The following is a 288,358-nucleotide window of genomic DNA, read 5'->3' as shown; positions in this document are numbered from 1 at the left end:
CCTGGATGAGGGGATTGAAGGATGGATCAGCAAGTTTGCAGACGACACAAAGGTTGGAGGTGTCATTGACAGTATAGAGGGCTGTTGTAGGCTGCAGCGGGACATTGACAGGATGCAGAGATGGGCTGAGAGGTGGCAGATGGAGTTCAACCTGGATAAATGCATGGTGATGCATTTTAGAAGGTCGAATTTGAAAGCTGAGTACAGGATTAAGGATAGGATTCTTGGCAGTGTGGAGGAACAGAGGGATTTTGGTGTGCAGGTACACAGATCCCTTAAAATTGCCATCCAAGTGGACAGGGTTGTTAAGAAAGCATACGGTGATTTGGCTTTCATTAACAGGGGGATTGAGTTTAAGAGTCGTGAGATCTTGTTGCAGCTCTATAAAACTTTGGTTAGACCGCACTTGGAATACTGCGTCCAGTTCTGGTCGCCCTATTATAGGAAAGATGTGGATGCTTTGGAGAGGGTTCAGAGGAGGTTTACCAGGATGCTGCCTGGACTGGAGGGCTTGTCTTATGAAGAGAGGTTGACTGAGCTCGGACTTTTTTTATTGGAGAAAAGGAGGAGAGGGGACCTAATTGAGGTATACAAGATAATGAGAGGCATAGATAGAGTCGATAGCCAGAGATTATGTCCAAGGGCAGAAATGACTAACAGGAGGGGTCATAGTTTTAAGCAGGTTGGAGGAAAGTATAGAGGGGATGTCAGAGGTGGGTTCTTTACACAGAGAGTTGTGAGAGCATGGAATGCATTGCCAGCAGCAGTTGTGAAGGTAGGGTCATTGGGGACATTTAAGAGACTACTGGACATGCATATGGTCACAGACAATTGAGGGTGCATACATGAGGATCAGTGGTCGGCACAACATCGTGGGCTGAAGGGCCTGTTCTGTGCTGTACTGTTCTATGTTCTATGTTCTATGCAGGGGATGGACATACTCGAAATTTGGAGCTCATTCAAGGAACAGCTACTGCGGGTCCTTGATAAGTATATACCTATCAGGCAGGGAGGTAGTTGTTGAGAGAGGGATCCATGGTTTATTAAAGAAGGTGAAGCTCTTGTCAAGAGAAAGAAGAAGGCTTATGTGAGAATGAGGCATGAAAGCTCAATTAGGGGACTGGAGAGTTATAAGTTAGCCAGAAAAGATCTAAAGAGAGGGCTAAGAACAGCCAGGAAGGGACATGTGAAGTTCTTGGCAGATAGGATCAAGGAAAACCCTAGGGCATTCTATAGGTATATCAGGAATAAAAGAATGACTAGAATAAGATAAGGCCCAATCAAAGACAGTAGTGGAAAGCTGTGTGTGGAATCTGAGGACATAGGGAAAGTGCTTCATGAATACTTTTTGTCAGTATTCACATTGGAAAAGGGCAATGTTAGTTAGACTAATGAGATACAGGCTACAAGATTAAATGGGCCTGAGGTTGACAAGGAGGAGGTTTTAGCAATTTTGATAGATCTGAAAATAGACAAGACCCGGGGACAGATAGGATTTATCCTCGGATTCTCTGGGAAGCCAGGCAGGAGATTGCAGAGCCTTTGGTTTCGATTGTTATGTCATCATTGTCAACAAGAGTAGTGCCAGAAGACTGGAGGATAGCAAATGTTGTTCTGTTGTTTAAGAAGGGGAGTCGGGACAACCCTAGTAATAGGCCAGTGAACCTTACTTCAGTTGTGGGTAAAGTGTTGGAAAAGATTATCAGAGATTTATAATCATCTGGAAAGGAATAATTTAATTAGGGATAGTCAACACAGTTTTGTGAAGGGTAGGCCGTACCTAACTAACCTTATTGACTTCTTCAAGAAGGTGACAAAACAGGTGAATGAAGGTAAAGTGGTTGATCTAGTGTATATGGACTTCAGTAAGACGTTTGATAAGGTTCCACACTGTAGGCTATTGCATAAAATACAAAGATTCAGGATTGAAGGTGATTTAGTGGTTTAGATCAACATTTGGCTAGCTGAAAGAAGACAGAGGGCGGTGGTTGATGGAAAATATTCATCCTGGAGCTCAGTTACCATTGGTGTGCTGCAAGGATCAGTCTTGGGACTGCTACTGTTTGTCATTTTTATAAATGATCTGGAGGTGGGCGTACAAGGATGGGTTAGTAAATGTACAGATGACACTAAGGTAGGCAGAATTGTGGATAGTGCTGAACGATGTTGTGGGTTCCAGAGAGACATAGATAAGATGCAGAGCTGGGCTGAGAAGTGGCAAATGGAGTTTGATGCAGAAAAGTGTGAGGCAGTTCACTTCAGAAGAAATAACAGGAATGCAGAGTACACGACTACTGGTAAAATTTTTGGCAGTGGAGATGAACAAAAAGATCTCAGTGTCCAGATGCATAAATCCCTGAAATTTGCCACCGAGGTTGATACGGTTGTTAAGAAGGCATATGGGTGTTGGTGTTTATTGATAAGGGGATTGAGTTTCGGAGCCACAAGGTCATGCTTCAGCTGTACAAGACACTGGTAGGGCGCATGTGGAGTATTGTGTGCAGTTCTGGTCACTGCATTATAGGAAGGATGTGGAAGCTTTGGAAAGGGTTCAGTGGAGATTTACCAGGATGTTGCCTGGTAATGGAAGGAAGGTCCAACGTGGAAAGAATGGGGGACCTGAGGCTGTTTTCATTGGAGGAGAAGAAGTTTGAGAGGTGACTTAATCGAGACATATAAGTTAATCAGAGGGTTAGATAGATTGGACAGTGAGAGCCTTTTTCCTCAGACGGTGAAGGCTAGCATGAGGGAACATAGCTTTAAATTGAGGGATGATTGATTTAGGACAGATATCAGGGGTAGTTTCTTCACTCAGACAGTGGTAGGGGCATGGAACAGCCTGCCTGCAACAGTAGCAGACTCGCCGCCATTAAGGGCATTTAAATGGGCACTGGACATACATATGGATAATAATCAAGGGCTGAAGACCTGTACTGTGCTGTAATGTGGGCTAAATGGCCTGTTCTGTGCTGTAACGTCGGCCGAAGGGAATGTACTGTGCTGTAACGTGGGCCGAAGGGCCTGTACTGTGCTGTAACATGGGCCGAAGGGCCTGTACTGCAGTGTAACATCCAATGTTCTATGTTCTATGATGTTACGGGTTTCAACTTGATCACCTCTCTTCGTTCTCAATTCCAGAGAATATAAATCTAAATCATTCAACCTTAGCATTGTAGAGCTTTTTGGAAGAGCCTGGGTTTAAGAAAGGTTCCATATGATTGCTAATCTTTCTTTTAATCCTCCTATTAGAATTCTAGTTTGGGCATATCTTAACACAGCCTATTGGCGTATTGTTTTAAATATGTATGATTATATGAATCAGAATTGAAATTTACTATGCTTTAATGGTTTTTATTTCCAGAGCAGTTCAACAGACAGCACTGTGACTGGTGGTTAGCACTGCTGCCTCACAGCACCAGGGTCCCAGGTTCGATTCCAGCCTTGAGTAGCTGTCTGTGTGGAGTTTGCACATTCTCCCCGTGTCTGTGTGGGCTTCCTCCAGGTGCTCTGGTTTCCTCCCACAGTCCAAAGGTGTGTAGGTGAGGTGAATTGGCTGTGCTCAATAGTGTTCAGGGATGTTTAGGTAAAGTGCAATAGTCAGGGGTAAATGATAGGGAATGGGTTATTCTTTAGAGGGTCTTGTTGAGCTGAAGGGTCTGTTTCCATACTGTAGGGATTCTAATTCTAATATTCCAATGACAGCCATACAGAGATCATTTGCACTTTTTTAAATGACTCTTTTAATTCATGTATCAACAGTTTGTGTGCATGTTGAGAGATACCTTATGCAAAATTCTATTTCAACATAATAGCTTTAGATGTTTTGATCAACCTGTTCAGTGATGTTACTACACACCTTTAGAGCAAGTGGGACTTGAACCCAGGCTGTCTAGAGTTAAGGACATTACCACTCTCTACAACAAGCCTAACTGAACAGCTTTATCTGTGTGCTAATTAATAGGAAAAGGGGTGTAATTGGACTAGCATTCATTAAACGTTCCATTGCCAGTCTTTATGTTTTTCACCAGGGGGAATTGCTGGAGCAGAGTGCATCTCATGTAGTTTAAATATTTAAATTGAAATCTCAAAACCTTACCCTTTACACTGCTGAAAGATCAATGGAAACCACTTTCTTGTGTTCTTTACATTGCTTAGTTCCAATAATTAGATAATTTAACTTGTTAACATGAACAATGGTTAAGTTGTCAGCAAAAGACATGACAATACATCAGGTCAGTAAGAACAGAGGCTGGGGAAGAACTTGAGTCTAAGACAAATATAGCTAAGAGGACGAGCAGTTAGGGAGAACAGGAGGCAGGGACTATATTTGCATTAATGCAAGAAGTATAACAGGTCAGATGGCAGAACTTAGAGCAGGGATTAACACTCGTGATTATGATGTTGTTGATATCACAAAGACAGGTGGATAAGATGGTTTCTTGCCTTCATTGGTCATGTGCAACAAATATAAAAGTTGTCAAGTTATGTTACAGCTGTATAAAACTTTCATCAGGCCACATTTAGGATATTGTATGCAGTTCTGGTCACTACACTTTGAGAACGATATGGACACTTTGGAGAGAGTGTAGAGAAGGTTGACCAGGATGTTGCCCACTCTGGAGGGTTTTAGTTATGAGGAGAGGTTGGATAAACCCGGATTGTTTTCACTGGAAAGACGGAGACTGAGAGGTGACCTGATAGAGTCTACAAAATTGAGTGACATAGATAGGGTGGATAATCAGAGGCTTTTTCCAGGGGTGAAAGGTCAAACACAAGAGGGCACAGGTTCAAGCCAAGGTGGGGGGGGGGGGGGGGCAGTTTAAAGGAGAAGTGTGGGGGAAATGTTTCACGCAGTTTGTGCCTGGAACACACTGACAGTGGATGTGGTGGAAGCAGACACGTTAGCAACATTTAAGGCGTGACTTTACAGAGACATAAACGGGAGGTGAACGGAGGGATAGAAACTGCACATGGGCAATAAGCAGTGGGTCGAAATAAGAATTCGGAATTGGTGCAGGTTTGGGCTGAAGGGCCTGTTTCTGTGCTGTATTGTAAACTCTTCCAGACATTCCCGGAATAGGCCTGTAGTGCTAAATGGCATTGGACTGTATCGTAATCACTCGGACTCCATGACATAGTGCATAAAGCCAGATACTGTTGGCAATATTTAGCAGGTCAGGGAGTGCAAGTGTTTCCAGCGCAGACTGCTTTACTACCAAATCCACTTATGCTTTGCTTCTCTAGATTTGTTACATGTCCTTTATGTGTTAAAGGGACCCCTTATACTTCATACCATGATGGCTAGTCTTACCTCGATGCTCAAGAATGCAGAGCATGAGCATAGTAACATTTTGAAACTCTGCTTCATGTTTTGCTATCCACACGTTCTAATTACCCAGCAGAATGTTTGCTGAGGAAGTTCAACACCAATTCCTGCTGCTTTACTACACAGCTGACTGGGGACTGCTTGGAATGTATTCTAAGAGGGATGGTTGATATGTATACATATCAGGACTGACAATGGCAACGCCATGGAACCTTTAACAATAATTTATTTTAGGCACACACGTTTCTATGACTGCACAAGAAATATTCTTTGCAGAGCAGAAAAGCAGGAATACATCTTCTGAATATTTTATCTCAATATATTGCTCAATTGCACACAGTGAAACTGTGTTCTTTTTCACGAGCACATGGAACACGGGATAACTCTAGCGAAATGTAATATGATAGAGGTCAATATGGTAAGATGTAGCAGGATTCATTAGTATACGATGATAGGGAAAGAAAAAAGCCCAGTAATGGAATATTTAAATTGTATTCAGAAGAATTATTTCTGTCAGTCATCCATTCTCAATGATCCTCGACAGAGCCATTTTGTTTAATCTCTTGGCAGTGTTGTTAGATGAAGCACTTCATAATATCAGAGGGCAATGTATCCAACATTTATGTGGGGAGCAATTAGGAAGATTAGTCCTAATTGACTGGCTTGCATCTCCTTTAGATCCATTACCAGTGACAATATGAAAGAATTCACTATTGAGACAGCCTGTAATTTCAGAGAGAGGGTAAAATCTAATGGAGCAGGCTGCAATAATGTTAAACTTCCCATGTTCATCAGAGAGCTTACAGGGAAAAATCAGTGATCAAGCCTCAATCTCTGACAATGAACTCTACCACTGAAAGGGGAAATGCATTATTTACTGTTGGGTATTGGTTGAAGTAACCAATAAGCCTCATTCCTGATAAAGGGCTTATACCTGAAATGTCGATTCTCCTGCTCCTCGATGCTGCCTGACCGGCTGTGCTTTTCCAGCACCACACTCTTCGACTCCTCCCTGAAGCAAGCATTGTACAGCAATCTTGTGACTCCTCATCCCATACCAGAATTTGTACAAAGTTGTCTGAATCTTATTTCCCAACAGCTGCTTGAGTCAAAATTCTCGTGCATCTGTCATGCTACAATGTCCCTGATTATACCCAGGATCTATATCTCTGATCATGATCACAGAACAGCAAAGAGTGAGCTTTGTGGTAGTTGAGATGTGATGTGGAGGTGCTGATGTTGGACTGGGGTGGACAAAGTTAAAAATCATACAGCACCAGGTTATAGTCCAACAGGTTTATTTGGAAGCACTAGCTTTTGGAGCGCTGCTCCTTCATTCCCCATTAGCTGTCCAATGAAGTAGTAGTGCTCTGAAAGCTAGCACTTCCAAATACACCCGTAGGATTATAATCTGGTGCTGTATGATTTTTAGCATAGTTAAAATATGCACAGAACATTGTCACAACAGGGTGGTTCCCATGAAAAGATACTCCTATCTCGGCGTAGGATTGCTGGATGGGTGTCAATATGTGGGTCTGTAAAGGATTATGTTAGCTTCTGAAAAATGACAGCCAGCCTTCACTACCCACAAACACACATGATAAACACATTTGGAAAATGGAAGCATTGTAGATGCTGTTTGTGAACCAGGAATCAAAGTGACCAGTTAAACAACAATGGGAGAGAACAAACCTTTTTAAGCACAAACAGGCCATAGTTTTACATCCATTGGCTCAGGAACATGTACTTGTTCTTTTTTATTCATTCATTTGTTGGCTGGCCCGGCATTCATTACCCATCCCTAGTTGCCCTTGAAAAGGTGGGGATGAGCTGCCTTCTTGAGTCTCTGCCGTCCATGTGATACAAGGTGACCCACAATGCCCAAAAGATTTTGTCCCAGTGACACTGAAGGAGTTATGCTGTATTTCCAAGTCAGGATGGTGAGTGGCTTGGAGGGGAACTTGCAGATGGTGGTGTTCCCATATGTATGTGTCCTTGTCCTTCCAGGATGAAAATGGTTGTGGGTTTGGAAAGTGGTGTCTCAGAACCTTTGGTAAATTTCTGCAATGCATCTTGTAGCTTGTACACACTGCTGTTATTGAGCATCGTTGATAGACGGAGTGGATGCTTGTGCAAGCGGGCTGATTAGTCCATGATGGTGTCAAGCTTCTTGAGTGTTGTTGGAGCTCCACCCATCCAGGGCAAGTGAGGAGTATTCCATCACACTCCTGACTTGTGCTTTGTAGTTGGTCAACAGGATCTGGGGGGTCAGAAGGTGAGTTACTCGCTGCAGGATTCCTAACCTCTGACCTGCTCTTATCGCCACTGCGTTTATATGACTGGGTGTCAGTTAGCTCCAATGGCTGGCAGAGTGATGCCAGTACCATGTGACATTACCGTGAAAGACAGTCCTACTTATCTTTGCCCCTCACCTGAGGCTTGGGGACCCTCAGGCTCGGCCACCGCCAGTTGACTCTGTCTAATGAGAGAACATCCTCTTCTGTGATTTCTGTGGCTAGTCTAATTCATTTCCTGTAAAAAGTGAGGTCTGCAGATGCTGGAGATCAGAGCTGAAAATGTGTCGCTGGTTAAAGCACAGCAGGTCAGGCAGCATCCAAGGAACAGGAAATTCGACGTTTCGGTCCTGATGAAGGGCTCTGGCCCGAAACGTCGAATTTCCTGTTCCTTGGATGCTGCCTGACCTGCTGTGCTTTAACCAGAACACATTTTCAGCGCTAATTCATTTCCTGGTTAATAGTAATCCTCAGGAAGTTGATAGTGGAATTTCAGATTCTTGTTTCTTGAATATGACCATGGCTTGTCCAAGCGTGAATGTTCCTTGCCACATCAGCCTGAGCCTGGATATTGTCTGGCTCTTATTGCATTTGGACATGGACTGATTCCGTATGTGTTGCAGATGTGTTGCTGAGCATTGTGCAACCATCAGTGAACATCCCAGCTTCTGAACTTGTGTACCTTGTTGAATCATCAACCCCTTTGGGTTGAACTGCAGTGGAAAATTAATCACCAACTAAGGAGGCTTGGACTCCAGGTTTGGTTTTGTTTTTCCTATTCCTGCTTTGGGCTAAAAGCAAAAGCTCTGGAGATTTAAATGAAAATGATTCTGCAGCTGTTACCATCCCCCTTATTGTGTATCTCATTTTTTCTGTCTGCGATCTCTTGTCAAGTATTACGCACACTTACATCTCACTCTCTGCCTTCCTTGCATCAACCAACCTCGCAGCTTAACACCAGATTTGTTTAACAGGCATGTTCTCTGGGAAAGCAATAATTGTCCCACCTCCATCAGCAGCAGAGTAAAGCAAGTTCCAACTCACAACTTGATCAATGTTTAGCTGAGACCTTATAGACTGATAATTTTTCAGCAGCACCAACAACATGCAAAAAATACTTTATATTTGTTGGAACATAAACAGTTAAATGCCATTTTCCTTCCAAAATGACATGCTGTGCCAGCATATTTAATTTCATATAATTCTATTTCTTTCATTGGTCGATTGAAGGCATCTGATCGAGTGGGTCTCAAAATGCTAAGCAGTGTCCAATCTCATCATCCTCCACTATATTTATTAAACTTTCAGAGGGCATTCCATCAGATCTTTTCTTTTTGACAGTGAAGAGCTGCTTCTGTAACAAAGTGATTCCAACACATTTGCAGCCAGCACTTCAACAGAATTGGAGAGCACTAATGGAATGATATAAATAAAAATGTGAGTCTTCAACAGAGAACTCAGGGTTTCACGGCCTATTCAAGCTCCACTTAACTCAGTCATCTCCATTAAGAGTTGACAAGAAATATTTATCTTATCAAATTGTCAGTCTAGGGAGTAGCCCATTATTGACATCTTAGCTCAGGGACTGACTAATTATTACCTTATTATCATAGCAACAGGAGGGCGAATTATAATGACATCATTATCTTAGCAACAAGAGGGTGAATTAGTATGACATAATTAGCTTAGCAACAAGAGGGCAAATTAGTATGACATCATTAGCTTAGCAACATGAGGGCGAATTAGTGTGACATCGTTAGCTTAGCAACAAGAGGTTGAATTATTATTACATCATTTTCTTAGCAACAGGAGGGAAAATTATTATGACATCATTAACTTAGCAACAAGCAGCATACTATTGTGACCCCCATCAGCTTACGAGCCAAGAATGGCTTCTTATCAAGTTTTCACATAGCTAACAGGCCTTGTTGAACTTTTGGCCGAGACCTTCCTCACTTTTTCCTCTTCCCAATTTCTTTCTTCCTTCCTCAGGGCTACTTGGGTCTCACCCAGATATTTATACCAAGATGGTAGTGCACAACTTCTTGGTCCATTGACCAAAGTGAGGCATCAGAGCAATGCAGACAGAAGGTTCAAAATTATGCTTTAGCCTTCAGTAAACAGCTGCCTAGATTCCTCAGTGCATCAGTGCTGCCATGTTTCAGTACTGTCACAGAAGGATAGCCAGAGGTAAGTGATTATAGTCTTAGAGATCTATCTTCATCTGAGAGCCCTACGTCTACGTTTACATCCTAATGGTGGGAAGGGAGAGTTGGGAAAATTCCCTGTTCTGTATGTCTCCAAGGAAAGCAGATCCAGATGTGCAATCGTTGTTTCTGGAGAGGGGTGGCTGAGGTGCAGACAGCAATCCGAAGATGTGCAGGTTAATTGGATTGGCCATGCTCAATTGCCCCATAGTTCAGGATGCAGGTTTGCTCGCTGAGCTGGAAGGTTCTTTTCAGAACCTCAACCTGAGCTACAAAACTTCTGAAAACTTGCTTGGCCCCATCGTGTCCAGGGATGTGCAGGGTAGGTGGGCTACCCACAGGAAACGCAGGGTTACAGGGCTGAGTTTGAGTGGGATGCTATTTGAAGGGTCAGTACAGACTCAATGGGCTGAATGAATTCTTTCTGAATGGTAGAGATAATATGATTCATTGATTCAATGAATTAGGCCCCTTGGCCCAGGATAGAATTTGGAGGTGACCACAGGAACCGAGGTTAAAAAGTTTAAAACCTCTTCATCTTCTGTAAACAAATATTAAACAAATGAAAATAAGAGGGGCAGGAGCTGTCAATTTAAAATGTTTTCACTGGAGCACAACAGTTTCAACAAACTAATAGATTTCTCGGCTTTCATGATGCGGCATGGGAAATGAGCCTTGCCTCAGGGTAAAAGGACTATTTTTAAGAAAGGGGGAAACAATGAAAGACTGAGTTTAAAAGCTTTCTTTTAACGTACACTATTCTCACTGGAGAATTCATTGCTTTTGTACACTGTATGGGCATTTAAGTGAGGCAGCATCCAAAGAGCAGGAGAATCGACGTTTCGGGCATGAGCCCTTCTTCAGGAATCCTGGAGAAGGGCTCATGCCCGAAACGTCGATTCTCCTGCTCTTAGGATGCCGCCTGACCTGCTGCGCTTTTCCAGCAACACATTTTCAGCTCTGATCTCCAGCATCTGCAGTCCTCAATTTCTCCACGGGCATTTAAGTGCCATAATTTGCCATGGTGGTTATAAGAGGTTTGGACGGAGGGCTGGCATGTGGTGAGTGTAGCCTGGCATGGGGTCAGGGTGGTCTGTAGGACAAAAAAAACCTGAAGATCCTGTAAATCAGAATCAAAAACAGACATTGCTGGAAAAGCTCAGCAGGTCTGGCAGCATCTGTGGAGAGAAATCAGAGTTAACGTTTCAGGCTAAGTAAGCCTTCCTCAGAACTGGATCTTTGGAAGTTGCTTTTCAACATTTTCCCCCATGTTGACTGTAGCTTCCAAGACCAACATCACTTTTACCTAACTCCTTATGGTCAAGCCTTTCCTCACTAAAGGCTCCTGGTCTTGTCTCTGTTGCAAAATTCCACAAACTATCGAACAAAACTTGCTCTTTAACTTAAGGAGATAAGAATTGCCAGCAGGAATAGAGCATTCTATTCTTTAAACCTTTTAGAATTTGAATTAGAATCCCTACTGTGTGGAAACAGGCCCTTCGGCCCAACAAGTTCACACCGACCCTCCAAAAAGTAACACACCCAGACCCATTTCCCTACATTTACCCCAGACCAATACATCTCACCTACATATCTCTGAACACTATGGGCAATTTAGCATGGCCAATTCACCCTAACCTGCACATCTTTGGATTATGGACGGAAACCGGAGACACGCAGACATGGGGAGAATGTGCAAACTCCACACAGACAGTCGCCCAAGACTGGAATTAAACTCAGATCCATGGTGCTGTGAGGCAGCAGTGCTAATCATTTTTCAATAAGAACACAACTGATCTTCTCCCTGAAATCTTCCTGCATGATCCCTCCCTTTCAGCCAGAATTTTGCAGACACTTTACAAACATTTACAAGACACTGGGTTGGATTTCAGCTGGAATATGGTTTTCAGCACCACATTGCGGGAGGGATGTGAGTGTATTGGAGAGAATGCGAAAGAGATTTATGAGGATGGTTTGTTTCATGGATAAAAAACCTTCAAGTTATAAGTGGAGACTGATGAAGATGGGCCTGCTTTCTTTGGTGAGAAGACAAGGAGAGATTGACAGAAGTTTTTGAAATCATGAGGGTCTGGGCAGAGCAGGTAGGAAGAAACTGTTCCCGCTTGTAAATGGATGGAGAGCCAGAGAGCACAACTTGAAAGTGTTTCACAAAAGAAACAAATGAATCATGAGGGGCTCGGATAGGGCGAATAGCCAAGGTCTTTTTCCCAGGAGGAGGGCAGCCCAAAACTAGAGGGCATAGGTTTAAGACGAGAGGGGAAGGATATAAAAGAGGCAACTTGTTCACGCAGAAGGGTGGTGCATGCATGGAACGAGCTGCCAGAGAAAGTGGTGGAGACTGGTATAATTATAACAGTTAAAAGGATGGGTACATGAATAGGAAGGGTTTAGAAGGATCTGGGCCAAGTGCTGGCAAATGGGACTAGATTAGGTTAGGATATCTGGTTAGCATGGATGAGTTGGACCGAAGGGTCTGTTTCCGTGCTGTACATCTCTATGTCTGTGAGAGGTAAGGAAAAATCTTTTTCACGTAGTAAGTGGTTCAAGTTTGGACTGTAATACCTATAATGTGGTGGAGGCAGGGTCAATTGAGGCACTGCAGAGGGCCGTGGGTCATTATTTAAATTGAACCTTAGGCACAGTTATGAGGGAAAGGTGGGAGTTTGGCACTAAATCAAAATGCTGAGACAGCCAGTGCAGACACAATGGGCCAAATAGCCTCCTACAGCACGGTATCAGTTCTGTGACTGAGAGAAAGTGAGGACTGCAGATGCTGGAGTTGAAAAGTGTGGTGCTGGAAAGGTACAGCAAGTCAGGCAGCATCTGAGGAGCAGGAGAATCGATGTTTCCAGCATAAGCCCTTCATCAGGAATGTGTCAATTGCCAATGGCCTGTTTCTGCACATGTTTAAACGTAAACATATCTGGCAAAAGTCCTGCTGTTATCAGTGAAGACCAGGCAAAGTGTAGACAATTTGCCATTGCATTGCCATCCGTTTTGTGTTACCAATGCAATTGCTTCCACCTCCAACTTGGTTAATCTGCCTTCAAACTGCTGAAGATTAAATATGGTGTCAACTTTTCTAAGTTATCTACTCAACCTGACATGAAACAATTACTCAGTAAGGAAACATCTATAAATGGTGGCAATTTATCATATTCCATTGCAAAATGACTCATCGTTCAGTTTCTACACCACAACACATTTGGCTTCACCCTCTGTTACAAGGAGACTGGAGGTTAAGATGAAACATCGACTGCAATTTGACCAGTTATTTGTGAGATCATGAAATGAGGAACTGGTTTTGATCTGATAAAAGAGAAGCCTTAAATTGACAGCAGCAAAATTTTACTGATCTGAATCTGAAATGAAGGGATATGGTAATAAGAAAGGATTGTGTAGACCAGTCCTGCCAGACTACCCTTGGCATCATGGTAGCCCACAAACCCACCAGCATGTTAAAACAGCAGCTAATGAACTTGAAAGACCCTATGCAGACAATGAGCAAAACTAACATCATTTACAAAATACCATGCAAGGTCCGTAACAAACAGGCAGAAAACTAGCCACCAGGATACATGAACACCAACTAGCCACAAAAAGACATGACCCTCTCTCACTAGTATCCTCACATTTGGGTGAGGAAGGACACCACTTTGACTGGGGCAACACATCCACATTCCAACCGGAACTCTATCAACAAACACATCGAGTTAGACCCCATCTACCACCCCCTGAGAAAAGGAACAGGAAGTGACTTCACCACCAGAAATAACATCACCACAGGAAATGACATCACCAATCCAAAGAAACCCAAATATATAAATAGAAAGCAGGAATTTTCAGCATCACTTCACTTGAGGTCCACTGAAGATGTTACCTATGGTAGCAAAACATCTGGAAATGAACCTTTCAGCTCAGTGAGCAAATCTACATCCAGTCCTGTATTCCCTAGAGTTCAGTAGATTGGGAGGTGTTCCTGTTGTAATGTATGAAACTCTTAAGGGGCTTGGCAGGATTAATGCTGGGGCAATGTTTTCCCTCTTTGCAGAATGTAGATCTTTGAGTCATGACCTCTCAATAAGGGGAATAGCCAGGACAGAGATGAGGGAAAATGTCTTCACTCAAAAGACAGTGAAGCTAATTTGGAATTTGATACAGCAGGGAGCTGTATCTTCAAGCTGAAGATTGTTGAATAGTATGGGAGTTAAGCATTATGGAGATAGTGGAGGTCAGAGGTCAGCCACAATCCCACAGAATGGCCAAGCTGGCTTTAAGGGCTTCCTTTTTCATCATACTTGTGTTCTTAAGGAGCAGCGCAACACAATTGTCTCCAATGATGTGTCCTGTTTCAACAAAAGGTCGTTGTGTGCACAGAAGAACCACGTCTCTCCAAGCTACAACAGAAGCAGTACAAGAATACACAAGCTCAACCTTCTTCTGAAGGTAATTGATGACATAAACGTTTATTAAGAGACTGTCAAGGGAACAAACCAATTCAACTTTTGAAATGTTACTGTAATTGAAGGAGGTTCAGAAAGAAACATAGCCTGGGGTTTCAGGACTGCATAAGTAGTACCTGCGTTTGTTACTTCAATCTAAAACAGCTTTTAGCTGTAACCTTTTCATCAATGGGCGAAAACATGGGCTAGCTGACCATTCAGTCCATCTATTGCTATCTCTGTTGATTATGTTTGAAGTCAGAAGTCACACAACACCAGGTTATAGTCCAACAGGTTTACTTGTGATCATAACCTTTCAGAGTGTTGTTCCTTTGTCACTTCACTTGATGAAGGGACAGCGCTCCAAAAGCTTATGATTTCATGTAGACCTGTTGGACTATAATCTGGTGTTGTATGACACCTGACTTTGTCCACCCCAGTCCAACACCAGGACCTCCACATCCCGATAATGGTTGATACTCCAGCAATGATCACTGCCCACTAATTGAGCTCTTAAACAAATGTGAATGCATCTTGATCTTTAAGTGTTATCAGGAACATATCTTCAATTACCTTCAGCTCCTGGCAACATTTCACTTTAATTCATCAACACAGGAATCCACTTACCTCAGAATATTTGATCTTCGCAGTCTATAACCATAAATCCCGCACATTAACAAAGCAGATGGAGAGGTAATATATCCTGAACGTATGTTGCTGGCAGTATGTTCCATTTTGACACTGAGGTGTCTGGAAGTGCAAATGAAGTTCCGTAACCTCTCGGAGATACTGAACGGGATTGATTGGCCCATTGCTTTGACTGGCAGTGGCAGGATGGGCAGAGTGGCCTCCCTTTTTTCTTACTGCAATAGCTTTTCTTACAAACTCTAACGAGGAGACATGTCCATGGGTGTGATATAAAAAGGAGGGGGAGAGAAGCAAAATGTGATTTGTTCCTTTGTAGGTCCAGCAGGGACACAATGGGTCAAATAGCCATAAGACATCGGAGCAGAAATTAGGCCATTCAGCCCATTGAGTCTGCTCCACCATTCAATCATGGCTGATTGGTTTTCCAACCCCATTTTCCTGCTTTCTTCCCATAACCTTTGAACCCCTTGGCAATCAAGAACTTACCTATCCATGTTTTAAATACATTCAGTGACCTGGCCTCAACAGCCCTCCGTGGCAATGAATTCCATCACTCTCTGGCTGAAGAAGTTTCTCCTCCGAAAGTTTTCAGTCAGATCCTCCCTTATCCTTCTAAAACTCCAAGAAATATAGCCCAAGAGTCCTCAAACTTTTCTCAAATGTTAAGCCTTTTATTCCTGAGATCATTCTCGTGAATCTCATCTGTAGAACATAGAACAAGACAGCACAGAAACAGGCCCTTCAGCCCATGATGTTGTACCAAACATAACGCCAAATGAAACTAATCCCCTCTGCCTGCCCTTGATCCATATCCTCCATTCCTTGCATATTATCTTATCTTGTGCTTATCTTAAACACCCCGATTGTATCTGCCTTCACCACTACAACTGACAGCATGTTCCACACTCCTATCGCTATCTGTGTAAAAAACTAGCCTCTCACATCTCCTTTGAACTTTCCCTGACACCCCCTCACCTTAGATGCATGCCCCCCCAGTTTTTGACATTCTGACTGTCATTCCTATCTATACATCTCATAATTTTATAGACTTCTAACAAGTCTCCCCTCAGCCTCCGCTGCTCCAGAGAAAACAACCCGAGTTTTTCTAGCCTCTCCTTATAGCTCATACCCTGTAATCCAGGCAGCATCCTATACAGCATTCTGTACAGTAACGATCCAATGGCTTTAATATGTGGGAGTGTGGGCAGAGAGTGAGTTATGAGGTTAATGAAGATATTGTCGAGAGAGTGGTGCTGGAAAAGCACAGCAGGTCAGGCAGCATCCAAGTAGCAGGAATGTCGACATTTAGGACATAAGCCCTTAATCAGGAATGCTTGAAATGTCAATTCTCCTGCTCCTCGGATGCTGCCTGACCTGCTGTGCTTTTCCAGCACCACACTCGCGACTCTGATCTCCCCCATCCACAGTCTCACTTTCTCCTAGTTAATGGAAATGTGTTTCCTTGAACTCCATCTCTCTCTCGTGCATGCTCTCTCTCTCTCTCTCTCTCTCTCCACCCCCCTTTCCCCTCAACTTACGAATTTTAAGATTATACCCTCCAGGGTGCAACTTCAGTGAAATCGCTTGCTCAGATCTTAGTGAGCAGAGTGAATCAGGGAGCAGATCATGATCCCGTGACCTGAGTGAATCAGGGAGCAGATCATGACTCCGTGACCTGAGTGAATCAGGGAGCAGATCATGATCCCGTGACCTGAGTGAATCAGGGAACAGATCATGATCCTGTGACCTGAGTGGACCAGGGAGCAGATCATGACCCTGTCACCCTCCTGCTCTGCCCGCCAAAAAGATCAGGGCAGAGATCATCAATGAGGAAATTCACTTTTCCCCCTGTTGTCACATGCCTTGGTTCCTTTACCACCCCAAATCTATTAACTTGCTCTTAAAAACCTCGACATTGAAGACTTATTGTTTGTTTAAATCAACACCATTTCAGTATTTTAGATCTGACCTGACAGTGTCGGGCAGTGACAGAATTACTTCTGACATTTCTTTAATTAAAAAATATACTTTATCCATTAAAAACACTTTATATACGCGCACACACAAGCACAATTTGGTTCTGTACAGTAGCAAATTAAGGAAATAAATAAACATTGGAAAAAACCTAAAAAAAACTGTGGATGCTGTGAATCAGAAACAAAAACAGAAGTTGTCAGAAAAGCTCAGCAGGTCTGGCAGCATCTGTGGAGAGAAATCAGAGTTGACTTAATTAAGTTACTTAATTGACGCGTATAAGATAATCAGAGGATTAGATAGGGTCAACAGTGAGAGCCTTTTTCCTCAGATGGTGATGGCTAGCACGAGGGGACATAGTTTAAATTGAGGGGTGATAGATACAGGACAGATGTCAGAGGTAGTTTCTTTACTCAGAGTAGTAGGGGCGTGGAACACACTGCCTGTAACAGTAGTAGACTCACCAATTTTAAGGGCATTTAAATGGATAAACATAAAGAGACTTTTTCCCCAGGAACAACAGAGTGTTACAAGGGGACATAAATTTAAGGCGAGGGGTGGAAGGTATAGGGGGGTGTCAGGGGTAGGTTCTTTATCCAGAGAGTGGTGGGGGCATGGAATGCACTGCCTGTGGGAGTGGCAGAGTCAGAATCATTGGATAGGTACATGGATAGGTGCTGAAGCTAGGACAAATGTTCGGCACAACATCGTGGGCTGAAGAGCCTGTTCTGTGCTGTATTGTTCTATGTTCTATGTTCTATATGGATGGAAATGGAATAGTGTAGGATAGATGTGCTTCAGATTGGTTCCACAGGCTGGTGCAACATCAAGGGCCTGTAGTGTGCTGTAATGTTCTATGTTCTAGTAATGTTTCAAGTCGTGTGACCCTTCCTCAGAACTGAGTTGGACTCAAAACGTTAACTCTGATTTCTCTCCACAGATGCTGCCAATATTGCTCAGCATTTCCAGCTATTTCAGTTTTTGCTTGAAACAAACATTGGGGTTTGACTCCATCCAACAAACTAACAAACCCAAGGCACCTCTTACTTGTACAAAAGAATTGATTATGGGGGTGTAGGTTTGCTCGCTGAGCTGTAGGTTTGATATCCAGACGTTTCATTACCTGGCTAGGTAACATCATCAGTGGCGACCTCCAAGTGAAGCGAAGCTGTTGTCTCCTACTTTCTACTTGTATCTTTCTCCTGGATGGGGTTCCTGGGGTTTGTGGTGATGTCATTTCCTGTTCGTTTTCTGAGGGGTTGATAATCCTCAGAAAGATACAAGTAGAAAGTAGGAGACAACAGCTTCGTTTCACTTGGAGGACGCCACTGATGATGTTACCTAGCCAGGTAATGAAACATCTGGATATCAAACCTACAGCTCAGCGAGCAAACCTACACCCTAAACCTCAACCTGAGCTACAAACCTTCACAAACCTTGCAGGATTGATGACTTTAGACATTGTTCTCCAGAGTCTGTTTGAGTGTTATCGCACTCAGTTTCCCACGTATTATTCAGAATACCAATTTCCCACTGACTGAGTTGCAATAAGCTTTTTCAAATGAAAGTACAACCTTCCCAAGACATAAACTAATGTTTGATTGGCTTTGTTGATAACAGTTCGTGCTTACTGTGGAAGCAGTACAGTTACAAAGTAATGATACACATGCACATAAAATGGCAGCAATTTCCTATAGAGGCATGCAAAAGAATATAACTTAGATTTTATCACAGAAGCCCCTCCCCTCCACCACCTACCTCCCCCCCCACCCCCACCCCTACCAATTACATTAGAGTAAAACCGAGGCAAAAAGTGTGCAATTTATCGAACAGAAATATTGAATTAAACCGTGAAAGCATTATAACGGCCTGCATGATTCATGTAAGCCCTTAGCAAATAACAGTGTTAAACCATGTGGTTTTTCACACAGGAAACAGAACTTGCCACAGCTGACTCCCAACACCATTATCGTGCCTTTCGCTAAGAAACTGGCAGTTAGCGTCACAGGCAAGTGACATACAAATAGCTTCTTCGAGCATAATTGAGCTTAAAATAAAAATGACTATCATTCTGTCTTTTAAGTCATGTTAAACCAGGTGGAATAATGATCTGCCAAAGCGAAGAAAGAAAAGGGATTTGCGACAAGTGTAGGCGGAGGGAGAAATATAGATTCCAGGTTGTCTTTAGGTTAGAGATCAAATGAATGGGAATTGAGGACAAACTGAACACAAGTTGAAATGTGTCTCCTGTTCTAATGAATTCAAAAATGTTGACTTAATTGTTAACAATCCGTGTGTCCAATGCAGATTAAACTATTGCATTTAAAACTATTGCAGGCCCAGTATACTATCCATGCTTGTGTTAAATTACCTGGAGATTGAGATAGCTGAGCAAAGATTTGTTGTGAATTCCAGATCTTAAAGCCAGGAACTTCCTGCTTGCATTTCTACTTGCAGTTGTATGGCACCTAACACTATATTGTTCCAGGAATATAACCAAACTATTTTTGTTACTGAGGCTTTATAAGGAAATACAGTGTTAGAATAGATGACTAAAAGCTTGGTCAAGGAGGAAGTTTTGAAGGAACATTTTACAGGGGAAATTCCAGCACTAAAACTTTTTCTTTCACAGCCTACAAGCCTTATAAACCATAGAATCCCAAAAGTGTGGAAGCAGGCCATTCAGCTCGATGTTCCATACTGACCCTCCAAAGAACATCCCACCCAACCCACCCTATCTTTGTAGTCCTATATTTCTCATAGCTTGCCCACCTCACCTGCACAACCCTGGACACTACAGGGCAATTTAGCACAGCCAATCCACCCTAACCTGCACATCTTTGGGTTGGGGGAGGAAACCCACGCAGACACGGGGAGAACGTACAAGCTCCACACAGAGTCAAACATGGGTCCCTGGCACTGAGAGGCAGCAGTGCTAACTGCTGTCCTGACCCCAAGTGCAATGTGTTTTGTTTTTAGTTCACTCATGGGACATGAGTATTGCTGAATAACAGATTAAAAGCCCATCCCAAGTTGTTCTTGAGAAGGTGGTGAACTGCCTTTTGAACCACTGCAGTGTGCTGTAATATGATGAGCATATTAGACAGTTCGGTACAGTTGCATTGTGTAATAGAATAAGTGTTTGAAAGAATTAACGCTACAGAGTGCCTAATGTGATGATATAATTGAATCCCTACAGTGTTGGAAAAGACTATTTGGCCCAACAAGTCCACACTGTCCCTCCAAAGCATGACCCATTCCCCTATCCTAATACTCGACATTTACCCCTGACTAATGCACGTGGCCTACACACCCCTGAACATTATGGACAATTTAGCATGGCCAATTCTCCTTAAACTGCACATCTTTGGAGTGTTGGAGGAAACCGGAGCACCCGGAGGAAACCCATGCAGACACTGGGAAGCATGTGCAAACTCCACACAGCCTAAGGTTGGAATTGGATCCTGGTCCCTGGCACTGTGAGGCAGCAGTGCTAACCACTGAGCCATCCCATGTGGGGGAACTGTTTGGATCTGGAAGGAATGAGTCAGCATCAATGTTTCTCTCATAGTCTCAATGACAATATCTATTGTCCCTATGAACCATATTACTAACAGGTTTTGTTTAAGATAAGACCCCCTTGCAGTTAGATGACCACGTGGTTTTCCTCCACCACATTAGACCAGGCAGGTTCAGTAGATCCTACAAGGAGAGAGGATGGTTGCAGCACATCTTCCAGAGGATCTTATGGCTGGATCCACTCTGGTGAGCCAACACACATAGCCCCATTCAGCTGCAGCTCACAAAATGCTGGCAGCTGAATGGAGCCACGTGGCCCCTGAGATCTGAGCAGCCGTCAGACACAGCTTTAAGACGACTCCTTGAGGATGCAGTCAGCAGCTGGAAGAGCTGGACATCGGAGAACCGTGTAGAAGAGAACCACACGACAGAATTTGCCACAACAGAATCTACAGTCAGTGGTAAAAAGCATTTCATACCTGGGGATGAAACGCACAGCCATCTGCTTGAGCTAGAAGCTCCAGCTCCTGCAGTTGGAGCACGAGTCCCACCGTGAGACAGGCAATGATCACATCAGGCGCTGATATTGTGTAGAACGATCCTGAGTCAAGGCTCAGTGAAAGACCAAGCATCAGGGACTCGGAAAAGATGGAATTGATGATGAACAAGGGAAAACTTAAAATCAAAATCACAGTTTGATTTGATTGGATTTATTGTTCGCACATGTACCTAGTGAAAAGTTTTGTTTTGCAAGCAGTGCAGATAGATCATAGCAAAGAAGGACATAGAGATCATGGTGCACACAGAGTGAGACACACAGGTCATTCTGCTATAACGCACGTTTCATCAGCGCAGGTTGGCTATAACATGATTGACGAATTGTGGACGCTGTTTGGATAATGCTAACTTTTGGCTGAACAGGAAGAGTGATTTTCTATTCGCGATCCTCTACAACAGGAGCTTCTATCACGGTTTTCCATGGCGCCATTTTCTACAGCACGATTACAGCTGTCGCATTATCGCAGAATGCCTGGTACAGGAGGTGCACAAAGCAAGACCAACATTGTGTGAAACTAGAGAGATCCATTCATCAGTCTAATAAGAGCAGGAAAGAAGCTGTTCTTGAATCTGTTGCTGCATGTGTTCAAGCTTCTGTATCTTCTGCCTGACAGAAAAGTTTGGAAGAGAGTATTCCTCGGAAAGCTAGAAGTAAACAAAGGACCTAGATCTTAGACTAAGCAACACTGTCATAGCAAGCATGCTCCAGGAGGACACTGTAAATCAAGGGCCGCAGAAGGTATGTCACCTAGAGCATAAAACATTACAGCACAGTACAGGCCCTTCAGCCCTTGATGTTGTGCCGACCTGTGAAACCAATCCAAAGCCCAACTAACCGACACTATTCCATTGTCATCCATATGTTTATCCAATGACCATTTAAATGCCCTTAAAGTTAGTGAGTCTACTACTGTTGCAGACAGTGCGTTCCACACCCTTACTCCTCTCTGAATAAAGAAACCACCTCTTGCATCTGTCCAATATCTATCACCCCTCAATTTAAAGCTATGTCCCCTTGTGCTAGCCATCACCATCCTTGGAGAAAGACTCTCACTGTCCACCCTATCTAACCCTCTGATTATCTTGCATGTCTCAAACACAACACTGGCAAGGAGTTGAAACAACTATCCTTCAATAAATGAGCAGGCCCCACTAGGATTTAAACCCAGGATCAGCCTGCTTACTACACAGGCACTTTAACCACTAAACTACAGGGCCACACTAAATGCTAGAGGTACATTAGTGGTAGTTCAAAGAAAGTTCACTCCATTAATTTCAGAGATAAAAGGCATGTCTTGTGAGGAGAGATTGAGCAGTTTAAGCTTACACTCTCTCGAATTTAGGTAAATAAGAGGAGATCTAATTGGGATAAATAAGATGCCACAAGAGGTTGACAAAGTATACATAGAAAGTATGTTTCCTCATGTGGGTCAATCTAAAGCAAGAAAATCTTATTTTTAGGATAAAGAGTGACAGGTTTAAAACAGAGATGAAGAAGAATTACTTCTCTATTGCGAGTGTGACAGATGCTGTTACATTGAGTACATTTAAGGAGGGGATTTAAGGGTAATCAGTTAAAGAGTTCAGAGTAAAGTGGTGTTGAGGCCAAGATGAGGTCAAACAGGGTCATATTAAATGGCTCAAGGGGTTGAATGGCCTAATCCTGCTCCTAGCTCTTATGTTCTTATGAAATCTATTATTTCAAATGTGGTAAAGGCAAGAATCATTTATTGAACAGAAATTGCTGGAAAAGCTCATCAGGTCTGGCAGCAACTGTGAACAGAAATCAGAGTTAACGTTTTGGGTCGAGTAACCCTTCCTCAGAACTTGTTTTTGTTTCTGAGCATCCACAGTTCTTTCCGTTTTTAATCATTTGTTGATACTGGTCACAGCAGAACTCATTCAGGAAGAAGGCATGAAGCAAAAAGAATTACAAATAGCACTGCAGACAGCAGGAATGTTTTCGGAAATCCATTACAGCAAGAGTCATTCTAATTGAAATTCATTCTAATCAAACCACAAAGAGTTGGATTCACTTAGTCAAGTTGTTAAGAAACAGGCATCATTATTAATACCACAGACAATGGGAACCGGAATCATTGAGTCTGAGATTAGTGGAATTCATCCACAAAAAGCCATGGAAAAGTAACCACAGAAGGTCATAATCCTCCATTTTGACCATACAAGCTTTGGACAATACTGCAGTACAACAGATCAATGTGGCAGCATTGCTAAACTGCAGATTGTTTTTTAAATAAAGAGAAATAAATAATCACTTTATGAATATATGACAACAGAAAAACTGGAGGATTTAATTTCAGAATTGGGCTAAATAGAACACAATATTGGGTATCTTGGAGAAAACAATTCTTATGACGTAAAATTGCTGTCAAACTTGATTGCAAATCAGAGCCTGAACAAGTGAATGCACTTTTCAATTCAACTGCAGCTATAACTGATTATGTTATAGCTCTCTAAGCAGTAAAAGAAGCAACAGATATCCTTGATCAATTTCTGAAAGCTTTTAGTAATTTCTTCAACCTCTGAATAAATAGAAGTGTTGAAGGAGCAAGATTTAAAAAGAGAGTTCAGTATTCAGGGAAATCCATAGATAAGTTCTTAAATGATCTCCAAAGACTAATCAAAACATGTGACAATGGAGCTTTAAAGTCATGTTCGATAAGAAACAAAATTCTTGTTGGAGTAACTAATGAATCTTTGTCAGATTTATTACAGTCAAAAGAAGATTTAGTTCAAGAAATTGTCATTCAAATGGTGAGAGATGCAGAGATCTAGATTAAACCTAGGAGGAAAAAATCATTCTTTTCACAAGAGATCAATAGAATCCATTCAGTCCTTTTAAAAACCCTAAAAACTCACATAGGGTAGCAAATATCAAGTTGAGGATGGATACCAGATAGTTACAAGTAGTGTCTCTGCTGTGGGACAAGGAAACTTCACAGGCAGGGGCTGTGTCCAGCTATTAAACAAAAGGATACTTTGCCTGTTATGCAATGGAAAAAAAACGTATTAAAGGAGCCATGATGTGGAGGTACTGGTGTTGGACTGAGGTGGGCAAAGTCAGAAGTCACACAACACCAGGATATCATCTAACAGGTTTCTTTCAAAAGAGTCTTCACTTCAGCTGATGAAGGAGCAGCGCTCTGAAAGTTTATGATTTCAAATAAATCTGGACAATAATCTGGTGTTGTGTGACTTCTGACATTGTATTAAAGCATGATCTAGTCACAGAGCGCCAAGAAGACAAATAACTACTCTATCACAAATCAGTTGTTGAGGTAAAACAGCCTAGAAAGAATGTCAAATCTACTCCACAGGAAAATAGGGGAACCAGACTGTTTTGGCAAAAAGGTGTTTATCTCAATAAACATCTTACTAATTTCAAGCTCTCTACAGGAGTGAACATCATTATGGCATCCGATAGTGTATCACGGTTGAGGAAACATTGCTTACATCATATAGCAGTCCAACTCCATGATGCAGAGTACGTAAAGTGTATAAAGATAAGTTGCAAACAAGTCTGCAAAGCAAGAGGTTGCAGATCTTGGAGATCTTATATTTATTTCACAATCAAGAATTTTGAATCTTAAGCATGAATGACCTGAATCTTCTTCAAAAGGTGGAAGAAGGGAAACTAATTAAAGTCAAGAAGTCATTATTCAAAGAATACTCATAATCAGAGAATAACAAGTCAATGTGATTTTTTGAGCAACCAATCAAGTGCCAACCAATGGATAATTTCAGAGGACTTCCTAGACCCACGATGGAACCCAAACAGAATCTATTGATATCAGCTACATTAGCATAAACACACTGTTCTCTCCTCTCAGTAAGAAGAAGTTTATCACTATGAGATAAGTTTAATGACATAGCAGTGTTTTTAAACCCTCAAAGAAAGTCACTCAGATTACAATAAAGCTTGCTGAATAGACACTGAAACTTGATGTCAGATGATGAGAAGGTGAAAGTTCAAACAGAACATTGTATTGCTGTATCATCCCAGGAAGAATTGTCAGTGTCAATGACAGAAATAATGCCAATAAACCCTAAGTCATACCACTGAAGAACCTGTTGGGTTCAGTGATTCTAAAGCATCCAAGCTAAGCTCCATATTGAAGTATAGAGTCAATACACTTTGCACAGATTTATCTGCAGATTTGGATTTAAAAATTTACTAACTTAGATTGAAGTTATGACTGCTTGGAAGTCACCACTGAGAAGGGACGATCAGTGTCCCCAGCTTCAGAACACCGCCAAGGGGAAGTTACCTGGTCCATGGATCCAGGGCACTACCAAAACAAGAAGGTATCCATTTCAGCAAGATAGTCATCCTCTGAGATGGAAACTCAAGAGACAAAAGACACTCTAGAGTTCCTGACTGTTTCAGCAAGAAATTCTCAGCAAAGGCAATCTGAAAGGTAAAAGTACTCCAAGTTTAAAGGGACTCACAGAACACACATTGTCAAGAACAGAATCAAAGTCAACAGTTTCAACACAATGACGTAGCAATCTTCCTTCTCTAGTGAGAACATGTTCTTGCAGAACACGGAAACCTCCCAGCAGCCTGAACTTAGGAAATGTGAAACTTGAGGGTAGATGAGGTAGTGATAATGTCTCATGTTAATAATGTGGAAATGAGCTTGAGGGGAGATGGTGTATAAAGATGTAAGTTTCTGAAGGGATTACTTCTATGTTACATTATGTTAATATCACATGGACTCGGATGGGGGAACAGCTGTGCCTTCTGGTCCGAGAGTCTCCAATGAGGGGAAACAGCCTCTCAGCATTGAACCTATCAAGCCCTTAAGAACCCCATTGATTTCAATGAGGTCATCTCTCATTCTTCTCAAATCTGGAGAGCAGAATCCCTGCCTATTTAGCCTCTGCTCCTAAGACAATCCGTCCATACCAGGGACCGTCCCAGTGAATCTTCTCTGAGCTGACTTCAATGAAATAATATCTTGTGGGTGCTCATAGTGTTCTAGATGGGGTCTCACCAGCACCTTGTACAGTTGCAGTCAGATTTCTCTCCTCTTATACTCCAACTCCCTTGAAATAAAGGCCAATATTCATTTGCCTTCCTGGTTGCCTGCTGCACGAGTACACTAATTTTCTGTGTTTCATGCACAAATATCCCCAAGTCCCTTTATGTTACACCTTTCTACATTTTTCTGCATTTAAATAATACTGTTTTTTTTTGTTCTCCCTTCCAAAATGAACAATTTCACATTTCTCACATTATATTTCATTTGCCAACTTGTTGCCCACTTAATTAACCTATCAATATCTCTCTGTAAACTATTTGTATCCCCCTCACACATCACCTTTCTGACACAATGACCATCTTACAACACAAAGCTACACTGCCCCTGACATTTTCACAAAACCCAGACTGAGTCCTACAGCCTTATGCCTCCAGAGCAGCCGATACGAAGGCATGGCACTAACAGTTACCTGTTACCTACACAATATCAACAGCACACCAGTTAGCTTATCCATTGTACACTTTCCTATCTTCTGTGAAAGACAGGAAACATAAAACCAGAATTTCATATTCAAGTCAAAACTAATTGTAAACTTATTTAGGAGTAAGATAACGATCCAGAAACATCTCAGCAAAAAAACATAAACTCCTGCGACCAATGCATCTCATGAATTGCTTTTAAAAGAAGAGGCAGATTTGTTGATGTTGATTCAGTTGTTTTACTGTTCCTCTGGTCAATACTCACCTGATATTGATTTTGCATTGAGCTTATGTGAAGCTATTCTCTTGATAGTGAAGAACAGGAAATTGTAATGTTGTTGATGTTAAAACAGTTTCCCTTGCAGTGAAACAAATTCTTCTTCATGGTTAGGAGAATTAAGAGATCAGTCATTTCTATTCCTTAGTCAGAGAGTATTAAAAGAACCTGGCCCATCTCAAAATTTGTGTATTTGACACCTAACAGAGATAGACATCGCATTTTGTTGAAGGCCTTGCATATCCATCACATCATTTGATCAACATCTGAGACAAGTTTTTGCTTAATCTACAAATCAAAAAAACCTCATATCTGCAGCTGGTTCTAGTTACTTTGTGGTTGATAGAAAGGGGTACTTGTCATCTTTGCTCAAGCAGATTTTGAAATACATTGACCCAGTTTATCTCTGATCTTTACAAATCGACATTACCGAAAGGTCTCAAATATTTGCCGAGTGCAACACGTGGCATTGCAAACTGCTAAAAAAAAAGACCAGAATCATGGACAATATTACCATTAGACTAGAGGTGGATTACCATTTTCTGCTATTCCCCTGTTGGTTTTCTGATTACCCTAAAACAGGAGACTGAGGGCAGCGCTGTAGAATGACAGAGGCAGTATATATCACGTTGCCTCTTGAGAGATTGCAATGAATAACGAAACGCATTATGCCAACCTTCCTTCCTTTCTCGATCTTCCAATCCCAAGCATAAAGTATCGGCCACACATTCATACTCAAGGACCATTGAAGTCCATAGCAGCCTGATTTACTTGATCCATTATTTGATATCCATTTCCTTTTCATGGCAATATATTTTACCTGGATATAAAAGATTGCTGATGACTTTTAATGTTAATGAAAAGGAATTTAATTCAACTGCGTTAATTACATTGTAATGGCTCACGTAAAAATACAAAATAATGGTGTTATCAAAACCTTCTTCTTGTGGTCTTCCTGGCATTTTCGGCGCAGGTCGACACTGTATCATTCAAAATAAATAAAGCAAAGATAGATTTCAACAAAATCAAAGGGCTGCAGACCCTAGTAATCTGACAGAAAAACAAGAAGTGCTAGAGAAACTCAACAGGTCTGGAAACATCTGAGGACAGAGAGAAAAACAAAGTTCACGTTTTGACCCTTCTTTGGAACTGAAGGGAGCTGCAAAATGACGGTTTTTATGTCATTGACAATAGGAGAGTGGAATCAGAGGATGTCGATGCCCAAAGCAACAGGAGAAAGGAATACTGTTGATAGTAAAGGAAAGTTTGAGATGTAAAATAGACGTAAATGATGGGTGAGAATTGCAAAAATAAGCCAACCTTGTTCAGAGTGAATCCTTACATGAAGTCAGGGAATTATTGTGGGTGGGGGAAATTTGTAAATGCAATGAAGGAGTGAGGTCATGCTCTGAATTTGTTGAACTCAATGTTCAGTCCTGAGGCTGTAAATTACCCAAACAGAAAATGAAGTGCTGTTCCTTCAGCCTGCATGAGGCTTTGCTGGAACATAAAGCAGGCCCAAGATGGGAGCAAGGAACTGGAAGTTGGGGGTATGTTTACAAACAGAGCAGGGGTGCTTGCCACACTCTGCACTCAGCATGTTTCATCTCGCCAATGTAGAGGGGACCACATTGCAAGCAGTGATTAGAGCAGACCAGACTTGCTGCTTCACCTGTTTGGGGTCTTGGACAATGAGCAGAGATGAAGCTAAAAAAAAGGCCAAATATTGCATCTTCTGCAATTGCACAGACAAGTGGATTTCAATCATTCGCAATTGTCAGCTAACCTACCTTTAGGGGCATTAGACTTAAAGACTACATCTCATGGAAGGTATTGTTGGTCTTTTTTTTACCCAGTACTCATGCAAAGGATTGAACATTCCACTATTTTGGGTCACATAAAATCTCATAACTATATTCAAACGAAACTTGTCCAAATGTGTTGCAAAATAGACTCTATAAGGGAGTGAACCTTTGATGTGTTACGCAACTATTGAGCAGTGGTACATTTTGATTATAGTCATTTGTATCAGGAGGTTCAGCTACAAAGATGAATCTATAGAATATAGTTAAAAATCCACATTGGTGGTATCATTCACACTGTTCAATTGTTTATACCAAGGTCTGGCCTATGATGGATTTAAGTCAAACTGCACAAATGTTAATGATGGGGCTGGATTCGGATTGGACAGATGATGAAGGTAATGAAGAATTATATTGTATTGCTTGACGATTTATGGAAAGAGGAAAATCAATTGAACACGATAGCAATCAATGCTTTCATTTGTGCACATTGTACTCCATCAGTGCTCACAACTTAACCTTTTGCATGTCAGTGTTAGATTTACAGTCCCGTACCAGTTATTCATCGTCTAATATTTCCCCAATTGACTTCACACCACGACTCGCTGTATAACCTGTAAGACATTTCTGCTTTGTATTTTATCTTTTTTGTTCCACTAAGCTAACCAATTTATGCTAATTTGAAGGCATTTATTTGCATGGAATTTGATCTCAGATTTTATCTCAGAACAAGGTATTCAGACAATGACATTGGACTCAGTTTAGATTGTCTTTCCACAGGTGAAAGGATTAAATTTCTCCAAACTATGCTACTGTGCACCGTGCACCAGCGACAGATTAGCAATTGCCATTGAAATAAATAATGACAGCCATCAGGGTTATTTTAACAGAGCTGATAAGGTAGCAGCGATTATATTTTTTCAATTAATTAATGATGAGTAGACTTTAATACCTTAACTGCGTGATAGTTCCAATGAATCTGTAAGTTCCATTGAGTTTATCCATATTTTATACCTATTCATGTCCACTTCTAACAACCTAAAAAGGCATTTTCCTTTTCCCAGAGAGCAATGTACCTTTCGCAAATTAGATTAAATTACTTACAGTGTGGAAACAGGCCCTTCGGCCCAACAAGACTACACTGACCCGCCGAAGCGCAACCCACCCAGACCCCTACCTTTACCCAACACTACGGGCAATTTAGCATGGCCAATTCACCTAACCCGCACATTTTTGAACGGTGGGAGGAAACCGGAGCACCCGGAGGAAACCCACACAGACACAGGGAGAATGTGCAAACTCCACAATCAGTTGCCTGAGTCGGGAATTGAACCCGTGTCTCTGGCACTGTGAGGCAGCAGTGCTAACCACAGTGCCACCGTGCAGCCCACAAATATGATTTTACTTTCCAAAGCTGCCCCGGGACCTATTTAAAAGGTTACCCTAACTTTCCAAAAGGATATCCTAACCCTTCAAACAGCTCCTGATTGGATAGAAGCCCACAATTCATGACTTAGATATCTGACAATTGAAAGTTGAATCTGACTGACAACAACTGCACTTTAACATGTGCAGCTTTCCCCATGAGCAATGGAAGTGCAAATTATAAACCCCCTTCCCCCGCCAGCTGAAATGTTGCTGGGTTTAGGGACATGATTTCCAGAATTGAAGATTTAACACCATTTCAGCAAAGCTGGAGACTCCCTTCTTTATTACAAACATTTCGGGTGAGAATATAACATATTTGAGGCAAATAAAGAGCCAGGACAAGATGATAGATGAAGAGAATGAAAGAGAAAGTCCATGGGAGGGAGGAAGAGATTAAATAAAGAAAAGGATGTTGTTGTAAGGTAAAAGGGGGCAGTCATTGGACAAGTAATAATGCAAAGGCTAAGTCGACAATGTTGCAGCTACATAGGACATTGGTTGGGCCACTGTTGAAATATTGCGTGCAATTCTGGTCTCCTTCCTATCAGAAACGATTTAGAAGGATGTTGCCAGGGTTTGAGGATTTGAGCTATAGGAAAAGGCTGAACAGGCTGGGGCTGTTTTCCATGAGGGGCATGGATAGAGCAAATAGACAAAGCTTTTTCCCTGGGATCGGGGAGTCCAGAACTAGAGGGCATATGTTTAGGATAAGAGGGGAAAGACATAAAAGCAATCTAAGGGGGTGGTACATGTATGGAATGAACTGCCAGAGGAAGTGGTGGAGGCTGGTACAATTACAACATTTAAGAGGCATTTGGATGTGTATATGAATAGGAAGGGTTTGGAGGGATATGGGCCGGGTCTGGCAGGTGGAACTAGATTGAGTTGGGATAACTGGTCGGCATGGATGGGTTGGACCGAAGGGTCTGTTTCCATGCTGTACATCTCTATGACTTGAGGTGCTGTGAATGGCCACAGCAGAATCATTGGCTGCAATCGTGTGAAAAAAGGAAGCATTTTTAACTTGTCTATTTTTGAAAAACATGAATGACCAGGAGCATTGGGCTGACTGTAACATTCCTGGAAAGAGCTGTGAGTTGGGCATGAGCCATTCCAGTGGTAGCAGTCTGGGGAGGCAATGGCATAGTAGTACTATCACTAGATTGTAAACCCAAAGACTCTAGTCCTGTCTTGGGAACCTGGGATCAAATCCCCCAATGGTAGGTAGTGGGATTTAAATTCAATAGATACCTTGAATTAGGAGCTGAGAAATATGGAGCAGGAGAACCAACATTTTGGGCATAAGCCCTTCATCAGGAATGTGGGGGTTGAGGTGATGCAGGTCAGGCAGCATCCCAGGAGCAGGAAAATCAATGTTTCTGGCAAAAGCCCTTCATTAGGAATCACCTGCTGTGCTTTTCCAGCACCACTCTAATCTAGACTCTGGTTTCCAGCATCTACAGTCCTCACTTTTGCCATGTTGGGGGGATTGGCCAAGGGGATAAATGGGAGGTGGGTGGGACTAGGGGGGAAGGTAGCTGGGAATGTGATTGATGGTGATAGGGTGGAGCAGATAGGTGGGAAAGAAGATTGAAAGATAGGGCAGTTCAAGACGGTGTGCTTGTTGGATCTAGGATATGGTGGGGAGGTGGGAGATCAGGAAACTGGCAAAATCTCCATTGATCCCATGTGGTTGGAGACGCCCATTGTGGAAGGTGCAAATTTGGTACTGGAGGCGGTCTAGGACTTGCATGTCCTTGGTGTGGAGTAGGAGGGGGAGTTGAAATGTTGGCCACAGGTTGATTTGTGTCTGTGTGTTTGTGTGTGACCCAGAGATGTTCTCTGAAATGTTCTGTAAGTTGGCATCCTGTCTCCTGATGTGGAGGAGAGCACATCGAGAGCAATGCACATAGTAGATGACATGTGTGGCAGTGCAGGAGAATCTCTCCAGATGTGGAACGATCCTTTGGGGCCTTGTATGGAGATGTGGATACGGGTTTTACATGTCTTGTGGTGGCAAGGTACCAGGAGTGGAGGGTGGGTTGGTGGAGGGGTGCGTGGAGCTAACGAGGGAGTCATGGAGGGAATTGTCTCTGCGGAATGCTGAAAGAGATAGGGAGGGAAATATATCTCTGGTGATGGGGTCTGATTGGAGGTGGCATACATGGTGGTGGACGATGCGTTGTATACGAAGGTTGGTAGGGTGGAAAGTGAGGACTTGGGGGGGGGGGGTTCTGTCCTTGTTGCGGTTGGAGGGGTGGGCTTGATGGAGGCATGGAAAGTGGAGGAGATGTGCGGGAGGGCATTATTGACCAGGTTGGAGGGGAAATTGCGGTACTTGAAACAGGAGGCCATCTGGGATGTCCTGGAGTGGAATTGGTCCTTTAGGGAGCAGACGTGGCTAAAGCAGAGGAATTGAGAGTAAGGGATAGCATTTTTAAAGGAAGCAGGGTGAGAGGTGCAGTAGTCCAGGTAGTTGTGGGAGTTGGTGGGTTTGTAGTAGATGTCCGTGTTGAGTTGGTCCCCAGAAATGGAGATGGAGATGTGCTATAAGGGGATGGAGGTATCTGAGATGGTCCAGGTGACAGATTTTCCTGTGCATCCAAACACCTCGTCCACTGTGTCCATTACCCTCAATGTGGATTCCTCTACATTGTGGGGAAACAGGACGCCAACTTGCAGAATGTTTCAGTGAACATCTCCGGGACTTCTACACCAACCAACCCCACCACCCTGTGGCCAAATACTTCAACACCCTCGCGCACTCTGCTGAGGACATGCACCACCAAATCCTAGCCACCTGATACCTGGAGGAAGAACATCTTATCTTGCGCCTTGTGACCCTCCAACCACACGGGATCAATGTGGATTTCACCAGTTTCCTCATTTCCCCTCCCCCCCACCTTATCCCAGATCCAACCCTCCAACTCAGAACTGCTCTCTTGAACTGCCCTACCTTTCCATCTTCCTTCCAACCTATCCACTCCACCCTCCATTCCAACCTACCACCATCACTCCCCCCCACCTTCATCTACCTATCTCCTTCCCAACTACCTTCCTCCCAGCTCCAACCCAGCTCCCTCTCACATTCCTGATGAAAATTTACGCTCAAAATGTCGATTCTCCAGCTCCTCGGATGTTGCCTGACCTGCTGTGCTTTTCTAGCACCATACGTTTTGACTCTGATCTCCAACATCTGCAGTCCTCACTCTCTCCCATCTAAAATTAAGAGTTAACAAATTGTTGGGAAATCCCATCTGGGTTCAATAATACCCTATAGGAAAGGAAACAGACATCCTGACCTGGTCTGGCCTACAAGTGACTCCCGACCCACAGCGATGTGGTTGACACTTAACTGTCCTCTGGGTAATTAGAGATGGACAATAAGTGCTGCCATCATCCCATGAATTAAAAAAGCATGTATGGTAAGGAGTCGGTTGCTTTCCTCGTTCCTTGCCAGCTCCTCTTACAGTCGTGTACCCCAATTAAATCAGCTGTGATGGGGGAAGGGGAAGGAATATTGAGGAAGACATTTTGACCCCTAGGCCAAGTGATATGTTTAAGTGGGCGAGTGAAGGAAAATTCTTGCCACCCTTGCAGTCTACCAGCTGGGAGGCCAGTGATCTGGGTAGGCTGCCTCATATACCCTTGGTGGTCTTACTGCAGGAGGAGGCGGGCCTGTGCAGCGGAAGGTTGGAGTCCAGCTGATTAGGCACCTTGGCCTTGTGCCCTCCCCAGAGAACCAGGCCTGTGCCGGAAAGGCAGCACCCACCGACCACTCTAACCCAAATTCAGCCGTGTCACTGGCAGGCCTGGGTAAGGCTGAACCGTCAGCCATCCAGTTATGGGCAGCTGCTCTCGGAGACAGGTTCTTCAAAATCCCGGGAATCCCAACATTCGGGAGTGAAGGATCTCAAGGGAGTTATTCTCTCCCAGCTTCCTGGAAATCACAGCAGCATAGTCCTCACTGACTGGTGGGCAGGATCAATCCCTGCAACCATGGAATTCAACCCATTAACTCTGTTTTCCCATTCATGGATACTGCCCAACCTGCTGAGCAATTCCAGCATTTTCTCTTTAAGTTTCTTCAGATCTTCACCATGCACATTGCTTATTTTTTCTTTGTATTAATTTAGAATTACTCTCCCAAGGGGACAGCATAGTCACAATGGCTCGAATGGCCTGGTTCTGTGCTCTTAACCTCAACCTCTTCACCTCAAATTGCTGCCGTGACATTGACCGCCTCAAGCTGTCCACCCCCATCCCCCACTCCAACCTCTCACCCTCACAATGCGCAGCCCTCCACTCCCTCCACTCCAACTCCAACTTCACCATCAAACCAGAGGACAAGGGGAGTGCTGTGGTAGTTTGGTGCACTGACCTCTACACTGCTGAAGCCAGGCACCAACTCACAGACATCTCCTCCCACTGTCCCTTCAACCATGACCTCACCTCCCAAAACCAAACCATCATCTCCCAGACCATCCACAACCTCATCATCTCAGGGGTATCCCATTCACAGCCTCCAACCTCATAATCCAGGAACCCTGCACCACCCAGTTCTACCACATTCCTGATGAAGGGCTTATGCCTGAAATATTGATTCTCCTGCTCCCCGGATGCTGCCTGACCTGCTGTGTTTTTCCACCCTTTTCTACTCTTTGCTCTGAACCCCTATGCTTTCAACAAGTGCTAAGGAAAGACTTCAGTACTGTGTACAGTCACTGATAATATCATTGAAAATTACTTTGGCTAACTTTTTCCATTTCGATGCAAATTGGGGTTAACAGATAATGAGTGTTGATCTTCAGATTCTTAATGCTAGTGCTGATTTTATTCTGAGAATGAAATATCAGAATTCTTGACACCCCAAATGACACAAAGCAAGCTTCAATGAGAGACGTCAATTTTCCAAAATGGAAACATTGAGTTCACATCTCTCTGAGACTCATGTCAGCCACACAGTTACATGGCTGCCTTGATGGTTACAGATAAAAAATCAATTATCGGTTTAGTGGACAATAAAAGAAAATCTTTATATATCATTGAACCTACCTGCTGCCTTGATCATGTTTTTCTTCTTCCTTCACTGATTTCTTGAGGGAATCTCTCTCATCCCACAGTAGCATCTAGACATAGCACTGGAAAGATCATAATTTAATTAAACACATTTAATGCATTTTAAGGAATTTTGTGATCGGTAGAAAAGTAATTTAATGGACCATCAATACTTCAATTTGTCTTGTGAGGTATTTTTATGCTTAAGCTTTTGGGTTCAGTAGGAACTGAATGGATTGACCCTAACTGCAAACAGATAAAATTTCTGAATTGCATGTAAATATGGTCCGGCCACTGTTGGAATATTGCGTGCAATTCTGGTCTCCTTCCTATCGGAAAGATGTTGCGAAAGGGTTAAGAAAAGATTTACAAGGATGTTTCCAGGGTTGGAGGATTTGATATATAAGGAGAGGCTGAACAGGCTGGAGTGTCGGAGGCTGAAGGGTGACTTTACAGAGGTTTATAAAATCATGAGACGCATGGACAGGATAAGTAGACAAAGTCTTTGGAGGTGGGGGAGTCCAGAACTAGAGGGCATAGTTTTAGGGTGAGAAGGGAAAGGTAAAAAGAGACCTAAGGGACAACCTTTTCAGGTAGAGGGTGGTACATGTATGGAATGAGCTGCCAGAGGAAGTGGTGGAGGCTGGTACAACTTACAACATTTAAAAGGCATCTGGATGGGTATATGAATAGGAAGGGTTTGGAGGGATATGGGCCAAGTGCTGGCAGGTGGGACTAGATTGGGTTGGGATATCTAGTCAGCATGGATGAGTTGGACCAAAGGGTCTGTTTCTGTGCTGTACATCTCTATGACTCTACATACATAACCAAGAGTAAGGTATGTAGATTCCCTTATCTTTGTATTGATGATTTCACATTTTGAATGTAAGTGTGAGTGTGTGTGTGTGTGTGTGTGTGTGTGCATGCATACGCATGTGCGTGTGTATTTATTTGCTATTTATTCATTGGAGGTGGGCATCGCTGGCAAGGCTAGTATTTAGTGCCAATCCCTCCTTGAGAATGAGAAGGCTTTCTTGAATCACTGCAGTGTACCTGACGAAGGTACACTCACCATCTTATTAGGAAGGGAGTTTCAAGTTTTTAACACAGGGAGAAGATAGTTTCAAGTCAGGATGGTGTGCAGCTTAGAGGGGAACTTGGTTCTCCCATGCACTTGCTGTCATTATCTATCCAGTTGTAGGAGTTAGCTGTTTGAAAGCTGCTGTTGAAGGTGAGTTGCTGCCATGCATCTTGTAGGCGGTACACACAGCTGCAATGTGCATCCGTGTTGGAGGGACAGAATGTTTAAGGCAATGATTACTGTACAAATCAGGTGAGGTGCTTTGTCCTTGATGGTGGCAAGATACTTGAGTGCTGTTGGATTTGCACACATCAATACAATTGGGGAGTATTCCACTACACTCCTCAGTTATGCCTTGTAGATGCTGGACAGACTTTGGTGAGTCCAGAATAGCCAAAGAATTCCCAGTCTCTGGTCTGCTCATGCAGCCACGATATTTACACGGCTGGTTCCATTAAGCTCCTGGATGCTAATGATGGGGGCTCAGCTGTGACGTAAATGTCAAGGGGAGATGATTAGATTGCACTTCCTTGCAGCTAGTTGCTGCATGGCACTGGTGTAGAGCGAATGTTACTTGCCAGCTACCAGCTTCGAGAGTGTGGTCCTGGAAAAGCACCTGATAAAGGGCTTATGCCCAAAACGTTGATTCTACTGCTCCTCGGATGCTGCCTGACTGGCTGTGCTTTTCCAGCACCACTCTCTCGATTCTGATCTTCAGTATTTGTAGTCCTCACTTCCTCCTTGTCAGCTATCAGTCCAAACTTGTACTCACCAGGTCCTTTCCAACAGAGGTCCTTTCCAACAAAGCAGGAACTCTGGCTGATATTTATGGCTTTTCACGAAGCAATGAGTCAATTGAACAAAGCTTTTCTTTCTTCTGGACATTATCTAGATGCATGAACGGTATCAGCAATCAGGAATAAGCATGAAGGCTATCTGCGCAATGTATCATCTTCTTTCCTCCCATACTCAGTGATGCATGAAGAACTTGCTTCCAAAATGGTGCCATTGCTAATTTTTCCTGGAATGGGTCTCTAGCCTATAGCCAGACAACATAGTGAGGGACCCTACTCCACTTCAAGCATGGCTGATCAGGAGACTCTTTCTTACTGCCTGCCATGGATGGATTGGAAAGGTATCATATATGTCATCCACACATATGCATGTGTGTATGTGTGCGCACGCGCATATATATTCTTGACAAAGAGCTTATGCCTGAAACTTCGATTCTCCTGCTCCTTGGATGTTGCCTGACCTGCTGTGCTTTTCCAGCACCACTCTCTCAACTCTGATTCCAAGTATCTGCACTCCTCACTCTCCCCTATGTATGGAAATGATGTCTCATGAACTTGATTGAGTTTTTTGAAGAAGTAACAAAAAGTATTAATGATGGCAGAGTGGTGGATGTGATCTATATGGCTTTCGGTAAGGCGTTCAATAAGGTTCCCCATGGGAGACTGGTTAGCAAGGTTAGATCTCATGGAATACAGGGAGAACTTACCAGTTGGATACAGAATTGGCTCAAAGGTAGAAGCTAGACAGTGGTGATGGAGGGTTGGTTTTCAGACTGGAGGCCTGTGACCAGTAGAGTGCCACAAAGATCAGTGCTAGGTCCATTACTTTTCATCATTTATAAAAATGATTTGGTTGTGACCGTAGGAGGTACAGTTAGTAAGTTTGCAGATGACACCAAAATTGGAGTGTAGTGGACAGCAAAGAAGGTTACCTCAGATTACAACGGGATCTTGATTAGATGGGCCAATGGGCTAAGAAGTTTAATTCAGATAAATGCGAAGTGCTGCATTTTGGGAAAGCAAATTTTAGCAGGACTTACACGCTTAATGGTAAGGTCCTAGGGAGTGTTGCTGAATAAAGAGACCTTGGAGTGCAGGTTCATAGCACCTTGAAAGTAGAGTTGCAGGTAGATAGGATAATGAAGAAGGCGTTTGGTATGCTTTCCTTTATTGGTCAGAGTATTGAGTACAGGAGTAGGGAGGTCATGTTGAGGCTGTACAGGACATTGGTTAGGCCACTTTTGGAATATTGCGTGCAATTCTGGTCTCCTTCCTATAGGAAGGACGTTGTGAAACTTGAAAGGGTTCAGAAAGGATTGACAAGGATGTTGCCAGGGTTGGAAGGTTTGAGCTATAGGGAGTGGCTGAATAATCTGGGGATTTTTTCCCTGGAGCGTCGGAGGCTGAGGGGTGACATTATAGAGCTTTATAAAATCATGAGGGACATGGATATGAGAAATAGACAAAGTATTTTCCCTGGGTTGGGGGTGTTAGAACGAGAGGGCATAAGTTTAGGTTGAGAGGGTAAATATTTAAAAGGGACCTAAGAGGCAACTTTTTCATGCAGATATATGGAATGAGCTGCCAGAGGAAGTGGTGGAGGCTGGTAAAATTGCAGCATTTAAAAGGCATCTGGATGGGTATATGAATAAGATGGGTTTAGAAGGATATGGGCCAAATGCTGGCGAAAGGATCTAGATTAGGTTAGCATATGTGGTCAGCATGGATGAGTTGAACTGAAGGATCTGTTTCTGTGCTATACATCTCTATGACTTGATATATGTGTGTGTATATATGTGTACACACATATATATATATATATATATATAAAATAAAATGATTGATAATCAATCTGTGTCACCACATTATCAATATATCTTTCATGTCTATCAAGACCTGAGGTGGGACTTGAACCTGGTTCAATGGTGTGCCTCAGGCCTCCTATGTGCAGCATATAACCTGTTTAATAACTCTAGGCATAGATTAAAGAAAGGAGGTCCTTCTAAACAGCAGTCTGAATCTCCTCAAGGAAATGCGATCTCAATTGGAATATGGAAAGCCCCTCAAAATGGTGCATTCATACTTGCTATTTGTTAAACATCAACGAATTATGCAGCTTGGAAGGGGAAAACAATACGGAGTTGGATGAAAGGAAATATGCAACAGATATCCTTTCCGACTGCTCACCACATGGTCTCCTCGACATTGGGAAAACCACATGCAGACTAGGTGACCACTTTGCAGAACACCCACAGGTTCTGCAGAAAAATGACCCTGAGCTTCCAGTTTCCGGCATCTTTCACGTCCCACCCTATCCCCTGGTCAGCATCTCTGTCTCAGGCTGACTGCGGTGCCCTCGTGTAGTTTAGTGCAAGCTGGAAGAACAGTACCTCAATTTCCACTGCAGCCTTCAGGGCTCAATATCGAGTTCAATAATGTTAGAACCTCAGCACCTCCTTTATCCACCCTCCACACCTTCGGCCCTGTCATGATATGAGCTGCTCTCTGCATAGCCAACCCACTTCCTCTCTCTTATGTTTCCTATTGTCAGTGTTTCTTTTTCCCTGAGATACTATTATCTAACTCTTCATCATTTTCTCTCACTCTCTCTGAGCTCCATCTCCACCTATTATCTCATTCTTTCCAACATGTTCCCACTACCTCCCCCTGCTCCACAACACACACTTGCCATGTTACCCTCTCTCTTCAGCATCAATGCAAATCTTCTTCCAGCTACAATCAGTTCTGAAGAAACTGAGAACCCGAAAGGTTAACTTGGCTTTCTCCCCACAACATGCTGCCAGACCTGCTGAGTTTCTCCATCAATTTCTGTTTTTGTTTCTAATCTCCAGCATCTGGGTCATTCAGTTTTAATGTACATGTTCAAGCTGATAGGTTCTGGTGACAAGGAGGGTCAATGTGGAGTTGTGAGGCTCAATGTTAAGACCATCACTCTTTATATTGCCTCACCCAAGATCTGACAGTGTGGTACTCCCTCAGTATTGCACAGGAATGCCCGGCCCTGGCTGTGATGACCAGGGGAAGGTGCCCTCATAACGTAGCGAAGCAGATCAATTGTCTACTCCTTCTGTGGCTCAGTGTCAAATGTTGTTTTGGGAAACTGATGGGAAATACCTGGGATCTTTCACGATCTTAAAAGTGCTATTCTAAATGAAAGTGGCTAGTGAAAGATTGAGAGCCGATAGCTCAGTCTGCACATGGGAAGAACAGCACCTCATTTTCCACTTGGGGACCCTGTAGCCTTCAAGGCTCAATATCGAGTTCAATAATGTTAGAACCTGAACACCTCCTTTATCCACCCTCCACACCCCTGGCCCTGTCATGACATGAGTTGCTCTCTACATGACTAGAAATAGCTGCTTAAATATGCAAACTATTGCGTGCAACAGGATTGGAGAATTCTGTGATACCTATGCCCCATTGTACCAGGCATTGTTTACCCTGACCTGCAGAAAATGTTGTGGAAAGTGTTGAACAGATTTAGATCCAAAGTGACGTGCCTTGGTCCATGGTCACAGCTCCCACATGGTTGCTCTTCCACATAGGAAGGGTATTATTGAATTGGAGAGGGTTCCGAAAGGATTTGCCAGGATGTTGCCAGAACTGGAGGATTCTAGTTATAAGGACAGGTTGGATAGACTGCGACTTTCTTCACTGGAGCATAGGAGGTTGACGTGAGGTTTATAAAATCATGAGGGCATTAGAGAAGGAGAACAGCAAAAATCTTCTTCCCTAGGGCGGCCTATTTTTGAAGATGAGAGGGGCAGGATTTAAAAGATGTCAGAGACAATTTCTTCACACAGAGGGTAGTTCGTGTGTGGAATAAACTGCCAGAGGAAGTGGTAGATGTGGGCACAGTTACAACGTTTTAAAGACATTTGGATAAGTCCATGCATAGGAAAGGTTTAGAGGGATATGGGCCAAACACTAGAAAACGAGGCCATTTTGGTTTGGGAAACTTGGTCAGCATGGATGAGATGGGCTGAAGGGTCTGTTTCTGTGCTATACGACTCTATGACTCCAAACACCCATCCCCTTTTCCATCTACTATGTGCCCACATCCCCCCAACTCCTCCCTCACACCCGAGGGGGGGACCAGACTCCCTCCAGCTGGTTTCCAGCCACAACCCAGCCGCTATCGTCATAAAGTTCACTCTCGGCTGAGGATGAGAAGTGTGAGAAGGAAGATAATTCCTCATCTCAAATTGCAGGGTTCCATCATATGGTCTTCCTCCACAGAACCTGTCACTAGTGTGGATGTCTGGAAGCAGTATGCAAAGGCAATGCTGGCCTGTTGCTATGGAGATGGTGAAATCACACACACACACACACACACACACACACACACACACACACACACACACACACACACACACACACACACACACACACACACACAATCAGAGTGAATCCTCCAGACCTGCAGCATACCAACATTGACACTCGAACATTGTATTGAGTTTAACCCTCATATTGCAATTCAATTTTTTTAGGAATTTATTACAGCAGGCTTTAAAATTAGATTAAAATGAAAAATCAGATATGATATTTCTACTACTTGCTAAATCGTCCTGTGCTTCCTGCAGAAGATGTGGTTTCAGTAAAGTGCATTCACGTAATGTTTTATGTATGTACCTGAGCTGTAATGGTGTTTTCACTTTTATAAACTTTCACCTACATTACTCTGAACAGCTTTTATTTCCATCCAACTGCTCAGCAAATGTGCAATCACAGTGACTCACACCTTAATAGATATTAAACCAAATAAAAAAGGTTCCGCATCACTGCCCCAGGAAAACCTTGAGTCTTGGTGTAGTTCAAAACGATAAAAGGCAAATATAGCAATGAAGTGAAGACATCCATCCATAATTGGTCTCCGTCAATGGAAGATATCGGCATCTCTCTCTTTGCTCTCCTCAGTTCTCTATGACATTATCATTCCATCTTCTCCTATTCTTCCAGATAGTAGTGGTCATGAGTTTGGAAACTGTTAGCTCAGGAACTTTAATGAATTTCTGCATTGCATCTTATGGATGATGTTGAAAGCAAAAAAATGCTGGAAACACAACAGGTCAGGCAACATCCATGGAAACAGAGCAAGCTAACATCTCAAACCTAGGTCACTCTTCACTGGTTCTGATGAAGAGTTAATCAGACTTGAAACACTAGCTTGCTTTCTCTCCATGGATGCTCCCTGACCTGCACTTTTTGTCTCCCATACAGATTCCAGCATCTGCAGTGTCATAGAATCCCTGCAGTGTCGGAACAGGCCATTCTGCCCAACACGCCCACACTGGCCCTCTGAAGAGTAATCCACACAAACCCATTCCTTGATATTTGCCCCTGAGTAATACACCTAATCTACACATCCCTGAACACTACGGGCAATTTAGCATGGCTATTTCACCCAACCTGTACTTTGGACTATGGGAGGAAACCGCAGCACCCAGAGGAAACGCACACAGACACGGGGAGACCGTGCAAATTCCACAACAGATAGTCACGCAAGGCTGGAATCGAACCCAGGTCTCTAGTGCTGTGAAAGAGCAGTGCTAACCATTGAGCCACCCCCTAAATTGCTCCTCTCTTAGAAATGGTACTCACTGCTGCTGCTGAGTGTTGGCAGTGGAGGGAATGAATGTTGAAAATAGTAAGTTAATGGGTAAAGTCAGATTCAGGGAGAAAGTAATGAAATGTAATTCAAGGTTACTGTGTATGTATGTGAATGCACAAAGTGTAGTAAATAAGATTCAGGTGTTACAGCAAAGACTATCATATGGAAACATAACGCTATGGCCAGAACAGAGAGCTGACTCAAGGGAGAACAAGACACAGTGTTCAATATTCCTGAGGGTAAGGTTTTCAGAAGAGGCAGGAGAAGTGAAGAGGTGGCAGTATTGGTTAAGGAGATCATTGCAGTGCTGGAGGAAGATGATGTCTCAGAGGATTCAAAGACACAATCAATTTGGCTCGAGCCAAGAAGGATACAATTACATTGCTTGGGTGCCAACTAGTGGGAAGGATACAGAGGAGCATCGCAGGGAAATACAGAGAGATGTCAACATTTTGGAGATTTCAATTCCCCAAATATAATCTAGGCTACTGGTACTGAAAAGGGCAATGAGAGGCAAGTGTTCCTCGATTGTGGTCTGATAGCAGTACAAGAATAATCAACTGCCAAGTTTTTGTTGAAATTCAAACCAGATAATTCAATGTTGAGTAGTCAAGACATTTCAATCAGGAATGAAATTTTCTCAGCAATACTCAAGAAGTAATTCTTTTTTTTAAGGAGTGGAAGTAAGGCCATTCGGCCCATCGAGTCCACTCCGCCATTCAATCATGGCTGATGGGCATTTCAACTCCACTTACCCGCATTCTCCCCATAGCCCTTAGTTCCTTGTGACATCAAGAATTTATCAATTTCTGCCTTGAAGACATTTAGCGTCCCGGCCTCCACTGCGCTCTGAATTCCACAAGCCCACCACTCTCTGGCTGAAGAAATGTCTCCGCATTTTCATTTCCACCCTGAAGCCAGTTTCTCCAATCAGAGTGAGTCTGATTGATCCGTACCTTAACGCCATCCATTGTGCTTGCTGTCATTTCCCTTTATCCTTGTGGCCAGCTAATAACTATCAATCTCAGATTCATTGAGGTAGCGCCTACTGTTATTTTTATTGTGAGAGAGAGTTCTGTATATTTATCATTATTTACACACAGAAGAAATTCTACCCCGGATGGCCTAGCTTTCACATCAGTAGTATGTCCCCTGACTGAGAATCTTCAGCCAGCAGAAAACACTCATATCCACTTGATAGATTTCTTCCAAATTATAAAAACCAATGATGGCTGTACCAGATGCATCCGGACAATAACTACTACTTTAAAATTTGCAGTGTGCATCAACAAAATATATAAAGTCATAAATAATTCAAGTTTGATTCTTGCATCTTGGTTTGTTACGAATTAAACAGTTCATTTCCGATTCCCGATGTTCACCTTACTGAATCCCATTTCCTAACGAAGACACGATAAAGTTTAATTGCGGATGATGAAATTACTCTGAATGAGCAATCCTGTTTGAGGGTGAGACCTATGCTTTGAGACCAAGGTTTAGTGTGTGTTCTAAAATGAGATAAATGCGAATACAGAAAAAAGAGGAATCTTGATGAACAAGGCTCACAGAAAGGTGCAGATGATTCATTCATAATCGTGGACTGAAACTGGTTAGTTATGATGAAGCTGATATTACACTGAACTGTTGATAGCCTGATGCATGACTAGCCAATACTGTCTTCTGGGTATTGTAGAGAGAGAAAGAGAGAGAGGAAGCCAAGAGTGATTGAAGGAACATGATAGGGCAGTTCAACACAATGAGGCTGACTAGTCAGCACTGGCACTGGGACAGAAGCTAATCAACATTCTCTGGCGGAATGTCATCTACACTGGAAATGTTAGCTTGCTCTCTCTCCATGGATGCTGCCTGACCTGCTGTGATTTGTTGGTTCTAGTTCCAATTTCAACATCTGCAAGAATTTGTTCCTACGTTCTCTCATGCTGGCTCATTCACCGAGTGAAAGGTTACCTTCCTTTATTCTGGCTATCATGTAGGTTCAGAAGCAATACCTCCCACAGCTTTCCATTTAATATTATCTGCCTGTGACCCACAAAACCTAGCAAAGAGATGACTAACATTATTAGCCTTTGAGTAAGAATAAATACACTTTACTGAGTATGCAGAGAGATTGATGTGTGATTTATTCCATTTGTACTCATAGTTGTAATTTAAAAACAAGCAAGAGATTTTGTAGCAATTCAAACAACAAGAGAAAACATATTAAAGACAATCTTTCTGCACACTTTATTGCATTAAGTATAATTTGGTTGCAAAGACTTTCTACACATTTCTTATAAAATGCATTTAAAATTCACTTTGGATTGTTAGATTAGATTAGATTACTTACAGTGTGGAAACAGGCCCTTCGGCCCAACAAGTCCACACCGACCCGCCGAAGCGCAACCCACCCATACCCCACATTTACCACTTACTTAACACTACGGGCAATTTAGTATGGCCAATTCACCTGACCTGCACATCTTTGGACTGTGGGAGGAAACCGGAGCACCCGGAGGAAACCCACGCAGACACGGGGAGAATGTGCAAACTCCACACAGTCAGTCACCTGAGGTGGGAATTGAACCCGGGTCTCCGGCGCTGTGAAGCAGCAGTGCTAACCACTGTGCCACCGTGCCGCCCTGTTGGTTGGTACTTTTGCCTATTTCCCAGGCTTCCAACTGCAATCTCAAGTGTGATGTCAAATCAGGAGGTTCCTGGGAAAATAGGAGCAGGCATAGGCCATTCGGCCCACTGGCCCAATGCGATCATGGAAGGTCAAATACTTCAATGCTTTTGACTCACCCCGTTCTATAACCGTGTTCATCACTGGTAACCACAAATCTGAAAGAGTTATCAAAAATTGGAGGGACAGAATAGCAACATAAATCAGGAGTAACTTTGCCAAAGTCATAGAGTCATGCACAGCGCAGAAACAGACCCTATGATCCAACTCCTCCATGCCATCCAGATATCCTAACCCAAAGTGCCAGATGGTATTTGTCTATCCAAATGTGCAGAGGCAAAGAGGGTGGAAACGAATACATAACATAAAGATTGGGCATGCATTATTGAATTATGAAAGTGCCAAAGATGTGATACTCCCAGCTCACTAAATAGGCAGTCTGTCAGGTTGTGGGGAACTGGTCACCAAAATGTGTCAGGTCCCCAAATAATGGAAGAAGAAGAAAAGAAGGAGGATGGGTCAGAGGGGAAGATACCTTCATAATACTTTCAGATATCTTTGACTAGGTATTTGATGGTGTGTGTATGGAATGAGCTGTCAGAGGAAGTGGTGGAGGCTGATACAATTGCAGCAATTAAAACGCATCTGGATGGGTATATGAATAGGAAGGGTTTGGAGGAAAATGGGTCAAGTGCTGGCAAAAGAGACTAGTTGAGGTTAGGATGTGTGGTCGGCATAGATGAGTTGGACCAAAGGGTCTGATTCCATCTCTATGTCTCTAAGAAAACCAATGTACATCAGTGAATAAGTGAGGGATTTTAGTCATTTTGAAATGGACCAAATGAAACAATCAAGAGTGATTGAGAGTATTTGAGAGCAAGCAAAAACGGGCGTCTTTACTGCAAGTGTCCAATGACACTGCCACAGACTGACCATACATTAGACTGTGGCTTAGCTATCAGACCAGTTTCCCAACTTTGGAATGAATTCCCAACTGATCTAGTGGTGAAGCCTTTGCCTGTTCCCAAGGGAAGTCGCCAACACAAAGCAAGAGAGGAATGAGGGTGGAGAGTCCCTTAACTCAAAGTAAAGTCAGCCATACTCTCAGTGAAGGAACATGACCAGTCTGTATTGAATCTCTAACTACGTACATGTCCCCTCCAACAAATCCAAGCTCCAGTTCCATGTGGCCCGATATCATATCTCCTTATGGACATGATCAATAGTTATTCTTTGAATAAGTTAATAGATTCTTGATTCCAAACTGCTCAGGAAGTTTCATGCCTCTGACCACCCAGTGACACTGTGGTGTATCCAGGTTACCAACATCACTTTAATTCCATGAATGTTAGTTTTGCCAACTTATACAATATTTGGTCAAATTCAGTTTGAAAGCTCATATGCATAGCACACTACTGATCAGTTATTTCATTATAAGGGGAAGCACTAAATTTATAGGAAGAGGTATTTTATCTAGAAAGGTCCTTACAAAATTAATACAATCAGAGCATTGAATAACAATCTCTTATGACAAGAGAATGGCAACACAATCAGACTGCAGGTCAATCCCAAAGTGGGTTAGGAAACCATTACTGTGTCTGTTCAGTTAATGTTCTCAGATTAGGAAATTCTTTTAGCCAATATATTTTCTTCACCACGCCTTGCCTCTCCTTGACAGTCCAGACACAACTAGCATCATAACTCTGCCTCTGTAATGCTGCCAGATCAATCCATAAGGGGTTCTGTTGGAACATGGCCATGAGTTAAACTATAGACAAACTTCAATCGACTGACATTATTCTGGGCTTTATTAGATGTCAGGAGCTGGACATAATACTCTTGGCCTTGCATAGTTTCTTTGAAACCTTTGATTTAGCTGCTTGTGTGTGTTCACGAGATCAAACATGTCTTGTAAGGCTCCAGTATTTGGCAGTGATGTGAATCAGAGACTCTCCAAATGGTCAGCTGATGGAGAGAGATTTACACACTAAAACTGCAGCCTTAGTCCATTCTCGCTCGCGACTGCTCAGTAGTTATTGTTTTGGTGCCAGAGCATTTATTCTGCTAATAACCTCTGCTTCGTGGATATATTTGGCTGATCGTTTGCTTCTAGATTATCCAAGTTTGTTCTTAGTATTTAGAGCAAGAGGAAATGAGTACAGAAGTAGCAAAGTCTTGCTGCAATTCTATATACTTTGATGAGTACTGGTCTTGGTCACAGCCATCGAGGAAGTGCAATGCAGGCTTACCAGACTCAGTCGCGGGATGGCAGGATGTCCTATGAAGAGAGATTTTTTAAAAACATTCATTCATAGAATGAGGGCATCGCTGGCTAGGCAGTATTTATTGCCCATCCCTAATTACCCAGAGGGCAGTTGAGAGTCGACTGCATTGATGCAGATCTGGAGTCACATGTAGGCCAGGCCAGGTAAGGATGGTAGATTTCCTTCCTCAAAGGGCATTAGTACACAAGATGTTTTTTTTTCTAACAATAAATACACATTCATGATTGAACTCTTATTTATTGAATTCAAAGTCCACCACCAGCTGTGGCATGATTTAAACCCAGATCCCTGGATTAACAACCCAATGGTAATACCATTAGGCCATCACCTCACCCTGGGCAAGTTAGGCCTGTGTTCTCGAGAGTTTCAAAGAATGTGAGGCAATCTTAGTGAAACTTACTTTGATAGGTAGGGTAGGTGCAGGAAAGATGTTTGCCCTGGGTGGGGAGTATAGAACCTGGTGAGCACAATTTAACAATAAAGGGGATGACACTTAAGTCCATGATGTGGAGAATTTTCTTTCACTCATATCATGAACCTTGGGAATTCCTTACCACTGAAAGCTCTGTTAGCTTGAACTTTAAGCATGATTAAAGATTACCAGTGGTAATGGGGTTACATTGGCTAAAATGTGTTTCAGTAAATGCGGGGTTTCAGGGATAGGGTAGGGCAGTGGATTTGGGTGGGATGCTCTTCGGAGGGTCGGTGTGGATTCACTGTGGGCTGAATGGCCTGCTTCCACACTGTAGGGATCCTTTGATTCTATGATTCTATGAAGTGTTTGATTGACCATGACCATACTGCATGGTGGGGCACGCTTAGTGGGCTATTCATGGTCCTACTGGGAGTTTTTATTGCTCAGGAATATCTTATAGTGCACAATTTCTAAAAGAAAACTTCCAATTCACATGACTTCTGCCACCTTTGTGCACTGAATTGTTTTGGCCCAATGTACATCTCTATCTCTACCTTTGAATCAGTTAATTTCCCGAAAATGGTGGGATTTTTATTAACCATATCAAACACCATAGTGACCTGTTTAAATCTGCAGCTCCTCACCTATTCTCACGTGTGTCAATAAAGCTAATCCTATTTGTAACCAAAACTCCAACACCGAAAGGAGTTTCCAATAAACTGCAAAGTAACACCTGTGCATTAAAACTCCTAATGCAGCTGGTTAGAGGCCAATATTTCTGATGCGTACTGACTGAATTTGAATGAAGTTAAAAATCACACAACACCAGGTTATAGTCCAACAGGTTTATTTGGAAGCACACTAGCTTTCAGAGCGACGCTCCTTCATCAGGTGATAGTGGATGAAGGATCATCACTCCGAAAGCTAGTGCTTCCAATTAAACCTGTCGGACTATAACCTGGTGTTGTGTGACTTTTAACTTTGTACACCCCAGTCCAACACCGGCATCTCCAAATCATGAATTTGAATGAGACGGTCAGGTATACAGGAAATTGAAACAGACGGAAGCTAGTTGCAGCTTGTGCTTCCTATAGTCAGATAATGACTGATTTACATTCTAACTCCTCATTCTGAGGATCTATTATGATTTTGCTTTTATTTTTGCAGGACCACCATACTCTGAACCAATGTTTTGTTTCTTTATCTTTGCCTTACGTTTTAAGACATCTTTGATATTTAATCCTCCCCAGCCCCACCCTCTATCCTTCCACATTGCTCCTCCTGATTCTTACCCCTTTCCTAATATGTCACTTCCCCCTCTCTTCTGTTCCAACATGCAGTCATATTGGAACTGTCAGGTTAACTCTATTTCTCTCTCCCAGGTCCATTTTTCCAGCACTTTCTGCTTTTCTTGCAGAGCTCCAGCATCCAACATGTTTTGCTTTAACTTATTATTGTACCTTCCTTTGCCTCCTATTTTTGAACATCAGCTTGGCTGGATGGCTGGTTTGCGATATCAGACAGCATGGGTTTAATTCCTTCACCAACTGAGGTTATCCTCAAGGATTCTCAGCCTCTCCCTTCACCTGCCGTGAGGTGAGCCTCAGGTGAAACTATTACCAGTTGTCTCTCTCCCCCATGACACAGCAGACCCATGGTCTAGAAGGATTGCCATGACTTTATAGAGTGATAGAGGTTGACAGCATGGAAACAGGCCCTTCAGCCCGATGTCCCCATGCTGCCCAGTTTTCATAATTAATCTCATCCCATTTGCCTGCATTTGGTCCATATCCCTCCATACCTATCCCATCCCTGTACCTGTCCAAATGTTTCTTAAATGACAAAATTGTACTCACCTCAACCACTACCTCTGGTAGCCCACCTTCACATACTCACCACCCTCTGTGTGAATAAACACATTTCTAGACTCTTTGGTATCTATCCCCTCTCACCTTAAACCTATGCCCTCTGGTTTTAGCTCCCTTACCATGAGAAGCAATTGACTATCCATCTTTTCTATGCTATCTAATGATTTTATAGACCTTTATAAGGTCAGCCCACTCTCTCCTCTGCTCCAAGCAAAGCAGTGCCAGCCTCTCCAGCCTCTCCTTCTAACTCAAAACCTTCCAGTTGAGGTAGCATCCTAGTAAATCTTTTCTGTACTCTTTCCAGTTTAATAATAGCCTTTCTAAAGTAGGTGACCAGAACTACATGCAGTACTCCAAATGTGGCCTCACCAACATCTTGGAGTAAAAAATGAGGTCTGCAGATGCTGGAGATCACAGTTGAAAATGTGTTGCTGGTTAAAGCACAGCAGGTTAGGCAGCATCCAAGGAATAGGAAATTCGACGTTTCGAGCACAAGCCCTTCATCACCATTCCTGATGAAGGGCTTGTGCCCGAAACGTCGAATTTCCTATTCCTTGGATGCTGCCTAACCTGCTGTGCTTTAACCAGCAACACATTTTCACCAACATCTTGTACAGTTGCAACAAGACATCCCAACTCTGATACTCAATGCTTAGAGCAATGGTAGTCAGCATACAGAAAGCCTTCTTCACCACCTTGTCTACCTGTGACTCCACTTTCAAGGAGCGATGGACCTGCACCCTTATCTTGAACCTTATCTTGTAAAATCCATCAGTCTCTGAACTATGACAGAGCACATGGATCCAGTATGTCCAGGATCCACAACATCAGAGGGGATGGAATTCCCCCTCAATCCTGCCTCAGAGGAAAATCCATTCACACTTTTTGTCTGACAACATATATCAACTTCAGTTTAATAATGATCACACTACTGGAGCGACCTCCCCGCATACAACTGTTTGAGTTTAAAGATTTGGGGGAATGCCGTCATTAACATTCATACTGTCACCACATCAAAATAAACTCTTCGTAAAATCTGCAAAGTCTTCAGAACACCAGCATATTTACCCCAGAAAGTGCTGGGAATGGTTTGCAGGTTGGGTTATAACTGTGGTGGGAGGAGAAAGGAAGAGAGCTTAATGAATCATATTTTAGAAGCTCTCACTGGGACTAGAAAATATCACAGATAAACAGGGTTGTCCATCAGTTCTGTTTAGAAAGGAATTTAAGGATCCATTGTGCTATTTAAAGAAAATTGAAAGTTGTCCCACTGTCCTCAACATCAACATTTATCCCTCAGCTAACATCAGATTAACCCACTCAGCAGCAATCTTTCCACAAGTTTCTCTCTCTAGGCACTCTCTAGCCATTCCCATCATTAGCAATAAATGCCACCAATTCCCAGTTCAAACAAAATGTCATTGGACTCAAGATGTTAACTCTGTGTCTCTTCCCACCGATGCTCCCGTACTTCCTGGGTTTCTCCAGTAGTTACTGTGTTTGTTAACCAAGTCACTCACTCAATGCTGGTTGAGGGGTCTTATATGTACTGACAACTGCATTCACTTACCTAACACTGCAAGTACACTCCAAACATGCTTCATTCGCTAAAAAGCACTTTTAACATCCAGGTACATGTGATACATGCAAGGACTGGAAATCTTTGTTCTTTAATTATGGAAATCTCTGAGAAGTATTAAAAGATAAAGCAAATTCAGCAAAAATCATTGCACATGGCAGCTTGGAGCTTATACTTTGAGATTGCTGTAGCATAAAGTTGCTTTCCACCATGCATTCAGACACAGCAGGGAAAAATCAAATGGAAATTTTAATTCTGTGGAAAGCAAGTGAAAGGTATTTACTTGCAAAAGGTAACTTTGAATTGACTCAGTGGGACTTTCTGACATAAGTTCTGTCTACATTTAGATTTCATTTCCTCACAGACAGAAAGGCAATTAAAGCACTTTATAGTTTGGTGGAAAACAATTGATTCAGGGAGGGAAGAACTAAGCAAATTAAATTTCCCAAAAGGCCAGTTGAATGGAAGCATTTTTTTAAGATGTTTGAAAGCAAAAAGCAAAGATTCAGAGGCAGAAACAATGAATACAGGAAATGCGCAGCAGCTCAGAGACTATCTGAGAGACAGAGAGAGAGAGAGAAATAGAGTGAACATATCAGGTCAATGGTCTTTGGTCAGAACTAGGACAAAGGTGAAAACGCAATAATTGAGATGTAATCGAATGGGAGGAGAGATAACAGAAAAACAATAGAAAGCAAAGCCTGTGGAAGATGGGAGGGATTAGATGACCAAAGAATTCATGGAGCATAGTCACTGCATGTGAAGCAGAATCCAGGTTGCAGGAATTGGATTATAGTTGAGAGGTAACAGCACATTCTGAACTTGAGTTCCTTTCCGCTTTATTCTCCAAAGTATGGATGGAGAGTATGCAGCAGGGAGAGGAATGGAAGTAATTAGTGGTGGCAAGGGTTGCATTTTTTAATGCACTTGGAGTGAAGTTATTTGAGTAAAGGCCTCTGCAAAATTATTCTTGAGATGGTCAGGCCAGATATGATTAGTGGATTATTCACATTGAAAAACGAAAATCAAGGGCTGGGAGACATTTGAAAAAAAACGTTATGGTTTAACTGTATATCACAACCAATATCCAGTTCCATTGACTTTAGTCTTCGTTCTGCATTTGACTGAAATCTGACATTCTGTGCTGCACTGTGATTCTGAGCATTCTCAATGCTGCTTAACTCAATCAATGATGTGTTGAGTGGTCAATCATGGCAATTGCAAGATGATTAAGCCATGAACTGGGATCCAGCCGGCAGTCTGCGATGTTTAAAATTGTCAGTTCGGAAAATGTTATTGACTTGGGTTCTGTGGCAGTAATCGCACGTCATTACCCCACTGAAACTGGTGGCAATATCTGGAGTCTGCATACTCATATGAGAATCAAAGATTGCTCCCACTGACTCACTCTGTGCTTCAGCAAAATGGTGCTTTGTTGAGGCTCTCCCCAATCTCCAATCAACAAGAAACCTTTCAGCTGGCAACAGTTTCCACTCTATTACTCTCACTCTATGAAAAACCCTGAAAAGGTTTGGTCTTGTTGAATGAGATGTAACTTGGTCTTCAGAAGTGTATGAAGTTCCAAATTACTGCTAATCATGATCACTGGGCCTGAAAACAATATTTTCACTTGCACGTTGTCAAATTTCTCTTATGATGAATGGTTCACGTGTTTGAAAAGATGTATTTTTTGAAAGATTGGTTATATTCATTTTTGCATCAATCTCTATTCAATCATTATTTATTTTGAAATTAAGGGATTCACTTCTTTTAACTTACTGGTTTAGAGTCATTGCACCCATACATCGTGGCAACAGGCCATTCGGCCCACTCAGTCCACACACAGACGTGGGGAGAATGTGCAAACTCCACACAGGCAGTTGGCCGAGAGTGGAATTGAACCTACTCGTGGGACAGCAGCACTAGTCACTGAGCCCACCCTGGTTTGTTGCCACATTCTCCAATGTTACTGGTAGCCTATTTGTTGAATGATAAGATTGCTTCAGGTGTCCTGAAGGTCTCCTTCACTCAGCATTGGATTCAAACTAACACCACATCGGGAAATGTCCATGTCATTTGATAAGACAATCTTTGTGGGCAGCTTTTCTTTGGCAGTCAGTGTTGAGTACAGTTACTTTGCCATTGAACGTGAAATCCATGCCATTATTATTCCCTAGACTTTGCCTTGGCTCAGTAGCAGCATTTTCATTTATCACAGGCGTTGTGGGCTCAGTTCCCAGACAGCAAGTGCAGTGCTGTGAAAGATGTTGTTTTTCAGAGGAGACTTGAATACACCTTATATTAATTGACGAGGAAAGACCCCATTGCATCCATTGAAGAAGTGCAGTGTTCTCATTGTTTTGGCCAATACTGATCCCTCAGACAATACTCAAGGCAGATTACCTGATAGGTACTTGAGCTGCAGTTTACGGAGCCGTGTTTTGAGACAACTTCCTTTCCTTATGGTTCACAGCAAGACATGCATCAAACTGTGGTTAGATATACAAAGCAGAATTCCTCCTACTTACATGGTCACTCTGTTAATCCAGGGGAGCATTGAGTTTCACCCTGTCTCCAACTAATCCTGGGAAACCAACTTCCTTAAAACCTAGGTGTTCACTTCACAACTTATGTGTTCCTTCAACCTTCCCTAAAACAGCTCATGTGTTACAATCATAAAGGCCATCTTCTTGATACCATTAATCACTCCTGGCCAACATTGTTTCTTTTCAGTTAGTTCATGTGTTGTGACCATAATTTATTGCTCATTCCTAATTACTCTTTGGGAGGATGGTGCGAGCTGTCTTCTTGAACTGTTGCAGTCCATATGGCGAAGGAAAACCCATTGCACTGTTGCCAAAGGATCAAGTTCCAGGATTTTGCCCCGGTGCCACTGAAAGAATTGTGATATTTTTCGAAGTCAAGGTGGTGTGAGACTTAGAGGGGATTTTCCAGGGGTGTTATTCCTATATGACTGCAGGCTTTGTCCTGACGAAAGGTGGAGATCATAAGTTTGGAAGTTATTGTGAAAGGAAGCTTGGTAAGTTGCTGCAGTGTGTGACGTAAATGGGACATAATGTAGCTATGGTGCATCAGTGATGTAGGGGAGTGTTTGTTTAAGTAAAAAATGAGGTCTGCAGATGCTGGAGATCAGAGCTGAAAATGTGTTGCTGGTTAAAGCACAGTAGGTTAGGCAGCATCCAAGGAGCAGGAAATTCGACGTTTCGGGCATAAGCCCTTCATCAGGAATGAGGAGAGGGTGCCAGGCAGGCTAAGATAAAAGGTTACCCACAGGGCCACAGTCGAATGTCCCAGACCACTGAAGTGTTCTCTGACTGGGAGGGAACACTCCTGTCTGTTAATTGTTCTGCTGTGCCCATTCATCCATTGCCGTAGCCTCTGCTCAGTCTCACCAATGTACCATGCCTCAGGGCATCCTTGCCTGCCACGTATGGGATAGACAGCATTGGCTGAGTGGCATGTGTACCTGCCACGTAAATGGTGGGAGGTGTCCCCATACATAATGGTGGTATCTGTGTCGACACTCTGACATGTCTTGCAGCATCTACTGTGACAATGTTGTATGGTATTGTCCTCAAAGCCAGGCAGTTTGCTACAAACAATGATCTGTTTGAGGTTTTGTGGCTGTTCAAAGGCGAGCGTTGGAGGTGTGGGGAAGGTCTTGGCGAGATGATCATCCTCATTGATAATGCGTTACAGACTGCGAAGAATGTGGTGCAGTTTTTTGGCTCCTGGGAAGTACTTGACAATGGAGGGTACCCTGTTGGTTGCAGCACGTGTTTCTCTCCTGAGGAGGTCATTACGGTTCCTTGCTGTGGCACGTCGATACTGGCGGTCGATAAGTTCAGCCTCATACCCCCTTCTTATGAGGGCATCCTTGAGTACTTCCAAGTGCTCATCCCATTCCTCCTCATCTGAACAGATTCTGTGTACACGTAGGGCCTGTACATAGGGGATGGCTATTTTAATATGTTTCGGGTGGAAGCTGGAGAAGTGTAGTATTGTGAGGTTATCCGTGGGTTTGCGGTAGAGTGAGGTGCTGAGGTGCCCATCCTTGATGGAGATGCATGTGTCCAAGAATGAGACAGACAGTAGAGAATAGTCTGTGGTGAGTTTGATGGCAGGCTGAAACTCATTGATATCCCTTTGTAGTGTTTCAGTGACTCCTCGCCATGGGTCCAGAGGAAGAAAATGTCATCAATGTACCTGGTGTATAGTGTTGGTTGGAGGTCCTGCGAAGAGAAGTCTTGTTCAAACCTGATCATGAAAATGTTGGCATATTGGAGTGCAAATTTGGTCCCCGTGGCTGCCATGTGTCTGGATGAACATGGTTGTCAAAGTTAAAGACATTGTGATCTAGGATAAAGTGGATGAGCTGTAGGAGGGTGCTCGGAGATTGGCAGTTGTTGGTGTTGAGTACTCAGGCTGTTGCCATGATGCCATCATTGTGGAGGATGCTGGTGTAGAGTGCAGAAACATCCATTGTGATGAGGAATGTTCCCCGTTTGTCTGGTTCATCGAACTCCTACACACACACACACACACACACACACACACACACACACACACACACACACACACACACACACACACACACACACACACACACAGTCCTGCAGATCCATACACTCACACACACCCTCTCACAGACGTATACCCCTTTACATTGACTCTCACACACATACGCACACTCTCTCACAGACACTCATACCCCACGGCGCTTTCCTCCCCCCCACCCACCCCAGACACACGCACCCACATGCACACATACGTTTGTGGGGTGAATTTGTACTTGCAGAATTTTATTTTGCTCAAAAACTGCATGAATCCATGTAAGATTCTGTAAGTCTGTTTTTTAGATGAGAATCAGTCTGACCATTGGGGCACAGACAGTCTCACACAGGCAGCTCACACCTTCAATACATTATCTGGGCTGACACGACACCAATTGTTAAAGTTCACCTGAGAATGTAACTTATAAAAATGTTTTGTGATTTACGTATGAAAGAACTGAAACCAACGTGGTCATTCTAAAAGATGAGAGACTTAACGAACAATCCAGATCTTTTTCAATATATCATTTCAGTTACATCACACTGTAAACTTTTGCTATAAATTCTGTGTCTTACAGTCTTATACTCCACAACCACCTGATGAAGGAGCAGCACTCAGAAAGCTAGTGCTTCCAAATAAACCTGTTGGACTATAACCTGGTGTTGTGTTATTTATAACTTTGTACACCCCATTCCAACACCAATATCCCCAAATCATGATCCCCGGGATGTTGATAGTGAAGGATTTAGTGATGGTCATGTCGCTGAATGTCAAGAGCCAATAATTAGATTCTGTGTTTATGAAAATAGTCATTGTTTGGTCTTGTGTGGTGCAAATGTTACTTACCATCTATTAGCCTAAGCCTGAATGCTGTCCATGTCTTGTTACATTTGGACAGAGACTATTTCAGTCAGGTATCTCCCTAGCCTGGCAGTCCTTGTAGATGGTATGAAAATGCAAAGAACATGATGAACTCTTGCTCTGATGTATCCCACAATTCTCCATTGAAACCTGTTGCTTGGTGACCAGTATTAGTTCTACCATTCAGGTTGAAGACTAACTCTTAACTTCCCAACACACCCAACACTTTACTGAGAGTAAACTAGATCTCGCACTTCCCTTTTACATGATTGGCTATTTGGACCTTGAGAGATGTCTCATGATGGAAATACAGGTCTTCCCTGTAAATTCACCCCCAATTAATTTCAGGCCCCTTCATCACCTCAGCTGGATAGAGAGATAATCAGTCTCACGCCAATCCAACAATTCTGACAATTCATTAAAAAAAAGAAGCATCCATGGAAATCAAAAGATGAAAACCCAGATTTATTCACATCTTCCAAAATCTTCATCCAGAATACTTTGCTCATTTGATTTTTGATGTGGAGGTGTCAGTTTTGGACTGGAGTGGACAAAGTCAGAATCACACCATGAACCAAGTTATCGTCCAACAGATTGATTTGAAATCATGCTCCAAGAGCTTGTGATTTCAAATAAACCCATTGGACTATAACCTGGTGTCATGTGACTCCTGACTTTGATTTAATTTAGCTATTTGTCAATCGTAACTCAATGGACTAAATAATAGCAAAATAAAGATAGAGCTGGAGAAACTCAGCAGGTCCGGCAGCATCTGTGGAGAGAGAAACAGTTTTATGTCCAATGTGGCTTTTCTTCAGAACTGGAATTGGAAGCAATGTCAGTTTCCTCAAAATTGCTAAAACATTTATCCTGATGTTCGAGGGGATGAATTTCCTCTTGCTGTGAAGTTAATCAGTGTTACACTGCAAATGTCTGAAAGTGTTCCCAGAACATTGAATCTGTGTAATTGATGAGGGCAGCACGGGATCTCTAGCTAGTCAGAAGACATAACCATAAGTGGATGGGTGTTTGTAATATGCACATACTTATATGATATAATCACAGACCTCGTGCTGCTGAACATTTATTCAGACTGTTGAGCTGACGACTGTCTTCATGTAACCTTTACGAGAATGAAATAGTGTCAAATGTTTGCTCATGTCTGCTCTGGTCGCATTTAAAGTCACAGTCTGCTCTCTCATCAGCCATGATGTGGAGGAGTCGGTGTTGGACTGGGGTGGACATAGTTAAAAATCACACAACACCAGGTTATAGGGTAAAAAGTGAGGTCTGCGGTTGCTGGAGATCAGAGCTGAAAATGTGTTGCTGGTTAAAGCACAGCAGGTTAGGCAGCATCCAAGGAACAGGAAATTCGACGTTTCGGGCCAGAGCCCTTCATCAGGAATGAGGAGAGGGTGCCAGGCAGGCTAAGATAAAAGGTAGGGAGGAGGGACTTGGGGGAGGGGCGATGGAGATGTGATAGGGCACCAGGTTATAGTCCAACAGGTTTATTCAGAAATGCCAGCTTTCGGGAGCAGTGTTCTGATAACTAGTGCTCTCATTAGAGAGAGGCACAGCTGATGGCAGTGGTTTAAGCTGAGGGTCACCATGACTCAGATAAGGGGAGAGGTTGAGAAGGGAAAATCTGAATAGTAACCTCATCTGGTGTGGGAGATGAACCCAGCCCTTTGGTACATGGCAAACCAACCATCCAGTCGACCCTTCTGTGTGATTTTGGAACGGTTTGTGGAAAGACATGATTTTGTATGCAAAAGAGACCAAGTTTATTCTCCAGGCCTGATAGCAAGGAGCCTTTGCATTTTGAGTTAAAGCTCAAATATTCAAGAGTTAAAACTGAATAAGGACATCTCTGATTCATGAAGCAAGTTTGGTAAAAATAAAATTAGAAAAGCCGTAAAATCTTAGAACAGATTAATCAGGAGTGAATGCAAAACAATTCTTGATTTAGATTGAGGCAATTATGCTCTCTCTGTGTTCGTGCCACTAATAAAAGCCATTACAGGCAATTTGCTGGTGTCAGACGTACCATCGAGTGGATTAACCAGAATGGAGCCACAGGCTGGAGGGGAGACAATGTAAGTGGTAGTGATGATGTTGCAATCCACTTAGGGAATTCAGGTTGCTGAGGAAACAAGCCCATCACAAGACTGGGGTAAAAAATGAGGTCTGCAGATGCTGGAGATCACGGCTGAAAATGTGTTGCTGGTTAAAGCACAGCAGGTCAGGCAGCATCCAAGGAACAGGAAATTCGACGTTTCGGGCATAAGCCCTTCATCAGGAATGAGGAGAGTGTGCCAAGCAGGCTAAGATAAAAGGTAGGGAGGAGGGACTTGGGGGAGGGGCGATGGAGATGTGATAGGTGGAAGGAGGTCAAGGTGAGGGTGATAGCCCGGAGTGGGGTGGGGGCGGAGAGGTCAGAGGAGATGCTGTGCTTTAACCAGCAACACATTTTCAACTGTGATCTCCAGCATCTGCAGACCTCATTTTTTACCCGAAGATTTTAACCTACTGCGAATCCTCTTGCAAGGATGCCTTCCTTGAAGAAGCTCTCTTCCTCCCTCTACAAGGATTTCAGTGAGTCTCTCTCTCACTGCACCCCCCAGGTCATCTCCTCTGACCTCTCCGCCCCCACCCCACTCCGGCCTATCACCCTCACCTTGACCTCCTTCCACCTATCACATCTCCATCGCCCCTCCCCCAAGTCCCTCCTCCCTACCTTTTATCTTAGCCTGCTTGGCACACTCTCCTCATTCCTGATGAAGGGCTTATGCCCGAAACGTCGAATTTCCTGTTCCTTGGATGCTGCCTAACCTGCTGTGCTTTAACCAGCAACACATTTTCAGCATCACAAGACTGACCAGGACTCAGTCCTGCTTTTCCTGCCTACCATTGGTGCGTGTGTATATGACATAGAAGCAGAATTAAGCCATTCCGCCCATCAAGTCTACTCCACTGTTTGCTGCTATGTTTCTCAACCCCACTCTCGTGCTTTCTCCCCTTGAATTGGAAAGCTTTGCAAATTGATCCCCAACCTGTTTGGCCATGTTTTGGACACACCTTACCAGGCCATCAGACTGGGAATCAAACCTGGATATTCTGGCTCAGTGTCAGGGACACTAGCTGCTGCACCACCCCTTGCAGGGCAAGTGGGCAATGTTAAAGAAGTAGCAGAATCAGCAGCTGAGTCAGTGAGAGCAGGGTGAAAGGCTTCAGAAGGATCAGAAATCAGACAGTGAAGTGGGCAGTGGTATGGCGGATGGAAGTTAATGTAGAGAAAGGTGAAGTGATGTACTGTGGCGGAATGGATGTGAAAGGGCAATAAGGTAAATGGTCATGTCTCTGTAGTCTACCAAAAGTATAGGGCTGCTCTCTCAGAGAGAGATAACTGGTGGTGGTGGTTTAACCTGAGGGTCACCACACCTCAACCAAGGTGAGACCAGGAAGCAGAGGTCCTCAGGATGATCTCAGCCAGTGCAGGGATTGAACCCATGCAGCTAACATCACTGACCAGCTGTGCAGGTCAACGACATAAGATCACAAATTCTTAACATTGCTACAAGGAAGTTAAAATCTGAGGCTTTTAATCTTGCATTTATTCACCAGAATTCCTGCATTCCCATGGCAACACACTGACCAATAAGAATCTGTCTGCCTGGACTGGGAGTTATTTGACAAATAACTGACCCCCTCAGGTAAAAATGAGAAACTATAGATGGCACTATTTTGAAAGGTGTAGCTAAGCAGAGAGCTCTTGCAGTCATATACTCAAACCCTTAAAGGTCACAGGACAAACTGGTTAAAAAAACAAACATTATAATCAGGATTATAAAACAAAAATAGAATATAAGAACAAAAAGGTTATTCTAGATTTTGTTAAATCTCTGGTTAGGTGTCAGAGTACTGTGAACTATGCTCGGCTGCCTACCTCAGGAAAGGTGTACCATGGAATCTCCACAGAGTGGAAACAGGCCATTTGGGTCCAACAAGTCCATACCAACTCTTTAAAGAGCATTCCATTAAGACTCACCCCTCTCCCCTATCATTGTAATGCTGCATTTCCCATGGCTAATCCACCTGGCCTATACGTCCCTGGACAATTTAGCATTACCAATCCACCTAACTTGCCTATCTTTGGACTATGGGAGAAAATTGGAACACTCAGCAGAATCCTATGCAGACGCAGGGAGAATGTACAAACTCCACACAGATATCACCTGTGGCTGGAATTGGACTTGGATACCGAGTGCCATGAAATAGCAGTGCTAACCACTGAGCCACCATTCCACCCCAGCTGGGTAAAGGTAGTGTGAGATTTACCAGGATGTTAGCAGCGATAAGGAACCTCACTTACAAAGAGCCACTGATAAAGTGGGGGCCAATGTTCTTAGAACAGTGAAGGTAAAGAGATGACCAATGATATTTTTGAAGGTGATCAGAGGTTTTAACAAATTAAATAGGGAAATATTATTCCTTCTGCTGAACAGGTCAATGACATGAGATCACAAATTCTTAACATTGCTACAAGGAAGTTAAAAGTTGAAGCTCTTAATCTTGCATTTATTCACCAGAACTGCTGCATTCCCATGGCAACACACTGACCAATAAGAATCTGTCTGCCTGGACTGGGAATTATTTGACAAATAACTGTGCTTGCTCCATCCCAAGGCCAATGATCACCCAACTAATCCACAACCTCTTCCTCATGCAGTATAAAACGGTGTCCCTTTTATCAAGTCTGTTTCTAAACTCCTCATTATCATGAGTGCCAGATGAAAAGTTTCAATTCTTGTCATTTAAGGTGCAACACAAATTGGGAAAAGATCCCCCAGAGAGAATGCTTGCCCTGAAAAGTGGTGGAAACTGATTCTGTAAATAATTTTAGAAGAAAGTTAGAGGTGGCAGGGTTACACAGAAACTGAGGTGTGGAACTAAACACCAACCGCTCTTTCCAAAATCATTCCTTCATTGTCACTGGATCAAAATCCTGACACCCCCTCCCTAACAGTACCTTGGGGTTTACTAAGGCACATGGACTGCAGCAGTTCAGTCACCTTCCTAAGAGCTAGGGATAGGCAATAATTATGCCCCATCCTGTAAGTATACATCCCATAAATCAAACAAAATCATACTTAGCCAAGTGTGGTTCAATGGTTAGCGCTACTGTCTCACAGAACTGGGGACCCAGGTTCAATTCCAGCAACAGGTGACTGTCTGTGTGGAGTTCACATTCTCCCTGTGTCTGCATGGGTCCCCTCTGGGTATTCTGGTTTCCTCCCACTGTCCAAAGATGTGTAGCTTAAATGGATTGGCCATGGGCAATTGCCCATAGGGTCTAGGGATGTGCAGGCTAGGTGGTTTAGGAAAATACAGGGATAGGGAGGGATACTCTTCAGAAGGTCATTGAGGACTTGTTGGACTGAATCCCAGCTACCACGGTGTGGGGATTCTATGCTTCAAAGTGGCCTCCTACTGAGCAGTAGATGTCCAACAAGAATAAACAGGTGGTGCGTAGTTTCTCTCCTCTCCTGGGCTAGTTTTGATTGCCTGAGCTGAGAATGAACATTTCGGCATTTTCCATTATTGGCCAACAGTTTTTCCTCTGCTTCAGCCTCTGAAAGGACAGTGAAGTATAGAGAATGTGAGGGATTACAATTAAAACCTTAAGAAATAGGAACAGGAGCAATGATTGTGGTGTCACAGCACCTGTCTTGGTACACAACCAACATTAATGTGGAACACCTTCAGTGGGCCAGCTATTCCTTTTATTACTGTCCTGCTCCAAAATCATCAGACTCCTCTCACTGAAATCAACATTATCTTTATCACTTTTCCCTCCCTTGTTCAGACAACAGGCTTTTAAAGCCATTTTCTTGTTCCCCATCACGTTCCTTCTCTCTCCCCATACTGTAGCTTGGCCCCTCGGTGTTGAACTATGAAAAGATGGGAGAAAGGCCCCAGTTATTCAATGAAACCTCTTGAACTTACAAACTCTCACACCGAGAAAGAACAGGGCAGCAGACACGTGGAAATGCCAGTTCCCCTCCAAGTCACACATCATCCTGACTTGGAATTTAAGTTATCTTAATTTAAGATGAGAAGGAATTTCTTTCCTCAGTGTGTAGTGAGTCTTTGGAACTCCTTGCTACAGAGAGATGTGGGGATACAGTCCTTGTGTATATTTAAGGTTGAGACTGATTCTTGATCAGTCAGGGAATCAAGGATTATGGGGAAAAGGCAGGAAAGAGGACAGAAGGAATGTCAGATCAACCATTGAATGGTGGAGCAGGCTCAAGGGGCTGAATGGCTGACTCCTCTTCCTATTTCTTACATTCTTAAATATATCACCAAACCTCCACCATTACTGGGTCGAAATTCTGGAACTCCCTCCCGAAAAGCACTGTCATAGAGTCATAGGGATGTACAGCACAGAAACAGACCCTTCGCTCCAACCTGTCCATGCCAACCAGATATCCCAACCCAATCTAGTCCCACCTACCAGCATCTGGCCCATATCCATCCAAACCCTTGCTATTCATATACCCATCCAAATGCCTCTTAAATGTTGCAATTGTACCAGCCTCCAACACATCCTCTGGAAGCTCATTTCATACACATACCACCCTCTACGTGAAGAAATTGCCCCTTAAGTCTCTTTTACATCTTTCCCCTCTCACCCTAACCCTATGCCCTCTAGTTTTAGACTCCTTCACCCCAGGGAAAAGACTTTGCCTATTTATCCTATCCATGCCCCTCATAATTTTATAAACCTCTACAAGGTCACCCTTCAGCCTCCGACGCTCCAAGGAAAACAGTCCCAGCCTGTTCAGCCACTCCCTATAGCTCAAATCCTCCAACCCTGGCAACATCCTTGTAAATCTTTTCTGAACCCTTTCAAGTTTCACAACATCTTTCCGATTGGAAGGAGACCAGAATAGCATGCAATATTCCAACAGTGGCCTAACCAATGTCCTGTACAGCCGCAACATGACCTCCCAACTCCTGTACTCAGTACTCTGACCCATAAAGGAAAGCATACCAAACGCCTTCTTCACTATCCTATCTACCTGCGACTCTACTTTCAAAGAGCTATGAACCTGCACTCCAAGGTCTCTTTGTTCAGCAACACTATTGATGGACTAGATTGAATAAAGCTATTCAAAATGTCTCAAAGGAAATTATGAATGGGCTTAAATGCTGATCTCGGCAACAATGCCCCCACATAGTACATAAGTTTGGAAGAAGAGCTGGAATCAATATCAACTGAAGCTTGTTGCAAAATAACAGCTATAGGAGACATAGATTTAAGTAAAAGGGGGTTGGTCTAAAGGAGGTGTCAGAGGCAGTTTTTTTACATTGAGGGTGGTAAGTGCCTGGAATGTGCTGCCAAAGGAGGTGGTAGAGGTGGATACAATGGCAATATTTAAAGAGGCGTCCTGACAGATATATGAATAGCCAGGGAATAGAGAGAGATGGACAGTGTAACGGCAAAAGGATCTTAGTTTAGAAAGGCATCATGTGTCATTGAATACTTGATGGGCCGAAGGGCCTGTTCCTGATTTGATCTGATTTATTATTGTCACATGCACTGAGATACAATGAAAAGTATTGTTTTGTGTGCTATCCAAGCAAATTAAACTTCACAGAACTACATCAGGTTAATAGAACAGAATGTAAAATATAATTAGCAACTTTGGAGAAGACTTGTAACTCAGGTTGAGATTCTGGGTGTAAATTTGCTCACTGAGCTGGAAGGTTTGTTTTCAGACATTTCATCGCCATTCTAGGTAACATCATCAGTTAGCCTCCAGTGAAGCACTGGTGTTATGGCCCGCTTTCTATTTATGTGCTTAGGTTTCCTTGGGCTGATGATGTCATTCCTTCGTGCTGCCATTTCCTGTGTTGGTGATGTCATTTCCAATTCTTTTCTCAGCAGGTGATAAGTGGATTCCAAATCGATGCTTTGTTGATTGAGTTCCAGTTGGAATGCCGCGCTTCTAGGGATTCTCATGCATGTCTCTGTTTTGGCTTGTCCAAAGATGAATGTGTTGGCCCAGTCAAAGTGATGTCCTTCCTCATTTGTATGTAAGAATACTAGTGAGAGTGGGCCAGGTTAGTTTGTGGCTAGTTGATGTTCATGTATCCTGGTGGCTAGTTTTCTGCCTGTTTGTCCAATGTTTGTTACAGTTCTTGCATAGTATTTTGTAAACTTCATTAGTTTTTCTTGTTGTCTGTATAGAGTCTTTCAAGTTCATTCGCTGCTGTTTTAGTGTTGGGAGTTTTGGGGCCAACCATAATGCCAAGATGTCCGAGTAGTCTGACAGCCATTTCCGAGATGTCTTTGATGTAGGGGAGAGTGGCTAGGATTTCTGGATGCATTTTGTCTCCTTGTTTGGGTTTGTTGCTGAGAAATTGGTAGACTGTGTTCATTGGGTACCTGTCCTTTTTGAACATGCTGTACAGATGTTTTTTTTCTGTTCTTCATAGTTCCTCTGTGCTGCAGTGGGTGATTGCTCATTGAAGTAATGTTCTAATGCAGCTTCCTTTGTGGATGTTGGAATGATTGCTTCTGTAGTTCAGTATTTGGTCAGTATTTGTTGTTTTCCTGTAGACGCTGGTTTGAAATTCCCCACTGGCTGTTCGGTCGACTGCGATATCTAGGAATGGCAGTTTGTTGTTGTTTTCTTCCTCTTTAGTGAATTTTATGCCAGTAAAGATATTATTGATTGTCTTGAAGGTTTCCTCTCATTTCTTTTGTTAATGATGACAAAGGTGTCATCCATGTAGTGGACCCAGAGTTTGGGCTGGAGGGTTGGCAGAATGTTTGTTCGGGTCTCTGCATTTGTGCCTCTCCTAAGAACCCTGATATCGGAGATCCCATGGGTGTTCTGTTGGTTTGTCTATAGGTTTGTTATTGAAAGTGAAGTGGATGGTAAGGCATCGGTCCACTAGCTTGACGATATTTTCCTTGCTGATGTAGTTAGTCGTATTTGGTGTATGTGTCCTTGGTTCTTCTCTTAGTGTAGTCTGTGCTTCCTTGGCCAGGTTGATGTTGATGGATGTGAATAGGGCTGCTACATCAAAGAAGACCATTATTTCATCCTCTTTTATCTTGGTGTCTTTGATGGTCTTCAGGAATTCTTGAGTGGAATGAATAGAGGTGGCATTATTCTTCTACTAAGTGTTTTAGTCTTTGGTGTTGTTCCTTGGTTAATTTGTGTGTTGGTGTACCAGGTAACGAGACTATGGGTCTAAGGGGAGCTCCTGGTTTGTGAATTTGGGTAATCCGTAGAACATATTGGACAAACAGGCAGAAAACTAGCCCCTAGGGTACATGAACATCAAGTAGCCACAATGACATGACCCACTATCACTCGTATCCTTACATACAGATGAGGAAGGACACCACTTTGACTGGGACAACACGTTCATCTTAGGACAAGCCGAATAGAGACATGCATGAGAATTCCTAGAAGCATGGCATTCCAAATGGAACTTATTGACAAACACATCAATTTGGATCCCATCTGTCACCCACTGAGAAAAGAACAGGAAATGGCATCACCAGCACAGGAAATGGCATTGCTGCAGGAAATGACATCACCAGCTCAAGGAAACCTAAACAAATAAATAAAAAGCAGGCCATAACACCAGTGTTTCACCAGAGGCTCACCGATAATGTTACTTTGGATGGTAATGAAATGTCTGAAAACAAACCTTCCAGCTCAGTGAGCAAACTTACATCCAGCAGAATATTGTATTACAGCTACAGAGAAGGTACAGAGAAAGATCAACTCTAATACATGAGAGATCCATTCAGATGTCTAGTAACAGCAAGGAAGAGGCTGTTCATGAATCTGTTGGGATGCATTTTCAAACTTTTGTACCTTCAACTCAATTGAAGAGTGGAAGAGCATATAATCGGGGTGGGAGGGATCTTTGATTATGTGGACTGTTTTCCAAGGGAGCAGGAAATATAGATGGAGGGAATGGATGGAAAGCTGGTTTGTGAGATGGACTGGGGCTACGTTCACAACTCTGTAATTACTTGCAGTCTTGGGTAGAGCAGTTTCCATACCATGCTGCGATGCGTCCAGATAGGATGCTTTCCATGATGAGGCACCTTCAATGCTGTACTGTTCGTTGCTCTATATCATAGCAGTGAATATTATTACACAAGACAGCAGGAAACGTAATTACCCTCATTGACACATCAACAGTGGTACAATTGCAATGAATTGCTGGGAATTTGGCAAAGGAAATTGTTGTGTGATTTGAGAGTCTGCTGGTTGAATAATGTCACCTTGAAATATTCAGTTCTACCCTGTTTAAAAAATTAATGTTATAGCACTGAAGTAATCTATCAGATGATGACCAGAGGTGTATAATAAAAGAATCCAAATCTGCCCCTACTAAATTTGCAATCATTCAAATGTAGGACTTTATGGAGAAATGTCAAATCTGTACATTTCCACTGTTTCATATGTTCCATATCTTCCTTTTATTGAAAATACCATACTGTAGAATGTACACTTTAAGAAAAGCATGTAATCAAATGCAATCCTTTATCAGAGCTTGCAGGTCGGTCCTTGTTGGACTATCTTTTCGTTCATGTTGTTGTTGTAGACTTAGGATTCCAGCTTTCTCATTAAGAACATAAAACATTTTTATTTGCCACTCCTCAGTGGTTTCGGAAAAAGTAAAAGAAAGATAAGGTCTTATTTATCAAGTAGTTAAATCTCCAAGTAAGATTTCAGAGCATTGAAGCTGTTATCCTGTGGGCAAACACCGATGATTACAATACCTACAAATGAAATGTTCTTTTGGCAATTGGGTCAGAGACCACGAGAAAAGGATTAGAGGGAAGATGAGGAATGGTTAATTCTCTCCCAGCAGATGGTTTAGAACTCACTGCCTAAAATGATTGTAGAGGCAGTAACCTTGAATCCATTAGTCTGGGTATACAACCCGAAGGCTAGTGTTAACAAATGGGATGACACCAGATGGCTAGTTCAGACACAATGGGCAGAGTGGCCTCTTTCTGTGCATCAAATCTTTCTATATTTGCTACATTTTTGTAGACAAGGAGTGGGAAGTGGGGGGAGGGGGGGGGCAGTATGTGAATTGCTCTTTCAGAGAACTAGCAGGAACACAATGGGATCAAAGGCTGTCATCTGTGCTGTAATGATGATATGATTCCAATTTCCTGGTTTGTTTTTTAGATATGGTATCAGCTTAATTAAGCTCATCCTGAGGAGAGCACAGTTTATTTAAAGAGAACCACACTGCAACGTCTTCACTTTATTGCACCAAAGTCTGGACCTGCATTACATGTTGCAGACATGCAATAGGACCCAAACTGAAAATGTTACGATTTAAGAACAAGAATTTTTTTAGTCATCGCAGAATCCCTACTGGGTGGAAGCAGCCCATTCAGCCCATTGAGTCCATGCTGACCCTCCAATGAGCATCCCACCCTGCTGCCCTATGCCACTAACTTTGCATTTCCCATGACTAATGCACCTAACTTGCACATCCCTGGTCACTAAGGATAATTTAGCATGGCTAATCCACCTAACCAGTAAACCTTTATACCTAGGGAGGAAACCAGAGCACCTGGAGGAATCCCACGCAGACACGGGGAGAATGTGCAAACTCCACACAGACAGTTGCCCAAGGGTGGAATCGAACCTGGGTCCTTGGTGCTATAAGGCAGCTGTGCTAACCCACTGTTTAAAGAATTTCTTAAAATTATGATAGTAGATGGTTTTTTTGTGCTTTGAAGCTCATTAATTTCTGACACACTTTTATCAAGATACAAACAAAATCTGAAATGTTTTAAAAGAAAAATATTCCTCCTCCATTCAACACCTTTCCCTCTGCTCTTAACATTCAGAATACAAATCCATTAATTGTCCATCTCTCTGCAAGACCAGGTGGTGAAACTGTCCTACTTCAACATCTGTCCTGCAAAAAAGCTTTCTTCAGCTTCAAAATACATATTAAGCTTTTGCAAGAAGTCTGCAAATAGAATTCTCCAGACCTCTCTGTTGACAAATTGCAAATTAGAATTAGTCTTTAGATACACTCAAGTTGATCTTAATTGTCCAGAGTCTGTATTATCAGAATGATACAGACCTGGAATGAAGTTGGAACACTTACTGATACTCTGACCACCACAAGTTAGAAAAGACCTTTATTTTCTCAAACCAGAAGACTCTGTCTTTTTTTTAGGTAATTAAACTGTACTTTATGCATTTCGGGGTGCTGTGGCAATTTTGTCAAAGGAATGCTATAGGATAATCAGTATGCTCCATTTCTAAGGGACAATGTCAACATTTCCCAAGGAAAATGACCACACGTCCTCATAGGAAGGCATGAAATTAACAGTGGTGGGAGAATTGTGCTCAGCTCTCAAAGTGTCGCCTACAGCTCTGACTCAAATATCAATAAGACAACGTTCTGATCCTTTGTTTAATATTACGCTTTTTCTTTGAAAAGAAAACCAACTAAAAATGATTTTCCTCTAAAATAGATCACAGAGACAAAGTAGATTGAAAATATGAAGAGAAGTAATTCATTTGAAAATGCCAACGTAAATAGTTGGTTTTGAGTAAATATCTCCTTTTAGATGCAATGTTCATGTGCATTAGAGATCCTGAAATGTTACAGGAAATGTTTCAGGGATGACTATTCATCATGGAACTAAAGTTCTGAGTTCCACATTTGTAGTTCCCATTTTTACTGGCTAGTATGTTCACTCCAATGTAGCCACATCTTAAATTACAAGCCAAAGTAACTATCGATTTTCACAATACATCGGCTTACAAAACAGATCTATTGTTGAGCTAACAAACATATGGAGGGTGTACCAGCTTTTGGGAAACTAATTTCTTGATTAGTTTGTTAGTTTTTCATTTTAGCACATTCTTGGCAAACACAGCGATATGGGCAATTATCAACAACCTCTGATTGTGAATCTTGTTAGCTCCCCAGTGATCTCAATTTTACTTTAAGAAATAAGGTCAAACTGTCTATACTTGCACACTGCTGGAAAATACCAGCAAGTGACATCCTGCAGGCTCCGATATCTGTACTCTTGTTTTTCAGTCAGAAATTTGTGAATTCAAACCACATGGTCAACATGTTATCTGATCTGACACTGTGGTGGAGGACTGAGGGAGCACTGTTTCAGGTGCTCTTTTTGTTAAAATGCAGTCCATCAATTTGAACGGTTTTAGATAATAGTTTCAGGCACGACTCACTGAAATTCAAGGATTGCTCTAGCAACAAATACTACCCAAAGTGCCTTCCTAAACTCACTCGTCCAATCTCATTGTCATTCACCTCCCCTAACTTGCCTCCTAATTTCTTTGTGATGTCCTTTTTTTTAAAATTACCTCTTTTCCTCCAAAAGATGTCTTATTGCATTAAAGGCACATTATAAGGGAAGAATTTATGGTTTTAATTTCATGACTGAAAATATTGATTTTCCAAGGCAATGAAAATGTTATTCACATTCTCGCAATAGTAATAATCCCGTGACATTGCATGTGCAGAATTGATCAAATGTAGACTCCTGATTAAATGGCGTTAAAGGGAATGGGTTATTCAAGGGGTTAAACAGAATTCTGTCCCATTCTAAGGCCACATATCTTCCTAAATTTTATTGAATAATTTGAGTCTAAATTAATACTTGTCATTAAATAGAAAAAGAGAGGGAATTTCATGAAACAGTGAAGAACATTTATTAATTCAGAATCACTCATTATATTAAAATAGCATTGACGACAATTCTGAAGATTTTATTACACACATATATACATATTATGCAAACAGACAAAAATAATGCAGGGAAAATTAAGCCCTCAAGTGATGACATAATTGCCTTTTTACATGTTCAGGGCTGTGGAATAATTATATTTTATTATTTCCATAATTCAAAGCCGTGGGAATGTTACAATTACATGGTGCAGCAAAAGTCTTTCTATGTCTACAAGAAAATGTAATTCTTAAGTCCCAGAGGCATTAGTGAGTCATGTAGGTTAGTCTTTTTTCACTTGTGAGAAAGGCCGTGTATATTAGTGGCAGGGAGCAATATGCTTTCTATTTCATCATTTGGTAGGTAGGTTATACAGGTTGTGAAATCCAAATACTATATAAATTTCCATAGACTTTAATAAAAGGTCCTTTACATCAAAATTGTTTATCACAGTGTAAGCAGTTTAATACCTTACATTTGAAATTTGGCTTAGCTTGTTTTCATACTTGTCAATATATAATTACTTACAAATTGAGCATATTTAAAAATCAATGCAAAATAGTTTTAAGCAATAGTACCAGAGATTTAGGAGATAGATGCAGCCTTTAAATCATTGTTGTGCTTTCTTTATAATTTCTGTTACACCAGAAGAGTAATCCAGCAGTGGGTGCATGGAAAAGATGGTTCCACTTTACTTAGGAGTTTACATGCTGTTTGTGTAAAAAATGAGGTCTGCAGATGCTGGAGATCACAGCTGCAAATGTGTTGCTGGTCAAAGCACAGCAGGTCAGGCAGCATCTCTTTGTGTTTAAAATTAAATGAATTTAAAAGGTTAAATATCTCAGTTAAAATGTCAGCATTGATTTTTCTGAAACAGCATATATGTCTCATGCCTTGGTTGAGTAAGTTTATCTTCAGCGAGGTATTAAAGGCTGGTTTTTGAGCAGAAATAGCTGCAGGTTTAAGCCATTCAGCCCGTCAAACTCTGCTGTTCAATAAAATCATGACTGATCTTTTATTTCAACTCCACTTTCTTGTACCTTACACAGATCCTTTGATTTGCTTCTTACCACATAAAGTGGGGAATACATGTGAAGCAGCCAGTCCCTGCTGTGGTGCTGATTAAACTCCAAGCATTACAGCAGGCATTTTCCTATTGAAATGTTGGAATAAATTGGAATTGAATGTGCACCTGAAGTGAATAAAATTGCAGGGCCAAAGGGAAAAGGCATGGAAATTGAATCATCGAAGCTGATGTTGCAGTGGTAGCTAGGACAGAGCACTTGGTGTACTAACATTCAGTATGCACTGATCCACGAGCAGAAGCCTGCACGTGCCCTGGAGTCCTGCACCTGTCAGGATAACAATATTGGGAGAAAGTGAGGACTGCGGATGCTGGAGATCAGAGATGAAAAAGGTGTTGCTGGAAAAGCGCAGCAGGTCAGGCAGCATCCAAAGAGCAGGGGAAATGACGTTTCGGGCATGAGCCCTTCTTCAGGAATGTAGTATAACAATATTGTTTGAGAAGACGCATGTGGCAGCTTGGAAAATTCACTGATTGATATAAGGTGCTTCTTCCCACAGTATTCATGTGAGTACATATGAGAATAATGCTCATTCCAAATCGAGGGATCAATACAAGGGGCCAAGTGGCCTCACATTCCACAAGGTTGAGTTGTTCACACTGGCTGTTATTAGAGAAGGGAAATGGAAGGACAGATTTTACAAAAGAACAACGCAGATACTAAGCATTCAGAGGAGCTGATGGATAATGGTGATATCACAGGATCAGTAAACAATGGGAGTAGACTGGGTATCAGTGATCCAGGCCAGTGTACTGGGGAACAGTGCTCCAGGTCAGTGTGCTGGGGATCAGTGATCCAGGTCAGTGTACTGGGGAACAGTGATCCAGGATAGTGTGCTGGGGATCAGTGATCCAGGTCAGTGTGCTGGGGATCAGTGATCCAGGACAGTGTGATGGTGATCAGTGATCCAGGTCAGTGTACTGGGGAACAATAATCCAGGTCAGTGTGCTGGGGATCAATGATCCAGGAGAGTGTGCTGGGGATCAGTGATCCAGGTCAGTGTGCTGGGGAACAGTAATCCAGGTCAGTGTGCTGGGGATCAGTGATCCAGGTCAGTGTACTGGGGAACAGTAATCCAGGTCAGTGTGCTGGGGATCAGTGATCCAGGTCAGTGTGCTGGGGATCAGTGATCCAGGACAGTGTGATGGTGATCAGTGATCCAGGATAGTGTGCTGGAGATCAGTGATCCAGGTCAGTGTACTGGGGAACAGTAATCCAGGTCAGTGTGCTGGGGATCAGTGATCCAGGTCAGTGTGCTGGGGATCAGTGATCCAGGACAGTGTGATGGTGATCAGTGATCCAGGATAGTGTGCTGGAGATCAGTGATCCAGGCCAGTGTACTGGGGAACAGTAATCCAGGTCAGTGTGCTGGGGATCAGTGATCCAGGTCAGTGTACTGGGGAACAGTAATCCAGGTCAGTGTGCTGGGGATCAGTGATCCAGGTCAGTGTGCTGGGGATCAGTGATCCAGGACAGTGTGCTGGGGATCAGTGATCCAGGATAGTGTGCTGGGGATCAGTGATCCAGGTCAGTGTACTGGGGAACAGTAATCCAGGTCAGTGTGCTGGGGATCAGTGATCCAGGTCAGTGTGCTGGGGATCAGTGATCCAGGACAGTGTGATGGTGATCAGTGATCCAGGATAGTGTGCTGGAGATCAGTGATCCAGGCCAGTGTACTGGGGAACAGTAATCCAGGTCAGTGTGCTGGGGATCAGTGATCCAGGTCAGTGTACTGGGGAACAGTAATCCAGGTCAGTGTGCTGGGGATCAGTGATCCAGGTCAGTGTGCTGGGGATCAGTGATCCAGGACAGTGTGCTGGGGATCAGTGATCCAGGACAATGTGCTGGGGATCAGTGATCCAGGTCAGTGTGCTGGGAATGAATGATCCAGGTCAGTGTGCTGGGGATCAGTGATCCAGGACAGTGTGCTGGGGATCAGTGATCCAGGATAGTGTGCTGGGAATCAGTGCTCCAGGATAGTGTGCTGGGGATCAGCGATCCAGGACAGTGTGCTGGGGATCAGTGATCCAGGTCAGTGTGCTGGGGATCAGTGATCCGGGGCAGTGTGCTGGGGATCAGTGATCCGGGGCAGTGTGCTGGGGATCAGTGATCCAGGATAGAGCGCTGGGGATCAGTGATCCAGGTCAGTGTGCTGGGGATCAGTGCTCCAGGACAGTGTGCTGGGGATCAGTGATCCAGGATAGTGTACTGGTGATCAGTGATCCAGGACAGTGTGCTGGGGATCAGTGATCCAGGATAGTGTACTGGTGATCAGTGATCCAGGTCAGTGTGTGCTGGGGATCAGTGATCCAGGATAGTGTGCTGGGGATCAGTGATCCAGGATAGTGTGCTGCGGATCAGTGATCCAGGTTAGTGTGCTGGGGATCAGTGCTCCAGGACAGTGTGCTGGGGATCAGTGATCCAGGACAGTGTGCTGGAGATCAGTGATCCAGGTTAGTGTGCTGGGGATCAGTGATCCAGGACAGTGTGCTGGGGATCAGTGATCCAGGACAGTGTGCTGGGGATCAGTGATCCAGGTTAGTGTGCTGGGGATCAGTGCTCCAGGTCAGTGTGCTGGGGATCAGTGCTCCAGGATAGTGTGCTGGGGATCAGCGATCCAGGACAGTGTGCTGGGGGTCAGTGATCCAGGTCAGTGTGCTGGGGATCAGTGATCCGGGGCAGTGTGCTGGGGATCAGTGATCCAGGTCAGTGTACTGGGGAACAGTGATCCAGGATAGTGTGCTGGGGATCAGTGATCCAGGTCAGTGTGCTGGGGATCAGTGATCCAGGACAGTGTGATGGTGATCAGTGATCCAGGTCAGTGTACTGGGGAACAATAATCCAGGTCAGTGTGCTGGGGATCAATGATCCAGGAGAGTGTGCTGGGGATCAGTGATCCAGGTCAGTGTGCTGGGGAACAGTAATCCAGGTCAGTGTGCTGGGGATCAGTGATCCAGGTCAGTGTACTGGGGAACAGTAATCCAGGTCAGTGTGCTGGGGATCAGTGATCCAGGTCAGTGTGCTGGGGATCAGTGATCCAGGACAGTGTGATGGTGATCAGTGATCCAGGATAGTGTGCTGGAGATCAGTGATCCAGGTCAGTGTACTGGGGAACAGTAATCCAGGTCAGTGTGCTGGGGATCAGTGATCCAGGTCAGTGTGCTGGGGATCAGTGATCCAGGACAGTGTGATGGTGATCAGTGATCCAGGATAGTGTGCTGGAGATCAGTGATCCAGGCCAGTGTACTGGGGAACAGTAATCCAGGTCAGTGTGCTGGGGATCAGTGATCCAGGTCAGTGTACTGGGGAACAGTAATCCAGGTCAGTGTGCTGGGGATCAGTGATCCAGGTCAGTGTGCTGGGGATCAGTGATCCAGGACAGTGTGCTGGGGATCAGTGATCCAGGATAGTGTGCTGGGGATCAGTGATCCAGGTCAGTGTACTGGGGAACAGTAATCCAGGTCAGTGTGCTGGGGATCAGTGATCCAGGTCAGTGTGCTGGGGATCAGTGATCCAGGACAGTGTGATGGTGATCAGTGATCCAGGATAGTGTGCTGGAGATCAGTGATCCAGGCCAGTGTACTGGGGAACAGTAATCCAGGTCAGTGTGCTGGGGATCAGTGATCCAGGTCAGTGTACTGGGGAACAGTAATCCAGGTCAGTGTGCTGGGGATCAGTGATCCAGGTCAGTGTGCTGGGGATCAGTGATCCAGGACAGTGTGCTGGGGATCAGTGATCCAGGACAATGTGCTGGGGATCAGTGATCCAGGTTAGTGTGCTGGGAATGAATGATCCAGGTCAGTGTGCTGGGGATCAGTGATCCAGGACAGTGTGCTGGGGATCAGTGATCCAGGATAGTGTGCTGGGAATCAGTGCTCCAGGATAGTGTGCTGGGGATCAGCGATCCAGGACAGTGTGCTGGGGATCAGTGATCCAGGTCAGTGTGCTGGGGATCAGTGATCCGGGGCAGTGTGCTGGGGATCAGTGATCCGGGGCAGTGTGCTGGGGATCAGTGATCCAGGATAGAGCGCTGGGGATCAGTGATCCAGGTCAGTGTGCTGGGGATCAGTGATCCAGGATAGTGTACTGGTGATCAGTGATCCAGGACAGTGTGCTGGGGATCAGTGATCCAGGATAGTGTACTGGTGATCAGTGATCCAGGTCAGTGTGTGCTGGGGATCAGTGATCCAGGATAGTGTGCTGGGGATCAGTGATCCAGGATAGTGTGCTGCGGATCAGTGATCCAGGTTAGTGTGCTGGGGATCAGTGCTCCAGGACAGTGTGCTGGGGATCAGTGATCCAGGACAGTGTGCTGGAGATCAGTGATCCAGGTTAGTGTGCTGGGGATCAGTGATCCAGGACAGTGTGCTGGGGATCAGTGATCCAGGACAGTGTGCTGGGGATCAGTGATCCAGGTTAGTGTGCTGGGGATCAGTGCTCCAGGTCAGTGTGCTGGGGATCAGTGCTCCAGGATAGTGTGCTGGGGATCAGCGATCCAGGACAGTGTGCTGGGGATCAGTGATCCAGGTCAGTGTGCTGGGGATCAGTGATCCGGGGCAGTGTGCTGGGGATCAGTGATCCAGGGCAGTGTGCTGGGGATCAGTGATCCAGGATAGAGTGCTGGGGATCAGTGATCCAGGATAGTGTGCTGGGGATCAGTGATCCAGGTCAGTGTGCTGGGGATCAGTGCTCCAGGACAGTGTGCTGGGGATCAGTGATCCAGGATAGCGTACTGGTGATCAGTGATCCAGGACAGTGTGCTGGGGATCAGTGATCCAGGATAGTGTACTGGTGATCAGTGATCCAGGTCAGTGTGTGCTGGGGATCAGTGGTCCAGGATAGTGTGCTGGGGATCAGTGATCCAGGATAGTGTGCTGCGGATCAGTGATCCAGGTTAGTGTGCTGGGGATCAGTGCTCCAGGACAGTGTGCTGGGGATCAGTGATCCAGGACAGTGTGCTGGGGATCAGTGATCCAGGACAGTGTGCTGGAGATCAGTGATCCAGGTCAGTGTGCTGGGGATCAGTGATCCAGGTCAGTGTGCTGGGGATCAGTGATCCAGGACAGTGTGCTGGGGATCAGTGATCCAGGTTAGTGTGCTGGGGATCAGTGCTCCAGGTCAGTGTGCTGGGAGTACACATTCAAAACTCACCACAGCAGCTAGTGGAATTTGATTTCAGTTAATTAATTAATATTTATTTTTTAAATCTGAAATTGAAAATGTATATCCGTAACGATGAGTTTCTAAGTTATCATCATTTGTTCTTATAAGATATTGAAAGCTCCAATATCCTTACTTGGTCTCTCTCCAGATCCCTGGCAATATGTTTGATTGTTAGCTACTTTCCAGAGCAATTAAAGATGGGGACGAAATGTTGCAATGTTCATCTGGCCCGTGAGGAGTTGGCCACTTGGCTGGTTTGCAGTGCAGAGCGATGCCAATAGCATGGGTTCAATTCCCACAATAGCTGAGGTTACCCTGAAGGACTCTCCTCTCACCTGAGGAGTGGTGACCCTCAGGTTAAGTCACCACCAGCTCTCTCTCTAATGTGGTCGGACTATTCTTTTGCTTTTTACAGCTAGGAATGAATTTTAAACCACTTGAAGCACCTTGTGTCAATCGGTGAATTTACCAAGCTGTCTTCTCAAACAATACGGTTATACTGGGAGAAAATGAGGACTGCAGATGCTGGAGATCAGTGTTGGAAAGTGTGGCGCTGGAAAAGCACAGCAGGTCAGGCAGCATCCGAGGAGCAAGAGAGTCGACATTTCTAGCAAAAGCCCTTCATCAGTTATATTGATAGGTACAGGACTCCAGGGCGTGTGCAGAATTTCTGCTCAGTGATCAGTGCATACTGAATGTGAGTCCATCAAGTGTTCTGTCCGTGCTACAGAAATATTTAACTTTGAGTGCAATACCTTTGTGGTCACAATGCTGGACCTCCCAGTCAGAGTTCACAGGTCCCACACCACATTTAAAAATTGAATCCAATATATATGTTTTTATCCTATTTCAGGAGTGACTCAAAGCCCAACTGATTCCCTAGAGAAGAGAAAATGTGTGTTTCCCAATTTGCTCTGAGCTACCTGTAACTCCATCTCCACACAGCATGGCAGGCTATTAGTGCCCTCACATCCAACAGGGAGAGGCAACAAAGCCTGCCTTGTCAGGCAATGGTAACTCAGTGGTTAGCACTGCTGCCTCACAGCGCCAGGGACCCAGGTTTGATTCCACCTTCAGGAGACTCTCTGTGTGGAATTTGCACATTCTCCCCGTGTCTGGGTGTTCCGGTTTCCTCCCACAATCCAAAGATGTGCAGGTTATGTGAATTGGCTGTGGAAAATTGCCCATAGTGTTCAGGGATGTGCAGGTGGATCTCTATGGGACGCTGTTCAGGAGGTCAGTGTGGACTCGGTGGGCCGAATAGCCTGCTTCCACACTGTAGTGATTCCACAAAATCACACAACTGCAAGGATCACAACCTCCTGGGGACTCTCTGACACCTGCCCACCACCCCAAACTTTAGTTAACTTAGCCTCTGCATCCAGCTACCATACACCAACCTGCGCTTTAAGGTGAAGAGCAATTTCACACAGAGAGACATATGAAAAGTGGACACCAAGGAGGAAATGCGAGGCAAGCAAAGTTTGGTCAAAGAGATGGGTCTGGAATACAGTATTTTGAAGCACCTTGCATCAGTGCAAATGTGATCACACAACACAGCAGCAGGGAAAAGACTCCATGAGTGGGAAGGCAGGAACTATACACTGTATTTAGCCCATGGCTGGTTCATGGTGGATCTTGCTTTTTGCATACATTTTCTTTGTTAGCTGTAACTTTGTATTCCTTGCTCTAAATCACCCTATCATCTTTGTGTTATTATTTTATGTCATGATCTGCTACACAATACACAAAACATTTCACTGTGCTTAGATACATGTGACAATAATAACCCAAATCAAAATTCTCTGCCTGAACAAATCCATTAGGTCCACAAGTCAGTTAAGACCTTCTGCTGGATATGGGCTGGGGGTGTCAGGAGAAGACTTTGAGCTGGTAAAAATTCATATTTTGGATACAATTCAAGAGATGTTCACCCTAGATCCTTCACTTTGATCCCAGATATCAGTAAAAGAACACATCAGTGGGTGCTTGGGGTAGTGCTCCTACCTCAATGTGAGAAGGCTTTAAGTCCTTCCTGTTCTGGAATGTGCCAGAACAGGTTTGTGTTAAAGGTTCCCGATATGGTTTGCAGCTCACTGTCAGTGTTCCAAACTTCAGGCAAGGTTAGAGTCCCAGCAGGGTGCTGTATAATTGTTCAGAGATGTCATTACATATCTCAGGAACAGGTGGGACTTGACCCTGAGTCTCCTGACCCAGAGGTGGGGGCATTAACGCTGGTCCCTGAAAAGCTTCCAGCACTGTACTATACCTGAACAGGTTAATAACTGGTGGATTGCTACTGATATGCTGTCAGTTGTGTAAGATGAGATTAGATTCCCTACAGTGTGGAACCAGGCCCTTCGGCCCAACAAGTCCACATCGACCCTCCGCAAGGGTAACCCACCCAGACCCATTTCCCTCTGATGAATGCACCTAACACTATGGGTAATTTAGCATGGCCAATTCACCTGATCTGCACATCTTTGGAGTGTGGGAGGAAACCGGAGCAGCCAGAGGAAACCCACGCAGACACGGGGAGAATGTGCAAACTCCACACAGACAGTCACCTGAGGCTGGAATCAAACCTGTGTCCCTAGTACTGTGGCTAACCACTGAGCCACCGTGCCACATAGGTGTGACGTATCACGCAAAATTCTGAGTGAAGAGCCTGAATATGGTAGGTCTAACAAACGATGAATGGCTAAGAATCCTGGGATTGTATTCATTAGAAGGTTGAGGGAAGATCTAATAGAAACTTACAAGGTTATGCATGGCTTAGAAAGAGTGGATGCTGGGAATTTGTTTCCATCAGGCAGGGAGACTAGGACCCGTGGGCACAGCCTTAGAATTAGAGGGGGTCAATTTAGAATGGAAATGGGGAGACATTTCTTCAGCCAGAGAGTGGTGGGCCTGTGGAATTCATTGCCGTGGAGCGCTGTGGAGGTCGGGACGTTAAATGTCTTCAAGGCAGAGATTGATAAATTCTTAATCTCGCAAGGAATTAAGGGCTACGGGGAGTGTGCGGGTAAGTGGAGTTGAAATGCCCATCAGCCATGATTAAATGGCAGAGTGGACTCGATGGGCCGAATGGCCTTATTTCAACTCCTATTTCTTATGGTCTTATAATTTCATTGGGAAATTCTCAATTCAGAGAATTGAGAACCTATCTCCCACCCACACCCCCACCCCCACATTATCACTTCTCTTACCCAGTATTTTCTGTAAACTAAGTAACAATGTCATTAAAGGTAAGAAGGGAGGAGTGGGGTTGCACCTACCCGTGCCTTTTCTGTGCAGCATTTACAGTAGATACCCTGGAAAGTTACCTGAGATGGAGCTGGTACTCTCTGGTGGGATACAGCAGCTCCTGGAATCAGGGGAGGAAACTGAAAGATACTCACCCCAAGTATTTGCTGATGAGCGGCTTGAACTTTCATGCTGTAGAGCTGACAATATACGCGGGGCTCAGACCTCATTTCCCCTTCTGACTTATCGCTTCCAACATTCAGGCTAAAAATGACATAACACCAGGTTATAGTCCAACAGGTTTAATTGGAAGCACTAGCTTTCGGAGAGACGCTCCTTCTATCACCTGATCAAGGAGCAGTGCTCTGAAAGCTAGTGCTTCCAATTAAACCTATTGGACTATAACCTGGTGTTGTGTGATTTTGTACACCCCAGTCCAACACCGGCATCTCCAAATCATAACATTCAGGCTGATGACCATCTGTCTCAATCCAGTCTCACCTCGATTTATCCAAATACCCGAACCCGGGTTCAAACAGCGGAAAATAAAGACACACTTTCTGAGTGACAAACTAAGGTCATATTTTCCAATCACAGGTTTTCAGCTACAGCCGAAGTTTCCGATTTTATCAAAACCACGCGCTGTAACCCCATTCCTTTTTAAATATGCAAAGCGATACGAAACGTTATGCAGATAATTGCTGGAAATCTCCAGAAACTGGGATGCTTTAAGCTGATGGATATTTCAAATCTTAGTCAATTTTTCTTCTAAAATCCACCCAGCATTGACTCTGTGAGAATGAAAAAAAATAGCAGTTCAGCAGCTGACGCTAGTATTTCTGTCTGGTGAGTGAACGTGTTATTTTAAAGGTATATTCATGGGACTGTAGTTTCAATGTTAGCATCTATGGTCGAGACGGGAGTGTGCCTACCCTTCCTGATTTTTTTTCTCTCTCTTGAATAGGAACATTAAGTAATTTATTTCCTATTGTTGAGATTCACCAGCTCTCAATAAATCAGGACTGGGCTTATATTATGTACTTTTTTAGGGCGGCTCATTCGCTTTTCAAAGTGTATCCACCTCCCCCACTGAAATGTACTGTTTGATTTATTTCACTCTCCCCTGCAGGGGTAGGGAGTGGGGGCGTCTTATGTGTTTTGTCGACCGCATATATTCCACTCAAACAACTCGTTTACAAAACTCAAACTAACACACACACACACACTCCTCCACGTCTCAAACTGTACCACCGAGTTTGAGATAATTCGGTCCCGGGAAATGCCCCAATCATTACATGGAAAACGGTATTTATCTGCGTGTAACATTTGGGGTTTACCCTCGTTTCATGGTTGAGGGAATCCCATTTTTTCCCTTTCAGCTTGGAGACTGTAGGGAAGGGGAAATTACAGCGTGAGGTGTTCAGGCAAAATTGAGATGTTGCTGGGTAGTTTCTGTCAGATGACATTATGTGACAGAGACAGGGAGTGAGGAGAGTTCGCTGTGCATGTCTCGGTGTCGATTTCAAACCAGTTGCCAAGTGAAAGTCACAACCTCCCCCTTGACTGACATTCTGTTGTCCAATTAAACATAGCCCTCTGCTTTTCCTCCGCCCACATAGTGTTTGAGAGACCAATCAGTATCGCCTATGGGTGGGGTTTCTGCTCTTGGCTACATTCCTGATCAGACACATGTCTTTGTCACATTTGACTGGTTTACAACTCAAAACTGAGTCCATTCTCGGCAGATCTCCACAAGCGGCACCTCAACCGCCTCTCGCGTTTCACTGGTGAGTCTCCCCACCAGAATTTGTTGTTTAAAGACTGCTTTTGCTGCCACTAGATTTGTTCTTGAAAATTCTCCACTTATAATTTATTGTCGTTGTTTAAAGATTACTTTCTGAAGAACAGGCACACCAGACTCAAATTATTTTTTTCTGCATTGACGCTGTCAGTGTTTATTTCAAGCATCTGCAGTATTTTGTATTTACTAAGGATTATTTCTGCTGGAGCGAGAGTGAAGTGTTTGTTTTCCTTAAAGAAGCACATATATGGACTTTAAAAATGTATTCCCCCCCCCCCCCCCCGAGATGATATGCTAAACTCTGGATTGTTTCCCATTCCCATTGACGTGCGTGTGATTGGGATCCGTTCTGCACTAATTCAGAACCCTGTTACAATCTGGGAAGTAATCGCTGTGAACATTCCGAGTATTCAGTGAATGATGCTGAGAGTGAAGCAGATGCTGACGATGTATATCCCAGTCCCGGGTAACAAAGCATGGACTTGTGTGTGTTTCTGAACTTCATCCCCTTTTATTGCCAAGAGGGTTACAGGGGGGAACATACAGCAGTCTCCTTCAGGGTCTGCAAGCTCATTATTTCTTTGACGGCAGAATCATGTTTGTTAAGCAACCGGACGCCAGAGGTTCCCTTCGTCTGGATTGTGTTCTGCAAAATTCCTGATGCGGTTGCAATGGAACCACCTTAATGGCATCTGTGACCCGTCAGTGATAGCCTTTGGAGAACCCGGTCCTGCTACTCCTTACAATGGACTGGCCGACAAAGTGTTCGCCCCAAGCTTAGTGTTGTTGTTCACTCCCCATTCATACCATAAATACCCCCCATTTAATTCATGCATGGTCACAGGGCAGCTTTTGTAGCACAGTGATAGTGTCCCTGCCTCTGAGCCAGGTGGTCCGGGTTCAACTCCCACCTCCTCCCTAACATCTCAGAACAGATTGATTAAAATATCTGCAGGATTATATATGTGCATGTGTGTGACAGGCAGTTTGATATCATTGACTGGAATATTCGAAAGGGACATTGACCTGCAGTGTTGAACCAAGAGACACAATATCATGTTGTAAGGAGTGCATGATGTGAACTACACTCTCCTACCTTGAAACTGTATTTAGAATTTTTTTTTGTTCTCTTGTGGGACATGGGCATCACTGGCTGGGTCAGTATTTATTGCTCGTCCCCATTTTGCTCTTGAGAAGGTGGTGGTGAGCTGCCTTTTTGAACCACTTCAGTCTATGTGCTTTAGGGTGACCCACAACATCATTGGGGAGGAAGTTCCAGAATTTTGACCCAGTGACAGTGAAGGAATGGATGGGATGGCTTGGGGGAGGGACTTCCAGGGGGTGATGTTCCCATGTACCTGCTGCTCTTGTCCTTCTAGATGGAAGTGGTTGTTGGTTTGGAAGGTGCTGTCTGAGGATCTTTGTGAAATTATCGAGAGTTGGCAGAGTTGGAGGGAGCACTGTCACTCATGGTTTTTCCTGCTGTCTAATGTATTTTAAAAAATCAAGCTTTTTAACTGAACACTGTGACCTTTTAATAAAGTCTCATCCAGGTTTCCCATCGTGACACATAAAGTGATAGTCATAGAGATGTCCACCATGGAAACAGACCCTTCGGTCCAACCCGTCCATGCTGATCAGATATCCCAACCCAATCTAGTCCCACTTGCCAGCACTTGGCCCATATCCCTCCAAACCCTTCCTATTCATATAACCATCCAGATGCCTTTTAAATCTTGCATTTGTACCAGCCTCCACCACTTCCTCTGGCAGCACATTCCATACAAATACCACCCTCTGTGTGAAACAGTTGCCCCTTAGGTCCCTTTTATATTTTTCCCCTCTCACCCTAAACCTATGCCCTCTAGTTCTGGACTCCCCCACCGCAGGGAAAAGACTTCGTCTATTTATCCTATCTATGCCCCTCATGATTTTATAAACCTCTATAAGGTCACCCCTCAGCCTCTGACGCTCCAGGGAAAACAGCTCCAGCTTGTTCAGCCTCTCCGTATAGCTCAAATCCTTCAACCCTGGCAACATCCTTGTCAATCTTTTCTGAACCCTTTCAAGTTTCACAACATCTTTCCAATAGAAGGAGACCAGAACTGCACGCAATATTCCAACAGTGGCCTAACCCATGTCCCGTACAGCCACAACATGACCTCCCAACTCCTGTACTCAATACTCTGACCAATAAAGGAAAGCATACCAAACGCCTTCTTCACAACCCTATCTGCCTGTGACTCCATTTTCAAGGAGCTATGAACCTGCACCCCAGGTATCTTTGTTCAGCAACACTCCCTAGGACCCTACCATTAAATGTATAAGTCCTGTTAAGATTTGCTTTCCCAAAATGTAGCACCTCGCATTTATCTAAATTAAACATTTACACTTTCTGAGCTGGTTAGGAGTAAAGAATGCTGTGTCTTTTGAATGGCAATGTCATTTGAAGACGGAGGAGCTGGCGATATTTTTGTGTTGGAAGTTCACTGTAAAATGTCAAAGGCATTTCTCCTTGTTTGTTTCACCCAGGAACTTATCAAGGATAAAATGCATAGAAGGGCATAAAATACATTCACCAAAAATGCAGGGAGTCTTAAATTGTTAGGAGAAAGTGAGGACTGCAGATGCTGGAGTGTGGTGCTGGAAAAGCACAGCAAATCAGGCAGCATCTGAGGAGCAGGAGACTCGAGGTTTCGGGCATAAGTACTTCATCAGGAATGCTTATGAAGGGTTTATGCTCGAAACGTTGATGCTCCTGCTCTTCGGATGCTGCCTGATCTGCTGTGCTTTTCCAGCACCACACTCCCGACTGCCTTAAATTGTTGACAACGTGACTTATTGAACTGTGCTGAAGAGGTCAGGTGACAATGTTACTGGACAATAATCAAATGGACTGCAATTAATGTTTGAAACTTTGGTTCAAAGTCCACCACAACTGCTGCTGCTGCAATTTATTTTGAATATAAATCTTGAAGTTAGGCTGATGTAATGATTGCTGTAAAAATCCATCCGAATCACTCATGTCTTTTGCTGCTGTGACCCACACATGTGACTCCAACCCACAGCAATTTTGGTTTACACCTCCTCCCTACCTTTTATCTCAGCCGGCTTGGCTCTCTCTCTCTTATTCCTGATGAAGGGCTTATGCTCGAAACGTCGAATTCTCTATTCCTGAGATGCTGCCTAACCTGCTGTGCTTTGACCAGCAACACATTTGCAGCTGTGATCTCCAGCATCTGCAGACCTCATTTTTTACTTAACTCTCCCAGCAAACCACTCAGTTTAAGGGCAGTTTGAGATGGGTAATAGTTTCTGGCCCCGTGATCAATTTAAAAATAAATTAGAAACTTTGTGATTACAACTTAAACTGTCATTGCCAGCTGCAAATGAGACATCATCACTCAGCATCATGAACACAGCCAAAGTGTGGATGTTAGCAATGATAATGAGAATAAATAATCAGTTTAAAGATACAAATTCAAACAGTTTACCAATTACTTTACAATGATTATTAAAAGTTTACTTTGGAATGGTTACAGAACAGAAAAAGGCCATTCAACCCATCCGGTCTATTCTGGGTCTCTGCAAGATCTAAATTTGTTCTCTTCAGAGGACAATGTAATTCACTTTTAGATATCATGATTGACTCTGTCTCTATTGTATGGTCTGATTGTGCAGTCCAGCTCCCAACAACCTGCTGCATAAAGTTATTTATCTTCAAGGCATGCCTCAGCCTTTGCTTCGGTTCCTCTGATTTTCAATTTTTCAAGTAATCAGAACTTTATCCCCCCATCCCCCCATCTGTTCTGACTTCTCATGGTTTTGTAAATCTCCTGTCAACCTTCTGTTCAAGAAGAACAGTCTAAATTTCATCCATGTATGTATGGAACTGAAAGTTCTCATCCCTGGACATTCAATTGTCTTCACGTCCCTCCCACAGGATAGGTGCCCAGAATGTAACACAGTACTCCAGGTGGTGGTGTGGTGACAATGTCACTATAAAACCTGTCATAGAACTGGCAATGGCAACTCACATCGATTATCGTCAAAACCCTATCGGCTCACTAACGCCCTGTAGAGAAGGAAATCTGCCAGCCTTACCTGGTCAACATGTCACTCCTGATCCACGTCAATGTGTTTGACTCTTAAATGCCCTTTGAAATGGCCTAGCAAGCTACTCAATTCAAGAGCAATCAGAGCCGGGCAATCCAGTCTTAATAATGACACCCAAGGTGTGTGAAAGAATGAAGAAAAATATGAGAAGGTCAACCCAGTTATTTATACCGATTTACCATAGCTTCCTTGCTTTTGTATTCTTAAACCCCCATTTTTATAAAGCCTGGGATTTATTAACCCATCTCTCAGTTATTTCCTTCAATGCTTTCTACACATACACACTCAGGACTCTCTACTCCTGCACTCACTTCAGAATTGTAGCTTTTTAATTTACATTGTCTCTGACTGTCAAGATGAATCACTTCACACTGTTCTGCATTAAACTTGTCCACCGATTCCACCAATCTGCCCATGTCCCTTTGTAGTTTAATGCAATTCTATACACAGTTCCCAATCCTTTTGTTTTATTCTCATTAGCCCCTGCTGGTTTCTTTGGTCCTAGTTGACTCTTGTTCTTTATCTAAAGCGCAGATGTTGTGCCACTAATGCTTGATATTGCCTTCACCTGAAGTTCCAGTGGCTGCAGTTTATAGAGAAGGCAACCTGAGCAATCACCACTTTGCCCACCAAAGGCTTGAATTTTTAAATAAAATGTAATGTTTCAGAAAAATAAATCACTTTGTGATTTGTGAAGAAGGGCCACTGGAAAGAGGGCTCCCTTATTAAGAAAAGCCACCTTTGACAACACAGCCCTTCCATCACCGTTTTCCCACGATAATATTTCATACAATTGGAAAATTTTCAATCCTTCTTGTTTTGCATTTGAAAATTTACAATTTCCAGCTCTGTAAGTAAACCAAACCTCAGGCTGGAACTAGACACTGAAACTGGTCAGGGACCTTATGCATTCCACATGATGTTGTACTTCTGCAACCATAACAAATGTGAATATTTTCAAAGTTAAGCAGAATGATGCCGTGTACAGGACGGTTTTGATTAATGGTTCAGTACTTGTAGCAACAACTACTCTGCCAACAAATGTTTAATTGAGGTGACTAGGCTTCTACGTCTTGATCAAACGTCATTAAACAATTAATCTGATTCAAAGCTGAGTTGAGACATTTTTATACCTTCAAAAACCATACTTATGTGTCGTTAGATCATCCGTCTTTCCCACCTCTGAGACTGTGCTTTCAATCACCCCCTCTCCTTGCCGTTTTCCATTTGAAATAATTTCCTTGTTTCTCCCTCTGGTTAATCATTCTTAGTTACAACGTCATGTCTACAGGTTGTTCCTGTAGATGTGAATGGTAGTTTGGAATCTGGGTCAGAAACCTTGTTTATATCCTTTCTGGTTACGCTGTCACCCTGAAGCTTGACCTTTCTCTGGGGAAAAAAAACAAAAGTGAAACACTAAGGACATGAGGATTCTGAAATGAAAGCAGGGATATAGGATACACAGTGCAGAGAGAAAGAGAGAAAATAGGTGGAATCTTCTGTTCTGGCTGACGGTGAGTGTGGAGGCAGGATGGGTACTTGATGGGGCAGGGATGGTGTGCCACCCAAACCCAACCATCCTCCCATCCTTCACCTCATTATCAATCTTCCATTGTCATTCAGGCAGAACCAACCTCTGCCCTTCCTTACCACACCCCCTCCATCACATCATGAACCTGCTGCACTGTGGAAACTCCCCACCTTTGTCTGGCCACTCCGCTGGGTGGACTTGAGGATTATCAGATCTTCTCATGAAATGACAGAGCAGACTCAAAAGACCAGATGGCCTATTTCTGCCCCTATGTGTTAAGGTTTTGTGGACCATAACCACAACAATTCTGTGGGGAGGTTTCCTCATTGCTGATGGTCCTAACAGCTGTGAAATATCTTTAAATACCCTGGCATAGCCAAAACCTGTGGCACCCCTGTACAGCCCTTTCTGCCTCAGTTGCGCCCAACAGTGGCGCTGCCTGGTTCTGCAGGATCTCGGCTGGGGCCCTCGCACCTTGTTACTCTGCCTGCCATCCTGAATTGGAACACACACTCTGTAAGATGGCACTGAGCGGGTGGGTAAGTGCATCAGACATCAGATCCAATGGGCTCAGGCTATGGAAAAGGTCCCAGTAGCAGATTCCTAACATCTGTGTGTGTGAAAATCCAGCTCCAAATGTCATCTCCAGATGAAGTTCAGTTAAATGGCACGTCGTAATATTTAATTTTTCTCTTTCTTTAATATAGTATTTTAGTTTTATATTACGAATAGTTAAAGTAAAATGTAAAAATTGCAAAAGCAAGGTCGATAATGAAACTTTGTAAGAGACTGATCCAACCTTATCTGGAGTATTGCATTGAAAGATAGTCACTTACAGATGAAAGTAAAGGAAGGAAGCTAAAAGATTTATGAGGATCTCCAGAGAAATATATGGCTGGAGAAGCTGAGAATATTTTCTGTTGAATGGGCATTTGGAAGAGGTGTTCACAATTATGGGGGGTTTTGTTGTTCCAATTCACTCAGGGAGTTCCGGTTGCCCTGGCAACACAAATTCTCCACTTGCAAATCGTAGTCTGGAGCAACGCATAGTGACTTTCTCCGTGACATGGTTCTCCCACACTTACTGCCTGCCATTGGTGTGTGTTGGAAGGGTTTACAAGTTGATGATCAAAACTGTGTGGTCATGCTTTGACTACACGTTCCTTAGTGATCAAGGAATGACTTGGAATGATTCAGTTTTGATGTCTGAGGAAGGGAGGTTACCCACTGCACCTTAAGAGGGGTTCTAGACAGAATACATTGAGAGAGGCTGACATGAGGAACAATTTTTCTAAGCAGGGAATTGTTGTGATCTGCAATTCCTGCATGAGAATGTGTTGGAGCAAATTCAATGGTGGTGTTCAAGAGGCAATTGGAGAAGCCCTTCAAGGAAAATAATTTGCAAGACTGCCAAAAAAGAGATTGGCCAAATTGCCGTTGCAGTGAGTCAGCACAGCTCCAACAGCTGAATGGCCTCACTCTGCCCTTGGACAATTCTCTGATTCTATTCGCTCTATCACGTCATGTATTGAACCCCTTGGGTGTTCCAACAAATTAATGTTCTATGTGTCAGTAATTGGTAAGAATCATAGTATGGCAGAAGGACCTCCTCCCTCCTATAAGAAGGATGTAGTGAAACTTGAATAGGTGCAGAAAAGATTGACAAGGATGTTGCTAGGGTTGGAGGGTTTGAGTTCTAGGGAGAGACTGAACAGGCTGGGGCTGTTTTCCCTGGAGCATTGGGAGGCTGAGGGATGGCCTTATAGAGGTTTATAAAATCATGTGGGGCATGGATAAGGTAAATGGACAAGGTCTTTTCCCTGCAGTGGGGGAGTCCAGAACTAGAGGGCATAGGTTTAGGGTGAGAGGGGAAAGATATAAAAGGGACCTAAGAGGTAATGTTTTCATGGTGTGTGTATGGAATGAGCTGCCCTAGGAAGTGGGGGAGGCTGGTACAATTGCAACATTTAAAAGGCATCTGGATTGATATATGAATAGGAAGGGTTTGGAGGGATATGGGCCGGGCGCTGGCAAATGGGACTAGACTCATTTATTTTATCTGGTTGGCATGGTCGAGTTGGAGCAAAGGGTTTTTTCCGTGCTGTCCATCTCTATGACCTTATTGTATAAATGAGAAATATAGATGTTTGGGAAAGGGACTATTAATGTCACGGAGTTTTGCTGCAGCTCTATAAAACACTGATTAGACCACACTTGTAAATTTATGTCCAGTTCTTGTCACCTCATTATTGAAAGAATGTAGATGCTTGAGAGAGGGTGCAGAGGAGATTTGCCAGCATGCTGCCTGGAATGGAGGGCATGTCTTATGAAGAAAGGTTGGGGGAGCTGGGGGTTTTCACACTGGAGAGAAGGAGGAAGAGCGGTGACTTGATAGCAGTGTATGAGGAAATGAGAGGCATAGATAAAGGAGATAGCCAGAGACTTTTCCCCAGGGAAGAAATGGTTGTCATGGGGGGTGTAATTTTAAGGAGATTGGAGGAATGTATAGGGGAAATGTCAGAAGTAGGTTCTTTACACAGAGAGTGATGAGTGTGTGGAATTGCCAGCGGTGGGAGTAGAGTGAGAGACATCAGGGACATTTAAGCAACTGCTGGACAAGCACATTTATGGCAAGAAATTGAGGGATGCATGGATTAGGTTGATCTTAGATTAAGATAAATTCTGGGCACAGCATCATGAGCTGAAGGGCTGTACTGTGCTGTACTGTTCTATGTTCAGGTTCTGTTATTCATGCTTCTTGTAAAAGCTGAGCCTTGGAAGTCTGTTGCGGTGAAGAATTGGAAATAGGAGGCCTCTTGCTACCTGACAGGGATCAGGCTGTTTCAGCCATGTGTGTTAATTCAACAATTGCACTGTCAGTCTCAGTAATATTTCCCTGACACTTCTGCAACCTTTCCTCCCACTCCCAGGTAATGTTAACAGTGTTGAAATATATATTTCTCAATGTAAATGTCATTTTCACTTGTCCTGTGCTCTGTTCAGCTCCAGTACCCTGAGGGGGACGTTTGTAAGGTTTGTTGTATTAAGTGGGTCAGCGATCCCCAGCTCCCCAGTTCTAGGTGGTCTCTGAGTACTGGAGGAGGTCAGTGTATTGCCTGTTCAGATGGATACCTATGCCACAAGTTACTTATCTTGTAGTTGGGAGATGTAGGGGTGTGCTGTTGTACATCAGCAGGAGGACTCACATCCATTCTCAGGACACTTGCTTTGCCAAACATCAGAGCAATAGATAAAACAGGTCTTAGAATTGTACATCACAGAAGAGGCTGTTTGGCCCATTAAGTCTGTTCTGCCAAAACTCCTCGAAATCTACATTAGTTCCACTTTCCAGCTGTTGTGGTTCTGTTCGCCGAACTGGGAACTTATGTTGCAAACGTTTCATCCCCTGTCTAGGTGACATCCAGGCTCCCAAACACTGAGGATGTCACCTAGACGGGGGACGAAACTTTTGCAACACAAATTCCCAGCTCGGCGAACAAAACCACAACAACAAGCACCCGAGCTACAAATCTTCTCCCAAACTTTGTCAACTTTCCAGCATTGGGCTTATGGGTTTCAAGTCCTCATCCAAGTATTTTTTTAAAGGTTATGAGGTTTCCCACTTAACCACCCGGAGAAAGTAAGGACTGCAGATGCTAGAGATCATATTCGAAAAGTGTGGCACTGGAAAAGCACAGCCGGTCAGGCAGCATCTGAGGAGCAATAACCCGTCAACACATTCCTGATGAAGGGCTTATGCCAAAATTTAGAATTCTCCTGCTCCTTGGATGCTGCCTGACCTGCTGTGTTTTTCCAGCACTACACTTTTCAACTACTTTAACCACCTCCCCAGCAGTGCATTCCAAACCCCCAACACCCTCTGGATGAAAAACCTTTCCCTCAACTACACTCTGAAATTCCTGTCTTCCACCTTAAAAGTGTACCCCCTTGTTAGTGAAGGGGAATAGTTACTTTGTCTCCACCCTTCCCCCTGCCTCTCCTCATTGTGTCCGTCTCAATCAGGCTCCCCGTTAACTCTCTCTGGTCCAAAGAAAACAACCTGAGCTTATCCAGCCTCTCTTCGTAGTGAATGAGCTTCAGCTCAAGCAACACCTTTCAAATCTCCCTCCAGTGCCATCATTTCCTCCTGTAGTGAGGTGATCAGAACGGCACACATGAAGCCAGCTGTGACCCAACCAAAGTCCTGTCCTGCTCCAAGCCTGGATTGGATGAGACTGTGAGGCCAGTTTCAGTTTTGACAGTGGAATTGAGAAGAATGAGGAGGGATCTTTATAGAAACAGCTGAAAGTATAACCGGAATAGAGAAGAGAGAAGCAGAGAGATGGTTTCCACTGGCGGCTGAAACAAGAACTGGGGGACATAGCCTCAAAATAAAAGGGAGCAGATTCAGGACAGAGCTGAGGAGAAACTTCTTCAACCAAAGGGATGTGAATCTGTGGAATTCCCTGCTCAATGAAGCAGTTGAGTCTAACTTGAATGTTTTTAAGGCAAAGACAGATTTTTGAACAGTGAAGGAATTAAGGGTTACGGTGAGTGGGTGGGTAAGTGGAGCTGAGTCCATTGAAAGGTCAGCCATGATCTTATTGAAGGGGGGAAGCAGGCTCGATGGGCCAGATGGCCTTCTCCTGCTGCTCTGTCTTATGTCTTACATTATTAATGTTATGGTTTTACCAGAGTGCTAAATAAGCAAGAAACAGTGATGTGAAATGTTTCTGTTCACAGCCTCAATAGGGAGTTACCAGCTTTTGCTTTTGAACATATGACCATGAGAAATAGAAACAGGATAAGGTCATTCAGGATCTGAGCCAACTGTATTGCTCTATTGCTCAATAAGATTGCTAAATTGCCCGTAGTGTTAGGTAAGGGGCATGGGTGGGTTGCGCTTCAGCAAATCGGTGTGGACTTGTTGGGCCGAAGGGCCTATTTCCACACTGTAAGTAATCTAATCTAAGATCATTGCTGATCTTCAACCTCAATTTGACTTATCAGTGTGTTTTGACTTATCACTTCCATTCCCTCAAATATCTATCCATTTCATCCTGAGAATATTAAATAAAATCTACGGCTCTCAGCAGTGAAAATTTACAAAGATTCATAAACTGAGTGAAGCTATTTTTCTTTAAAACAGCCCCCCTTAGTCAACATCTTCTGCTGAATCTGTGCTCACTCTCTGATTCAAGTTTCTCCAACTGAGTGAAATAGTCCTGTGACACATAGCCTTTCATATCCTCTCAGTGACCTCTTATGTTTCAATGAGAGTTCCTCTCAGTCTTCTACACTTCAGAAAGTGTGGGCCCATTCTTCTCCTGATGGATTCCTGGTACAAGATTGTTGTCCTCTGTTTATTCCAGAGTAGTTTGAAATAACCAAACAGTTTACTCCTCCTTTCTCGTAGTTTCTTGTGAATCAGTCTAGCCTAGTTTTGTTGCACACCTGTACTCGCTCCTTGGAGATGGAGATTAAAACAACGCACAATACTCCAGCCATGCTGTCAGCAAAGGTCTATACATCTGTAGGAGAAAGTGAGGCCTGCAGATGCTGGAGATCAGAGCTGAAAATGTGTTGCTGGAAAAGCGCAGCAGGTCAGGCAGCATCCAAGGAACAGGAAATTCGACGTTTCGGGCATAAGTCTGATTCCTGAAGAAGGGCTTATGCCTGAAACATCGAATCTCCTGTTCCTTGGATGCTGCCTGACCTGCTGCACTTTTCCAGCAACACATTTTCAGCTCTGTACAACTGTAGCAAGACCATTTTGTCTGTCAGGGTAAGCCGCTTTCTCTTTCCTTTGATTTTGGTACTTTCTGTCTCCTTTTGCTTATGGAGAAAATTAAAAATCACACAACACCAGGTTGCAGTCCAACAGGTTATTTTTGGAAATACCAGTTTTCAGAGGGCTGCTCCTTCATCAGGTAGCTAGCTCTGAAAGCTAGTGCTTCCAAATAAACCTGCTGGACTAGAACCTGGCGTTGTGTGATTTTTTAAATTGTCCACCCCAGTCCAACATCGGCACCTCCACATCTTTTGCTTATGGAGTGTGCCAACGTTCAAATACTACCCTCGAGGTTATGAGTTGAAAACCACCTGCCCCTTGCTCCTGTTTTCTGAGCTTTGGTGATTCAGTAACTGGACACCAGCGTCCAGTGGCTTCAGGAGAAATTTAACTACATTTCCAAGCTTAGAAATTGTTAATTTTTAGTTTAATGAAAAGTTGGATTCAGTATGAGCACCCAAACAGGATATTGAACGTTACAAATCATTATTTCACATTCTAATGTAACTAACTACAGCATGCAGTCTGGCTGTGGGCAGTGCAGAATGGTACTAAAGTTAAATTCTGTCTGTATTGAATCTGCAGATCCCACAGACTGGGGTAAGTGGTCATTCAACTAACCTGCTCTGCCCACAGACATGATCACTATACAATGACCAAAATGTGTCGTTGAACTCAGATTCGGCTTGGCTTCCTGTCCTTGCCAACCGGGAGCAAGCTAACACTCACAATCTTGCATTACATTCGTCTGGCATTGTAGAGAGTGGAGGCTTGGCTTAGAGAGCAGGAGAGGTGAAAACTGAGGGGGAAGGCATTTCCTATTTACAGTGAGTACAGCGGTCCCTTCTTCAATTATCAGCACACACCATCAATTGAATAATTAGGCAGAAAGCTCTAACCAAAAATAAAAGGGACACCATCAGAGGATTACACCTGCACATCTTTTTCAAAAGTAAACACAGCCGTTTAACAGACAATGCAGGATGTATGCTAACCACTAACTTTGAGCTAGAGTACAGGAAGCCTTGAGAATTACACTTTAGGTTGTTAACTGTGTCATCATTATGGCTGTGCTAGGTTTCTAGCATTTTAAAATTTGCCGTCAATGTTTAATTATGCAAACCTCTCAAAAATAAGTTGCAACTATTCTTCTTTTTTTTCTCTTTTGATGGTTAATGGTTTCAGTCCATTTTGCAGCAGTCACATCCACGGGAAGTAACATTGACTACACCTGTATCCAACGATGCAGTTTTCTGTTACGTAATATGCGATCAATGCCAATTTTGAGGTTTTGAGGGCTTAATGCAAGGGGTGGTTAAAACTCAGTTGGCATAATTCATAAAACAATGCTCTGAATTTTCTGCACTTCACTGGACCGTCTTTGCTTAGTTATATCAAATAGAAAGACAAAGATGCAAAAGCGAGACAGTTCTTTACATATTTAAGTTATGGACACTGAAATCTTTGTATCTGAGTTGTTCACTTATTTAAAAATGCAATCTTTCTAGAAAAGTGGTTTTAGGTCTTTTTCAACTCCTGAGATTGACAAAATTAATCCAGCAAGGAGAGGAAACATGTCTTTACATCTGTTCAAATCCTTTTTATTCAGCTTATCTGAAAATTCTAATTCATTTCATGTGGAATTTTCCCTTTATTTTGTTTCATGTTACTTAATTTGAATTATTGGCTTATTTGAATTGTTTTAGTGCAGAATAATTGGATTATCAGCAATTGACTGCAGAACCTTATCACTTCTTTCAAAAGCATATCACTGGCACTCATCCAGAATTGCTACTTTGAAGTGAAATGACAAATTGCTGTTTCCTCTATTGATTTTAATGCTTTGTAAGAGGAGAAGGAATTGGCTTTCTGTTACATTGACAAGTGGGCAACTGTTTCATGCACAGCAAAATTCAACAAGTCGTGGCCAGTTATTCTGTCTTTACTTATTGACCAAGTGAGGAATACTGATGGAAACTCAAAAGGTCATTTTACATTGTGTCATGGGAGCTTAAAACTCTGTTTAAGGGTTCATGTGAGTTAAAGTCAGTACTTGGTTTAATGCAGCACTCCCTCTGTACTGCATTGGACTGTTAACTCAGATTACAATCTCAAAGACAGGATTGAGGACTGCATGATCAATCTTTGTAAACCTTATCAGAGAGGCAAAATACTCTTTCCATTGGTCTGTGTGTTGATTGAGTCATTTGGAAGAGGAAATGGAATTAGTGAAACAATTAAATCATTGGTACATTGTGTATTCCCCCCAATTTACAACCTGCATTGTCAATAGGTTCCTTCCTATAAGACCATAAAAGTAAGTGTTGAACGATTGTGTGATCCAAAATTAGTTATTTTTGAAAATCCTCCAATTTCTCTCTTAAGTGGCCAATCCTTTTCATAGAATGTAAAAAGTGGTGTATATTAACCCTTTGGTAATCATTTCAATCCTACAACAAAGCCCAGAGTAAGAAAAATGTCATTCACCCCCATGGAGCAAATTCCATGCAGTAAATGTAGGGGTTTAGTTTGATTTGGTTGAGTTCAGTGGATTGGATGATAGTGAACTGCTCATTTTTTTTGTTTTCTTTCCATTGACACCAGTTGATTTTACACTATCGTGCAGTATCAAATGGGTTCCCTATATCCATCCATTCATTCAAGTGTGGACTTCCCTTTGATCCAAACAGTTGCTCAGCTAAATTTATGAAACCCTAAGTTGCTGCTACAGCCTATTTTTTAATTTATTGCTGGACTTTTTATTTCTTTATCTTTCTAATTTTTTCCCCTAAGAATTTGTACTTAAGAATCTGTACCTAGGTACTTTGGTACCTAAGATAGTGCCATAAATGGCAACTTCTAAACATTTCATTGTATTCACGTGAGTACATGTGGCAATAAACTTTATCCTAATTATAACAAAAAAAGTAAACTTGTAGAGAGATTTGAAGCTTGCTTTGCTGTGTGTGTGCACTTTGATAAAGCAGCACTATTAATTCATTTGTTTGGATCTCATGATATCATGTGTTAATGGTCTTCATTATTGGGAAAAGGTTTCAGGACCTTTCATTTGTGGAATTATATGGGTTTCTTCAAATCAATTAGGTGCTATATTGTCTGTACCCTTTGAAATACATGTTCTCTATGCATGTTTGTTTATTCTGTGCAACTCTGGCTATTTAGTGCTGTTTTTAATTCATTTATGGACGTGGGCTTCACTGATTCTGAGGACATTTATTGCCCATCCCTAGTTGCTATTGAGAAGGTGGTGCCTTACTGAACTGCTGCAGTCCATTTTGTATAGGGACACTCACAGTGCCATTCAGGAGGGAGTTCCAGGATTTTGAACTAGCGACACAGAAGGATGAAGATAAATATTTCTGGTAATCTGGTAATGGCCTCAACATTGGCTTCTCCAGCTTCAAAACCCTCCACCCGAGTCTTATCCCACACCCAGTGCACCCCCACCCCCTCGCCTCCCTGACCTGACCTAACCTGTCCACCCTGCTCACCTATCCGCTCCACCCCTTCCCACTCGTAATGAAACTGCTCCTTTAACAAGGTTACCTTGTCCTTGGGCTTTTTTTTCTGGAGGTCATAAAAAACACAGACTGCAAAAGGTCTGGGCTTGGAAGGGTTTTGGGCCAGTTTTATTATAGCTAACAGGTATTGCCTCAGGCAAAAGGCTTTCAAATTTTAAAAAAATTCCTTGTACAATGAAAGAGGAGTGGCCAGTTCTCCCAGTTCAGCTTCTCTCTGGTTTCGGTTGGTTAGCAAGCAGTAGTGTTGTGAAGCTGCTGGACCCAAGAGAAGCAGAGCTATGCAGACCCTCTCTCTCTGACCTCTCTCTCCTCTAAGATCCTGTGTTTGAATTTACCTTTTGTGTCAATGGGGTGTTTATAGATCATTGAATCCCCACAGTGTGGAAACAGGCCCAACAAGTCCACACCAACCCTCCCAAAGAGTATCCCACCCAACCCCATTCTTCTACCCTATTACTCTTTATTTACCCCCTAACTAATACATCCCTGAACACTACGGGCAATTGAACATGGCCAGTTCACGTACCCTGCACATCTTTGGATTGTGGTTGGAAGCCAGAGCACCCAGAGGAAACCCATGCAGACACAGGGAAAATGCCTGTGTGGAACTGCCACAGTCTCCTGAGGCAGGAAACGACCCCAGTTCCTTGGCACTGAGAGGCAGCAGTGCAAACCACTGATCCACCGTATGGGGATTATTGCAAATATTTGGAAAAGTATCATTAAGTTGGGATGAATCTGTTGGGTTTTCGGATAGGTTAAGTTATTCAGTGTTCTGTTCTCTTTTGTTTGTATTTCATTTGGTAACCTTGTAAACAAATTGTTTTTGTTGAAAACTATTTGGTTTAACCGGCTTCATCTCACCTGGGAAATCCACATTACAACTGCTTAAAACAACTAGCAAAGTTAGGATCTGGGCTACTTTCTTGAACTGTCTTGAAAGGGTCTGGCCTGGTCCATAACACACTGACCAATAACAATAACCCTCACCTGCATCTGCCATCACCATCCCACCCTCCAATCCCTCACTCCAGCACCCCTCCCTCTATATACCTCTGGGTTCCTTTCCCCCTCTCCAGTCCTGATGAAGGGTTTCAACCTGAAACATCGATTTTCCTGCTCGTCAGATGCTGCCTGACCTGCTGTGCTTTTCCAGCTTCACATCGATTAAGTTCTGGTAATCGTTTACTGGAGGCCTCAAAGAGACACAAATTAAGGTTTTCTGCAAAGACAGTTACATTACAACAATGGCTCCAAGCACTTACAAAAAGCAGTTGACTGGCTGGAAGGAATTTGGGAAGTTATGAGGTTGTGAAAGGTGCCATATAAATCCAAGATTGCACCCTACCCTTCCAATCATATGACGATAGAAAGTGGTGTAAATAAAAAGTATGTAACTGTCATTCCAAGAATGCAAACAGAATCCAATGCAGCCATGATGATCTAACCTCTCTTTCAGATCCTCAGCAAATCACTGGCACCTTCCCCCCCACCCCACCCCCCCCACCCCACCCCCCCACCCCTTGCCCTCTCTCCCAACTTCAGCAGGAAAACAAAGCTGGCTTTTCATTTTACAAAGCTGGTTCTTTGATTTCACAATACTGTATGGGGAGGTGATGGCCAAGTGGAGTTGTTGTTAGACTGTAATCCAGAAACCCAGTTAATGTTCTGGGGACTCTGGTTCAAATCTCACCATAGCAGATCATGGTTATCAACGATGACCGTGAAAATTCTGTCAATTTTCAGGAAACCCCAATTTGCTTCATTAATTTTCCTAATTTTGCCGACAGAAGATGTCAATGATTGCAATGCGGTTGACTATTAACTGTCTTCTGGACAGTCAGGGATGAGTAATAAATGCTGGCTGAGCCAATGGTGCTCACATCCTGTGAATTAATAAAAACAAAGGCATGAAAATGTCCCTTCAGAGGAAAACATTGAGTCTATTTGGTTTGCTAAAGAAAGCACATTCATAAGATGTCAGTAAATCTCAATGTCTTTGAGCCTGATATTGAGACTTACTATAAAGAGAGTTTTTTTTTCATTGTGATAGAATTCTGGCAGCAAATTAACAGAATTTTAAGACCAGCCTTTCACTCAGGAGCAGGAATATGTATTGCATCTTGTGTCTGCTCTGCCATTCAACAAGATCAAGGCTGATTGCTTGAGTTCTGAATTTTACATTCTCATCTACCCCCCGATAACCCTCAATTCCTCTGCCTCATAAAAACTATCTATCTCTACTTTAAAAATATTCCTGCTTCCGTTGCCTCATGAGGCATAAAGTTCCAAACGCACCAAATTCTTTGAGAGAAACAAAGACTCTTTGACCATTAGGGCCAACCCCTAATTTTAAAATATGCTGTAGTCCTGATCTCAACCAAAATAGGAAACATGCTTTCTGTTTCCACATGGTCAAGATTACTTGAGATTATATACATTTCAATCTAGTTAGTCAATCAACATTTGTATCTTCCAATGGAAATAAACTTAGCCTATCCAAACTATCTTCTTAAGCCAGCCCATTCATTCCAGGAATCAAGCTAATAACCCTCTTCTTTGGCTCAACGTATCTGTTCAACGAAGCCACTGAGGAATCAACAAACCAGAGAGAATTTCAATGTTGCTGCAGCATTTGAATCTTAGTTGGCACATAGCAGATTGTAGAATAAAGTATTAACATTTAGCAATTTTTAATAGCAAGACAGCAAACAATGGTGTAAAAATAATTACAAACCTGAGCAATTTAATATTGATGGTGCAATTTGTATTCAATTTCAATCTATGATCTTTTACATCCAGCCTTCATGTTACTGCGTGCTGATTTCATTTATGTCTTCAATCTTCTATGGACCTTAAGACTTTGCCTTGGCTTTCCAAGAAAATTATTTTTAAATGTGAGATCTACATCTGTACTGATTTTACTTCACCGAGAGCCAACCGGAAAGTAGTTGCATTTCCAAAATGTATTTCATGAGCTCAGGATGTTTCATAGCACTTTGTAGGCAATGGAAAACTCTTAAAGTGTTACTGTTATGGCATTGTAGAAAGCAGGCCAGCCAATTTGCTCACCGGTGATGAGATAATGGCAAAATAATTTATAAACGGTAAAGTCACCATCAGGCTGCTTTCTCATTCAAGAGTGATTATTGGAGCTAAGGGTCACCACACCTCCGGCAAGAGTAGAGGATGAAATAAGAGTCCTTCACTGTAACCTCAGCTGGTGTGGGAATTGAACCGACACTGTTGACATCACACACCAGTCATCCAGCCAACTGAGCAAAGCTATATTTGTTTAGTGTGTGCATTGGCAGTTGAAGAATAAATATTGGCCAGAGTATCAGGGTTAATCTGCTGCTCAAATATTGCAGTGAAACCACGTGAGTGCGCAGACAGAGCCTTACTTTAACAACCAACCTGAAGGATGGTGCCTTTGGCAAGTTCTCAAAATTTCAGGTCTCTCACTATCTATAAAGCCCGAGTCTATTGCCACCTAATCACTGCTGATTAACAACAACATTTCGACAGCACATTTACCACAATACAACATCCCAAGGAGCAATTACCAAACAGAAATTGACACTTAAGGAGATGTGAGTCCAAGAGGCGGGTTTTTAGGAACCATAGTTAAAAAGGAAAGGCAAGCAGCAGGAGAGGTCTGGTGGGGTTTTGCAAACCCTCATCCTCTCTCCCTTTCCAAACCCTCAACCTCTCCCTATCCAAACCCTCATCCTCTCCCTATCCAAACCCTCATTCTCTCTCCCTATCCAAACCCTCAACCTCTCCCTATCCAAACCCTCATCCTCTCCCTTTCCAAACTCTCATCCTCTCCCTATCCAAACCCTCATCCTCTCCCTATCCAACCCTCATCCTCTCCCTATCCAACCCTCATCCTCTCCCTATCCAAGTCCTCATTCTCTCTCCCTATCCAAACCCTCAACCTATCCCTATCCAAACCCTCATCCTCTCCCTTTCCAAACCCTCATCCTCTCTCCCTATCCAAACCCTCAACCTCTCCCTATCCAAACCCTCATCCTCTCCCTTTCCAAACTCTCATCCTCTCCCTATCCAAACCCTCATCCTCTCCCTATCCAACCCTCATCCTCTCCCTATCCAAGTCCTCATTCTCTCTCCCTATCCAAACCCTCAACCTATCCCTATCCAAACCCTCATCCTCTCCCTATCCAAACCCTCATCCTCTCTCCCTTTCCAAACCCTCATCTTCTCCCTTTCCAAGCCCTCATCCTCTCTCCCTTTCCAAACCCTCATCCTCTCCCTTTCCAAACCCTCATCCTCTCCCTATCCAAACCCTCATCCTCTCTCCCTTTCCAAACCCTCATCCTCTCTCCCTTTCCAAACCCTCATCCTCTCTCCCTATCCAAATCCTCATTCTCTCCCTTTCCAAACCCTCATCCTCTCTCCTTTTCCAAACCCTCAACCTCTCTCCCTATCCAAACCCTCATCCTCTCTCCCTATCCAAACCCTCATCCTCTCCCTATCCAAACCCTCATCCTCTCTCCTTTTCCAAACCCTCATCCTCTCTCCCTTTCCAAAATTAGTCCTGCAAGAGAAGTCCTGACTTTTCATTTAAGATTCCAGTACAAAGATGTAATTGACTGCACCTTAGCAATAAGCGATGACTGCTTGGCATTAACATTTCCTGTTTAATAAAATTATAACAATAAAGGATGGCCTGTGCCAAGCACTTACTGACTGCAAGCTTCCCTTTCCATACATCAGGTAGAAGTGTGTCTGATTACATTAGATATTTATGAATTCCATTAATGCGTTTGTGGAAGTCTGTTGTTGCTAATTTGATGACATTTAGCTTGAACCGAATCCAAGTCATCACCATGGCAATTGCAAATTGGTTGTTAATATGCTTAAACTAACATTATTGCAGCATCTACATGGATTTATGAGCTCGCTCTCTCGCTCTCTCTCTCTCTCTCTCTCTGCTAGTTTCACAGCCACTTCCTATTCTCAATGCCTTACTGGAGAACAATCTTTGTTAAATAATGTCGAATAAATCTCCCTACATTTACATACATCGTGATAATGCAATTCTTGCTGAAGCATTGCAGTATTTTTATGTTTTTCAGTGGCAGACGGTTACTCATCTACCCTGAAAAAAATGCTTTTGAAAATGTATTTTATCAAACAAAAACTGTTGTATTGGTAAATGTCAATACAAGTTATTGCCTGATAGAGGAAAGTTATTTCATTTTTCTTGGCTGCTGTCCTTGCAGTATATCCCAGAAAATAGTGCACTCGGCCAAGAGATGTTTCATAAGGAAAAAACATTTTGTTTTCCCCATTTAAAGACCTTTCTTTGACATTTCTCTTGTGACCCATCCACCCACAGTCTCATCACCGCCCACGTCCATAGATAAGCATTTCGCATCAGGAAAGGATGGGTGAGTGGCCTTTTTGCCAGTTGCTTGTTTGTGCTGTGTACAGGTTTATAATTATAACGTCCACAGAAAATGGCCTAGAGTGCTTTATTCCCATGTTCTATCAAGACACACATCAACACAATACACCAGCCTCTACCGAATGCAATATTTTTACAATTGAGTGAATCCAAAATCGAAGTAAGACACTTGTATTTTCATATTCACCCTAAACTCTGGAAATTCTTCTTTAAATCATCTCTCCCACTCTATCTCCCTTTAAGGCACTCCTTAAAATTTGCCTCTTTGACCAAGTTTCTAATCACCTAATACCTCCCTACATGTCTGATCATCACATTTTGTTTCATAAGATCTCTGTGCCTCGGTGTGTTTTGTTAGGTGCCATACAAGCACAAGTCATTGCTATCAATATTACTGTCACACTGTCCGAGGGCCCAGTGTCACTAAATCAACTCTCTGCTCAATTTCACTACAATCCATTTTCAGTTGTGCAGTTTGGAAGGAGATTAGAGGAGTTGGCAGCATTAATATGGTGATTGAGGTATTGCCATGGTTACTTGTTCGATGATGCTGTGGTCATTAAGTTGGGCAAATTGTCTAAAGGAACATGAATTGTCAAATACATACACCATTGTTTCTTTCTCCCTTACCTCAACCAATCAGTTGGCGGTGGCTGATGTGGACCTTGTGTTTTGGAAACGTGATAAAGAAAAAATATACATTTATTTTTTTTATTTGGTGGTGTATTGATAATGTCATCAAACTAGTATTCCAAAAACTGTGTTAATTCTCTGAGAACAAGGGTTTAAATCCCATCATGATGTTGGAATTTAAATTCATAAGAAATAGGAACAGGAGTAGGCCATTTGGCCCCTTGAGCCTGCTCTGCTATCCATTGGGTCATGGCTTGATCCGACATTCCACCTTCCTGACGTTTCCCCATAATCCTTGATTCCCTAACAAATTGAGAATCTGTTGAGCTCAGTCTTAAATATACACCAGATTTTTTCTCCCACGGCTCTCTGTGGCAAGGAGTTCCAATGACCTTCAGCCCTCTGAGGGAAGAATCTTCTCATCTCAGTCTTAAACTGGCACCCCTTTATTCTGAGATGATACCCTCTGGTCCTAGACTCTCCCATAAGGGGAAGCATCCTCTCTACATTTACCCTGTCAAGTCCCTTAAGAATCCTACATGTTTCAATATCATCCTCTCTCATTCTTTGAAACATTAGTTCATGTAATACATTTGAAATTGAAAAGTCGTCTCAGTAATGGTGGCCATGAAGTTCTCATCAGTTGTTGTAAAAAGACCATTCGCTTCACTAATTTCCTTTAGGAAGGAAATCTGCCATCCTTACCCAATCTGGTCTACATGTGACTCCGGATCCACGCAGCAATGTAGTTGACTCTTAGTTGTCCTCTGAAATGAGTTAATAAGCCTTTCATTTCAAAGGCAAATAAAGCTAGGCAATAAATGTTACCTTTACCAATGATGTGCACATCCCATAAAAGAGTAATGATAAATAATTATATGCCCTGCCTATCATGATGTCAGGGCACCCTACAATAATTTGTGGCCATGAATTGGAGAATGAATGTGGAAATGAAGACTGAGGATAGTAAGAAGTTCTAAGGCCCTAGTAAACAATAAATTATGGAAATTAGTGGTGCAATAAATCTCGATATCTGACAGAGAGTATAGATTTGTATCTATGGACCTTGGAATAAAATAAATGCAGAAGTTCAGTGAAGAAATGACCATAGTCATATTGACAATGTAATGATAGAAGAAAAGATGTCATATGGAGAAGGAGTTTAGAGGCGGAATAATTTGCAACGAAAAGTAAATATTGTGTCATGAGTTCAAACAGATATTAGTGATTTGCGATTTTGAGAAGCAAGCAGATATTTTGTGGTATTGCTTGTGGGGAGTTTGAAGTAGATCACAGAACCTCTGACACAATTTGTCGATCTAACCCTGGACCAAACATCCCACTCCACCCTGCACGCCCCCATGTTTCCTGCAAATGCTTCAGTTTAAATCAGTGTTTAAAGTTAAGCCCAAAATTTGAAGTGTTGCAGGAAATATAGTCAACCATTTGTTTTTAATTGCACTTTCATGTCTGAACAGAGACATGATTGGTTCCTTGATTGCATTTTTATATTATCATTATAAATGACATTGAAAATTGAAATGTTTCCGTGATTACTTATTCCTAATCAAGCTGTGCCTGAAGTGCATGAATGATGGTTAAATTACTTGAAATTGAATTTCAAACAGGAAGACTAGTGTGATTCTGTCATCAGGCCAGTTGTTTTGCTGGTTTCAGTTCTTTCTACCCATTTTCACATTCCACTGTCTTTTGATGACATTGGTGAAAAGGTGAGCATCAGCAATACAGGCAGATGAACCTGCATAAATTCCTGGTTACCCTTTCAAAGGTACTCCCAGACTTTAATACAGGCTCTCTTCAGTAAGGTTGTAGTGGTTCAGTGGTTAGCACTGCTGCCTTACAGCACTCGGGTCCCTGGTTCAATTCCAACCTGGGGTGACTATCTGTGTGGAGTTTGCACGTTCTTCCCATATCTGCGTGGGTTTTCTCAGTCCCAAAAATGTGTAGGTTAGGTGAATTGCCTCTGGTATTCGGTGCCTCATTCAGTGGGAAATGGTAGGTTACTCTTTGGAGGGTTGGTTTGGGCTGAAGGGCCTGTTTCCACACTGTAGGGAATCTAATCTTTACAAAAAAAGGTCATTATGCCCAAATCTTTATTCATAAGATTTTTTAAAAGTACATTGCCAAAGCCTTTGGACTTGTAATGACAGAAAGTGCAATGTAGTGCAATGAAATGCAATGTCTTCTCCCTAAGGCAAGCTCCACTCCTAGATGCCTCCACAAGGTTGTATCAGTCTTGTTGTTTACAGTGTACATTGTCAGGTACAATGCAGGGGAGTTGGGAAAGGTGGCACTCAAGGAAATGCAAGAGAAATAGACTATTCTCAACGCATCATGCTCCACACGATATAATTTCAATGCTCTCAGGAGGGAGCTGCTGTTGTGATTTGTCAGTGCTTTGTCCAAATCTTGAGACAGAAGTGTGAAGGGCAGATTCGAACACACGCCAGTTCTCAATGCAGACAATGGACAGGGGAAGGCCTGGTCTCTGTGGGTAAATGTCTGAGGGCATTACCTCCTCTCTTGTTTGTGCAGCGTTTGGATGCAATTATGCAAAAAGCATACTAGAAATAAATTTTAAATTGCCTGATGAATAATTATTCTGTGGTGAGAGAGTGCCTCATTTTACCTAATGAGATAGTACTTGAGGCACTGCAGGATGGTATGTGTGGGTGTTGGCATGACCATTGGAGAAGAACATTCTGGCAGCAATTCTATTTTCAGAGGCTGCATTTCAGAAGTCCTGATCATTTGCACGAAGCTCCTTTCATTGTGGAGCTGAGTCATTCAAGGTGAATTTGCTGGAAGCTGTAAGTTTACCCATTAAATCAGAGGATGGACAAAGAGATGGAACTTTGGGTTTTAATTCTGTTGCACAACAACATTGGTAATTGTCTTAAAAGAAAAAGTAGGAGATAATTCAGGCTTTGAATTGTCAAAAGATGATTTCAGTGTTGGCATTGAATTGATATATAAATTAAAAAAAAAGAATATCTTGGCAAGTTTTGTTAAGTGTTTTATTCAAGTAATATTGCAGCAAATAAATTTAGAATTGAAACACAGTTTTATTCTGACAAAGCATTTCCTGCTGCTGCTACTAATCATGACCCTGATGTCCAAGTTCTGTTAGTGAGAGAGAAATGACCACGTTCTGTCAGTGAGAGAGAAAAAGGGAAGGAGAGGCAGGGCTATGTCTGATATGAATTGAATAATCAAAATGAGCATAATGTCCTTTGACAAAGAACACGCAAAACTGGAGAAATTCAAAAGTATCTGTGCAGAAAAACAAGGTTACAGATCGATGAACTGGAGAAAGAAAGAAATCTAAGAGTTTTAAGCCAATGGAGGAGAAAAGAAGCAGAATGGGCAAAGGAGAAAGCTTGCGCTAGGGAGGATACTCAGTACAGATTAAATAACAAAAGATGGAACAAATAATAAAGCAGAGTGGTAATGGATGCTCAGTAGCTACTACCTGCAAGGTACACTGCAGAAGCTCATCAAAGAGGGTCGGTGTGGACTTGTTGGGCCGAAGGGCCTGTTTCCACACTGTAAGTAATCTAATCTAATCTAATCCTCAGACAGCACCTTCCAAACCCACAACCACTTCTACCTGGAAGGACAAGGGCAGCAGGTACATGAAAACACTGTCCCCTACAAGATCCCCTCCAAGCCAACCACCATCCTGACTTGAAAATATATTGTTTTTCATTCACTGTCACAGGGTCAAACTCCTGGAATTCCCTCTCTAAGGGCATTGCGGGTCTCCAGGTGGACTGCAAGAGCAACTAAGGACAGGCAATAAATGCTGGGGCCAGCCATCTATGCCCAGATCCCACAAATGAGTAAAAATAAAGGTGAAGAATCAAAAGTTTTCTCCAATTAAGATGTAAATTGGTACATAAAAGCCATCTGAATGGGAGTTAAAAAAAAACAAGATGAAAATAAACTGTGGTAAAAGATTTGCTAACCCACGATAGGCCCACAAAAGCAAAATTGGCCACACTGTACCAGAATACCCAGAATTCCCAGGCAACTCACAGGCCGAGTCAGACAGCACACAGCACACTTTAAGCTCCCATGGACATGGCAGAGCACCACAGATATCTCAAAGCCCTAAGGGCAGTTTCACAACCCAGTAATTCCAAAGCCACACAAAGAGCAGGACAGACAGACAGGCATGCTTCAGGAACAGGACAATGGAAGCACCTCACCATTTTAGAAGAGACATTAACACTTACCTGTGAAGAGGAATGGAACCATCAATATTGTCAGGACATTCATCCCATAACTAATTTTCTAATTAGCATCCTTGTAACTAAATTACTCCATTTCCAGACACGTTGTAGTTTCCCATTTCTTAATCAGTGTCATTGTGCAGCATTACTATAAAACTGGTCTCATCCCTAGCTCTAGGAAGAGAAATTCTGATCTACCTGTACAGACTGTCAGTTCTCTTCCAGCAATATTGCTTGCAATTAAGTATTTATCAATTTCACTTCGAGCTGTGTTTTGCGATCTCTAACCTATTGGGCAAATTTCTCCGACACAAACCCTTTGTAACACAAACAGAGGGAAGAATATGGGCCAAGTGCTGGCAAATGGGACTAGATTAGATTGGGATATCTGATCAGCATGGACGATTTGGACCAAAGGGTCTGTTTCCATGCTGCACATCTCTATGACTATAAATGCACAGAAGAAGATAGCAGCTGGTATAAAATTAAAGTTGTTGCGTGCTGGGTCAATGCTGAGGTGCAGCTCCTACTGTTGTATTGGGCTTCACCAGAAAACTGCACACAGGCCAAGGACAGACACATCAGCCTGAGAGCAAAGTGAGGAGTGAACAACACAAGCAATGACAAATCAAGGATCATCCTTGCTCCTGAGCAATCAAGAGAACTGTGTTCACAAAATGATTATCCAATCCGTGCTTGGTCTCCCCAATGTACAGGAGACAACATTGTGAGCGACAGATACAACAGACTGGAGCGAAAGATGTACAAGTCACTGTTCACTTGGAAGGCCATGAATCACATAAATATAGCAACAAAGCTCAACAAATAATGGGGAAAGCAAATGGAATTATTTCAAAGGGAATAGAGTATAAAAGTAGGGAGGTTTTGTTAGAATATTGAAGAATGAGAGGTAATGTTATTGAAACATACCAAGTTCCTAGAGGACTTGACAAGGTAGAGACAAACAGGTTATTTCCGCTTGAGGGAGAATCTAGTACCAGATGGGAAAATCTTAGAATGAGAGATGGCACATTAAAGACAGGAAAGATGGGCCAGCGACAACAGGATATGTGTGGAATGGGTTCAGTCTCCTGGCTATTGGAGGGGACAGCGTCATCAGCAGTGAGAACGTGGCTCCTCCCAGCGATCAATATGAGACTTGCAGGCTGACTGAGAGTCCAGGCCGTGGCTAGGCCTGGGAGCCTGTACCAGTGCTTCCAAACACTTTTTTATAGAGATGAGGCTTAGACTTTCAGGACATTTTTTCCTTCCTTTCCAGCCTTCTATTATTTCTGCTGCTGTTTTTTTAAATTCTGGTTTTGTCACAAAGGTGAAGAATGGTGACTTTTTCCACTTTTCACCGTACTCACGTAATCTTATACTTGAGTACGTAACAATAAATTCTAATTCTAATTCTGAAATGAGATGTAATTTCTTCTCTCAGAGAATAGGGAATCTGTGGAAATCTGTACCTTTGAAGGCTCTTGAGGGTGGGTCATTAAGTCTAACCAAGGCTGAGATAGATGGATTTTTAATTAGTAAGGGAATCAAGGGTAATGCGGAAAAGGCAGGAAAATGGAGTTGAGGATTATCAGATCAAGAATAATGGCGAAGCAAACTCAATGGGCTGAATGGCCTCCTTCTGCTCCAATGTCTGATAATCCTGGTAGTCTTTCACAGTGAGAAGAGAGGAGGTGCAGGGATAGACTTTGTACCTCCTCCACAGAAAGGTGCAATAGGAAATGCAGGGCCTGTTAGGAATGACTGAACATCCCAGAGAAGCAGCCCCTGTAGTGGGGGGGGGGGTAAGAGGATGAGGTTGAAAATATCATCTTCCCCAGTGAGTAGGACAATATTGTAGGTGACAGAAATGGTGGAGGATGATGCATTCAATATGATGGGATGGAAAGTGAGGACAAGGGGAACTCTATCATGCTTCTGGGAGGAAGGGTTATGTGGGAAATAGGTTGGATTCATTGGATGACCATGTTAACCATAAGTTGGAATCTTCAATCGAAGGAAAAGGTAGCATTGATGTGAAAAGTAGCATCAGATGCAGCAGGGGCAAAGACACTGAAATAATGGAATGGAGTTGTTTTGGTGTGAGGAAACATGGCTAAAATAGTAGTGGGAAATGAATCAGAGCAGTTGAAGGTGAAAGAGTGAAAGTTGGAAACAAAGTCAATGAAACTTTCCAGTTTATGGCAGAATCCATTTTAATCCTCCACTTTTCTGCCATGCTGACATCTCTGTCCATGGCCTGCTGAATGTTCCACTGAAGCTCAACACAAACTCGAGGGACAACACGTTATCTTTCACTCAGCATGTCAATGCACATTTGAAAACTGTATTGATTTCAATAACTTGAGATAATGGTTTCAGTTATGAAGTTATGGGGTTTATTACAGTTCTAGACAGGAGACCTCAGGTTGTTAAGCCTGAGGAGGAATGGGCTGGCTTTATTCACCTCCCTGTTGATTGGCCACAACAAGGTTAATGTTAAGGAAAAGGATCCTTTGTGGATGACTTTCTCCCAGACTAAACAAGTTCATGTTTTTAAAGGATGCAATGTAACGAAGACCTCTTGATTTATCAAGAGTGAGTTTATTAGTAAGAAAAGAGATAAATAATGCAACAAAGATTGACACATTAGAAATTAGAGATGAGTCAAAACGAATGTTGAAAGATAGAAACAATATCAAGTTCAGTCTCTGAGTTCCCTTCCTTTGGATGATACCAGTAGTGCTGATGTTGGGAGGTATGCAGTTGATTTCGACCTGCTTGGTTTTATAGGTTAGCTTAATGCTTTCGCCCTGTTTCCTTTTTTCTGTGGCTTCATTTGTTTTCTGGCTTCTAGTGAAGAGAGAGGCTTCCTCTTTTTTGAACCTGGGGTTTTCTCCGTTGTGACCCTGACAGTGCACACTTTAGCACTCTAGCACATACGAGGAGAAAGTGAGGACTGCAGATGCTGGAGATCAGAGCTGAAAATGTGTTGCTGGAAAAGCGCAGCACATACCTCAGGTTCAAGATTGGTTTTTAACCCAATTTTTTTGTGTATTCTTGAAAGGGGAACAAACCTAACGTGTCCCTCACCCAGATCATTGTCTTTTCTCCCAGCATGCTCACAGTCTGAGCTAGCTCATAGGGGATCAGCGTTCAGTTTTCTTTACATTTCTCCTTTTGGCGTCCTTCTCTTTGAAGCTTTCTTGAGACCCATCAGGTAGAGCGTTCCTGGGTCTCCCTCAAAGCGGAGGATCACCCACGCAGACCTTGCAAACACTCATGGAATTCCATTGTTCAGAATTCATATACTCAGTCATTTTTGCTGAATGTTCGCTTTTTTAAAAAGATACACGTTGTAATTAAAAATGAATACTTCCAGAGGTGATCCAGGATTAGGATCCATCATCATGACATTCCTGTCCGGACTGCAATCTATTTGACTTAATTCTTCCCCTGTAAGGGGCTTTAGAGAAAAGGGAGCCAGTTGGGCTGGTTTGTAATGCAGAGTGATTGCACCTGGGTGGGTTCAATTCCAACACTCTCGTTCTCAGTCTCTCCCCTCGCCTGAGGTGTGCTGACCCTTAGGTTAAACCACCATGAGTTACCTGTCTGCCTCTGATGTGAGAGTAGTCCTATGGTCTGGTAGGACTATGGTGACTTTACCTTTTTTAGAGAAGCTAATGATATCCCAATGACCAGCAGCAACCACCTTCTCAAGGTCACCTCTACAAACATTTCCACAGAGTGAGGTGGAGCCAGCAAGTAAACATGTCTGTCAATGGCACCAATATACACTTGCCTCTGTGCTAAACCCTATAACAGCCTAAACTTTTAACCTGACAATGAGTAGAGGTGAGGAAGCCCTTTGGGAAAATCAGACTTTTTTGAGATAACAACTGCTCACAGGATTTGACAGATAGAAAAGGCAAACAGTGAGTGTGCCCTTTACTTACTCCAGATTAATTTTTCAAAGATTGCAAGATAAGACTGAAGGTAAAGAAAGACAAACTGAAATGACTAACACCAGCTTCTGCCTTCCATCATCAACCACACATGATAGAGCTACCTTGCAGCATTTCAGCAACATTATTGTGAACTATTCATTCAATAGCACATTATGCAAATGCCATCTAAAGGTTCAATATTGAAAATCCTTGTCTTCATTGTTTAAGCAGAGAAGTTAACTGTTTATTTTAATTCCATTTCATACGTCTGTTAAAATGCCAGTCAAAAGAATCAACACGAACACGGTAAATTTTATTCCAGGAACGTAATACCTGTTGTTTCCAAATTGAGGAAGTTGACCATCAAGAGACCATCAAGACCATACATTAACCGACTCAACCTGTCCACCCATCTCACCCACTCCAACCTCTCACCCTCAGAACGTGCAGCCCTCCAATCCCTCCGCTCCAACCCCAACCTCACCATCATACCGGCAGACAAGGGCGGCGCGGTAGTAGTTTGGCGCACCGACCTTTATACCACTGAGGCCAAACGCCAGCTCGCGGACGCCTCCTCCTATTGCCCCCTTGACCATGACCCCACCTCCCACCACCAAACCATCATCTCCCAGACCATCCATAACCTCATCACCTCAGGGGATCTCCCATCCACCGCCTCCAACCTCATAGTCCCACAACCCCGCACCGCCCGTTTCTACCTCCTGCCCAAAATCCACAAACTTGACTGCCCCGGCCGACCCATTGTCTCAGCCTGCTCCTGCCCCACCCAACTCATCTCCGCGTACCTCGACACGGTTCTGTCCCCTTTAGTCCAAGAACTCCCCACCTACGTTCGGGACACCACCCACGCCCTCCACCTCCTCCATGATTTTCACTTCCCCGGTCCCCAACGCCTTATTTTCACGATGGACATCCAGTCCCTGTACACCTCCATCCCCCATCACGAAGGACTCAAAGCCTTCCGCTTCTTCCTTTCCCGCCGCACCAACCAGTACCCTTCCACTGACACCCCCCTTTGACTGACTGAACTGGTCCTCACCCTGAATAACTTCTCTTTCCAATCCTCCCACTTCCTCCAAACTAAAGGAGTTGCCATGGGCACCCGCATGGGCCCCAGCTATGCCTGTCTCTTCATAGGATATGTGGAACAGTCCATTTTCCGCAGCTACACTGGCACCACCCCCCACCTTTTCCTCCGCTACATCGATGACTGTATCGGCGCTGCCTCGTGCTCCCACGAGGAGGTTGAACAGTTCATCAACTTTACCAACACCTTCCACCCCGACCTCAAATTCACCTGGACTGTCTCAGACTCCTCCCTCCCCTTCCTAGACCTTTCCATTTCTATCTCGGGCGACCGACTCAACACAGACATCTACTATAAATCGACTGACTCCCACAGCTATCTGGACTACACCTCCTCCCACCCTGCCCCCTGTAAAAACGCCATCCCATATTCCCAATTCCTTCGTCTCCGCCGCATTTGTTCCCAGGAGGACCAGTTCCAATACCGTACAGCCCAGATGGCCTCCTTCTTCAAGTACCGCAGATTCCCCCCAGACGTGATCGACGATGCCCTCCACCGCATCTCCTCCACTTCCCACTCCTCCGCCCTTGAGCCCCGCCCCTCCAACCGCCACCAAGACAGAACCCCACTGGTTCTCACCTACCACCCCACCAGCCTCCGTATACAGCGTATCATCCGCCGTCATTTCCGCCACCTCCAAACGGACCCCACCACCAGGGATATAGTTCCCTCCCCTCCCCTATCAGTGTTCCGCAAATACCACTCCCTTCGTGACTCCCTCATCAGGTCCACACCCCCCACCAACCCAACCTCCACTCCCGGCACCTTCCCCTGCAACCGCAGGAAATGCAAAACCTGCGCCCACACCTCCTCCCTTACTTCTCTCCAAGGCCCCAAGGGATCCTTCCATATCCACCACAAATTCACCTGCACCTCACACACATCATCTATTGCATCCGCTGCACCCGATGTGGCCTCCTCTATATTGGGGAGACAGGCCGTCTACTTGCAGGAACACCTCTGGGACGCCTGGACCAACCAACCCAACCACCCCGTGGCTCAACACTTTAACTCTCCCTCCCACTCCACCAAGGACATGCAGGTCCTTGGACTCCTCTATCGCCAGAACATAACAACACGACGGTTGGAGGAAGAGCGCCTCATCTTCCGCCTGGGAACCCTCCAACCACAAGGGATGAACTCAGATTTCTCCAGTTTCCTCACTTCCCCTCCCCCCACCTTGTCTCAGTCGATTCCCTCGAACTCAGCACCGCCCTCCTAACCTGCAATCTTCTTCCTGACCTCTCCGCCCCCACCCCACTCCGGCCTATCACCCTCACCTTGACCTCCTTCCACCTATCACATCTCCATCGCCCCTCCCCCAAGTCCCTCCTCTCTACCTTTTATCTTAGCCTGCCTGGCACACTCTCCTCTCTGGCCCGAAACGTCGAATTTCCTATTCCTTGGATGCTGCCTGACCTGCTGTGCTTTAACCAGCAACACATGTTCAACTCTGATCTCCAGCATCTGCAGACCTCACTTTTTACATCAAGAGTCTGCCAGGGGTCCACACCTAAACAGGGAGTCCCTCACACACAGAGTGCACATGTGTCTACATGTGACAATGCTAAATCAAATCATATCAGTTCATAGAAATAAACTGTAAAACAAAGAAGAGCTTTTATTTTACATTACAGAAGTCAGCTTAAAATTGTGTGCATGTACAGTGAAGTCATCAGCAGAGTTTTAGTTAACAGTGAATTAATGAGAGTATTTTAATAAACCAGCATATTGCGATAATATTATGTTATGGTAGTCACATAAATAATATTTAAGACAAAGGAAAGCTTCTCTTTTCATTTTCAATAATTATCTCTAATTGTGCGTATGATCACAATGTTGGCAAACAGAGTCAAGAAAAAATGAACAAACTCACATAAAAGTAGAGATGGTGAGATTTTCTTTCAATACCAAAATATGACATTTGAAGTCCCACCTCAAGCCAGCAATCCTGCTTTCATTCAGTAGAGTTTCAGGTACCTACTGGTCATTCTGCTACAACGCACGTTTCCTCAGTGCAAATTAGCTCTAACATGATTGATGAACTGTGGACATTGTTTGGATAACACAAACTTCCTACTGAACGGATATAACGATTTTCTATTAGCGATCTTCCACATCGCAATTTTCTATAGCAATTTTCTATAGCATGATGACACAGAGGAACACAACTATTGCGTTATTGCAGAATAACCTGTACATCACAAGAGGTTTGAGACTATAAAAGACATAATATATAAAAATAAATAAAAATCCAGAATCCTAGATTAAATGTTCTATTTCCTGAGGTAACAGAACTGTGAGAATATGTTCCACTCTCAGAAGACTACCTTTGCATCATGTAAGAGGCACTTGATTAGTGTGATGCAGAGATTCTGTCCCACATAGACAGGTTAAATTGTGTTTGAATATCTCTTCTTTTTATTTATTTGTAGGTTGTGGGTAATACTTACTAGACAGGTAAGGACAGCAGTTTCCCTCCCTAAATTGAATTTGTGAACCAGATGGAATTTTCCCAACAATCTGCAACAGTTTCAATGTCATCATTAGATTCTTAATTTCGGAATTATATTCAACCTTTTCACACAGAGGGTGGTACGTGTATGGAATAAACTGCCAGAGGAAGTGGTGGAGGCTGGTACAATTTAAAAGGCATCTAGATGGGGACATGAATAGGAAGGGTTTAGAGAGATAAGGGCCACGTGCTGGCAAATGGGACTAAATTAATTTAGGATATCTGGTCATTATGGATAAGTTGGACCAAAAGGGGCTGATACAACTCCATTAATTAAAATTCTACAGTCTACCAGGGTAGGATTTGAACCGCAGCCCCCAGAACATTACCTGGATCTCTGGTTGAATTGGTCTACCTACAATACTACTAGGCCATTGTCTCTCTTTCTTGAATTTTGCAGGACATTAAATGAGTTGCCTAGAAACTATGATAGTTTCTTGTACATAATCTACAGCTAGCTTCTTCCCCCTTGATTTGACTATGATAAAAGTTTCTTTGAAAGTTCCAAGTTTCACAATACCAAAATATTTTATTGGTGCCTCTCAAAGGTTTCAAATACATTTGTTTAAAAGCAAGAGAAGACTTGAATTTATATAGCTCCTTTTCAAAATAGCATCCTGCTTGACTGTGGAAGTGGTTAGCTTTCCTTCCCTGTCCTTTATTGACCTTTGACACAATGAGCACACTCTCCTCCTCCACCATGCTGCCATTTTTGTCCAGGTGGATGGCGCTGCTCTCATCTGTCTCATCATCACCAGTCATTTGCAAATTCTCATTCTACGTCTAAACCATGACCTCTGGTGCTGCCAAAGGGTCTACTCTTGACCATCCCCTACCTATTTCTTATCAATATATTACCCTCAGAAACATCATTCAAAAGTGCAGCATTAGTTCTCACACATAAATTCTCAATCCCCACTCTACATTGCCACCAATTCCCTTCATCTCTCCACAATTGATTAATTATCAGGTGACTTTCCATCATCCAGCACAAGATGTGGAAAACTTTTCCTCCAATTACATTGGAAACAAAACTGCTGCTACTCAAGAGGAATTTCTTCTGCCTGAGCAAACTCATTGCTGCAGAGGGCTGTGGAGGCCAAGTCATCGACTGTATTTAAGACAGAGATAGGTTTTTGATTAAAAGGAGACCAACAGTTATAGGGACAGAGCAGGAGAATAGCTTTGAGAAACATATCAGGCATGGTAAAATGGTGGAGCAGATTTGATGGGCCAAGTGGCCTAATTTTACTCCTATATTTTAAGGCCTGAGTGTCTTGCTGTTTATAGCCCTAGCAACCAACTCCATCTCTCTCCCTGGAAAACAGACCAAAATTAATTCAGATTGGCCACATCAGTGATGTAACATTTGACTAGAGGGAGAGCTTCTAACGTCATATTTGTGGTGACACCAAGTCTGGTTATTTTTGCCACACCTTTGTAACATTATTTGACTTTGTCCCACCTCAGTTCCTCAGTTGCTGAAATCCTCAGCCATGTCGTCATTACTTCCAGCTACGACAGTCAATGCGTTCCACACTGGCTCCCATGTTCTACCCTCTGTAAAATGAAGGCCATCCAAATTCCTTGCAGTGAGTTAAGACATAAGCAGTAGAGTCATGTAGCATGGAAGTAGACCCTTCGGACCAACCAGTCCATGCTGAACATAATCCCAAACTAAACTAATCCCATCTGCCTGCTATCACCATGGAGCTCTGAGCAAATCTGGATTTCTGGCAGGTTTCTGCCGAAGTAAGGGTTGTTTGGCATGGAGACATTCCCCAATAAGTGGTAACTGACAGCCCCTTTCACCAATAAATCCTACCCCAAGTCTGCAAAGAGTACAAACTGTCAAAATTGAGTATTGCCGAAAAAAGGTCAAATTTTGTGGAGGCTTTATATTTTGCACTCATCAGGACATACAGAAGAATACCAATGTAAGGAGCAACATTGTGTTATACTATATGAGAAGAGAGGGCTGATTGATTGGCAAGTAGAGTCTGATTGGTCGAGACAATAGTGACTGACAGCTAACTGCCAAGTTTTACTGAAGTTTAAATCAAGCAGGTTGACTCTGGTCAGGCGATTCCCTGAGAAATGATCCTGTGAGTAGCTGTTGAGTTGAAACGAGTATATTGTGTGCTATCCTTGTTTCTCTCCAGAAAAAGATAAACTGGTTTGCCTAGTTGGGGATTCAAGAAATAGGGGCACAGTCTGAGAATTAGGGTCAGACTGGCACTCTCTTCCACAAATGGCGGGGAATGCTGGATTCGTTGTTAAATTTAAATCTGAGAGAGAGAGAGTTTTTTTTAAGCAAGTCTATTAAGGGAGCTGGGCCAGAGGCAGGTATATGGAGTTAGACTGCAGATAAGGCATGATCTGATTGATTGGTGGAACAGACCTATAGAATGGGGACCTTGAGTATTAATACATATAGCTTCAATTACATGCAAGTGCGCCACACTGCAAGCCTTATTGATAACCTAAAATTAGTAGCTAGTACAATTCTTGGCACTTCAGAGCTGTTTAACAATCGGAAGGATGTTGTGAAACTTGAAAAGGTTCAGAAAAGATTTACAAGGATGTTGCCAGGGTTGGAGGATTTGAGCTATAGGAAGAGGCTAAACAGGCTGGGGCTGTTTTCCCTGGAGCATCGGAGGCTTAGGGGTGACCTTATAGAGGTTTACAAAATTATGAGGGGCATGGATAGGGTGAATAGACAAATTCTTTTCCCTGGGGTGGGGGAGTCCAGAATAAGAGGGCATAGGTTTAGGGTGAGAGGGGAAAGATATAAAAGAGACCTAAGGGGCAACTTTTTCATGCAGAGGGTGGTATGTGAATGGAATGCGCTGCCAGAGGAAGTGGTGGAGACTAATACAATTGCAACATTTAAAGGGCATCTGGATGGGTATATGAATAGGAAGGGTTTGGAGGAATATGGGGCAGGTGCTGGCAGGTGGGACTAGATTGAGTTGGGATATCTGGTCAGCATGGACGGGTTGGACCAAAGGGTCTGTTTCCGTGCTGTAATCTGTATGACTCTTTGACTCTAAATGTCCAATCATAAAATCATATTTAATCTTGGACCTGGTGTTTTGAACTTTGAAAACAAGGTTACATCAGTATAGTCAGTCGCTTGCCTGTTGTGACCAGCCATATTAATGTGCAAGACTAAAAGAAAACTTCCAACAGAATGTCTTTTTTGACAACTTCTGTACAATCGAGAATAACTAGGTCACCACGGGATAAAAAGGAGGGGTATCTCTGACAGATTACACTCACCTTTGTCTCTCCCCACGGACAAGTGAGGCTTTGACTGGAAGCTGTGTGTTAGGGAAGAGGGTGCATGTTCATGTTCAGAATCAGCTCTTTTCAAATGCTTCTGCCTATTGATCCTTATCCAGAATTACCCATCCCCGTAACTCCCAGCTCACATGTTACTGCCTCCTACTGGAGTCTCATTGTCACAGCAACAACCAGCCTTGCTGCCAGTGTATCCCACTGCTAATCATCCTCCCCACCCCACACACACACACACACACACACACACACAACATTACAGGTATACGTAGCAGAACTCTGTGAGCAGACTGGACTGGACTGGGTTGTTAAGGATAGCCACTCTCACTATGGGTGACTATTTATCTGTACAACAATGTCAAGTAGGTCAGAGGTTGCCTAACGCCTTCAGTGATTGCTCCTTTAGCTCTCCTAGCTACAGTATAACCCAAACTAATTTCTCTGCCTTTTGCATCAGTTTGAATGTAATTTGTGATCCCTTTATGTATGACCTTCAGGATATCATTCAGAGCACTCACTGCTTCTTGCACTCAATTCATTTGGTGAAATCATTATAGATCTTTACTTAAAAAGACACCAGTCTACAGTTCATCAACACCACCTGCATATTGATAAAACTAATGAAGCAAAGTTTGTACAAAGCTTTATACATTTGTTGATCTTATTTAAAAAAAAACTAACCAGAACATTTAGCCATCTGATATATCATAAAAGCAAAATTATATCTTTTCAGTCCGATATATTCAGCAATATATGAATATATTAACTAAGGAATCAGGTTAAAACATGCAAACATGTAGCAACCAAAATAGACAGGTAACAGGAAGTGTTGAACAAGAGAATAGAGAAATAGAAATAAAAATAATATGATAATTACAAATCAACACAATATTCCTACGTCACAGCTCTGAAGTTGAGTGAAATTCATCATTTAAGTACTCCATTCAGGGCCTGAACCAAGTATGCAAGAGGATTATGTTGACACCTGTGTTTTTACTCACTCAGAAGTGGGTGGCACTAGCTGGGCCAGCAATTATTGCCCATCCCAGAAGGTGGTGGTTGAGCTGTCTTTTTGAACCGTTGCAGTAGATCAACCCAAAATGCCCTTAGAGGAGGAATTAACCCAACAACACTGAAGAAATGGAGATATATTTCTAGATCAGGATGGTGAGCGGCTTGGAGGGAACCATGCAGTCACTGGTGGTGTTCCCATGTATCTGCTGCCCTCATTCCTTGAGATGGAAGTGATCATGGTACTATCTAATAAGCTTTTGTGAATTTCTGTGCACCTTGTAGATGGTACACATTGCTGCTACTGAATGTTGGTGGTGGAGAGGGTGGATGTTATGGTGCCAATCAAGTGGATGCTTTGTCCTGAATGTGTCCTTTGAGTGTTGTTGGAGCTGAAACCATCCAGGGAAGTGGAGAGTGTTCCACCACATTCCTGGCTTGTGACTTGTAGATGGTGGACAGGCTTGGGGAGAGTCAGGAGGGGAGTGACCCCACCACAATATTCCCTACTATGCTGCATTATCAGGGTTGAATTTAGTTGAGTTGTCTTCTTATGAGACAAGAAAAACCCCCTCTGTTAACTTTAAACCAGCAACACAGAAAAGATTTATCCCATGTGGTAATCTATGAAAATTTGAGAGGACAAGAACTAGTTAAATTTAAAAATTATCAACTTTGCGGCCCACAAACTCTATTTGTGGGCGGCACGATAGCACAGTGGTTAGCACTGTTGCCTCACAGCACCAGAGACCCAGGTTCAATTCCCGCCTCAGGCGACTGACTGTGTGACATTCTCCCCGTGTCTGCGTGGGTGTGCTCCGGTTTCCTCCCACACTCCAAAAATGTGCAGGTTAGGTGAATTGGCCACGCTAAATTGCCTGCAGGGGTAAATGTAGGGGAATGGGTCTGGGTGGGTGCGAGTCGTTGTGGACTCGTTGGGCCGAAGGGCCTGTTTCCACACTGTAAGTAATCTTAAAAAAAAAGTCTAACAGAGAATAATTAATTTACAACTTTCTCTAACTTTCCCCTCGACAATACTAGTCCAGTAAAAAAATTGATTGAGGTTTACCAAAAAATACAAATTTCAAAACCAGCCAGCTGTCGAATCTTCTCTTTGTATCTTCTTCTGTCCATTTGCTCTCCAGCTTGGTGTAATTTTTTTTTTCTGTGCAAACTCCCTCCCTAGACAGGTACCTCTCAGAGAGCTCTCACTAGCAGCTTACATGTGTTGGTCTTTTGGTAGCTTTCCCCCAACTGTTCAATTCTTTTTTTGGTTTTATACCCTAAACCATCGGCTCATTTCATTGGTGTTAATGTTGTCAAAATAGCAAACTGAAACTTGATTGGAATTTGGTATTTTGGGGCATAATTTAAACTGATTGGTCGAATTTGAATTTGTTTTTTTATGTCTCCAGGCAACCCAGTTAATCTCGCTGTTCAACCAAATGTTATATTTTAAATTTTCCAGTACTCTGTGTCCTTGCTCCATCCTTCACTCTCTTGAAGGTACAGTACACTTTTACACCTGCATAACACCTCCCCCATTAGGAAAAAATGAACCATCATAATGAAAAGATGGGTTTTTTTCTATTCTTTAAACACATTACCATAACATACAGATAACTTTAATCCAAGTTAACCTTAACTTCTTCCTATATACTTGTGTGTGTGTGTGAGTGTGTGTGTGTATTTTATATATATATATAAAAAAATTAAATAAATACAAATCCCATCTAAACTTTATCATTTAAATCCACGATTACGCTTCTGAAATTACAATCTTACAACCCGCAACATATACAATTTTTAAATTAAATATAAACATAAGACTGTGTTGTAAGGCCAGTACCAAGCTCAAAAGTTCTTTTTCAATCGTGGAGTATTTCCTCTGCTGAATGTTGATCTTCTTTGAAAAATAGCGAATTGGCAGTTCAATCCCATCCTCATTTTCCTGTAGCAGTACAGCTCCAACTCCTATGTCACTATCATCGATGACGACTTTAAAACGTTTTGAAAAGTTTGGTGTAGCTAAAACTGGTTTGGTAGTTAATATCAATTTCAAATGGTAGAATGCCTCCTGGCATGGTTCTGACAATGAAACTTTGTGTTCTTCTTCAGCAAATCAGTTCTTGGTGCCCCTACACTGCTAAAGTTTGGAACAAACTTCAGATTGATCCCACTGAGTCCTAAGGATTGAAGCATTGGTTGTGGGAATTCCTCAGTGGCCATTGTCTTTGCGTTCTGTTGGGTCAACTTTCCACAATCAATGTTATGTCCCACCACGTCTGCTTTCACGAATTCAGGTTTATTTCACTTTATCACCGTGTTTGCTTCTGATAGTCATTCAAAGAGTTCTACCAACTGTACCATGTGATCTTTCCAGGACTTACTAAGATCATGACATCATCCAAATAGACTGCACAGTCTGTTAACCCAGTCACAACTGTCTTTGGAATGTGGCTGGTGCGTTCTTCATTTCAAAGGGCATTACTTTAAACTGATATACCCCATTTGGAGTTACAAATGCAGAAACTTCTTAAGCCTTCTCTGATAAAGGTACCTGCCAGTAACCATCCGTTAAGTCCAACTTGGTGATGTAACTGGCTTGTCCAACATTCTCGATACAGTCCTCCACTCTAGGAATTGGATATGATTCCAATTTGGTAACTGTGTTGACCCTCCGATAATCCACACAGAATCATTGAGTTCTGTCCGTTTTGGGAACTAAGACGATCGGCGAATTCCACTCACTCTGGCTTGGTTCGATGATGTCCTCATTGAGCATGGCCTCCACCTCCACCTGGACCTATCTGCCTTGAAAAGGATTAAGCCGATAGGCGTGTTGTTTTATCAGAGCAGTATTGCCCTCATCTACTTCATGTACCTTAGTTTTAGTCCTCCCCATCCGATTCTTATATATGCCCTTATACTGCAGTAACAAATTTTTCAACAGCGTTCTATGCTCCTGAGACAGATAGCTCACAAACCTATCCCACTCCTCAAGGACTTCTTCATTTTTAAATCTATTTTGAGGCACATCAAAATCCATATCATCTGGATTTGATTCCTCACTCTGTGGGGGCAGTAATTAACACCCGTTTCTCCAGTTCTTTCTCTCTAGTATAATATGATTTCAACAAGTTCACACAACATACCTGATACCTTTTTTTCTGATCTGGCATCTTTACCAGATAGTTCAACTCAACTCTTTCTTAATTTGATTGGGACCACTAAACTTGACTTTGAAGGGATCACTCATTATTAGTAACAGTACTAACATCATCCCTTCAGGAAATCGTCTGAGTTTCAGAGCCTTTATCTGCCACCTGCTTCATTCTATGTTGTGCCCTCTTTAAGTACTGTTTAGCTAACTCACCTACTCAATTTAATCTCTCCCTCCCCTCCAATACATAATTTAAGTATAAGATTTCTGACTTTGGTCCTGTCAATTTTTTTACTCATGCCCAATTATTAACTCAAATCAAATGAACTGAATAGATTCCTTTGGGGCATCTCTAATGGCAAACAATATGAATAGGATACCTATATCCCAGTCATTTGGGTAATCCTGACAGGATGTTGTCAACATGGTCTTCAAGGTCTGATACCACCTTTCTAAAGCTCCCTGGGATTCAGGATGATACGCACTGGATTTAAAGTGCTGTATACCTAAGCTATCCATAACCTCCATAAACAGCCTAGCAGTAAAGTTTGACCCTTGGTCCAACTGAATCTCTCTGGGTAGCCCATACTTGGTGAAGAAAGCTACTAACTCCTCCAGCACCTTTTTTGCCTTGAGACTCTGTAATGGAATTGCCTCTGGAAACCTGTTAGACACGTCCATTATGGTTACAAGTACTGGTTCCTAATTTTAGTTCTCGGGAGGAAACCTGCACAATCAATTATAACCCCTGTGAAAGGTTCTTCAAATGTGGGAATTGGTAACAAAGGGGCTGGTTTTATTACCGCCTGTGGCTTACCTACCATTTGACATGTATGGCGCGTTCGGCAAAAGTTAACCACATCCTTGTGCATTCCAGGCCAATAAAAATGTGTTTGTACCTTAGCCTGAATCTTTCATACCCTGAGGTGGCCTCATACAGGTAGTTCATGTGCTACCTGTAACACCACCTGTCTGTATGTTACAGGCAACACAATTTTTGGCAAATAATATACATCTTTTATCCTCTTGTCTTGCTGTTGCAAGTCTCTTAGCCTTTCAGGACTAAACACTTCTGTCTGGCCCTCTGCCTGTTCAGGTTTTTCCTGCATCATTACATCAGCAGGGTTTTCACTAACTGAACCTCAACCCCTTCACCTTTCGATTTACTTTTCACTTTCTGCTGTGACTTATGAGAGTGGGATCTGGTTACCATACAATCTGGGAAAATACCAGGCTATTTCTGTATTAACTCCTCAGTTTCTTGGATTTTCTTGGGCTTCTCCACAACAAGGGGTGTCACTCCCACCTTGGATCCTGCCAAACCATTCCCAAGAACAAACTGAATTCCTGAAGCTGACACTCTTGTCAATCACTCCCACTGTAACTTCCCCAGTCTTCAGTTGGCACTCCAACCTGATCTGACATAGGGGAACGCTAAATTCTGTCCATCTAACCCACATATTACCACACTCTCGAGTAATGGATCAAAAAGAGTGTATATTCGCTCATCCCTTACTATCAGTGACTGGTTAGCTCCTGTACCTCTCAAAATTATAACTTCTTGTCCTTCTCCCCCTGTTCTTTTTGAGTACATTTTACCCACAGAGGCAAATTCTGTGTACAGAGCAGGTACTAACTCCATACCCAGCCCCTGCCGAGGCTGTACACTCTCCTGCAGCTCCTCGGCTCTTCTTGGGGTCTCCTTTACTCCCTTCACTAATGCCACTGGCTTAGCTTCTTTTACCACATAATTTCCCACAGTACCTTTCTTTAATATGTCCCAACTTCTGGCAGTGAAAACACCTTTGCCCAGTGCCCTTCTGAAACCACGAGCAATGTAATTTTCTGTGTCCCACAGTGGAAACACCTGAGGCCTTTCACCCCCTTTCCACCCTGTTGGGCTTTTTTTTTAATTCTGTGGTAAATTCTTACCAGTGCTCTCTATTCTTGGTTTTGTGGTGTAGGATTTCCCTTCTCCCAACTCCAGTCCCTCACAGGATGAAATTCTGGCTCGAAGCTTGTTTTATACTCGTACTCATCTGCTAACTCTGCAGCCCTTCTCACTTTCTGTTCCTCCATGTGAATTTTCATCATCTCCGGAAGTGAGATTTTAAACTCTTCCAGCAGAATAATCTCTCTTAGAGCCCCAAAAGTCTTATATATCTTTAAGGCTCGCACCCATCTATCAAAATTCTTTCACACTCAACATAAAACTGACTTGGTTCCTTCTTTATGTTTCTGAACTGCTGTCTATATGCTTCTGGAACCAATTCATAAACACTTAAAACAGTCTGTTTAACCTCTTCATAATCTCTTGATCCTCATCTGACAGTGCAGCAAATACCTCACTAACTCTGCCTACCAGTTTAGTTTGAACCAGCATTACCCATAAATCCTCGGACCACTCCATCTGCCTCAGAAATTTTTCAAATGAAATAAAGAAGGTTTCACCATCTTTCCTATCAAAATGTGGCAAAACGTTGACATATTTGTGTTCATCACTATCTTCTCTTTTAATCTCCATCCTGTTAACTTGACTTGGCTGACTAAGTCGCAACTTCTCAAGTTCAAATTATCTCTCTTTTTGCTCAGTTCAGAACTGTTTCTCTCTCTTTTTCCACTCTCTCATGGAGTCATAGAGATGTACAGCATGGAAACAGACCCTTGGGTCCAACTCGCCCATGTCGACCACATATCCCAACCCAATCTAGTCCCACCTGCCAGCACCTGGCCCTTATCTCTCCAAATCCTTCCTATGTATATACCCATCCAGATCCCCTTTAAATGTTGCAACTGTACCAGCCTCCACCACTTCCTGTGGCAGCTCATTCCACACACGTACCACCCTCTGTGTGAAAAAGTTGTCCCTTAGGTATCTTTTATATTTTTCACCACTCATCCTAAACCTATGCCCTCTAGTTCAGGACTCCCTCAACATAGGGAAAAGTCTTTGCCTATTTACCCTATCCATGCCCCTCATAATTTTGTAAACTTCTATAAGGTCACCCCTCAGCCTCCGATGCTCCAGGGAAAACAGCCCTAGCCTATTCAAACTCTTCCTATAGCTCAAATCCTCTAACACTGGCAACATCCTTGTCAATCTTTTCTGAACCCTTTCAAGTTTCACAACATCTTTCCGATACGAAGGAGACCAGAATTGCACGCAATATTCCAACAGTGGCCTAACCAATGTCCTGTACAGCCACAACATGACCTCCTGACTCCTGTACTCAATACTCTGACCAATAAAGGAAAGCATACCAAACGCCTTCTTCACTATCCTATCTACCTGTGACTCCACTTTCAAAGAGCTATGAGCCTGCACTCCAGGTCTCTTTGTTCAGCAACACTCCCAAGGACCTTAACATTAAGTGTATAAGTCCTGCTAAGTTTTCTGGCAATGCCACTTTCATGTGTTTTCAGGGAAACTAACATCAATTGAGAACAGGAGGGAGTTTCTTTGGGAGCAACCATAGCCATAGCCAGAGAAATGTACAGAATCCTAGATCCTGACCAGCAGTTAAGAGCAATGCTGATGGCTCTTCTTCTTAGTGTTGTTACATCAAATATGTTCATTGATTGATGCTGTAAAAATGTTTCATGAATTCCAATATTATTATCTTCTCACCTGACTGTGGCGAACAAGCTACAGAACAATATACATATTAAAGTAATGAATGTGTAGGTCAGGCACAGTATATAAGCAAATGTAGAATCAACGGTTTGTTTCTATATTGATGACCATGAGTTTAGCAGATAGTGCGTCATAAACCATGCAAGGAAGGGAATCTGCCATCTTTACCAAATATGGCCGACCTATAATTCCACAGCAATGCACTTAAATTTTTTAAATTTTTCATCACGCTGCTCAGACTTGTTAAAGCACAGCTTTAGAGCAGGATGAGACTTGAAGCCAGGCCTTTAGGCTCAGTGGTAGGGACACTACCAGAGTGCTACAAGAGCGGATTTGCTCTTGGTCCTTAACTATCTCTGAAATTACCTCACAGATGTTTCATCTGTACTCAAACAGCCAGCTGTCTACCACGAATGTGATGGTCTATCTGTGTGCTGTGATGGTCTTTCAGCAGCCCACAGCAGTCTATCAACTTTAGTGTAAACTTCCAGCCTCAAGATGATTTCAGAGTGGTTGCCCGTCTTTGAGAATCTCAAGGTTAAGCCCAGTAGGGACCGGAGGCTGCATTGGGATTGGGAGTGGAGGCTGGGTTGGGGTGGTGAGTGGGGACTGGGGGCTGGGTGCTGTTGGGGAGTGGAGGCAGTGTTGGGGTGGGGTGTGGTTGCCTGTCTTTGAGAATCTCAAGGTTAAGCCCAGTGAGGACCGGAGGTTGCATTGGGATTGGGAGTGGAGGCTGGGTTGAGATGGGGACGAGAGACCGGGTTGGGGTGAAGACTGGAGATTGGGTTGGGGTGGGGAGTGGAGGCTGGGTTGGGGTGGGGAGTGGAGGCTGGGTTGGGGTGGGGAGTGGAGGCTGGGTTGGGGTGAGTGTGTAGACTGGGTTGGGGTGCGGACTGGAGGTTGGGTTGGGGTGGGGACTGGAGATTGAGTTGAGGTGGGGAGTGGAGGCTGGGTTGGGGTGGGGAGTGGGAGCTGGTTTGGGGTGGGGAGTGGAGGCTGCTTTGGGGTGAGGAGTGGAGGCTGGGTGCTGTGGAGGAGTGGAGGCTAGTTTGAGGAGGGGAGTGGGGGCTGGGTTGGGGAGGAGAGTGGGGGCTGGGTTGGGGTGGGGAGTGGAGGCTGAGTTGTGGTGGGGAGTGGAGACTGGGTTGGGGTGGGGAGTGGGGACTGGGTTGGGGAGGGGAGTGGAGGCTGGGCTGGGTTGGGGTGGGGAGTGGGGACTGGGTTGGGGAGGGGAGTGGAGGCTGGGTTGGGATGGGGACTGGGGGCTGGGTTGGGGTGGGGAGTGGGGGCTGGTTTGGGTGGGGAGTGGAGGCTGGATTGGGGTGGGGAGTGGAGGCTGGGTTGGGATGGGGAGTGAAGGTTGCTTTGGGATGGGGAGTGAAGGCTGCTTTGGGGTGGGGTATAGAGGCTGAGATGGGTGGGGTGTGGGGGCTGGGTTGGGGTTGGGAGTGAGGGCTGGGTAGGGGTGGGGTGAGGAGGCCTTGTTGGAGTGGGGAGTGGAGGCTGGGTTGGGGTGGGGAGTGGAGGCCGTGTTCGATGGGGAGTAGGGTCTGTGTTGGGGTGGGGAGCGGGGCTGGATTGGGGTGGGGAGCGGAGGCTATGTTCAGTGGGAAGTGGGGGCTGGGTTGGGGTGGGGAGTGGGGGCTGGGTTAGGTGGGGAGTAGGGGCTGGTTTGGGTGGGGAGTGGGGGCTGGGTTGGGTGGGGAGTGTGGGCTGTATTGGGGTGGGGAGTGGAGGCTGGGTTGGGGTGGGGAGTGGGAGCTGCTTTGGGATGGGGAGTGGAGGCTGGGTTGGGCAGGGAGTAGGGGCTGGGTTGGGGTGGGGAGTGGAGGCTGGGCTGGGTTGGGGTGGGGAGTGGGGACTGGGTTGGGGAGGGGAGTGGAGGCTGGGTTGGGATGGGGAGTGGAGGCCGGGTTGGGGTGGGGAGTGGGGGCTGGGATGGGGTGGGGAGTGGAGGCTGGGTTGGGGTGGCATGTGGGGGCTGGGTTGGGGTGGGGAGTGGAGGCTGGGTTGGGGTGGGGAGTGAATGCTGCTTTGGGGTGGGGAGTGGAGGCTGGGTGCTGTTGGGGAGTGGAGGCTGGTTTGGGGTGGGGAGTGTGGGCTGGGTTGGGATGGGGAGTGGGGGCTGTGTTGGGGTGGGTAGTGGAGGCTGTGTTCGGTGGGGAGTGGGGGCTGGGTTGGTGTGGGGAGCGGAGGTTATGTTCAGTGGAGAGTGGGGGCTGGATTGGGTGGGAAGTGGGGGCTGGATTGGGGTGGGGAGTGGATCCTGGGTTGGAGTGGGGAGTGGGGGCTGGGTTGGGGTGGGGAGTGGATCCTGGGTTGGAGTGGGGAGTGGGGGCTGGGTTGGGGTTGGGAGTGGAGGCTGGGTTGAGGTGGGGTGAGGAGGCTGGATTGGGGTGGGGAGTGGAGGCTGGGTTGGGGTGGGGAGTGGAAGCTGTGTTGGGGTGGGGAGTGGAGGCTGGGTTGGGGTGGGGAGTGGGGGCTGGGTTGGGAGTGGGGGCTGGGTTGGGGTTGGTAGTGGAGGCTGGGTTGGGGTGGGGTGAGGAGGCTGGATTGGGGTGGGGAGTGGAGGCTGGGTTGGGGTGGGGAGTGGAGGCCGTTTTCAATGGGGAGTGGGGTCTTTGTTGGGGTGGGGTGCGGGGGCTGGGTTGAGGTGGGGAGTTGAGGCTGAGTTGGGGTGGGGAGTGGAGGCCGTTTTCAATGGGGAGTGGGGTCTTTGTTGGGGTGGGAGTGAGGGCTGGGTTGGGGTGGGGAGTGCGAGCTGGGTTAGGGGTGGGGAGTGGGGGCTGGGTTGGGGTGGGGAGTGGGGGCAGGTTGGGGTGGGGAGTGGGGGCAGGTTGGGGTGGGGAGTGGAGGCTGGATTGGGGTGGGGAGTGGGGGCAGGGTTGGGGTGGGGATTGGGGGCTGGGTTGGGGTGGGGTGTGGGAACCGGGTTGGGGTGGGGAGTGGGGGCCAGATTGGGGTGGGGAGTGGGGGCTGGGTTGGTGTGGGGAGTGTGGGCTCTGTAGGGGTGGAGACTGGGTGCTGTTGTGGAGTGGAGGCACCATTATTCTGAACTTTTGATTTCTTTCGTTTCCTGTTTATTCCTATCATTGTCATGCTGGATTTTTTAGGTCTTTATTTTGTAATTTTTTTTCATGAGAATGTGAAGTATCGGTTCCTGGGCACCTTGGTACCTGAGATAGCACTGTAGTAACGACTTGTGAACTCTGAACTTTACCCACCTGGCAATAACGCTAATTCACCTTGCTGCGTAGTAGCAGTTTCAAAACAATTTGATCTGGTTTCAAGTCTCAGCTGCTGCTGCAGAACTCTGTTCAGATATATCCACATATATGCCATGAAGAAGGATTCTCCTCCTCCTAATGCTGCCTGGCTTGCTGTGTTCTTCCAGCCTCCTGCCTGTCTACTTCATGTATATCTGAACAGATCGAGTGAACATGTCTCTTTGTGATAAATACTGGCGTTGAAAGTAGCATCCACATCCAGTAACAGATTGCTGCTTAAAAAGGAAAATGTAGGAGTAAGCAGTATCTAAAATACTTGTGAACATTTTGGATTAGAAAAAAAATCAGTTTTGTTTTTTCTTTCCCCTGAGGAGGCAATTGAAATTGCAGGCATCACTAACAAAACACACAGATTTCTAACAATAAGGTTCCTCATTCTCCCACCCATCGTTGCCACTTCACACTTAAGGCGTTTAGATTCCAATTCCGACCATTCTCTACCAAGTACCACCACAAGTACGTGAGTCACCTTATTAATTTTGAACAAAGGAAAATACAAGCCCACAGAATACATTGCAATCCATCTGCCCATGCAGAAGTTTAGATCACTTAATCGCCCACTCACCTAATATTTTTCCAATCGCTCTTTAATTTTTCCACACCATCTGCCCCTGCCGCCTCTCAGAACAGTCCATTAATTCATCGAACATTGCACGAGTTCATTAAATCAAAACTGTCTACATATTTTGCCTCAATAACAACTGACATGACAGCTGATTTTGTGCGCATGGACCTGAGTATTGGATTGCAGTGTGTGCTGGACAAGAGACTAAAACATTCTGTACTATTTTGGAAGTTTATTGTCCTGAGGGGTGCTGGGTCAGAAAGCATATGTACCAGCCGTAGGAAGAAGCATCTCTTAAAGCTTTGTTAAACTTAACTCTGTGACTGCATGTGTTGTTCAATCAGCTTGAGATATGACATTGGCAATGAGGGAAAATACAGAGGTACAAACAGCGGTGTTTAAGGTTGTGTCAAGACACTTGCTGGGGCTGATCTATCTGCAGCCTGGGGAATTGAGCTCACATCAGATGATTTCAGCTCCATCAACGTGAAATAGAAATACAGGCACAAAGTGCACACTGACAGCTGTGGTTTGCCTTTGGACGGAGGGATGGTGACTTTGAAAGCAGAGCATTGTGCCTCATTGCTGTTTCAGTGAGAGAGACTCTCAAATTGTTGCCTGATATGGGAGAAAAGGCAGGTTAAGAAAACTTTATGTCATGATGCCAAATGTCACATTCCAAGGGCATGCCTTCCCTCAGGTAAGGTAGAAGGAGGAGAATCAAACGATTTACAACTTGAACTACTGAGACAGGAATCATGCGGATGCAATTATCTTGCGACAAATCTGAATAACCAGAAGGGGTTTTGTGGCATGGTGATAGTGTCACTTCCTCTGGTCCAGGAGACCTGCATTCAGGTCCCACCTGCTCCAGGAGTGTGTAAAAATAAGTTGGTTCGAAAATATGTGGACAACCAGATAATGGTTCAGGTGATTGAACATAGCAGGTCAGATTAGTTGAGGAGTAAGTTTCTTGAAAGTGGAGGTGACTTTAAATCAGATGACACTTTGAAACTAGAAACTATGGCTGAACAATTTCACAGCATAAAACAAATCCCACTTCTGCCATTGTCATGACTAAAGTTAAGGCTAACCAAGTGGCACAACCGAGTGACAAGTCCTTTGTTAAGGAAGGATTATTGATTTGTGAATGTCCTTATACAGTTTAATAGCTGGGATCATCATTGAATGAAATCAATGGATTCTTACCGCTGCAGAAGAGATTAGTTAATTACATGTTAACTAATTGACAAAACCATACTAGAGAAAATTACACCCTGATGCTAAAATTCTTTGCAGCCAGCTGGGGAGGTCGAAAAGACAGAGCCAATCCACCACTTCTCACTGTAGTAACAACATGTAAATATAAATTACAGAAGTCTGAGGGTGATTGTGTGTCCAGTTCTGGTCACCCAGTTACAGCAAGGATGTTAGGAAACTGGAGAGGCTTCAGAAGAGATTTACCAGTGTTGCCAGGTATGGAAAGTGTGAGTTATAAAGAGATGACTGAACACACTGGAGTGTAGGACGTTAAGAAGCAACCTTACAGAAGTGTATAAAATAATGAGGGGTATAGATAAAGTTAGTGGTAATCCTCTTTTCCCTAGGATAGAGGATTTCAAGAGTAGGAGTCACATTTTTAAGATGAGTGGAGAAAGATTTTAAAAACATGAGTGGCCAATTTTTTACACTGTGGATGGTTCCTGAGGGATTGGTGGATGTAGTTACAATTACAATGTTTAAAAGACACTTGGATAAATACATGAATCAGAAAGATTTGGAGGGATATGGACCAGGTGCAGGCAGGTGGGATGAGTTTAGTTTAGGATTGTGTTCATCATGGACTGATTGGACCAAAGGTTCTGTTTCCGTACTGTATGACTCTTTGACTCTATGTGTCAATTTGGGGCTCTTAAGAAGGGTTGCCTCCTGCCATCCCATGGGGAAGATAGGCAGATAATGTGGAGGAAAAAGATATCATTGTAAAGGCGCGTGGAAGCAAAGCTGGGCAGAGAGGGAAGACTAACAGGAGAGAGATGAATGCAGCACAATTTGCAAAAGATGCAGAGTGAGAACACAGATAGCAATCATGGATATGAACTTTCTGTCAGCTGGAACAGCCCTTGAGAAGTTCCAGTAGTTGTTGGGAGTGAATATTATCATAGGTTCAGGCAGTGAAAGGAATTACATCAACAGAGCCCTGTAGGAGGAACTGACGATGGAGAGATTCAAGTACATCCGTCAATGAAGTGTTGAAAGGCTGTTCCATCCTGACACATCTAAATCCCCATGACAAACCATCAGGCACTTCACCACGAGAACTGAGGAAGGGATCAGAATGAAGGGGCAGAATTCACGGTGATTAAGGAGGACGGTCAGTCTCTTCAAAGCAGAGAAACTGCCTGAATCTTGGCTTGTCCCAGGATGGATGTGTTGTCCCAGTCAAAGTGAAACCCCCTCGTGATAGCCATTACCGCCCTGGGAAAAAGTCTCTGGCTATCCATTCCATCGATGCCTCCCATCATTATGAACACCTCTATCATGTCACCTCTTATCCTTCTTTGCTCTAATGAGAAAAGCCCTAACTCCCTCAACCTTTCTTCATAAGACATGCTCTCCAATCCAGGTAGCATCCTGGGAAATCTCCTCTGCAACCTCTCTAAAGCTTTCACATCCTTCCTATAATGAGGCTATCTGAACTGAACACAATATTCCAAGTGTGGTCTGGACAGGGCTCTATTGAGCTGCAGCATAACCTCATGACTCTTAAACTCAAGCCCCCCGCTAATGAAAGCTAACACACCATATGCCTTCTTAACGAACTCATCAACTTAGGTGGCATATTTGAGGGATCGATGGACATGGACCCCAAGATCCCTCTGTTCCTCCACAGTGCCAAGAATCCTGCCTTTACCCTGTATTCTGTATTTAAATTCAACCTTCCAACATGAATCACTTCACACTTTTCCTGGTTGAACTCCATCTGCCACTTCTTAGCCCAGCTCTGCATCCTGTCAATGTCCCATTGCAATCTACAACAACCCTCCACACAACCCACCACTCCACCAACCTTTGTGTCATTGGCAAACCACCCTTCCACTTACTCATCCAAGTCATTTATAAACATCACAAAGAGCAGAAGTCCCAGAACAGATCCCTGTGGAATAGCACTGGTCACCGAGCTCCATGCTGAATACTTTCCGTCTACTACCACCCTCTGTCTTCTATGGGCTAGCCAATTCTGTATTCAGACAGCTAAATTTCCCTGTATCCCATGCCTCCTTACTTTCTGAATGTGCCTACCACAGGGTACCTTATCAAATGCCTTGCTAAAATCCATATACAGCACATCCACTGCTCTACCTTCATTAATGTGTTTTGTCAAATCCTCAAAGAATTCAATAAGGCTTGTGAGGCATGACCTGCCACTTACAAAGACCTGCTGACTATCTCTAGTCAAACGATGGTTTTCCAAGTAATCATAAATCCTGTCTCTCAGAAACCTCTCCAATAATTTGCCCACCACAAACATAAGACGGACTAGTCTATAATTTGCAGTGTTATTCCTATTCCTTTTCTTGAACAACGGAATAACATTTGTCACCCTCTCTTTATCTGGTATTACTCCAGTGGCCAGTAAGAACGCAAAGATAATTGCCAAAGGCTCAGCAATCTCCTCCCTCGCTTTCTGCAGTAACCTCAGGTATATCTCGTCTGGCCCAGGGGACTGATCTGTCCTCAGATTTTATAAAATTTTCAGCACATCTTCCTTCTTAACACCAACTTGTTCGAGCATATCAGTTTGTTTCATGCTGTCCTCGCAAACATCAAGGTCCTTCTCAGTAGTGAATGCTGAAGCAAAGTATTCATTAAGGACCTCCTCTATTTCCTCTGACTCCAGGCACAAGTTCCTCCACTATCCCTGATCAGCCCTACCCTCACTCTGGCTATCCTTTTGTTCCTCACCTAAGTGTAGAACACCTTAGGGTTTTCCTTAATCCTACCTGCTAAAGCATTTTCCTGGCTCTCTTGGTGATGGTTCCCTTCTAACTATCCTAAGTCCATTCTTCAGTTCCTTCCTGGCTACCACGTAACTCTTGAGAGCCCTGTCTGATCCTTGCCTCCTCAACATTAAGTAAGCTTCCTTCTTCCTCTTGACTAGATGCTCCACATCTCTTGTTATCCAAAGTTCCTTCACCCTACCATCTCTTCCTTGCCTCAGTGGGATAAACCATCTAGCACTCACAGCAAGTGCTCTCTAAACAGCCTCCACTTTTCCCTGAGAATATCAGCTCCCAATTTATGTTCCACAGCTCCTGCCTAAGAGCATTGTAATTCCCCCTCCCCCAATTAAGTACTTTCTCATACCGTCTGCTCCTATCCCTCTCCATGTAAAGGTCAGGGAGTCATGATCACTATTACTAGAAGGTGACAACCTTTTATTTTTTGTCTAAGTTGGGACTTTGCCAATACAATGGATTCCTATTTGACACCAGAGATTTACCAACACAAAATCCAGAAGGTGATACAAGGAGAACCAGGAGTAGTTAACATCTCAGGTGAAATTATTATTTATTGAGCCAGTAGAGAGGAAGACAACATGAATGAGATTAGTATTGGCTGGATTGCAGTCAGCAGGGGACTCATGGTCAATGCTGACCAGGGCTTTCTGGATGTGACACAAACTCACAAGTAACAGAATCGACCCAAGCAATGATGGGATTGAAGGAATAGCAGAGGCACGTGAACCAGTGCAGTGAGGAAGGATCAAACACGGATCTTCATTGAAGAAAAAAGTGGAATCACCTGGGATAGCTCAGGCTAGACACAAGGCAATGATAACTAAAGAGAGTAAAAGAGACAATTTTCTGGAGTTGGATGATATTAGACAGAAAATTAAAGTTGGAAACTGGGACAATTGCCTATTCAAGATGTACATCATGGTCGGAAATGATCTGAGCACAATTAGGAAGTTAGGGCTAGACTGCTGAAGCTGGCTCAGGAGATCATTTGGAAATCTCTTCTTCGTTGCCAGCCCTCTCACGTCTCTTACTAAAATCATCGTTGTCTCCCCCAAATCTCACACTGAATTACTCACTGATGTCCTTTCTCCATTCCCCCCTCAACCTCTTTGTCCTCAGAAATTTCAATTTTTAATTCAGCTCCCATTACCCACTTCTCTCTCTTGATGTACTATTCTCCCATCTTCTGTAAATGTCTCGCTCCATCTCAAGTGTTTCTATCATCAGCACTACTTGATTTTGCTACACCATGTAGACCTGCTACTCGCATGATCTTCGAGTCAGATAAGACCCAGTTGGGATTATTTCTGGGAAACAAAATCTTTAAGTATTAAAGGCACCACATTAATGTAAGCTGTTACTGTCTTTGTGACACTTTTTCTTTGCAAACTTATGCTGTGGTAAAATACTCAGCAAAAAATGTGCTAAGGTGTGACCACACAAAGGGGGCGTATGTCAGTATTTCAGCCTATGTTCTATCCTTTATGCACAATGCATAATTGCATTCAAAATGTAAACAGGTTTATTTTAAAAGTGCTTTAAAAAAAACAATGCCTTGAGAATTTGTCTTTTAAAAATATTAAATTAATCCAGTTGAGTATATAGTTGATCACGAGGAATATTATTGTCTCTTTTAAGAATGTGATACTTAATTATTCCTGTTGCTAGTGCTTCTAGATCAGTTGTTGTACCAATTAAAGTCACTGTGGTATATGGGACATTTGAAAAGTATATTGTCCCTGCAGCATATGTGCTGTAGATCCATAGGATCTGGATTCGAAGGGTTAAACTTTCAGGAGCGTTGAAATAAACCAGCATTATATTCCCTGGAATTTAGAAATTCATGGGATAATTTGCTCTTTGTTTCCAAGATCTTAAATGGCATTGTTTCAGAGAAACCATTTCTACTCATTGAGGAACCTAGAACTACGGGGCATAGTCTGAAAATTACTGGAGACAAGTTAGGAGATGCTTCATCACAGATGGCAACTGGTGCTAAATCAAGTGTTAATTTTAAAAGTTGGCGATGGACGGGTTATTGCTATTCAAGGATAGATGGGCCAAAGGAAGTCAGGTTGTAGATCAGCCATAATCTCATTGAATGGTGGAAAAGACTCAAGAAGCTAAAAAACTTTTCTCGTTTCTACAAAACCCATTGCAGTTTTTCTCAATAGTACCTTGTAACACTACCTAAGAGTTAGCAATGTTATGTAGATGTTAGGAATTCACATCGGACCAAAGTATTGCACTGTGTGCAATTACTCTGGATGAATACCAACTTTCACTTGAAAAAACTGATGCATTTAATGTTAGACAAGTAGGAAGTGAGTTAAAAATGACTTGGTTATTTCCAAACATGATCATGTGGCTAATGATATTATCCTGGCTTTGAATCTCATTGTCACCCGAACCTTCAGCAAAAGGGAAACATAATTATATGATAAGCTAATAGGATCAAAGAGTTGTTTCAAATTTATATTAAAGAGGTCCCACACGATTTTCATCAATCGAAACCTAATGCACAACTTCCAAAGGGTGCGGAAGTCTTTGTTGATCAGAGCATCCTTTTCCTTTTCATCATCAAATGAATGATCCACCTGAAGCCTTCAGGTGTCGGGCTCTCTCTCTCTCTGGAGGCAGAAAAATAAACCGAAACAAACTTGAAATATCAACAAGCATTCATGTACAAATGCCATTTTGCAATTGGTCAGTGTTGTTTTCCAATATCAAACATACCTTTAACTTTTACGCAAATAGATTGAAATTATACTGGGAATAACTTTGTGTGATTAATTTAGAATGATATAAAATCTCTCACCCATTTTGCATTTTTCATGATTTTTTTTGATGTTCATCAATTACAATAAAGGAAACGGAAAAGAGAAGGTTTATAGAGCAGGCCTCTTCTCATAATTTTGTACAAGCACCAAATCCAAATTTATGCCACAGTGCAACATTGGGAAGAAATGCATTAGTGCTTTTCTGTGAAGTTCTTTTGTCTGCTTTCTTTTGGTGAAGGTGCTAACCCATTTATTTCAACAGGAGCCTGTTTGTTACTGGCAGCTCATATTGCACATTTCAACCTTCAAAATGATATTCTCCAGCAGAGCTGTTGTGTGAATGATGGGCTGACCAGTAAAGGCACGTTGTGAGTATAGTCTGCTCTTGCCTTGTGCACAGTGATAATGAAAAACGGCTCAGCTCTGAGTGTCTGTTCTTGTAAGCTGGATAATTATTAGTCTGCCACAAAATCAGGCTCTTGAAAAGCCTATTTTCTTTCTTGATAATCAATGAACCTTTGTCTTGTTGTTTAATGAAAGGCTGGCTGCTTGTGGCACTATCCCAGTAACAGTGGGTTTCACCACTGCAATAAAACAAAGATCTGCAGATGCTGAAACAGAAATTGCTGGAGGAACTCAGCAGATCTGGCAGCATCTGTGGAGAGAGAAAGCAGTGTTGACATTTTGAGAGCAGTGACTGCCTCAGAATGACTTTAAGCATTGCCCTGCTGACATTCCTGAAGAAGGGCTTATGCCCGAAACGTCAATCTCCTGTTCCTTGGATGCTGCCTGACCTGCTGCGCTTTTCCAGCAACACGTTTTCTGCTCTGATCTCCAACATCTGCAGACCTCACTTTCTCCCTTCTGACATGGTGTATCACTGCGTTTTCTGTATTGCAACTGGAATCAGTTAAACCATGCAGCATAAATGATTGCCAATCTTTGCTAATGTAACTGACACTTGGCCTAATTATACCAGATATATATGGAAACATCATAACCTCAGCATTGCCTTATTAAAAAGAAATGTGTTTGTTTCAAAAGCACATTGGTGCTGTGACCCTCATGGTGGTGCCAGTCTGATTGGGTTAAAAATCTTCACTGCTTGCATAGTTTTACAGGTTTATTAGACTAATGTAACTGAACAAGATGTGATAGGACCATTAATTAGAACGTAGAACATAGAACAATACAGCGCAGAATAGGCCCTTCGGCCCTCGATGTTGCGTCGACCTGTGAACTATTCTCACTATCCAAAAATCATCCATGTGCTCATCCAAGGATTGTTAAATCTCCCTAATGTGGCTGAGTTAACTACATTGGAGTATAATAGTTGTGGGGTAATTCCACTCACCGTTTGCTAGCTCTGCTGGGTGAGACTGAGGCATTTGGCATTTTAAGCATTAATCAAATATGGCCCAGTGTATTTCAATGGGACATGAATGACAAGCTGAAATCAAGCGCTTTCCCATCGGCACTGTCCTCACAATTCTATACCCCAGACATACTAGAGTGTTCCTTTCATACAGTGTACTGGGGAGAGGGGAGCAGCCAGCACATGGAAAGCAGCAACAGATAATATTGCTCTCTGTATAGCTGTGGGAGTTTAATATGATTGTAGCTGTAACATGATGGGCAGAAGCCATTATTTCTTAATATTAATTTACATAATGTAACACCAGCAATCCATCTGAACTGGTTATCACAGGCATTTTATGGGGAAGGAGAATTACAAGCTTTGATATTTGAAACTTATTAGTGAGTTCACATTTCCCTTTTGCATATCCCTAAAAGACTTCTGTTCAATTTTGTAAAGGTGGTCTTACAGATCCCTGATAGAATGCCCTGAGTACATAAAGGAACTGTAAAATCATTGGATGTAGGAGCAGTAGGCCATTCAGCCCATTGAGTCTAAACTACCATTCAATGACGTGGAGGTGCCTGTGTTGGACTGGGGTGGACAAGGTCAGAAGTCTCACAACACCAGGTTATAGTCCAACATCACAAGCTTTCAGAGCACTGCTCCTTTGTCAGGTAAAGTGCTCCCAAACTTTGTGATTTCAAATAAACCTGCTGGACTATAACCTGGTGCCTTATGACTTCTGACCTTGACCATTCAATGAGATCATGGCCAATCTGATAATCCTCAACTCCACTTTCCTCCCTTTGCCCAATAACCCTTGGCTTTCTAAATGATTAAAAATCTGTCGATCTCAGCCTCGAATTTACTTAATGACCCACCCTCTACAGTAAAGAATTCCACAGATTCATTCCACTCGGAGAGATGACATTCATCCTCGGTTGTTGTGGGTACGAATTGAGGATTTCGCTAATATATGTAAAACATATGGTGACATTTTAGACTGATGTCATTCATTGCATTGCACAGAGAGTTTGTCAAGCAGTCTTCAGTAGACTCAGAATGTCACCCTATTAAAATGCATATGACCATCTGTGCTTTCTTCCAATGTGTTACCATAAAGATCTCTCAACATGGAGCGCGCCACATGTTGCAATCCATGTTGTCACTCCAGTTTCATAATGTTTCTGCTTGAGAGGAATAGAATCTCCAAATGGCATTTTTATAGCCATCAAGCAATGAGCTAGGGCTCCAAGGTAGAGTCACAGAGATGTATAACAAGGAAACAGACCCTTCATTCCAACTTGTCCATGCTGACCAGATATCCTAAAATTAATCTAATTGCATTTCCCTCGAAATCCTTCTCATTCATACATCCATCCACAGATGCCTTTTAAATGTTGTAATTGTACTAGCCTCCACTACTTCCTCTGGCAGCTCGTTCAATACACGCATCACTCTTTGCATGAAAAAATTGCACCTTAAAAGATCCCTTTTAAATTTTTCCCCTCTCACCTTAAACCTATGCCCTCTAGTTCTGGACTCCCCTACCTTGGGAAAAAGACCTGTTTACTCTGTCCATGTCCCTCTTGATTTTATGAACCTCTATAAGGTCATGCCTCAACCTCTGACACTCCAGGAAAAACAGCCCCAGCCTGTTCAGCCTCTCCCTGTAGCTCAAATCCTCCGACCCTGGCAACATCCTTGTAAGTCTTTTCAGAACCTTTGCAAATTTCACAATGTTTTTTGAAGATAGTACGAAGTTTTAGTCAGTAATCATTCCAGCTCAGTTTCCTTCACAGGTGCCAGTATAATATATTTTTAAACTTGTTGAAATTGTGCTGCATTTCAAATGATCAACTCTGTGAACAGCAGCAGGATAGAAACAGTTGGTCATGCAATACTGGCTCAATGCCACTAATCAAGTCAGAATTTGTTACTTTGCTTTCAGTTATGACACCCTCCACTAATGCTGCTCATGCAGGTATATATTGAAATTGAATGGAATGAGAGGTTTAGCGGTTGAGAATCTTTGTATTAATACAAGAACAGAGAGCAGTAATGAGGCTGAGTGTGGGAAGAAAATTGGCAAATGATGGGCTAACTATTCAGGTCCTAAAGGAACAGGAGGAGGCCATTTAGCGTTACAATATGACATTCCTGCTACATTCAATGGCTGATCCACATAACCAACTTTTCCTCAGGTCCCTGAAGGCTGACTAGACTCTTTCAATCTTAAATTGTCCCTAAATGTTAATTTTGCAGCAGGAGATTCCAAGCTACTTCCTGTGATGAGATGGTTCATAAATTTCACCCAGCTACAAATTTTAGATGATGTCCCCAGGTCCTCGAATCCTCCCCGAGCACAAATTATTTCTGTGCAGATATCCAGTCTGTTCCCCTTCGTATCTTGAATGTTTCGATCGATTCACCTCTTAACAGATATAAATTTCAGAGAAGATCGGTCTCTCCTTGTGATTTGACTCTGGGGATCCAACTTTGTTTCTCACAATTCTAAAGTTCACAAAGGGAGTCACTTTGTTCCCGACTCAATGGTCATAGTCAGAAGTAACATGACAAAGGGGCAGTGCTCCAAAAGCATGCGATTTCAAATAAACCTGTTGGACTATAACCTGCTGTCGTGTGACTTCTGATTTTGTCCACCCCAGTTCAAAACCGGCACCTCCACGTCATGGTGGATGGTCATAGATTCAGAGGAAGGCAAAGGCGAAAGTGATGAGATGGACTGGGGTAACGAGCAAGTGTAACTTCAGGCGGTGAGATCAGAAGTGATGAGATGCAGAGGGATAATTCTCACTTTCTCTGCTAGAACTGAGGGAAATGAAGTTTGTGGGATTTCTGTATTAATCTCACAATATACCAACCTCCAGGGGGCTGGAATAAACAAGGGCATGGTTCAAATCCTCCACCAGACAGGATTTGGCAGGTGAAGTCTAGAGCCCCAATCCAGAATTCTTGGTTGACATTCAGCAAGGTCACATGTTTGATGAGGTGAACATAATGTGGTCTGTGGCAGCCATATTGGACTTTAAAACTTGGCAGTTAGGGCGATGGAAAGAGCATTCAAATCCTAGTCTGGCAGACTCTTCATCATTATTTCACACTAATCCCTTTAGAAAGATATAACAATTGAAGGTCATCGAGAAAGAGAGAGGAAATTAACTTCAAAGAAACAAAAGAAACCTGGCTTTATAGACTGGAATATCATGGTGTTTATTACCCAGTCTTGAGGTGGCATGAAATAACAGTTGATGTAACATTCTGTAATTGTGAGGACATGTACAGATAAAAGTGGGGGGATGGTTGAGGTTTTAAACAAATGCATGGCATATGTTTACAAGGAAGCAGATGTAAACCAGGCCATGGTGACAGAAAAGGAAACTAATTCACGTGCAGCAGTCAAAATTAGTAAGGAGGAGATAATTAATAGATTGGCAAAGGTGACATAACTGAAACACTCAAAATTCTTGACCAATGGACGTCAAAAGGATATTTCTTCTTGTGGGAGCATCCAGAACCAGGGGTTATCATTTAAAAAATAAAGGGGTGCCACTTAAAACAGAAATATGGGGAAAAAAGTACCTTCAGAAGTTTGAGTTTTATAAATTCCCTTCCTCAAAAAGCAGTGGATGCAGAATCTTTACATATTTTTAGGTGGAGATGGATATTTTCTAGATGATCAAGAAGTTGAAAGATTATGGGGGTAAGCAGGGATGCAGAGTTGAGGTTAAAATCAGATCCACCATGATTTTATTGAATGGGGTAGCAGCCTCGAGGGTCCGAGTGACATACTCCTGTCCTTTGTCTGTTTGTAAGGCAAGGCACAAGGACCAGCTGAAATGTATCCCAGATCTTGGAAGGGAGTAAGAGTGGAAATGACAGAGGTACTGGTCAAAAGTATTTTCAGAATTCCTTAGACCGAGGGTGATGCCATGGACTGGAGAACTGCAAACAACATCATACAGTGTAGACGAGACCCTTCAGCCCATTGAGTCTGCAATGACAAAAAAAATCTACAATAAGTCTGCACTAGTCCTGCTCTCAAGCACTTGCATACTCTGAAATTTCATGCTCACCTAAAGGTGGTGAGCTTCCACATCTGCAGTACCCTCCAAGGCAGTGCATTCTGTACCCCAACCACCCTCTGGGTGAAAATATGTTTCCTCAAATCCCCTCTAAATCTCCTGCCTTTCATCTTAACATTATGTCCCCCTGTTATTGATCCTTCAGCTAAGGGTAATACTTGCTTCCTATCCACCCTGTCCCTCATAATCTCAGAAATCAGGTTCCCTCTTAGCCTTCACTGCTCCAAGGAAAACAACCCAAGCTTTTCCAGCCTCCCCTCAGAGCTAAACTGCTCCATCCTGGTCAGTCTATCGGGTGGTGACCAGAAACTGGAGACAGTACTCAAAGGTTAGAGAGAGATCGATAAGAATGGGTCCAGGGATAAGACTCAGGGATGAGACACTTTGCCAATCTAAACCTCTCTACACCCCCAAACTGATCCTTCTAAACCCCTGATCTCACTACCTCTGTCTCTGCCTGATTCCTCTGACATCCCCAACACGACTCGACAACCATAGCCAACGCCATGGGTCCAAACTCACTTACCTTCCATTGTGTATCCCTGACTCACTGTCTCACTATCCTTTCACCACTCCCCTCCCTCCCTATCCCCCTCACCACTCCCCTACCTCCCTCTCCCCTTCACCGCTCCCCTCCCTCCCTCTCCCCCTCACCACTCCCCTACCTCCCTCTCCCCCTCACCACTCCCCTCCGCCCTATCCCCCTCACCACACCCCTCCCTCCCTATCCCCCTCACCACTCCCCTCCCTCCCTATCTCCTCACCACTCCCCTCCGCCCTATCCCCCTCACCACACCCCTCCCTCCCTATCCCCCTCACCACTCCCCTCCCTCACTATCCCCCTCACCACTCCCCACCTCCCTCTCCCCTTCACCGCTCCCCTCCCTCCCTCTCTCCCTCACCACTCCCCTACCTCCCTCTCCCCCTCACCACTCCCCTCCCTCCCGATCCCCCTCACCACTCCCCTACCTCCCTATCCCCTCACCACTCCCCTCCCTCACTATCCCCCTCACCACTCCCCTTCCTCCCTATCCCCCTCACCGCTCCCCTCCCTCACTATCCCCCTCACCACTCCCCTCCCTCCCTATCCCCCAAACACTCCCCTCCTTCCCTGTCCCCTCACCACTCCCCTCCCACCCTATTCCCTCACCACTCCCCTCTGTCCCTATTCCCTCACCACTCCCCTCTCTCCCTTTTCCCCTCACCACTCCCCTCCCTCCCTATCCCCCTCACCGCTCCGCTCCCTCCCTATCCTCCTCACCACTCCCCTCCCACCCCCTCACCACTCCCCTCCCTCCCTATCCTCCTCACCACTCCCCTCCGTCCCTATTCCCCTCACCATTCCCCTCCGTCCCTATTCCCCTCACCACTCCCCTCCGTCCCTATTCCCTCACCATTCCCCTCCCTCCCTATCCCCCTCACCACTCCCCTCCGTCCCTATTCCCTCACCACTCCCCTCCCTCCCTATCCCCCTCACCACTCCCTGCCTTCTATTCTTCTCCCATCTGCCTGCTAATCCCCATCATCCAATTACCTTTCACACTTGCCTACTCTGCAAAGCTTTGCAATGATGCTTGGGACATTGAAGTGTTTCACTTTTGAAGAACACTGTCCTTATTATCCCCCTCAGTCGAGGCAATCAGCCTCTTAAATGTGCACATGAAATAATAAGCTTTAAAAGCTCCTTTCACACCCTGGTCGATGGGGTGTAGGGGAGAGGTTGTTTGGAGATAGAAATAGCACTTGGATGTTTTCAAAAAGCTCCCCACTGGTGGGAGGATGGTTCGGTGTATTATCCAGAACGAGGCAAATCATGAAATACTAATTTATTTTCTTTCAATAATTTCTCAAACTTTCTAGAAATCCTAATTTCTTTTCTTGCAATAATTTCTAAAAACATCTTCAAAAACATCAATAATAAGGTCGGAAAAAGTTTGCCCAATCATCCAACATCTTTCGCTTGATCTGGAGTAGACACCAAGAGTGGAGGGAAAGTAACCATTCAAGGTCCATGGGTTGACAGAGTGGTAGCTGAAAAATGTGTTGCTGGAAAAGCGCAGCAGGTCAGGCAGCGTCCAAGGAACAGGAGAATCGACGTTTCGGGCATAAGCCCTTCTTCAAGAATTCTTCAGGGCTTATGCCCAAAACGTCGATTCTCCTGTTCCTTGGACGCTGCCTGACCTGCTGCGCTTTTCCAGCAACACATTTTTCAGCTCTGATCTCCAGCATCTGCAGTCCTCACTTTCTCTTTGACAGAGTGGCACACCAACACAGGCTTCAGCTTTAAGTCTCTGCTAGTCGTGGTGTCCAACAACACAGTCAGATGATCCTTTATGATCTTAAAACTCAGAGCCTGAGCATCATTCATAGAAATGTAGGTTCTGGATAACATTCGCCTCTAGTCTCATCCAAGTTGAAAATTTGATCTTAGGTGTACCCATGCTCCTCTATCAATTTTTTTTTCACCTCGGGAGGAAATGTCATCACACATTCCCCGTCTGCACTAGCAGCTTCACCACATCACTTCTTGTTGTGAAAAACATAGTGGTTCTTAAACCCAGCAAAGCAGGCACTGCGAGCGCTGAAGACAGGCACATCTGCAGGATTTTTGGCCTTTTTCATAAAATGATAAGGCTTTCCCTTTTATGGTGAGAAAGTTAGTGCCAGATCATTGTTGGACCTTCTATCCACACACTTAGAAGCCTTCCATTTCCTCCAGTCCCTTTGGCTGTGATCTCACAGATTTGCTAGCACTCAGACTTGTTCCAACCATGCAGCTTGCTTTAATTTTTTCTACATTGTAATGGTGCATAACATTTATTCCTGTTACACGAACAATATCACATGTTACTTCATTACATTTAAAAGCTTTATAAGATCGAGCCTCTCTTACAGCCTTCCTTTTACCTTCATCACTAAGATACTTCTTGGAAACATTCTCGTTACATTATGCTCCCATATTTATGGGTAACACAGCAAGCTTTGCAAAAAAAAGGAACAAAAATTACCTCTCAAAAAGCACTTCACAACAAAGCACATGAGTCAACTGAACATGTGATGCCCACACAGAGACTCTGTTGGCGTAAACATTTTCTTCCTCTGTGCATCACGACACCTAAAGTGTAGGGATGGAATCGCGGAATGGCCACCACACATCTGCAACCGTTTGCATTTTACAAGCAGCGGTCACTTATTCATCAATTCCAGCCAACTCATGTTGATGAAACACACACAATGGCAGAAAGGGACTGTTAATGCTGTAAAAAGGGGGGGAGGGGTGGCCTCCCTTTCGCCTGATGATGGTACACTATGAGGATTGAACCAGGATAAAGCTGTACTTCTCCTTTCTGGAGCATCCCTTCTCAGAACTCAGGTCCAGAAATGTGGACTGTAGAGGCTGAGTTACACAGTTAGTAACCTGACAGGGATCCATCTCCCTGAAAAATCAGACCAGCATCAGCTCTCCCTTATTGTTGTTGAGTCAAGATGCTGGAACTCTCTCCTTTACAGCTAAGTGAATGTACCTATGACAGACATGGGGAGACAATGGCCATGTGGTATTATCACCCAGAATCCAGCAACTCAGATAGTGTTCTGGGGAACTGGGTTCAAATCCCACCATGTAATTCAATAAGGATTCTGGAATTAAGAGTTTAACGATGGCTATGAAGCCATTGTCGGGGAAGACCCATCTGGTTCACTAATGTCCTTGAGGATGGAAACTGCCATCCTTACTTGGTCTGGCCTCCATGTGGCTCCAGACATCATGCAGTTGACTCTTAACTGCCCTTGGATGGACAATAAACACTGCTCTGGCCAGAGCTGCGCATGAATGTAGACTGCAATGGGAATGAGACCAATTGTACAGGCAGCCTCTGTTATTTTTGAGGTTGCCCTGTTGACTGGAGGGCAAAGGAGTGTTTTTCTTCTTGACAATGCGATTGATGTTGCTAGTCTGTATTTGCAGAGGTCTTTTGTAATTGACGCTTGGGGTCAAACAGTGTAGACAGCCGGAACAGTTTTGTCTGATGTGCTATTGCTAATAAATGTGGAAGTTTGCTTTTCATAGTTGCCAAAATTACATGCACAGGACCTCAGAAAATGATGACCGGGCAGCAATCCTTTATTATCTGTAATTGTACAAAATGCCGTAATTACATTTATTCCCTGGGCCAGGTCGGTTCAGCACTCTATATCTCCCTCAGCACTTTGAGCACCTCATTCAGATCATTCCTGTTTCTTAACTCAACCTGTCGCTATAACTTAACCTTTTCAAGAAAGGGTCCACTTTCGGTATGAAAAGCCTCCAACCCTGTGTGAGTCTTTAAGATGTAATTGTAAGATTGTTTATGTTACCCAGCTGTTCAGATTCCAAAAAAAATGAACAATATACTGATCTTGTAAAATTGAAATACAGGGAAAATCGAGGTGTATCGCTTACAAAGCAGCAACAAGACCCTGCTGCTTTAACGGTAATCTCTTCAAAACATTCCCATTCATGATTGGATTGGCAAGTCCCTCCACTCTCTGGTCTCATGAAGTCCTATATTATTTTTGCAAGAGACTGAATCAATTAAAATGTTCGCGACCCAGTGCAGAATGTAGCGCAAAAGCAAGAAAAGGGATCTCTCTGAGGAACTGATGGATTGAGATACCACTGTATTTATCCAGCTCAATGATGTATTTGAAACTCCTCCATACACTCATGGACCAGGGATCCGAATCTTTTCAGTGGCTCATGCTTTGGGTAAAATAGTGGGTAATAATATTTTGTGTGAGGAGGCATGTTGAAACTGCCTCTGCTTTCATATTTTCATTTGACAATTTCCCGGCCCCCTCCTCCTCCCACCCAATCCCCAAGCAATAGAGTAACTGGGATCAGTTATCTTAACATTGGCCAGCTTTCGAAACCTAAACTTTTTTTAAAAATTATTTTTGTGGGGTCAAGTTAAGTTTATGTTAACCAGAAAGTGAACCTTTCTGTGCTGAGTTTGTAAGGTTTAAACTGTTCCCTGTGAGACCATTCTGAAATATGACTCTGTCCTGGATTTCACCAGGAGGGTGAAGAGAGCCCACTTGCTTCTGTCTCCAGTTTAGTGCATGACTATTTGATTCAGTTCCCTTCTTATCGCACTTGTCCTCAGAGAGAAGGAAGTAAGCCAACAGTTGGTTCCGATGAGCTATTTGTTCCTGTCACACCCTCTCTTCGTTGCTAATGAGGCTTGATGTTTCGGCTGTTCCTCCACCTAACCCAGGCTCTTCATTATGTTACCCCAAGGTCTGACTGTCAAGATTTCCGAGATGGCTCCCTTCCTTCGGATTGGCTTCTCCAACTTTGACAGCGGACCGAGCCCACAAGCTGAGGATGTGCAGAACCCTTACTGTGCTGTCATTGTCAAAGAGCCGGTGGATACAGGTAACATCGTGATTTATCCAATCATCCACTGACTATGCACTGTCACTTTTCTGAATGTAGCATTAAACTGGGCTGTGTGTTCATGCGGTAACCCAATTGAATACTTCAGGCGACTAGCGCAGGGAGCAGCGGGTTCCAGTCTCACTTATCTGGCACCCTGCTTTATTGACAGAAGCTGCTGTGTGTTAAGAGTTTCACATGGCTGTCTAAGATAGCTGTGGTTAGAACGACGCCAATTTCAGAATGACCTGAGCTGCCCTCCTAGTTCCACAGAGCCTTCCTGTTCAAAGAAAAGGGGAATCTACACACGCGTGTGTCCCTACTGTGCACCGAAGTCCACAGATGAGAGAAACTGCCTTTGAATGTGCCACATGCCTGTTTCTTAAAGGGACGTCCTCAACAGCAGTAGTTAGACTGCAGCTGGGTAAAACCGAAAGCCTGTGAATTCAGCTGGTGTAAGTGATCTCATACTGCTGTTTGAAATCAATTTGTAACCCGAATGGTGCTACAAACGATGTCAATTCAGAAATTAAATTGCTTTGCATATTTATAAATGACTGCAGCTGTCATATGTGAAACTGGGATTTGAGGTTTGTCCTCATCTCCCTGTAAACTGGTTGAAGGGTAGGGTTCGGGGCCTGACTTTGCTGCTCCTCTCCCTTGTAAAATTGCTGTTGTATACACTGTAAATGTTAACTGTTCTTTTGTAAACTGTTTTGTAATTGTTTAGTGAAATAAATGACTGCAGCATGTTGCAAAAAGGTGTAATATTGCAACCAAGGTCTTGATCTTAGTTTCAATGAATTAATATCTTCATTAGAACAACACACAAAAGGATTTTGCACTGCTGTACTTCACACATGTACATTACAGAGCAATTTGAATCCGTTAATGTTGACAGCCAATGAGTGCGGACATTTCTTCCCTTTGAATAGGACAATTGCTGACTGCCTCACCAGGTTTTATGCTGATTTTTTTAAAAATTGAAAGATAAACATCGAAAAACTTTGTTCAGTTTTGAGTGTGAGGGAGAGAATATCAGATGGGGTTCAGATGACATCATATATTGGGGAAACTCCAGAATTGGATTATTATTGTTAACTGGATCTCCAGCAGCAGGTGGCAACGGTGAGGGAGGGCGGTTGGAGCAGGCTTGTGATGGAAAGACAAGTTGTGTTTGGTAGAGGGGGCTGATGGGGTTGAGGGGGTGGGGGGGGGGAGTCAGAAAAAGGATACCTCACCCCAATGTAACCAAGATGGCACATGGTGTAAATGGTTTAGTGTTGCCCTTAAAATTTCCCTTCCTGCTTGTAATGATTTGATGCCAGTGGATTAAAACATCCCCCAGTTCCTGATCTTTGGGTTGTAAATGTGTTCAAATCTCATGGAGCATTTGTTGGAGCTCCCTCTCAGTTTAATGCATTGTGTAGAAGTATTCCCACAATCACAGACTTCTCTATAAGCAAGGAGTTAAATGCCTGAAATGTCAAGGCTATCTTCAGTGCTGGGAGTAAAATAAAACACAAAACTGTGGATGCTGGAGATCTGAAACAAAAGCAAACATTAGCTGGTCCAGCAGTATTTACATAAGAACAAGATAAGCACTAGGAGCAGGAGTAGGCCATTTGACCCATTGAGCCTGCTCCACCATTCAATAAGATCATGGCTGATCTTTTCATGGACTCTGCTTCACTTACCACTCACTGTAACCCTTAATTCCTTTACTGTTCAAAACAATTATCCACCTGAGTTTTAAAAACATTTACTGAGGAAGCCTCAACTACTTCACTGGGCAGGGAATTCTACAGATTCACAACCCTCTGTGTGAAGAAGTTCCTTCTCAATTCAGTCTTAAAGCTGCTTTCCCTAATTTTGATGCTATACCCTCTTGTCCTAGTTTCACCTGTCAGTGGAAACATCCTCTCTACTTCTATCCTATAAATTCCCTGAATAATTTTTATGGTTTCTATAAGACCCCCCCCATTCTTCTAAATTCCAATGAATATAATCCCAGTCTACTTAGAGTTGATGTTTTGACTCTGTTGAAGAGTCACTTGACTCCTGATGTTAACTCTGCTTTTGTCCTGCCGACTGAGTTTCTAAAGCAATTTCCGTTTTTGATTCACTTGGAGGAGCCCTGAATCATTGAATCATCTTCAAAGATTCAAACACATGCAAAGTTTTTGTTTTCACATTCACAAATGTTTCATTCTGTAAAATATTAATCAGAGATGGCTGAATAATTTGGCTCAGGGAAGTTTTATTGAATGTTTAAATTTGTGGTCAGTATAAATCCTAGGACCATAGTGGGCACTGGAGCAAATTCAGCTTTAACCACGGGGTGAATATTCTGGTTAATAAATAATGGCAAATAAGGTGATGGCATGTTAATTGAACCAATATTGTACCTCAGTCTTCACCGAAGATGATACCAGAAGTAGTTATATATCAGGAAATAGAAGAATGGGAACTGATGGAACTATGGACTGACAAATCCTTGCATCCTGATGGACTTCAGTCTGTCTTAAAAGAAATGGCTCATGTAATGGTTGATGCTATGGTTTGAATTGTTGTGGTTCTGCTCGCCGAGCTGGAAGTTTTTGCTGCAAACATTTCGTTCCCTGGCTAGGGAACATCATCAGTGCTATTGGAGCCTCGTGTGAAGCGCTGCTTTGATGTTTCTTCCGGTATTTATATTGGTTTGTTCTTGCCGCTTCCGGGTGTCAGTTTCAGCTGCAGTGATTTGTATGTAGGGTCCAGGTCGATGTGTCTGTTGATGGACGTTCTTGCCGTTTCCGGGTGTCAGTTTCAGCTATAGTGGTTTGTATATGGTTTGTACAACAACGGATACCCGAGCTACAAATCTTCAATCAGATTTTATGGTTTGAATTTTCCAAGATTCCCTAGATTTGGGGAACGTTCATTTAGATTGGAAAATGATGAATATAAGTATACAGTATAGTGAATGTAACACCTTTATTCAAAAAAAAGAGGGAGACAGGATGTTAAAAAAAAATGGGCTTAACGTATGACATCGGGAAGAAATTAGAAGCTGTTAAGAAAAATGCTACAGCAGTGTTCTTAGAAATTTAGAAATATTCAAGATAATCAGGCTGGCTAAACATGATTTTACAGTCAACATTTTGTGAAATGGAAATCCTATTTAATTCATTGGAGTTCCTTAAGGAAATAACATGCTCTCGATAAAGTGGAACCAGTCGAAATATTGTCCTTGGATTTCCAGAAGGTGTTTGAGAAAGTATCATATCAAAGCTGATCGCAGAAAATGAAAGCTTAATGTCTAGGAATATATGCAAGGAGAGAAGATTAAGCAGCTAAAAGCAAGCAAGGAGTAAACATAAATGGGTCACTTTTGTGTTGATAAGATGTAATGAATGGTTTGCAGCAGGGATTAGTGCTCAATATGCTGATGACACACAGGTCAGAAAGTCTGTCATGAAGAGGACATAAGGGTATTACAAAGGAACGTTGATAGGATAAGTGAATGGCCAAAGATCAGGCAAATGGAATGGGGAAATGTGGAATTTTGGTAAAAAGATATGAAAAAAGGGCACCAAATGGCATGAAGTTCCAAGGCTCTGAATAGCAGAGGGATCTAGTTGTCCCAGTGAATAAATTGCAATTATTAATATGTTGGTACAGCAATTAGGAATACGAATAGAATGTGATTGTTTATTGCAAGAGAAATTAAATACAAAAGTAAGGAGTTAACCTTCAGTTGCTGGTTATGTGGAGTACTGTGTGCAGCATTCAGCTCCTTATTTAAGGAATGGTGTAGTGTTTAGAAGCAGTTCAGAGAAGTTTTGGGAGACCGATACCTGGAATCAGTGAATTGTCTTATGAAGAATGGTTTCGGCTAGACTGCTTAGAAGTATAGGAGGCAAGTTGATTGAAATATGTAAGATCCTGAGAGGCTTTGTGAATGTGGAGAGGATATTTCCTCTTGTGAGAGAATCTACAACTAGGCTCACTATTTAAAAACTAAACATTGGACGCCCAATGATAAGGAGGAACTGTTTCTCACAAGGGGTCTTCAGAACTATTCTCTTCTAAAGATGGTGGAAGCAGAGTGTTTGAATATTTTTAAAGCAGAATTAGATAGTTTCTTGATTAAAACAAAAAGAGTGAAAGGTTATGAGGGGTAGGCAGGAATATGGAGTAATCAGGTGGTAATGCAAGCTGGAGGGTCCAAATGACCTGCCCTTGTCCCTAATTCATATCCTTAGACATTATTTGTTTAAAATACATGATGCTTGTGTTTTTAGACATAGTTTTAAATAGCCTGTCTCTTTAACAATGTATAATTCACATCTGTTTATTTTGTGAAAATCCATCCAATGTAAGTAAATGTCTAAATAAAGCTTTAAAGAACAAGTTTATGTTATTACTTAGGAAGGAATTTTTTTTTACTTGGGAAAATGTTATTTTGAGGATTACCCAACCTGTCTTCCCCCCTCCCCCAAAAGAAAATTTGAGGAGCTTGCGTGGTTGGTGACACTGTGACAGCCTCTAACTTTCCAGTCCCTTCCCTCAGCCGCACCCTGAGACTGCCAAATGTCAGAATGCACTGAGTGACTGGACAAGATTATTTCAACAGCGGCACATCCTTCCTCTACAGACCAGACCACTGAGAACCACGAGAGGCATCGCAGCTGAGGAACCCAATCATGAAACTCCCTTTCTGAGCCACGCACTGGGGTTAAGATTGACTGACTGCAACTGTTGCCCAGTCACCCTTATCCACAGAAGGGATATTCCTGTGGGGATATGGTCCTTATTCCTATAAGGGTTGTGGGCCTTGATGGCAAGGCCAGCATTAGTCACCGATCCCAAATTTCACTTAAACTGTGTAGCTCGCTCGCTTGGCCATTTCGGAGGAGAGTCGCAAGTCTGTATATAGGGGTGACCCAATTCCCTCCCGAAAGGACAACAGTAAATCAGGTGGTATTATTACAACAAATGATAAAGGTCAGCTTCGCTGAGACTAGCTTTATATTCTATGTTTTTACTAATTGAACAAAATAACAAATAATAAATTTATAAATTCTATAATATAAATATTGAATTGTAAATCTATTCAGTGTATTGGTGGGATATGAACATGTGTGCCCAGAGTTTTAGCTGCAGATTTTGAGACCCATACTCTTAGTTTGGCCAGATATTTAGAGGGAAATGGCTACATTAGTTCATTAATACGAGTTTCAATACTACATTGATTTAGAGTGAGATAGGATTTTTTTTAAACTGAGTCACAGACAGATGGCCAGATTTAGAACACAATCACCACTCACTTGTAACTATTATTTGCCCCCAAGCTATTTTAAGACACAAGCGTTCTTACATGCAGCTGACGAATTGCAAACGTCCAGGCACTGTTTGCCATTTGAAGTTTGTTGGGCTGTTTTCCTGCTTTTGCTGAACTATAATGGTGGAACTGCAACCCTGGGTTCATCATCAAACAGACTGCCTGTTCACCCATTTGCTCCCATCACACCCAATGGACAATGCCTGCAGTGTGTACCATCTACATCAAGTCGATTCCAACAACTCCTTCCAAACCTGTGACACTAGAAAGACACAGATCCAGGGGAACACCGCCACCTCTGTGAGGTCATCTCCACTTCGTGCACCACCCTGACTTGGAACCATATCACCGTTCCTTCACTGTTGCTGTGTTAAAATCCTGGCATTCCCTCTGCAATAGCACATGGTGGACCTACACCTTAGTGAATGAAGTAATTCAAGATGGCAGCTCACCAATCCCTTCTCCAGAACAACTAGGGCTGGGTGCTGGCCAAACCAATGGTTCTCGCATCCCATGTGAGCAAGTCTGAAAAAAAGGTGGCCTAAGAGAAACAATCTCGCTTTTGCTGACCCCATACAAAGGAATATTTCAAAGAAATGTCTGGCACTCCATTGAAGGACTTTGTTTAGGCTTTTCAATACCTGATACAAATGAGTGGAGGAGGTGATGCACACTGATTGTCCATCCCTAGTTGCCCCCTTGAGAAGGTGGGGGTGAGCTGCCTTCTTGAACCGCTGCAGTCCATGTGCTGTGGGTCGACCCACACTGCCCTTAGGGAGGAAATTCCATGATTTTGACCCCGTGACACTGAAGGGACAGTGATATATTTCCAAGTCGGGATGGTGAGTGGGCTTGGAGGGGAAGTTTGTGGTGGTGGTGTTCCCATGTATTTGCTGTCCTTGTCCTTTGAAATGGCAGTAGTCATAGGTTTTGATAGTGCTGTCTAAGAAGCCTTGGTGAATTTCCTGTTTCATTCAGGCTGGGCGTAGGCTGAGAGAAAAATAAACCAGTACAAGAACTGAAAGCCAGAATTAGATTTATGGAGCAGACTTGTAAGTTCCTGAGCATGTAGAAATTCCAGGTCAAACCCACACGTCCAGCTGTAAAATATATATTCAAATAGATAGTGCTCCTTCACACATTCGAACCAGAAAGACAGCCAAAACCCTGTTGTACATGACCTCACATTATTTTCAGACTATTATTACAATTGAGGCAGTGGAAGTTTTCAGTATGGGCTTGTATCTTTCCAAGTGTAGGACCTAACTCTCTCCAAATTTCCTCCTCTTCAATCATTTGTTTACTGGTCAATGTGACAACAATTCTAAATTCTAAAATGTCCCACAGGTCCTGATGAATCAGCAATAGTCACTAACAGAATTTCTTGGTTCAGATGTTCAAGTGAGAAGTTACGCTGAGCAAAAGAACAAAACAAAATAAGATACTGTTGATGATTATCTCAAAAATCCTGCCAAAAAGCTAACAAATATATTTATGGAAGTTTGCTGATACATTACATTAATGACAACTGAAGAAAAGCATGAATCTGTGGAAAATAATATTAGCAAAGGCACTTAGAATGGATGGGATTAGGGCTCAGTCATACCTGGAGACTTGATATCATCCAATCTACAATATTTCTGTTCCTCGGTACTTTTAAAACCAGCTTTGAATATAATCCTGTCATTTTTAGGAAAAAGGAAGACTACTGAAGATTGAAGGCTTGAGGATACTGTAAAGAAAGGAATTTTGGATTATCCCATTTTGAATGTATTTGGTCAGTTTTCAAACATGTCCTCCAGATAGAGAAATGTGAGATGAATGCAGGAGCTCAGGCATTCAAGATACCGATGGGAGTGACAGGTGGTGCCTATGCTGTGGTTAAAATAAGCTGCTCGGTTGAAAAGCAGCTGCAGTGTAAGCAACACATAAGGTCTCCTGAAGATGCATTCCTATCATGTCGGCATTTCCCAGTCTACAGCCACTATCCTCCCAGCAGCTACATAGCTTTGGCAGAAAGCAACAGCCCTATATTTAACTGCTGCCCTGCACTGCCCATTTCCTCCAAACTACCACATGAGCAAAAGAAGCTTCTTTCACATTCCCCCAACAACTTTATTTGCTACTTGATATCTTACAGGCACAGCCCTCAATTCATCCTGGTCTCCACTCCTTTTAAGGATGGACATCCAATGTTTCCTGGTCATTATTTTTTGCTTCACGCCTGCCCAATGTGTGACAATATGTTGCACTTCCACAACATCTTCAATGCTGTAAAATGTACCATGGGAGTACAAACAGATGCAATTTGACACAGAATCTCAAAAGGCAACATTAGCACCACTTGCTCAATGAGATATATTTGCAGTTGTGACGGAAGGAGGAAGCCTAATATAGAGGAAGACTTCAGGACACAGCCAGGGAAAGGCTGGAGTGATTAACATTAAGCATGTACTAATGGTCAGAATTGGAGGTGAGCACTGGGTCTATGGATTTATTTTTGGAGAACAGAATATTATTTGTAGTTTTGGTACTTTCTTTGGATATAATTGAATTAGATGCAGTGCACAGGAACCAGAGTGCATCTTGGATCATGTGTTCAGTTTCTGAAAATCATATTCTAATCAAATGGTAGGACAGGTTGGAGGTATGAAATGGTCCACTCCTGTTCTTAATTTGAATGCTTTTATGTTCATATGTATTACTAAGATCTACAGCCAAATGAGTAATCAAGTATCCTATTTCCAGATGTCTCTGCCACTGAGCAGTCTCTATTCGTGATGCATGATAGTAAATGGAGTTTTATCTGCTCCATGCTGTTGTGTAGAAAGTTTCTCATCAACCTGTTTGGAGATGTTATTACAGACCCCTGGAGCAGGAGAGACTTGAACCCTAGCCTCCATATCCAGAGGTAGGGACATTGCCCACACGTTGCTGCTGTACACTGTGCTGTCGTATTTTGATTGCATTGCAGAAGGAGGCCAATCTGCCGATCATGTCTGCCCTGGAATTGTCCCCCAATTGATTCTGCCTCCTCCGCACTCTCAGGCAGTATATCCATTTGCTGTTTCATAAAATAAATTGTCCCTCTCCTATTGCTTTCAGTTATTTTCCAATCACCTTAAATTGGTGTCTGGCAACAATTTCCTCTGAGCCACTCTGTCTAAACCCTCCGATGATTTTGAACACCAAATGATTCTTGTTTCAATTTTCTCGAAGGAGTTAAAAACCACACAACACCAGGTTATAGTCCAACAGGTTTATTTGAAAGCAGCAGCTTTCGGAGCAACGCTCCTTCGTCGGGTGATTGTGGAGCAGCACCATAAGACAGAATTTATAGCAAAAGATTACAGTGTCATGTAACTGAAATGACATACTGAACAAACCTAGATTGCTGTCGGTTGCTGTTGCTGGGACCCCCAGTTTCTGTCACGACACGACAGATTTGTTCCAGAAACTCAGCAAAGACTTAACAGCAGTCTAGGTTTGTTCAATATATCATTTCAGTTGCATGACACTGATCTTTTGCTATAAATTCTGCATCTTATGGTCCTGCTCCACTAGCTACCTGATGAAGGAGCAGTGCTCCGAAAGCTAGTGCTTCCGAATAAACCTGTGGCCCTATAACCTAGTGTTGTGTGGTTTTTAACTTTGTCCACCCCGGTCCAACACTGGCTCCTCCACATCTTCTCTAAGGAGAGCAGTCCCAGCTTCACCAATATATACAGGACTGAAGTCTTCATCGCCGGAAGCACTCTCATGCTCTCTTTTTTTTTAGATGAGATTAGACTAGATTAGACTTACAGTGTGGAAACAGGCCCTTCGGCCCAACAAGTCCACACCAACCCGCCGAAGCGCAACTCACCCATGCCCACCCTACCTAACACTACAGGCAATTTAGCATGGCCAATTCACCTGACCCACACATCTATGGACTGTGGGAGGAAACCGGAGCACCCGGAGGAAACCCACGCAGACACGGGGAGAATGTGCAAACTCCACACAGTCAGTCGCCTGAGTCGGGAATTGAACCCGGGTCTCAGGCGCTGTGAGGCAGCAGTGCTAATCACTGTGCCACCGTGCTGCCCTATCTCTAGAGCCTTCACAGTGCAGTGGCCAGAACCAGGCACAATGCTCCATTTGAGGCTGAACCAACATTTTCTGAATACATTTTCAAATATATCTTCAATATATTACTCACCAAGTTTTCTTCCTTTACTCCATCAAATTGATGGCCTGTGCGGGGTCACATTCTGTGGGTGCTGCCTATGTTTATTCCACCACCCAAGCTGCCATTCTTCAAGTGAGAAATAGAGACTATCAACAGGCGTATCAACTAAAAAGGGCATCACAATCAAGCTCCATATTGCCTTCCTAACATACACACGCTCAGACACTCATTGTAGCATATGCAGACACAAACGCACACTCATTTACACATACCCAGACATAAACGCACACACATATGCATGCACAGATATATAAATGTACCTTCAAATTCTCACAGACACAAGCACATGTACACACACTGCTGTTCACCCAAACACGCATGCAGCCACATGTATCTCTCTCTCTCTCTCAATCCTTTGCTTTCATAAAATGTCGCACTTTTATAAACCAGCAAGTATCAACTTGGACAATTTTCTGAGCAGTGCTTACCTTTGCAGAGTTTGAGCAGAAACCCAAGAGTGCCTTTATTTGGTGTTAAATATGGCACTTCTACCTGTTCCTACAATGCACATTTTCTGAAAGTGTCATCACAACACGCAGACCTTTCTGAAGTGTCTTTTACATGTACAATCCAAGTGATGGTGATCACTCCACAGGTACCGAGGATATGAAATGGATAACGTAGCTGTCTTCGGCTCGAATTGTGCTTCCTTTCACTCAGGAATCTTCATTGGTCAAAATAAACTGAAACACAGGGTTGAAATCTATTGTCTTTAAGATTTCCCACTTGCCGACCACTGATTAATTCTCAGAATCATTCATCCAAACTTTGTGAATATCAACACATGATTATTGTTTTCTTCATTCTGGGCTAGTTTTTATTGCTTGTCCCTTGTTGCCCTGGAGACAGTGGGGGTGAGCTACTTTCTTGAACCATTGTGCTCCATGTGCTGTGGTTAGACCCACAATGCCTTTGGAGAAGGAATTTCAGGATTTTGACCCAATAATGATGATGGAGTGGCGATATATTTCCAAGTCAAGATGGTCAGTGGCTTGGAGGGGAACTTGCACTTGTAGCTGACATTAACTCAGACAGCACAAAAACGACACAAAAAAAGAAAAATTGCTAAAATTTTGAAATAATTCTCTTGGAGAAGTAAGTGATCTTTGAGTTTGAATGGTAGCCATACCCTGTGTAGTATGGGGATAGAAGATCACTCTGGTACCTTGAGAAATTAGCTGTCTCTGCCCATTCCTGTAAGGTTCACTGTCACCAAACCTCCTTTGTTTGTACTTTGTTTTGAGTATCTCCTGATTAGTAGTAAACGATCCATCTTTATATCTGTAGAACAGACACTGTTCTGAGATAACAGGAAGGGTTATTACACTGGAAGGAAGTGGTGGTGTTGCGCTAGTGTCAATAGACTAGTAATTGAGAACAACATGCTATTAGAATCATTGAATCCCAATAGTTTGAGAGCAGATCACTCAGCCCATCAGGTCCATACAAACCCTCCAAAAAGTATCTCCACCCAGCCCCACCCCCATACCTTATCCCCATAACCCTGCATTTCCCACGGCTAATCCACCTTGATTATACACCTCTGGACACTATGGGCAATTTAGCATGGCCAATCCACCTAACTCATACATCTTTGTAGTGTGGGAGGAAACCAGTGCAGACACAAGGAGACCATGCAAACTCCACACAGACAGTTGCCCAAGGGTGGAATTGGCAGATGTCCAGATGACAAATAGTCAGGGTCCGAAGCAAGAAAGGGTGAACTAGCTCCCATTCTTTATTTCCCGCCCCCCCCCCCAATTGGTCATTCCAAAGTTAATGTACAAAGCAACCCTACACTGGTGGATACCCTTCTCCCAAGCAGTTGAAGGAACTACCCTGAGGAACTCCTGTATTTATGTTTTAAAAGGAGCCAATTTGACCAGACTTCTTGAATTAACAGAAGAATGAGTCTATTAGTTACTAAACGCAAAAAGAAGTAATAACTCCCAAAATAGGAATGACATGCATTTAAAAATATATGGGTCAGTCTCTAGGTGGTTTGTGAAGAGTTGACAGTGGAATGCTGATAGTGCTGTGGGGCTACAGAGCTAACCACTGAGCCACTGTTCCATCTCATGCATTGGTGATATGGGTTTGAGCCCCACCTTGGGAGAGAGTGAAATTTAGATTCAATAAATGTTTTTAATGAAAATTTCTCTAACATTGACCAATGTCAATGATCGTAAAAACCTATCTGGTTCACTAACTTCCCGTAAGTCAAAATCAGGCATTTGTAATCATACTCAGGGAATCATACCTTATCATGTCCCAGCTGGCACTGCCATCTTCACCATCCCTGCGTACGCCCTGTCCTATTGACAAGATAACCCAGCAGAAGTGGCAGCACAGTGGTGCACAGTAGTTGAGAGAAAGTCACCCTCGGGGTTCTCAATGTGGAATCTCGTGGCATCATGAGTAAGAAAGTCTCCTGCTGATTATGACCAACCGAGGGGCTGGGGAATAAAGGATGGGAGCTAGTTCACCTCTCCTTGCTTCGGAGCCTGACTATTTGTCATTTTGAATGATGAGACCTTCAAAAACATGGTCTGGGATCTGATCATTGATCCCCTGGCTTGATGGTAATGGTTGAGTGGAGGATATGCGGTTCATTAGGTGACAGACTGGGCTGGCATATAATTCTACTGCTGTACACTCCATACTGAGCACCACTTAGAGGGAACACTAAGGGTTAGCAAAGCCAGAGAATGTACCCTGTGTGTGGGATTTGAATGACCATTCCCAAGAATGGCTTATCAGTAGCACCACAGACTGAGCTGTCTGAGTCCTAAAGGACATAGCTGCCAGACTGGGTCTGTGGCAGGTGGTGAGGGAACCAACAAGAAGGAAAAACATACTTGACCTTGTCCTTAGCAATCTGCAGATGTATCTGTCTGTGACAGTATCAGTAAGAGTGACCACTGCACAGTCCTTGTGGAGACAATGTCACATCTTCATATTGAGAATGCCCTTCATCGAATTGTGTTACACTGTCACTGTGATAAATGGGACAGAATATAAAAGAGATCTATCAACTCAAGAGTGGGCATCCATGAGGCACTGTGGGCCATCAACATTGGTGTCTGACATTGTTGATGGGCAAGTTGTTGGAGGAAATCTCAAGGGAGAGGATTAACATGTATTTGGAAAGGCAAGGCTAGTCAACATGGCTTTATTGAGTTTTTTTGAAGAAGTGACAAAGTGGATTGATGAGGGCAGAGTGATGGACGTGATCTATATGGACTTCAGTAAGGCATTTGACAAGGTTCCTCATGTAGGCTGGTTAAGAAGATTAGATCACAAGGAATACAGGGATAACTAGCCATTTGGTTACACAACTGGCTCGAAGGTAGAAGACAGAGGGTGGTGGTAGAGGGTTGTTTCTCAGACGGAGGCCTGTGACCAGTGGAGTGCCACAAAGATTGGTGCTGGGTCCACTGCTTTTTGTCATTTATATAAATGATTTGGATATGAACATAAGAGACATAGTTCCTAAGTTTGCAGATGACACTAAAATTGGAGATGTAGTGGACAGCGAAAAAGGTTACCTCAGATTACAACAGGATCTTGATCAGATGGGCCAATGGGCCAAGGATTGGCAGATGGAGTTTAATTCAGGTAAAGGCGAGATGCTGCATTTTGGAAAGGCAAATCAGACCAGGAGTTATACACTTAATGGTAAGGTCCTAGGGAGTGTTGCTGAACAAAGAGACCTTGGAGTGCAGGTTCATAATTCTTTGAAAGTAGAATCACAGGTAGGTAGGATAGTGAAGAAGGCATTAGGTATGCTTTCCTTTACTGGTCAGAAAATTGAGTACAGGAGTTGGGAGGTCATGCTGTGGCTGTACAGGACATTGGTTAGGCCACTTTGGCATTTTGTGTGCAATTCTGATCTCCTTCTTATCGGAAGGATGCTGTGAAACTTGAAGGGTTCAGAAGAGATTTTCAAGGATGTTGCCAGGGTTGAAGAGTTTGAGCTACATGGAGAGACTGAATAGGCTGGGGCTGTTTTCCCTGGAGTGTCTGAGGCTGAGGGGTGACCTTATAGAGGTTTATAAAATCTTGAGGAGCTTGGATAGGGTAAATAGACAAGGTCTTTTCCCTGGTGTAGGGGAGTCCAGAACTAGAGGATATTGGTTAAGAGTGAGAGGGGAAAGATATAAATTGGATGTAAGGGGCAGCATTTTCACACAGGCTGGTATGTGTATGGAATGAGCTACCAGAGGAAGTGGTGGAGGCTGGTACAATTACAACATTTAAAAGGCATCCGGATGGGTATATGAATAGGAAGGATTTAGAGTGTTATGCACGCGTGCTGGCAAATGGTACTAGATTAGTTTAGGATATCTGGTCGGCATGGGCGAGTTGGACCAAAGGGTCTATTTCTGTGCTGTACATCTCTATGACTCTATAACAACAGCAGAATTATACTCCAGCCCAATCTACCACCTCATGGCCTGGCATATCCCCCACTCAACCATTACCATCAAACCAGGGGATTAATGATCAGATCCCAGACTGTGTTTTCTAAGGTCTCATCATTCCAGATGACAAATAGTCAGGGTCCGAAGCAAGAAGGGGTGAACTAGCTCCCATTCTTTATTTCCCGCCCCCTCCCAATTGGTCATACCAAAGTTAATGTACAAAGCAACCCTACACTGGTGGATACCCTTCTCCCAAGCAGTTGAAGGAACTACCCTGAGGAACTCCTGTATTTATGTTTTAAAAGGAGCCAATTTGACCAGACTTCTTGAATTAACAGAAGAATGAGTCTATTAGTTACTAAGCGCAAAAAGAAGTAATAACTCCCAAAATAGGAATGACATGCATTTAAAAATATATGGGTCAGTCTCTAGGTGGTTTGTGAAGAGTTGACAGTGGAATGCTGATAGTTGAACTGTTGATTTTGATATTATTGGCTTTGTCGATTGAGTGATATTATTTTGCATCGGTTTGTCTCAACAATATTTGGCTGGCAATGCTCAGAGCAAGAGAGTCCTTTCCTTTGTTCCAGTTCCTTGTGTCTGCACATGCTGGCTTCTCGCACTTAGACTGAGAGAATTATTTACTTGCAATGCAGGGGTGGACAGTGCGGAGTTCTTTGAATGTGACTTTCACAGTACTGTTGTGCTCAATCTCAGCATAGTACTCATGGTACCTCAGTGCAACATCTTCCACTCGCGTATGTGGACCTGAGTTGAACTGGTTTTTAAGTGTTGCTTTTGTGAATTCTTAAAAAGAGATGTCTCAAACCACGTCTCTCGCCCTGACTGCTTTTTCTATCCCCCACCAACATGTTCACAATCTAAGGTAACTCTCGGGACATTACAGTTCAGTTTGTATTGCTGTTCCCCCAGTGAGCCCATCTCTTTCAAACTTTCTTTAAACCTCATCAAGTGTAATGCTGCAGGGTGTGTCTGTCAAGAGACAGCTCCTGGATTTATTTCTCCAGTCACTTTGGCTCTTTTAAGGTTAAAAAGAAAACCATGTTTGAATCAAAGTTCACTCTGTCTGTAGGATTCTGATCCACTATATGGACCTGGTTCAAGGAAGACTGTAGGAAGGGATACCTGGAGCAGCAGGTACCTGAAATTGAGGTGTCAACCTGGTGAAGCCACAACACAGGGTTACTTACATCATATGCTACCACAATCAATCACTCAGATCTAAGCTCTACTGTGCTGCTATAGACAAATTTGAAATGTATTTTAGCATCATCGCGTCTACAGCACAGAACAAGGTCCATCACATTCACTCCAGTCAAAAATAACCACCTAACTATTCTAATCCTATTTTCCAGCACTTGATTCATAGCCTTGTATTCCTTGGCATCATAAGTGCCCATTCAAATGCTTCTTAAATGTGGTGGAGCAACTCACTGAAAGAATCTCCATAAATGTCCCCATCCTCAATGATGGAAGAGCTCAGCACATCAGTGCAAAAGATAAGGCTAAAGCTTTCACAGCAATCTTCAGCCAGAAGTGTCGAATGGAAGATTCATCCTGACCTTCTCCAGTGTTACCTGACATCACAGTTACCAGTCTTCAGCCAATTCATGTCAAATCAAGAAATGGTTAAAGGTATTGAATACTGCAAAAGCTACAGATCCTGACAATATTCCTGCAATACTACTAAAGACTACTATTCCAGAACCTGCCACTCCCCTACAGCTACACACTGGATTCTGTCCAACAATGTGAAGAACTGCCCAGGTATGTCCTGTACATTAAAAAAAAAGGAAAATCCAACCCTGCCAATTACCGTCTCATCAGTCTATTCATCAGTGAAGAGAAGGAAGATGTCATCAAGCATCTGCTCAGTGACGCCCAGTTTAAGTTCTGCCAGGACCACTCAGCTCCTGACCTCATTACAGCCTCGGATCAAATGGACTAAAGAGCTGAATTCCAGAGGGGAGGGGAGAGTGGCAGCCCTTGACATCAAGGCCGTATTTAACTGTGTGGCATTGAGAGCCCCTAGCAAGACTGGAATCATTGGGTATTAGTGGGCTCTTTGGCATTATACCTGACACATAGGAAGATGATTGTGGTTATTGGAGCTGACAGTCCTGTGATGTCACTGCAGGAGTTCCTCAAGGTAGTGCCCAAGTCCCAACCGTCTTCAGCTGTTTCATTGATGACCTTCCCTTCATCACTGGGTCAGAATGAAGGACTTTTTGTTGCACATTGTTCACAACTTCTCAGGTACTGAAACAGTCCATATGCAGCAGGTTTTGGATAACATCTGAGTTTGGGCTGACAAATGGCAAGTAATATTCATACCAGGCAAGGACCATCTCCAATAAGAGAGAATTTAACCATCAACCCTTGACATTCAATAGTGCTATCATCAATGAATCTCCCACTGTCAACATCATGGGGATTGCCATTGACCAGAACCTGAACTAGAACAGTTCTTGAACTGTGGCTACAAGAACAGGTTAGAGGCTATAAATTCTGCAATAAATAACTCCCCTACTGTCTACCCAATTGACCCCTGTCCACCATATGGACAGCACAAATCAGGAGTGTGATGGAATATTCCCCACCTGCCTGGATGGGTGCAGCTCCAATAACACACAAGGAGTTTGACACCATTCAGGACAAAGCAGCCACTTGATTGGCACCACATCCACAAATATCCACTCCCTCCACCACCGACATTCAGTCGCAGCAGTGTGTAATATCTATAAGATACATGGCAAAATTCATCAAAATTTCCAAACCTATGACCACTTCCAGCTGGAAGGACAAGGTCACCAAATCCATGGGGCCACCATCATCTGCAAGTTTCCCTTCAAGTCACACACTATCCTGACTTCAAAATGTATCACCGTTCCTTTACTTTCGTTGGGTCAAAATATTGGAACCCCCTCCCAAACTGAAGTATGGATGTTTCTAAACCCATGGACTGCAGCGGCTCAAGAAGACAGTTCATCATCATCTTCTCCAGGGCAATTAGGTAATAACTGCTGGCCCAGCCAGTGAATCCACATTCCCTTCAACAAATAAAAAAAAGATAGCAATAAGTACAACTACATCTGGTCAGGTATAATGTCTAGGACATTAGGGTGCTGTCTGCTCATTCCAAAACCTGGAGAAGAATTCTTCTCTCCACCCACACTGTGTGTGGCATCTGTAGGGTGGGTGGAGAGAATATAATATGAATATTGATTTTCTTGAGAATTATTACCATATGCAACACATTGAGCCCCCACCCTGATTGAGATAATTGGATGGTGCTGATGGATAGACCAATGTTTCTCTTGAGTGCAAATTGCTAGAGTACTTTAAAGGGAAGATAAGGTCACCATAGCTCGCATGGACCATAGGGTTCCTTTCTCATTCGACAGATAGAAATGACTGGTGGCATCTTTAACATGGTGATGCTGGAAACCAGATTCTGGATCAGTGGTGCTGGAAGAGCACAGCAGTTCAGGCAGCATCCAAAGTGCAGCAAAATCGACGTTTCGGGCAAAAGCTCTTCATCAGGAATAAAGGCAGTGAGCCTGAAGCATGGAGCTCCTCTAACTTATCTCTCCATGCTTCAGGCTCACTGCTTTTATTCCTGATGAAGGGCTTTTGCCTGAAACGTCAATTTCGCTGCACTTTGGATGCTGCCTGAACTGCTGTGCTCTTCCAGCACCACTGATCCGGCACCTTTAACACCTCAGGCAGGGGGAGATGTTGAGAAGGGAAGTTTTTTGTAGTAACCTCAGGAATTGTATTCACACTGTTGGCTGTTTTCTGATGTAGAATAATACCATGAGCTAAACCAAAGGCATTTTTTATTGATACTTTGAATGTTATTGATTGTAGTGTTAAAAATAATGTTGGGGATATCAGTAAGCGTTCACTTATCACGCTGTATTAGCTTCTCTTTTGTTTAGCAGAGAAGGTCATTGTTTACTCTGTCATATAAATGAAGATGTTCAGATGAATGGGTTAAGTATTCAACTGTTGTTATCTCACTTTAGAATACCTTCTGTTCTACATTCTTTATTATTTCTCTCGTGGGATTTGGGTGTCACTGGCCAGGTCAGCATTTGTTACCTATCCTTAGTTGTTCTGAAGGTGGTGAGTTAAACCACCTTGTTGGGTTGCAGGTAGACCCATAATCTGTTAGACGGGGAATTCCAGCATTTTGACCCCGTGATAATGAAAGGCCGTTAAAAATTTCCAACTCAGGATGGTGAGTGGCTAAAGGGGAACTTAGAGGGGAATGGTGTTCCCACGTATCAGCTGTCCCTTTCTTGTAGTTTTCCTAGATAGTGGTGTCATGGGTTTGGATAGGGCTTGGTAAGTTTCTGCAGTGCATCTTGTTGATGGTACACACCGCTGCTACCAAGCATCAGTGGTGGAGGGAGTGGCCAGTGTAGGTAAGATGCCAGGCAAGTGCACTGGATGCCATGGCTAGATTTTCTCTTGGTGAAGATAATAATTTCCTGGCATATGTGTATGCTGCGAAGGTTACTATTAACAGCAAGTATGTCGTTGGACTGGTCTGTCAGGTATTGAAAGATTAACATTCCCTGCTGCTTTAAGAAATTAGGGATGTTAATCTTCCACCAGTGTGCCGTTTTTCCAGAACTAAACCAGACTAATTTTGGGAGTTAGTGCTGGAAAAGCACAGCAGATCAGTCAGCATCCGAGGAGTAGGAGAATCAACTTTTTGGGCATAAGCCCTTCATCAGGAATTCTGGCCAAAATGTCGATTCTCCTGCTCCTCGGATGCTGCCTGACCTGCTGTGCTTTTCCAGCACTACAGTCCTGACTCTGAGCTCCAGTATCTGCAGTCCTCACTTTCTCCTAATTTTGGGAGGCTCCTGGCAACAGCATTTTATCACACAGTGGGGATGGTCTCACATGTCACTGGGCTGCCATCGTTTGACCCAACCAGTCAATTAAAGAATAGCATTGATTTGACTAGTGAATAATCCAGCTGAGGAAGGTGACTATCCCATAATTTGAATGAAAATAAAATGAGAAAGAGTTCATAGAATCCAGACAAAGTGTACTTACAAGACTAAGTTATCACAAGTTTCCAATTGTACTGTTATCTCATTGGGAGGGACTCATCAAGAGTGTTACACATCTTGCAATAAAAATCAAGAGAAAATGTTACAACTGATGCGATTCTTGGTTAACAGAAGGAGGACATAAAATAATAAAAAGGGAGGGGCGATACCAATAAAATTTATTCTTTGGCTACAGTCTCTTTATGGGATTCAGTATTATAATTGACAAAACTGCTATGAAGTGCTCAATGGCATTTTCTTACATTTAAAAGGCTCCAAACAAACATAAGTCGTTGTTATAGAATGGAAGTTGGTATAAATGAGCATCTATTCTTTAATGTGTAGTCTCTTGCTTGAGAATCACTTGCTGTTGCTGGCTGATTGTGTACTTGCTGCCTCGCTCTCTCTAATATATACGAATAACCTCAACAGAGAAAGGGCAGATCTTCATGCAGAAAAAGCCCACAATGTACCCTCCTTGGAACAGCACTTTTGACGCTCACATCAACAAAGGCCGTGTCATGCACATCCTCGTCAAGGGCAAAAGTGTTGAGCTGATCTCCGAAACTACAGTGGAGCTGAATTCCCTGGCAGAGAAATGTAAACGCAACCAAGGAAAAGCAGATATCTGGGTAAAACTTTCATACTTGATGTGTTAGTTGTTAATGAATATTCTAGTGGCAGTGGATCTGACATTCAGATGAGACATTCAATCAAACTCCAAGCTATCTGTGTAGATTGATGTTAAAATCTGGAAGGGGAAAACAATGGGGATATGTTGATCAAAAGCACGGATTAGTCAAATCGAACTGAGTCCTGTTTATTCATTCACAGAATGTGTATAACATTGGCAAGACCAGCGTTTATTGCCAATCCCTTATTGCCCTTCAGAAGGTGATTTGGCTTCTTGAACTGCTGCGGTCCTTGGGGTGTAGGGACACCACAATACATTTACAGAGGGAGTTCCAGAATTTTGACCCAGCAACACTGAAGGAACAGTGATACATTTCCAAGTCAGGGTGGTGAGTGTCTCAGATGGGAACATGTATCTGTTGAGATGGTAAAGATTGAGCATTGGTGGAGGAGGGGGTGAATGTTGAAGGTGGTAAAGGGATTTTATCCTGGATAGTGTCAAGCTTTTTGAGTGTTGCTGCAACTTCACCTATCCATGCAGGTTGAGAATATTGAAACCAATCTAATTGCTTCCATTTGAATTTAGAACATTAAAACAGTTGTTGGAATACAGTGGGTCCAGTAGTGATTGAAGTCCAGAAAGCCATTATGTTCAAGCTCACAAGCAGATAGGAAGTAAGGCTGTATAGAAATTCTAATCAACAAAGTTCTCATTGAATGCTTAACGCATTGGAGGAATGTTGATATATTGGAGGAGGTTGGGAATGGACAGGATTACAGACATTTAGAGGGAGCAAGGTGTTGAGAGACTTGAAAACAAGGATGAGAATTTTCAAATTGAGGCCTTGCCATAGTGGGAACTTATGTCAATTAGAGAGCGCATGGATAATGGAGGAATGAGAAAAAAAGAGGAAAGTGTGCATAAAGAAACTGAATTTGAATGGATTAAATTAGAATGCTTTTTTAAAAAGTGCATTTAAATTGGGAATATAGGCTTTTATTGCTGTAGCTTGATATAATATAACTGTGTGTGGAAATCTGGATAACTATCAAAAAGAAGCCTTATTATCGAAGAATCCTTGAAAATTTTCAGTGTCCATTTTCTTACAGTTTGTTGACTTGTGGTACAGAATGTAAATATATTTTTTATTTCATTCATTCACCAGCTATGACATTGGTAGCTCGCACGTTATTTGTTACATATCCCTCACTGTCTTTGAGAGGTTAGTGGTAAGCTACCTTCTTGAACTGTCACAGTCTCTCTGTTGAAGGGGGATGTGGGGAAGAATTTTTTTTCTGCAGCAAGTGGCAATGATCTAGAACTCAGGGCCCATGAAGGAGGTAAAATTAGGACAATGTTTGCAAAAGGAATTGATAGGCACTTGAGAGGTCTAGACCTGCAGGCGCTTGGGAATAGAATGGAGCAGTGTGAATGAATGGAGCAGTGTGAATGAATGGACGGGTAAACACAGAACTAGCATTGACTCAATGTGCTGAAGGCTGGGATATACGTCCATTTTCCCTCCCTGCGCACCCAGAACCCCTCACCCATTGATTAGCCAATCACTCATTCATTTCTCCCCTCAACTGTGAGGCCACAATGTGTACCTCCCTCCCTCCCTCTGTCTCACTGTGCCAGCCCTCCTACCGTACACTCCACGCCTGCCTTTCCACCTCTCAGTCTCACTAGCTGCACCCATTAGATACAGCAGGGCCTCTGAGCAATCCTGAGCAAACATCCAGTCCGGACATTTCATTGAGCAATCTGTTGCTTTCAGTCAGGCTCTTAAGACGAGTGAGCAGCCGGGTCCGCCAAGGCGGGAGGAGGAGGATGTGTAATTGTGGCAAAAATTATGGTTTTCAGACAGAAGTGGACCATGACTGGGACATACTGGTGTCACAGGTGCTTCCTGAGCAGCTTGATATAAATGTTCAATCCCGGATCTGGCACTGGTAGAAATGAGTCAGTTTGACTCTTGACAGTGAGAGCCGTGACACTCAAATAGAAAATCAGTCATGAGATAAAGAGTGTAATCTCAAAAAGCTGCATGCACCTTGATCACAGTGCACTGGCTAAAACTGTGGCAAAATCCATGCCTTAGATTGCATCCCTGCTAATGCAGTGTATGAGGAGGAACAGCTCGAGGATAGGTCGATAGGAAAAAGAAAACTGAAATACAAAATGCCTAAAGCTGCTATCACCAGTTAAGATTCAGGTAGCTTTAGGTAAACCCTGGAATTTTTAAGGATGTGTCCTGGATTCCTACCAGGTGTAGGTCGAGGCCATCCAGGCTATCATGACTGTTACAGGATTCATCATTATACCTAGAGTATATGAGTTATGGGAAACCTGGAGAAAAATATAAAGAGAAGCTAAAGCTAAAGATTTTATTATGGCTTTAAGAGGGAGTGTTCACTTTATCTGTCTATATATGTTTTTATGTCTGTGTTTTACCACTATGTATATATGTGTGCATGCATTTTGAGCTGTGTATGTTTTATGTGTCTGTATTTTGTCTGTGTGTGTGTTTTTTAACTGTATTTTTTTTGTGTGTGTGTCTATGTATGTATGCTTTTGTGTGTGTTTTTCTTGACAAGCGTGTGCTTTGGCATTTCCTCCTTGTTAAATTACTTATTCCTGAAATTAATACCTGGGAGTTTAAACTGGGGAAGAAAAAAACACAGAATGCTTTGTTTTAACACAACAGTCCATTTACTTACGTGTATCTCATTACCTACCCTGAAGCAGAACATATTCTAATGCAGCCTTTTTCAAACTTCGAGTTACCTTGGAGCTTTTAAATGGTTTGACGTCATTATTAAATTGTGTCTGTCTGTTTGTACATACAATGAGACTTGCTGCTTTAAATTGTTAAAAGAATAAATCCGTTTCCATCTAATCAGAATAATTGTTCTCAGAGAAGATTTAGGTTCTTTAAGAGCTGGGAATGAATCTTTGTTCCGTCTTTCCATCCTCCCACACATAAATCTCTGCCATTCCAAAATCTTGAATAATATGTGAAAATCTCCTCATGGTTTGGTCCTTTTAATCATCTTTTCTTTCTTTCTCTCTGTTCTTTATTCTGTTTCTTTTCTGAAAACAGCTAGATTTAAAGCCCCAGGGCCGAATGCTAATGAATGTGAAGTACTTTCTTGAACAAAATGGTAAGTGATTTGGTTATATAATTTGTGATAATTATTTGAGGGCAGCTGTGACATTTTAAGATCATGGCCTGAGGCGATGGGAGATTTCACCGTTTGTTAACTTCAATCTAAATGTTATAGCTGCAGCTTTTATTGTCATCTCAAATTTATGAAAACTCATGTTGGCTTTCAGGTGCGGTTTAACCTACCCCCGCTGGCCTTACAATTTCATTTTGATTCATAGGGCGGCACGGTGGCTCAGTGCTTAGCACATCAGGGACCCAGGTTCAATTCCAACCTTGGGCGACTGTCTGTGTGGAGTTTGCACATTCTCCCTGTGTCTGTATGGGTTTCCTCTGATTGCTCCGGTTTCGTCCCACAGTCCAAAGATGTGCAGGTTAGGTGGATTGGCCATGCTAAATTGCTCGTAGTGTTCAGGGACATGTAGGTTAGGTGTGTTAGTCAGGGGAAATGTAGGGTAATGGGTCTGGGTGGGATACTCTTCGGAGGGTCGGTGTGGACTTGTTGGGCCGAAGGGCCTGTTCCCACACTGTAGGGATTCTAATTCTAATTCACTGAAGGTGTATTGACTGCCTTGCCCCTTTTTGAGTATTTATGATGGTTTTCCATCCCCTTGCCATATCAATCCTCTTGTTAATAAACTGGCAGTTGCTGCAGGTATGTCAGGATCAGTCTGTGGGCAGCAGGTTGATATAAAGTGTAAATTTGATGGGGGTTGTTTGCAGCACCTTCAGGTTGTCATGGAGCCTTCACTTATCCTGTTGGATGGCAAATGTAAAAATCACAGACAGTGAGATATATTCAAATACGTCGCAAAAGAGGAGACAGTGCTTCCTTCAGCTGAAATCGATTTCCAAACAGCTTTGTACAAGCCAAGAACTGTGTGGAAAACTGTGCCATGAGACAGCGAAACTAGTGGATGGATCTCCCTATGAGGAGGCACACTGTCTTTCTTTGGCACCACTGGTTATTGGCTCAGGTCCTGAATTATGTACGTGAGACATCGAAAGCAAATTCACTTCCTACACTCTGGCATATGGTGCTTTGGGAAATATCAGCGACATGAGTCACGTTCCCCTTTCTGTATCAGAAAACTCCCCCAGAGGAATTTCACAGCCAGTGAACCATCACGGTTAAATCCGACTGAAGTATTTTTCGACAGAGCACAAGATTTTGCCAGGGTGCCCAATGGAGAAAGGTCATAATCAACTCGAAGAAGGTGAGGACGCAGCTGCTAGAGATCAGTCAAAAAGTGTGGTGCTGGAAAAGCACAACGGTCAGGCAGTAAGTCTCCTGCTGTTTGGATGCTGCCTGACTGGCTGTGCTTTTCCAGCATCACAATTTGATGCCAAATGAAGAAAGCTGTGCAGGACAAACTTGTCCATTCCTAGTTTCTTAGCCTCTTTCTCTTTTGAAGCATTCGCTTCTGCTAGTGCGTACAGTCAACTCACGTCTCCAGCTCCCCACAAGGTGGATTGCTGCCTCCTAAGGGCAAGGATCTACCTGATGGTCAGGTGTAGTAAAGGCAAAGCACTGACTGGTCTGACTGCCACAGGCTCTCACGTTGAACAAGAGCTTACTGCATTCCCGAAACTAGTTACAGGTTACATCAGGGCATTACAGAGACTCTGAGGAGGTTGTTCTGGAGAATGTTCTGTTGCAAAGTCCAAATGATCTCTTAAAGCACTCCTCAGTATCATCCTTTCAGAGACTTGCACAATAGCATTCAGAGAGAAACTTCACACAGTCGAAAGGCAGGAGCCAATTGCCCTCCAAGCTTGGGCGACTGTCCGTGTGGAGTTTGCACATTCTCCCCGTGTCTGTGTGGGTTTCCTCCGGGTGCTCCTGTTTCCTCCCACAGTCCAAAAATGTGCAGGTTAGGTGAATTGGCCATATTACATTGCCCATGGTGTTCAGGGATGTGTAAGTTAGGTGCATTAGAGGTAAATGTAAAATAATAGGGTAGGGTTACTCTTTAGAGGGTTGGTGTGGACTTGTTGGGCTGAAGGGCCTGTTTGCATATTGTAAGGATTCCATGATTCTATAATTCTAATTGACTGTATACCACTGTGCCACCACCTCTTGTGAGACAGGATATACCCTGCCATGGTGATAGTGGTGTCTACGAGGAATGATTCCATCAATATGCCTATCTCAGTCTAGTCCTTCACCCGTCTGTGGAACAACTCAATTTCAGTTTTGGCAATAGCCCCCAGGAACTTAGACAGGGCTGGGCTGCTGTTGATGTTGGAGATGCCTTGGTGGATATCTGGTAGTCTGTCCAGTTTCAATTCTTTTTTAAGCTCTGTAGCAGGTTGATAGAGTCAGTAGCTTACTAGATCATTTCAAAATCCACCACTCTGCTGTGCAAACCAGTTGTGTGAACTAGATGGGCTTTTATGATAATTGACAATGGTTGGATGAGCTCTTAATTTCAGATCTTACTGAACTGAGTTGTCACCATCTGCCATAGTGGGATTCATTCCCATGTCCCCAGATCATTAGCCTGGGTCTCTGCATGGAGAGAGGCCACCACACTGTCGCCACCCAATATTGGCATTCCTGAGGCAGTGGGTCTGTCTGTAGCTGGCTCCATGCAGATCCTACAAAGCAGGAGGTAAAAGGATGACCTTTCAGATACCAGCTGACCTGCAGTGCTTTCTTTGACACTAAGGCCACATGCGGACAAGGGGCCTGGTCCATTGCCAGCTGCCTTCTAGGCAATCCTGCCTCAGGAAAGGGGCCTTAAACCAGGGTTTTAGCCTCTTGAATACACACACACACACACACACACACATACACACACACACACACACACACACACACACACACACACACACACACACACACACACACACCTGTTTGAGGCCTGGACCTCTCTATTGGAACATCTTCTAATATGGAAAATGACGCATTTCCAGCACAGATTAGGTACAAAAGTGTGCCTGATATATTAGATATCTAGGAGTAGATTTTATTTCTGTAAAAACTGAAACAACTGCGGATGCTGTGAATCAGAAATGAAAACAGAGGTTTCTGGAAAAGCTTAGCAAGTCTGGCAGCATCTGTGAAGAGAAATCAGAGTTAAGGTTTCAGGTCCAGTGACTCTTCCTCTATGTCTGTAAGATTGGTGCAGCGGCAACAAATTTGTTTCTTAAACGACCCAATCATTTAGGCCTCTAATGTCAAAACCAGTGACCTCTCACATCCGTTAAGTCCAAGGGCCCCATCACCCTCGTGATGGCAATTAGGAAATGGGCAATAAAAAGGTGGTCCCGCCAACAACACAGACATCCCATAAACTAATAATTGAAAAGAACTCCTGTAGCAGTGTCACATTCCACATTCACTCAAGCCCTTGCATCAAACGCTGCATTCAATTCTTGCCAGTTCAGTTCCGACTGTAAGATACCACCCTATTGTCCAGAATCCCCCAACAAGAGGAGTGAATGTCTACCTGAATAAAATGGAATCGTACAGCCAGGAAGGTCGCAGGTTCAATTGCTAATTCCCAAACTACAAGGAACAGAACTGAAATCCTAAAGGGAATCAGATAGGCTGTGTAACCATTTTTCTTTTGTATTTGCTTTTGGGTTTCTTTGCAAAGTGACACTTGAAGTGACATTGACCTGGTATTGCTGTTCCCCTAAACGAGGATATGCGACAAGAGTAGGAAATTGGGATCAGCGCAATTTTGGATGTAGATATGTCAGTGCTGACTTGATGGGCCAAAGGGCCTTTTCTGTGCCTTATCATTCTATAATGTGTTAATGTCCTCACACCCAGTCCTGAAGAAAGAGTCATGAACTGAATGTAATGGTGACAGTGATCAGTTCGCACTTCTGTGAGGTTGGAGTCAGTCAGAGAGGCCCACACTGTCCATTGGAGTGGGTCAAAACCAAAGAACAAAGAACAAAGAAAGTTTACAGCCCAGGAACAGGCCCTTCGGCCCTCCAAGCCTGAGCAGATCCAAATCCACTGTCTAAATCTGTTGCCCAATTCCTAAGTATTTGTATCCCTCTGCTCCCCACCTACTCATTCATCTGACCAGATGCATCTTAAATGAATCTACTGTGCCTGCTTCTATCACCTCTGCTAGCAACGCGTTCCAGACACCCACCACCCTCTGTGTGAAGTACTTGCCGTGTGTATCCCCCTTAAACTTTTCACCTCTCACCTTGAAAGCGTGACCTCTCGTTATTGAATCCTTCACCCTGGAAAAAAGCTTATCTCTATCTACCCTGTCTATACCCTTCATGATTTTGTAAACTTCTGTCAGGTCCCCTCTCCATCTCCTTTTTTCTAAAGAAAACAATCCTAACCTACTCAACCTCTCTTCATAGCTAGCACCTTCCATACCAGGCAACATTCTCGTAAACCTTCTCTGCACCATCTCCAAAGCACCCAGATCTTTTTGGTAATGTGGCGCCCAGAACTGTACACAATAGTCTAAATGCAGCCGAACCAATGTCTTGTACAATTTTAACATGAGCTGCCAGCTCTCACATTCAATATCCCGTCCGATGAAGGCAAGCATACTATATGTCTTCTTGACCACTCTATCCACGTGTGCAGCCACCTTCAGGGTACAATGGATCTGCATTCCCAGATCTCTCTGCTCATCAACTTGTCCCAAGACTCTTCCTTTCATTGTATAATTCACTCTACAATTAGGACTTCCCAAAATGCATCACCTCACATTTGCCTAGATTGAACTCCATCTGCCATTTCTCTGCCCAACTCTTCAGTCTATCTAAATTCTCCTTTATTTTCTGACAGTCCCTTATGCTTTCTGCTACTCTACCAATCTTGGTGTCATCTGCAAACTTTCTGATCATACCACCATTGCCCTCTTCCAGATCATTTATGTATATCACAAACAACAGTGGCCCCAACACTGACCCCTGTGGAACACCACTGGTCACCTTTCTCCATTTCAAGAAACTCCCTCCAACTACTACTCTCTGTCTCCTGTTGCTCAACCAATTCTTTATCCACCTAGCTAGAACACACTGCACACCATGTGACTTCTCTTTCTCCAGTAGTTTATCATGGACAACCTTATCAAACACCTTACTAAAGTCCATGTAAATGACATCTACAGTCCTTCCTTCATCTATCAACTTGGTCACCTCCTCAAAGAACTCTATTGAATTGGTAAGGCACGATCTCCCACAAAAAACTATGTTGCCTATCACTGATAAGCCAATTCTTTTCCAAATATAAATAAATTTTATTTCTCCGTATCTTCTCCAGCAACTTTCCCGCCACCGACGTCAGGCTCACTGGTCTGTAGTTACCTGGAATATCCCTGTTACCCTTCTTGTACAGGGGGACAACATGAGCAACCCTCTAGTCCTCTGGAACCTCACCTGTATTTAAGGATGTTACAAAGATATCTGTCAGGGGCCCAGCTATTTCCTCTCTAGCCTCCCTCAGCAACCTGGGATAGATTCCATCCAGTCCTAGAGATTTGTCCACCTTAGTAACCTCTAACCCATCCAACACATCTTCCCTACTTATGTCAACGTGATCCAGACTAATCAAACTTCTATCTCTAATCTCAACATTCACCATGTCCCTCTCCTCAGTGAACACTGATGCAAAGAAACCCAAAAAGTTTTTGTGACTGGGCCTTGATTGTCTTTCTCTAGCAAGGTGCCCATGCTTTTGAATATGACTCGCTGATTGAAAAGAGTGGAAGATCCTGGGCTGCCTGTAAAAAGAATAATGATATCATCTCAGTACTTTAGAGAGAATGCTGCCACCCAATCCTCCATCGTCCTTTCAGGACTTTTTGTGGTTGATGCTGAAGGATCAGTCTCAGCAGAAGAGGTTCTTAGCTCAGGAAACAAAGTACATTTTATCACATCTTGGGAACTATCTACAGATTAGATTACACAGATGGTAACATGAGGAATAGACAACATGACTGTTTCCACCTAAAACTGCTCTGAACTCCTTAAGACAGCCCAAGCACTCCCCATAGTACGTGTTGTATTTTAGAGTAGGCAAAGTTTCAGCTTGGCTCTGAGCTGAGCCCTTTCATATCCATAGCCTTTTACACTATGTAGTTACGTTTGTCCATGTGCCCTGCATAAAGTCAATTTCAAGCCATTTTGGCAACTTTTAAGTAGAATTACATTGAATACAGAGCATGGAAACAGATCACTTGCCCTAACCAGTCCATATCAGCATTTAGATTTGTAGAATAAAATCATAAAATCCCTACAGTGCGGAAGTAGGCCATACAGCTCTTTGAATCCACAGCGACCCTGTGAAGAGCATCCCAACAAGACCAACATTCTGACCGTAACACCACATTTCCCATGGCTAACTCACCCAGCCTGGACACTATGGGTAATTTAGCATGGCCAATCCACCCTAACCTGCACATCTTTGGACTGTGGGAGGAAACCAGAGCACCCAGAGGAAACCCATGCTGACACTGGGACAACGTATACACACAGACAGTCACCTAGGGGTGGAATCGAACCAGAGTCCCAGGTGCTGTAAGGCAGCAGTGCTAATCACTGAGCCACCGCCCTGACCACTCAAACCTCCTCAAACCCCAATCATTCTGACACTGTCTCGCTTTCTCCCTCTGTCCCTCTCTCTTGCTCTTTCTCCATGGATTCTGCCTGACCTGCTGCCTATTTCCAGTCTTTTCCATTTTTATTCCTTACAATCACCTTCTCCTATGTCTGGCAAAGTACCTCTCTATTCCCTTCTCTCTCATGTGCTTATCCACCTTGAAGTCACCAATGCTTTTACCTTCTGCATCACGCACTGGCTCCTTCAGATTGAATAGTGATGGAAGAAGCATTACATACGTCCCATCCAAGGGTCAAGGGTCATTATTCACATCCCTGTGATGCACGATCAAATAAGAGACATTTTGTTTGCTGGCAGATGTGTGGGTCACCTATTAGAAGGTCTTCACCTAAAATGGCAACATCTGGGCAATGGTTGACACATAAAACATGGGAAATAGGAGCATGTGTAATAACTCCAGGGAGGCCTGTATCCTGTCACCAAGTCAGCCCTTAATTACACACAGAGTCCTTGACACTGATCCAGCTCCCTCAGAGCCAGCCCTCAGAGTGAGCAGAACATCTGACACTCCTGTTTTTTTTAAATTTTATTAAACAGTACAAAATACAGTTAACAATAAACAGAAAGCAGCAGTTCACAAAATCCCACGGTGTACAGGGGAAAGGGCAGCCAAGCCAAACCCCAAACCAGTTTTCAGGGAGTTGAGGACAAACCTCAAGTCCCACTTGCATTCATCACAAATATAACAGTGGACACTCCTGTTTCTATCTGTCAGCCTGGTTAACAACCCCAATCAAGAAACTCCTATTCTATGACTGATTTCGTTACAATCACAACATCAGGAGTTAGGCCATTCAGCCTGTGAAACATTCTCTGCCGTTCAGTGTGGCCATGGCTAATCATCCAACTCATTACCCTGTCCCTACTTTCTCCCCATAACCTTTGCTTCCTTTAGCCCTAAAAACCATATCTAATTCCTTCTTTAAAACATTCAATGCTTTAGCCTCAATGGCTTTCTGTGGCAGAGAATTCCACATGCTTCCCCCTCTCGGAGTGAGGAATGAAACATGGCAGTACAGTCACTACTTTAACTGCCCTATAACTCTGTTCCCATCCTGGGAAAACCTATTGAAAAACACAGTGATGTTTGGTTGTGAATGTGCCTTCTGACTGCAGGAGTTCCATTTGAAGTGCACAAAGTGATTCAGACCAGAATCTGTCATTCACAAGTTCATTGGATTTTCTTTTCCACTTCTGGCCACCAGGTGAAAGGACCTGAAAATTAGCCAAAGGTAACAAAGAGAATTTTAATCCCTCTCACAATGTGTGTTTTACGTGACCTGGGAATATATGGGCCCCATTGTTAGTGTCTGACTGGTGACTGATTGTGTTCCATTCCCATTCTTTACCCAGGTGATCTATCATAGAGTCACACAGCAGGGAAACAGACCCTTCGGTCCAACCAGTCCGTGCTGACCAGACATCCCAAACTAAACTTGCCTGTGCTTGCCCCATGTCCCTCCAAACATTTCTTATTCATGTACTTATTTAAATGTCTTAAACATTGTAACTGTACCTGCATCCACTACTTTCTCTGGCAATTCGTTCCATACATGAACCACACTCTGGGGGGGCCAAATCCTGCTGCTCATGTCTTTATTTTTAATCTTTCTTCTCTTGCCTTAAAAATACGTCCCTGGTCTTGAAATCCCCTACCCTAGAGGTCTACAGCAGTGCAAGGAAATCGTCATCCAATGTCAGAGTCACGGAGCCACTTTCCAATGGTCCACCAGCAGATTGGGAGAACTGTAGCCAATGTTGGCTGTAACCAAGGGAGCTAATATCTTGGCATCATTTACCCAAAATTGGAATGTATAGAATTGCCAAAGATCAAAATGTCTTAATAATGAAAAACAAAAGCAGAGAATGTCTCCCAGCTCTATGTGAGCAATGTTCTGCATTACAGAACATTCAACTTAACAGACTGACAAATCACAGCTTACAAGCAAGCAGAGATTTAGGTCAAGCGCGATGAATAACTCATTATAACTTGTTTATCTTAAGTCACAAGGCTCTTTATAATGCTGATAAGGAGTTTAATGCTGGAGATTCAGGAATTTAGCTGACTGGCGAGACGCGATGGCAAACATTCTGCCAAGTGAGCCGAGTAACGCCTGGTCAGCTCAGGGGAACATTGTTCAAAGCTCTGGAGCTACAGCTGTGTAACTTCCTGTGAACGAGAGAAAGCCCACAGGCAAAAAGAGTGTGGACGCCGTCACTAAAGTGGTCAAAACTCACACAAATGCCCAGAATGACAGGGCACTCTGTTAAAAATGTGGCTGTACCGTTGTGCCTAAAATTGGTAAAACAATAAGCAAATAATCAGTTGGTGGAAGCAGGTGGTTGTGACTCTGATGGAGAATTCATGCTGCAAAACAGGGTTTTTCCATGGGCTCATTGCTACAATGGAATGCCCCAAAATACCCAGTTGTAAAAAACATAGCCATGAAGTCAGCACGTGCAGCTGCTATCTTTGCACAGGACTATACCGCACGAGTTGCTGAGTTTTCTGCTGAGTTCTTCCCTCAGCTGTTGTAACATGAGTACCTCAGTGTGCCTCACTGCGTCTCCCTTCAGACTCAGCTCTGACACACCCGTGCCTACTCAGACCCTGTGCTGATTCAGTCACCGTTTCACCATCTATTTCAGCTGCAAGGGACTGGATTTCACAGCCATGGATGATGGGGTGGGCTGTCTACCTTTGCCAATGTAAGGTGATGGGCAGGCCATGTGACATCACACGCCAGTTGTCCAAAACCACAGAAGATCATCAGGCACAGGAATTAACGCTGCCCCCACCTGCCATTTTGGAATCACGAGTCTTCTTCCCCAGGCAGTCCCCGTGCACAGAGGAAAGACCTTCATCAGCTCCTGTGGGTGCTGAGGTAGACCCCCCTACAGGTGGGGCCCTTGGTTTTGCGTTTGGTTGGATGTGATGGAGTCTGTTCACAACACAGTCATTGGGTCATATAGATTGGTCCAACCGAGAACATAATCCCAAAGTAAACTAGTCCCATTGCCTGTTCCTAGCCCATATCCCTCCAAACCTTTCCCATTCATGTAATTTCACCCACATCTACCACTTCCTCAGGAAGTTCGTTCCACATGCAAACCACCCTCGGTGTGAAAGATTTGCCCATTGTGTCTTTTTTTAAATCTTTCTCCTCTCACCTTAAAAATCTGTCTCCTAGCCTTGAAATCCCCCACTCTACAGAAAACACTGTCATTGACCCAATTTATACCCCTCATTATTTTAGCAAGTTCTATTTGGTTGCCTCTCAACCTCCAGTGAAAAATGTCACAGCCTATCCAGCCAAATCTTTATAGCTCAGACATTCTATTCCCAGCAACATCCTGGTACATCTCTTCTGAACCCTCTCCATCCTCCCTGTAACTGGATGACCAGAAGAGACCTCACCAACTATTTTGTTGCCCGTCCCATTATTTCGGCTGTTGGAAATGGCCAAGTCTGAGAGTGTTTGGTGCCCGTTCTGACGTGGTAACAATGAGAAAGTGCGGAGAGTAACAGCAGATTCTGCACGTGAAGGTTTTTAACATACTCCAAGGGTTTTCTTTGAGGTTTCGGTAAAAGAGAGTCACAGTGCGGGGAGCAGAGAAGGTTGTGATGGTACAGCTGGCCTTTAAATTGGTAAAGGTGCCCAATTTCTTCTAACCCTTCTGACACATGGCATCCAGGCCCAGACTCCTGATTGGGCACCTAAAGGGTCTGGGCGAAGTGGGGCAATCAGCCACGAGCCCAACACAGCCCCTCATTGGCCGCCAGAGCCTTGACAGTCTGAGCTAAGATGGCAGATAGGAGGAAGGGAACCGTTCAGCTTCCTCTCCTCTCCTTGCCCCATCGAAAACCATAAACTCCAGCTCAGGTCGACACACGCATTTATCTCTGAGCTTTTTGTTGTTACCCACTTTCAGTTTTTTTTTTGAAGTTTTGAGTCTCCTTTTCTCTGTAGCTTTTGAAGTCAGAATCTGCCCTTCCTCTGCCTGATCTTGTTTCTCAGTCTCACTCTGTTCACACATTCTCTTACTGTCACCCAATATTTCTCACTGTTTCCTCCCTTCTTACAGAAAAATGTTCTCTTCTACATCTCCTAAAACTTGTGTCTTCAATAAAGGCAATCCTCCCATCCAGCATCACCACAAACCCCACCGTTCAGCTTATTATTTGAAATTGAAAGGGTCCAAGTGGTGATCTACGGGAGCTGTTAATGAAAGAGGCCATTCATTGGACTGAAGAAAACATCTTCCTTTTTACAATGTCACAGCTCGTCTGATGAAAAAGAAAGCTGAAAGCTGTCTTAGCTTTTCAAACAATTTTAGACTTTCGGTTGCTCTACCAACCCTGCTACACTGAGTACACATATGATCAGGACGGCTGGATATTCTGCCATTTTTGAAATTTGTATACGAATTGCACTCCTGGAAATAACAGTGCAATTTAAGAAAGACATTTTTCATTCACTTGTGGGATGTGGGTGTTACTGGCTGGCCCAGCATTTACTGCCTGAATCTAGTTGCCCCTTTAGAAGGGTGGGGTGAGCTGCCTTCTTGACCCGCTGCAGTCCATGTGCTGTGGGTTGACCCACAATGCCCTTAGGGAGGGAATTCCAGGATTTTGAGCCAGCAACACTGAAGGAATGGCGATATATTTCAAGTCAGGATGGTAAATAGCTTGGAGGGAAACTTGCAGGGGGTGGTGTTCCCATGTATCTGCTGCCCTTGTCCTTCTAGATGGAAGTGGTTGTGGGTTTGGAAGGTGCTGTCTGAGGATCTTTGGTGAATTTCTCCAATGCCCAACAAATCAGAATCAGTAAATTGTGTGGTGTTTATTAAAAGTGGTATATCACACACAGTTTCTTTATCTGTTTGTTCCTTATGGAATGATTAACATTGCAACACGGCCTGTCCCTGGTGTGGGACATCCACTGTTCGATGCACTAGTAATCAATGACGGATTTAATGTGATTGAAAAAGAGCAGATGACAACGTGAGAAAAGCCTCTCAGTACAATGAGTCGTTAAGATTTGGGAAGCATTACTTATTGGGTTAATGGTTCATAGGATAATGACCAAAACAAATAGCAGGGATATGAGTAAAGAGAGTAGGTGTGGGACTGATTGGATTGCTCTTTGAAAGGTTCCAGCATGGAATGGATGGGCTGAATGTCCTCATCTGCATTCCATAAGGCTAAGCAGCACTGACCTAGTTAGAGGAGCACTGGGAGATTTCTCCATCCTTTAAGCTGGTAAATTGTATGCTGTTGGCTTAATGAGTTTCAGCAGTAGCCCAATGCTCACCCCAAGGTGCCAAAAATGATCGCTCTCAGCAACTTACTTCTAGACTTGCTGAATCTCTACATGTCTCAATGAATGTGCATAAATGGAAAATTGATTTTCATCAAATCCTCAGTGGCTCTGGGTCCCATGGAATTTGATTTCTGAGTGTATCAGACACTGCGTTGGCCACTGGACTTGCTCAACAATTGAAAGAGTTACAAATTGGTGCATAACCCATGAAAACCGTAGAAATGTTACAGGGCAGAAAGAGGCCATTTGGCCTATCATGTCTGTGCAAGCTGAATAAACTAGTCACCCATTCCACTCCCACCTTTCAGCCCCTGGTCCATAGCTTTGCAGGTTCCAGGACTTCGGGTGCAGATCCATGTTCCTTTTCAATGAGTTTAAACCTCAACCTGTAAATTGGCCAGTGAGTTTGAGACACCTACCACCCTCTGGCTTTACTTCATAACTTTTCTAACCCTTTCATTGATCACCTTAAACCTGTGTCCCTTGGTAATTGAACCCTCTGCAAGGGGGAGACAGGTTTTTAGATTACTTACAGTGTGGAAACAGGCCCTTCGGCCCAACAAGTCCACACCGACCTGCCGAAGCGCAACCCACCCATACCCCTACATATACCCCTTACCTAACACTAGGGGCAATTTAGCATGGCCAATTCACCTGACCCACACATCTTTGGACTGTGGGAGGAAACCGGAGCACCCGGAGGAAACCCACGCAGACACGGGGAGAACGTGCAAACTCCACACAGTCAGTCGCCTGAGGCGGGAATTGAACCCAGGTCCCTGGCGCTGTGAGGCAGCAGTGCTAACCACTGTGCCACCGGTCCTCCCTGTCCACTCAGTGCGAACCCCTCACTGTTTTGTACACTTCAATGAAGTCAGCACTCAGCCTCTTCTGATCTAAGCAGACCAGCTCCAGCCTCTCCAACTTTTGTGGGTCTTCTGTTGCCTTATGATTTAGAATTGGGTGGGTACTTTCTGTCGAGAGGCCAAACCATTGTTTTCTGCTGTTGACACTGAAGGAAAGTAGGTCAATGCTCTTTCAGCCGGTCCAGAGAGGGAGGTGTGATTATTGCAGCTACAAGTAATGACTAACCCTGAGCTTTTCTTCTCCACCAGAAAACAAAGCAACTGCAGACGGAGAAACAGAAGGTTTGTTTGCATTGCACCAAAGAAGAGGAGCCATCAAACAGGCCAAAGTTCACAATGTCAAAAACCACGAATTTATAGCGACATTCTTCCCACAGCCCACCTTTTGCTCTGTCTGCCATGAATTTGTTTGGTACTTACCTTTTACCTTATGCCTCTCATATTCACCCTGTAATTTATCTTATCCTCTTCGGGGTTTGTGATAAAATGGATTAGATTGCTCCATCTTTTATTCAGTACTCCATGGGAATTTCAATTCAAGGCAGTAATGCAAAGTGATTTTAGCGCCAGCCATTTATCCATTCTGGTCCCCATGTCACATTGCAACAGCAAATCGCAATACAAATCTGTCAGCAAAATAGCAGGAGAGACAATTTGGTCAAAGCCCTTATATGTAATGCAGACAGGATTGAATTTTGCTGAATTCAAGGCATTAAACTCACACAAAGCATTTGTCCCCCAAATCCTTTGATGTGACTGTTAGATTGGTTCTCTGGGAGCTTTACATTGTTCACGTGAAGAGGTAAGAATGTTGCATTCAAGAATACTCCTGCATTTGGCATTTCTAGCCAAGTTAACTTTGTCAGAAAAAGATGGTTTACTCATTCAGGGCTTCACAAGGGACTGGGCTAACACTGATTGGCCATCCTTAGTTGCCCTTGAGAAAGTGATGGTGGGCTACCTTCTTAGAAACATAGAAAACAGGAGCAGGCTTAGGCCATTCAGCCCTTCAAGCCTGCTGTATCATTCAATGTGATCATGGCTAATTGTTCAGTGCTGTTAATGTTCCCACTTTCTCCCTATATCCTTTGATCCCTTTCGCCCTAAGAACGTATCTATCTGATGCTTGAAAGCATTCAATATTTTGGCCTCAACTGCTTTCAGTGGCATAGGATTCTCTTGGCTTACCACTCTCTGGGTCAAGAGATTTCTCCTCGTATCAGTCCCAAATAGCCTGTCCCATCGACTTAGACTGTGGCCCCTGGTTCTGGACTCTGAGAACATTTTTCCTGCAATTATTCTGTCCAGTCCTGTTAGTGAATATACCTGTTTGCTAATGGATCTAGCCTCGCTTCACATGTCAGTCTTGCCTTGCCAGGAGTGGGCCTGGTACTGCTGCAGTCCACTTGCTCTAAATAGACCCACAATGCTGATAGGGAGGGAGTTCTAACATTTTGACCCAGCAACCCTGAAGGAACGGCGATATATTTCCAAGTCAGGATGGTGAGTGGCTCGGAGAGGAAATTGAAGGTGGTGATGTTCCCATGCATCTGCTGCCCTGGTCCTTTGAGATGAAAGTGGTTGTGGGTTTGGAAGGCTCTTTCGAGGTGGTACACACTGTAGCTACTGAGTGTTGATGGTGGAGGGAGACGTGGTGCCAATCAAGTAGACTGTTTTGTCCTGGACGGTGTCTTGAATTTTGTTGAATTGGACTCCTTTGTTCCTGTTCTTCTTTGCGTCACTTGGTGCATGTCATAGTTCGACATTTCCATCAATATGTATCCTGTGATGGATTTTCCAGAATTGCTGATGATGCTCAAGTTCCTGCCCTATTTGTACTGGACAGTGGAACAGGAAGCAGATGTCCTCTTTAGAGAAACAATTCCTGTATGTTGTCTGGAGGCCCACAGTTTGAGTGCGCAAATAGCCAGGACTCCCTCTAGAAAGTGGAATGTAATTAGTTAACTGAGTGTTCGATGCCCAAGTTAGGACTCCATGTCAATCTCAGTGAACCAATGGGTGGGTGAGTGTCTTGTGTACCTTGCCATTGGTCAGTGATCCCTGGTGTGAAGTACAATAGCAAGAATGAATGTTCAGATAGCCCACTCTTGGGCCTAGGTGTTTTTATTTTGTCCTCCTAGCCTCCACAGACCAACACTGGGCCTGGTTTGTTGGGTGGTTTTAGGGTACACTGAAGAGTTTGGATTGAGGACAGACACTCATTGAGGAGAAGGCGGCAAGATCAAGAACTGTCGTTATTTTCACCTATTGTTGGTTGCACATTAACACTATACAAAACCATCCATGGCAATCTGAAAAATACCAGGCCCGAAGTCCATAAGACATAGGAGCAGAAATTAGGCCATTCAGCCCATCGAGTCTGTTCCACCATTCAATCATGGCTGATAAGTTTTCTCAACCCCATTCTCCTGCTTTCTCCCCATAACCCTTGATCCCCTTTACAATCAAGAACCTATCTATCTCCGTCTTAAATATACTCAATGATTATTGTTACATTGTTAAGAGACTCCTAGCTACGTGTGTTTCCCTCTTCAAATCTATATCAAAGCCGGTTATCTCCACCTACACTCTGCTATTTATACCATGTGGGAAGCAGCTCTATGACATCTTTGCATGTTTACTCCAGGGTCCTTAAGTCCTAACACAGCTCTGGCCAAATGCGGGCCCCGGTGGGAATCCTTCTCAGGTGAAGACACCCCATTGTTGATCAGTTAAATCCAAGTAGTTTCCTCACTTCAACTTGGGAGGCCCTGAGCCTTAGCCTTTGTCAGCTTGTGCCAAGCCCCAATGAAATGGATAAGGGCGTTTCTCCCTTTGAGAAACATGTAAGCATTCCTCACCAGGCAAGCAAGAATAACTTTACCTGAATAAAAGTGAAATACTTTGGTTGTCAGCGATTTGAAATAAAAGCAGAAAATGCTGGAGAAACTCAGCAGGTCTGGCAGCATCTGTGGGGGGAGAGAGAGAGATAGAGACAGAGTTAATGATTCAAGTTTCATATTACTCTTCTATGGAACCTGTTCTGTTTCTCTCTCCACAGAAGCTGCCATACCTACTGAATTTCTCCAGAACTTTCCGCTTTCATTTAAGAACTTTACCAGTGTGGATTCCTCATTGCTTTGTATTTGGTGACAGCTTTATTTAGTGCATGTTTCAGATCTTGATTTAAAAAAAAGATGATTTGTTGAATTATGCTCATTCTCATTTCTTTCAGGGGATTAAATAAACAAGGATACCAGTGCAGACGTAGGTTGTTCTCTATTTCCAAATTAATTCAAACTAAAATTTTGCTATAGCTCGCAAACATCAAAAAAATTAAGTCATTCTTCTGTTTACCTTCCAGAGTGCAATGCTGCAATTCATAAGAAGTGCATTGATAAAATAATAGCCAAGTGTACTGGATCAGCAGTCAACAGCAGGGAGACCATTGTACGTATAGCAATCCTTGAACATAATGACTCTTTTCGAATATGCGTCAACAGAACTGCGAATCACAATGGCAGAGAGAGCTTGTTTGCAGATGGGTTTAAATTGTTAACCAGGATTATTTCCAGATAGCCACATCTATGAAAATGTATAAAGCCACCATAGCCCCCTTGGGCTGTACTCTCATTAGAGAGAGGCAACTGGTACGAGTTTAATCTAAGGCTCACCATGCCTCAGGTGAGGGAAAGACCTGTCTCTTTGCCAGCAACGTAGAACAGTCCATCTTTCATAGTTACACCAGCACCACTCCCCACCTCTTCCTCCGCTACATTGATGACTGCATCAGCGCCACTTCGTGCTCCCGCGAGGAGGTTGAGCAGTTCATCAACTTCACCAACACATTCCACCCTGACCTTAAATTCACCTGGACCATCTCTGAAACCTCCCTCCTCCTCTGGGACCTCTCAAACTCAATCAATGATGACCAACTTGACACTGACATTTTTTACAAACGCACCAAGTCCCACAGATACCTGGATTACACCTCTTCCCATCCTACCTCCTGCAAAAATGTCAAGCCGTATTCCCAATTCCTCCACCTCCGCCGTATCTGCTCCCAGGAGGCCCAGTTCCACTGCAGAACACACCAGATGGCCTCCTTCTTTAAAGACTCAATTTCCCTTCCCACGTGGTTGAAGATGCCTTCCAACGCATCTCATCCACATCCCGCCTCTCCACCCTCAAACCTCACCCCTCCAACCGTAACAAGGACAGAACCCCCCTGGTGCTCACTTTCCACCCTACCAACCTTTGCATAAACCGCATTGTCCGCTGACATTTCCACCATCTCCAAACAGACCCCACCACCAGGGATATATTTCTCTCCCCACCCCTTTACGCTTTCCGCAAAGACCATTCCCTCCGTAACTACTTGGTCAGGTCCATGTCCCCCAACAACCCACCCTCCTATCCTGGCATCTTCCCCTGCCACCGCAGGAACTGCAAAACCTGTGCCCACACCTCCTCCCTCACCTCCATCCAAGGCCCCAAAGGAGCCTTCCACATCCATCAAAGTTTCATCTGCTCATCCACCAATGTCATTTATTGTATCCATTGGTCCCGATGCAGTCTCCTCTACATTGGGGAGACTGGACGCCTCCTAGCAGAGCGCTTTAGGGAACATCTCCGGACACCAACACCAATCAACCCCACCGCCCTATGGCCCAACATTTGAACTCCCCCTCCCACTCAGCCAAGGACATGCAGGGCACAGTGGCTCATTGGTTAGCACCACTGCTTCACAGCGCCAGGGACCCGAGTTCGATTCCATCCTCGGGCGACTGTGTGGAGTTTACACATTCTCCCTGTGACCGAGTGGGTTTCCTCTGGGTGCTCCAGTTTCCTCCCACAGTCCAAAGATGGATTGGCCATGCTAAATTGCCCACCATGTCCAGGGATATGTAGGCTAGATTGGTTAGCCATGGGAAATGTGGGGTTATGGAGTGGGTCTGGATGGGATGCTCTTTGGAGGATTGGTGCATACACGATGGCTAAATGGCCTCTTTCTGCACTATGACTTCATGGTAACCACAGCCAGTGCAGGAATTGAACCCATACTGTTAGCATCACTCACATCACAAACCAGCTGTGAGTTAACCAATCCCCATTGAAAATATATGCATCTTCAACAGCAAATCTGTGTAATATGCACTTCAGAATCATTCATGTTTCCTCTTATCAATGCTGCACTTACTATCTGTGTAATTATCAATTTACTCTGCAATGATTCTCTTATATTCACCAGATTGTTAGCTCAAGATCCATTTTCACATTCCTCAAACTGTTGCATTCCATTACATATCGTCCAGTGGATAGTTTGCTAAGTTAAACTCTCTGCAATGTTTGTGTGGTATTTTCCAATAGATAAGTGGAAGGTTTGAAAGGTTCAACTGACTCAAAAAGGTGGATTCCACAGATCGAAGATAAACTCAACTTTTCCTTGTAAAATGTCACAAACAATTTAAGAATTTTCCATTAGCATAAACAAAAATTTAGTTTCCTCTCACAAGGTGTATTGACATCAACATGAGTGCTAATTTTCTCAGAAGCTGATGAAGGGAATGTAACACTTAAAGTAGCCTTTGATTCTGTGATAAAACATCACACCTGCATCATGCTGCTTGTGGCCAGTTAGTATCAGTATTGTATTCCATACTGCGTGGACATATTTGAATGAGATTCACAATTCTTTCACGTTAAACTTTTCACTAACTAGCTGCAATCTCTTTTGCTCTCTAGTTTCACAAGGAACGGTTTAAAATAGATATGCCTCATCGATTTAAAGTCTACAACTACAAGAGCCCGACTTTCTGTGAGCACTGTGGGACCCTCCTATGGGGTCTGGCCAGGCAAGGTTTAAAGTGTGAGGGTAAGTACAGAATTAGCAGAAGCACAAGAGATCAAGCAACTAACACCCAAAATAGAATCCATTTCAAACATTGTCCCTTGCAGCTTCTAGCGGGCAACTTTAGAATGCTTGTTTGATCATCCGCATCTATTACCGGTGGCTCAGGTAGTTAGATTAGATTAGATTAGATTCCCTACAGTGTGGAAACAGGCCATTTGGCTCAAATAGTCCATACCGACCCTCTAAAGAGTAACTCACCCAGACCCATTTCCCTCTGACTAATGCACCTAACACTATGGGCAATTTGGCATGGCCAATTCACCTGATCGCACTGCTGCTTCACAACGTAAGGGACCCAAGTTCGATTCCAGCCTCAGCCGATTGTCTGTGTGGAGTTTGCACATTCACCTCTTAGCTGCACGGGTTTTATCCTGGTGCTCCAGTTTGCTCCCACAGCCCAAAGATGTGCACGTTAGGTAAATTGGCCATGCTAAGTTGCCCATAGTCTCCAGGGATGTGTAGGTTATGTGGATTAGCCATGGGAAAGGCAGCGTTCCAGGGATAGAGTAGGGTAAGCCTGGACTGGTTACTCGTTGAAGGGTCGGTGTGGACTTGTTGGGCCAAATGGTCTGTTTCCATACTGTAGGGGTTCTATGATATTCTTTTAGACCTGCTTGAAAATTGAGTTAGCTAATTGTTTTTCTCTGTAGTTTCCCCTGGTGTTTGCTGAAGTTTTATGAGAACTGAATAGTAAGCATATTGAAACCACCCCTCAGGGATGTCTTATTTTCATAACTGTATCTTGGGGAGATATCGAGATCATTAAAGGGCAGTGGAAAGAACCCTATTCAGATTACAAAGGGCAGATGAATAGAATTATGCCCACTGGAAAATCTTTTCTCCCCACAAATTGCTAATTGGATAAATTATGCTCACTCTTCCCACATCAAAATTCTGTCTTATCCATGCTAAATTCCAGTTTCTGGAGGTTTAACAAAGTTTGTGTTCCAAAGTCCCAAGCACTGCTTGGTGGATACCATAAACAGTCCTTGAGTAACAGAGTGAATACCGTATCGTTGATCAATATTACCCTGCATTTGTTTTCTTCTCTACCAGAATGTGCCATGAATGTTCATCACAAATGTCAGAACAAAGTAGCAAACCTGTGTGGTGTTAACCAGAAGATGATGGCTGAAGCCTTGGCTCAAATAGAGAGTGAACAACAGGTATGGAACATTCTTCAGCTACCATTTTGAGTCAAGATTGAGAGATGTTTTGTGTCACACAAAATAGCATGAAATCAAAAGGTCACCCAAGTCATATGATTAGTACAGGTCTTATTGTTCCACTGAGGATATGGTCATACCTTAGTCTGAGACGAAAGTTGTTTCCATGTGAAGAAAGTAAAAACAGTGTGAGTAACTTTGAGACGGAAATGAATGCTCAGCTCACGTTGTTGTCTAGGTCCTCCTTAAAACAAGTTAGACAACTCCAACCAGAACATTATGAATTAATGTGCCCCGGGTCTCACACATTACAAAGCAGTCAAATAAAAAAAAACACAAGTGGTACCAGGGCAAAATAATACTAACCTAATTAGGACACAAGCTACAAAAGCTTTTGCAGGGTGGCACAGTGGCTAGCACTGCTGCCTCACAGCTCCAGGGACCCAGGTTCAATTCCCACCTTGGGTGACTGGTTGTGTGGAGTTTGCACATTCTCCCTGTGCCTGTGTGGGTTTCCTCCCCGTGCTCTAGTTTCCTTCTATAGTCCAAAGATGTAAATTGGCCATTCTAAATTGCCCATAGTGTTAGTTGCATTAGTCAGGGGGAAATGGGTCTGGGTGGGTCAGTGTGGAATTGTTGTGCTAAAGGGCCTATTTCCACACTGTAGGGAATCTAATCTAAACACAAATTAGTATTTCTAACAAAAACAGAGATTGCTAAAAAAAAACTCAGCAGGACTGGCAGCATCCATGGGAAGAAATCAGAATTAATCTTTCAGGTTCAGTGACCCTTCCTCAGAACTCACTGGACCTGAAACATTAACTCTGATTTCTATCCTCAGATGCTGCCAGACCTGCTGAGCTTATTCTGCAATTTCTGTTTTTCTTTCTGATTTACAGCATCAACAGTTCTTTCAGTTTTTATGTAACACTATTTCTAATCCTATTCAGCCCCTTAAGTTCCAAGTCTCTTGTAGATTTGCACAGATTTTCTTACTCTCTCTCTCTCCACTTTCTCTGTCTGTCTCTCCCTCCCTCTCTCTCCCTCTCCCTCTCCCTCTCCCTCTGTCCTGCCCTCCCTCTCACTCCCCCTCTCTCTCTCTGTCTGTCTCTCCCTCCCCCTCTCCCCCCTCTCTCCCTCTCTCTCCTTCTTTCTCCCTCTCTTTCCCTCTCTCCGGATGGTCAGTGGGTCTCTGTCTTTTGCCATGCTGGTCCCTTCAGAAAATCCAAGAGGGTTCAGGAGAGATTGGCAGTTGTACTCTGTTTTTATACTTTTTTGGATTGTTTTCTGGAACTTTCTATAGGTCTGACCAATCAGGAAGACATTTAATAGTTTGAAACATTGTCAATCATTTGGATGGCTTGCTACTGTTTGTTTCTGTATGTAGGAGGTGCCAGTGTTGGGCCCTCCTTTGTTTAGTGGATAGGTCGTTGGGGGTGTTTCTGTCCAGGATAACTGTTGCCTTTTACCTTATGCTAACGTCATTAGCACCTGACTGCTGTGTTTGCTCTGGGTATGGTGTGGGGCTTTTGTGATTTTAGGAGTTTTACCTGGCCAATGTACCCAGCATTCCTTGCTGTTTGGCCAAATTAGCAATCCACCTGAGTTTAGCAGCCAAGAAGTCAATATCTTTCAAGTTGGTTTATCAAATACAGTTTCTTCACAATCCAAGAAGCTTTATCAGGCTGGTGTGTGCATGTATACCTGGCTCATTTCATTGTTTTCTAAGGAATTTTATTTGCATATTGCGTGTCTTCTACCAAAAAGCTCCATTGCATGTTAAAGGTCTGCATTTGAGCTAGTTGAGACATGGTTGTGGGGGTAATTGTGATTAACAATTAATTTGTTGGTACTTACATAATACCTTTCACATTGTCTGGATGTTCCACAACACTTTACAGCCAATAAAGTATATATGAAGTGACATCACTGGTGTCAGATGGGGACTGCCACAGTCAATGTGTGCACAGCACAAACAGCAGATCATCCCTTTCTGTGATGATAATTGAGGGATAACTCCATGTATTTCTTCAGAAGAGTGATCTGGGATCTTCTTCCATCTTCCTGAGGTGGCAGGCAAGGTCTTAGTTCGAAAAGATGTCACCAACAGCAGTGCTGCACTCCAGCCCTGCCTGGCAGTGCCCACTGAGATTTCTGTGCTTTGGAGTGACGTCTGAATGTAGCCCTGTCCAAAATGGAGGTCTAACGTGCTGTTCATTGATTCTGCTAACCTTTCTGATGGGTCACAGGGCAGATAAAGGGTGAAGACAGAGGTGGGTGAGCACAAAGATTCACACTGTCTCTCTGGTATGCTGGCACCTTGGGTTGGGTACTTGATGGGCCGAATAACCTTTTCGGCGCTATCTGAAATCATGAATCAGGGTGGGAGGGGCATCTTTCCTGGAGGTGTGCTCAAAGACATACGGTAGAGCTGTTAATGAAAGACCAATGATCAGACAGCAGACAAATTTTCCAATTTGCCTAAGTCCTGTCTGTGGCTTCACAAATTAACCAGCAGGTAGGCTCCCATCAGCTGGCAAAGTGCCAGGCCTGCTCTGTAGGTAGACTCTGAGACTTTTGAGACCACCTGCCTGGCATCAGCTTCTGCCCCAGGCCTGTAAAAAGCCCTGGTCAGATCATGTTTCGAATATTGTGAGCAGTTTCAGGGCCCTGTATCTAAGGACAGATGTGCTTCAATTGCGGGGGGGTGGGTGGGGGGGGGGGTTCCACAGGAGGTTTACGAGAATGATCCAGGGAATGAAGGGCTTGTCACATGAGGAGCAGATGTGGACTCTGGGGCTGTATTCAATGTACTTTAAGAAGCATGTGGGGGGGTATCTTAGAGAATACCGAGAGCCCTGGATAGAGTGGACCTAGAAAAGATGTTTCCATGACTAGGAGAGACTAGAACCCAAGGGTACAGCCTCGGAGTGAATGGTCAACCCTTTAGAACTGAGATGAACAGGAATGCCAATTTGGCGTGGTGACTCAGTGGTTAGCACTGCTGCCCCATAGTGCCAGAGACCCAGGTTCAGTTCCAGCCTTGGATGACTGTCTGTGTGGAGTTTGCAAATTCTCCCTGTGACTGTGTGGGTTTCTTCCGGGTGCTCGGGTTTCCTCCCACACTCCAAAGACGTGCAGGTCAGGTGGATTGGCCTTGCTAAACTGCCCTTTAGTATCCAAGGGTGTGCAGGCCTGGTGAATTAGCCGAATTGCAGAGTTATGGGGATAGGATGGAGGCTACTCTGGATCTAGATAAGATGTTCTTCAGCAGGTTAGTGCAGACTTGATGGACCAAATGACCACTTTCCATACTGTAGGGATTCAGTGAATTTCTTCAGCCAAAGGGTGGTGAATCAGTGGAACCCATTGCTGTGGAGGCTGACTCATTGAGTGCACTTAAGACAGAAATAAGGAGGTTTTTGATTGATCAAGGAGAAAGTGAGAACTGCCGGAAACATTGACTGTCCTACTCCTAGGATGCTGCCTGGCCAGCTGTGCTTTTCCAGCACCATCCTTTTCAACTCTTGATTGATCAAGGGTTAAAGGGAGAATGAGGTTCAGAAACATATGAGCCATGATTAAATGGTGGGGAAGATTCGATGGGCCAAATGGCCTAATTCTGCTCCTATATCTTATAGGGCCTTGATGGCATACTTTGGAATGGCAGAAAATTGAACACGGAGATACTGGGGAGTCAGCACAATGGGAGGCTTCTGATTACCATTAATGATCACACAGATGCTTGTGTGTTTAACTATCGTGTGAAACCTGAGGTTAAATAATGGTCTTGTAATGACTGCAGAATGCCAGTTATTATTCATCACCCACACTGTCATTCATGGAATAGTTTGGTTACCAGCTGGAAGCCCGCCTCACATCACTGATACCAGAGAATTATCTATTCGGCTGTCATTGTCAGGAACTGCAGAGAAAATAATTAACGGTTGATTCTGGTCCCAATCATTTATAATAACAATATTCATCAAAAACATTCATGCAGCTGCAGACTTTACAATTTTTTGAATTTTGCCTTTCAAAAACCTCTCAATTTCATCTCCATGGAGGCCCTTTGGCCCATTGAGTCTGTACTGCCAAAAACATACTACTACCTAATCTAGTCCCACTTTCCACACACTAGGCCCAAAGCCTTGAATGTTATGACATTTCAAGTGGTTCAATAAAGTACTTTGTAAAGGTGGTGAGGTTTCTCACCTCAATCCCTCTCCTAGGCACTGCATTCCAGACGCCCATCACACTCAAGGGGGGAGCGGAATGTTTTCCTTAAATCACCTCTAAACTATCCTCCCTGAACATTCTTTCAGTTTTCTTGTCAGTCCTCTGAGGACAGGAGATGGGAAGTCGTGTTGAGGTTGTACGGGGCATTGGTGAGGCCTCTTCTGGAGTACTGTGTCCAGTTCTGGTCTCCCTGTTATAGGGAGGATATTATTAAGCTGTGGAGGGTTCAGAAGAGATTTACTGTACCAGGATGTTGCTGGGAATAAAAGGTTTGAGTTATTAAGGAAGTCTGGATAGGCTGGGACTTTTTTCACTGGAGCATAGGAGGCTGAGAGGTGATCTGATATGAGTTTATAAAATAATGAGAGTTATGGGATAGAGTTAATGATAGTTGTCTTTTCCCTAAGATGGGGAATTTCAAGACTAGGGGACACCTTTTTAAGGTGTGAGGAGAGAGATTTAAAAAGGACATAAGTGGCAAATTGTTTACATAGAAGGTGGTTCACATGTGGAATGAACTTCCTAAGGTTGCGCATACAATGACATTTAAAAGACATTTGGAGAAGTACATGAATAGGAAAGATTTGGAGGGATATGGACCAGGAGCAGGCCTGGTCTAGTTTAGTTTGGGATTATGTTTGGCACAGACTGGTTGAACCAAACAGCCTGTTTCCATGCCGTCTGACTCCATGGTTGAAACCTCTACATATTTTGGGATATCCAGGGAAATTATTTCTAATTGCTGTGGACCAGTCCTGCAATCGACCTGGGTGAGCAGCTCTAAGCACCACATATTAGGAAGAATATTTTGACTTCAGAGTGAGTGTGGTGTAGCTTTACTTGGATAATTCTATGCTCAAAGAGTTAAATTATAGAAAGTATTCTATCTGGCTGCGTCACAACATGGAATGGCGACTGATCTTCCCATGACCACAGAGAGTTGTGAACACAGCCCAGTCCATCACGGCCTTCCATCCACTGACTCCATCTGTACTTCCTGCTGCTTTGGGAAAGCGAACAACGTTATCAGAGACCACACCCACCCCGGTTATACTCTCTTCACCCTCTTCCTTTGGACAGAAGATATAAAAGTTACAATACACACACAACAGGTTCAAGAACAGCATCTTCCCTGCTATTATTAGGCTGATGAATGGACCTCACAAATTTTAAATTTAATGTTGATTGTGCTCTCTGTAGCCTTCTCTGCAGCCATGACATTGTATTGCTCACTCTGAGCTATTACCCTTAAGCACGGTGTACGGTGTAATCTCTCTGTACTGCACGCAAAACAAAACTTTACACTGTACCTCAGTACATATGACAACGATAAATCAAATCAAATTACAAGAAGTGATTGAAAAATCTGGACCATATTCCCTGTGATTCAGAAGGTTAAGGTGATTTGATCAAAGATTGTGAGACATTCAGTGGAACAAAAGAGAGAGATCTATTTTAACAATTTGGACAGTAAGGTTTAATTGTCTAAACGTTAGCACCAGACTTCTGAGCAGTGAAGTTACGAATCACTTCTACATTAAATGGCAGAGGTTTGGAACTCTGGTCAACAAGTTACTTTTGTTCAGTCGAGGAATCAAGGGTTACTGGGAACATTCAGGAACATGGACATGAGGAATGTCGGATCAGCCATGATCTGATTGAGTGCCGGAACAGGCCTGAGGGGTTGAATGGCCTACTCCTGTTCCTGTTATAATCTAAATGGATATTTAATGCCAAACTCATTTTTAATTTTAAAATTATACTTAAATTAGTCAACAGGTAAGGGACAATCAAAAACAAAAATGGCTGGAAAATCTCAGCAGCTTTTAGCAGCATCTGTGGAGAGAAATCTGAGTTAATGTTTTGGATTGAGTGACCCTTCCCAGAACTGTATCTGGAATTAAGTCACAGATGAGGCACAAACTCGTTAGATGGTCGAACAGGGCAGAAGGGCTGAATGGCCTCCTCCTGTTCATCTAGGAGAAAGTGAGTTCTGCAGATGCTCAAGATCAAGGTCGTGCATGTGGTGCTGGAAAAGCACAGCAGGTCAGGCAGCATCCAAGCAGCAGGAGAATCAACGTTTCTAGCATAAGCTCTTCATCAGGAATGCCTGACCTGCTGTGCTTTTCCAGCACCACATGAGTAAGCATGCTGTAGCACTGAGCAAACAACCAAAATTGAGTTTTTCTCTGTGAGACTGGGAGTGCATGTGCTGGCCTGGGAGGGGGGAGGGGGTGGGGTTGTGGGGGGTGGGGTGGGGGAGCGGGGAGTCTGGGCACTTGGCTGGAACTGGTACAGAGGCACACTCTCAAAGCTCAGTAATATCAAGGAGAATGCTGAAGATTAAGGCTGATCATTGTGGGCATTACCCAAAGTGATGCAGATCCTGAGCCCTCAGGGAGGGGTTTGCCCTTCCATTCTGATCTGCACAGCCACGCTGGCTGGTCAATGTTCAGAAAATCCACGCAGAGGTTTCAACTTGACTGGCTCAGCAATCAGTCATTTGTTTCCAATCTCAAAATAAATGGCATAACATTGGCCCCACTAAATTGTCCACAGTGTGCAAAAGTGAGGATGCTGGAGATCACAGTCTAGATTAGAGTGGCGCTGGAAAGGCACAGCAGGTCAGGCAACATCCGAGGAGCAGAAAAATCAACATTTCGGGCAAAAGCCCTTTGTCAAGAAGGGCTGCCTGGCCTGCTGTACTTTTCCAGACCACTCTAAACTAAATTGCCCACAGTGTCCAGGGATGTGCAGGAGAACTGGATTAGCCGTGGAAAATGCAGGGATAGAATAGGAGGTGGGTGGGTCTGGGTTGATGTGGACTCATAGGGCTGAATGGTCTGCTTTGCACACTGTAGCGATTCTCCAATAATCTTAAACTGAGCCTTAACCAAGACTCTATCACCTCCTCCCCTCTCAGAAAGAAAAAGACTGAAAATTGTAAATGTGTGTTCACTAAAACAATCTTAATGTAAGTACAAGTAGAGTTATGGTTGAAAGGGTGGATGTGGGATAACACAGCAGGATGGGCCCCAGAGTCTGTTCATGTTTGTCATGGCTGCTGATTCTGAAACATCCCATTTGTGCCCCTTTCAATCCAGGCTCGTAACTTGCGTGATCAAGTGGAAATAGGACGAGAAAGACCTGTTGAAATTAACCAGGGTGTGGTCAAAAAGCCGTCAGAAGCTGAGCAGGCTGCTGTCTCTGCCAAGAAAGGTACTGTAACCCACTTCAACCGCTGTCTGTTTCATTGTGACGGTGCAGGATCTGTGCAATTTCTGAAAGACATCAGCGACCTTATTTATTTTACTTGTCCAGTCCGGGCTTTCAGCAGGTGCAGAGTATCCATTGTCACATTGTGCATCAGGAAATAACACAAAGATTGTTCCCATGAGGACAAGCACATACAAGAAGCAAGTGCTATGCTGTTGGTTTATCTGGGACCACCACCTACCCTCCCTACAGAGTCATAGACACAGCAAGTGAAGCAGGCAGGAAAAGCTATGTCAGGCTGTTCGGCTCTGAGGACCAAGCTGGAGTTTCAGCCTCAGTCCAGGCACTGTGTCCTATACCCGACTCTGTGTCCTATACCCGACTCTGTGTCCTATACCCGACTCTGAACAAATAGTGAACCCTCTACAAAACTGCACTACCATCTGACAAAGGCTTTAAATGCCTTGAAAATGTACTGTGCTATTCATCACCAATATGAATAGTGATCCCAAGGCAGGTGGATATTACTCTGGAGAGTCAGCAGGTCTGGCAACATCTGTGGAGAGGGCACAGAGGTAACTTTGAGTCAGAGAGTAATGGAGCTGTACAGCATGGAACAGACCCTTCGGTTCAACTCATCCATGCCAATCAAAAATCCTAAACTAATTTATTCCCTTTGCCAGAATTTGGCTCATATCCCTCTTAAACCCTTCCTATCCATATATCCATCCAGATGCCTTTTAAATGTTACAACTGTACCAGCCTCCACCACTTCCTCTGGCAGCTCATTTCATACACACACCACCCTCTGTGTGAAACAATTGCCCCTTGGGTCCCTTTTAAAATCGTTCCCCTCTCACCTTATACCTATGCTCTCTAGCTTTGGACTCACCTAACCTGGGGAAAAAACCTTGGCTATTTACCCTATCCATGCCCCTCATGATTTTATAAACCTCTGTAAGGTCACCCCTCAGCCTCCAACACTCCAGGGAAAATAGGCCCAGTTTTTTCATCCTCTCCCTACAACTCAAACCCTGCAACCCCAGCAACATCCTTGTAGATCTTCTTTGAACTCTTTCAAGTTTAACAACATGTTTCTTATAGCAGGGAGATCGGAATTGAATAAGGTATTCCAAAAGTGGCCTAACCAGTGACTCTTCCTCAGCCCTGCAGAGTTTCTCCAGCAATCTTTGTTTTTGTCTCAAATCTGCAGCACCAATAAATCTGTGTTTTATTTTAATGCTCTGGGGTTGTTGGTTCAAATCCCATCATGATGGAATTTTAAATTCAATTAATAAAGTTAGAATACAAAATTGACTTGGTAATGGTAACCATGAAACTTTATCAGTTGTTCTAAAAACCCATGTTTACTAATGTCCCTTAGGGAAAGAAATCTGCTGTCTCCTCTTGGTCTGGTTTATATGTAACTCCAGGCCAATAGAAATGTAACTGGCTCTTAACTTCCCCCTGAAATGACCCATTCTCAGTTCAAGGGTCATTAGGGATGGGCAACAATGCTAATCTATCCAGTGGCACCATTTCCCGTGCAAGAGTAAAGACAATAATTGAGACAGAAGCATAAATAAGACAAAATATAAAGTAATGATTTGGTCGGGAGGTTGGAACAAAATATTAATGGAGACACAGCAGTGGGAGATTAGATTACTTACAGTGTGGAAACAGGCCCTTCAGCCCAACAACTCCACACCAGCCCTCTGAAGAGAAACCCACCCAAGCCCATTCCCCTACATTTACCCCTTCACCTAACACTATGGACAATTTAGCCAGGCCAATTCACCTAACCTGCACATCTTTGGACTGTGGGAGGAAACCCACGCAGAGAATGTGCAAACTCCACACAGACAGTTGCCCGAGGTAGGAATTGAACCCAGGTCCCTGGTGCTGTGAGGCAGCAGTCCTAACCACTGATCCACCATGATAGTTAGGAAGGTGATTAAAGAGTTCAGGTAAAACAGAAGAGATGAAATTATGTGACATCATTAACACAAAATGGACTAGTAGTGAATGTGGACCAAGTTTCCATTTTTCTACTGACTTGGAAACTACAGCTAAGCTTGTTCATTTCAAGTCCAGGAAAGCAGGAAACGAATCACCATAACACCTTTGACCAATTGGGCTCAGTACCTGAAGTAGAAGGAATATTGGGAGTAGTGAGAAGTCAGCTCTGAGCCTTGTCCATGCCATAGCTAAAGGAGAGATACACCCAACGGCTTGACTTTGAGGCATCAGCAAATCCATCCAGCATGGAACATCATGGAAGATTAAAAGATAGGATATAATTAAAATGGAAACACAATGTTCCCTCAAGTTTTATTAGCTGTGGATGGTGAGCTTGTAAGACATGAAATAGACGAGGAAGAGGATTGTATAATGTGAAGACGACACTGTGGAGAGTGAAAGGTAGCAGGCAGAATGCACACATACAGAACAGGAGGGCTCTCCTGGCCGAGTGGTAGTGTCCTTATCTCTATACAAGAAGATCCAGGTTCAAGTTGACATGTCTGAACAGGATAATTTAAATATCTATACAGAGGATAGTCAGAGGATAGTTCTCTGGAACCATAAGGGTCAAGATTAGAGTGGTGCTGGAAAAGCACAGCGGGTCAAGCAGCATACGAGGAACAGGAAAAATTGACGTTTCGGGCAAAAGCCCTTCTCCATCCTGATGTAGGGCATTTGCTTGAAATGTCGATTTTCCTGCTCCTCGGATGCTGCCTGACCTGCTGCGCTTTTCCAGCACCTCTCTAATCTTGACTCTGATCTCCAGCATCTGCAGTACCCACTTCTGTGAGGTTGACTGGAACCCTAAGGGACCAAGTTCCATATGATCTGATATAGCTCCTTTTGTGCATGATCAGTAACTATTCTTAGAGTAAAGGTATAGTTCACCCTTTACTCCACCAAGGTAACAAAAGTGTACTAGAGAAAGTTAAGAATAAAGTTTTTAAAATGCAACAAATAGGAAAGCAAAGAAATAAATGGGGTTCTAACAGGGTAGAAAAAGAAGCTGTATTCTACAGACACACTATCAACACATGGAAAGTTGAGATAAGGAGAAGTTTCCTAAAGCTAAACTTAGAGGTAGTGATAGTGAGATCACACGAATATTGAATAATTATTATGCCATGGCATTTATCCGAGTCTAACAAGGCCTGCCAAGCCAGCAACACCCTCATCCCATAAATGAATCAAAAAGATTCAGACTTCTCCAGTGTGACCAAGCTTCTCCATCTGTTGTACGTGTTATTAACAGCCTCAAACTCTTCAGGGTCTTGAATTCCTGAAGAAGGGCTTATGCCCAAAACATCAATTCTGCTGCTCTTTGGATGCTGCCTGACCTGCTGCGCTTTTCCAGCGACACATTTTTCAGCTCTGATCTCCAGCATCTGCAGTCCTCACTTTCTCCTGGCAGAATCATAAGACACAGAATTTATAGTAAAAGATCACAGGGTCATGCAATTGTATCTGTTGCAATCACTGTGATCTTTTATTATAAATTCTGTGTCTTGTGATCTTGCCCTTCTAGCCACGACAAAGGAGCAGCGCTCTGAAAGGTAGTGCTTCGAAATAAACCTGTTGGACTATAACCTAGTGTTGTGTGATTTTTTTACTTTGTCCACCCCAGTCCAACACCGGCTCCACCTCATCATATTTTGAAATAAGTAGACAAGCAGAGGGCTGGAAGAACACAGCAAGCCAGGCAGCATCAGAAGGTGGGGCAGTCAACATTTCAGGTGTAACCCTTTTTCAGGCCTGGGGCTGGGTGTGGGGAGAGCTGCAGATAAAGGGGGGTAGCAGGGGCAGGGTGGTGAGGTGGGGATAGGTGGAAAAAGGTAAAAGGTACGGTCTGGTTGGTTGATGGGAGGAATGAATCCAGTAGAAAATTGAGCGGCCGTCTTTTAATCAAGGAAACAAAGTCAACATTCATGCAGAGCAGAATCCCAGCAAGTATAACAACAATCGTAACAAGAACAACTGATATTTGTATGGCACTTTTAAATATCATGTCCCATTGTGCTTCACATAGAGTCATAGAGATATACAGCATGGAAACAGACCCTTCGGTCCAACCCGTCCAGATATCCCAACCCAATCTAGTCCCACCTGTCAGCACCCAGTCCATATCCCTCCAACCCCCTCTAGGGGATCTCTAACTTCACAGATGTATATTCCTGATGAAAGGCTTTTGCCCAAAACGTCGATTTTCCTGCTACTCGGATATTAGCTGACCTGCTGTGCTTTTACAGCACCACTCTAATCTGGTCTCTGAACTACACATACAAATGGTCTCTTAATATTTCTGATTTATACCCAAACAAATTCTTCCAACATTGAATTACTGCCATCTTTAGTTAACCACCACCTTCTCCTAGCTCTCTGTCATTTCAATCTGTCAAATACCTTTCAACATTCAGGTCTCAAGTTTGGTCAACTTTCAACTGTGCCTCTGTAATTTCTAGCCAATCATATGGTTATGATCCCAGCCAATATTGCTACTGGGAAAAATCAAATCCTAGAATGAAATCCAGCTTGATAAATTAAAAACAAAACAGAAATGATTTCAGGACACAAAGCTATAGATTTAGTTTAAATAATAAAACTGAAATTTATTACACAGAAGATAGAAAAGTAAAATAAACCAAACCAAGCTAAATATAACTAAAAGAGTTCAAAGCATACTGCAAAACTAAATCCCATCTTCTCTACAACACCATCTGTGGAATATAAAATAAAATATGAGACCAAGGCTCAAAAGATCAGCTGATCGAAAGCTCAGTCAACAACTTAGACTTCAGTAAGCTTCTTAAAGCAGGATGAGAGAGGAAGTTTAAGGTAGGAATTTCAGAGATTAGGGTCCAGGTAGCTGATGGTGCGACCTCCATTGGTGGAGCGATGAGTACCAGCCATGTTCAAAGGTTAGAATCAAAGGAATGCAAAATCTCTCGGGGGGAAGGAGGTGATGATTATGGGGCTGGAGAAGGTTAGACAGATATTGACAGGGAGCCAATGTATGTCAGTGAGCAGAAGTTTGATTATGGAATGTGGATGGGTACATGCGAAGACATGGACAGCAGAGTTTGGATGGCCTCAAGTATCTGTATTTGGAGATAACAGTTGCGGGAGATGTGTTCTTCAGGCTCATTATTTTTCAGGATCATAGAAATACAGAAGCATATATGATAGGAGCTGGTGTAGGCCATTCAGCCCCATGAAACCACTCCCCCATTCAATATGGTTGTGGCTGATCATCGAGCTCAATACCCTAATCCTGCAGCCCCCCGCCCCGTATCCATTGAACCCTTTAGCTACAAGAGATATATTTCCGGGTTGCTCTGCTATAACATGTGTTTCATCAACATGATTTGACTGTAACCTGATTGACGAATTGGGGATGCTGTTTCTTAAGCACATATTTTTTAAATGTGTGCTGGCTGCAATGCGATTACATCGCCAACACTTTAAGTGCTGTTTCTAAACCGTGACTTCTCTAGAGTGTAGTGTTACAGAAGAACTGACAATACATTCTTCGTAAAAACACACAATGCGTTGGCTTCAACCACTTTCTGTGGTAAAAGTTTCCACAGTCTCCCCACTCTCTGGGCGAAGAAATTTCTCCTTATCTTAAACGTAAAGATTTATCCCTCATTTGTAAACTATAATCCCTCGTTCTGGACTCCCCCATCATCAGGAACAGCTTTCCTGCATCTAAATTATCAAGTCCTGTTAGAATTTTATAGGTTTCTATGAGATCCCCCCCTCATTCTTTGAAACTCCAGTAAATACAATCCTCACTGAGTCAGTCTCTCCTCATATGGCAGTCCTGCCATCCCAGGAATTCAAATAAGGAGGCAGTCTTCCAGGTTTGGCCTCACCAGTGCCCTGCATAATTGTAGTAAAGTATCCTTGTTCCTGTACTCGAGTCCTCTCGTTATGAAGGCCAACACACAGTTTGCCTTCTTTATGGCTTGTTTGCTTACATGCTTACTTGCAGTCAGTAGTGTGTGAGAACACCAAGTACCATGGGGAAGGGCATGGGGAGGGGGAATATTGTGCCACATCTGATGGACAGCATCTCAATAAGATGGTGGTTTGTCAGAACTGCACTGAAATTTCTGTATGAACCATGATTTATTGCAACGCACATAGAGACATAGAGTTGTAGAGCACAGTCACAGACCATTCAGTCCAACCTGTCTGTGCCGGCCAGATATCCTAAATTAATCCAGTCTTATTTGCCAGCCTTTGGCCTTATCCCTCTAAACCCTTCCTATTCATATACCCATCCAGATGCCTCTTAAATGTTGCAATTGTTCCAGCTTCCACCACTTCCTCTGGCAGCTCATTCCATACACACACTACCCTCTGGGTGAAAAAGTTGCCTCTTAGGTCCCTTTTAAATCTTTCCCCTCTCACTTTATATCTATGCCCTCTAGTTTTAGACTCCCCAACACTGGGGAAAAGACCTGGGCCACTTACCCTATCAATGTCCCTTATAAACCTCTAAGATCAGCAGTAGGTCATTTAGCCCTTGAGTCAGTTCCATCACCCTAGTTAATCTGTCTTCCATCCATTCAATGGTATCATGGTGACTTTTCCCAACATAAGTTATATCCTGTGAAAGGTAAACTCATGCTGTGATTGGGGCCAGTTCGATAACGAGGAAGGTGATAACTCTTCTTGGATCCTCCACTGAAATGCATTTCCCTGCAAGTTACTGAGTGTTCCTCCTTCCTATCTCCAGAGGTGCAAGGAATCAGCTGGGAAACTCCAATAGAAGAGGAAGACTCATCGTCCGACTCTCCCACCTATGAGGAACCCCCCCGAATCGACCAGCTCAGGTTCACAGTTGACGACTTTGTCCTTCACAAAATGCTCGGAAAAGGGAGTTTTGGCAAGGTGAGCAAAGTGCAGCTCTGTCGTTGGCGCAGTGCTGGGGGAGGGGAATCCCCACCTCGAAGCAATCTCTCATGTTGACCTGGAAGGCGCATGCATTAGAGAGAATCGGAACAAGACGAGTCCATGTGGCTGCTCAGACATGCCATGCCAAAGTCCACCATTCCCACCCAACAAAGAAGGGAGTATGTGTCATGGTAATGTCACCAGATGGTAATCCAGAGCCCTGGATTGTTCTGGAAATATGGGTTCAAATCCCACTCGGGCTGATGGTGACATTTGAATTCAACAAAAATTTGGAATTGAATTCTCGTCTAATTTAACCATTGTCAATTATCACAAAAAACCATGTGGTTCACTAATATCCTTTAGGGAAAGAAATCTGCCATCCTTATCTGGTCTGGCCTACATGTGACTCTAGGCCTCAGCTATATGGTTGACTCTTAACTGTGCCCTAGGCAATTAGAGATGGGTAATCTAAATGTTGGCCTAGCCAGTGACACCCACATCCCACAAGCGAGCAAAATATACCGCCTGATAATGTGGCAAGCAAAGCTGAATCTCACCAAGCCTCCTGAGACAGCACCTTCCAAACTGGTCATTTCCACCATCTCAAAGGACAAGGGCAGCAGATACATGGGAACACCCTCCAAACCCCACATTATCCTGATTTGGAAGTGTCCCAATGTTCCTCATTGTCACTGGGTCAAAATCCTGGAGCTCCCTTCCCTAAAAGAACAGCGGGTGTACCTATAAACCAAAGAAACAGACAGTTGTTTGAGGAGGCAGCCCATTGCCACCTTCCCCAGCACAATTAGGGCCAGACAGTCATTACTGCCCCAACCTCCAAGTGCCCATAACCCTTATGTGAGTGTTTCAAAAACTCATAATACACATTCCGGCTCCAGACCGTCTGTCTTATAAAATAATGAATGTGAAGAACAGGGTTAGAATTTTCATGGGGTTCTTGGAATTAATTGACATTCCAGGGAAACATTTGAGACAATCAGAAAATCAAGGTAAAAGTTTTCAGTTAAAACCCCATTGGAATCCTAGTGATTTAGCTTCAACAAAATACCTTCAAGGTCACTCAAAATTTGAAGTAAATGTACTTGTGTGTTTCTGACAATTCCCCTGTTATTTTACTAAAGTCATTAACACACATTAAGTAACTGGAGTTCTGCTTTTGCTAAAACAGCAAACATGGGAACTGATGTTTCACAGTATAATGCCAAAGCAGACACACTGTACACACTGGTTTGCACTGAGCAGTATCACACCGCAGTGTATATTATTTTACAGTTGGACATGAGTAATTGTTATTTGTGAGCTGCCCTATGTAAATCCATGTGACTAGAAAACATTCTATGATATCTTGTTTCTTTAGGTTGGTATGTTGATGTGAGTATTTTGCTCCTAATAACTTCACCCCTTTTAAAAATTTGAAACTCTTGTAATATTTGAACAGTATTTGGATATTCATTTGCATTGCCAAAGCCTGCAGAGCTATAGAGCTGAAAATGTATTGCTGGAAAAGCGCAGCAGGTCAGGCAGCATCCAAGGAACAGGAAATTTGATGTTTCGGGCATAAGCCCTTCATCAGAAATGAAGAAAGTGTGTCCAGCAGGCTAAGATAAAAGGTAGGGAGGAGGGACTTGGGGGAGGGGCGATGGAGATGTGATAGGTGGAAGGAGGTCAAGGTGAGGGTGATAGGCCGGAGTGGAGTGGGGGCGGAGAGGTCAGGAAGAAGATTGCAGGTTAGGAGGGTGGTGCTGAGTTCAGATGAACTCAGATTTCTCCAGTTTCCTCATTTACCCTCCCCCCACCTTGTCTCAGTCGAATCCCTCGAACTCAGCACCACCTTCCTAACCTGCAATCTTCTTCCTGACCTCTCCGCCACCCCACTCCGGCCTATCACCCTCACCTTGACCTCCTTCCACCTATCACATCGCCATCGCCCCTCTCCCAAGTCCCTCCTCCCTACCTTTTATCGTAGCCTGCTGGACACACTTTCCTCATTTCTGATGAAGGGCTTATGCCCGAAACGTCGAATTTCCTGTTCCTTGGATGCTGCCTGACCTGCTGCGCTTTTCCAGCAACACATTTTCAGCTCTGGTACTCCAGCATCTGCAGTCCTCACTTTCTCCCTGCAGAGCTAAAGGCCAAGAACTGGAGGAAGGGATTAGTGTACGCAGATCTTTATTGACCAGTGCAAACACCATGGGCCAAATAGCCTCCTCCTGTGGAGCAAATGTCTATGTGCCAAGATAGTGTTGAAAATAATGTATGCAGGAAAGCTTCCCACGATGTCCAGAAATTAGTAAAGCACCACCAAGCAGCGAGACATCCCAAAGGTTGTGGTAATGTCATGGAAATATACAGCACAGAAATAGACCCTTCCCTCCAACTCGTCCAAGCTAACCAGATATCCTAAACTCGTGTAGTCCCATTTGCCAGCACTCGGCCAATATCCCTCTAAACCCTTCCTATTCATATACCCATCCTGATGCCTACTAAATGTTGTAATTGTACCAACCTCCACCACTTCCTCTGGCAGTTCATTCCATACACCGCATCACACTCTGTACGAAATATTGCCCCTTAGGTCCCTTTAAAAAACTTTCCCGTCTCACCCGGAAACTATGCCCTCTAGTTTTGGACTCCCCCACCCCCAGTAGTTCCAACAAACTCTTTTTTTATTAACACATTAATGTACAGAATGCAAATCTTTACATTATGATATGGTTCCTCCATCCCTCCCTTCCTGGAGTCTACGTGGCTCATGACTATTGATTTCAGAACTACAGGAGATAATGGTAAGACCATAACGCATAGGAGTGGAAGTAAGGCCATTTGGCCCATCGAGACCACTCCACCATTTAATCATGGCTGATGGACATTTCAAAGCCACTTACCCGCATACTCCCCGTATCCCATAATTCCTTGCGAGATCAAGAATTTATCAATCTCTGCCATGAAGACATTTAACGTTCCAGCCTCCGCTAAGCTCCGTGGCAACGAATTCCACAGGACCCCACTGTCTGGCTGAAGAAATGTCTCCTCAGTTCATTCTAAGTTGACCCCCTCTAATTCTAAGGCAGTGCCCACAGGACCGAGACTCTCCGCCTGACAGAAATAACTTCCCAGTGTCCACCCATTTATACTTGCAGATCTTTTCAATATTCTGTCTTTCTTAGGTCCTGCCCAAATAACATAGGATTATGTGAAAAAAAAACCACAGAGAGCCAGTCTGTTTTCCCTAACCAAACCATGCCAATGTTAATGCTCCTCTTAAATGTGCTTCCTCTTCCAGCTCTTTCATCAGTTGTTAATTTTAAATTTGTGGTAGCTTTTTTGATACGCAAAGGTATGAAGGGCTACCAGCCATAGGCAGGTATATGGAATTAGGCTACAGATCAGCTTTCTTAACCATGGACTCAAACTGCAAGTCAACTTTTACAGAATCCTGGACTAGCACGCCCAGATCCCTTTGTACTTTGGCTTTATGAATTTACTCACCCTTTAGAAAATAGTCCATGCTTGTATTCTTTTTTCCGAAGTGCAAGACCTCACACTTGCTCATGTTGAATTTCATCAGCCATTTCTTGGACCACTCTCCTAAACTGTCTCAATCTTTCTGCAGCCTCCCCACTTCCTCAGAACTACCTGCCTGTCCGCCTAACTTCGTACCATTAGCAAACTTTGCCAGAATGCCCCCAGTCCCCTCATCCAGATCACTAATATATAAAGTGAACAGCTGCAGGACACCACTTGTCACTAGCTGCCATTCCGAAAAAGAACCTTTTATGCAAACTCTCTGCCTTCTGTCAGACAGCCAATCCTCAATCCATGCCAACAACTCACCCCAAACACCATGGGCCCTCATCTTACTCAGCAGCCTCTGTGAGGCACCTTATCAAAGGCCTTTTGGAAGTCTAAGTAGATAACATCCACTGAGTTTTCCTGGTCTAACCTACTTGTTTTCAAAGAATTCTAACAGGTTTGTCAGGCACGACCTCCCCTTACTAAACCCATGCTGACTTGTTCTAATCCAACCCTGCACTTCCAAGAATTTAGAAATCTCATCCTTAATGATGGATTCTAGAATTTTACCTACAACCGAGGTTAGAATAATTGGCCTATAATTTTCCGTCTTTTGTCTTGTGCTAATGTCCCAGTAATAGTAATCCAGAGGTTCAGGCTTAATTCTCTGGGTGCAATCCCCCACCCCCAGGAAAAACATTGTGCCTATTTACCCTCTCCATGCCCCTCATGATTCTATAAACACCTATAAGGTCACCCATCAGCCTCTGATGCTCCAAGGCAAATAGTCCAGTCATTCAGCCTTTCCCTGTGTCTCAAACTCTCCAACTCTGGCAACAGTCTTGTAAATCTTTTCTGAATCCTTTGATCTTTTCTATAGTAGGGAGACCAGAATTGAACGCAATATTGGACTAGTAATCCCATGACCCAGATCAATGTTCTGGGGAGAAAGGTTTGAACCCCACTATGACAGATGGTGAAATCTGAACCGAGTAAAATCTGAAATTCGATGCTGGCCTAATGGTGCCTGTGCAATTCGTATTGATTTGTCCTAAAAACCAAACTGGTTTTTGGGATGGAAATCTACCATCCTTACCTGGTCTGGTGTACATGTGACTGCAGAGCCCCAGTAATGTGGTTGACTCTTCACTGCCCCCTGGAATGGCCCAATAAGCCATTCAGTTCAGGGTGAGTCAGGGATGGACAACAAATACTGGCCTTGTCAATGAAGCCTACATTCCATGAAAGAGAAACGAAACGCTGGAACATCAATTTGAGATCCTTCATCAGAAGATTTATGGTGAGGAGTTAGGCAGATACTTTTCCGTTCTTCCAAATACTTTGCTTGATGTCTATCTCTTGCATTTTCTCCTTTTTATTCCAGTTGCATGAACTTTCTTTGTAAAAGAAAACAAACATTAATGCTGCATCCCATTGCATTCATCTTCAGAAAGTATCTACTTGGTGACAATCTGTGGATCAATGTGACAGACTGATACATAGGCCTTGGTTCAAACAATCCAGGACGATAGCGACAAGACACAATTGGAAAACAATTCAAATTAATTTTATAAATCTTATCAGATCTGCTAAAGCAAGGGATGAGTAAAAGTTTAACTCCTGCAGTCCCAGGTCATAAAGGGATGGCATTTTGTGGAAGTAAACATTCCTATCTATCATTTTTTCCAACTATCAGTTGTACTCCATGAATGGGGATGGACAATTCCACCTTAGTAACAGCTTCTCTCCTATTCCTATCTCCTCCTCTCCAGGTCTTCCTTGCAGAGCTAAAGGACAAGAATCAGTTCTTTGCCATTAAAGCGTTGAAGAAGGATGTGGTGCTGATGGATGATGATGTGGAATGCACTATGGTTGAGAAACGGGTACTCTCTCTTGCCTGGGAACATCCATTTCTCACTCACCTCTACTGTACGTTCCAAACCAAGGTAAGCTTTTGTTTTAAAGTTTTCAATCCTTTTGTTTTTATTAACTTTTGCAAGTAATCTGCAATTATTAAACATGTTTCACCATGTTTGGTTGGCACAGCTAGGCACGATATAACATACTGGTTCAGTCACTCACACTGTTTTGGAGTTCACCTCCTTTCATAGTGCCATGTTACAGATTCCCAACCAAGACACATCCTTTTTCCTTCCTGATAGAGGGAAGCTTCATCTCCCCCTGGCACACTTCCTTAGGCTATGAAATCTGTACAACTGGGCACTGTAGGCACTGTCTCTCAGGTTGGACTGCCCCAACCCTGAGCCTGCTGTATCTCTGCCTTATCGGAGAGTGACTATTGTCTGACTCTCAGAAGTTTCAAAGAGAAAGTGAGGACTGCAGATGCCGGAGAGTCAGAGTTGAAACGTCTGAGCTGAAGGAGGGCATATGCCTGATTCTCCTGTTCCCCGGACGTTGCCTGACCTGCCATGCTTTTTCCAGCACCACACTTTTTGACTCTCAGAAGTTCCAAACAACTCTTTTTTTTAACTATCACACTAATGTACAGAATGCGAACTTTTACGTAGTGATCTCTTCATATGGTTCCTCCATCCCTCTCTTCTCAGCATCTACATGGCATGTGACTCTTGATTTCAGAACTACAGGGGATGGTGGTATAGTGATAATGCCACATAATAGTAATGTAGATGTTCAGGCTTAATTCTCTAGGGGGAAGGGCTCAATCTCACTATGGTTACATGGTGGAATTTAAGTTCCAATAATAAGATTTTGAATTCAATGCTAATCTGTTTATTTGAATGGTGACTATTGCTCATCATAAAATCACATCTGGTTCACTAATGTCCTTCAGGCCTACATATGACTTCAACCCTGCAGCAATGTGGTTGTCTCTTAACAATCCCACAAAATCCAGGGCAGCACAGTAGCTCAGTGGTTAGCACTGCTGCCTCACAGCACCAGGGACCCAGGTTTGATTCCAGCCCCGGGCGACTGTCTGTGTGGAGTTTGTACATTCTCCCCGTGTCTGCATGGGTTTCATCTGGGTGCTCTGTATTCCTCCCGCAATCCACAAATGTGCAGGTCAGGAGAATTGTCCATGCTACATTGCCGATAGTGTTCAGGGATGTATTGGTTAGGTGCATTAGTCAGGGGAACAGGTCTGGGTGGATTATATTTCGGAGGGTTGGTGTGGATTTGTTGGGCTAAATAGCCTGTTCCACACTGTAGGGATTCTATAAAAGGCTCAGCAAACCTTCAGTTCAAGGGCAATTAGGGATGGGCAGCAAATCCTGACCTTGCCAGCAATACCTGAATCCTGTGAAAGAAGATGATCACATCAGTAGCCAATGCATTTCCATAATATTACCTGCTCACATTGTCTGGCTGAAATTGGTGAAAAGTCCCTGATTCAGAAGCAATGAAAACAAGTAAATGAGAAAAGAAATTATTGATTATACTTGTGCTGTGCTAATAAATCAAGTGATTAATTTACAGGTAGCTCCAGTGAGAATGATGATGTTTTAACATCATTAACCATGGAGCGCATCCCTTACAGTGTTTTATTTCTAACCCATTATAACATCCCTCTGTACAGGAATAAATGATTGTGTTTAATTGGATGTGTTCATACCTCCTGTGTATTGGGGAGTTAAATATGTTGGCCAAGTCACATACTGAGTTCTTCCAACCAGTTGCACATTATAAACTGTGAACTTGAAATGGTCTTTAAATTACAAATTAATCTCATGCTGATTTGGATAGGATGGTTTTGTGTGTGATTAATTAAAAAGAAGTGTGTGTCATGAAGAAATAAAGTCAACTAACTTTCCTGGAAAACATTGTGAATAGTGGCTATGGACATCACTACTAAATTAGATAGGTAGATTCCCTACAGCGTGGAAACAAGCCCTTCGGCCCAACAAGTCCACACCGACCCTCCGAAGAGAAACCCACCCCACTATATTTACCCCTGACTAATCCACCTAACACTACAGGAAATTTAGCATGGCCAATTCACCTAAACTGCACATCTTTGGACTGTGGGAGGAAACTGGAGCACCCAGAGGAAACCCACACAGACACAGGGAGAATGTGGAAACTCCACACAGGCAGTTGCCCAAGGCGGGAATTCAACCATTGGTCCCTGGCATTGTGAGGCAGCAGTGCTCGCCACTGAGACCCCATGCTGCCCATCCAGATTAGGTTAGAGTGGTGCTGGAAAAGCACAGCAGGTCAGGCAGCATCCAAAAAGCTGGTCTTTCACAATCTGTGTATCAGGAAGAATGGTCTTAAGTTTATTTTCTCTATCCATTAAGGATTATATATCTCAATTGGTTTTATCTCAAGCATTTAATCTTGAAGCCAAGTAGACCTGTTTTATTTAAATATGTGTAAGAGGAATCCCAATTGTCACAAATCTCTCGAAGGGGTCACTGGTTTACTTTGTACATAATGCCATTCCTTGGCGTTATTGTCAACTCTGATGGTGTCATTCAAATGTCCATGTTCAGTGCCCTTGAGTTAACATTATATAACATCAGAAGATAAGGTTTTTAACCAGAGAAGATAAGATTTTTAACCAGAGTCTAGATTAGAGTGGTGCTGGAAAAGCACAGCAGGTCAGGCAGCATCTGAGGAGCAGGAAAATCTATGTTTTGAGCAAAAGCCCTTCATCAGGATTGAAGTTCATTCCTGATGAAGGGCTTTCACCCAAAACATTGATTTTCCTGCTCTTCAGATGCTGCCTGACTAGCTGTGCTTTTCCAGCACCACTCTAATCTAGACTCTGGTTTCCAGCATCTGCAGTCCTCACTTTTGCCCTAACCAGACAATATAAACACTGACCTAATATATACTTGTAACTCATCCTTGAATCCTTATCCTGCCATTAATCAAACATCAGGCAATGTTCTTATCCCTGATATATATCAAAACCTGGATAGAGTGGACATGCAGAAGATGATTCCACTCATAGGAGAGACTAGGACACCAGGGCACAGCCTCGGAGTGAAGGGACATTCTTTAGAACTGAGATGGGGAAGAAGGCAGAGAGTGGTTACTCTGTGGAACTCATTGCTACAGAGCGCTGTTGAGGCCAGGTCATTGGGTATCTAAGGCAGAGATAGGTTCTTCATTGATAAGGAGATCAAGGGTGACATGGAGAAGGCAGGGAATGGGGTTGAGTAACATCAGCCGTGATCAAATGGTGAGCAAACTTGATGGGCCGAATGGCCTAATACTGCTCCAATGTATATAGGTCTACGGTCTTACACCCAATTCAGTGTGACCAAGTGAGCTGGGGAGTGAAATGGGATGTAGACAGGGTTCAGAGCAAGTTGTTTTCTTTAACCTTTGATGGAATGTCTCTTGCTGGGCCAGCATTTGTTGGACATCCCTAATTGCCCTTGAATTGAGTGACTTGCTCAGCCATTGCAGAGAGCAATTAGGAGTCAACCACATTGTTATGGTCTGGAGTCACATATGGGCCAGACTGGGCACAGACAGCATTATTGATCTGGATGGATATTTGTATCAATCATTGACAGCTATTATGGCTACCACTTCTGAAATTGGTTTTCGATTTCAGATGATTCTAGTCTCTGAATTTCAATTTCACTAGTTGTCATGTCCCCAGGAAATAATAGCTATCTACAGCCCTACTGACAGTAATCCTACAGCCCTATGTATAAAACTCAGTTTTGATTGCTTCCAGAAAACTGTATATTGAGGTTAAACTATCATGCGAAGCAACGGCATGGTGGCTCAGTGGTTAGCCTCACAGCACCAGGGTCCCAGGCTCAATACCAGCCTTGGGTGACTGTCTGTGTGGAGTTTGCACATTCTCCCTGTGTCTGCATGGGTTTGGTCCGGATGTGCAGGTCAAGTGAATTGGCCATGCTAAATTGCCCATAGTGTTAGGTGCATTAGTCAGAGGGTGATGGGTCTGGGTGGGTTACTCTTCAGAGGGTTGGGTTGGGCTGAAGGTCCTATTTCCACACTGCAGGGAATCTAATCTAAACTCACTTAGCCAATTTTGAATTGTGGCTCAAATCCAATTTTAGTCCCATTGAGTCTAATATAGCGCAATGTTGTGTCTTTGTTTAACTGTGTGGTGAATGTAAAATGTGGGAATGCTCAATAGAGACAGGATTGATGGTAAAATCTGAGGGAATCCCTATTTGCCCAGCCCCTCACAGCCATTGCGCTGGGAAATCTGTCTTCTTTGCCGGTCACAGCACACACCCAAGAAAGCAGAAGTATGCGATATATCTTAGAATGACAAAGGGTAATAGCATCAGTTTTAAGTTGTGTCTTACCATTAGTAATCAAACACTGGAGTTTGGATAATGGCTTTTCTCATTCTTTGATATTTTTCACAAGTATAAACAATTATTCAGCAATTCAGCCCCTCCCTCAAGCTCAAACCCTCCAATCCTGACAACATCCTTGTAAATCTTGTCTGAGCCCTTTCAAGGTCCACAACATTATTCCTATAGCAGGGACAGCAGAAGAGGTAGCAGATTAAGCTCCGTGCATTACATTTCAAGTTGAGTGCCCCACGCTATCTGACACTCAAGTCAGAGAAAAATAAACCTCTAAGTCTATCAGATATTGGAGATCCTGCCTCAGGTCACTCTTGAGAGCTGCCTATCTGCTTATCTGTCTATGATTATTCTTTGCTCAAGTAGAAGTAGCCAAAATAAGTCAAGAGACAGAGTAATCCTCTGGTCATTATACTTATGGCCTGAGAGATCTTTTAGTTCTATATGATTTAACACAAAAGCCATATCTGTGGCTTTGGTTATTCCAAAGTTCCAGAATGTGTAACTAACTATACAAGTTAGATTCCTGAATAATTCCCATCCTCATATACAAAGCATTCAATAAAATAGTACGCTGTGGCAAATTCATAATGATAAACCTCCACTCATATATTCATAGAGTCATACAGCACTCATCCATGCCGGCCATGTTCCCAAACTAAATGAGTCCCACTTGCCTACCTTTGGCCCATATCCTTCCAAGCCTTTCCTATTCATGTACTGTTCCAAATGTCTTTTAAATGTTGTAACTGTACCTGCATCCATTCACCACTTCCTCTGGCAGTTCATTCCACACACAAACCACTCTCTGTGTAAAAAAAAAAGTTGCACCTCATATCCTTTTTAAATCTTTCTCCCCTCACCTTAAAAATATGCCCCCGATTTTGAACTCCCCCACCCTAGGAAAAAGGCCGTTGCTATTCAAGTTATCAACGCACCTTTGTAAACTTCTATAAGGTCACCCCTCAACCTGCTGCCCTCCAGTGAGATAAGTCCTAGCCTATAGAACCATTTTGTAACAGAATAAAGTTATTTACTTGAATAAATATTACTAAAAAGCTGAATAACACAAAACCTTTAGTTCATCAAAGTGCAGTGGTAACTGAGGCAGGGTTACTTACTCTGTCACATCAAATGGTTTCTATGAGCTACTTCTAAATAATCATATCAGAGATGTTATGACACACTCCTCTGGAGTAGTTGCCACTTGAACACATGTCTCCTAGCTCAGAGGTTAGGATGCTACCATTGTGCCACAAGAAACCTTAAAGATTTCAATGTAACTCTCCAGTCTATTCTCAAATCCATCAGTTCAGAGTCTCTACTACACAACCTTGAAGTAGGTGGGACTTGACCTTGGCCTCCTGGTTCAGAGGTAGGGACACTACCACTGCACAACAAGATCCCCTAAGGCACTATTTTTATACTATATTCATCCACATTAAAACTGCTTTAGCAAAGAATACTCCCTTATAGCTTCGGTAATCTTTATCTGCGAATAAATCTATCTGTCTTTGGAGACTAAATTACTTACTGCTAAACACAAATCCAGTAAAAGATTTTGTTTTGCTGCTTGGGAGCACCATGTAATATTCATTAGTTTTATATATTGCATCTTATTTATGAGAGAATCAAAGCTTTATACCAGTACAGCAGTCTGGACAGAGCATCTCCAAGCATGGAAGAGTGTAACATTTTGCACCAACTCAGTTAGCACAAGGAATGGTTACACTGAGAATAATGAATAGTATTCAAGACTATGTGGAGAATGGATGTAAGTTTGCTCGCTGAGCTGGAAGATTCATTTTCAGACGTTTCGTCGCCATTCTTGGTAACCTCATCAGTGAGCCTCAGGTGAAGCACTGATGTTCATGACCCGCTTTTTATTTATGCCTTTAGGGTTCCTTGGGTTGTGATGTCATTTCCTGCTCTTTTTCTCAGAGGGTAGTAAATGGGGTCTAAGTCAATGTGTTTGTTGATAGAGTTTTGGAAATCTTCTCAAAACTCCTAACTGTGTAGAGAACATCAGATATCAGGGAATGATTGCATTTGGAATAATAAATACCTAGGAAGTGAGTATGTACACATTAATGAAAGGATTGGATTGAGAAAACTGGGTAATTGAGATGGATTTATATGGTCATTAGAGGTTTACAGCACAGAAAAAGGCCCTTCATCCCATCTCATCCATGCTGGCCAAACACAGCCACTTAACTATCCTAATCCCATTTTCCAGCACTTGGTCCATTGCCTTGTATGCCTCGGCATCACAAGTGCACATTGATTGTGTTATTGTTACATGTACCAAGGTACAGTAAAATGCTTTGTTTACGAGCAGTACAGGCAGATCAGAGTAAGCTAGGAAGTACAGATCAAAAAGACTTCGAGGCTTACAGGTTACATTACACAGGGTGTGCACTAGGCAAGATCAGCATTAGCAAGGTCAGCATTATTTCAGGCTAGCTAGCCCATTCATCAGAAAAATAACAGCCAGCAAGAAGCTGCTCCTGACCTGCTGGTACGTGCGCTCAGGCTTCTGTACCTTCTGCCTGACTGAAGAGGTTGTAGGACAGCATTAACGGGGTGCGATGGGTCTTTGATGATGTCGGCAGCCTTTCCATGACAGTGAGTTGTAAATACTTATCAAATGTTATAAGGGTATCTCCCTCTCCCATCTTTACTGACAGTGAGTTCCAGAATGACAGGAAACTTCTAGTTTTAGTGAATGAATTTCTAAAAGAAATGTGGTAAAGTGTGGCATATAAGATTACTGCACAGAATAAGAGCTGATATTCTTATCAATGTGGAGAGGGAATTTGTTAGCTAAGAGAGAAAAATCTTAACTCATCCACATTGGCAGGAATAAGGGAAAAGGAGAATTTGTTTTGACAAGAGAGACACTTTGGAACTCTGCGAAACGCCATTCTGTGAATAACAAAATGTCAGGCTATTGGTTCAGCAAGTAACTGGGAATTCAAATGAAATGTTGCCCTTCGTTGCAAAGGGAAGGGAGAGAAAAGTCAGGAAGCATTGTTAAAGCTGAATAGTACCTGAGTGAGATTGCATCTCAGATTTGATCTTCTTCCTTAAGGACATTGAGAGAGAAGGTTCACTTGCTGATTCCTGGGATGAGGACAGTTTCTAAAGAGGAAGCATTGAGCAGATTGAACCCATTAAACTCACTGGAGGAATGAGAGATTACCTCATTGAAATACACAAAATTTTGAGGGGACTTGACAGGTTGGATGTTGAGCGGATATTTCCTCTCATGGGGAAATCTATAACTAGGGGCACTCTTTAAAAATGAGAGGAATTCTCTTTCTCTGATGGTGGTCAGACTTTGGAATGACCTTCCACTGAGAGTATCAGAGTAAAATGACTCCACAAAGGCCGGTATCCCATCACCAAGTCACCCCTTTATTTACCTGTGGAGAATCCTTGACACTGTCCAGCTTCCAGGGTGAACAGGATTTCTGACACTGCTTATATACCAGATTAACAGCCCCAATCAGGGAAATCCTATTCTATAAAGTCCACCTCGCTGACCTGGAATCACTACATGGAGCCTGGGTTTTCTTTTTGAATTCATTCATTCACAGGACGAGGGTGTCACTAGAAAGGCCAGCATTTATTGCCTGTCCCTAATTGACACTTGAGAAGGTTGGGGTGATGAGCTGTGTCTTGAACTGCTGCAGTCCCATATACTGTCAGCAAGCCCACAATGCCTTTAGGAAGATTCTAGAGTTTTTTTTATTAAATTCAACTTTCAACATCAGCCATGAAAGGATTTGAACCCAGGTTCCCAGAACATTAGCTGGGTCTCTAGGTTATTAGTCCATCAACAATACCACCTGGCCATCACCTCCCAATTGTTTGCTGTGGGCTGGGCCACCTTAGATTCCCAAAAGATTTACCGTGCATACCGCAAAAGTTCTGCACATGCTCATTTTGTGACATGCCCTGCAGTAAAAAACATGGCAACACCCAAATAATCACAATCAATAAGAGCAAACATGATGGAATGATCAAAGTTTGGGAGAAGATTTGTAGCTCGGGTGCTCATTGTTGTGGTTCTGTTCACCGAGCTGGGAGTTTTTGTTGCAAACGTTTCGTCCCCTTTCTATCAACAAACACATCGACCTGGACCCAATATACCGGCCACTGCAGCGGACAGCAACTGACAACCGGAAGTGGCAGAGACAAGCCACTATAAATGCCGGAGGAAACATCACAGAAGCGCTTCACGGGAGGCTCCCAAGCACTGAGGATGTCACCTAGACAGGGGACGAAACGTTTGCAACAAAAACTCCCAGCTCGGCAAACAGAACCACAACAATGATGGAATGATGTCACTGGCGGTATTGACAGGAGCTCTGTGCATGTGCAGGTGGTGCTGTTTACTGATAGTGTTTGTGGGTGTCATCAGACATTCACTTTCATATCTGTGAGATTGAGATTAACAGAGGATTGTGGAGGCTGGGTGTTGCTCAGGCAAGAATGTAGAGTTGAGGCTAAAGTCAGATCGGCCATGATTTTATTGAATGGTAGTGATTGAGGGGCTGAATGGCCTACCTCTGCACTAGTGATGATCTCAGGAATGGGTTTGGTGGCATTTGATTGTCCATACAGAACGTGTGGAGAGCTATCTTGCTGACGATGAGGTGGCTTGCTAGGCCATTTCAGAGGAAAGTCCCATTGCTATGGGCTAGGTGCAGACAGAATAAGGATGGCAACCTTCTTTCTATAAATGGTGGCAGTGAATGGGAATTTTGACTCTAACTGGTAGTCTCAAATTCACTGATACTACCTTTTAATTCCGGAGTTTTAAACTACCACTTCAAGATTTGAATGCCATAATCCAATCCTGTGGTTACCAGTCCACTAATATAACTATGATGCTTTTCTTAAAAACCTCCTCCTCTGCTTTTGATTGCACTTCAGTCCCACGCTCCTGATCTTCGGGCACCCGGTGCGGAGGAGGGAGGGCAGGTCTGAAGACCTCCTCGTGGGTCTGCTCCTGGGCCTGGCCAAACTAGCCATAAACAGGTCCAGGCAGCGGGTCATGGAGGGTGTCGTTAGGGCCGACTGCCTGCCCCTCTTCCGCAGTTACGTTAGGGCCCGGGTGTCCTTGGAGAAGGAGCACGCGGTGTCCACCAACACCCTGGAGTTTTTCAGGGAGAGGTGGGTGCCGCAGGGAGTGGAGTGCATTATTTCCCCCTCCAACTCTATTTTGATTTAATCCCTGCCCTCCCCTTCACTGTTTGATCACACAGCATTGCCCTTTGATGTGAAGGGCACTGCTTGTCACCGGCCACTCGGGTGTTTCCTTTCTTCCTGGTGATGGAAATTGAATAAAGATTCGTGCACTTTGTGTCTCTCACTGTGTCTCACACCTGCACACACACACCATGGGTGCTGGGGATAAATAAGCACTACCGCAGTTAGGTGGTAGTGTGGGGGTAGAAAAAAAGAATAGCAGTGTCAGACAACTCGTTAAAAAAAATAACTATGATGCTACCACCGTCAGTACCTCCGTAGCGATACAAGAAAAGTGATGTAGGATGGTGCACAATATGGAGGTTCGTAATATAGTCATGGAGAGTTTAAAACGTAGAAAGAGACCCTGCTGCCCATTGTGTCTGCACTGGTTAGCAAATATCCATCTATTCTCAACACATTTTCCAGCACTTCATCCATAGCCTATGGAGTTTCAAGTGTTCTTCTAAATATTTCTTCAATATCTTGAGGGACCCTGCCTCTCCCATTGTTTAACACAGTGAATTCCAGATACTCACTCTCTGGGTGAAAAAGAAGTTTCCTCAAATCCCGTCTAAATCTCCTGCGCCGTGCCTTCAAACTGTTCCCCTTGATTACTGACCCCTCTCTTAAGGGGAAGAAATTAATCCTCATCTATGTCCCTCATAGTTAAAAAAAATCACACAACATCAGGTTATAGTCCAAAGGTTTATTTGAAAAGACCAGCTTTCAGAGCTCAGCTCCTTTGTCAGGTAGACTAGCTAATTTCCTGGTGAATCTCCTGTGCACCCTCTCCAGCACACTCACATCGTTCCTTTGGTGTGGCAGCCACAGTGCCTGACTACAGCTCCATAATAATCTCAAGCAAACACAGAAATAGCTGGAGAAACTCAGCAAGTCTGGCAGCATCTGAGGAGAGGGAAATAGAGTTAATGCTTTGAGTCTGATATGACTTTTCTTCATTAGATTAGGTTATTTACAGGGTGGAAACAGGCCCTTCGGCCCAACAAGTCCACACCGACCCTCCGCAGAGCAACCCACCCAGACCCATTCACCTAACACTCCAGGCAATTTAGCATGGCCAATTCATCTAACCTGCACATTTTTGGACTGTGGGAGGAAATTGGAGCACCTGGAGGAAACTCACACAGACACAGGGAGAATGTGCAAACTCCACACAGACAGTTGCCTGAACTCAAGTTGCTTTCCTTCTAAAGGACAGAAATCCCCATTCCCTGAAGGGGATTAATGAACCCAACAGTCAGCAATGGCTTTATGATCATCATTAAACGCTTAATTCCAGATTTTTTTTTATTGAATTCAAATTCCACCATCCACATGAGGGGATTTGAACTCCCGCCCCAGAATGTTACCTGAGCCTCTCAGTTCACAGTCTTCTAGCAATGATACCAGAGGCCCTCGCCTCCACTAAGTGAGAGTTTACACTACACTTGAACTGATTCTAGTCAATATGCAACTGATTCAGCATGGCAGATCTGACCAACTCTCATTGTTAGAATAGGATTCGATATTGAGCTTGTTCAAATCCAAGCTGACTTCCATTTTATGACAGAGTAATCTTCCTGTTCAATTTTGTGACAGTTTCTTGTCTGGTCTCCTGGTGTTTGTCTGTGGAACTATACGCTGATCTTCCTTATTTCTGCTTGGTACAGGAGAACCTATTCTTTGTCATGGAATACCTGAATGGCGGTGACCTAATGTTTCACATTCAGAATTGCCAAAAATTTGATGCACCAAGGGCAACGTAAGTGGACTTTTTTCTTAGAAGCTTTATTTAATTGTCTAGGTAACAATTTGGCAGCATTCACCAATCCTAGAGTGTATAACATTACTGTAACATTACAGTGGAAAATAGTAGAAAAGAAAAGTAACACCAAATATGGTCTGTACCTTAGTGTGCATCTTCAAAACTTTCTAAAAGTTGAAAGATCTTCCATCCAACAAAGGCATTTCTTCTCTGATGCCCAGAAGGTGATAAAGACTGGGTAAAATTCTCTATATCAAAATTTCTTTGTGCTGTTGTGAATAGATCAGAAGAGTTGCAAGTATGATTTAGTGCTCTTTGGATCTTTTCAGCCTTTCATAAGAATCATGACAGAGTTTTCTTCAGCTGCCCTTCGTTCTGTGCTCCAGGCACTGGATTGACCTGTTGAATTTCAAACCAATTTCTCTCCATCATGAACAATCATAAGAAAATCAACCCATCTCTGCCTCTTGGAAATGTGAAATATTTCTGTTTATAAATTATCCTTAATGGAAAAATGTTCTTTCTGAGAGTACATTTAGGGAGACTTGAGAAAGTCAGAATAAACATCGTTTCTCACCTCTATGACCTAGATTCAAAAGTTCTTTTAGTCCTGTGTAGGAAAGAGTTGAGAAGCTCAATGCACAATGCAGTGTGGTCAAGACTGAAATGTATGATGCATTTAGACAATTTCAATTCATATAGAACATTACTAATTTTGCATTTAATGACAATCTCTAACAGAGAATGTGTGTCATGATTTGGAGGTGCCAGTATTGGACTGGGGTGTACAAAGTTAAAAATCACACAGCATCAGGTTATAGTCCAACAGGTTTAATTGGAAGCACTAGCCTTTGGAGCACAACTCCTTCATCAGGTGGTTGTGGAGTACACAATTGTAAGACACAGAATTTATAGCAAAAATTTATAGTGTGATGTAACTGAAATTATACACTGAAAAATACCTTGATTGAGTCTTTCAGCTGTTCCAAAACCATGATCGTTTCACTTCTTTCTTATATAAATCACAAAACTTTGTTTTTAAAAGTTAACTGTAGCAATTGGTGTTAGCCAGACAATATGTTATGGGAGTGTGTGTGTGGGATGTCTGGAACGATGCTTTACTGATCTGCATAGAGGTGCTGTCCTGACTAATGTTTGGGAGACTTTATGGGGACTGCATAGAGGGAGTTATTCTGAAGAAGAGTCACTGGACTTCAAACGTTGACTGCTGTCTCTCCACAGACCTGCAGAATTTCTCCAATAATGCCTGTCTTTGTTAGAGAGAGCTATGCTCCTTGTCAAATGTGATTACATCTAATCAATACAGATTAGCATCAGCTTTCAGAATTAGATTTTTTTAAACTTTAACCTATTTTGCTAATCAACTTGTTCAGGGATGTTATGACACACCCTCTGGAGCAGGTGGGACTTGAATTTGGATCTCTTAGTCCAGGGATAGGGTTGCTACCTCCACACCACAAGAAGGGCCCCCTAGATATCCTTTTGTTTCCTAACGTTAAATAATGTTAAATATCTTCTGCCTTAAATCTACAATCAAATCAATAAATTGCAAATATCAATAAAATCTGAGATCACAGCTCTTATTTAGATTTGTCTTTTTGCTGCAGCTTTTTGTGAATAGATTGATTGAAAGTGCTTAATGAATGGTTTGCTAAAAAGGCAGGTCTAAAGCATGGAAAAGGATGGACAGATGGAAAGTTCTGCAGATGAGCCAACATAGACATAGCTGAATGCCATCCTGTATTACCCGATGAGGGCACTCCATGATTATTTGGATATAAATAGTCTGTAAGGGTGTGAGTGAGAAGCAGGAGGTTGGTACAAGACTCATTTGAAGGGCCATCATGGACCCAATGGGCTGAATGGCCTCCCTCTGCAGCATGACAGTTCTGCGATGAAGGTACACAGTAGGTCAGCCTGCATTTGGACCATTGTCATGCTCCATTTCAATTTGACTCCTCCTTTCTCCATGGTCTACATCCAGCCTCACATCAGTGTCTCATACCCAGTTTCGTAAATTCCTGAAAAACTACGAATTTGCGGTAGGGAATCAGGAATTTCAGAGTTCCAAGACTCACATGTTCATTGTTGATTCAGTTTGCATTAAAAGCACACTCTACAATATTCACCTGTTTACCATATTTCTGTGATATTCCTCTAGAAAATGTAATAATATGTATTTCAGACTTATTTTTGGTACTTGTGAACAAATGTACTCTGCCACTATGGGGACAAAATTAAAACTTTTGTGAACTTTAAAAGTTTGATAAGTCACCACTTGCTCTGTAGGTCTGACCACCTGAGAAATGTATTTGCAGCTGTTAGACACTGTGGTGTATATGTGCTTTTAATTTCATCGGTCCTCACTATAATAGTGGGCTTTCCATATGACCCATAGTTCAGTTCTTTTGACAGTTGTTAAACAAGGACAAGCTGGTATAGTGAAAAAAAAGCTTCTGAACACTGTGTGATGGGAGAGGAATGAAATTAACCCATTGTGAGCTATATAAGGGGCATGGATAGGATAAATAGACAAGGTCTTTTCCTTGCAGTGGGGAGTCCAGAACTAGAGGTCTTAGGTTTAGGGTGAGAGGGGAAAGGTATAAAAAGGACCTAAGGGGCAACTTTTTCACACAGAGGGTGATGCATATGTGGAATGAGCTGCAAAAAGAAGTGGTAGAGGCTGGTACAACTGCAACATTTAAAAGGCATCTGGATGGGTATATGAATAGGAAGGGTTTGGAGGGATATGGGCCGGGTGCTGGCAGGTGGATTAGAATGGATTGGGATGTCTGATCGGCATGGACCAGTTGGACCAAAGGGTCTGTTTCTATGCTGTACATCTCTATGACTCTATATACAAAGCTTTTTAATTAATAAAAATAAGTACCCTATTTAATTTCCTTTACTGAAGCTCAATAACTAAATGTAACTGAATATCTTCAAGTCCCTTGTTACAACCAGGATCCTATTTGGTTTTAGTCCTTGCTTTTCTAAATATACCTTTGCATTGTGGTATCTCTCTCACTTTGTAACCCTCTTGCCTCTGGCACCAAAGGTTAAATCTCTGTCCAACACTCGAGCGCAAAATTGGAGGCTGACACAGCAGTGCAGAACTGAGGCAGTGCTGCACTGTCAGAGGCGCTGCCTTGCAGATGAGATGTTAAACTGAGGGCCCATTCTGCCGTGTTTTCCTGAGGTGCATTTCTTTAGCGCCTTTCATAGCTTTAGGAACCTTCCTGAACCCTTTTTACAATCCAGAGAGAACTTTTCAAGGGCAGTCGCTTGATATCATGCAGCATTAATGCAGGAGCCAAACTGTATACAAAGCGTTCCAAAACACATAACCCATGTTGGCGATTTAATTTATTTTTAGGCTATGATTGAGAGACAGATACTGATCAGGTCTCTAATCTTTCTTTGGAATTGTGCCCGGGGATTTTTGCATTTGAGGGGGGTCTCAGCTTAATGTTTCATCCAAAAGAACCACTCCCAATTGCGCAGCACTCCCCTTGTACTGCAAAGTACATAGATTTTGTGGTTAGGTCACCACTGTGGGAACCCACAGACTTGCAACACAGAAACATGATACCAATTAAACCAGGGTGAACATTGTGACTGAGGTCTCCAGTGCTTGAAGGAAGAACGCACCTTCAGAAAAACAGTACAGTCACAAAGCAAGCTAAGTTCCATAAAAAAAAGGGGCGAGCACAAGGGATAACAGCAAGTTTGAGATGAGGTGATCACAGAACAATATGCACTTATCTGAAGAAGATTCATACCAGACTCAAAATATTAACTGAAGAAGGGCTTATGCCCGAAACATCTATTCTCCTGCTCCTCGGATGCTGCCTGACCTGCTGAGCTTTTCCAGCAACACACTTTTCAACTCAAAATATTAACTGTGTTTTTCTCACCACAGATGCTGCCAGACTTGCTGAGTTTCTCTGGTCTACTTCATTTTTCTTTCAGATTGCCAACATATTTTGCTTTTATTAGTCACTTTTTCTGGTTACTCATAAACTTTCTTATGTTCCATTTCAGATTTTATGCTGCGGAAATTATTTGTGGTCTCCAGTTTCTTCACGCCAAGGGCATTATTTACAGGTATGTGAGGCACAAAGATGCTGCTGGAGATCCTCTTGTTTTGATTTATAGATTAAATATGTTGATTGAAAATGTCTTCAACTGACCTAAATTGAGCGACCTGCATTTGTGCGCAAACATTACTTCCCTTTGTCCTTGAGTTTAATCATCTTTTAAAGAAACTGATTAACTTCGTTAATACACACAAACAACCGAACAGAGTAGGGCCAGGCCAGTCAGCCCCTAGAGCTTCTATGATATTCAGTAAAATCATGGCTAACCTGATTAAACCACATTTTCATCTGACCCCAATAACCTTTCAACCCCCTGGTTTGACTCTAATCTGTTAGCTTCGTTATTAAAGATATTCAAAGACTCCACTTCCACCACTGTTTGAGGAAGTGTTTGACCCTCTGTGAGAAAGATGTTCTTCCTTTCTGTCTTGGTATTTGTACCTAAGGTGGTGCCATTAAAGGCAACCATTGTAAAAACTTTTCACTGTACTTTTGTAGTGGTGTGCAAGTGACAATTAGGATATTCAATTCAATATCCAATTAAATGGACAAACCCATATTTTTACATCATGTTCAAATGGAACCTGTCATACAAGTACATGAACAGGAAAGATGCTAATCTTGCAAACCATCATTGCTGGGCTTGAGCAGCAGCTGCAGTAAATATAGGAAGGAATTGGTGTTGAGTGTTCTTGCTACAATGCCCCTTTTCATTGCATTTAAGAAAGAATTGTGTAAAACACATGACAGGTTCACTGTTGTAGAACATTGTAAAAACTGAAGTAAATTATTTTCATCAACCTGTCCAGAAATGCTCTGACACACCTCTGGTGTAGGTGAGTCTTGAACTCAAGCCCCCAGCTCACTGCATCAGATAGAAATTCACCACTCAACAAAGTCATTTGACCTCAACCCACCTTCCCCCACTATGTCTACAATCCCTAAATCTTATTTTTTCGTACCTAAAAATCTATCGATCTGTATTGAATGTAACTAAAACTTTAATGGGCAGCACGGTGGCACAGTGGTTAGCACTGATGCCTCACAGCGCCAGAGACCCGGGTTCAATTCCCAACTCAGGTGACTGACTGTGTAGAGCTTGCACATCCTCCCCGTGTCTGTGTGGGTTTCCTCTGGGTGCTCCGGTTTCCTCTCACAGTTCAAAGATGTGCAGGTCAGGGGAATTGGCCGTGCTAAATTGCCTGTAATGTTAGGTAAAGGGGTAAATGTAGGAGAGTGGGTGGGTTGCGCTTCGGCGGGTCGGTGTGAACTTGTTGGGCCGAAGAGTCTGTTTCCACACTGTAAGTAATCTAATTTTAAATTGCTGAGAATATGAATCCCATGACCACACAAAGTAGGTGAACTTTGCTTAATTGAATTCAAAATTTCCAAGTGACTCACTATAATATCTTTAGTAATCAGGTCAAAAGTCACATGACATCAGGTTTTAGTCCAACAGGTTTATCTGAAATCACAAGATCTCAAAGCGACATCATTGCTTCCTTAGCAATAGGTTCCTGCCCTTGTATTTTCCATCTGATAGATTACAAGTTAACAGGCTTATAGTTTCTGGTTTTCTGTCTCCCTTCTATATTGAAAGGTGAAGTTACAATTGCGATCTGTCAATCTGATGGGACCTTTCCAAAGTCAAGGAAGGTTTGGTAAATTAAAGCCAATGCATCTATTACTTCCTCAGCTCCACCTTTCAAGACAACTTGGATTAAATGAACTCTTGGTTATTTGTCAGCTTTTAGTGCCCTCTTGTTAATTATGATAATATTTTAAGTTCCTCTCTTTCATCACTTGTTCCATAAGTATTTCTGGGATGGTTTTTATGTATACCACACTAAAGACAGATATGAAAAGGCAATTCAATTCATCTGCCATTTCCTTATTGACCATTATTAATTTACCTGACTTACTTTCCAGAGGAACAATGCTCACCTCAGTTACACAAGTTTTAAAATTGTTTTAGAAACTCTTACTGTCTATTTTTATATTTCTAGCTAGCTTTCTTTCATGCCATAATTTCTCTCTCGTTATCTTTCTATCATTTCTTGCTAGTTTTTAAATTCTTTGCAAAATTTTGAGTCAGCATTATTATTCATAGAATTGAATGCTTTTTTCTTTCAAGTTTGATTCTTTCTTTAACTTCTTAGCTTGATGATATGCTTATTTTCTTTTCCTGTCTTCATTGCAGGACAGTGCTTTTGCTGAACATTATGAAATTGTTTTGAAGCATTATGCTACTGTATTTCTACTGATCAGCCCCTTAAACTAATTACACAGTTCACTTAAGCCAGTTCTGTTTTTATACCATTGCAAATACCTTTATTCAAGCTTAAACACTTGTCTGAGACCCATGCTTGTCCTCCTCAAACAGGAAGAAAAATTCAATCATGTTATGGTCACCAATACCTAGAGGTTCCTTTAGTCTGAGATCATTAGTTAATCTTTCTTCATTGCTTATTAACAGGTCTAGAATAATGTAATTCTGATTGATCCTAGAATGTGCTGTTCTAAGAAATTGTTCCAAACACACTTTGTGAATGCAGCTTCCAGGTTACCTTTGCTGATCCAATTCATTCAGTTTGTATGTAAATTTGAAACCACCCACAATATTTGCAGTGTTTAATTTGGAAGCCCACATTATTTCTTCATGTATTCCACATAGTACCATATCATTACTGTCAGGAGAACTATATACCACTCTCACAGTTGGCTTCTTCCTTTGTTGTTTCTTATCTTTGCCCAAACTGATTTTCCATCTTTATTTTTAAAACTAAGTCATCTCTCACTAATATAGCAATGTCATCCTTAGTTAACAGAGCAAATACCACCACCTTTTGCTAGTTTATTGTCCCTTTGAAATATCAAGTGTATTCAAATCTCAGCATTGGTCAAATTGTAATCACATTTTGTAATAGCTGTCCCATCATATATATTTATTTCCATTTAAGCCAACATTAGTCTAATTTGTTATTAATGCTATGGGCATTTGGAAACAGTGACCCTACTTTTGTCATTTTAGTTTTTTTGTTTGCTAATATTGGTCTCAGTTGCTGTTCTACTCTTAGTGCCCTCTGTCCCTTCCTGCCATACTCAGATTACCATTCACTTTATTGTTATCCCATTCTTTTGCATTGCCCTTTTCCTCTCATTTACCACATCTTCCCTCACATTATCCTTCTTCCCCACTATTCCCTTTAAAACCCTCTTTAGTTATAGGACTAATCACAACAGTGGTCCCAGCACAGGTCAGGTGAAACCATCCCACTGACACAGCTCCCACATTCCCCAGTACTGGTACCTGTGTCCCCAAATCGAAAGTCATTGCTTCCACATCAGTAAACGAGTCACACATCCAACTCCGTAATCGTATTTACCCGATACCCATTTGTTTGTACTAATTCAGACCTTAACTCCAGCTTCCTGCCTGCCCCCTTTAACCTTCCCTTTCACAGCTTCACTTACAGTCTTTTTACATCTCTTTTTATTATCTCTCTGCTATTAACAGCCCCTTTTGTGTTTTGCACTCTGCCTCTATACCATCTACCCTTTTGCTCCTTCTCTTCCAATGGTAATAAGAAGAACCTATTTTCCATCACCTTTCGATTGTGAAGTTGAGTCATATCAAACGCATCCCTCCCCAAAGATGCTGCCAGACCTGCTGAGATTTTCCAGCATTCCCTGTGATTGACCCTTAACCCTTGACCTCTTTGTAGATAGAAGATCTGCCTAACTCAAATTGACCCAGAAATATAAAGGGTGGGTCAGTGTTTCAGAAACCTGACATGACACTTGCCCCTCACTGGCCCAGTGTCCCTGTTTGAAGATTCCTGTGTTACACAGCACCTGCTGTTCTGACTTGAGATGCTTAGGTTTACTTTTAAATCCAAGAGAATCATATGCTGTCCATTGATAATACTGATCTGAATCTGAGTCAGTGTGTCCTGAAGCAAAGTTTTATGGATTGCTTTCCATTACTATCCTCCGTTGTAATCTGACCCAGACATCTGTACGCTATTAACATTCTGCTACATGCAATAACCGTGGTCTTATAGCCAGGAGAATTTCTGTCCTGTCCAGTTTTGTAGAACAATTCTTGTGGAGCAAGCTGAAAAGCAAAAGACCAAGATGTAATGTTTTTTTGTGGTGGTGGTATATTTGGTAGGATGTAGTATATTGGTGTTCAGAGTACAGCTCTTTCAACATTACTATAGCATGGCATAGCTCATCATGCCTTCTGAGTATTAAATTAATTAAATGAAGACTTGGACAAATGTTTCATTGGCAATGTAATTGGTGATTGTAAGAATAAATATACAGGATGGAATAATCAAATGCTGATGGTAGACAGTTATTCGTAAACGGAGGCAGTGGTGTAGTGGAAATAACTCTTGACTAAAACTCATAATGCTCTGGGATGTGGGTTCAAATCCCACTAAGACAGCTGTAAAATTTCAATGCAATTCGTAAATATAAAACTATAAGGCTATTCTAATGGTGACTGTGAAACCATTCTCTGGTTTATTAATGTCCTTCAAGCAAAGAAATCTGCCATCCTTACCAGGTCTGACCTACATGTTGCTCCAGACCCACAGTAATGTGGTTGACACTTGACCCTCTGAAATGGCCTATTTGGGATGGACAACTTCAGCCACACATTATAAAAGAATTAAGGAGGATAATAAAGGGCTTAAGAGGAGGGTGTAGTGGATAACAGCAGAAGCAGGTTCATTATCTTGAGGATAGATATTTTATTGACTTACCAATTGGTGCAGCTATCTCTCAGGATATACAATAACAATATTTAAAAGGCATCTGAATGGATACACTAATAGCAAGGATTTAAAGGGATATGGGCCAAATGCTGGTAAATGGGACTAGATTAATTTAGGATGTCTGGTCGGCATGGACGAGTTGGGGCTAAAGAGTCTGTTTCTGTACTGTACAACTCAATGACTCGATGAGATTGGGAGATGGTCCATGACAGTTTGTACTGAGACTGATGTAGAAGCCTATTTGATGGGCAGAATGGTTCATACAGGGTAAATCGTTTGCCTGCCAGTCTGACTTTGAACCTGATGTACCAGAAACACAAATTGGGAAATCACACATGAGGGCTTTACTAATTTGCAATTCTAATAGACAAGGGAACACAGATTTATTACTCTGTCATGTATTTATAAGTCAATGATAAAGGTAAGAGTGAACAAGGATTCACCATAATGCTTGATATAGGTTATAAGTTAAAAAAGGAAAGATTTCACATTGTTAGAGAGGAATAAAAATTAAAATCAAAATCTATTTTTGCATTTCTATTCTCTTAATTTGTGTTTTAGGGGTCTTCTAATCTACTCTATAAAGGTGTCTTTACCAGAGACCTCAACAATTTGTGAATCATTAGATTTCTCTGGCTTTTATTATGATCTCAGTTTATGGAACTTCTTTTTGTAAACCAGAATTCCAAAAGTCCATTTATTTATTGAAACAATGAAGCCACAACATTCCACAGTTGAATCTAAAGATTTTCTTCCATACAAGAATCAAAGCAAACACTAAATACTTTTTTGATAATCCACCAACTCTGAAACCCAGAACCAACATAAATTAAATATGAATTAACAGGCAATTTGTGTTTGACTATAAACTGCAAATTACTTCTTAAATGGTAAATTAAATGCAAGATAGATCTCACAAATCAGCTCAGCCACTGCATCTACATCACAAAGTCCTTCAAAATTCTCTCTTTGTCACCAAGAATTTCCGCTCGTGTCCTTCGAGAGACTGGTCTGATCCCAACTGGAAGCTGGACTGAACCAAACTAAGTTCCACAGGTACTGCCTTCATCAAAGACATCTGCAGTATTTCCGTAATTGGTCTAATTGGCATAGGCCCACCAGATTCCCCATTCAGTAGCAGGAACAGCAGCAGCAATTGTATATTTGCTTATTCACAGCTTCTAGATCCAGCCTTAATGTGCTTCAGGCTGCCTGGACCTGACACTGGATTCTGCATCCTCTATGAGGGCTCACTGGATCCTTTTATGAGATTTCAACCAGTTTCAGTCTCACCAGAGGGTTTTGTTTCCAGTCTAAGTTTCAGGCTTAGTTTCCTTCAAAATTGGGAGAGCCAGTTTCCTTCCACAGTTTCCATTTCAATTTTCCTTTTCAGTTAGGCACTGTCACAAAACTGCAAACCAAACCTTTTGCTACAGTGTGTCTCAATGTATTTGTCTCCATTTATGTGAGAAAGCAAATTTTGTTTGTGTGTGTGTGTGTGTAAATCTATCTACCTGAATACACATAAGTGAGTTCTTATTTAATCCGTATAACTACTTCTTTATGTAAACATAGACACAGAGCCATTCAATGTGTATTTATCTATATGTATTTAAATGGGCTGATGCTCCTCTTTTATTGTTCCAGCACTAAATAATTACCTTCCTAATGCATTCTTTAGAGATCTGAAGTTGGACAACGTGCTGCTTGATCGAGATGGTCATATCAAAATTGCAGACTTTGGGATGTGTAAAGAAAATATTTACAATGATGCAAGGACCAGCACATTCTGTGGAACACCTGATTATATTGCCCCAGAGGTGAGTATATCTGTTACGTTGCACTCACTGTGACTACAGTGAGTAGTAAATAATAGTCTAATTATACAGACCTCGTGCAGCTTTAACTTAAATAGTTTTATGGCTGCACTTGATAGAAGCAAATTGGACCTTTTAATTAAATTTTGGGAAGAACAAAATCATTGTAATTTGTCCTCACTGATGTCTAGGCCTGTCTCAATTCCACTCCCCAGCAACAGGTTAACAGTGAACCAGTGCCACTTACAACCAAAAGAACTGCAGTTCCTGTAGATCAGAAACAAAAACAGAAATTGCAGACAAGCTCAGGATGTCCGGCAGTATCTGTGAAGGAGGATCAGAGTTAAATCAGGGTCACTCCATCCCATCTCCAACAAACCCTCCATTCCAACCCCTACAGGCACCGCCTAACACTCAAACCCTCTGCCACAGTCTAACCCTACACCCACCCCCCACAGGCACACACACCCACAACCTCACCCCCCACAGGCACACACACCCACAACCTCACCCCACACAGGCACACGCACCCACAACCTCACCCCCCACAGGCACACGCACCCACAACCTCACCCCACACAGGCACACGCACCCACAACCTCACCCCCCACAGGCACACACACCCACAATCTTACCCCCACAGGCACACACACCCACAACCTCACCCCACACGGGCACACGCACCCACAACCTCACCCCACACGGGCACACGCACCCACAACCTCACCCCACACAGGCACACACACCCACAATCTTACCCCCACAGGCACACGCACCCACAACCTCACCCCCCACAGGCACACACACCCACAACCTCACCCCCCACAGGCACACACACCCACAACCTCACCCCACACAGGCACACACACCCACAATCTTACCCCCACAGGCACACGCACCCACAACCTCACCCCACACAGGCACACACACCCACAACCTCACCCCCCACAGGCACACGCACCCACAACCTCACCCCACACAGGCACACACACCCACAATCTTACCCCCACAGGCACACGCACCCACAACCTCACCCCACACAGGCACACACACCCACAATCTTACCCCAACAGACATACGCACCCACAATCTTACCCCCACAGGCACACACACCCACAACCTCACCCCCACCACAGGCACACACACCCACAACCTCACCCCCACCACAGGCACACGCACCCACAACCTCACCCCCACCACAGGCATACGCACCTCCAACCTCACCCCCACCACAGGCACACGCACCCACAATCCTTCCTCCACAGGCACACACCCACAACCTCACCCCACACAGGCACACACACCCACAATCTTACCCCCACAGGCACACGCACCCACAATCTTACCCCCACAGGCACACACACCCACAACCTCACCCCACACAGGCACACACACCCACAACCTCACCCCACACAGGCACACACACCCACAACCTCACCCCACACAGGCACACAAACCCACAATCTTACCCCAACAGACATACGCACCCACAACCTCAATCTCACCCCCCACAGGCACACGCACCCACACCCTCAACCTCACCACCCACAGGCACATGCACCCACACCCTCAACCCTCACAGGCACACATACCCACAATCTTACCCCCACGGGCACACGCACCCACACCCTCAACCTCACCCCCCACCGGCACAAGCACCCACAACCTCAACCTCACCCCCACAGGCATACGCACCCACAATCTTACCCCCACAGGCACACACACCCACAACCTCACCCCCACCACAGGCACACGCACCCACAACCTCACCCCCACCACAGGCATACGCACCCCTAACCTCACCCCCACCACAGGCACACGCACCCACAATCCTTCCTCCACAGGCACACACACCCACAACCACAACCCCCACAGGCACACGCACCCACAACCTCACCCCCCCAACAGGCACACGCACCCACAACCTCAACCCCCACAGGCACACACCCACAACCTCAACCCCAACAGGCACACGCACCAACCTCACCCCAACAGGCACACACACACACAAGACCTCACCCCCTACAGGCACACGCACCCACAATGTCACCTCCCCCCTTAGGTACACACTCCCACAACCTCACCCCAACAGGCACCCACCCCAACTCCACTCCCACAGGCATAGCCCATCCCCACATCCCCACTCCCACAGGCATAGCCCACTCCCACCATCCCCACTCCCACATGCCCACAGGAACCACCTGCCAAACTGCTCATTAATAATTCACTGTGTGTCCAGCAGCCAGCATTCCCTTTCTTCCCCTCTCATTGACCTACTTTGGCTCCCAATAAAGAAAATTCTCCCGTTTTAAAATTCTCACCCTTGTTTTCAAAGCCCATCCTGGCCTCACCACCCTTGGCCTCAGTATCCTGTGCTTCTTCCATACCCTCCCAGATATCTGTCTAATTCCAGCCCCTTGACCATCTCCCTGTTAGCAGGCATGTCTTCAATGCCTACACCCTAAACTCTTCCTCCCTACATTTCTCCATCTCCCAACTTCTCTCTTCTTCCAGATACCCTTTAGCCTCTCCCTGACCAAACTGTTGTTATGGAGGCATTATACTAAAGTGTGAGCACAATACAGTTAAAACATTTCTGCTTTGATTTAACTGTCAGCTTCTGTAAAATATTTTGTAATATACCATGCTATTCAATTTTCCAATTCATTTAAAAACATTATGCCGTTACTCCTGAGTGATTTCAAAACATAAACACAGCACAAAACAACATTACAAAAATAAATTACGTTTTCACGTTCTATTATATACCTGCCCTAAACAAAGCTGCACGCACATTTCGAGAATACTTTTACAAAGCTTGTTATCGTTCAATCAAATAAATTAACAGATGTATTCTTGCAATAGATTATCAGTTATTAAATACCGAAAAACTGATAAACAGTCATTCGATAGTACAGACATTGAGTATTGCTGATAAAAGACACATTTTGTTGAAGATTTTTGTCTTGCACTCATCAGGACATTTCGCAAGAATACTAATTTCAGGCGAAAGTCAAAGATGCTGATCGATTAGCAAAGTTGTATAGAAGCAGGCACAATGTGTGTATGAGCTGAAATAACTCCATAGAGGCTGGTATCCCGTCACCAAGTCACCCTTTATTTATACATGCGTAGTGTTTGACACTAGTCCAGCTCACTCAGAGCCAGCTCTCAGAGTGAACAGAACCTCTGACACCCCTGTTTATATCTGTCAGCTAGGACTCCCTGATTGGACCAGATTACAAGCCCCAATCGGGGAACTCATATTCTATGAGGTCCACCTGGCTGACCTCATTACAATCACTATATGAGCAAAATAGAATACAATCTCTAAAACCAAACAAAGATGTTGGAGATCTGAAACAAACAATAACATTAATAGTTGGAGAAACTCAGGAGGTCCGACAGCCTGTTTTAAAATTCAAACAAAGCCGGACACAGTTAACTGTCAATCATCATCAACTGGTCCATTCGCCATTCCAATGCTTCAGCTAACCTAATTCCACAGTTACAATCAATCAACCTAATCTATTAATTCAAAGAGAAACGCTGGAGAAACTCAGTATCTATGAAGAGAGAAACAGCATTACCATTCTGAGTCTAATCTGAACTTTGGGTTTATATTGGACTTGAAATATTGACTCTGTTTCTCTTCTCACTGATGCTGTCAGACTTGCTGAACTTTTCCAGTGCTTTTTTTTATTTCAAACCTCCAGCATCTGAAATATTTTGCTTTTGTGTATAATCGTGTGCTTTGTCCACCTCATGTATGAAGAGACATGAGAAGAAAATAACTAATTATTGAATCGATGATGAGCTATCTTCACACAGTGGATCAAGCAGCATTCAAAAGGGAAACCGAAACAGGTCTCATTCACAAAACCCTTCAATGGTCTGGCCTGTTCAGGAAACATGTTCTTAAGTAATTAAAGAATAAATTATCAGTGTGTAAAAACTACAGTTTAATTAAAGACAAATTCTGGCTATATTCTGTGTTGCAAGGTACATTATTGGTTTATAGTGTAGCTATTAATGCTTGATGGTTGATGTTGAATTCAGCATGCCACATTGACAGATTAACTGAATAAAGGAAATCTTTTCCAATGCCTCTGCCCCAGAGGGCAAAGTAATTAGCAGAAAAAAACAGAAGTGATATGGGCAAAAACCTTTTCTTGAACAAGAGGAATATATTGCCTGATAGCGTAGGTTCAATTCAATTCTTCCTGTCATACAGTATAAAATGCTGATTTTCCCCTGAAATTGATATTTTTGTGAAGCATCCTAATGCATGTGAGTCAAATAATTTCCAAAAAAATGTGATTTTTTTTCTCAGCTCAGCACTGCTCAATTTCTGTATTATAGCCGCCAGTTTACTCCACTTGCCTGATGGGATGCTGGATGTTCATTTACTAAAAGCTTTCAAATGGGAACTGGATAAATATTTAAAGGAGAAATAACTTGGGGGAAATGGTGAGGAGGTGGGGAGTGGGACTAAATGGCTTGCTCGTCAGGAAAGCTGGCAGAAATTTGATGGGTCAAATGGCCATTGTCGGCATGATACTGTTCTATGACTCTCTTTTATCAAACAAGCTGATGTTGACCGAGAAAAGACATTTAAAATTACAAATGGGTTTGGTAGGATAGACATAGAGAAGCTGTTTCCACTTGTGGGAAGTCCAAAAACAAAGGTTATAAATGGAAAGTAGTTAGTAATAAATCCAAATGGGAATTTGGGAAAGATTTCTCACTGAGCGTGATTAGAACCATTGGAAATAGGAGCAGGAGTAGGCCATTTGGCCCATTAAACCTTCTTGGCCATTCGTTATGATCCTAGTTGATCATCAAACTGAGTCCCCTGTTCTCGTTTTCTCCCCTTTGATAGCTTTAATCCTCAGAACTATATCTAACTCCTTCTTGAAAACATTCAATGTTTTGGCCTCAACCACTCCACTGTGCAGAGAATTCCACAGGCTTGCCACTGTCTGGGTGAAGACATTTCTGCTAATTTAAATCCCAAATGGTCCTCCCCATTTCCTTAGACTGTGATCCCTGCTTCTGAACCTCCTTGTTACCAATGTCATCCTTCTTGCATTTACCCTGTCTAGGTCTGTTAGAATTTCTTCATTTCTATGAGATTCCCTCCCCCTCATTCTTCTGAAGTCCAGCGAATATAGTCCAAACTGCTCCAAACTACCTTCATATATCAGCTCTGCCATCCCAGGAGTCACTGAGTTAGATGTGGACTTGGATGTGAAAATGTGTTGCTGGAAAAGCGCAGCAAGTCAGGCAGTATCCAAAGAGCAGGAGAATTGACATTTCGGGCATGAACCCTTCTTCAGGAAACGTCGATTCTCCTGCTCTTTGGATGCTGCCTGACCTGCTGCGCTTTTCCAGCAACACATTTTCAGCTCTGATCTCCAGCATCTGCGGTCATCACTTTCTCCTAGTGGACTTGGATATGTCAGGGAATAAGGAGAATGTGAAAGCTGGACATGTGGATGAAGGTAAGAGGCAGGAAGATGATGGAGATGGGAATAAATGAGACGGGATAGAAGAAGGATCATATGGAACATGAACTGTGACAGAGATTGTTTAATTAGAACAACCTGTTCCTATGTGGCTAATTCCATTTCATTCTGTGTATTAAATATTGGGCAGGAATATCCAACATTCTACAATAAAAACAAAGAATGCTGGAGAAACTCAGTAAGGCTGGCAGCATCTGTGGAGAGAGAAACTGAGTTAACGTTTTGAGTCCCATATAAGTTGATGCTGGAAGGCTAGTGATGGGGGATAAGGAAATAGCTGAATAACTCAATAAGTACTTTGTGTCAGTCTTCACAGTGGAAGACATGAGTAATATCCCAACAATTAAGAAGAGTCAGGGGACAGAGGTGAGTATGGTAGTTGTTACAAAAGAGAAAGTGTGGAAATTCACTGTTGTAACCCCCTTGTTCAAGAAAGGATCAAAACAAAATATGGAAAATTATAGGCCAATTAGCCTAACCTCAGTTGTTGGTAAAACTCTAGAATCCATCATTAAGGATGAGATTTCTAAATTCTTGGAAGTGCAGGGTCAGATTAGAACAAGTCAGCATGGATTTAGCAAGGGGGGGTCATGCCTGACAAACCTGTTAGAATTCTTTGAAGAGGTAACAAGTAGGTTAGACCAGGGAAACCCAGTGAATGTTATCTATGTAGACTTCCAAAAGGCTTTTGATAAGGTGCCTCACGGGAGGCTGCTGAGTAAGGTGAGGGCTCATGTATTCGAGATGAGCTACTGGCATGGATTGAGGATCGGCTGTCTGACAGAAGGCAGAGAGTTGGGATGAAAGGTTGTTTTTCAGAATGGCAGCCAGTGACAAGTGGTGTCCTGCAGGGTTCAATGTTGGGGCCACAGCTGTTCACTTTATATATTAATGATCTGGATGAAGGGACTGGGGGCATTTTGGCGAAGTTTGCTAATGATACGAAGTTAAGTGGATAGGCAGGTAGTACTGAGGAGGTGGGGAGGCTGCACGAAGATATAAGGGCGGCACGGTGGTACAGTGGTTAGCACTGCTGCCTCACAGCGCCAGGGACCTGGGTTCAATTCCCACCTCAGGCGACTGACTGTGTGGAGTTTGCACGTTCTCCCCGTGTCTGCGTGGGTTTCCTCCGGGTGCTCCGGTTTCCTCCCACAGTCCAAAGATGTGTGGGTCAGGTGAATTGGCCATGCTAAATTGCCCGTAGTGTTAGGTAAGGGGTATATGTAGGGGTATGGGTGGGTGGCGGGTCGGTGTGGACATGTTGGGCCGAAGGGCCTGTTTCCACACTGTAAGTAATCTAATCTAATCTAATTTAGACAGTTTAGGAGAGTGGTCCAGGAAATGACTGATTAAATTCAACGTGAGCAAATGCGAGGTCTTGCACTTTGGAAAAATGAATACAGGCATGGACTATTTTCTAAACGGTGAGAAAATTCATAAAGCCAAAGTACAAAGGGATCTGGGAATGCTAGTCCAGGATTCTTTAAAGGTTAACTTGCAGGTTCAGTCCATGATTAAGGAAGTGAATGTAATGTTGTAATGTATCTCAGGAAGGTTGGAATATAAAAGCAGCGATGTGCTTCTGAGACTTTATAAAGCTCTGTTAGGCCACATTTAGAATACTGTGTCCACTTTTGGGCCCCATACCTCAGAAGGACATACTGGCATTGGAGTGTGTCCAGCGGAGATTCACACGGATGATCTCTGGAATGGTAGGCCTAACATATGATGAACAGCTGAGGATCCTGGGATTGTATTCATTAGAGTTTAGAAGGTTGACGGGAGATCTAATAGAAACTTACAAGATAACACATGGCTTAGAAAGGGTGGACGCTGGGAAGTTGTTTCTATCAGGCAGTAAGACTAGGACCATTGGGCACAGCTTTAAAATTAGAAGGGGTCAATTTAGAATGGAAACAAGGAGATATTTCCTCAGCCAGAGAGTGGTGGGCCTGTGGAATTCATTGCCACGGAGCACAGTGGAGGCTGGGACATTAAATGTGTTCAAGGCAGAGATTGATAAATTCTTGATCTTGCAAGGAATTAAGGGATACGGGGAGTGTGCGGGTAAGTGGAGTTGAAATGCCCATCAGCCATGATTAAGTGGTGGAGTGGACTCAATGGGCTGAATGGCCTCACTTCCACTCCTATTTTTTATGGTCTTATGAACCAAATGTTCTGAAGAAGAGTGTACGCAATCAGGTCCCAGACCTTCCCGTGGCTTGCTACTTCAACACACAACCCTGCTCCCACTCCCACATGTCTGTCCTTGGCCTGCTGCAACGTTCCAGTGAAGCTCAACGCCAACTGGAGGAACAGCATCTCATCTTCCAACTAGGCACGTTACAGCCTGCCGGTCTCAACATTGAATTCAACAACTTCAGATGATTATCCCATCCCGAAGCCTCTGTTTTCATTCTGCTCCGTAATTTTATTTCATTTATTTTGAAATTTTTTTTCACTGTTCTGCACCTCATATTTCTTGATTGTCTCTCTCTCTCTCGCTCCCCACTCTCTCATCACCTTTTTCCTCTCCTCTTCCCCCTTTGCTACCCTTCTCCCCTGTTTTCCATTTTGCCTCTGCTTCACCCATCCCCCCCATCCTCTACGTATTTTGTCACATAGCACTGGTTTCAGCCTTGGTCATTCACATCTCTTAATATCCTTATAATCTCTCTATGCACTGTCATTATCTCCTCTTTATTGCTACCTTTGCTTCTGGAGCTATGACTCACCTTCTCTCAGCCTGGTATAAATACCTTCCTATTTCTCCCTTTTTTTAGCTTTGACAAAGGGTCAGTTAGACTCGAAACGTCAGCTCTTTTCTCTCCTTACAGATGCTGCCAGACCTGCTGAGATTTTCCAGCATTTTTCTCTTTTGGTGAAGAATTTGAATTGCTAATTCTGTTTCTCTCTCCACTGATGCTGGTAGATCTTCTGAGTTTCTCCAGCACCTTCAGATTTATTTCAGAATTACAGCATCCACAGTATTTTGCTTTAATTAGAATGCTCGATATTCCAATGATTTCGCCATTTGCAAGAGTTTCAAGTCTTCGAAAAGTTTTATTACAGCTATGTGTATTGTTATGTTACTATCCAGTATCGAGTGATGAGGACAGACAGTGAAAAATGTTAGATTAATACCATGTTGTTTTTCAATAACGTTTGTGCCACAAACATGACAGAAAATGACCATCTCCAAAAAGAGGCAATTTCACCATTTTTCCCTGGCATTAAATGGCATTACTATCACTGAACCCCCTACTGGAATCAACCTCCTGGGAGGTGCAGTTGACCAGAAGCTGAACTGGACTAACCCATATGTATACTGACTGCAGATATAAACGAAGATTAGAGGCTGCAAATTCTGTGGCAAGTATTTCACCTGAGTGAAAGTATCCAGGACAAAATAATCCATTCAATTAGTATCACATCTAACACCTCCAACATTCAGTCCCCCTCACTGCCAATACTCATTACGGGTCATTGTGTGCCAGCTACAAGATGCTCTGCGCCAACTCATCAAGGTTCCTTCAATAGCACCTTCCAAACCCACAACTTCCATCATCTAGAAATATAAGGAGATGGAATCAAGCAATATCATTCGCAAATTCTGCACCAAGTTGCACGCCAACCTGATTTGGAACAATATCACCATTTTTCACGGTCACTGAATCAAAAGCCACTCAGTCCCTCCACTCAAAGATCAGTCCCTAACAACACTGTGGGTAGACCTAGGGCTGAAGGATTGCAGCAGCTCAAGGAGACAATGCATTGAAATTGATGCGTCATATTCATTCCTTACAGATTTGGCTTTGTGATGGTGAAGATCTTCACCCACGATGTTGCTAAGAAACACGGGTGTAAGGTGCTGTAAGTACTGACTGTCCCGTTGTAAACCTCTTTCACCGAGCAGATCCTGCTGGGACAGAGGTACAGCATGTCAGTGGATTGGTGGTCCTTCGGAGTCCTCCTCTACGAGATGTTGATTGGCCAGTCTCCTTTCCATGGCAATGATGAAGACGAGCTCTTTCAATCCATCCGCACAGATGACCCGATCTACCCCCGCTCACTGGGCAAGGAGGCAAAAGACATCCTCATCAAAGTAAGAGTTTGTGTCATTTTTAATGGTGTCAATATTTAGCCTCTCTTAAGTCCCAATTTAATCCTGACATCAAGACAATATCAGTTCCCCTTCATTGCAGATGTATTTGGGGTGGGGGGGGGGGGTGGTGTGGTACGGTGACTCAGTGGTTAGCACTGCTGCCTCACAGAACAAGGGACCCAGTCAATTCCACCCTCCGTCTGTGTGGAGTTTGCATATTCTTCCTGTACCTGCTTGGGTTTCAGCCCAAAGATCTGCATGTTAGTTGGATTGGCCATGTTAAGTAGCCCAATTAGCTGGGGGTAAATGCAGGGATAGGATAGGTCTAGATGGGATGCTTTTTGGAGGGTTGGTGTGGACTCAATGGGCCAAATGGCCTGCTTCCACACTGCAGGGATTTTATGGTTTTCATTTGTTTCTAACTCTGCTAATCCTTATATTGTTAGACTGGAAATGCCTAAAGGGTTCTTTCAGGTCTGATCAAAACAGAGTGTGTGTTTGATATAAACCAAGTTAATTAACTTAATGTAATTTAGATAAAGCAAACCGAGGAGTGAATCTTAAATTAGATTAAACTATTTTTGACATATTCAACACACGAGTCTCACTGTTTTCTGTCTGTCAGAGATTCCCGAGGTGATGACTGGCATTTGGAGCTCTAGCTCAATTTGCAGTCGGTCCCTGAACCCCACTCCAATGGGGCAGGGTCCATGTTTCTGGAAGACAGAGTGCCTGATATAACACAGTTCTGGTTATGTGCTGTATCATCACGTTATAGTACCTTCAGTACTTTTCCAGCTCTCAAATATAGGTGGCAATCAAGTCCATGCTTTTGTATTCAGCCTGTATTTTTTTAAAGAAGAATAAAAGGTGTATAAATCTTTATTTCAATTCCACCACCAGGAAGAAAGGAAACACCCGAGTGGCCTGTGACAAGCAGTGCCCTTCACATCAAAGGGCAATGCTGTGTGATCAAACAGTGAAGGGGAGGGCAGGGATTAAATCAAAATAGAGTTGGAGGGGGAAATAATGCACTCCACTCCCTGCGGCGCCCACCTCTCCCTGAACAACTCCAGGGTGTCGGTGGACACTGCGTACTCCTCCAAGGACACCCGGGCTCTAACGTAACTGCGGAAGAGGGACAGGCAGTTGGCCCTAACGACCCCCTCCATGGCCCGCTGCCTGGACCTGTTTATGGCCCATTTGGTCAGGCCCAGGAGCAGACCCATGAGGAGGTCTTCAACCTGCTCTTTTTTAAATCTTTTTTTTTCTTTTCTTTTTTAACCCCCATACTACCGCCTAACTGCGGTAGCGCTTAATTCTTCCCCAGCACCCATGTTTCTTTATTCTTTAAAAAGAATAAAGAATCTTTATTCAATTTCACCACCCGGAAGAAAGGAAACACCCGAATGGCCAGTGACAAGCAGTGCCCTTCACATCAAAGGGCAATTCAACCTGCTCTACATGTACTTTTCCTCCTATTTCAATTGTTCATTGTTGCATCCAATTAATGCTAAACCATAGTCTGGTTTGGGCAGTTAGGAGTCAACTTTGTTGCTGTGAGTTTGGAGTTACATATAGACCAGACCAGTTAAGGATAGCAGATGAGATTTTATAATAATCGACAGTGGTTAGATGCTCAGCAGGAGCTCTTAATTCCAATTTTTTTTAAATATTGAAATTCAATCACCTGCCGCAATGAGATTTGAACCTACATTCCCTGAACAATAGCCTAGCCTGCTGGCTAACCTGCCCAGTGACATTATCATGAGGTCATCGCCTCCCTTAAGGTGCAATAGTTAATCCCAACACTCATAGGATATGGGAAGAAAAAAGTTAGCTGTGGCTCCTCTCCCAATCAGGAGGGCGAATATTGGATGCAGATGTGCTCAGCTGTGATGCTGCACATGGTCAAATATTGTTTGGTGCTCATTGTGCACAATGAAGGGCTGATAGCAATGAAGCTTATGGCCATTAATCACAGAGAGTAAGTGAACAACTAAATCAACAACTTTTTAAAATATCAGAGGCCAAATTCTTTTTAAAAGTAAGTCAAACTGCAGGCACTAACAATGCCCAGTTTATGTTATTACTCTCTGAACAAATGAGTCAAAGTAAATTCAAAATATGCAGATGACTGAATGAACATGTGTTCCTGTTGTATTGGAGATTGATGACGTAACTCTCCTATTGCCTGTGTGTTAGCTCTTTGTTAGGGAGCCGGAGAGGAGACTTGGAGTTAAAGGAAGCATTCGGCAACATGCCTTTTTCCGGGATATTAATTGGCAGGCATTGGAAAACAGGGAGGTGGAGCCGCCTTTCAAACCCACTGTGGTAAGTTCATAAAAACTGAAAGAACTGCAGATGCTGTAAATCAGAAACAAAAACAGACATTGTTGAAAAAGCTCAGCAGGTTTGGTAGCCTTTGTGGAGAGAAAACAGAATTAACGTTTCTGAGGAAGAGTCATTCAGCCAGAAACGTTAACTCTGATTTCTCTCCACAGATGCTGCCAGACCTGCTGAGCTTTTCCAGCAATTTCTGTTTTTGTTGTTGTTGACAAAATAATGGTTTTGTTTTCCATCTTGCCCATCAAGTTTTTACAGGTTAAGTTTTCTTGTTCAGTTATCTTATTAGTAAAGTTTATCTAGTTATATTAGTAACTATCACAATGAGGGTGAGTAGAAAACACTAATTAGACTGATACAGGTAGAAAATCCTTTATCTGAAATGCTTGGGACCAACTGTTTTTTGGAATTCGAAACTTTTCATTTCTCAGAATTTGGATTTTGGAGCTTTTTGGTTTTTGGATGTTTGGATAAAGGATCTTCTACCTGTATTGAAGACTCACATGACAAAATGTGACTTAGAAGTACATATGACCTTCCTGACTGAATGTCCAATGGTTTTGTTTGATAGCACTCTCTTCAGTTTATTCACCAAGCCACAGGTACTGCAGAATACACCAGAAAGCACCAAAACGTGCCTACGGTCTGGGAGAGCGCGGATCCTGATTTCTGTCTGGTTTCATCAATGGTGAAAGTTGGATTAATGACCACGGTGTCTCACTCGCAAAGGGGTAGCTGATTTGATCAGGCAGCTAAAGCTTTCTTGTAATATTTAGAAATCCAACCAAACTGATTGTGAAGGGTAAACAGAGATAGAGGGTTAAAATCAACTATGAGAAAGTGAGGACTACAGTGAGGAGATCAGAGTCGAGAGTGTGGTGCTGGAAAAACACAGCAGGTCAGGCAGCATCCGAGGAGCAGGAGAATTGATGTTTCAGGCATAAGCCATTCATCAGGAATGAAGCTTGTGGGCCAAGGATGCTGAGAGATAAATGGGAAGGGGTGTTGGGGCTGGGGTAAGGTAGCTGAGAAAGCGATAGGTAGATGAAGGTGAGGAAGAATGTGGTGGACAGGGGGAGTGATGGACAGGTCAGGAAGGCAGTGACGAGTTGGAGGCTTGGGACTGGGATAATGTTGGGGAACGGGAAATGAGGAAGCTATTGAAATCCACATTTATCCGGTGTGGTTGCAGGGTCCCAAGGCAGAAGAGGAAGTTTTCTTCCTGCAGGCATCAAGTGGTTAGGGTTTGGCACTGGAAGAGGCCCAGGACCTGCATGTCCTTGGTGGAGTGGGAGGGGGAGTTGGTGGGTGCTGGTGTCCCAGAGATGTTCTCTGAAATGATCCAAATTGGTCATCCTGGGAATGGAAGTGGCAGAGGCGAAGGAATTGGGAATAAGGAATAGCATTTTTACAGGAGGTAGGGTGGGAGTCGGTGAGATTGAAGTGGATGTTTGTGGTTAGTCGGTTGCCGGAGACAGTGATGGAGAGGCACAGGAAGGGGAGGGAGGTGTCCAAGATGGTCTAGGTGAGTTTGAGGTTAAGGTAGAATGTGTTGGTAAAGTTGATGAACTGTTTAACCTCCTCATGGGAGCGCGAGGTGGTGCCAATACAGTCATCAATGTAACGGAGGAACAGGTGGGGATGGTGCCGGTGTCACTATGGAAGATGGACTGTTCCACATAATGGACAAAGAGACAGGCATAGCTGGGTCCCATGCGGGTGCCCATGGCTACCCCTTTGGTTTGGAGGAAGTTGGAGGATTGGAAGAAGTTGAGGGTAAGGACCAGTTCAGCCAGGTGGTTGAGGGTGTCAATGGAAGGGTCCTGGTTGGGACAGCGGGAGAGGAAGAAATGGAGGGTTCGGAGGCCTTCATCATGGTGGATGCATGTATACAGGAACTGGATGTCCATGGTAAAGAGGAGGTGTTGGGGTCGGGTAAACGAAAATCTTGGAAGAGGTGAAGGGCGTGGGTGGTGTCACGAACGTAGGTGGGACTTCCTGGATGAAGGGGGACAGGACGGTGTTGAGGTAGGAAGAGATTAGTTCAGTGGGACAGACGCAAGCTGAGACAAGGGGTTGATCAGGGCAGTCAGGTTTGTAAATCTTCAGTAGGAGGTAGAATCAGGTGGTGCGGGGTTCATGGACAATGAGATTGAAGGCTATGAATGCGAGATCCCCAGAGGTGATGAGGTTGTGGATAGATTAGGTAATGGGAGGTGATGTTCTGATCAAGGGGCAGTAGAAGGAGTGTCTGTGAGTTGGCGTCTAACTTCAGTGGTGTAGAGGTTGGTACACCACACTATTACTGCGTTTCCCCCACCCCCCCCTTCTTTGAAGCGTTTGATGGTGAGGTTGGGGTTGGAGAGGAGGGAGTGAAGAGCTGCGTTTGTGAGGGCGGGAAATTGAAGAGGGTGAGGGGGTGGGCAGGTTGAGGCGGTCAATGTATATAAAAGGTTGTCTAAAAACACCACTGATTGTGGCAATGCCAGGTCACCTCACAGTGTGTGCTAGAAAGACCAGCAGCACAGAAAAGGCCATTCTGCCCCTCAGCAGTACTCCTAGGTGCAGGCTGCCACAGTCCAAACCACAGAGTTCAGACGCAGGTCACAGAGCCTGGGGCATGATGACTGTTTGTAAATCGCTTCCGAGTGTCCCATCTCAGCATTTGTTCCTGCTATTGTCGTCGCCACAGGAACACAGATCAGTTATTCAAACAATCAATTATCCAAAGAAAATACTTCCTACCTGTCTCATTCAGATGATCAAGATTGTTCTGTATACAGTTTGGGAGTAGGTGGGACCTGAACCCAGGTCTCCCGCCTCAGAGATGGGGACAATATCACTGCACCTAAACGGTCCTTCTATTACATCTAAGAGATACTTCTAACTAATCTGTTGAAAGATGTTATGAAACACCTTTGGAGCACATGACACTTGAACCTGGGCCTCAACCACAAGTTCTGAGACTGAGTTCACAGACTTACTATGGAGGACATTCAGCCCATCTTGCCTTCACTGACTCTCATCTAATGCCATATTGTTTGAGCCAATGATGTCAGCAGGTGACCCTGCAGCAACCTGGCATTCGATTGGCTGATGGGTCAGTGTTTGGGATTAGCTTTCAGCCAATTGGGGGCAACAGCGGAGGTGATGACTGAGTCGTATTGTTGCTGGACTGTTAATGCAGAGAGCCAAGCCATGTTCTGGGGTCCTGGGTTCAAATCCCACTGTGGCAGATTCAATAAAAAATTTGAATTAAGAGTTGAATGATGGTCAATTGTTGGGGAAAACACATCTTGTTCACTAATGTCCTTTTGAGAAGGAAATCTGTCATCCTTACCTGGTCTGGCCAATATGTGACTCCAGACCCACAGCAATGTGGTTAACTCTTAACTGCCGCGTGGGCAACTATGGATGGGTAATAAATACTGAACTGGCCAGCGGTGCCTACACCCCATGAAAAACATTTTAAAATGCCACACAGCTCAGTCCTCTTTCTTGCTCCAAACCCAATCCCACAACTTCCAGAGAGAACATAAATGTTTTACGGTTGCAAAGTGACCACTGAAGTAAAAGCAGAGGTTACAGAAAATGGTGATAAAGGAAAAAGAAGGACCGATGACCAGGAATGTTCAAAATGCATGCCTTTGAGTTGTCTTGGGTTAATATCACAATCCCATTTGTCCTGACACCTAAGCATCTTCTGAGAGTTAAAAACCTAAATTGAAATCAGCGCAATGACTCTGAATTTTCTCTGAGCCTGTCGACAATGTGAAGATTAAAAGGAGAGGAACGGCTCTTCTGCAGTCAACAGCTCACACATTCCATCTCCCCCAGCCCCTAATTCACATGGCCATCTGACTTGCTGTCCTTTCAAAGTCATACAGAAACCTAGATACACAGAGTAAAAGAAGAAGATGTTTTGATGATCTTTCATGACATTTAAAAAGGACATATCGTGGCAAATATACCAGGATCATGTGGAGATCTGAGAAAATCAAAGGGGACACTTACTGAGAATATTTTTTAAAATCCTTTAGTGCGTTCTCTCAGATTGAACTGTTGATGAATATCAACTTCTTGAAAACAGAAAACATTTTCACAATTAGGGTTAAAACTTATTGCAATCTCTTTCATAAAACATCATTTTGCTTCTCTAATCACAAGTTGACATTGTCTTGACTATTGAGCTGATAGCGCCAAAAATTTCCAAATTTGGATTTCTCCCCTCTACATTTGCAAACATTCTTGATACCTTCAAACTGCAGGAAGTCTGAGACAGAAAGCTCCATCGCCCCAGCTCATAAAGAAACTTCATAACTAAAATCCAGGCGAGTACACTGTGACCAGATTTTCTGTTGCAGTCAACATCAAAGAAATTCTTGGTCTGTTGGTTGCAAAGTTTTGTTTAATTTATGCTTATTGAAACTTGTCCTATATTATCTTTCTCTTTGATTTCATTTTTATGATGAAGGATAAGTCTCAGTGAAATTTGAAAAGCTTCTGCAATTGGAGTTCTTAAAAACGCTTTGCCTAATGTGACGCCTGGGGAAACTTGAGGGGTTTAATTGAATTTCAACTTTCTTTCGGAGCTGGGGCGAGAAGGTTTTCTGTCTAGGTATGCCGGAGATTTGGAGTGACCAAGAGTGTTCACAAACCTTCAGGGAGAATCCAGATTTCATCTTTGGATACATCAAGAGGTAGCTTAATGATCAAGAACAATGCCAGCTTGTGATGAAATGATGTTTTAAGGAAATAAGACGCAATAATTTTCATCATCTATGTAAAAGTGTTTGTTATTTTCCAGGAATGGCAAGTGTCAAGTCCTATTTATGCCTTACACATACCAGGCAATGACTATCTCCAACAAGAGAGAATCTAACCATCAGCCTTGATGTTCAATAGCATCATAATGATTACCATCAACATCCTGGAGCTTACTATTGACCAGAAACTGAATTAGACTACTCATATAAATATTGTAAAAACAATGACTGCAGATGCTGGAAACCAGATTCTGGATCAGTGGTGCTGGAAGAGCACAGCAGTTCAGGCAGCATCCAACGAGCAGCGAAATCGACGTTTCGGGCAAAAGCCCTTCATCAGGAACCACAAATGTCGATTCTCCTGCTCCTCGGATGCTGCCTGACCTGCTGTGATGGAACACTTCCTGTTTGCTTGGATGGGTGCAACACTCAAGAAGCTCCATACCATCCAGGACAAAGCAGCTTAAAGATTGGCACCAGACCCACTCTGACACTCCGTAGCGGCAGTGTGTACCGTCTACAAGATGCAGAGCAGAAATTCACTAAAGGTCCTTAGGTCCTTAGGTCTGGAGTCACATGTTAACCAAATCAGGTCAGAACAGCAGATTACTTTTCATAGCGGATATAACTTTGCATATAGGTTTTTATAGCAATCAATAATAGTTTCATGATAACCATGGCTGAAATTAGCTTTCAAGTCTCGATTTTCCTAGACTGGCCCACAGACACGGTCATGTAACCCATTGTGAGTTTGCCTGTGGGGTAGATACAATGCAGTATAGCTCAAAGTAAGCAAATATAATGTAACATTCAATAAAGTATTAAAACCTTATTCCAAAATAGATTGAATGAATGACACAGTGTTACACTGCTACCATTTACATTATTTTTTGAGTTGGATTTGTTCTTGCCAAGTCTATGGTACTGGTGATTTCTTCATTTACATTACCCAAACATTCCTGGGCAGGTCAGATGCCAGACACAGAATCAAGTTCCATCTTTATCTTCTGAAATGTAGAAAGAATGAATGAGGGTGTAAAAGCGTTCTTGCTCAGTCCAGGTTGTGAGGGTTCTGACAGTAATCCCCCTTGATCATGTTATAAATTGATACTCCTTCCCAGAATCCCCACCCAAAAAAGAGGCTACTTTGGGGCTTATGGAAATGATCTGAAACCATAACAATACCTTGTCCTTGTTTAACACTCCTAATGTTAAACAAATAGTGTGCAAAATGTATGTCAAACGAAAACCACTGTTCCAAAAAATATTCATGCAGTATGGATGGGTTCCATTCCTGATGTGTATATTTCCTGCATTAAAACCTAGAATCCAAATAATTTAAAAAAGTTCTCCTCTTAAAGCTTATGAATCTTACACCTCACTACTCCTTTCACACAATTCCCATATTCTGCTTTGGGAATGCCAGTGTTGGACCAGGGTGGACAAAGTTAAAAATCACACAACACCAGGTTATAGTCCAACAGGTTTATTTGGAAACACAACCACCTGATGAAGGAGCGTCGCTCCGAAAGCTAGTGTGCTTCCAAATAAACCTGTTGGACTATCACCTGGTGTTGTGTGATTTTTAACTTACCACATTCTGCACCTCTCCCTCTCGTTTACCACTTTCCTCTGCCATGATCGCCCCACTCCACATCTCCTCACCCCAACACTTTACTTCCACCTCTCCCTCCCCCTCAACTGAATTAATGTCTTGCTCAAAGCGAGGGTTTAGGATTGGAATGGTGAGAGAGACTGTAAGGGCGGGGTGATGAGGTAGCAGGAAGCAGCCAAGAGATCGGGAACAAGAAAATCATTGAAGAGGATGGAAAAGCTGGGAAGTGATGTGACAGGAAATGTTTAAAGAGATTAGACTGAGCGACATAGTTATAACATGATACTTGGCATACACACTGTAAGGAGAAAGTGAGGACTGCAGATGCTGGAGATCAGAGCGGAAAATGTGTTGCTGGAAAAGCGCAGGTCAGGCAGCATCCAAGGAACAGGAGAATCGACGTTTCGGGCATGAGCCCTTCATCAGGAATGAGGAAAGTGTGTCCAGCAGGCTAAGATAAAAGGTAGGGAGGAGGGACTTGGGGGAGGGGCGTTGGAAATAAGATAGGTGGAAGGAGGTCAAGGTGAGGGTGATAGGCCGGGGTGGGGGTGGGGGCAGAGAGGTCAGGAAGAAGATTGCAGGTTAGGAATGCGGTGCTGAGTTTGAGGGATTTGACTGAGGCAAGGTGGGGGGGAGGGGAAATGAGGAAACTGGAGAAATCTAGGTTCATCCCTTGTGGTTGGAGGGTTCCTAGGCGGAAGATGAGGCGCTCTTCCTCCAGCCATCGTGTTGCTATGGTCTGGCGATGGAGGAGTCCAAGGACCTGCATGTCCTTGGTGGAGTGGGAGGGGGAGTTGAAGTGTTGAGCCACGGGATGGGTGGGTTGGTTGGTCCGGGCGTCCCAGAGGTGTTCTCTGAAACGTTCCGCAAGTAGGCGGCCTGTCTCCCCAACACACTGTAACAATGCTAAAACACAATGGAGGTCAAAGCATGCTGCAGTATTTGGTCAACTTCTCAAATTTACAAAGTAAAGCAAAGTCCAGCAGATACTGGCGATCTGAAATAAAGATGGAAAGTGCTGGAGAAATTCAGCAGATCTGACAGCAAGTGTGGGGAAACAATGGAGCTTAAGGTTTTGAGTTCAGCTTTTGGGCGGCACGGTGGCACAGTGGTTAGCACTGCTGTCTCACAGCGCCTGAGACCCGGGTTCAATTCCCGACTCAGGCGACTGACTGTGTGGAGTTTGCATGTTCTCCCCGTGTCTGCGTGGGTTTCCTCCGAGTGCTCCGGTTTCCTTCCACAGTCCAAAGATGTGCGGGTCAGGTGAATTGGCCATGCTAAATTGCCCGTAGTGTTAGGTAAGGGGTAAATGTAGGGGTATGGGTGGGTTGAGCTTCGGCGGGTCGGTGTGGACTTGTTGGGCCGAAGGGCCTGTTTCCACACTGTATGTAATCTAATTTGTCCAATGATGAGCTGTACCGACTCAACCTGTTAATTCTGTTTCTCGCTCTTCACAGGTGCTGCCAGATGAGCTGAGTTTCTGCAGCACTGTCTGTTTTTATTAGATAATTTACAAAACACACTAAAATGCAAGCACCCCAATAAGAACATAAAAGGGGAGAATAATTATCCTTAATTTTTACAATGGATTTTGACCTAATAGAAAGTACAGTGACGGTCTTTAACGATCATGGTCAATACAATAATGTCATGTTTAGTGGTTCTCTGTGCAATTAGTCTCATTTCTGCTGTGTTGCCATGATTACAACTATATCTTGGCACTGATCCCAAGTGACAACTGGCTGTTCTTTTCACGTCAACAGTAGAGTGACACTGGGGCAAGTATTTGTACTGAGACCTGTTTATTACCTCCAATATATTGGTACTTTGTGGACCAGATAATTTTTTTTAGATTAGACTCCCTACAGTGTGGAAATAATGATCCATATATTAATAAACTGCTTCATGGTAAATCCCTTTATCCCACCAAATTCCATGATGCTGTCACTTTGTTAGGCAAAGAAGTCAATATAATGGTTGGAAACATCTTCATCCCAGATACTAACTATAGGCAAAGTCTCCTATTTGGATCATCCTTCCCGCACATAGCCACAAATAAAGAGGGAATATGAGTGGGACAGTTTCATTTTTACTTCAATGCACTGCACTGCTCTGAGCTTAGGAAGCAGTGCAGACAGACAATGTTAATAATTCAAGAGGCAGCTGGGTACTTGTTTGCAAAAAATATTTTTAAGCAATCCAAAGTTGGAGTGGTTGGGAACACCACCCCCTGCAAGTTCCCCTCCAAGCCACTCACCATCCTGACTTGGAAATATATCACCGTTCCTTCACTGTCACCAGGTCACAATCCTGGAATTCCCTCCCTCAGAGCATTGTGAGTCAACCCACAGCACATGGACTGCAGCTCACCCCTACCTTCTCAAGGGGCAACTAGGGATAGGTAATAAATGCTGGCCCAGCCAGTGATGCCCAAATCCCATTAGTGCCTGTACAAAAAGGTTGCAATCAGGAACAGAAATCACAGGAGGTGATGTTACCCCTCGCCTGCGCCCCTGATTAAAGTTCAATTAAACCCCAGAAGGCCCTTGGGCCCTGATGTACTCACCACTTTCCAAGTCCTCGGTATAGAAAACTGGTATTGATTTGTTTAAAAGTCCATACATCCCCATGTTTACTCATTAAAATGTCTCGTTAATTAATGAGCACTGACAGAGCTCCCAGATTCTTTAACATCTTAATTTTTTTTATCCCTCAGAAATCACCAAGTGACTGCAGCAACTTTGACAAGGAATTCCTGAACGAGAAACCCAGACTGTCATGTGCAGACAGGACCCTCATCAACAGCATGGACCAAAACATGTTCAACAACTTTTCATTCACAAACCCAAAAATGGAGAGATTACTTTGACGAAGATCAGAGGACAGCTGTAAAATATCTTACCTCGGTAACACTGAAGAGTTAACACTTCCCATTCACCCTTGACGACAGCATGGTGATCGTTACATTCTATGTTAAACGTGTGGCATGAAAATAGCTATCATGTAAGTTAAATATACTGGAATGTCCTGAATATCCATGTTGAAAATCACTTTATAGTAACATCCAAAGCATCAGAGAAGAGATGCTAATTTTATTTGGATTGGAAGGACAAGGCATTTATGCCTAACTTGATGGCTATAATCTTTCAGCGCAAAGACTTAAGACGAGACCAACACTGCATGTGGAAACATTTAGATTTTGATTAAGTGTTTTAATAAGTGTTCGTTTCCATGCAAATTGCTATGGAACAAGAATGCAAATAACATTTAATTCTAGGAAAGTATTTTGTTTCTCGGTTGTGTGCATGTGTGGACATTTTATTCTCAGGTAGTGTCCTGGCTTGCAGTGAACTAGTGCTGGGCTGTTTGAAAGATAACTCACAAACTCATTCCTGTCCAAATCACTGAGCCGTAGACCAAAACACACACATCCCCTTTACAAGCCTTGGCATTATATAATAATGGGCATTTTGTAGAGCGACGCTGCGTAATATACACCATGACAGCCACAGCGGGGGGGGTGGGGAGGTGAATTTGCTGACCCCGCCCCCCCCCCCCCCCCCCCCGACAATGGGTAAATCACATTGTTCCTTCTTTGATGGAGTGAATGTTCAGCTTTTGCATCAAACCTGATGTGCAACCTCCATTCGGAGCCTGAGTTACAACGCAAAGTGATGGAAATGAAACAAAAGTGCTCAACAGGTTGACCATTGACTACCTTCTTGGCAACTGGAAGATGGAGATTTCACACGCTGTTGAAATTCCACTCCCTTTGTCTCTTCACTGTGTGCAGGCTTTTCTTCCAGTTTCGCGGTCATCAGTTCAGTCCTGCTATAGCTTGCCACTGGGGTTCCGTGAACTACATGCATTTAGCAGCCCAGGAAGACCAATAGTGTGCGACTAGAGGAGAATAGAAACCTATTTCAACAGTTCATATTCATGTGCAGTTCACATTGGACAGAACCAGCAGGCTTCCATGAACCCTGGGAAACCTAGCTGAAATGTGTCAGGAACATCAATCATGTGATATTGGCAGCAATTGCAGCCCAGCCACATCTATCATGCACTGGAAGAAGAGAAAATAACCAGGACTGGAAATGAGCAACTTGGAAACATTTCCCATGTTGGATAGTGAGTCATCTTGAAGGGAGGGTTGAAATGTATAAGGGCATTCTTCTCTTCAGGAATTTAGGTGGGACATCCCAATAAAAAAGGTCCTGGGCTGTTATTAAGTCAACAATTTTGATGTAGACCCTGTATAACTTGAAGTAGTTACTAGGATGTGACCTTGCCATCAACTGCAATCTTATCTCTTGTGACCTCTTCCACTTTACTTACTCAATGCTACTCTGGATATTTTGTGTTTGAATTTTCCCCTAAGCTCCAATACAATGCAATGCAAACACCCTTCATTCTTGTTCCATCCTTGCAAGGCTGAATTCAGGATTAAACAACACTCAAACCACAGATCTCATAACAGGCCTGGACAGAATAGATGCAGGAGGGATGTTCCTGATGGTGGGAGAGTCCAGAACCAGGGGAAATAGTTTAAGGACAATAGGCTAAACTTATTAGGACTGAGATGAGGAGAAATGTCTTCCCTTAGAGTGTGGTGAACCTGTGGAATTCACTACCACAGAGAGTGGTTAGGCCGAAACATTGTGCTTTCAAGAAGGAGGTGCTATAGTTCTTGAAGCTTAAAGGGATTAAGGGAAATGGGGGATGGCAGATCAGGGCATTGATTTCAATGATCAACCATGATCATTGTAAATGATGGAGCAGACTAAAGGGGTCACATGGCCTACTCCTACTCCAATCTCCAATGTTTCTAAATAATCAAAATCTCTACTTCCCTCAGCCCTTTTTTTATCCCATTTAGAGATGTTTACGACTTAAACTAATTACCTTACTCATCTCGTCTCTTCTTTAAACATTACTGCAATCCTGCACTTTTTGACTTTCAAGATGAATTGAGTCATATTTTCAAGTGGCATTACTTCCTTACACCTGGTAGAGACATTGCTATCAGTTACTTGATTGGAGACAGTGCTGTTCCCTTCATTAGTCACTGAATCCCCTGTGCATTTTTCTTACTATGAAAGCATGTTATCCTTTCCTAGTTATTCTCCAAATGCTTACGTGAACCCTGTAATCTTCACAATTACTTTCCACACCCTTAAAGTTTGTCGTTGAAATACTTTCCTCACTCCATTGCATTTGAAACGCAGTGCGTTCAGGAGCTCTACCATTTTGTGATGCAGATTGAAGGGGAAGGCTATGTCTTCACACATAGGTATCGTGCTGTGATCACTGACCTTGGCTCTGTGACTGTCAGGTCTCAACTGGGGAGTATAGAGGTCAAGGCAGGACACAGAGAAAGAATCTTGACCTCAGCGACCACAGAACAGTGAGAGGCCAATGAGCTAAAACTGCATACTGCTTCAACTTTCCACCAATATTGAGTGGGAATATTGGTGTGATCTGAAATACACTACCGCAAAGGGCAGTGGAAGCAGATTCAAGCCCATACTATCTTTCAAAAGGGAAGTGAATAAAGGAAAATATTCAGATGGCTATAGAATAACTCAAAGCACCATCCCAGCTGTCTGACCTCTTCCTGTGCAACATAATTCTTTGATGCCCCTACCACCCTTGAATCAAATCACCTGCTGACACACTACCGGAGGGAACATCAGGCTGTAATATTTAACAACTTGAGACGGGGAGGGGGGGATCTGGAAAATAAAAAGAAAATACATACAAACCTAATGTTTATATTTAACCGACTCAGGTACTTTGGTGATTGATTATGCATCGTGATATTTGTGCGGGTTACAGATTTAGCAAGCTAATTCCACCCCCCACCCTAGAAATGCATTCTCACTGATTTTGGATAGTAACACAGCTCCTTCAGAATGCCAATTTTCTTTATTTCTGTTTACACAAAAGTTGAGGTGCAATCCATACCATTTTCTACATGCAAGTCTATGAATGAAGTCAAGGTAAAATTGACTCGGTTTGACAGGAGCAGCAGTGGATTATGAACCATTTTAAGCAATGCAATGACGAACAGGAGATCGTCCAGCTGAATGTTTGTGTTGTCTCATCAGGCCAGTGAATGGGAGACCTGTGGAGTTATGCCTTTGTCATTTTTTAAAATATATTATGTGTCTACTTGAAATGAGCAGAAATTAATGTCCCTGCTTTATTTGTCTTTGTCAAAGTACATGTGATGTGTACTGAGGTGTTATATAATTTGTGAGATAATGTACAAGTGGCAGATAATGTACAAATTAAGATCCGAGTTAACATTGAAAGTTGGGCAAGCATGTAAAGGGGACTTTTTTTGTTGGGTTTATGCAACTTTGATGTCCAGTGCTGGAGGCACTTAAGATGAAGATTTTGTACAAATGTTGCCTTCACAGATAAGGTTAAATATTAAAAATATGATGAAACCTACCTACTTAGTGATTATTAACAGCCCAGGGTCTGGAGTAACAGGACTTTGTACAGAACGGGACACTTCTGTTCTTCGCTGTCTGTGATCCTGATGAAGGGCTTATGCTCGAAACGTCGAATTCTCTATTCCTGAGATGCTGCCTAACCTGCTGTGCTTTGACCAGCAACACATTTGCAGCATATCCCAATTCAGACAGGTTCCAACAACTTCGCCTCATTTTGTAGCAGAATTAACTACAAATAGTCTAAAGCTACTATAATGTGGCTTATTTTTGGCATTAAATGATGCATCTAGCTTGCTCCCCTGGGAGTTCTTGTTGATGATTCTAGATATCAACAGTGGAAAGACTTTCCGATCTCCAGCACTGTCAAATTCTTGCATGCCCATGGCCTGTGTTTAAAATTCACCCCAGTAATTAAAAGAATGAATAGATGTCAATGTTTAATAGTAATGTGAAACCAGTGAAATATCAATGTAAAATTACCTCATTAATTTACTTGGATAAAATAAAACCATGTTGTATAATGATGTGAATGCCTGCCTGTGTAATTTCTGATTTGTGCTTGTTATTGCATTACATGTTTCTGCACAATCCATGCCGATCACTCTCCTCCTCAAAAGTAGCAGTCACAAGCAACATTTGCAAAGTTTATCGATATCTCTAGGATTGCAATCGTTACTATTGACGATACCAACCCTGCAGCAGATACATGAGAACATTATCTCCAAGTCGCTCACCATCCTGAGTTGGAAATCTATTGCTGTTCCTTTAGTGTTGCTGGGTTAAAATCCTGGAATTCCTTCATTAAGGGCATTGTGGGTCTACCCGCAGCACATGGACTGCAGCGGTTCAAGAAGGCAGCTCACCCTCACCTTCTCAAGGGGCAACTAGGAACAGGCAATAAATACTGGGCCCAGCCAGTAACACCTACCTCCCACGAGTAAATTAAATAAAATTGTGAACCTGCCTCAGGTCAGACATCATATTTCAGATTGTCTTCATTTTCACCATTGGTGAATCGCCAATTACCTTAAAACTGTGTTCTTTCAATCTCGTCCTTCTACTATTGACAACAATGTATCCAAGTTTGTTCTGTCCAGACCTCACACAACTTTGAACATCTCTATCAAATGTCCTCTCAACATTCTCTTCTTCAAGGAACACAATCCCAATTTTTCCAAAATTCCCAATGTAACTGAAGTTTAAACATTGGGACCTTTTCCTGTTCCCCCTCTCAAATTCCCATGCCATCTCCCTGACTGAGACCTTGTCACTGAGATTAATTACCTCATGGAATCTTTGCTTCATCAACTGAGAATCATAGAATCCCTACAGTGAGGGTGTAGGTCATTCGGCCCATCAAGTCCATACTGACCCTCTGAAGAGCATCCTAACCAGACACATTCCCCTGACCCTATCCCTGTAATCCTGCATTTCCCATGGCTAACTCACCTAGCCTGGACACTATGGTAATTTAACTTAAGCTGCACATCGTTGGACTGTGGGAGGAGACTGGAGCACCTGGAGGAAACCCACGGGGAGAATGTGCAAACTCCACACAGACAGTCCAACAAGGCAGGAATTGAAGCTGGGTCCCTGGCGTCATGAGACAGCAGTGCTAACCACTGAGCCATTGTGCTGCCCCAAAATATTTCAAGAATTGACTTGCATTTGCAAAGTCCTTTTCATGACTAGTTTGTGGGAAATGGTTTTACAGCAACTGGAGGCTTTTTTTAAAGTCAATGGAATGCAGAAGACATTGCAAATTTGGTGCAGCAAGATTCCAGAACCAACTTTAGGAAAATGATCACGTCACCCCTTCCAGTGAGGTTAATTGAGAGATAAACATTGGCCAGCTCACCACAGGAAATTCCCCATTTTGCTGGATGGCATTGTGTTGGTTTTTATCAGTTTTACTGAGAGACCAGAAGGGACGTCCCAGTCCAGTGCATCATCTGAAAGTGCAAATGTGTGGCACTGCTCAAGGACTGGCACTGCAACTATTGGCCCACAGTAAATTCTCAAGGTTTGAGCATCTTAGCCACAGGTGAGGTACCAGAAGATTGGAGATTGGCTAATGTGGTGCCACTGTTTAAGAAGGCTGGTAAGGACAAGCCAGGGAACTATAGACCAGTAAGCCTGATGTCGGTGGTGGGCAAGTTGTTGGAGGGAATCCTGAGGGACAGGATGTACATGTATTTGGAAAGGCAAGGACTGATTAGGAATAATCAACATGATTTTGTGCATGGGAAATCATGTTCTCACAAACTTGATTGAATTTTTGAGGAAGTAACAAAGAGGATTGATGAGGGCAGAGCAGTAGATGTGATCTATCTGGACTTCAGTAAGGCATTCGACAAGGTTCCCATGGGAGACTAATTAGCAAGGTTAGATCTCATGGAATACAGGAAGAACTAGCCATTTGGATACAGAATTGACTCAAAAGGTAGAAGACAGAGAGTGGTGGTGGAGGGTTGTTTTTCAGACTGGAGGCCTGTGACCAGTGGAGTGCCACAAGGATCGGTGCTGGGAACTCTACTTTTTGTCATTTTCATAAATGATTTGGATGTGAAGATAACAGGTACAGTTAGTAAGTTTGGAGATGACACCAAAATTGGAGGTGTAATGGACAGTGAAGAAGGTTACCTCAGCTTACAACAGGATCTTGAGCAGATGGGCCAATGGGCTGAGAAGTGGCAAATGGAGTTTAATTCAGATAAATGTGTGGAGCTGCATTTTGGGAAAGCAAATCTTAGCAGGACTTATACACTTAATGGTAAGGTCCGAGGGAGTGTTGCTGAACAAAGCGACCTTGGAGCGTAGGTTCATAGCTCCTTAAAAGTGGAGTCACAGGTAGAAGTGAAGAAGGCGTTTGGTATGCTTTCCTTTATTGGTCAGAGTATTGAGTACAGGAGTTGGGAGGTTATGTTGCGGCTATACAGGACGTTGGTTAGGACACTGTTGGAATATTGCATGCAATTCTGGTCTCCTTCCTATCGGAAAGATGTTATGAAACTTGAAAGGGTTCAGAAAAGATTTACACGGATGTTGCCAGGGTTGGAAGATTTGAGCTATAGGGAGAGGCTGAAGATGCTGGGGTTGTTTTCCCTGGACCGTCGGAGGTTGAGGGGTGACCTTATAGAGGTTTACAAAATTATGAGGGGCATGGATAGGGTAAATAGACAAAGTCTTTTCCCTGGGGTCGGGGAGTCCAGAACTAGAGGGCATAGATTTAGGGTGAGAGGGAAAAGATATAAAAGAGACCTAAGAGGCAACTTTTTCACACAGATGATGGTGCGTGTATGAAATGAGTTGCCAGAGGAAGTGATGGAGGCTGGTACAATTGCAACATTTAAGAGGCATTTGGATGGGTATATGAATAGGAAGGGTTTGGAGGGATATGGGCCGGGTGCTGGCAGATGGGATTAGATTGGGTTGGGATATCTGGTCGGCATGGACGGGTTGGACCAAAGGGTCTGTTTCCATGCTGTACATCTCTATGACTCTATTTAGGCCTTGCAACTCTGGTAAGAGTGTCACCACCTAACACCAAAGCAAATGACTGTGTTCTGTAATTATAACCATCAGATGAACAACTGGAGTAAAGGTTATTGGTAAAATCTCTGCAGCATCATTGGAGCAAGAGAGAGATGACTGGTGGTGGGTTTCACCTGTGGGTCAGCATGCCTCAGGTCAGGGGAGAGGTGGAGAAGGACACTCCTTCACAGTCACCTCAGCTGGTGTGTGAATTGAACCCACACTGTTGGCATCGCCAACCAAATGAGCCTAACACTTGCAATGGCATATCTTATGTTAAGAGTTGGTTTGGGAATGCTCAACAAAAAATCCAATATGCTGCATCGAGTAGCATCATTTTCCTGTCTTTTTTAGACTCATTCATGCGATGTGGGCAGTGCTGGCTGGACCAACATTTATTGCTCATCCCTAGATGATTTTGGGAAGATAGTGGAAAGTTGCCTTCTTGAACTATTGCAGTCAAAGTGGGTAGACCCACTAATGCTGTTAAGGAGGGTGCTCTAGGATTTCGGCCCAGTGACAGTGAAGGAATGATGATATATTTCCAAGTCAGAATGGTGAGTGGCTTTGGAGGGGAACTTGCAGGGGGTGGTGTTCCCATGTATCTGTTGCCCTTGTCCTTCATGATGGAAGTCTTTGTGAATTTGAAAGGCACTGCTAAGGAGCCTTGGAGAATTTCTGCAGTGCATGTTGTAGATAGTAGACACTGCTGCGACTGAGCGTCAGTGGTGCAGGGAGTGGATGTTTGTGGATATGGTGCCAATCAAGTGGGCTTCTTGAACGTTGTTAGACTGCACCCATCCAGGCAACTGAGGAGTATTCCATCACACTCCTGACTTGCACCTTGTAGCAGATCTTGCAATTTGTCCAGAGACTGGAATCCTGTGTTAGCCATGTTTATCCAGCTGGTCTCTCAACCTGCATCCTCCATCAGTTTGATTTCACATAAAAGATGATAAAAGTGAAATGCAGCATGCAATCATGTTTGCCCTCACCTGGTTGGCTCAGTGGTTGGCACTGCTGCCTCACAGCACCAGGGACTCAGGTTTGATTCCAGCCTTGCATAACTGTCTGTGTGGAGTTTGCACATTCTCCCCATGTCTGTGTGGGTTCCCTCTGGGTGGTCCGGTTTTTTCCAAAATCCAAAGAGGTACATGTCAGGTGGATTCGTCGTGGGGAAGTATAGGGTTATAGTAATAGGGTAGAGGAGTGAGTCTGGGTGGAATGTTCTTTGGAGGAGTCGATGGACCGAATGGCCTGTTTGCACACTGCAGGGATTCAATGAATGTCAATGTTAATTAAGAAAGAGCGCTCGGTGCTGGCTGTTTAGGATTTGGGAAAAGTTGTAAATGATTCATTACACATTGTATAAATAAATGAATGAATTCAAGAACTGGTATGTTGTTTGTTATGGACCAGGCCAGACTCCCTCAAGACATTTTAAGAAGGTAGCCTAGATCCTAACTTTACTTATGTGAATTGAATTGAATTTATTGTCATGTGTACCAAGGCACAGTGAAAAACTTTATCTTGTGAGCAATAGAGGCAGAGTTTTAAAGGTAGGCTTGTAGTGGATATTCCGGGAGTGATGCAGCTGGTCAAAACACTCGGGGTTAAGCAAAACAATGTATTTAAACATTCCAGTTGAAACACGAACATAAGAAAGCGGAATGTAAAATAAGTTAACTGACATGATGTAGCAATTAACTGTTCCAGTACATTAACATCCCATAAACACACCCTTTGGCAAAAAGGTAAATTCAAATATAGATTCTTACAGGTAGGAGGGAATAATATCCAGAGAGAGATTTCAGAGAAAGTCAGAGGAATTCTTTACTGAGGGTTGCAACTCCCCTGGACTCTCACATCCTGTGACAGCTCCAACTAAAAAAAACTAGAAAAAATCTGAAATGGGAGAACTGGCCACTCCCCTTCTATTGTTAAACTGCCTAGACTATTCAGCACCTCTGCCTTTACAATCTCTCTTTAAAGAAAAAAACAAAGACGAAATAATATTTTTAAAGTGACAGCATCGTCACAGATTTTCTCATTTACCTGAGAGTTCCATTCCTCCCCAAGCCTGGTTAACCTTCTCATTGGTGCACATTTTAAAACCAAACTTTACAGATATAAGTATGTTTTAATGATATGAAGACTGAATTTTAATACACCTCTGAGTTTTGTGAGGAGGCCTAAATCTAATTGAAATGGACTAATTATCATGAGGCAGGCCAATATTAAAGCAGAGTTCCCAATAAATGCTCTGTTATGATTAAAGTCATTTTGAGGGCTTTTATTAAACTGTCATGGAGCAAAAGAGATCCTGAATAAATCCAGATGGGTTTCCAGTCTGAATCACATCAGGCTGGTAAATGTTGAAGCGGGGGGGGGAGAAGAGAAGGAGAGAATACACCATGAGAGTTGTCACAGTGCAGAAAGAGGCCATTTGGCCCATCATATTAGCGCTGGCTTTCTGAGCATTTTAACTTTAGTGTCACGCTCTTGCCTTTTCCTGTAACCCTGCATGTTTCTATTGAAATAATTATCCAACATTCTCCTAAATGTCTCAATTGAATCTACTTCTACTACATTTCCAGACAGTGCATTAGAGAAAAATGTTTTCTCACCTTGCATTTACTCCTTTGTGAAACATTTTAACATAATTTCTCCCATCCATTCAGCATGATTTTGAAACTTTGATTAAATGTTCTCTGAGCTTTCTCCTTTCCAAGGAAAACAGTCCAAACTTTTCCAACTGATCCACGTAACTGCAAGGTTTTATCCCTGGAACCATTCTTGTAAATCCATTCTGTACTTCCCACTGCTTTCCTGATTTAGCATCTCGAACTGTGCACAATATTGCAGTGCTGGTCTGTCCAGTGTACACATTTCTTGTGGTCAATGCTTCTATTTATGAAGGCGAGAGTGGAGTGCTGGAAAAGCACAGCAGGTCAGGCAGCATCCAAGGAGCAGGAGAATCGCATTTCAGGCAAGAGCCCTTCATCAGGAATGATGCAGGGCCCTTGCCCGAAACGTCGATTCTCCTGCTCCTTGGGTGCGGCCTGACATGCTGTGCTTTTCCAGCACCCTACTCTCAACCCTGGTCTCCAGCATCTACACTTTCTACTCTGTTTATGAGGCCTTGAGTACTGTCTGCTTTATTAACAGCTCTCTGCTGCTCTCCACCTGTCCTGCTGCTTGTACTGACTTACGCATGTATACACTCATAGTGTGATGGATGGTGACAAGCTACTTGAGTGTTATTGCAGCCAAGTGGGGAGTATTCCATCACCCTCCTGAGTTGCACCTTGTAGCAGATCCAGCAGACTTTTCTGCTCCTGCCCACCCTTTAGAATGGTGTCCTTTATTTTATATTTTCTCTCCCTGTTGTTTGTACCAAAGCATCTCACACTTCTGGCCAATGAACTCTATCTGAACTCTATCTGCCTGCTCCCACTCCCACATGTCTGTCCTTGGCCTGCTGCAATGTTCCAGTGAAGCTCAACGCAAATTGGAGGAACAGCATCTCATCTTCCAACTAGGCACGTTACAGCCTGCCGGTCTCAACATTGAATTCAACAACTTCAGATAATTTTATTTCATTTATTCTTTTAATATATTATTTTTCACTGTTCTGCACCTCTTATTTCTCGATTGTCTCTCTTTCTCTCGCTCCTCACTCTCTCATCACCTTTTTCCTCTCCTCTTCCCCCTTTGCTACCCTTCTCCCCTGTTTTCCATTTTGCCTCTGCTTCACCCATCCCCCCATCCCCCACATATTTTGTCACATAGCACTGGCTTCAGCCTTGGTCATTCACAGCTCCTAATCTCCCTATAATCTCTCTACGCACTGTCATTATCACCTCTTTGCTTCTGGAGCCATGACTCACCTTCTCTCAGCCTCGTATACCTTCCTATTTCTCCCTTTTTCTAGCTTTGACAAAGGGTCAGTTAGACTCGAAACGTCAGCTCTTTTCTCTCCTTACAGATGCTGCCAGACCTGCTGAGATTTTCCAGCATTTTTCTCTTTTGGTGAAGAAGAGTATAACCAGACTCGAATTGTTAATTCTGTTTCTCTCTCCACTGATGCTGGTAGATCTTCTGAGTTTCTCCAGCATCTTCAGATTTATTTCAGAATTACAGCATCCACAGTATTTTGCTTTAATTTGAATGCTTGATATTCCAATGATTTCGCCATTTGCAAGAGTTTCAAGTCTTCGAAAAGTTTTTGGTTTCAGATTCCAGCATCCGCAGAAATTTGCTTTGATCCAATATCTTTTTAAAGCTGGCCATCTCGCAGTTCATACTTCTCCAAAGTTTTGCGAACTCTTAAATTTGTCTCTTATACATCAAGATCTAGATTATTTATGGAAATCATGCAAAGCAAAGGGCCCATTAAACCTCAGATATCTCCACAACAAGCCTTCCTCCATTCTGAAAAATACCCAAGTACCATTACTCAGTTTCCTGTCCCTCAGCCAATACTCCATTCACATGGATGCTGTCCCTTTCATTCCATGTATCGAACACCTCTTGGGAGTCCATGTAGATCACATCAACAGCCTTTCAGTCATCCAACCTCTCTCCCACTCCTCCAAAATCACTAGCAAGTTAGTTAGACACGATTTTCCCTTACACTAGTCAGACATTTATCTTTGAGGTAAAAACAATGACTGCAGATGCTGGAAACCAGATTCTGGATTAGAATGATGCTGGAAGAGCACAGCATTTCAATCTGCACATTGGATGCTGCCTGAACTGCTGTGCTCTTCCAGCATCATTAATCCAGAAAGACATTTATCTTTGTCCTCCCTCACTCACTAAAGTGCAAACTCTTTGCTTGTTCAATTAAAACGTTGATTTTGGGGTCAACCAAACATCGACAGTCAGAAAGAAAAAGGTTTCACTCGATAAAGCTACACTTTGGGACAGCTGTTAAGCTTGTACAGCTAGTGCTGAGGTCTGGCCGGTTTGAAACGAGCTTGGCTTTTGATATCAACTTGCATTGATAGAGTGCCTTTAGGAGAAATGGCACAGGGTGCTTCACAGAAGGCATAAAGATAGTCCACAAGTCAGAGAAGGAAGTGACCAGAAACTTGGTCAAAAATACAAGTTGAAGGAGGGTCTTAAAGGATGAGAAAGTTGGGAATGTTGAGTGACTTGAGAGACAATCCTAAAGTGTTGCATCTCCATAGAATTTTTTTTTATATATAGATATTTTTATTAGAAATTTAACATTTTTACAAGTTTACAAAATTAAACAAAACTCTCAAATACAAACATTGATATACAATTAAATCAAATATACAATAGCCAAAATTTAACAAAAGAAAAAATACAGAGAAAGAAACAAAAACAAAACTCAACTGTCTACTAATCTAACCTACAACTAACCAGAGAGTATATTTAAGTTTCTGACTTGCTCGGAATGTGTTAACATCAAATATAATAATACCCGTATTCGTGCGGGATTCCTCTCCTAAGTGGCCCCGGACCAGCCAGGTCTGTCATCTCAATTAAATAAAAGCCCTTGTTAGGATAGCCAAAATATCTGTATTTATGTCATTCAAGAAGGGCTGCCATATTTTATGAAATAATTCGGTCTTTCGGTGCACCATATTTGTAAGGAAGTCAAGGGAATACATTCCATAATTAAAATCTGATTGAAGATTTGTAGCTCGGGTGTCCGTTGTTGTGGTTCTGTTCGCCGAGCTGGAAGTTTTTGCTGCAAACGTTTCATTCCCTGGCTAGGGAACATCATCAGTGCGGTGGGAGCCTCGTGTGAAGCGCTGCTTTGATGTTTCTTCCGGTATTTATATTGGTTTGTTCTTGCCGCTTCCGGATGTCAGTTTCAGCTGTAGTGGTTTGTATATGGTGTCCAGGTCAATGTGTCTGTTGATGGAGTTTGGGGATGAATGCCATGCTTCTAGGAATTCTCTGGCTGTTCTCTGTCTGGCTTGTCCTATGATAGTGGTGTTTTCCCAGTCAAATTCATGTTGCTGGTTGTCTGAGTGTATGGCTACTAGAGATAGCTGGTCGTGTCGTTTTGTGGCTAGCTGATGTTCGTGGATGCGGATTGTTAGCTGTCTTCCTGTTTGACCTATATCCGCATCCACGAACATCAGCTAGCCACAAAACGACACGACCAGCTATCTCTAGTAGCCATACACTCAGACAACCAGCAACATGAATTTGACTGGGAAAACACCACTATCATAGGACAAGCCAGACAGAGAACAGCCAGAGAATTCCTAGAAGCATGGCATTCATCCCCAAACTCCATCAATAGACACATTGACCTGGACACCATATACAAACTACTACAGCTGAAACTGACACCCGGAAACGGCAAGAACATCCATCAACAGACACATCGACCTGGACCCCAGATACAAATCACTGCAGCTGAAACTGACATCCGGAAGCGGCAAGAACAAATCAATATAAATACCGGAAGAAACATCAAAGCAGCGCTTCACACGAGGCTCCCACCGCACTGATGATGTTCCCTAGCCAGGGAACGAAACGTTTGCAGCAAAAACTTCCAGCTCGGCGAACAGAACCACAACATTCCATAATTAATCTGTGCCAATTTGAAAGTCCAGGGGGGCCCTCAGCCACCCAGTTCACCAAAATATTTTTCCTTGCACAGAAAGAGAGAATAGAAAACAATCTCTTCCCGTGCATATCCAGGGAGGGAAAGTTCGAAAAGCCCAAAAGGAGAGATACAGGGTCCACTCTAATTTCCGTTCCTAAAATTTCTGTCAGGGTACTTGCTACTTTAGTCCAGTATCTACGGATCTTATGACAGGTCCATAGGCAATGTACAAGAGTACCCACCTCTATGTTACATTTGGGACACATTGGAGATACTCCTGCCTTAAATTTTGCAAATTGATCTGGTGCTATATGGGCCCTATGAAGTATCTTCAGCTGGATAGCCTGGGTTCTGTTACAGACAGTAATTCTTCTAGCGTTTTCCCAAATATCATTCCATGTTTCAATAGAGATTTCTTGTCCTAAATCCTGATCTCATGTTTTAATCAGATTATCCATATCTCCCGATACTTCATCATGTAGTAAATGATAAATAGTACTGACGGAAGATACCCCCACTGGTCGTAGGACACAACATTCTCTATCTGATTTATAAAAACGATCTAATAATGTAGTCTTCTTTTGTATATAGTCTTGAATTTGGAAGTATCGAAAGAGGTCTCCATTAGGTAATCTGAATTTCTGACGCAGCTGTTCAAAAGACATCAGGACCTCTTCTTTAAATAGGTCCCCTAGACATGAGATACCCCTGGATCTCCAGAGTTTAAAAGTGGCATCTGGAAACCCCGGTTGGAATCCCCATGTCCCTACTATCAGTGCATGGGGGGATGTTTTATGTGAATTATCCTCATTTTGCTGCATTATATTCCAAGCCTTAATTGTGTTTAGTATTATAAGGTTTTTACAGTGATCTGTAATGATTTTCCTCTTGTCTGAAAATAAAAGGTTAATAAGTGGGTATTTTACTTCAGAGACCTTGATATCCAACCAGATTGATTGTGGATCAGACAAGACCCAATCAGCTATGTAACTTAATAGGGAACTTAATTGATATTTCCTGAAATCTGGGAAGTCCAATCCTCCCCTTGCTGTAGCTTCTTCAGCTTAATGAGGGGCGGTCTATGATTCCAGATAAAGCCAGCCACATAATTTACGTAGGGCCATCCTTGGCAGCATCACCGGGAGCATTCTCATAGGATATAGGAGACGGGGCAGGACATTCATTTTGATTAGTGCTATTCTACCCAGCCAGGAAACTGTAAGGTCTCCCCATCGCTGGAGGTCCTGCCTTATCCTTTCCAGTAAATGCACAAAATTAGCCTTATACAACTGACCAAATACTGGAGTAATAAAAATGCCTAAATATAAAAAGCCCTCCAGGGACCAACGAAAGGGAAAAAGGGATCCATCCACTAAGTGGGGTATCATAACAAGGCCACCCATTGGCATAGCCTCCGATTTTGAAAAATTAATTTTATAGCCTGAGAAAGCGCTAAATGTTTAATAACTTGGATTAAGCGAGGCACAGACATCAGAGTAATTACTGAGGAATAGAAGAACATCATCTGCATACAGGGTAATTTTATGTTTACCTGTACCAATCCTCGGGGCCGTTATATTAGGATCAGCTCTTATAGCTTCTGCTAGTGGTTCAATTATTAGCGTAAATAACAATGGCGAGAGAGGATATCCCTGACGGCAGCCCCTACCCACACTGAAGCTATCCGAACCTAATCCATTGGTAATAACAACTGCTTTGGGATCACTATACAATGTTGAGACCCATTTGGTAAACACCTGTCCAACGCCAAACCTTTCCAATGTGTAAAACAAATATGACCATTCAACCCTATAGAATGCCTTTTCCGCGTCTAATGAAACTACTGCTCCTGGTATCTTTCCCTGATGACAGGCTTGAATCATATTCAAGACCCTTCTAATATTATTGATCCTCCATTATAATGTATGGCAGTACCCTTTCTAGTCTCAATGCTAACGTTTTAGAAAGAATTTTAAAATCTACATTTAGCGCGGATATTGGTCTATATGATGTACAATCTCCTGGATCCTTTCCTTTTTTAAGGATAAGAGAGATATTTGCCTCTTTCAGCGAAGGCGGGAGACAGCCCTGACTATACGCATAGTTATACATGTCCATAAGTGGACCAGCCAATATTTCTGTAAATTCTTTATAGAATTCAGCTTGAAAACCATCTGGGCCTGGTGCCTTTCCGCTCTGAAGTTGCCTAAATGCATCAAGTATTTATTGGACTGTTAGAGGAGCATTTAGGACCGATACCTGTTCCGGAGTTAGGCCTGGAAAGGTCAAATTTTTTAAAAATGACTGCATCCTCCTAGTCCTATCTTCACAATCCTGCAATTTATATAACTCAGAATAAAATTCTCTAAAGATCACGTTAATCTTTTTATGGTCATGAGTCAAAATACCCGTACTTTCCTTGATAGACATAATAGTCTGAGGGGCCTTTCTTTTCTTTGCAAGAAATGCTAAGTGTCTACCCGGTTTGTCGCCATATTCGTATAACCTTTGTTTTGCAAATAATATTTCCCTCTTAGCCGTTTGGGTAAGCGTAGTGTTTAGAGCTGTCCTAAGGGCCGTAATCCTTTGCAATTTTATAATAGAAGGTCTATCAGCGTATGCTGTTTCAGCTGCTTTTAAGCGTGCTTCGAGCAGATGCTGTTGTTCTCCCTTCAATTTTTTCTGGGTCGCTGAGTAGGAGATGATCAAACCTCACGTGTAAGCTTTGATGGTCTCCCACATCATTGATGGGTTGCTAGCCGTACCTGAATTAATTTCTAAAAAAGTTTTAAATTCTTGAGAGAAGTACTTTACAAATTTACTATCTTTCATTAGGAAGGGATCCATACGCCAATGCCGAGGGGATGTCCCGTTGTTCCTCGCCTTAGTTTGCATATATACAGCAGCGTGGTCGGAAATTGCTATACTACCTATTTTACAGGATGATATGGAATTTTAAAAAATCGAGGGGGCAAAAAAATATCAATTCTGGTATGACATTTATGTGAATTAGAGTAGAAAGAAAAATCTCTACCCTGTGGATGAAGACATCTCCATACATCTACTAATCCTAATTCTTTATTCAGATCCACCAATTGTCTAGATCTGGGAGATATTCCAGCAGCACTCTTGGGAATCCTATCTATTTCCGGATCCATAATACAATTAAAATCTCCCCCTATAATTATATGTCGGGCACCAAAAAGCCATCAATTTTGAAAAGGCTTCCATTATAAATTTAAAAGGGTGTGCCGGGGGACAGTACAAATTTAAAATCCCATAATCCTCTCCATTTATAAGGGCTTTAACCAAAATATATCGTCCAGATTCGTCTTTTATCTGATCTAGGATTTTGAAAGGGAAATTCTTCCGAACAAGAATAACAACTCCCATGCTTTTTGAGCTAAAAGAAGAAAAAAAGGCCTGATCAAATCCACCCTGTCGTAATTTCAAGTGTTCTTTATCCAGCAGGTGTGTCTCCTATAGGAGAGCTATATCAACTCTCTCCTTAAGATTTGATAATATTTTCTTCCTTTTGACTGGCGAATTACTCCCCTTGACATTCCAGGTGCACCACTTAACCGACTGATCAACCATAATCATCCGGGCAAATCCGAGACCCCTCGGGAGGGGAAACCCTATCCAGAACATCCCGAGCATAGAGCATATAAAATTTACAAAAATAAAGGCTCTCTAATACACTCACAACAGTATAATAAAAAAACTATTTCTAAATAATAAAAAAACGTATTTAAGTGGAGATTTTCCCCCTTGTTCCCAGGGGGTGTCACTTTTTTTTCCAAAAGTCCATCATATCTTCTCCCAACCAATGTCCCACCCTTGACCCAGGCGCTCCTCAATAAAATGAGGAGAATTCAAATATAATACAAAGTTAGAGTTAACAGTGAGCACCCTACCCCCACCCATACCAACACCTGGATATGTTTGGTAATGTTAATATCATATATAAACATATAACTATAAAATTACAACCTCAACAAATAATAATTAAATATAATAATACAAAATAACCAGGGAGAAACAACCCCGCTCCTAAAGACAGAGGTAAAATAGAATAAGGTAACCACCTCCCCCCACTAATATTAACCAAACCCCCGGCTTTTATATATGTATATACACGCACATACATACATATTTTTACACACACATACATATACACATATACGTACATACCCACACCTATACATAAAACAATAAAAGAAAACAACCCCAAGGGGGGGAAGAAAATCAAATCCCTCTCCCCACCCCCCATGATAATATTAAACAGTAAGGTAAGAAAAATGAAAAAAAAGGGGGGTATAAACCAAAGCAGGGGAAAGGCAAACCAACATCCATTATCTCTTACAGTTTATCGAAGAGAGTCCAAGAATTCCTTAGCCTTTTCTGGTGATCCGAAGTTATACACGGATCCTTCATGGTTAAAGCGTAGCGTCACTGGGTAACGTAAGGAGTACTGAATATTTAAGTCCCTTAAACGCTTCTTCGCCTCGTCGAATGCCTTTCTCTTTCGGACCAGAACTGGGGAAAAGTCCTGGAATAGCATGATCTTGGATCCTTTATAGATCATAGCTTGGGGGTCTTTTCCAAGATTTCTAGAAGCTTCTAGGAGTATTTGCCTCTCTTTATAGCTCTGCAGCCGGAACAGGACCGGGCGTGGGTGCTGGTTTGAGCCGGGCCCGTGTATTGCGACCCAGTAGGCCCATTCTACCCATACCTGGCCTGAACCAGCCTCCAGATTTAAAAGCTGTGGCAGCCACTGTTCGAGGAACTCTGTAAGCTGGCCTTCCTCTTCCCGTTCGGGAAGGGCCAGCAAACGAATATTTTTTCGGTGACCTCGATTATCGAGGTCATCGATATAATTCTCTAAGGTCCGGACTTGCTGTTCGAGAGCCCGGACCTGATCCGCGGCTGATTGAGCTGCAGTTTCGGAGGTCGCGGCCTTTAGCTCCGCCCCTCCAACTCCGCGCTCCAGTTCCTGGATGTCTCGGTCGTGCTTCTGCAGCGCGGCCGAGAGTGAGTCCCAGCGATTTCGGGATTCTTCGATAAAGGCGTCGATTTTCACATCCAGTTTGGAGATCATTTCTACAAGGCTTGCCACTGTAGGTAAGTCCCCCGGGGCGGCTGTGGACGCCTCAGCTGCAGCTGGAGAGGGTGAAGGAGGGGTTCCTGCTTGCTGAGAGCTGTGGGCTCTCTTCCCTTTAGTCATTTTTCCTAAAGTTTAGATTGTTTAAATTTAATACTAAACAACTAATTAAATAAAAGCTATTTTAGATGATTTTATGAGTGTGGTGGGGGTGGGTGACCCACTTTGCCCAAGTTTTGGGAGGAGCACTGTCGACTCAGACTTACTGGGTCACCGCCATTTTGGATCTCCCATAGAATTATTTAAGGGACTAACATCAGGAAATCCATTCTGGAGATCGTTTTGAGGCGTGAACTATTTTCGATCCTGGCTGAGTAACTTCAAAGCTTTGGCATGAAATATGCTGGTTTATTCTAACCCGTATACAGTAAGAGCACGTACATCAATTGTCACCTGACCTGTGCACTAAAGACAAAGGAGATGAGCAAATCAACAGTTGGACTGGGTTATTCTCTTTGACTGTCTCAGTAGGACATGATTTTAAACCAACAATGACTCCACCTGGAACACTGATCTTTCATTAAGTATTTAGGTCATTTGTAATTGATGAGTCAAACTAATACTTCAGCTCTCTTCTTCTCTTTCCAAGCTGTGTCTCACTTCATTATAACATTTTGCGCTAGATCAAAATGAAACCTTCTACTTCAGTTCAACTAGCAGTTTCAAATGATATTACTGGAGCCTAACACAGCCTCAAGCTTTCTATCAGTCTTTACCTAAATGATCACTTCAGGTCAGACCTCAATGAGTCACAAAATCAGCTTTGAACTGGTACGAGACCACAAGCACATTTGGCAATGTTTTGTGGTCAATTCTGATCAGCTATTCACTGAGCGTGGACTCGCATCATGAATATTTTCATTTGTAAATGCACAAGCCTGCACAGGAATATATGAATATCTGAACAGTAATAACCCTGCTGTAAGTTTGCACGTTGGGCGGGTACAATGCAACAACCACATTGCTTGTGAAATGATGTGACAAACTACATTTGCCTTCCTGCACATCCTAATGAAAGACTGGAATCTAACGAGAAATGTGCAATTTCAGATCCTTTTAATGTTTCAGTAATACTAACAGAAACTAACTGTACGGTGACAGAAATCATTAAAATTACATCGATCCAGCTGCCTTCCATGAATGTTAATTCCTGCTTAAATTTCTCTCCAAGTGCCTCAGTAGATTTTTACCAAGTTTACATCAATTATTTGCCTTCTCTTTCTTTAAGATGGAATTTGCAAAAGACATTTCATAAAGTTTCACTTGTTGGCAAAATTAAAAACCAAGAGATTAAAGGGACAGATTAACAAATGAATTAAACAACAAAAATCAGATTCTGGGTCAGTGGTGCTGGAAGAGCACAGCAGTTCAGGCAGCATCCAAAGTGCAACGAAATCGATGTTTCGGGCAAATGCCCTTCATCAGGAATAAAGGCAGTGAGCCTGAAGTGTGGAGAGATAAGCTAGAGGGGGGTGGGGGTGGGAAGAAAGTAGCATAGAGTACAATGGGTGGGTGGGGGAGGAGATGAAGGTGATAGGTCAGGGAGAGAGGGTGGAGTGGATAAGTGGAAAAGGAGACAGGCAGGTAGGACAAGTCCGGACAAGTCATGGGGACAGTGCTGAGCTGGAAGTTTGAACTAGGGTGAGGTGGGGGAAGGGGAAATGAGGAAACTGTTGAAGTCCACATTGATGCCCTGGGGTTGAAGAGTTCCGAGGCGGAAGATGAGGCGTTCTTCCTCCAGGCATCTGGTGGTGAGGGAGCCGCGGTGAAGGAGGCCCAGGACCTCCATGTCCTCGGCAGAGTGGGAAGGGGAGTTGAAATGTTGGGCCACGGGGCGGTGTGGTTGATTGTTGTAGGTGTCTCGGAGATGTTCCCTAAAGCGCTTTGCTAGGAGGCGCCCAGTCTCCCCAATGTAGAGGAGACCACATCGGGAGCAACGGATACAAAAAAGCAGCGTCATTGCTGAACAATTGTTTCTTCAGGCTGGAGGGGGGCTTTTTGTTTAATTCATTCACAGGATGTAGACATCATTGGCTGGGCCACTGCTTGCTGTCCATGCTTTGTCAACCAACTGATGAAGGAGCAGCGATCTGAAAGCTAGTGCTTCCAAATAAACCTGTTGGATTATAACCTGGTGTTGTGTGATTTTTAACTTTGTACACCCCAGTCCAATGCTGGCTCCTCCACAACTTGTCCTAATTATCCTTGAGATGGTGCTGGTGAGATGCCTCTTGAACCACTGCAGTCCTTAGGGTAGATGCTTTAGGAAGGGAGTTCCAGAATTTTGCCCCAGCCATACTGAAGGAAATGTGATATATTTCCAAGTCAGTATGGTGAGGGATTTGGAGGGGAAGGTGGAGGTGGTGGTGTTCCCATGGATCTCCCTCTTTGTCCTTTTCGGTGGTGGAGATTGCAAGTTTGAAAGCTGCGGCCAAAGGAGCCTTACAATTACTGCAGTAGATCCTGTAGATGGTACACAATTTCTGGAATCCATGGGGACAGCTACACACAATGCTGGTAAGGGCAGCATTCCAAGCTTTTGATGCAATGACAAAGAAGGATCAGCAGTCCCAAATCTGATCACAAAGTCTTTGCTTCTGATTTCATGAGTATAGCCATGTCATGCTGATGCTGATTACTCTGTTAGATACTCTTCCATTTTGGCATGAACCCTCAGAGTTTGGTAAGGAGAATTTTGCAAGGTCAGCAGGCTTCTGTTAGCCATTGTCAGTTTGAGCCCCTTGGTCGATTTGAGGTGGTCATCCAGTTTCATTTCTTTATTTTCAGACTTATTTCTGAGGGATTGATACAACTGAATGCCATTCTGACTCAGAAGCTCAGTGACAGTATCCATAGAATTGCATAGAGCGCATAGCAAAAAAGCAGTCCATTCAGCCCAACTGGTCCATGCTGTTATTTAAGTTGAGCATCAGCCTTTTCCTATCCTTCCTCATCTATCCCCTTCTCCTTCACAGGTTTGTTGACCCTCCCCCTATTTCCATCGACACTGCTTGGTTCAGCTCCTCTCAGCCGCAATGGATTCCACTTTTTGGGTGGGGGAGTCCCTTCTGGATTCTGTTCTTGATGGCTACCTTACAACGATAGCCTTTCATTTTTCTCTTGTCCACAAGAGGAAATCCTCCCCCCAGCCCTGCGTCTCCTCCATCAAAACCTTTCATGGTTTTAAAGACTGGTGGGAGGTTGCACCACAATCTTACCTCCGTCCTGTTGGATGGAGTCTCTTAGTTTGACAGTGCTGTCAAAACCAACTGTGAAACCCAGACACCAAAAGCTTCAAGTCAAGATTAGAACGGTTCTGGAAAAGCACAGCAGGTCGTGCAGCATCTGAGGAGCAGGAAAATCAACGTTTCAGGCAGGAGCCCTTCATCAGGAATGGCTTTTATCCGAAATGCCATTTTCCTGCTCCTCGGATGCTGCCTGACCTGCTGTGCTTTTCCAGAAACGCTCTAATCTTGACTCTAATCTGCAGTCCTCACTTTCGCCTAGTAAAAGCTTCCAGATCAGCTCTGAGTGATCATCAGCTTAACATTCCCTTAAAGAATGGCATTCATTTGAATCATATCATAGCAGCTAAATGCAAATAAAAAATATGCTAATTGCATTCAGCAGGCAATTAATCTTTCAAACAGTAAATTTCCATGGATTGGTGAATAATGTAAAGCATCGTAATTCATCATCCAGCATTTCTGAGAGAGACATTTGACATTTTAAATACTGGGTGAGGGAAGGAATAAGAATGAACTCAATAGTGTGCGGGTCTTTGGGGGTATAAACGCAGGAAATCCTGGATTTATTATTCATCTGAAATGGTTGTTAAAAAAAAGGCTATGGGCCTAAATGAATTGCATCTATAAATAATGTGAAATATAGTTGACAGTTCTGATTCTACGATAGTAAAACATGTCTCAGCAAGGTCCAGTCCGTATTACATAGAAAATAGGTGTAGGAGTAGGCCGTTTGGCCCTTTGATCCTGCATCACCATTCAATACTATCATGACTGATCATACAATCTCAGTATCCCACTCCCACCCTCTCTCCATGCCCCTTGATCTCAGTCCTGAATGGCTTACCCTTATTCTTAGACTGTTAATATCATGACTAGGTTCCAGATGCTTTTGACAGATGAGGACTGGACAACGTATGAGTGAAAACTGGTAAATATTTATTAACTATTTACACAAAGTGCAGTGACATGGTAGAGCTGAAATTTATTAGAATGTTCTTCACTCAAATCTCATCCTCATTTAATTTGATAGCATTGATGGTCCAGTCTATCAGCATATAGTCTATAGCTATGAGTACATTGTATATAGTTATTAATATGTAGCTATGAGTATATGGTCTAGAGGAATAGCTAATAATATATTGTATAAAGACATTAGTATATAACCATTAATAGCTAGCATATAGCCATTAATATATAGAAAGGAGAAGAGTCATATCAGATTCAGCACATTAACGCTGTTTCTCTTTTGCCTTGCCTGCTGGATTTCTCCAGTATTTTCTGTATTTGATTCCGATTTCCAGCAATTTGCTTCTGTAGAGGTAACCACAGTCTTACTAGACCATAGGACAACTCTCACGTGAAAGGGAGAGAGGTAACTGGTGATGGTTTAACCTGAGGGTCAGTACACCTCAGGTGAAGGGAGAGGTTGAGAAGGAGAGCACTTCAGGGTAACTACAGCTGGTGCAGGAATTGAACCCACGCTGTGGGTATCACTCTGCATCGCAAACCAGCCATCCAGCTAAGTGAGCTAATTAGTCCCATCTGCGACACAATTGACATATCCAACTTGTGCTGTTCTGGTGAAGGGTAACACTGATGCCTCTTCATAAGGGATATTATGGGCGGCACGGTGGCACAGTGGTTAGCACTGCTGCCTCACAGCGCCAGAGACCCGGGTTCAATTCCTGCCTCAGGCGACTAACTGTGTGGAGTTTGCATGTTCTCCCCGTGTCTGTGTGGGTTTCCTCCAGGTGCTCAGGTTTCCTCCCACAGTCCAAAGATGTGCAGGTTCAGGTGAATTGGCCATGCTAAATTGCCCGTAATGTTAGCTAAGGGGTAAATATAGGGGTATGGGTGGGTTATGCTTCGGCGGGTCGGTGTGGACTTGTTGGGCCTAAGGGCCTGTTTCCACACTGTAATCTAATCTAAAAAAAAAGGCTAAAGGTGCAAATAGCTACTGAGCATGTGCTAAAGGAGATGGCTCATGGTGAAGTCAGGTGACACGGAACTAAAAACTCTGTCTATTGGGCTCTTCTACTATACCCTTATAAGTAGTTACATTCAATAAAGCCTATTACCATGCACTCATAAAGAGATAGACCTCGCTTTACTACAGAGGCTATAAATTTACTGGATGTCATCTGGTTACCTAATGGCCAATGGGAGAGGAAACTGGTCATTCTGACCCTTTATGTGATTCCAAAGCCACAGCATTTGACTCTTAAATGCTCTCTGAAACTGTCCAACAAGTCTTTTGAATTATTAAGAAGTCAGCTCAACATCATCTTGTCAAGGTCTGTTAGAGATGGATAATACATAATAGTCTTGTTCTCCCATCACATCAAATTAAATTTGTAAAACAGAATAGGACTGTGGTATTATTCTAATTGCCAGGACTGGCATGTGCCATTACTGCTGGAATGTGGCACTGCACATGGAGGGGTACTTACTGCCACCAGTCCTCTTGTATTTATAGATATTTTCAATCAACCTGTTCAGAGATGTTACTACACACCTCTGGAGGAGGTAGAGCTTAAAAGCAGAGGTAGGGACAAAAAGAGTCCTCTCCCTTATGCATACAGTGACTGGGGTCTACCTAATGATTCCTGGTAGGGGGTAGATAGTTAATAAGATGCTTTGTTTGCGTAATAGCAATTAGCACAGTTTACCAATTATCCCTAGTCAGGCATAATTACTCAGGAGAAACTTCAGTGATGAAGATAGATTGAAGAAGTTGGAGCTGTCCGCCTCAGAGAGAAGGGGGCTGAGAGGAGATCTGATAGAGGTTTATAAAATTCTCAACGGGCTGGTTACTGCAGATAAAGGCAAGTTGTTCCCACTTGTAAAAGGAACAAGAGTGAGAGGGCATAGGTGCGATGCACAAACAAAGAATGGGTGACTGAGAGAAATCTTTCACACCGTGGGTAGTTAGGGTCTACAATGCACTGGTCTTTGAAGGTGGAGGAGGCAGGTTCAATTGAAACATTCAAGAGGGGCATTGGATGGCCGTTCGCTGTGCGAGGATATGGGGGAAAAGCAGGAAATTGGCACGAGGTAAGGATGCTCTTTTGAAGAGACAGTACAGGCACGATGGGTCAAATGGCCTCCTTCTACAATGTAACAATTCTGCAATTCTATCTGGCTCCTGCAAAGGCCAGTGCAGACTCCCTGTCTCCACACACGGACTGTGTGTGACATGGTCTGACTGAGTGGAACGAATCAACTTTAGCATCAACTCTGCTTCAGCCATGACCTTATACAACATGAATGATGATGAAACAAAAGAGCCTCAAACAAAAAAATTCCTATAGTTAGGATCTAATCACAAACTGTTCACAAGATGATTTCTCAATCATAACATAAACTATAGGAACAGCTATAGGCCATTCAGCCCATTGGGTCTATACTGCTATTCAGTAAGAGCATGACTGATCTTCTTGTGGCCTCAGCTCCACTTACCCATCCTCTCACTATAACCCTTAATTCCTTTACTGTTCAAAACAATTATCTATCTTAGCTTTAAAAACATTGACTGAGGAAGCCTTAACCACCTCACTGGGCAGGGAATTCCATAAATTCACAACCCTCTGGGTGAAGAAGTTCCTTCTCAATTCGGTCCTAAATCTGCTTCCCCTAATTTTGAGGCTACACCTTCTTGTCCCAGGTTCACCTGCCAGTGGAAACATCTTCTCTACTTCTTTCTTGTCTATTCTCTTCATAATTTTATAAGAGCCTCTCTCATCCTTCTAAATTCCAATGAACATAATCCCAGTCTACTCAAAAGCCAACCCCTTCAACGCTGGAACCAACCTAGTGAACCTCCCCTGCATCCCCTCCAGTGCCAGTACACCCTTTTGCAAGGAAGGAGACCAAAACAGCACACAGTACTCCAAGTGTGGCCTCACCAGCACCCTGTACAGCTGCAACGTAACCTCACTGCTTTTAAACTCAATCCCTTTAGCAGTGAAGAACACAATTCCATTTGCCTTCTTAATTACCCGTTGCACCTGCAGACCTCCCTCTGTGATTCATGTACAAGGACACCCAGGTCCCTCTGCACAGCAGCATGCTACAACGTTTTCATCCAACTCGATAGCCTGTTCCCACTTTCACTCCATTCTTTAACTCTACGACCTACGTCTGTCTCTTTTTTGAAAACATTCAATATTTTGGCATGAACCGCTTTCTCTAGTAGAGAATTTCATTGGCTCAGCATTGTCTGGGTGAAGACATTTCTCTAACCTATCAAAGCTGTTTGTTAAATGCTGTTACTCATTGTATTGTTAAACATAACTACTCCCTATAACCCACAGCCCTCAGAAATTATCATCAATCATTTCCTAATGGTCACCTGGTAACAGTGGCTCTGATGTCCCTGTTGGTTCGATGCTCCTTCATTACACACCGAGAGGGTCAGTAAATTATTTATCAAAGTTGGTTTGTGTTTAGGAGTCACACTGTGACTGACAATTTCATTTTCTCAATACTTCTTAAATTTCTGATGCAATTTATTTGCATGCATTAGATAAGAGATGTATTACATCCTGAATGGAAGAATGACAATGTTCGGTTTTTGAGGTCCATTATTCCCTTGCTTCCTTCAAACAGCCCATAGCAAATGTGGTGTTAGATCACCCTCTTGTGGCCCAACAGCAGCTCACCCTGAGAATGACTGGGATGTGCACACTTCAATTTTTATAGAAGTTGCCATACAAAGAAATGCCACAAGTGGGCGTAACAATTTGTTGTAATTGATACATTTTTTCTGTTGTTACATAAACACAACCTATCAACAATGACCAAGCTGTTCCCCTTTAACTTGAATAGCCCAATCCATCTGAGGAATAAAATTAGCACTGGGAATAATAACATGTGAATGAAAAATATGATGGGCAGGACAGTTTATCAGTCATAGAGTCATAGAGATGTACAGCATGGAAACAGACCCTTCAGTCCAGCCCGTCCATGCCGACCAGATATCCCAACCCAATCTAGTCCCACCTGCCAGCACCCGGCCCATATCCCTCCAAACCCTTCCTATTCATATACCCATCCAAATGCCTCTTAAATGCTGTAATTGTACCAGCCTCCACCACTTCCTCTAGCAGCTCATTCCACACACGTACCACCCTCTGCGTGAAAAAGTTGCCCCTTAGGTCTCTTTTATATCTTTCCTCTCTTACCCTAAACCTATGCCCTCTAGTTCTGGACTTCTTAACCCCAGGGAAAAGGCTTTGCCTATTTATCCTATCCATGCCCTTCATGATTTTGTATACCTCCATAAGGTCACCCCTCAGCCTCCGACGCTACAGGGAAAACAGCCCCAGCCTGTTCAGTCTCTCCCTGTAGCTCAAATCCTCCAACCCTGGCAACATCCTTGTAAATCTTTTCTGAACCCTTTCAAGTTTCACACATCTTTCCAATAGGAAGGTGACCAGAATTGCACGCAATATTCCAACAGTGGCCTAACCAATGTCCTGTACAGCCGCAAATGACCTCTCAACTCCTGTACTCAATACTCTGACCAATAAAAGAAAGCATACCAAATGCCTTTTTCACTATCCTATCTACCTGCAACTCCACTTTCAAGGAGCTATGAACCTGCACTCCAAGGTCTCTTTGTTCAGCAACACTCTCTAGGACCTTACCGTTAAGTGCATAGGTTTTGCGAAGATTTGCTTTCCCAAAATGCAGAGCCTCGCATTTATCTGTATTAACCTCCATCTGCCACTTCTCAGCCCATAGGCCCATTTGGTCAAGATTCTATTGTAATCTGAGGTAACCCTCTTCGCTGTCCACTACATCTCCAATTTTGGTGTCATCCGCAAACTTACTAACTGTATTTGTTATCCTCACATCCAAATCATTTATGTAAATGACAAAAAGTAGAGGTGCCAGCACCGATCCTTGTGGCACTCCACGGGTCACAGGCCTCCAGTCTGAAAAACAACCCTCCACCACCTCTGTCTTCTACCCTTTGAGTCAGTTCTGTATCCAAATGGCTAGTTCTCCCTGTATTCCATGAGATCTAACCTTGCTCACCAGTCTCCCATGGGGAACCTTGTCGAATGCCTTACTGAAGTCCAGATAGATCACATCTACTGCTCTGCCCTCATCAATCCTCTTTGTTTCTTCCTCAAAAAACTCAATCAAGTTTGTGAGACATGATTTCCCACGCACAAAGCCATGTTGACTATCCCTAATCAGTCCTTGCCTTTCCAAATACATGTACACCCTGCCCCTCAGGATTCCCTTGACCAACTTGCCCACCACTGAGGTCAGGCTCACTGGTCTATAGTTCCCGGCTTGTCCTTACTGCCCTTCTTAAACAGTGGCATCACGATTGCCAACCTCCAGTCTTCCGGCACCTCACTTGTGACTATCGATGCTACACGTATCTTAGCAAGAGACCCAGCAATCACTTCTCTAGCTTCCCACAGAGTTCTCAGGTACACCTGATGAGGTCCTGGGGATTTATCCACCTTCACCTGTTTCAAGACATCCAGCACTTCCTCCTCTGTAATCTGGACATTTTGCAAGATGTCACCATCTATTTCCCTACAGTTTATATCTTCCACATCCTTTTCCACAGTAAATACTGATGCAAAATATTCATTTAGTATCTCCCCCATTTTCTGCAACTCCATACAAAGGCTGTCTTGCTGATCTTTGAGGGCTCTATTTTCTCCCTAGTTACCCTTTTGTCCTTAATGTATTTGTAAAAGCCCTTTGGATTCTTCTTAATTCTATTTGCCAAAGCTATCTCATGTCCCAATTTTGCCCTCCTGATTTCCCTCATAAGTATACTCCTACTTCCTTTATACTCTTCTAAGGATTCACTTGATCTATCCTGTCTATATCTTCCATATGCTTCCTTCTTTTTCTTAACCAAACCATCAATTTCTTTAGTCATCCAGCATTCCCAATACCTACCAGCCTTCCCTTTCACCCTGAAAGGAATATACTTTCTCTGGATTCTTGTCATCTCATTTCTGAAGGCTTCCCATTTTCCAGCCGTCCCTTTACCTGCAAACATCTGCCTCCAATCAGCTTTCGAAGTTCCTGCCTAATACCTTCAAAATTGGCCTTTCTCCAATTTTGAACTTCAACTTTTAGATCTGTTCTATCCTTTTCTATCACTATTTTAAATCTAATAGAATTATGGTCATTGGCCCCAAAGTGCTCCCCCACTGACACCTCAGTCACCTGCCTTGCCTTATTTCCCAAGAGTAGGTCAAGTTTTGCACATTCTCTAGTCAGTACATCCACATACTGAATCAGAAAATTGTCTTATACACACTTAACAAATTCCTCTCCATCTAAACCTTTAACACCATAGCAGTCCCAGTCTACGTTTGGAAAGTTAAAATCCCCTCCCATAACCACCCTATTATCCTGACAGATAGCTGAGATCTCCTTACAAGTTTGTTTCTCAATTTCCCTCTGACTATTAGGGGGTCTGTAATACAATCCCAATAAGGTGATCATCCTTTTCTTATTTCTCAGTTCCACCCAAATAACTTCCCTGGATGTATTTCCGGGAATATCCTCCCTCAGCACAGCTGTAATGCTATCCTTTATCAAAAATGCCACTCCCCCTCCTCTCTTGCCTCCCTTTCTATCCTTCCTGTAGCATTTGTATCCTGGAACATTAAACTGTCAGTCCTGCCCATCCTTGAGCCATGTTTCTATAACTGCCATGATATCCCAGTCCCATGTTCCTAACCATGCCCTGAGTTCATCTGCTTTCCCTGTTAGGCCCCTTGCATTGAAATAAATGCAATTTAATTTATTAGTCCAGCTTTGTCCCTGACTGACTCGCTTCTGTTCTCAACTATCTCCCTGAGTCCCACCGCCCCCCCCCCCCCCCACCTTACGAGTTTACATCCGTCCTTCTTGTACATGTCACTTCTACCCCAAAAGAGATTCCAATGATCCAAAAATGTGAATCTTTCTCCCATACACCAGCTCCTCAGCAATGCATTCATCTGCTCTATCCTCCTATTCCTGCCCTCAATAGCTCCTCGTAGCACTGGGAGTAATCCAAATATTACTACCCTTGAGGACCTCCTTTTTAAATTTCTGTCTAACTCTCTGTAATCTCCTTTCAGAGTCTCAACCTTTTCCTTTGCTATGTCATTAGTTCCAATGTGGACAATGGCCTCTTGCTGGCCCCTCTCCCCCGTGAGAACATTCTGCACCCTCTCTGAGACATCCTTGATCCTGGCACCAGGGAAACACCACACCATTCTGCTTTTTCTCTGCTGGCCACAGAAACCTCTGTCTGTACCTCGGACTACAGAATCCCCTAACACAATTGATCTCTTGGAACCCGACGTACCCTTTGTTGCATTACAGCCAGTCTCAATACCAGAAATGTGGCTGTTCGTGCTACGTTCCCCTGAGAATCCATCACCCCCTACGTTTTCCAAAACAGCATACCTGTCTGAAATGGGTATAGCCACAAAAGACTCCTGCAGGAGGTGCCGACCTCTCTCAGCCTTCCTGGAGTTAACCCATCTATGTGACTGTATCTGAGATCTGAGACTTCCCCCCCCCCCACTTCCTGTAACTGCCATCCATCACATACTGTTGCTGTTGCAAATTCCTCATAGCTTCTATCTGTCTCTCCAACCGATCCATTCGATCTGATAAGATGAGCATCCAACAGCATTTATGGCAGATATAATCCGCAGTAACTCTTAAACTCTCTTTAAACTCCCACATCTGACGAAGTACATATCACTGCAAAGGCCATTTTTGCTCCTTCACAATCTACAGACCCAGAAAATAACACCGTCTTATTCCTCTACAAAACACTGCCCCAGCTTAAATTAATAGTTATGGCTTATATTTTAAGTTTAATCAAGAGACTTATCTCCAAAAACATATAATCAAGAAAGAACCCACTCTACTCACTACTGCAGCCTTTCTATTGGACAGATTTAAAACAATGATTAATTTATCTGATGCTGTGCTGCGAACTTCACCCAAACAGGTTCCTCCAAGATTAGTTGTGAATTTCACTGTTTGTTAATTTTCCCAGACGCACTTCAATGTCCAGCGACACATAAATTCAAAACAGCAAAGGCAGTTACTGTGCAGGTTCTCTCTCTCCCTCTCTCTCCTGCACTGTCCTCACCATGTGCTTCCTTTGTCTGTTCTTCTCCCTTTTAAAGTGTTTCACTGGGCTCTGTTAAAGAAATGGCTTCAGGGACTGAGGTTCAACATGAACAGAAACAGTGACACTGCCTAAATCCAACCAGCCTCAGCTCAGCCATTGCTGAGGCACCTCACTATGTTTTTATATCTCCAGTACTCCTCAATGATGAACCCACCCACCCCCAATTAATCTGAGTTTTTCATAGAACCCCTAGTGTGGAAGCACTCCAAGCCCTGAAGCCCACCCAGACACACCCTATCCTTGTAAATCTGCATTTCCCTAACCCACCTAGCCTACACATCCCTGGACACTAATGGCAATTTAGCATGGCCAATCCACCTGACCTGCACATCTTTGGACTATAGGAGGAAACCGGAGCATCCGGAGGAAACCCACACAGACATGGGGAGAATGTGCAAACTCCACACAGTCAGTCGCCTGAGGTTGGAATCGAACCTGGGACCCTGACACTAAAAGACAGCAGTGCTAACCAGTGAGCAACCTCATTTTAATCAACTGCCAAAAAACCACAACCAGTGCCACTCGCTCATCACCTCCTGTGTTTACCAACTGATTCCTGGGATGGTAGGATGGACATATGAAGAGACCGGATCAGTTAGAGCACCAGATCAGTTAGAGCTGTATTCACTGAAGTTCAGAAGAATGAGAGATCTCATAGAAACCTATAAAATTCTAACAGGACTAGACAGGGTGAACACAGGAAGGAGGTTCACAATGACCAGGGAATCCAGAACCGGGGTCACAGTCTAAGGATATAACACAGAGCTCCTAGGACTGAAATGAAGAAAGATTAATACCAAATGACCTTTTTCCACATTGTAGGGATTCTATGGACAGCCAGTACTATTTTTAAACCATTTCAGATCAACTATGAACATCCTGGAGGCTAGCATCAATCAGAAACCCAACTGGACTCACCACATAAACACAATGGCTACAAAAGTACATCACAGTCCAGATATCCTGCAGTAACTCACCTCCTGACTCCTCAAAGCCAGTCCTCCATCCACAAGGCCCCAGTCAGGAGTGTGATGGAATGCTCCCCACTTGCCTGGATGGGGGCAGCTCCAACAACACTCAAAAAGCTCGACACCATCCAGGACAAAGCAGGCCACTTCATTGGCTCCACAACCACACCACTCCCCCCTTCCCTGACCGACGCTCAGTAGCAGCAGTGTGTAACATTTACCAGATGCACAGCAGAAATTTTACCAAGATTCCTTAAACAGAGCCTTCCAAACCCAAGACCACTTCCATCTAGGAGGACAAGAGCAGCAGATACGTGGGAACACCACCACCTAAAGGTTCCCCTCGGTGCCCCTCACCATCCTGACTTGGAAATATATCATCATTCCTTCCATGTCGCTGGTCCAAAATCCTGGAATTCCCTCTCTAAGGGCATTGTGGGTCTACCCACACCAAATGGACAGCAGCAATTGAAGACAGCAGCTCACCCCCACCTTAAGAAGAACTAGAGACAGGCAATAGATACTGACCTGTATCCCACAAGGGAAGATTCCATGACAAAACTCCTGAAATCTCTAATGAATACTTACCGTAAACTCTGCTGTATCTTCATTGCAATGCCCTGACCAATCAGAATCTCCCTCCCTGGTCTGAGAGTTAAGATTGACAGCTGTCCTTGCTGGATTGCAATGTGCAACCAATCAGCACCCTCTTGTAGAACGATATAAAACGTTCTCTCTCCTTACTGATCTATTTCTTGCCTCCTAGTTTCGTTGAGGGCAAGATGAAACGCTGCAACTTCCATTCTCCTTTTCACAAAGTTTAAATATTTACTTCCCGTCCCCTCGAAGTAAGTTGTTTACACTTTGACCTGCTTCAGACATCAAGCTTTGTTACAAATGAAAAACATTGCATTAAACTTATATTTAAGAAGACGTCCAGTTCTAACTGTACCATTTTATTCATTTGTAGGTAACAGATTGAACGGGCTGGCAAGGAACAGTTAGTGCTGAAAAATGCGTTGCTGGAAAAGCGCAGCAGATCAGGCAGCATCCAAGGAGCAGGGGAATCGACGTTTCGGGCATGAGCCCTTCTTCAGGAATCCTGGATGCTGCCTGACCTGCTACGCTTTTCCAGCAACACATTTTTCAGTTCTGATCTCCAGCATCTGCAGTCCTCACTTTCTCCAAGGGACAATTAGTCCTGAACAGACTGCAGTACGTGCCTAGTTACTCCTTAGACTTTCTGACCACAACAAGCCAAGTTTCATTGCTCACCCTCCAGCAATAGCAGGCACACACATTATACATTTCATTATACACTCAGTTCTGCTATAACGCATGTTTCTTCAATACCCATTGGCTTTAACATGATTGAAGACCATTATTTGTAGGATGCAAAATTTTCTTCCCTGTCTTGGCTATAACGTGATTCCAGCCTCATTAGTTTAAATGGTGCAGTTACAACATTATCATCTTATAACATGAGATTGCACAAGAACGGAACTATCACATTATATAAGGAGTGACTGTACCACGCTCCTGTCATATACAGGTAGTCCCCAGGTTAGGAATAGATTTCATTCCATAAGTCTCTTTCTACACAAGTCAGAACACAATACAGTATGATATAATATTGCTATTTCTAAGTACAATCAAACACTTGCATGTTGGATCTTTAATATTAATTTGTGATCTTGTTCACCAATCAGTCACTTACAACAGTTATTCCTCTAATATACTATGGATATGAACAGATTGTTTTAATTCACTCACAGGGAAGCTGTTGGCTAGGCCAGCGTTTATAGTTTGGAGAGCAGTTGAAGGTCAGCCATATTGCTGTAGGTCTGGAGTCACATGTAGGCCAGACCAGGCAGTTTCCTTCCTTAAAGACAGGTCACTCATTTCCTGTTGGATACACACACAAACCTGCAGCCCATCACCATAGGCATAGGTGCTCAGCATCAACGGCAAGACATGAAGGGGAAGAGGGTTAATACTGATTTAGTGCTGCACTGTCAGAGGGTTAACATTGAGTTCGCTCTGTACTGTCGGAGGGTTAATACCGAGTTAACGCCGCACTGTCAGAGGGTTAATACTGAGTTAGTGCCGCACTGTTGGAGGGTTAATACTGAGTTAGCACTTCACTGTCAGAGGGTTAATACTGAGTTAGTGCCGCACTGTCAGAGGGCTAATACTGAGTTAGCGCTGCACTGTTGGAGGGTTAATACTGAGTTAGCGCCACACTGTCAGAGGGTTAATACTGAGTTAGTGCCGCACTGTTGGAGGGTTAATACTGAGTTAGTGCCACACTGTTGGAGGGTTAATACTGAGTTAGCGCCACACTGTCAGAGGGCTACTACTGAGTTAGTGCCACACTGTTGGAGGATTAATACTGAGTTAGCGCCACACTGTCAGAGGGCTAATACTGAGTTAGCGCTGCACTGTTGGAGGGTTAATACTGAGTTAGTGCCGCACTGTCAGAAGGTTAATATTGAGTTAGTGCCACACTGTCAGTGGGTTAATACTGAGTTAATGCCGCACTGTTAGAGGGTTAATACTGATTTGTGCCGCAATGTCGGAGGGTTAATACTGAGTTAGCGCCGCACTGTCAGAGGGTTAATACTGAGTTAGTGCTGCACTGTCAGAGGGTTAATACTGAGTTAGTTCCACACTGTCAGAGGGTTAGTACTGAATTAGTTCAAAGTTTGTGAGAAGATTTGTAGCTCCGGTTCTC

At 43.3% G+C, this 288,358-nt stretch overlaps 1 protein-coding gene across 1 annotated transcript; it reads left to right on the top strand.

The window, feature by feature from the left end:
• Positions 1 to 81,816: 81,816 nt before the first annotated feature.
• prkcq (protein kinase C, theta) lies at positions 81,817 to 253,968 on the top strand. The gene is made up of 18 exons (XM_060843096.1): positions 81,817 to 81,876; positions 147,270 to 147,407; positions 166,911 to 167,110; positions 170,216 to 170,276; positions 183,331 to 183,493; positions 186,317 to 186,348; positions 186,446 to 186,531; positions 188,827 to 188,956; positions 190,052 to 190,161; positions 197,505 to 197,619; positions 204,380 to 204,534; positions 209,847 to 210,020; positions 221,288 to 221,379; positions 225,448 to 225,510; positions 231,969 to 232,107; positions 241,549 to 241,737; positions 243,943 to 244,071; positions 253,181 to 253,968. Exons 2-18 carry the CDS (start codon positions 147,293 to 147,295, stop codon positions 253,331 to 253,333), a joined length of 2,106 nt encoding a protein of 701 aa, XP_060699079.1. The 5' UTR covers positions 81,817 to 81,876; positions 147,270 to 147,292; the 3' UTR covers positions 253,334 to 253,968.
• The last annotated feature ends 34,390 nt before the right edge of the window (positions 253,969 to 288,358 follow it).

Source organism: Hemiscyllium ocellatum, chromosome 23 (assembly GCF_020745735.1).
Source record: "Hemiscyllium ocellatum isolate sHemOce1 chromosome 23, sHemOce1.pat.X.cur, whole genome shotgun sequence".
Lineage (NCBI taxonomy): Eukaryota > Metazoa > Chordata > Chondrichthyes > Orectolobiformes > Hemiscylliidae > Hemiscyllium > Hemiscyllium ocellatum.
This window is presented reverse-complemented; position numbering and strand designations above follow the sequence as displayed.

Bases quoted from the DNA above. Each gene is read 5' to 3' on its own strand.
- prkcq (XM_060843096.1), top strand. From the start codon at position 147,293: ATGGCTCCCTTCCTTCGGATTGGCTTCTCCAACTTTGACAGCGGACCG. The intron at 186,349-186,445 runs GTAGGTTGTTCT...TTTACCTTCCAG, and splicing joins ACAAGGATACCAGTGCAGAC to AGTGCAATGCTGCAATTCAT. The intron at 186,532-188,826 runs GTACGTATAGCA...TTTGCTCTCTAG, and splicing joins TCAACAGCAGGGAGACCATT to TTTCACAAGGAACGGTTTAA.